This window comes from Arvicanthis niloticus, chromosome 5 (assembly GCF_011762505.2).
Source record: "Arvicanthis niloticus isolate mArvNil1 chromosome 5, mArvNil1.pat.X, whole genome shotgun sequence".
NCBI classification, from domain to species: domain Eukaryota; kingdom Metazoa; phylum Chordata; class Mammalia; order Rodentia; family Muridae; genus Arvicanthis; species Arvicanthis niloticus.
In genome coordinates, this window is record NC_047662.1 from 50,350,563 (window position 1) to 50,633,422 (window position 282,860).

The 282,860-nt window shown below is 42.5% G+C and overlaps 1 protein-coding gene and 1 long non-coding RNA gene across 2 annotated transcripts; one reads left to right on the plus strand and one right to left on the minus strand.

Moving 5' to 3' along the window:
• Positions 1–8,119: 8,119 nt before the first annotated feature.
• On the plus strand, positions 8,120–34,165 carry LOC143442404 (uncharacterized). Its single transcript, XR_013110570.1, has 3 exons — positions 8,120–8,392; positions 8,764–8,836; positions 33,854–34,165. It is a non-coding gene; the product is annotated as an uncharacterized LOC143442404 (long non-coding RNA).
• Positions 15,577–230,993, minus strand: Cachd1 (cache domain containing 1). The gene is made up of 27 exons (XM_034502781.2): positions 230,317–230,993; positions 147,131–147,193; positions 116,869–117,017; positions 98,273–98,379; positions 70,342–70,468; positions 67,389–67,533; positions 66,656–66,872; positions 62,059–62,208; positions 58,400–58,633; positions 53,408–53,557; positions 52,656–52,779; positions 51,553–51,670; positions 49,308–49,476; positions 45,207–45,349; positions 44,360–44,541; positions 43,123–43,233; positions 38,715–38,837; positions 36,536–36,635; positions 36,330–36,446; positions 32,378–32,538; positions 31,984–32,070; positions 31,635–31,751; positions 30,181–30,332; positions 28,286–28,447; positions 27,070–27,147; positions 26,340–26,441; positions 15,577–17,242 (listed from the first exon to the last, which is right to left on the minus strand). The coding sequence occupies exons 1-27, from the start codon at positions 230,554–230,556 to the stop codon at positions 17,004–17,006; spliced, it is 3,867 nt and encodes a 1,288-aa protein (XP_034358672.1). The 5' UTR covers positions 230,557–230,993; the 3' UTR covers positions 15,577–17,003.
• Positions 230,994–282,860: the final 51,867 nt, after the last annotated feature.

The following is a 282,860-nucleotide window of genomic DNA, read 5'->3' on the forward strand; positions in this document are numbered from 1 at the left end:
TGCATCCCAGTTCTTATGCGATTAGAAGAAGAGATCTAACGTGGAAAAGACATTGCCTTTCCTAAGCCATGGAGACCGTGCAGAGACTGGACCATCCTGCCTGCATGGCAATACCATTCTCTTTCCAGTCTGCACAGCCGTGTGCTTTGTTTCTATGCCCTTTCCATCTCTTCCATAATTAAAGGGCTGAGCTGGTGTCCTTTCCCTGTTCATCTGCTCTGCTTCCCGTCTCTGTAAACTGATTCCTGATGGGTGAACATATGCCCATCGGTTAGCATGCAAGTGACTCACACTAGGCAGCTCTGTCTCGTGGGTGGGGTCAGCTTGTGGCATTCCAACTCCCGCAAACAAAACTCCAGCCAAGAGCCCACACTGAGCACATTTTGCATATTTTTCTTTTCCTAGAATCATGTTCAGGTGTATAGGTACCTGACTACCCTCCCATGGAGACTTGAGTGGCTGAAAAGAATTAGGTGCAGAGATGGGAATTACAGATGAGATGTTCAATTAAGAACTGCTAGGTTAATTTGGGCAAAATTGACTTTTAAAACATTTAATCATGAAATGATATTAAGGGGTTTATTATTATTATTATTATTATTATTATTATTATTATTATTATTATTATTTTTTTTTTTTTTTAAAGACAGGGCCTTACAATGCAGACTTAGCTGACCCAGGATTGTCTTTGTAGGACAGGCAGCCTAGAGTTCTCAGAGATCTACCTGCTTCTGCTTCCCAAGTGCTGGGATTAAAGGTGTATGTTACCAGGCTTGGCTTAGGTTTTCCTTTTCCTTTCCTTTCTTTCTCTCTTTCTCTTTCTTTTCTTTCTTTCTTTCTTTTTTCGTGCTCTTTTCATTTTCTGTGCTAGCCTCGGGTTTTGAGTGAGTGACATTGAAATGGATAGATCCCAGCCAGACATTTTGTTTTTGTTGTACTGCAGAGTAAAGCTAGAGTCTCTTGCATGCTAGGCAAAGACTTTAACACGGGGATGAACTTCAGGCTCCAGAAGTAGACAGTTTTAACAAATGACTTCACTCATATGACCCACATCACCCCAGTGCCTCTCAACAGTCATCCCTCTCCTACACGGAGACTAGAGAAATAGTTAAATGCTTAGTGTTGTGTCATGATTAAATGCTTCAAAACCATATTTTCCCCCAATTGACCTGGTTTCCATGAAATAGCTCATCCTGTAATTCCCATTTCTGTATTCAGTCACCTACATCTCCACAGGAGGGAGCCAGGCTGCCCTAGATGTACACCTGCACATGGCTTAAGAAAGAGAAAAATAATGCAAAGAAATCTTTGTTCTATAGATTCATCTTGCATCTTATAATAGTTTGACTATATGGATTTCTTCTGAGCTCCCCTACCACCACTACTCTTGGTCCTGGCTTCTGTTACTTAGCCTCTGGGGCATTCATAATATCACTGTACGCATCAGAAGTTCATTCCTTCTTATTGTGAGGTATTTAATATTTTCTATTTCAACTTATTTTTAACTGGTACATAAACATGAACGTACATCAATGGCAAATAAAATTGCATCTAAACCCTTAGTAGGTAAGAGGACTAATGTATCATTTAACTGCACTAATTTTATAAATATGCATACTAATAGGGTTCTGTGTGATGTTTCTTACAAACATGCACTGTGTAGTGTTGAAATCAGGTTAAACTTATCTTCTATCTCCTCAAATGTTTATCGATTCTTTCCGGTTAAAACAGCCTACATTTTTCTAGCTTTTATTTATTTATTTTTTTTCCTTTTTAAGACAGGATTTCCCTGTGTAGCCCTAGCTATCCAACTCCCTCTGCAGACCAGGCTGGCCTTGAACTTTTCCACCTGTCTCTGCCTCCTGAGTGCTGGGATTAAAGATGTATGCCACCATGCCTGGCTTCTTTCTATTTTTTTTTAAAGTTTTATTTATTTATTTTATGTATATGAGTACACTGTTACTGTCTTCAGACACAGCCAATAGTTGTGAGCCACCATGTGGTTGCTGGGAATTGAACTCAGGAACTCTGGAAGAGCAGTCAGTGCTCTTAACTGATGAGCCATCTCTCCAGCCCCCGTTTCTTGTTTTTGAAACATGTACCTCTCTCTCTCTCTCTCTGTGTGTGTGTGTGTGTGTACTGTCTATATAGGTGCATGTACTTTATGTGGCAAGCACCTTTATCTGCTAAGGCATCTTGCTAGCCCCAGAACTTCTAATTTCTAGCTGATTATAAATTAGTACCCATCAATCAACCTCTCTCCATGCCTCCCTCTACACTACTCTCCTTTGCCTCTGGGAAATACCATTCTAGTCCAGCCCCTATGAGATCCATTGGTTCAGACCACATATGAGTGAAATCATGAAGTACGCAATATTGTGTAATGCTAAGCAGGTTTTATTTTCTCCCCTCCATATAAAATGTTCTCTTTTTAAGTGTCTGGGATAAAGATGTCAGACTGGAAACAAAAAGCTACATATATACAAGTTCACAAATATATACAAAAAGAAATTTAGTCGTTAGGCTAGTAGACCTGTGAGTGTTTTGGAGAGCACCCTATTGCTAGATGAGATACATACAGCAGCCAGAGAAGAAACACATGATTCAGTTTCCTAAACATATACACATGCTAAGATCATAAAGCTGGGAATCTGAACATTAGCATTTGTGGGAAAGATTATAGCTTATGACTATTCATAAGTTGCACAGGGTTAAATTTAAATATGTATATGGACCTAAATATAACAGTGGTCTTCATTTCTCTCTCTCTCTCTCTCTCTCTCTCTCTCTCTCTCTCTCTCTCTCTCTCTCTCTCCAGGGTTTCTCTGTGTAGCCTTAGCTATTTTAGAACTCACCCTGTAGATCAGCTGGCTTTGAACTCAGTGATCTCCCCGCCTCTTCTGTTCTAGTGATGGGATTAAAGGCATGCACACCACTACTGCCAGGGCAGGATTTTTTTTTTTTTTTTTAACTCATTCCCTGCTTTCTTTGCTAGGCATGAATGCAGACAGAACTGAAATGATAAATTATTCAATGTGACACAAATTATGACCCATTTGTGGGTATAATTTGTGGGATGTGGTATTAAAGAAAACCAAACATATAAATTTGAGGAAAGGGGGAAGTTGACACATAAACATGAACATACTATTTTCCAGACTACCATTTTTACTCTTGTCAAAATAATCTGCATGCAAACAGAGAATTATCTGCTTTTTTTAAAAAAATAATAAATGATAACCATGTTTACCTAAAATACTGTGGTGTCTAATTCTAATAACCCAAATTCTAATAACTGAAATCAATATCGCAGCAAATGCTAGTCATTAGTATTCTCAAAACATATGAAATATGCCTTAAAACATCTTTAGCTTTATTCATCTAATGAATTTAACTTTAAACTCTAATTTCATTCAGGTTTTGGAGACACAGTCTCTCTATGTAGCCCTGGCTGGCCTAGAGCTTCCCATGTAGACCAGGCTAGCCTCAAACTCACAGAGCCCTGTCTGATTCTGTCCCCTGAGTGCTAGGATTAAAGACCTGTTCCACCATGGCCTGCATAATTAAAAAACATGATGAAAAACATACGTTTTGTCTTGCAAAGATTTGAAATATGTCTAATATCTTTTTCAAGACCACTCTTCTTCTTTGCCCTCCCCTGGAAACAGTAGTGAGTCAGCTGGTATACGGCGTTACGTTCTACTTTCTATGCATTCACATATATGTGCTCTATTAGAAGACATTGAAATCAGGGCTGGAGAGATGGCTCAGTGGTTAGAAGCACTGGCTATTCTTGCAGAGGACCTGTGTTCAATTCCAAGACTCACATGGCAGCTTAAAACGGCCTGTGTATAACAGCAGTCAAGGGGATCTGATGCTCTCTTCTGGCTCTGTAGGCACTGCATGCACATGGTGAACAGACAAACAAGTAAACTACACACACACACACACACACATATTTTTAAACAAATATGGAAGCAATGTCTCTATTTCTATGGAGGTTTTGTGTCTAGGACTAAAACCCAAGGATGCTCAAGTCATTTGCACAAGATGAGACAATACTTGCATATACTTATATCCCCTGGATATGTTCTCATTTCTCATTATTGTCGTTGCTATACAGGTGAGAGCTGGACTGCATAGCCCGGAACATGTTTTGTAAGCATTTTACCATGGAGGTGCACCCCAGCTTTATGGCACATGTATTAAATCACCTATAGATTACTTTATAAGTAATGCTCACGATGTTGGAAATGCTTGCAATAATTGTAAGCCTTCATTACTTACGGAAAAGGAGAGGCGAGCAATCCACACATGCTCAGTGCAGACTCCATTATCTTTGGATATTATTGCTTTGTCATTGGCTGGACATACAGAGGCAGGACCTGTGGGTTTGTGGGTAAGGACTGCCATTTTGCTTCCCGCGTTTTTTTCAGCAGTACTTCTGGAATCTGCTTCTTTTTCTCAGTTATGTTTCCTGCAGGCATATCCATGCTTCTGCACGGCAATCTGCATGGCTTTCACAATGCTGCACGAATCCATGTTTGGTGCCAGGTTTGCTAGGACAGTCTCTAACTGTGTTCTTCTTCAACATGTGCCGCACTAAAAGTACTGGTCAAGTTTCCTTGTGCACTGTGCAGCTGGAGGTGTGGAGAAGTGGAATTTCCGAGTCAAAGTATACATTTAAGTCACCATTGAGTTGCCAAGGTATCCACACAAATTACCAGACTCCCACTGACGGTACACTTTGAAATTGTGCTCACTCTTTTGGAGGAAAAAAAAAATTTTTTTTTTTTTTTTTTGAGGCAGCATGATACTCGGTACCTCAGGCTGATCTTGAACTCCCAACCTTGCATCAGCCTTGTGAGTACAAGGATGTAGGCATGAGCCCCACCCATGCTGTAGAACAACCTTGCCTCATTTTCATGTACATGTCAGTAATTTAAAAGGTTGACATCATTCTGTGTGATCAGCGGTGTTTGTGTTTGCCTCTCTCTGCAGAGACCTTTTACCTGAGCTTTCCTATTGGATCATTTCTCCTTCACATGATAGGCTACAGGCATTGGCTAAACTCCTTATGGGTCTCACTGTCAATCTTTGTTTCTTTTTTTTTCTTTCTTTTTTTTTTTTTTTTTTTTGGTGGTAAGTAAATACCCAGCCATTCCCAGCCCTTCCAACCCCCAATTTAGGGAAGTATTTTTGCAGTGCAGAAGTTTTAAGTTGCACTAGTCTCTAAGTTATGCCTTTTAAAGAAATTCTTCTTTAGCCCAAGATCATAAACATAGGGATTTATTTCCTTCTGATGTTCTTGTAGTTCATGTTGTTGTGCTCCTGGGACATTCTGATAAGTATGCAACTCTACCCTCTTCCAGCCTTTTAATAAGAAAAACGTCTCCTTGTTGCTTTAGGCATCCATTTCTGCTCTGACTTTTACCCCGAGTTTGTGTGTAGCTGGCTGAGTAAGCATAGAGACAATCTCACTTGGGCATTTGTATTTTGAAATCTAACTGTAAATGCTGGTCAGGAAAAAATTCAGTCAGTTCTTATTCTGTGCCCGCCTAGATAAGCACTTACACCTGGCAAGCGGACAGACGTGGTGGGCAGCAGAAAGCATCAGCTTGCTATTGGGAAAGGACACATGAGCGCGGGTGCTTCCCCGTGTCCAGGTGTAGCTGAGGACAAAGTGCCCTTGGTGGCTTAGGTCTATCATGTGGGGCCCAGTAGGAAGTAAGTAACTTTTCCAAGATTTTCATTCTCACATTTTGCCATCTTTGGTCTAGCTCCTGCTCTTGCCTTCCAGCTGTCTCCTCTGCTCACCCCAAGGTCTTGTTTATGAAGCATCAGCAAAGCTTTGGGCAGGGAGGGTGTTTAAGTGCCAGCCAGACATAGGCACATACAGCGATCCTGTAGTCACCGCCACCAGGACTTTTCAGTATTTCCTGGTTAGCTTTCTCTGTCCAGTCCTGGGTCTTTGTGCTAACGTCTTACATCCCCAGTGCCCTGGGGACTCCCAGCTTTTATACAGATCAGTTTCACAGAACAGTGCTTCCTTGATCCTTCACAGCATGGGGACAATGACACTGTGGACTTCTGTTTTCTTTTGTAAATGGGAGGAGCCAGTGCATGGGAGAATCTTTCTTTAGTAAGAATGGGGTTACCCTCTCTGTTAGCCATATTCAGTTTTGCATCTTAGTATTTTCTTCCTCTCACAGAGGAGAAACAGTGGAAGCTAAATGCAGCATGGGCAGAAACAGAAGTCGAGCAATGCTGAAGTCTGAAATGTATGTTTAGCATGTATGAGGCCCTGGGTTCGCCCCACAGCACCAATAACTCAAAAAACAAAAATACGTTTTAATATACCTAAGAGGTAAGTAGTAATTTCTTGGCTTTTATTTGTTTGAGGTTTTTTTTTTGTTTTTGTTGTTGTTTTTGTTTGTTTGCTTGTTTTTTTCACTATGCAGCTCTGGCTGGCCAAGAACTCACTACGTAGGTAGCTCTAACTGGTCTCAACTGAGTGCTAGGATTAAGGGCCTGTACCACCACATCAAAGGCGCCCTGTAACTTAAATAAAAGAAACAAGTGTTGTCTGGCATGTGTGAAAATGGAAATCTTCAACACAGCTGCTGGGAAAGTTGAGTGGTCTGGCTTCCCTGGAAAGTGTCTGTTGGTCCTTCCAAACGCTGCGCAGAGTGACTGCATGGCTGAGCCACTAGGAAAGGATTACAAGCCAGTATGCAAACATTGGTGCACAAATGCTCATTGCACACTGCTTAACAAAGTTAAGACACTCAGGGCCGGCTCATAAGCTGGTGACTAGATAAACAGAAGGCGAAGCACAGATCCAGCCTTTAGCATGGATAGATCTCACAAACTACATTGAAGCAAAGAAGCCAAACATGAACAGTCACATATCTGTTTACATGAAACATCCAAATTAGTTAAGTCCATTAAGACAGTGGGTAGACTGGCAGACGGTGAGCCTATGGAAGGCCAGTGCTCGATAGGTATAGAGTGTCCCTCTGACGTGGGTAAAGAGGATGGGTTTGCAGCACTCTGAATGTATACATTTTAAAGTCATTCATTTTAGACGTGACATACCACAGTTACCAAGTATCAGACTAGTGCCTCTAATTTTAAAGGGTCCTCAGATTAATTTACATGTGACAGTGAATTAGGAAAGGGAGGAATGACAATATAGAGCCTTCTGTGGCATTCTAGGGGACAATGACACTGACTTGGGGTACGGTAGAGACAATGGGATGTCTAATACCGAAGATGCCTGGGAAATGTTCGTGCCATTTAGTCCAACCAGTGGTCCACAGGCAGCATCCATACAGTTGAGGATAGCTGTGAGTCCCACTCAATACAACATTGTAGACTTACTGAATATCATGAATTAAAACAACAAACCTACTGTGTGTTTCTAACATGTGATCTCTGTGGATGACAATGTTCTGTCATAATGACAAAAGCTTGAGCACATTTGACCGTAGAGCATCACAGAGGTCACTGGAACGAAGATTAGGACTTCAGGGAAAAGAGGGATATGGGAGGAGACATCCTGCTGATGTCTGTCTGGGAAGAGGATGAGCTATCTGTAGGTCATACATGCACCAAAAGTGGAACACAAGTCCTGATGAAGAAGGTCTGGTGAGGGCAGAATGACTCTTAAGACTCTGAGAAATGGCCCCAGAAAGGCAAAGAAACTGTTGTCTTAATGTAAGGGACAACAGGGACCAGGAAGCTAGCAAGGGCTGGGTGTGGGCAATGTAGGCACCCAGCATGAGGTGCAGCTGGAAACTGAATGGGAGGAGATCCATGTTCGATGCAGCTGTCTAGAGAGTGACTGGGTTGGCTCTGTTCTTTCACAGTATCGTGGCTGTAATTCTGATGTTTGGGGGATTAAAGTGGAAATTTCTGGTTTCTTTAACAACTCAGTTGTATCTTGTGATGTTTTTCTGGAAGCTGTCTTGTGAGGGGCGTGTGATGTTTTACTGAAAGCAGACACTTGAGAGGGTTTGTGATTTTGATGAAAACAGGCACTTGAGAGGGCATGTGAGGGTTAGGAAAAAATATAAATGGAACCCCACAGTCAGAGTGAGGAAGCTGTGCAACGCTTTGCTAGTCTTCGCTGGTCTTCACTGGTCTTAACTGGTCTTCACTGGTCTTTGCTGGTCTTCACCTATAGGGAGAATCGCTCCAAAGAGCGTCTTGTGGTATCCTGGCTGATTCTGGCTATTTCTGCTGACTCATACCGATTTGGCAGAGCCTTGCTGTTTCTATTGGATGGAGGTGCTGCTACTGATTCCTGTTTGGAGTCTGCTATTTAACTGGACTGCTGGTATCCTGTCAATGAAGAGTGGAATCACTCCAAGAAACTACTTCTAAACAGGTCTGCAACCCCTTTTTCTTATTAATCTTTCCCTCCCTCCCTATGCTCGGTGGGATAGAAGTAAGGTTGAAACACTTAAGAACCCTAAATTAAGTAGGTTTTGAAATCACAATCAGGGGATTGTGAGGCTCCTACACAAATGTGAGGGTACACCCTAATGGCAGCTGTGGAACTACCAGGGGAACCAATCAATACACAGTCAGGACTATGATGTACATGTTAATGTTCACAAGGGTGGGTGTCTACTAGGAGGTAGTGGGACCTTTAGATGGTACAGCCTTCTGAGGAGCCCTCAGTGGCTGGGGATGTGCCTTTGAAGGATGTTATGGGGTTCTGTCCTATCCTCAATCTCTTTCTTGTTTCCTGGCTAGGAGATGAGCAATGATGCACATATCCTCTTCACCACAGCTTCCGAGGCCCACAGCGATAGGGACATCTGACAAGGTATCGGGGCTTCCTGAATTGAATTATAGAAACCTTTTTCTTATAAGTTAATTACTTCAGGTATTTTGTTACAGTGACAGAGGCTGACTGATGTGCTAGAAGATAAACTGGGTCTTGCCAAGGAGCGCTGAAAGTTGGGAAGATTGCTATGTAGTGAGGCCACGCTAATAGCTAGTGCAAGACAGTAAAGATGAAACCCCAAATCTGTCACACTAATTGACTTTGGAAAAATAGACAGACTCTAGTCACTGCCATAGGCATTTCGTGCTGTTACAGTTTGTAAGTGTGGCTGCTGCAGACACACCAGGACTAAACATTAAATCTCTGCACATACAGCAAATGGCATAATGCATACTATGAAGATGAATAAGACAGAGCCTATCTTTATAAAGCTGAAGTCCAGGGCTGGAGTGTGTTCAGTGGGGGCAAGCATTTGCCATTCAAACACAAGGAACAAAGTTTGGATCCCCAGTACCCACATAAATGCTGGGCCAGGTTAGTACCTTACCAGAAACCCCAGCATGGGAGTCAGAGATGGGGGATCCCCAGGGCAAGGTGGCTGGCTAGACTAGGCTCCAGGCTCAGTGAGAGACCCTGCCTCATATATAAGGTGGAGAGAGACCAAGAAAGCTATCTAATATCAACCTCTGGCCCCCCACACATATGTGCACACATGCACATATGTGCACACATACACACCACACATACATGCAAAAAGAAAAGTAAAAAGCAAAAGTCCAGTTGGATTACAGGACAGTTTCCATGAGGCTGTATTCAGTGGGATGAGGTGAACACTCACAGCTGGGATTTCAAGGAAGGTCTTCAGAATATTTGGAGATCAGAGCTCCCTTACAGGAATGGGCTGGGTACGTGGGGGTGTAAGACATCTGGCATGTGCTGAGGAGGAGGGAAGTGATTACTGTCTTTTTGCATAGTAGAGAAAACACGGAAGGAAAGACGTACTTCACATCATGGAGGCCAGAGGGCTTCTGGCTACTAGAGCAGCTGGAGCACACCAGGGCTGCAAAGAGAAGCTAGTGGAGAACTTAGTCAGAAAGACCCCTGCAGAGCATGGTGCCAAGGGAATTGGGGAAGCCAAAGCCAAGACTGAAAACTCATGCATCACACTGACTGAGCTGCAATAAATGCTGGAAAGCCAGTAGTAGATGGAAAGACCTTACCATGGTGTGCACCACAAAGCAAGTGTAATGTGAGCCTATCAATTTTTTTCCCACATGTCTTTTTGGTCATACTTACTGTTACTAGGCAGGATATCAAGGACACAGGTAGCTCTAGCTACCTTACTGTCAAAAACTGACCCATTTCTCATTCTCCATCCCCCTATCCAAACTGATTCTGTTCTTATCTTCTTAGCACAGAAGGCAACGGCATGACTGGTACAGTTGTTCAAGCCAGGAACTCTATACCAACAACACCTGGGAGTTCTGCTTCCATGACTATTCTCATTAGGCCACTTTGCTCTTAAAACAAAAAACAAAACAAAACAAACAAACAAACAAAAAACCCAACAACAACAAAAAAAGAAAGAAAATAAAAAGCAAAACAAAAAGCAAAATGAGGTGGGAACTTAAGGGTTCTTTGGAAAGTCAGTTGTTTTGGATGGTGTTTTGTTAAGGCAAACCCATGAAGGATGTTTTCCTGAAGCAGATACAGATAAAAGGCTAAGACAGACTCTCAAAGGAACGTTTCGCTGAACATACACAGGTAAAAGGGTGTTTCAGTGAAACAAGCACACGAAAGGACATGTGATGAAGGACTCTTTGCTAACAACACACATATGTTTGTCTGCCTTCCATTGCATGGTTGAGCTCCTTTTGTCAAGACTCCATAGAGAGAAAAACACCCCAAAATCTTCTGATGGTGTACTGTGGCTTCTTGCTACTTTCGCAGACTCTGGCCGATTGACAGGGTGATGTCAGCTGATACAGATTCACATGCTAAGACAAGACTCAAAGTGAGGCAAGACCCATGGAGGACACATGATGTTTAGAGGGAGTATAAGTAAGACTCCAAGGACAGTGACGGGGGCTGAGCTAGGCTTGCTTATAGAGTTAGCATTACAATGCTTGTTAGTCTCACGTCTTTGCTGATCTTCACTTTGCTGAGAGAGGCACAGTCAAGAACTTTTCCTGATGTTCCTGTTGGCCCTGGTCCCTCCTGCTGACTGGTGCCGAGGGTGAGGCCTGGCTGTCTCTGCAAGGTAATGCCACCACTACTGATTTGTGTTTGCTATCCCAACTCTACCAAACTAGACTGCTGATATATCCATAAAATGTTTGTGAGTGGATTGAGCTGCTGCTATTGACCTATAAACTAAACCACTAATTTCCTAACAACACAGATGGGATTTACTCCAAAGAACCATTTCTAAACAGGTCCACTTTCCCCATATCCTTTCTTTTCTACTATCTCTGGTGGGTAGTGGGCTAGAAGGGAGGTTAAAAGATTTAAAAAAAAAAATCATTAAAAATAGGTTCAAAAAATTAAAGCCACAACAAAACAACCAAAACACTAATATAGAGTCTTCTGCCCCAGCTTGAGTGTGCAAGTGTGATACCACTCCCTGCCTACTTTCCTCTATCTTTGCTGGCATCACCTTGTGTTCATGTGCAATAGTTTTCTTCTCATGTTCCCAGTCTTACTATTGCATGATCTTTCAACTCAGAATGGGCTATAAATATATATGTGTACAAACACACACACGTGCGCACACACACACACATACACACACGCTAGGAAGATGACTCAGTGGGTAAGAACACTTAATGCATACACATGAAGACCCATATTAAATCACAAAACCATGTTAAAATTGGGTGTGGCCAGGCATGCTTCCAAATCCAGCACTGGGGGCAGAGACCAAAGGATCACTAGGGCTTGCTGGCTACCGGCCTAGCACTAGGTTCAGTGAGAGACCAAGGCAGTGAGGCTCAGAAGGACAGAGCTGAGCAGGATATCTGACATTTTCCCACAGTCTCAGAGCACATGAGCACATACACCTGCATACACATACATATACACATATATGGCAATCACATGAAGTTTGCATGCTCATGTGTATACACACACACACACACACACACACACACACACACACACACACACACACACTCCTGACTGGAACACCTCCCCATTCTCTCCTTTTTCAACTATCCTACAGGCTTTCTATCTAAAACACATTTTCTGCTATAGTGCCCAGGACCTTATTTTTCCTGCCTCTTCCTTCTCATCTTATCCTACCTCCCTTTGCTAAGCAATCCTTTAGTTTCAGTGGCCTTCCTCACTCAGGCAGGTCCCCTCCTGTTCTGTATCCCATTGCCTGAAGAGTTAGCCCTGTCCCACCATCCCCGGACCCCCACCTGGCTCTCAGTCTGCAGGTAGCAGTTTCCAACATGTCACATCTGGAGGTTTTCTGTGAGCATCATCCTCGCGGCAGACCCCTTCCCTGCTTCTCACGCTCAGTCCTCCTTTACTTCAGGACAAGCAGCCCTAGCTGAAATTGTACTCAGGTTTTGCATTTCTTTGTTTGAATGCCTTTATTATAAACTTTCAAGTGCACTTGCCAAAAAACCAGTTTAAATGGTCTTAAATAATAAGGACTTCTGTCTCTCATAAGCTGGCTGAGCCAGCGGTTTGTATGTCCTCTCCTTTCATCCCCCTCTCCCCACTATTCACTATTCATCAGTGCCACTCTGAGCTGATGATGATGACATGGGCAAGGTCGCAGTCAGTGGGGGTAGATGCTACCTCTGAAACTGGCCCTGTCATCTGTGGGTGTGGAGATGTTAACCTTTCTGTGGGATGGATAAGAAATCTAAAACCAGGTCTAAAGTCTAATGACAGAATCACACTGGAGTGGGGATGGGGTAGGCACTGGGCAGCCAGCCTCATCCACTCCCTCTCTACAGCTATGGAGGAGAGGATCACGCCTGTGCTTCACTGCTATGTACTTGCTTCTGCTATGTAAGTAGGAGGTCCTGAACACTGATTGGCTGAAATACTAGACAGGAATTAAGGATGCAGTTTAGAAGTCCCAGATCCAGCGGAGAAATACAGAGCTTGGCAAACCAGTCACACAAAGGAGGGAAACAATGCAATCCAAATGGCTTTGTACTTGGTGGCAGATTTAAGCCTGGGATCAGAGACACTGGGATTAGCTTTCAGGCCTCCCTGATTCCTATTCAGTGCTCTGCCAGGCAAGTTAGGAGAAGAAAGCATGTGCCGCTCAGAGGTGGTTGGGTAACAGTTCTGAGAAAGACACCAGGGTCAGGATGGTGAGTAAGTAGCTTTATTTAAGGCTCACACTATCAGTGAGAGGAGACACTGCCTACAAAGGCTTAAAATGAATTCTTGAGGAAAGAATAGAAATCAGATAGTACAGTGGTTTGTATTCTCTTCGAACTGTGAGTCTATCCAACAAAATCTTATCTCCTAGCTGCATTTCTTAAGGAGAATTTAAATAAAATTAAGTTTCCTTTGAGGGAAGGGAATACTCATGAATAAAAATGAGAAACATTAAATTAAGGGATTAGAGAAGGAAGGGAGCCCAATAAGCAATTATGAACTGATGGAGATTGGAAAAGAAACAAAGTTGCAAGACCTCAATATAGGTCCCCACAGACACATGACACTCACACACTTTAGTTACTAAATAGACCATCATATATAGTTAGGTATCTTTCAACTAAAGATTCCTCTAAATGGAAGATTTAGAAAATACAGATGGGCATATACTCTGAGGACTACTGAGTCTGGAGATATATATATATATATATATATATATATATATATATATATATATATATATATATATTTATATATATATAATTTTTTTTTGCTTTTCTTTCTAAACAATGTGAATACCACTCACCACCAGCACATGTATAAGCTGAACAGTGTCACATGCAACGCTTAAGGATTAGTCTCTACAGGATCTATAAAACTTAGACACAGGGGCTGGAGAGATGGTTCAGTGGTCAAGAACACTTGCACTGGCAGAAGACCTGGGTTCAATTCCCAGCACTGCCATCCGTCACTCCAGTTCCAGGTGATCTAATGTCCTCTCCTGACCTCTGTGGGTACCAGGCATACGTGTGGTTAAAACACTCATATATAAAATAAAATAAAATAAAATCTAAATCAATCAGTCAATCAAACAAACAAAAACAAAAAAGAAACACCACCACTCAAGATCCCAAGTGGTCCCTTGTTCAGGTTATAAACATTCAATTACTTCTACCCTTGACCCAAGGGCAGTCTTACTGCAAAAGATGCAAAAATAATTTCTATGAAAGTCTTTTAAAAAAATTTTAAAGACAGTCTTCCATCTTACATGCCCTGGGCTGGCCTTGAACTCACATTCCTAACCAGGTCTCCCAATGGCTAGGACTCTAAATGTATACCAGCATGCCTGGCTGGCTGTTGTGTGTGAACAGACTGTACTGATTCTGTTTTGACTTCTCAGCTTTATGCACCTATTACACATGTTTATCCTCTGAGCCATCTCTGGAGTTTACCTGGGTCTGCTTGTAAAAGGTCATTTCAGCTGGGCTTGCTGACTATGGAACTCTTCTTATTGAAAAAGGGGTGACAGGACCTTCATTTGAGTAACCATCCACTTTTCCCCTCCCACCTTGCCTCCTCCTACACATCACCCTTCCTGTTAAAATGAAACTTTTCTCTCAAAATACAATTAGAGCATAATTATGCCAATTTGTACCAGTGAGGAACAGGATAGTCCTAATACCCAGTCTGTCCTTTTGTTGACTAACCAGCTCCTCTGTCATCTAATCTAACTAGAACATTTAGTTCTGAACCTGGCTTTAGGATGAATGTCAGCTGACGACCATCCACTCAAATCTTTTCTCTTAAGGTCAATAGCTATTTGTTTTCAACCCCATTAGAAATCCAGAATGACTGAGTTAACTATAATTGTGGGAAGCACAAATCATAGTTTCTAAAACTTAGCCAATTTATAGAGATCTCTGACCACCTGGACACTCGCTCTACTTCAAAACGTTGGAGCATCTGTTCTTCTGCCTTCTGGTCCAGGATCTTCTGACAAACCTTAGTGCTGCAGAATTATTAAGGGCTGATTACTCTGTCTAGGCAGATATAATCAGTCGACTATTCTGCAAGTGTGTCCTTTTCTGGACAGTAATTTGTCTGTAGAAGGAAAGTGGCAATTCTTGCCTAGTGGCTGTCTCACCACAACTGGAGTAACTCCAAGGATGCTCAATTTCTTCTTAGAATTTAACATAGGAAGCTGTCCGGAGCAGACAGGTCTCTAATGAAAATGAACATTAATACTGAAATGTTTGTCATGTCAATTCTAAGGATTTCTGATGTTTTGAAAGCCAGCTATCCATGTAAGGTAATCTGGACTGTTGCCTGAGATAGAGTTGACCATCTTACACTAAGGAAGTAAGTGGATTTAGAAGAGGAAGCTATCTATGCTTTTATTTAGTAGTTTTGAGACAAAGTCTCACCAGGCTACCCTCAAACTCTGGAGCCTCCTGCTGAGTTTAGCTTGTAAAGCCTAAACCACTATACAGGGTAGTCTTACTTACTTTTAAATGTTTGTTCTTTCTTTTAGCCTATCAATATCTTTGCATTTCTTTGTGTGTTTGAGATGGTCAAGAGGCCTGGAGTTGTTTGGAGCACTGGAAGGATGTCTAGGCCGCAGGGTGAGAAACAGCATGTCACATAACGGCAGCCCCTCAACTGTCCATTGCATACAGTTTATTTCACAAGACTGCAACTTTATACACAGTATGAAGGACTTTTAGGGAGCACATATATAGTTTACTTTCTGTAGTGCTGAAGACCCAATTTTATTTTTTACAGTATATCATGATACCCTATCATTAAAACATTATTCAGTGATTTTTTTTCCAACTATATATAAACGGAGATTTACCACACACACGGTGCAAAGAACGTCTTCATAACATATCTGAATCACGAAGCGTGAATCTAAAATACACCACTGTAATTAGAACACTACTTTAAAATCCCAGTGCCCCACGTCCGAGTAGCCATTTGATGAATCCCTGTGGAAGTCAAAAGCAGTTTGGTGGATACGTGGCAGCAGCTTTGAGCTGTGATTTCAAAAGAAATCTTTTAAGAACCACAATTTCACAATTTTAAAATGTCCCCCTTTACCTGTTTAATATTCTCAGAGTAAAAAAGGAGACATTTTAAAATTTATAGTCTTTAAAACAAAGAGAATAAACCCAAGCCTCCCTAAACTGGAAGGCTACGGTTATAATACTAGGTTTCGTAGAAACCTAAGGAAAACCATTGCATGGGAGGTGGAAATGAATTCCAAAGGAATGAAGTTTCTTTGAAAACATCTTGGATCACTGCCCCTCCAATGAGGGAACACTATCGTGTATGATGTTTTCCCAGGAAGTGATGTAAACAAGCCAGAGAAAGATTTCTTCATTTCCCCCATTTTTTTTTTTTTTTTTTTGTTTGTTTGTTTTTTGTTTTGTGGATGAGGGCAGTGGGCAGATCACCAGTTAAATAAGAAACACAACTCCTTAATCAAAGAACCACATCATCGCACACAACAGCCAGGGTTACGGCCGAGAATCTCTTGTTTCCTTCCCCCCCCCCCCACCCCCACAAAGTTTGAAAGTTCAATAAATAGTAGAAAAATAATCCTTTACTTAGAAATTTTGAGATGCATCGTTTAGAGCATAAGATGAGCTCCGTACAGTTAGGGTGGTATCCAGGTACCGCTGGGAAACACGGGAGTTCATCCAGCGGCTGGTGGCATCTGGTGTGCCACGTTCCAGGCCTCTGCTCCAGCTTTCTTCCAGTTAAGGGGTGAGTGCTTCTGGTGCTGGGAGCATTGCTCTGGCTCAGTTCCCTTTACACGTGTCTGTGTTGGTGGTGTGCCTACTGTTCCATTCCATTATGGCAGGTCAGTTTATCAGGCTCCCCCTCCATTACAGAACCAGCATCAGTTCCCTACAAACAGGACTTCGTGGTTTCGGTTTGCAAATGCACCGGCAGGCAGCAAACCAGCGGAACCATGCTGGACAAAGCGTGTCATATGACAGGGCTGTCTGCAGGCTCATTTCTTCTCAGAGCATTCTTGTCACCCAGGGCCCCTCTGCTCGGGGAGATGAGAGAGCTGTTAGCACTCAGCATCCACAGTGTGCACTGTCACGGCCGCCTGCATGTGGTGGCTGTGATGGAGGGTCGGGTGGTGTGGGCGGTAGTGATGGAACTTGTGGCTCAGCAGGGCTGCAGTCTGAGGTGGGGTGTCCAGGTCCAAGTCGTCATCGTGGTTCCCCACGTCCACCCCAGCTGACAAAGGGTCATTGTTGCATGGAGGGTTCTCACTGTCTTCCTGTGGGCTCATGGTGCTGTACCCTAGAAAAGGAACAACATAGCCTCAGGACACAGCAGACTAAGATGGGGGTGCAGCCCTGTGGGGTGCTAGTGACACTTAGGTGCCAACATCTGCATATCACCAGCAGATATTGAAGTATTTTAATGGTAAGGAGAGCTACAGATAACAGGGTTTGTTTGCTTTTCCTAAAAAAAATTAAGTATAAACACACAACCATATTAAACGGAAAAAGCTGGGGAAACCAACAGTCATTACTCCAAACCCCCAGGCCAATGACAGCCCCACTGTGAAATCACCCCATACACCCCATTATCTGCTGGTACCCATCCTGGCACTCTTGGAGTCATGATCGTATGTTTCTAGAGAGTAAGATGATCATTTTCTCCTGTATCATATAATACTAAAGCAGGTAGGGAATGGGCAGCTTCTGACAATGTGATCAGGATGCAGGCTGGTTGGGGCTGGTGGGTAAGAATGGGGCTGAGTGCTGGAATGCTTGTAGGATGGCAGTGAGGGTCCGATCCACTATCACCAGAAGGTATCAGTGAGGGTCCCACCAATCAGCACCATGTGACATTAGTGAGGACCCAGCCAGTCAGCACCATGTGACATTAGTGAGGGTCCAACCAGTTAGCACCATGAGATATCAGTGAGGATCCCACCAATCAGCACCATGTGACATTAGGGAGGGTCCAGTCCACTATCACCAGGAAGTATCAGTGAGGATCCCACCAGTCAGCACCATGTGACATTAGTGAGGACCCAGCCAGTCAGCACCATGTGATATCAGCTCTGGTCCAGCTCATTATCACTAGCACACCCACCTCCAGCAAAACACAAGTCAGTGATTCCAGCATAACAGCTAGACTGTCAATGGCCACCGTAGAAGGGAGGTGGCCAGAGAACCGAAGGAACTCATCCAAGGTTCTAGCACTTAATGAAACATCAAATTCCCATCCAACCCAGAGCAACTAGAAAGGAATCAACTATTCTCTGTGTAAGCCGGCTCACTATGTTTAAAGATTCATTTCTTTCAGTATTCTAAGTAATACATGTTTCAAAAGAAAATACCTTAGTTGATCAAAGGATTCCTTTCCAAGAACCTTGGCATGTTTTTAAATATTGCAAAAAAAATCTCTTCTAAATGTTTTGAGAAGTGACAGCTCATTAATAGTTTCCTGGCACCTCAGTGTCAATCAGCCCTCACCCATGGGTAGGGACTAGTCACATTTGAGACTGCAAATTGATGTGCTTGCATTCAGCCAAGCAGCAGCACTGTGTGGTTAAAAATGCTTGCTCTATGCAAAAGTAATAAAGGCAAATCTAGGTCCTCAATAAAACATAACTCAACTGGAAGAATTATTTAACAGCCCAGTGCAGGGGATATTTACTGGGCATCTCTTAGGTACAAGTCACTCTGCTAAGGTACTAGAGGTACTTCCCAGACAAAAACCTGGTCCTACAGAGGAAGATAAGCCACCAGTGTTTGAGACAAGCAAGAGCACAGGCTACTGGCTCACTCTTTCACCGTAGGCCACATTGGGGTAGAGGGTGACAAGTGAAATAGCCTTACCTTCCTTCCTTCCTTAATGACTCAAATTGAGTAGGAGAGATGCTTCTTCTAAAGCAGACCATGGTGAACGATAATGGAGAGGTTCAGCTGAAAGCAAGGCAGACTAACTTTTCTTGACTTAAGGAATGAGGAGAGGTCACCCTATTTTAAGTGGGTGAGTAAGACTTTGGTAAAGTCGATATAAGCAAAAAGACAGGAGGCCAGACCCAGAAGCACGGAGCTATGAAGTGATCCCTCTACTACACACCTTGGATGTGTGTCAGCAGGTAGCCGGATAGCAGGGAAGTGAGAAGTGGAGACGTTAAATTAAAGTTAGTGCATGATGTATATGCTAGTATAGACAATAGGTGCACATCCTCCCTATAAATGGCTAGCCATGAACAATATGTGGTCAGAGAGACCTACTGGCCATTTGAAGGATGGATGAAAGGGCAAGGAAGAGACATAGGAAGTCACTGCACAGCCCACTGAAGGATGAGAGAAAGTGGGACAGGGTCGATTGTAGGGGTTGCTAGGCAACCAGGTATGGGTGGTTAAATGGTAAAGTGACTGGCTATAACTTGGATCAGGATGATGACAGAGGAGACATGGAGGCCCTGAGTCTCACCAAAGCATGACTTGTTTGGGACCATCTTATTCTGAGAGGCTGGTGTACATGTGTGTACACACACACACACACACACACACACACACACACAATACTAATGAGAAACAGGCATGGCTTCAGCAAAGTTGGGGGAAGGGGAGCAGAGTTTGTTGCTGTCAGTTTTATCACCCAGTGGACCTTGATGCAGGTGCCAGGAGAGGCTGTCAGGAGCAAGGCAGGAGGAAAGGCCCCAGAAGCCACCAGTCAAAGCACCCACAGGTACTGGCACAGCATAATCATACAGAATAGCTCTGAATCAACAGGCCTAAAGCAGCGGTTCTCAACCTGTGGGCCATCACCCTTTAGGGGATCATCTGGGGGTCTTCTATCAGATATTTACATTATGATTCACAACAGTTGCAAAATTACAGTTATGAAGTAGCAATGGAATAATTTTACTTATGTGGGGGTCACCACGACATGAGGAACTGTATTAAAGGGTTGTAGCCTTAGGAAGGTTGAGAACCACTGCCCTAAAAAGGGTTGGCTACCTTGGTGAAATGCTGAAAAGCTTGGCATGGGGAAAGCAGGGAAGGCTGCTGGGAGGGAGACTGAGTCCAGGGTGAAAATGCTAGTTGAAACCACCAGCACTTAGTGGCAGGTACTGGGGGTGGGTAAGTGTCAATACAACCTGAACAGAAGCCAGGTGCTCAGAACTGGAGGCTGTGTGCCAGACCTCAGGTTGATGGTAGATAGTAACAGTGCTTAAAGATAGAGAAGCACCTAACATCAAGAGGTTCCTGGGAAGAAGCAGAGAGCATGGGGACCAAATGGATCTGCCAGGTAAAGGGGTTAGAGGGCTTGACATCCTTGTGGATGATGCAGGTTTCTAGATTTAGAGGTCCAGGAAAAGTGACACCTTTATCCATGTTTAAGTGGTAGTTTAGTGAGTTTCTTGGTTTGCTCTCTTTGGCAGAGCTAAGACTACACAGTGAGATGGAAGACCAGACTCTGAAAGCTGCTGGTCTGTCTGAACAGCACTGTTCTTTGCATAACAAGGAGGGTGGCAATTAGCAAAGCATTTAAGCTGTTTGCCTGGATGCCACCCATATAGGTCTCATCTCCGGTCCCTTCTAAGTGCCACAGTAAGGGACTGGTCATTTATTTAGCATACCTGGTGTAAGTTCCCACCTTCTCAGATCCTATTGCTATGCTTCATGTTTCACTGTGCCTTAGGTCTTCTTGGGTAAGTCTTCCATGCTTATGCCCCTGACCTGCCTCTGGTCTTGTGAGTCACCTGGGTTTGGTGTCCCTTTGTCATTCTACACGGCATTCTGTGATTTCCATATTATACTAAAAGCAGGTTCATTGTTGACAGATTGCCCCACTCTTTTGGTTTCTTATTCTTACTTTTATTTTTGGAGATATGGTCTTGCTACATAGCCCAGGCCAGCCTGGAAGTCACTAAGTAGTCTAAAATCGTCCTGCTGTGCTTCACTTGCTGGCGTTAGAGATGTTTACCGCCTTGCCTGGCTAGCCAATTCTTTCTTATTTGCTGCCTCTGAACTCCCAGCATTGAACACAGTGGCTCACACAAAGGAGACACTTCACAGCAAAACCAGCTAGGTCCGTAGGTACAGATCTGTACATGCAGCGTCTTAGAAACTAAGGCAGGAAGATACAGGTTCAAGGCTGGCCTGGGCCACAGAGCAACTTCAAGGCCAACTTGAGCAATTTCGACTCTGTCTCAAAATAAAGTAAAAAGGGGGTAGGGAGATATCTCAGTGGGAAACCACTTGCCTGGCATGTAAGGGGCTTTAGGGTCAGTCCCCAAAACTATAAAAACAAGCAAGCCTCTGCAATACTATAATTCCCTAAGTAATGACATTAATGTGTTTTCTGTTCCCTGTAGCTTTGCCTGGCATGCCAAATACTAGTCTCATATAATTAGTAAGATTTGGAAATCCATTTTTTTTTCCTACTCAACAGTTTGTAGTCCAGAGACATTCTGTAATTATTTGCCTCATTGTGTCTGGATCTGAGATGTCCCCCAGAGGCTCTTGTGTTGGGGGCTTCTATGTTTATTGTGCTTTGGGAAGGGGCTCAATCAAGATGGCTCCAACCTCATCAGTGGACTGATCCTTTGATAGATTCAAACCACATAGCATTTAGTGGGAGGTGGTGGGAAGTAGATGGTGGGTGTCTAGTTAGAGGAAGCATGTGCCTGGAGGCTTGCCCTGGAAAAATGTACCTCACTTCACCATGTCCTCAGGCATCATTGTTGGCCTGGCCATGGCCCAGAAATAGCATGGCTGCCCAAGCACAGATTGAAACCTGTGAAACTGTGAGCCAAAAATAGTTTCCTTTTCTGAAATGGTTTCTCTCTATCTGTAAGCAAGGAGAAGCTTGCACGGCACGATTTGTTCACTCCACACTTTCCTAGTATTTAATTACATGAATGGAAATTCCCGGGGCACAGCAAGTGGTAGAGCAGCAGGTGAAACAGTGTGTTCTTTCCTTACTCTTTAAGTCTGCTTTTGTGGGTGTAGGTGGTAGTGAGTAAGGCGTGCATGTGTGGAGGTCAAAGGACAGTCTCGAGTGTTGGTCCTTACTTCCTACTTTGTCAGACGCAGGGTCTCGTTTGCTGCTGTATACATCAGTGTAGCCCTCCCACAGGCTCCTGGGGATTCTCCCATCTCCACCTCCCATTTCACGATGGAAGCTCTGGGCTTATAGATGGGGCTATTGTGCCTGGCTTTGTGTGGGTTCTGTGGAAACTTAGGGCCTCATGCCTGTGGAGCAAAGCGCTTTGCAAACCACGGAGCCTTTTCCCCAGCCCACAGACACATTTTCTCATCCAACAAATAACCATTTACTTGGTGCCAGGCAATTGTGCTGTGCACTGAGAATTGTGAGGGATCACAAGGACAGACTTGACCATGGATCACAGGAAAAATGCTATTTAAACACAAAGGACCCCTGGCAGCGATTGCAAAGGCATATATAGAAAAGCATCTGCAGAGATAGCCTCAAGTAAGACCCCCGCTTTAGGAATGAGGCCAGGCACCCATGAGGAATAGAAACCCAAATTTGGCTTCTGTAGTTTGGCATTCTGCTTAGGTGTTTATGTTCCACTTCTCGAGACATTGTTACTTGCGAGAACGCTAGGTTCCATCAGGGACTCACTCGCCATCTAGTGGCCACAGAGAGTAACTTCGGGAGGGAGCTCCAGGATACGGTCTGCTCTTGACTAGGTTTTCTTTCATTTGTCTTGGAAAAAAAGTAACTTGGAAACTGCCAAGGATGAGGGAAAAATCCCATATTCAAAAAGAGAAGGTTGCTTAACACACATAAACACACACACACACACACACACACACACACGGAAAAAGATCTGTTTAAACCCAGTTATAAAATTTCTAACGAGGAAGTAGCAACAATATAAACTCACAAGGAACAAATAAACATATGCTGGCTGGCATTTTTAAACTTAAGAATAAGTCAGTAGATATCAGACAGAACACGCTGATTTCAAGAGAAATACGAGACCAAGCAGATGCATAGGTACAAGGTTGTTTAGTAAGTAGCACCACTTGAAAGGCTCATATGTTGCTGAAAAGAACAAACACTTTAAGTTGTCTTAGAATATTGATGAAAGTGTGGTTGGGGTATCCGCAACGTAAGAGTATTTGCCGAGCATGTACCAGACCCCAGTTTTGATTCCCAGTACCGAAGGAAAAAACCTTATATTTTAAAATATATCCTCATGAACTATTTCTAAATAAATAAGCACCTTAAGTTTCCAAGCAACAGCCAATTTTAATTCAGGACCATCATCACTATGCAGCCTCCCAGGAGCCTAGGCTTTTAGCATTCGAGCATACGTGTGTGTGTGTGCACGCGCATGCACGCGTGCTTGTGAGAGTACACACACACACACACACACACACACACACACACACACACGCTCAGCACAACATAGAACCCTGGCACTGCTTTCTCCCAAGCTCCAGCCCGTCCTTGGATTTTGAACTACTTTCCCTTTCTCCTTTGTTCAGTCCGGGAATCTATCTCCTTCCACCAATTATGGGTCTATGAACACACACCTTCATTGCTGGGTTTGCTAGAGGATAAGCAGGGAGGAGAAAGCACAGGTGTAAGCCTGAGCCCCAAGCTCCTACCATGCTACCTCTTTTAATCTTCCCAAGAACTTTACCAGGTAGAAATTTTAATCCTGGTATGTATGTATGTATGTATGTATGTATGTATGTATGTATGTATTTCTGAGGCAGAGTATCACTATGTTGTGCTGCCTGGGTAAACCAGGTTAGCCTCCACATCACAGGATCTGCCTGCCTCTGCATCTAGAGTGCTGGGATTAGATGTGCGTGCACCACAGCCGGCCATTCTGCTTCCAAGAATCAGGAAACTAAGGACTAAAATAGCTCACTAGAGTCTAAACAGCTTGCTGTAACAACAAGAGGCGATGGACTCTGAAGTGAACTCATCCTTGCCTTGAGGGTGTTCCCCCAACCCCACATTGCCCAATGCACAGGACACGCCTAGTACAGGCATGACACGGGGGACCGCCACTCAGAATTGTGTTGACAAAATGATCAATTCTATTTTCTCCCTTAATGCGCGTGTAGACTTTATCCTGCTGGAGAGACAGGGCCATCCACTTGAAGGGTCACTTTTAGTGACATGCTGAACAGGTTCAGGGATAAAGCAGCCTACAGTTAAGCTCCACTGATTTAATGATGTATTTTGGATCTGGGCACCATCAACACTTTCCATTTCCTTTGGTGGTGTATTCTGTCTGCATGAGAAAGTATTTTTTTATTCCTTGGGGATAACAGAGATGAATTAGCGAGAGATGAGAGACTGTGCGCCCTTTGCTGCCTTACTGGCTCAGGTACTCATGCAGCACGGTGCACTGTTTCAAGCTGTATCACTAGACAGTGGAAGGAGCTGGGAACACATTGTTCCTAATTTGGTATGGATGCCATGGGAGAGGGAGAACTGAGAATTGGTGCATCTGCTGAATAAGAAATTATTTCTGCTGAACTTTAGTAGCCTCGAACCTGCTTTAGTATTCAAAAGAGAAGGCACAGAATGACCTAGCAGAAGAACTTACACAGGTTCAAAGGATTCTTTTGCAGGGGTAGGGAATGGGGGAGGCAGGAAGCCAAGAAACTGAAAAATTTAAGTTCTGCCTCGGTTCTCCATAGAAACCCAAAGGTTCTATTTAGTCAGTGGAAACAATGCCATTCGAAACTCGATACACAGCCTCTGATTTACCAGTCTGGGCTGCAGCATCTCACAGCTTCCAAAGGGAGATTGCATCCTTGAGGTGGTGTCAGGGGACTATTGGTTGCTTAGAGGGATGTCATCTCCTGTGCTCAAATAGAGACACAGTGTTTGAAGGCTTTTTTTTTTTTTTTTCTTTTCAGGATAGGTGTGGGAAAAGCCAAGATTAAAAAAAACAATTTAAGTAATTATCTAACCATATTAAAGACCTAGCTAGCTTTAACAATAAAGCGGTCTTTCACTTGGGTTCTGTTTTCGGTTGACAGTGGCAGTGTGGCTGACAGATCTGATGCACCTGCTATTCCAGAGACAATAAGCAACAAGACACCAAGCACCTGTGGCTGATCTTTGGGACAGGACATGGGACTTCCTAAGACACGTGTTTGCTTGGCACTTGACTTTTTTGCAATTAATGTAAACCTTAAACTTTGTCCAGGTTCAGTGCAAATGGTTCTTCATCAAAGCCTTTGAGCCTGGAAGTCATGGTCACAGACGGGGTGGACATGCTGGAGGGCAGCCTAGATTGTCTGTGACCCAAGAATAGGATGTTGATGCTGATGCTGATGATGCTGACACTGGTCTACCAGCAACGGGAGGTCCTAAGGGGGCTCCACACCAAAAGTATAAACCTTTAGTGACAGTATGATTTTGAGGTGTTTCCCACAGCCTCATGTTTTGTGCGTATGCACACACACACACACACACACACACACGCACACGCACACGCACACACGCACACACAGGCACACAGGCACACACGCACACACGCACACACACACATAGTAACACTATTTTGGAAAGTTCTGGAAACTCTGGGAGATGAGACCTGAATAAAGGAAGCTTCTGCCACTGCCCCTGCCACTATGATGTTTTACTCAAGATATAAGCCTAGGTGATCTGGTTGCTTAGCAACCAAACTGAACCTCTTAAACCATAAGCCAAAGGAATAATTCCTCCCTGAAGTTGTTTTTGCCCTGTATTTGGTTACAGCTATGAAAAAAGTGTCAAAAACACACTTTAAAAAATTATAGTTATTACTAGGTGGTGGCGGCGGCACACACCTCTAACTCCAGCACTAGGAAGGCAGAGGAAGGTATGTCTCACTGAGTTTGAGGCCAGCCTGGTCTACAGAGTAAGTTCTAGGACAGCCAAGTTTACACAGAGAAAAAAATTCCACTTATTTATTTATTTACACAGAGAAAAAATTTCCACTTATTTATTTATTTGTGTGTGTGTGTGTGTGCCTGTGCACTACAGTGTGTGGTAGTCAGAGGTAACTTTCGGGAATCGGCTCTTTCCTTCCATCATGTGGATCCCAGGGATCTAACTCAGGTCATCAGGCTTGCCTGCAAGCCTCTCTACCTACTGAGCCATCTCACCGGTCCCCCCACCTTCTTGATGGAGAAACATTTGAAAGCAATCTCTGTGGTCAAGGCCTTTTAGCTTGTGTCTGGAAGTATTGAGACAGAAGAAAACTGCCCAGACACTTTTCTCAAACCATGCCATACTTGGGTGCATCCTTTGGGGAAACTATGTCAAAATAATTAGCTTAAGTACAGAACAGGAGAAAGGGAGAGATGGTCTGTGCCCACCTCCCACAGCACAGCCCAGGCTCCCGAGGCTCCTAATGCCAGAGACCAGATCTTACCGTGATCACTTTCGGTTCCTGAGCGGCCCCAGTAGCGTCGCCTCCTCTCTGGGCTGTGTGCATGTCGCTCCATGACTGCAGCTATGAACCGAGTGTTGCTGACTGCAGGACGTCACAGACAATAATGTGATTCCAGTGCCCACACCTTTTTTTAACCCCCTTGCTCTGAGCATGCCCACTCATGTGTTAGAGAAGTTATTCTTTCAGGAGTTAGAATAAATAATTTTTAAAAGAATCCTAAGGATGGGGGGAGCTGGCTTAGGGCTGATGCAGGAAGAGGCACTCAGCTGCTTATCTCCAGTGTGTAGCAGCAGGCCAAGGCCTAGGCGGCTAAAGGCCAAGGGATTTCAACATCAACAGAAGTCTCTTTTAATAAAGCAAGCACTTTTCTCTTACTCTGGGATGTGTACACTAATTAGGGGACTAAAAAACAATTATTCTAGAAAGTTCTCTTTCTAAAACAGCATGTTGGGAAAGTCATGGGAGGAGAGGCTTTAGGCCAAAGAAAATGTAAAAGATAACATCAAAAATAAAACAAAAAACGGTGTTTGAGATATTCTGAAAACAAAGCAGAGACCCACACTTATTCCTAGTGAAAAGGGGAGGAAAAAAAAATCCACCATGTCAAAGCTTCTGAAATTTTAATACAAGCCAAAAGGACATAAGAAAGAATATTTATTTTGGATTAGCCTCCCGCTGACACACGAGGCAGGGGGTGGTGGATACTCACTGATGCCTCTGTCTTCATGACTGTCATCGTCCCTTTCATCTCTGTCATTCTCCAGGTTGGACATACGCACTGACATTTCTGTCCATCATTAGAAAGAGAGAAACATGACTATTTAATCAAACAAAACCATTGGCTTTAATACCCCGCTGAGTGCTAGTTTGATGACTAGGTGACAGCATTCCGTCAAGAATGAGTTCAGGGCAGGGGATGGCGCAGAATGTAAGAAAACTCGCCTCAAATATGCTGGGTTCTATCCCCAACCCCTTGTAAAATATAAAATAAAATAAAATAAAATAAAATAAAATAAAATAGTGAGCTTGCACGAGAATGAACTGATGCCCCTGTCTGGTCCAGAGGAGGGCAGAGAGAAAGGAAGAACCAGAGAACAAGGGAGGAGCATCTAGAATTGAGTTCTGGAGAAAGATGAAACAAACGGAAGCCAACTCATCGTTAATCTTCTATCAAGTACTTAAGTGGAACATGGGGTCTGAAGCACCACTGGCTGTGCTGTGAAAGGCTGTAGAGCTGCATATAGCCAGATGCATGGCAACACTGGACGTGGGCCACCCTGAGTCTAGCCAGGCAGGTATACCTCTCTGTAGCTGTGCTATGTCAGGCCTGTCATCATAGCAACATCTAACACCAACTTGTCACTAGTTCTACAAGCTGAGTTAAGCGGCCAGGACAGCTGTGAGTTGAGTTTACTTTCACAAAGAGTGGGCTGACATATCTCTGGGGACTTCTGGAAGGGTAGGAATGGTTTTGAGTACAGATGGCAGACTTAAGACTTTGGAAACAAGGTTACGATTATAGGCCAACTCTTTTGTAGTTTGCTTTGATGATTTATCCTGTTTGGAAAGATCTGATTATTCTAACATGACCATTCATACACTGTCCAGGGATGCAATAGAATGGATTCATATTCTTGATGATCTGGGGGTCTCTGATATGGTTTGGTTCAGACCTACAAGGGCAACATGCTGACACACACTCTGTCAGCACCCAAGTTGCCCAATTTAAGTAGGCCACGGAGTATGTGAGGGATGAGGATGTTGGTAGCATTACGAATTTCTGGGTATTTTTTTTGGTAATCAAAATGGGGCATGTGGAGTTTAGGCACTAAATTAGAAAGCTGGTTTTGGGGACTTCAGATGCTACTCTTACCATTTCTGAGAGGCCTAAATAAATCGCTGCTGAACAACCTTTCAGCACTCACCTTGAGCAGCAAGAGGAGACATATGCTGGTGGCTACGGCGATGGATCTGGTGGCGGTAGGCATACACAGCAAGGACCAGCACCATGATGCAGCCCATGATCCCTCCGGCCACAGGGCCCACTGGGGCACTCTTAATCATGTTCAGTGTGATCACCTCATCACCTTCAGAGAGTAAACGAACAGATGTGCTGTGTCAGCATCTCTCAAGTGCAGGAGGAGGTGGGCATGGAGCAAGGGTGTTAGGAGAGGAAGGAGCAGAGCAGAAGGGTTTGGTGGGAAGATGTGTTACACTTTAAATTCCTCACTGACACACGAGAATGTGGGAGTGGAAGCTTCACTTCATTCCTGGTTCTTAAATGTTGGTTGCTACACAGAGCAAGAGCACACGGATACTAAGGGCTGCTGCAAAGAGTGAGCAGATAAAAACTGCTTACACACATGCATTGCCTGGTGCTGATGGAGTCCTAGCCAACCCCCAAGAGGCAAGCAATAGCATCCAGTAGAAAAAGGCGAGGTAGGCTTCTTTGAAGGACACACGAACTAAGAGATATGAAGTACATAAGTCTGTGGTTCACAGACCAAGTTGTGGAGGTGTGGCTTCCTGTAAGCACAGAAAGTAACCCTTTGGAATATATTTGCATAAACTGTGCCCTTATCTGGTTCAGCAGCAACACAAGAGCTCAACCCCACATTCCCACAGGAGAGAATATAGCCTCCCTTCAGTTAGGTTAAATGGGCAGATATAAAAACCAAGATACAGGGCTGGAGAGATGGCTCAGTGGTTAAGAGCATGGACTGCTTTTCCAGAGGTCCTTAGTTCTATTTCCAGCAACCGCATAATAGCTCACAACCATCTGTAATGAGGTCTGATACCCTCTTCTGGTGTGTCTGAAGATAGCAACAGTGTACACACATACATAAAATAAATAAATAAATAAACCTTTTTTAAAAAAGCAAGACACAGATGGTCCCTAATTTGTGATGATTTGACTCATTTGCCACCTTCATGACGATATCAGAGTAACAAAGCATTCAGTAAAAACAGTATAGGCTTTGGAATCTTGAACTCTCGTTGGGCTTGTGATAAGGATATTCTCTTAATGTAAGCCATGGCAGTTACAATCAGCCATGAGCTCATTTATGTTATGTAACATTCAGCAGGCTGAGTGTATTAAAAACATTTTGACCTTTTTGTTTCAACCCATAATAGGTTTATGGGGTCATAACTGTATCCCAAGATGGGAAACATCTACATTCACCAGTGGCTTAAATACAGTGACTCAAATTTGCCAGCTGAGAGCAAGGGCATGCTGCTGATTCTGGGAAGACACTGAAAAAAAAAAAATCTAATGGGACTCTTTGGTATTATCTTCAAGGACTGGTGGCCTGATCCCAGGGGCTCTTCTTACAGTATCCTCGTCCATTCCCTAAGCTGCTATAGCAGCCCTGAGTATCCATGGCACCTGCTGACGCCACTGCCCTAAACAGTGATGGGGAGCTGAAGACTTCCACCTTGTAAAGGAAAGGGGAAAGGGAAAGCTCCGGGATGAAATAGCACACTACAGGCAGGCCCCGTGCTTCTGACAGCTGGGATGCACATCCAAGCAGACTCCAGAGTTCAGCCATGTGGAAATCAGGCCAGAGTTTCTCAAACTAAGCTTCATGGGAATGAATTCCAGGCTTGCAAAATTTGGCAGCATGGTTGGCTGCTCACCACACAGAGTGTGTAGCCAGCTCTGAAGGTAATTATCTGCCTTGGATTGTTTAACTAAGGATGACTGGGCAAACGAATCAGGGAAGTTGGGCAGAGGATGATTAAGATTTTGGTCCCAGGGTACAGGCAGAGAAAATTGCATTCAAGAGTCAAATCACCATGGGTCCCCTAATCAACATACCGATGGCTCCCATGTCATCAACATAGGGACTTTTGGCTCCCACGATTCCCCCGAAGCATTCTTTCTGGGGCGCACAGTAGGATTTGTCCAGGTGAGTCTTTCCGTCGCTGTCCACCACACACCATTCGCAGTCCAGCACACCGAAACAGTCCCTGGTAGGACGACAATGTTTAAGGAACCAGCATGAGGGGGAAGAGCAGGTAAGCTGTCCTTTAGCCGGATCTCAGGGCCTCACGGGCTCCTACTCCAAACAGCTGCCCATCAAGTCCCTTTCCCTGTCAAGTGGGGAGAGCAGTCCTTTACCTGGGGGTGGCTACTGCATGCCTCTCGGCCACGTGACAATGAGAGAAGACCAAGAACTCTCTGAGTTACCTTACAGTCTCCACATGGGTATTAGTGTGGTCTTATTCGAAGTCATCTCAGAAAATCAAAGGCAAATGGCCCCAGGGTTGTTTGGTTTTGGTCTAATATGCCCCATGTGAGTGGTCATTACGTCAGATGTTTTTAAAAAAGAAGAAAATAATAGACAAAAATGTTCAGGAAAAGAGAAGTTTTGTTTAAAAGAGATTTCCTAATGGCTGATCTCCTGGGCTGCAATGCATGGCGATGCTCCTAAGAAATTACCCCGTGGTACTGCTGCCCACTCCTTAGCGTAACAAGATAACCTGTGTTAACCAGTTCGAGGGGAACCCTTTCCTCAGGCTGATGTGCCCTCCGTACCCTTGCTTTGCCTGATCAACATGGCAACCAGCAGCCAGAGAGAGGTAATCCCCCTGCCCCAGACCTGCCATAGCCACTGACTGTTCCATGCCTAGTCCAAAACACCCAGAGGGGAGCAGCTGTCAGCATCGGACACAGGGTTGTTAGTTCTCAGACTGCCCTGGAGCAGATCTGCTCTCTAAGAAGGGAAAACTAATGAGTTCTGAAATACTTCCCAGAGAAAACTTGATGGCTGCTGGGTCCTGTTCAGAGTCCCAGGAGATCCTAAGCCCTTGTGACATCTTTTGCACTCTGCTTATTAAAACAAAAGGACGTCCTACACACAGCAGAGGCTTTTCAGCCTAGAGCAAAAGTCAAATCCCTGTAACCAGCGGGAATGAAAGATTTCATCTGGGAGACACAGGGCTCATGGTGTAAGAACCATCCTTCCTCCCCACAGAGGAGGTATCCTTAAAGCATGAAGATGGGGACTGGAGCTCCGGCTGCAGATGCTCAATAGGGCTGTAGAGCACCGATCTCAAGACAGTCATTCTGTCTCTCTCTCATTCTGTGTGTGTGTGTGTTGTGGGGAGGGGATGGTTCTTGATACAGGGTTTCTTTGTATAATAGCCCTGGCTGTGCTGAACTCACTTTGTAGACCAGGCTAGCTTCACAGAAATTCTTTTGCCTCTGCCTCCCGAGTGCTGGGTTAAAGGACTGTGCCACCACGCCCAGCTTTCAGGAAGGTCTCTTACCCACTTTCCATCCTCTGGTTACACCTGCTGTTGACACACTGGTGCAGGGCATCTTGCAGGCCGGGGTCGATAGCTGTGTATGTTACTGGCTCCTGGTGGACTTCACAGCTCGGATTTCTATGTAGGAAGCAAGTCTGGAGGTTAGAGTCAATGGCACCCATATTTCAAACACCTTGGTCCTTGATAATGTCAGACAAATCTGTTTTTATATTTGTATAGGTTGCTTTGACACTTGGGTCAGTCCATTTAACTACTGGGTTGCTTAATTTGTTTATATTTGTGTACAATAGAAAAATACATATGTGTTTATGTGCTTGCGCACGCGCGCGCACACACACACAGAGTTTACCTGTTCTCTGCATTGGTGAGGTTGCCAGTGCACTCATTGACCTCCAGGGGGCACTCACAAGGACATTCACATTCATTTTGCTCCATTCTGAAAAGCGAACAGAATTACTAGTCAGAGGTAGGTATCAGCAGAATATCATACACACACCAGGGGATTAAGATTTAAAAAAAAAATCCTTTGCAAGTTACAATCAATGGTGAAAATGAAGCCATGGCCAAAGATTTAAATTGCATTTGGCCTGAACCTGCAGCCATGGTGACTGGGTCCTGGGAAAAGTACAGATACAAAGGCTTCTGTAAACCTAGACTTCTCTTCCCCGAGACACACCACCATCTGCTCAAAATGCCTGGCATTGGTAACATATTAAACAGTTCAGGAACAGAATCCAGCTCACCGGTGGCAGTTGAGACAGAGACGGTCCACCATGCTGCAAGCGCAGAAGGCGAGAGAGTCACAGGTCTCATTAACGATGCCAACAAACGCATTGGTTCCTGGGATCCTTGTCAGGCGGTACTTAGAACAGTGGCTGCCATGCACAAGGTTCGTCAAATCCCCCTATGAAAAAGATGAAAGACAGCAGTGCAAAGACTTGCCCCTGACTCTTTGGTTTTTTTAAGACGGAGTTTCTCTGTGTAGTCCTGGGTGTCCTGGAACTCGTCCTGTCTCACAGGCTGGCCCTGAACTCAGATCTTCCTGCCTCTGCCTCTTGATTGCTAGAATTAAAGGCACATACCACTACCACCTGGTAACTTAGCCTTCTTGCAGAAAAGACAGAATAGTTTAGATTGTGATTATTAAAGCACCACATGGACACTGTTCAACATTTTTAGTACTTTTTAAAGGTATAGGTGTGTGTGTGTGTATGTCTGTTTGTGTATTCAGAGGTTAAAATAGAGTATTGGAGATCCCTGGGTGCTGAGAACCAAATTTGGGTCCTCTGGAAAAGTAGCAAGATCACTGAGACATACCTCCAGCCCTTACAGCCATGATTTAAAATGTGGCCAAGAGAGCATTGCTTGTTTAAAAACTTGTTTTCCTCACTTTGGTGAGAAAAAAATTACAGATAATTCTATCAGTAAGATATAATTTTTATTTAATAGTTGGTAAATAATATCTTTCATCTATAGTTACATAAATACAAATTTTAATAGCTAATTTTATTATGGTTTTTTTTCAATTTTATGTGCATGGTTGTAGTGCCTGTTTATCATGCATGTGTCTCCATAGGCCAGAAGAGGGCACTGGATCCCCTGGAACTGGAGTTACAGATGGCTGTGAGTGGCCATGTGAGTGCTAGGGATTGAACTCTTCCAGGTCCTTAACTGCTGAGCCGTCTCTCCAGCTCCTAGTTTAATCATAAGAAAAAAAAGATAACATTGTTGTTGGTTAGTTTTAACTGTCACTTAGTGTGTGGGGAGATTAGCTTGACTGTGTTGAGGTAGAAAGACCAGCCCACTGTGGGCAGCGCCATTCCCTAGACGGATCCTGGACAATGTCAAAGGGGAAAGGTAGCGGAGTAGCAGCAAGTGTTCATGCAACTATGCTGGCTGATTCCTGATAGTGGTTGCAGTGTGACCAGTTACTTTAATAGCCTTCTATGTCCTTGAGTCCTCCAGCAGGATAGACTCTACCCTTGAGCTGTATTTCAGAAAAGCCCTTGGGTCTTTAGTTGCTTTTGTCAGAATACTAATTTGTTTCAAAAGCAAACCTAATTAGCTACAAACCGCGCACTTCTTTCCTTTGGTTAACAAATCTTTCTGCTTCCTAGAATAAAACATATTTAAAAGATAAAGGTACTTTGAGAGATGATTGATTTCCTGCTTTTGCAACATTGAAACTGAGCTAAGCCTTCTTTTTTTTCATTCCACAGCTAGCAAATGTGATGGGGAGCTTCTAGGAGTGCCATAAAAACTCAAAAGCTGGATGATAACGTCATGAAATAACCATCCTTCTGCATTTGTACCAAATGCCCCAGGGAAATTATTCCAACTCACACTGGAGTCCATGTTGTTCATCTCTTAAAATGTATGTGACCAGGAGCCCACATTTGAAGGTTGTGGCACAGAGAGGGTTCTTAGATTCAGGAGGAGTTTGCCCTGTGTGGAAGACACTCACTCCAAGGACATGCAGTGACATGGGCTTATTATGCAATAAGCTTCACTACCCAGAATGCTTCATTTCATTTAGGGAGAAAACTTCAGCCGTTGAGAAATTATCTATTGGGCTGGAGAGATGGCTTAGTGGTCAAGAGCACTGACTACTCTTCGAAAGGTCCTGAGTTCAATTCCCAGCAACCACAAGGTGGCTCACAACCATCTGTAATGGGATCTGATGCATTCTTCTGGTGTGTCTAAAGACATCTATATGTACTCATATAAATAATATCAGTATATCTTTAAAAAAATATTACCCATCTCTGGCCTGTAAGGTAGTTCAGTGGTGAAGGCACCTGCTACCCAGACTGACAGTGTGAGCTCCATCTTGGGGATCACCATGATGGAAAGAGAGAACTGACTCCTGTAAGTGGTCTTCTAACCTCTACACATGTGCTGCATGTACATCTGTACACCCACATGCGATGCAACTTAAAAAGTAACAACAAAGAAATTCTAATTTCCACTCAACTAAAACATGCCTCTCAGACATGTATTTCTACTGCAACCTTGTGGCTTTGCCTGCCACGGACTTGAGAATCCATTGTGGAAATGAACTAGATGCACAGAAAGAACCAGACTTTCATATAAAAACTGTCTGAGCGTTGCAACAGTGATGCTCAAAATGGAGTAAGGTCCAAGTGGGTGCCGTGGATGTAGTCCTTTGAAACTTCTCCTTTCTGCTGGGTAATGCTTTTCACAATCAACTTCATAATACTTAGTTTAAGATATTCAAGTTAATCCAGCATATTCAAATTATTTTTTTTTATTCTTTAGAGATTGATCTTTTTCATTTTATGTGTATTGGTGTCTTGCCTACGTGTCTGTCTGTGTGGGGCAGTAGATCTCCGAGGACTAGAATTAGAGACAGTTGTAAGTTCCCATGTAGGTGCTGGGAACTGAAACCCAGGAAGATCAGCAACCAGTACTCTTAACTGCTGAGCCATATCTCTCCAGCCCCCCAAATTATACTGTACATTTAATGACTGAGATACATAAACGCCTATGTAAATTAACAACTTGCTCCCTGTGAATGAGTTTTTGAATGTTACTTTTCACACGTTTCTCACCCAGGTTTGTTCTTTCTTAGCTAAGACCATTCACAAATTTTTAAGAATATATTAGATATTTATCAGCAATTCAAATTCTGAAGAATACTCTAAGCCACAACAAGAAACAAAAAAATGCTTTCAGGATGATTTCCAAAAAGCTCCCCATCTAATGTGATGGGTGATCAAGGACTTATGTAAGCTGGCCTTTGGGATTCAGGCAGCCAAATCAGCCAACTCATATCTAGGAGACAGGAGCACACAGAACAACAGACATTCATACAGAGAACAGGAACAGCCTTCAGCTGAAACTTCAAAGGGATAAGAGATGGTTGGTGTGATCAATATTCTTATTCATCAGTTGATTACATCTGGAATTAATTGAAACCCAGGTACACCTCTGAGGGATTTTTTTCTTAATTAAATTGTTTGAAGTGGAAAGACCCACTTCTAACCTGGATCTCTGATCCAGGGAAGATCCACTTTGACTCTGGGCCACATCTTCATGAAGGAAATGGAAGGAGAAGCTCTCTCTCTCTCTCTCTCTCTCTCTCTCTCTCTCTCTCTCTCTCTCCTTTTGCTTTCACTATTTGTTCACTGCAATTAGAAACTGCTGTTTTTTTCTTTTTGAATTCCAGCATATACTAATGACTAGCTGAGACATCCAGCCTCAGGAATTGAACAAATACTGGATTCTTGGACCTTCTGTTGATAGACAGTCATTATTGGACTAGCTGGACCACAGCCTGTAAGCCATTCTAATAAGTCATCTCTCTCTCTCTCTCTCTCTCTCTCTCTCTCTCTCTCTCTCTCTCTCTCTCTCTCTCTCATATATATATGATACCCAATATGCTGCCCATGTGGAAAGGTTATTTGAGTCCCCAAAGGGGTCACAACCCATAGTTTGAGAGCCACTGCTCTAGGAAACCATAACTAATACAGTTGGTGTATTAATCAAACCAGAGTACCAACCCTGTGACTTCAGACAGTCTCTGTCCCAGCCTGGCCATTTGTCCTATGATTATCAGAGTGAGAGTTTTACTAAAGAACTTCTCTCACCACACAGTTCTGTGCCTCCAAGACAATGAAACAGGTACAGGCATTATTGTGTCCATGAAGGAGCAGGCGCTTGCACATGGCTTACCACCAGGCTAGTGTTGAATTTGTAAGATCTCTGTACTGTCCGGTCACTGAAGCTGTTGCACAAGTTCTTCTTCACGAAGTTGGGATGGTTCAGGATATCGTTCGCTACCAGGGGCTCCTGACAAGGCCACAAGACAGAAGACAAGTGTCACTTAACACACTCCAGGCTGTCGCCGAACGGAGCTGACCCTCTTGGCTAATGAATACCTTGTGGGTGATGTGTTGCTGCTCCAGAGGTGCATGACCTTTGGGGTCAACGAGGGTTGGATGAGCTACCAGATAACCTCTGTCCTCCATTATGAAGCACCTGCACCAAAACAAGTGATGTCTTTTATTCATATGAGTGGCTACCATGCTTTCAAAGAACACTTGCACATGCCTGCCTTAAACAAACTGCATTTATCCAGACTTCTGGGGGAAAAATAAAGGCAGGCTCACTGGCAAATAGACACATTTTTTCCCCCCTGAGGTGATAGACTATCTGGCCTCCAGGTTATGGTAAGAACACATTGCTCTGTGGTCACCTATACATTTCATAGAGTGGCAGGTCTCCACCTTCCTAATGCGGTTACCCATCAATACAGCTCCTCATGTTGCAGTGATCCCCCAACTGTAAGATTTACTTTCATTGCTACTTCATAACTGTAATTTTGCTAGTGTTATAAATTGTAACGTAAATATCTGTGTTTTCTGATGGTCTTAGGGGACCCCTAAGGTGTCATGACCCACAGGTTGAGAATCACTGTCATGGAGGATGTGCCCACCTAATCCAAGTGTGTGAGGAACATGACATCTTTTGCTAAGATATCAGGAGGGAGATGCTAGCTCATTTTTTTTTTTTTTGAGGAAAGAAGTAAACAATTATTTACAGACATAAACAAAACACAGCACTCAGTACATATAAAACATACTAGTAGCAAAATTAAGCAGCGCTAGAACTACTTTAACCAAGCCTATGTTCTGCTTTCTTCCCCTGAGCGTTAGTCATAGTAGTGGCCAGGATCCCTGCACACTCCCATTAAGCACCAATGTGAAATTCAACAGGATCCCTGCACACTCCCATTAAGCGCCAATGTGAAATTCAACAGTGACATGAAATGTGGAGCACAAGACTGAACTAAGAAGCTATTTTTAAAAGCAGCCTGCACTGAATCAAGGGAATGCCCTTGCTTTGATCAGACATTTTCTTTTGAAATTCAGACGGCAAAGTCTCATAGTTCTGTGAGCCTCTTTCTGGGAAAATGTAAAAGTGTAGTCTAAGCAGCTGAAATGTTACAAAGATTGGCTTAATGACTAAGTTAACATCAAAAGTGCTGCCTGAGAGGAAGTGCCCTCTGGTCTTCCCAATGCCAATGTTGAGGACAGTGTCTAGTCACTGGCTCCTAGAGAAACAAGACTTTGGAGCCCTGTGCTATTCCTCTTGCTGTGTGCCATGTCTGCTTGCACGTGGCAAATAATACATAATAAACAGCATGCACCTCCAAAAAAAGGAAAGGAAGGCTGGGGAGATGGTTCAGGGGGAAAAACACTTGTCTTGTGGTTATCCAGACACATGGAAAGCTCAGTGCACTAGCACATATCTGTAATCAGAATCTTCTTGGGAACTGGTTGTAATGCTTTGTCTTATTTCAGCTCCCAAAAGCTGTTCTTCCAGATTTGAGGGTCTCTGCCCCCAGCTGGCTTCAGTTGATAATAAAGAATTTCCATACAGTCAATGGTTGGGCAGAAAGACAGAGGCGGGACTTTTAGATTGTGCGAGCAAGGGATGGGGAGAGATGGGAGTAAGAGGAGAATTTTGCCATGTCTCGGGAGGGAGAAGAAGGATCAGATTTAAGAGCGGCAGGAAAGAAAGCATCCTACAATGAAGATGTAAAGGGAATGGAGTCCAATGCGGGGGTGGGGGGGGGGGTGCTGCCCAAATGGTAACAGGGCAGCAGAGATAAAACATAGATTTTAAAAGATGTTAAGCCAGGAATACTGGAGGGAAATGTATATAAGCTTCAGGGAAGTTCAGAAGTGCCCAACCATTGAACTAGTCAAGGCATATCCAAATTAGCGTGTGTGTGTGTGTGTGTGTGTGTGTGTGTGTGTGTCCATCTGTCCATCTTACATTCACAAATCCAGAGAGCTTTTAGGTGGGTGCAGCATGCAGGGAACCAAAGTGGTTTAACTAATTCACTGCAACAGAATCCTCAAAAGCTCACAGGCCAGGTACCCTGGTGTATGTAGTCATGAATTAAGGAAGCTTGTCTCAGACACCTGAAGTTAGCCTCTGACCACTATATATGCCATGAACTCAATCTTCTGTCTTGACGTGGTCCATACCTAGTACTGATTTGTTCTCATTTTGGCAGTAGACAGGAAATGGTATCCTGGGAGAGCTTACCTTATTTTGTTGCCACCATCTTGGTTACAAACTGGTAAGAGGTCCATCAGAACCTTGTAGAAATACCTCAGTGTGAAGTCGATGCCCATTACAGCCACAGTGTGTCCGGAAGACAGCTGTGTACTTTATATGAAAGGACCAATGAGAGTAAGAGTCACATACATGACGTTGTCTGGTACTGGAAATACATGCCCTCCCCTCCTCCCATGTTTGTAAATGCTGAATGACTGAATACAACATAAAGATGGCTTGAGGGGAAACATTTAGAGTTTCATTATGGCTTTCTGAACAAGACCTGCACCAAACATGAAAAATTGTGGAATATGGCCACACCCCTCCCATGTTATTTTTTTTTTTTTTTTTTTTTTTTTTTTTAAAGCAAAAATATCAGTGTAGACATGTAAGAGGTGGCTGGTCTGGCTACTGAAAACAAATTTTAAAAACAATTATGTACATATATATGTATGTATGTATACATGCATATATGTACATACATAAGCATGTATGTTTGTCTGTGTGTGGGTATATGTGGGTGCATGCTTGCCACAGTATGTGTGTAGAAGACAACATGGGTGAGCCACTTCTCTCTACCTCATAGCCCCAGGGATCAAACTCAGGCCATTGTGTTTGCAGCAGGAGCCCTGACCCTCTGACCCATCTCACAGGTCCTATAGTTACTTTCAGCAGACTTCTAGAAAAGGAACATGAGTGGCTGCCACCAATTACTTCCTGCATTCTGCTGGTAAGGAAACAGTTCTCTCAGAAATTGAGCAAGCATAGTAAGGCCACACAATACTTATCAGGAATACCATCCAGTTTTCTTTTCACAACACCATGATGAACTACTCAAAACGTAGTCACATTAAGAATGAGTCTTCTGAATTGCAGACCAGTAAAATCTCTATCCTGTAATACTATTATTCTCAAAGAAGAAGAGTCTGTAGGTGAAGCTGGGCAGTAAAGCCTGACACTATTGGTTGACATTTTGGTAGACGTAGGGTTAAGTTCTGGGATAGCTGGCTTTATTTATAGGATTCCTGAATGCTATTTGGCCTTTCTATATCTTCATATAAAAATGAAGATAATAGCACTTTTACAAATAAGTCTACAACTGCAGTCAAACGTGACAGCACTCATGACGTTTAGCAAAATACCTCCCTGACATATATTCAGGCGGAAGTCACTCAGTGGAGAACAGCAGGGTTTGCCCGACGACGTGGAGCACTGAGAACCTAACAGCTATTATCACCTGCCTGCCTGATTACCAGGAACATACCAAAAGAAAAAACAACATTCCTAACTATTTCACGATGGCTTGTTTCTTTTCTCCTCACAGTGCTGGGGTTTAAATCTGGGGGGGGAGGGGGGAGGGCTACTGCTTATGAGCTCAGCAGGTGCTCTACGAACTGAGTGAAAACCCCAGCCCTTTCTCACAGTGATCTTTATGTTATTCTTATTTTCTGTGTATGAGTATCTACACATGTTATATATGTGCACTGTGTACATGACTAGCCCTTGATCTCCTGAAACTCATGTTGGGAATCAAACTGGGTCTTCTACAAGAATAAATGCTCCTAACTGCTGAGCCAACTCTCCAGCCCCTTCTGTGGTTATCTTTGGAGGCTTTATCGATTTAAGAAAACTGAAGCTTGGAAAAGAGAGGCTAACATCATGGCATAATTAGTGTGTACATAGATAGAAACTCACTGTCTATTTCCAGAGCATATGGTCTTAGCCATTAAGTCAGGTCTTAAGGGTTGTAAAAACAATTTAATTTCTGTGGAAGAAGCTAGAAAAGAATTGTAGTTTACATTTTATGAATGAAAACATTAGCCTTAGAATGGTTAAGAAACTTAAATATCATCCTTTCTCTGTGTGCATAGTAGTACCCGAGGCTAGCTCTTTTCTACGATACTATATATAGCTGCACCTGTGAAGAGTACTGCTCAGGTATTTGGGAATATGCTCATTTTATTTCTAAACCTCCTTTGAATGGCAGCTACCTGTGCCTGTAGAATCAATAGATGCTGAAGCCTAGATCTGTATTTTACCTGAGTTTGTAGACAGGTATACTGTCACCATAGCAACTCAAAGAATTGTATAGAACTATTCAGCCAAATCTGCAATTTTAAACATAATGGGCCAGGCTAATGATAATCCATTTATGTGACTTTGATTGTTGAGATCATGTGACCAGGTTCCTTATCTCCAGCAGTGTTATCATACGGTAAGAACGGCCAGCTAGAAGGTCAGGCTACTTACTAGATATGCATATGGAAGACTGGACAGAGTGACTGAGCACTGAGTTAGAAAACTCTCCCTAGCTCTCTCCCAAAGCACATCTGAAACCAGGGTGAGCGGCTCTGCTTTAGACACATGGAGTATCTGGGTCAGCTGTTTCTTCTGACCCGTTCAAACACCACAAGGTCAGTGCCTGAACAGCATCTGCTGTTTATCAGTCGGCCCACCTCCCATGTTCAAGACACTGTTCTATGAGCTTTATGTACTGCTTAATTTAATCATTAAAATAATTGAGATAGGCTAGAATACACCTGTAGCCTAGTGAGGAAACGAAAGCAAGAAGGATTTTTTATAGTCACATAAATCATAAGCAGTAAATTTACATTTATTTATGTCTACATCTATATATATTAAGGAGGGGAGCAGGTTCCCAAGCTGGCACCTTCACTAAGACTGTCTATCAGTGCAAGCCATGGGGGCTTTGGCTGAGCAACGGAAGAGGCCACAGACTTGGATCTAGACTGTGGTAAAAGAAAAACGCCACAGCTCTAAATAGTTAAACTGCACCCAGCTAAGCAAAATATTCACACGACAGGCTCTCTGTGGGCTACATTTTGAACAGAGCCAAAGCATATACCTACTTTGGAGGGTCTGTATTCACAGTGACTCGGAGTCTGGGATTTTTGTTGTTGGTAAACTCACAGGTTAAATAGAAAGGTGACCAAAAAGGAGATCTGATGCTGTCCTCATTTGAAAAGTCACTGTGTTCCCATCATGCTTCACTGGAAATGACACCATAAAGATTCGGCCACCAAACCATCAAACTCTTGCATTTCCTTAATCCTCAGACTCCCTTTACTGTTGTCAAAGATGAGAGGGACTGTCTTGCAAGGAGACAGTCTTTTTACTTTTCCTCAGCTGAGTAGACCTTATGGAGGGGGTATTGGGTCTCTCTCTAAAGACACAGCACACCCACCAGATGGCGCTAACAGAAACACTGAAGGATGTACTCCATACGAGGGTTATTTGCTTATGTATGAAATGTGTGTTATGAGAGAAGCTAAGAGTCAAGCAGACACCCTGGCCCTAGAATCACATTTGGCTGGCAGCAGGCATGGCTTATCCATAGAGACAGGGGCCAGATGCTGGAATTCCCTCCCACTCTGCTTTCCAATTATTGTTTCAATGAACTTATGTCAGAGGAATTCTAACTAGCATCAGTCATTTGATAAATAGTGAGCACCACTGAAAAACCAAGAAAATCTGCTTCCTCTAAATTTTAAGGCATCGTGCCAGGTTATCAGCAAAATGCGGTCTTTCTTGGTTGCCTTGAGAAAATAGCTATTTGAATAATGAAGGGATTAAATGACGAACCTTCCCATCCAAACTTTCACCGAACTGAAGTTTTAAGTTGTATATATATCCAGCAATACTGACTCTAACCAGCATCTGGCAATGTCAGTTTTCAGAAAGCTCTTATTTTTAAGAGACACTTTCAAAAACAAAAACCAGAAAGCCAAAGCAAACAACTGATGTAATTTTAAAGAGTCAGACACAATATCTGATGCCCTGGGACACTGTTCCTCCTTAAAAAAATGTCCATTTGCTGGAAAACAAAGCAATTCTAGTAATAAAAGCAGTCACGTTCCACCTGGTATTTCTTTTCCTTTCTGCATGTGTATGTGTGTGAGATGTGTGCAGGTGCACCTAAGCATTCTGCATGGAGGTCTGAGGGTGATAACAACTGTCTTCCTCGGTCACTCGCCACTTGATTTACTGAAGCAGAGTCTTCCTCTGGACCTAGTATTTAATGCATTTGCTTAGCGTAGCTATACAGCTTGCTCCAGGGATTCCCTGTCTTCACCTCTTGAGTACGGGGATTACTGTGGGCAGGCACATTCACCCTGCTTTTCATGTGGGATCCAAAATCTTGATGGATTTGAAAGGTGACTGGAAAGGATTGGTGAGATGGCTCAGTGGGCTAACCTGATGACCTGATCCCTGACACTTGAATGGTACAAGGGAACCAGTCCCTTTCTGTAAGTTGTCCTCTGACCTCCACATGTGTCCTTGTGCACACATGCGTGCACGCAAACACACATTACATAAATTACTAAATGGAATTTATAAGATTTTTAAGTGACTAAAATTTAATTGAAATAATTACCTGGATGAGTGAATTGTGTGACTGATTGTCACAACATAGCCAGCTCCTCCAACATCTAGGTAAGGGCCCGTCAAGGAAATCAGCCCTGGATTGGCTACTGCATGAAGATACCTACAGAGATCCAAGAAAAGTCATGTGATTTAGGGTATAAACTACTTTGTAGGTTTGAAGAAGCAGTGAGTTTGTAGCTCTAAAACACTCATTATAAACAATGCTGTTACTATGTTAAAAAATCAAAATAAATCTTCCTTAAAGTTTATGCATGAGTGTTTTGCCTGCTTGTACGTATGTGCACCATGTTCATACCTAGTGCCTGCAGAGATCAGAAGGTGTAGGATCCTCCGGAACTGGAGTTATAGATGGTTGGGAACCACAATGTGGGTGGGACTGGGAATTGAACCTGGGTCCTCTGCAAAAGATGGCTATTAACTACTAAGCCATTTCTCTAGCTCCTGACTTCTTTTTGAGGAGCTGGGGTTTGGACTCATGGCTTATCCATGTGAGGCAAGTGCTCTACCACTGAGCTGGAGACCCACCAAGATTCTCACCTTTTATGTCTGACGATAGCACCAACAAAAAGAGTTGAGAAAATGAGATTTTCTGTTCTAATACATACTGGGCTCTGAGCTTTTAGTGAGATCTGTAGTTCAGACGATTGAGAAGGTAATATAGACTAAAAGAAGAGAAATAAACAAACCTAAAGAAACCATCTAGTGTCAGTACAGGTGAGGAGCAGGCATGAAGAACTGACTCCTCAGTGAGTTGGTTGCCACCCAACACAGAACAAGCAATTCTGCTGTTGGCTTATGCTGCTTCCCTGCTGTAGTGCCTGGCTAGCTTTGGGGTAAAAACAAAGCCCAGAAGTAAAAGAATATTCCTGAAATTAATGTGTTCCATTTTCCATAGGTCATCTATGAGCTGTGTAATTTGATGCCATAATTACATGGAGTAAGATCAAGTATTCCATTCAAGGTGGCCCTCTAGACATAAGGTGAAATCAAGCAAGCCCTCAGGAGTCAAAATAGAGAAATGGAAAGTAGCTCAGTGTCAAAATCTCAATAGTGAGATACAGGCACTGCAGTCAAAACATAACCCACAAATCCAATATTAAACAAAATACTAAAAACGATTTTACCCCCTTGAAAGTGTCATTTCCCATGACTGCCCATTACTGTATGTGCTTATCATGGCTCTCCGGACTTAGGAGGAACTGGGAACTGAAGCCCCCCAGACTCACCACTGTCTCCTAGTGGGATCAAATGCTTTGTCCATGAGGGAACCAGGATAAATTCTGAGGACGCCATTGGGTGTTGCTATGTAACGGCGGACAATGTACGTGTTCAGGCTGCTCATTTCCATTTGTGTCATCCATTCATCTGTGACGTGGCTAGTCGCCATTACTTCGTTTCTGACAGAGAACTAAGAAACAAAAGAAGACATTGCAGGGCCCCTTTAAAAAAAACTCACATGAAAAGAGTGTAGGCTGCTGGCAGGGCTCCCCAAGGTTCTCTCGCAGAGAAGCCAAGCCCAACTGCTTCTTCAAAACCTTTCCAGGGCAGATGAATGCAGCCAAACTTGATGATAACAAAGGTTCACGGAATACAGTCAGGGGAGGTGTGACTACTCAGTTGTTCATCTAGCCAGCCTGTCTCAGTTTAAGAAAATTCCTACAGTGAATTATTAGACACACACACAGAGCCTTCTCCCTTTTTGGTGCCTAAATATCATATTTATCTCAAAAGACAGCACAACACTTCTTTACCATGGGAACAAAGAACTGAGAAATTTTCTCTGGTCTCTTTATCACACCCCCTACTTAGAAATCCCCAGTGCATATGAGACCTGAAGTAGATTCTTCATGTGGCCTACTGGGCTTCTTAATCCATCAAAAGGGTCACAGCTGACTAGTCTCCCCCAGGGCACACACTCTGCCTTTTTGCCTCCTGACTGCAGAGGTCCAGATGCAAGCAGGGTTGGGTACTTCAAAGTTTCATTGCCAGCACCACCCCCACTCTCCACCCCCCACCCCTCACCCCAGGCCGGTGGAAAGGGGCCCCAGAGATGTAGCCTGTGCCAGTACGTACTTTGAGGCCCGGGTTAGCAATGAGGCGAGTGTTGTCACTGAGATAGGCCGTGTAATGCTCCACCATGCGCTTGGTCTCTGGCTGGCTGAGGTGCTCATAAGGGGAGGAAAAACTGCCGGCAGACAGCATGACCGTTGGACTTTCTGAAAGAGACCCCAACAAAGCAGGTCTCAGAACACAGAGACTTCATCTGGGGCCCAAACAAAAGCCATCACTTAGGCTCTGCCAACATGTCTGCTACGGTGGCTTAGTGCCTTCCACAAGGACACAAAGAGCTTGACAATGGGAGCAAAGAAAAAAAGAAGGAAAAAAAAAAAGCCACATTCTCTCCCTTCAGGGAGCTTATGGTCCTAGGAGTGAAGGGGAGGGCTGGGATGGGCCCAGGGAGGCACAAATGCTGGAGCAGAAATTGTGAATGTCTTAGCTAGGCAAGCTGTGTATTTGCTAGGAAAGAGAATGCCGCACAAACATGGAGCCAGACTGGACAGAATCTGGGACCTGCTATTTCCTGGCCATGAAATGTTGGGCAAACATTTGCAAAGTGGGGAAAATAGCAGCAGGAATTCTCCAGAGTGACACTGAGTGGCGCTTTACAGGTGCCAGCAGAAGAGTACATGTCAGCGACACCTAGTAGAATTTACATCAGTACTGTGTGGTTCAGGAAGAAGAGAGATGAGATGTTGGCATCAATGCAAAAACCAAATTAAAAAATTATTATCACAAATGGCAGGCAAACGTGGCATAAACAAAGCTTAGAGAGCGTCCCGTGTGTGCATCCCTAAATACTATATCTAACATGGAAACTAGTTTCCTATTTGAGTCAAAATCCTTGGAGTTAATCATAGTGTGAAACTAAAATTTCTATTTAAGTTTTTTGTTGTTGTTCAACTTTACTGTACTTTTTATTTAATTTTTTTCAACTTTACTATACTATTTATTTATTTAATTGTTATTATTTATTTATTTTTTTGAAACAGGTGTCACTGTGCGCCCTAGGTTGGCCTGGAATTCTCTTTGTAGACCAGGCTAGCCACACAGATTTGCTTGCTTCTGCTTCCTGATTGCTTAAAAGCATGTGCCACACAACGCAAAACCTCATTATATTTTAAACTGTGTCATAAAGCACTATCGTATGCTTTATGCCACATGATGGTGTTCTGTGACACAATCTATCTCCTTAAACTCTGTAGGTTTGTTTGTTTAATTCCTTTTGACAGCTTTCACAGATGATGCTTCAGTGTAACCTGGTAAGCTTTAATATGGTGGACAAAAAAAAAAAAAAAAAAAAAAACCACCAAATCAAGCCAAATCAAACCGAGTCTGGGCTGAGGATACATAGACAGAGTTCTTGCCTAGCATATGCCAGGCCCCGAATCTATACAAAGAAAAGACACAAAATAGTGAAAAGGAAACTAGGGATAACTTTGAGGCCAGAGGCGGGGGTGGGGGTGGGGGGAGAGTCCCTTCTTCTAAAAAGCATGAACTGTTGCATGACTCTGTCGTATGGACTACAGAGAGAGTCCAGGATAGCCTAGTCACACTGTGACTCCATTCTCACGTTAAGGATGCAATGGCTTGTGTTGGGGGGATAGAGAAAGTCATTTCATTTGAGACTCCACCTGTTGAGAATATTGGATTTGATTCCCCACCACCCCAGACTCAGGAAGCTACTTGAAGAAGTTTAAGTATACAGTCTCCTCCTCTAGTTTGATAAATACTCGAACTGTTAAAAAAAATAAAATTAAAGTGGCATTGAATGAAGTCTGTCATCTATGGGTTTCTTATCTTCTACTCCTCACTATTGTATGAGTTTTCAATGTTTCCCTAAAGGCATTACTGCAGGACTGTTTCCATCTAGGATTGTCAGTTGCTAGGATGCCATTCTCAGAAGCTGTTGCTTCCTGTGATGTTCTTATTTCTCAGGATAGCTTCATAGGACGGCCTGGGACATTGCTATTGCACTAATCTCAAGGAAGCAAAGGGCCACAAAGTAGAGGCTTCCAAAGGCTGACCCATAACATGCTGTTGACTTGTGTTCAGAGTCAGTCAGTGGTCCATCCCTGAAAGGTGTACATGTGTGTGCGCATGAGAGACGGAGGGGGTGTGTACTTGTACTCAGAGAGCTTTGGATCCCCTCAGACTAGGGAGAAAGAATCTAGAAAAAAAAAAAAAAAACAATTATGTAAGACAAATACAGTTCAAAGTCAGGATTACTGAAAGAAGGCCAGGTGAAGAAAAGGACAGAGGCTTGCGGGGAGGATTCTGACTTTCAAGTGCCCAATAGCTACAGCTAGCTAGCAGTTAATATAGTGGACAGTGTACCTATGAGGAAGTATGCAAATGAAATTTAACTAGGAGGGCTGTTGCTTCTTGTTCTCCAGGGGCTCCAACCCACCCCCTGTCCCCAATCTCAAGGCAGTGCCTCATCTCTGCCAGCAGTAGTGTGTGCAGTCTATTGGCTCAGAACTTAAAAGTCTTAGCTTTTCTGTAAATCATTTTACTAAAATGTCATATATATATATATACATATATATTATATGAAAAAATTCATATAATATATAAAATATATTATATAATATATATAATATATATATTATATATAATATGTAATATTATATATAATATATATAATATATATATATAATGTTTCTCTCATATAAAACAGACATAGAAACCCCAGAGCCCAAATCACAACAAAGAAACAAATGTAAGATCCAGCCCTCTTTGACTAACATCACAGGCTTTCTCTAAATTGTTGATATTTTTGAAGTATGCCACAGAAAAGATCACTTAGCCTGGCCTGGAGTGTTGGTCTAGTATCTGGGAAGAACTTTGTAGAAATGAATTTAGGAGAAAATCAAGTTCCACTGTTCACGTCCCAGAAAATGGAGACTCAGTCTTTGATCTCCTTCTAACCTCTGTCCTGCTACTTGGTTTGCTTGCCGTGGAGTGATCATGAACTTTTTTGAATAGTAAATATTTTCAACAGGGGAAAAGAAGGCAGCTGTTTATCTAAACAGTGGGCATCCTGTAGTGTATTGACTACATAGGCTATAAAGGCCTCCTCTGTACCTGGCACGCATCAGCATAGCCAACCAAGTGTGTATGATTCAAATATCAGTTTGGCCAATGGGAATGTATAGACCACTCCCTATCTCTAAACAACAGGGAATACAAATCACACCTACAATGCAGAATCACCTGACCCCAGCCAGAATGGTTCTTATCCAAAGACTAAAGACAATGCTGTTGATAAAGATGTGGAAAAAGGGAAGCCTTGAATACCGTTGGTCAGCAGGTAAGTAAGTTACTACAGTAAGCCAATATGGAAGACACTATAAAGGCTCCTCTAGAAATTTAAACTAGAGATATCATGTTGTTCAGCAATTCCACTCCCTTATCTTAAGAAGTATTAGACCATACAGTTGGTACCCCCATGCTTAATGTGGCACTGTTGATAATAACCCTGAATGAAAACAACCTAAGTATCCATCAACTAAGAATAAAGAAAATGTGGTACGGAAATACAATGTAATACTATGTAGCCATAGACTAGGGAAACCTGTATAAAACTGGAGATCATTGTGTTAAATGAAATAAGCCAGGCAGAGAAGGAGAAATATCACAGGCTCTCTCACTCAGGTGGACTCTAAAAGCTCCAGTTGAGAGTAGAATGGTTGGAAATGGAGCCAGGTGAGTGTGAAGGGAGTGTGAGCCAGGGAAGAAACACTGATGACAGGTGCTAACTTAGCATTAGATGGGGCAGAAAGCTATTGCATGGTGGAGTATATTTTGTTGTTGCTATTTTGTTTCTTGAGATAGTTCCTTACTCCACAGCCAAGGATGTCTGGAAACTCAATATATAGTCCACTCTGGCCTGCAGCCTACAGTGATCTGCCTGCTCTAGGCTAATTATTACCAGCACTCCAGGTGTAAACCATCATACCTGGCTGCTCTTCAATTTCTAGAACTGCAAACATTTAGTATTTGGGGTGGGGGGCTGACAGGCAGGGAGCAGGATTCAAACAGATGTTTCGGATGAAATCTTATGATCTGAATGAGTAAGATCGTGAAGGAGGCTGAGGGGCCCGTGAGCTTTACCTAGTGTTGCCAGCTGCTTGAAGTGGAGACAAGCACTGGGTTGGCCCAGAAGATCCAGCCGGTGGTACAGCAGCTTGCTGCTGGGAACAGTGTTGAGGTTTTTCAATTGTTTGACGGGTATTTCCGGTTGTATCACCACAATACACAGAATGAAGGAAGTGTCTTGTACCTGTTTAAAAAAAAATATATGTCAGCAATGGATGCCTAACACAGAAAAATGCATATATTATTTTTCTCACTGTGGAAGGTGCTATGTGATGTTGGATGAATGCAAGAAGGCTGTAAGGATTTACAGAAGATATTTTCTGTTTTCCTTTCTCTGGTCAGGGAACATGTGTGTGACACATGTGTGTGACACAATATCCTACAGCTAATGAATAAAGAGAAAAAGAGTCCACTGGCAACTGTGACCCTGGTTTGTCAGGCTTAGATGGGTTAATAGACATGTGTATGTGTGTGTATGTGTGTGTGTCTGTATGTGTGTGGGTTAATGAGAGAGAGAGAGAGAGAGAGAGAGAGAGAGAGAGAGAGAGAGAGAGAGAGCCAATACAGGGTAGAGTATAGCGTTAATTTCTAATCTGGCCTTAAATGCACAAGAGGAACCTGGGGTATGGCTCAGTGATAGAGTGCTTGACTTGTTTGCCCATGGCCCATGGTACATCCTCTAGCCCTAAGAGAAAAAAAGAAAAGCATTATTGATTTTATAGAAGTGTTCTGAGAGTTGACTGTTGTTAACTAATTGTGAATCCTCACTAAGAGAAAGGCTCAGGGGCAGTCATTACAGAACCCAGCATACTATTTTGTCCCCTACAAACACTGTCTCCTCCCCAGGCTGGAGAAGAACACTATTACTGTTTAAACTCACAGGAAGCACTTGGTACTCTTGCCCAGTCTACATGGGTCAACATATCTGTCCATGATAGGCAGGTGCTCAGTCTAGAGTATTGAAATCATTGCTTTAGGATATCTATTTCTACTTATACCAAAGCACAGTGTGTCATATTATGTTGGCATCAGCCACACACCTCGGTTTTCTCTGCCCTGTGACCGCATCGAACAGCCAGGGAAAGTGACTGACTGACCCAGATCATGGAGGTTGGTGTAAATAGCAAGCATGACTGCATTTTTAAGTTCAGTAATTGAAATTTGGGGATAAAATGAACATCTTTGCTTCTGCTGGATATAGAACCTTGGATAACATTGCTTTGCCATATTGATGAAAGAGTATTGTCATCTGTCTCTCTATGACTCTCAGGCCCAGTGTGCCTGGGGCTGGTGGGAGACAGCACCTGAGCATACCCTAGTCACTGCTACATTGTCAGTCTGTCTGTGCTGAGGACACACACTCCAACCTCATTGCCTTTGCAGAAGGCATTTATGTATTTATAGCTTCTTTTAAAACTCCAATTTGCTACTGTCTGCGTTTAAATTATAAATAAGACAATAAAAACAATATCAAACAAACTACAGGGAATAATCTATATTTTTTAAAAAAGATGTGTGTGTTGGGGGGTGGGGTGGGGAGGGGGCTAGAGAGATGGCTGAGTGGTTAAGAGCACTGATTGCTCTTCCAGAGGTCCTGAGTTCAAGTCCCAGCAACCACATTACCATCTGTAATGGGATCTGATGCCCTCTTCTGGTGTGTCTGAAGACAGCGACAGTGCACTCAAATACATAAAATAAATAAATCTTGAAAGAAAAATAGGTCTGCAGGTGGCAAATCCTGCCGACTGTGATTCCCTGAGGTCTCCTGCTGAAAGTAGAGAGCCAACTATTACAGGTTGTCCTTTGGCCTCCATGTGCCCACACGTGTACAAATAAGTAATGGTAAAAAAAAAAAAAAAAATCACTTAAAGAGGTTTGGTCTAACTACATAAATTCATACAGCCACTAATGAACCTCATGCATGAGTACACAGACACTTGTTTGTGAAGGAGAAAAATCCTGAAAACTGGATTGAAGCAGTTATGATGGGAAATGAGTCAAGGGTGGGAAGGAGAGGATCTATTTTGTTTTCCTTTTATATCCTTTGATATGATTTGATCTCTTTGTCATGATCAATTACCGGTTTTCTAAACAAGAAAGGAAAAAAAATATATAAACCATCTGTGGAATGTCTTCTTTCTCCATCTCTCTAAATCGAGTTAACCACATAGGCTGACCCACATTCTCCTCTGTTCCGGGGAGGAGTGCTCTGAAATGGACTTCATGGCCCGTCGGACCCACACGACTTCCGATCACTCACCATCTTCCAGGCGTAGCTCACATTGTAGGCCTCCTTTCCAGTCTCCCTCAGCTTGTTGATGTGCCAAGACAGGGACGAGTTCACAGGGACTGTGATGATCTGGCTGCCGAGGGGGAGGCTGCGTGAAAAAAAAAAAAAGAGAGAGAACTAAATGCCTCGGGCAAGAGAGAGAATTAAGCACTTAATTAAAGGCAAGAAGGAAGCTGTGAGCCAATGGGCACCACCTGATTCTGAACAGCATTGAAACTCATCACTTTGAAAGACTTGATGCGAGATTTTTCAATTTTGTAAAAGCATTATGTCAACCCTGCATTAAAAGCCATCCTCCGCCTCTACCCTGCCCCCCAGTGCTAATTCTTTCCAGAGATTGACTTGTCTCAAATCGCTCACTTATTAATTTTCAACCAATGGGCATGGAGATTCATTTCTCCATAGGTTACCGTCTGCCAAAATAACATATCACAGCTGGAAAACATCCAATCTGTTTTTATTTTATGAGAGAGTGCTGCATAAAGTACTGTTGAACACTGCTGATAAGCTATTTACTGGTCCTCATCTTAACTTTTTATTTTGCTAATACATTTAGTATGGGCTAAACATCGGACTTCCTAGAAATGAGCTAACATACCATATTTTACAATTCGACTCAATGTAAGTGTAAAATTTGATTGACAGGACATTGCCTCTAAACAATTTTGAGAGACTTTATATCCCTGTTATATCAAGATTCTGTCTGCTCTTCTTTAAGTTCTTGCTTTCTAATCTAATTTTTATTTATTATTATTGTCTATGTGTTCACATGTGTGTGTGTGTGTGTGGGGGGGGAAGGGTGCCATGCTGCAAGTGTGTAGTTTAGAGGATGACTATGTGGAGATGATTCTTTTGTTCTACTTTTATGTGGTTTCTGGATTGCCAAACCTGCATAGCAAGCACCTGAACCATTTCCTCCGCCCTTGTCTCTTAGGATTATAAAAAACTTCCTCAGAAAACCACTGGTAACAAGATAATTTCTATACTTACCTTACACCCCGTGGAAAACACACGACCTCAACAGGCCCCCTTCTTGGAGAAGATGAAATACTGCATCCCTCACCAATTCTTACCTTAGGATATTTTGCCGAACCAATTCAAACTTGGGGATATTTTCATAATGTATGATGTCAGTATGAAGGGGAGGCTCTGACAGTAAGTAAGGCCTGGTGAGAGACGGATGCATAAGTGTATACCCTGAAATCACAGAACGAGACGCGTTATAAGGAAGATGTAGGAAGATGTTGGTTGTAACAAACGTGCTCATGACTGGTTAAACTGTGGACCATCTGGGACAGCTGCCAGTGCTTAGAACCCATGTATATACCTTAGCAGCCCAATAAAACTCACCCTGTTTTATGTGAGCTCTCATAAAACTCCTGAAGCGTTGAAAGAGGTCTTAGATTACTGAACATTTGTCTAATTGAGGCTATTTAGGGGGTATTTGTTTTTCTGGTTTTCATTTTATTGAATGTTCTAATCTGCTATATATAAAACCTTCCTGCCAGGGAATCTAAAGATAAGGATACTAACAAAAAGCCATCTAAGCCTCGTACTATGCGTTATTCACCCCCAAGTCTAACTAACTTCTTGATGTTCTAAAAACCAACAATCTTACAACACAGCATAGCATGACCTCATGGTTTGTGACTTCACTTGGCCATCTCTATGATACATTTCCACTGCCAGAGTGATCCTGGTGACATAAGTTCTTTGAGAACTCTCTTTATTCCACTTCATTTATTAATACAAGAATATCCACCCATTGCTTTCTTTAAGTTGCAAATAAACGTGTTATTTCTTATGATTAACTCTTTATAGTTACCTTTGTCATCGATGAGAAAAGTGTAGGAAGCTAAAGAGTCTTGGTAATATGTCACATCTTCAAGAATGTAAGCCAGATTCACGTCCACACCTACGATTCCCAGGAGAAGGTTTCCAAAGTAACAGGGTTTACTCACAGTCATTATCAAACCTGTGGGTTAAAAAGAGAATCAAGGACCAGCACAGGAAGTCTGGACAAAGGTTGGATCTGGGCTCTTGTGAATCATGAAGGTTACTAACACTGGAAAAAGTTTTCTGTGGTCCAGGCCCTAAGCACTGCCCTTGCAGACTGCATGGAAAGTGAGACAATGGAAGAGAGGAGGGTCCTTTGGAAGGTCAAATATTGCAGTTAATTTAAACATGGGTGATTCCCCACTACTTTCCTATGTAAGCCACGCTGCTTAGAATCAATAGAAAATATTGCAGTGCCTAATACATCAGGTAATGTGGAGAGATTCAGCTGTACAGCTCTGGATAAGGAGTCTGAAAACAATGTGTGTTGCATTCCAGTTGTACTGGATTATACATATGACACTCAACATAAGATCCTTTTGCCAATGCTCACAGGACCCAGAGCAAAGGAACCACTTTACTTATTTCTAGGGGATGCTGAGCTAAAGTAGGGATTCATAAAGGATCCAGCCATTACAACTCATTAACATATCTTTTCAAAAAACCCCAAGACAGAGAGGGGGAAAGTTAGAAAGGTGCAAGTCCTGATCACACAGAACCCTAAGTAGCTGAAGGAAACTCAAATGTCCATAGGAATGCATCTCTAGCCACGAAGGCCAGTCCCACACTGTCTTAGGGACCTACTCTCTTGTACTCCTCTTCTGAAAGCAATTTTTCAAAATATACAGATTACACTTCTCTCACACACCACAGGAGACAACAGGAGAACTGGAAAGGGAAAGACAGACAAGAGGAAACTGCAGGGACAAAGCTGTGGTGTGGGGACTCTATGGCTCTAAGAAGAGCACCAGACCCTCTTGCCTCCACTGTAAGGCAGGGAAAGCCCTGCCACCTTCCTGGATGCAGATGTGTTTTCCTGAAGCCAAGACAAAGCAATCTCTCCAATCTCTAACCATGTTGCAATCTGGGGGCTTTTAAATAAATCTCAAAACATAAAAACGACATGCTTTTCTCTGTCTTGTAGTTTCTTTCTTTCTTTCTTTCTTTCTTTCTTTCTTTCTTTCTTTCTTTCTTTCTTTCTTTCTTTCTTTTTTTTTCCCCCCCCCGAGACAGGGTTTCTCTGTGTAGCCCTGGCTGTTCTGGAACTCACTCTGTAGACCAGGCTGGCCTCGAACTCAGAAATCCGCCTGCCCCTGCCTCCCAAGTGCTGGGATTAAAGTCGTGCGCCGCCACCACCACCCGGCTGTCTTGTAGTTTCTTGTACCTGGTGGCATGTTCCCTTGTAGAACACCTTGGGGAAGGATTTGGACACTCTTATTTTTTTTTTAAAGATTTATTTATTTTATGAATATGAGTATACTGTCGCTAACTTCAGACACACCAGAAGAGGGCATTGAATCCCAATACAGATGGTTGTGAGCCACCATGTGGTTGCTGGGAGTTAAACTCAGGACCTCTGGAAGAACAGTCAGCATGCTTAACAGTTGAGTCATCTCTCCAGCCCACATTTGGACACTCTTAAATATGTCTACAAAGAATGGACTTCCAAATAGAGAACTGCAGATGGTGACAATACTCTAGGTGTGTTGAATTGGTGTGGTTGCAGAAACCAACCAAATGTATCCCTTAGCAGAAGGAGACATCCCTGGAAAAGTTTGTAAAATAGAGGGATTGGATTGGAGGCGGGGTGTGTGTGTGTGTGTGGGGGGGGGGGGGAATCTCATCTAACCTTTAAAGTGCCCTCTATTCAGATTCAGTTCTTATTTAAAATGTTTCTTATCATCTGTTTGAAAACAGCAGATACTGATGATGGTGTTAACTGCTCATCCTGCAGGAGGTTTGTGTTTAGGTCTTCCTGGATGAATGGCTGTGTATGGCATACACAGTGTTGTGCGAAGCAGAATAAAGACAAAGGTCCCAATGTAGGCCACATCTCCCTGGGGTTTTGTCTGAGATTAAAATCACTTTCATAGACGAGTAAAGTACAATAGCAAAGTACAATAGCGGTGCTCCATGACCAAGATGCAAACAGTCCAACCTCTTCTGGCTATGACAAAAAGAACTGAAAAATGAGCCTTAGACTTATTTTTTCATTATCAGCTTGCACAGGAGACTCTTTGTACTGTAAATTAACTAATTACCAATCAATTGATTTGCATGTGCATGTGCCCATATATGCATGTACATGTTTGTATTTGTACATGTGTGTACACAGGCACTCACTCAGATGCCAAAGGTCAATGCCAGGTGTCTTTCTCAGTTGCACAATAGAGGTAGGGTCTCTCACTGAATCAGGCATTCACTGATTCAGCTAGACTAGCTGGCAGGGAGCCCCTGTGGTCTGCCTCTTTCTGCTCATGTCAGCACCAGGATTACAGATGTGACTCCACATTCCTGGCATTTTACATGGGCTCTCAGGGAATCTGGACTCAGATAAGCTCCTTACTGGGTCATTTCCCCAGCGTCTGGACAAAAGGAACTTGACCCTAATGTGAAAAATAAAGTATGTTGAGCTATAGTCACACTCACAAAATCTCCCAACACTGCCCTCTCTACTTGAACCTCAAACATACAGGTAAGTTTTGTTTTAAAGAAGTCCATGTTCAAAGAAAAAAAAAAAAAAAAAAGTCCATGTTCAGCAAGTATATGTGCATACTGCATTCCCACACACAGATCATGACTCATCAAATGATATTTAATTTAAAGTGAGTTAGCATCTACATTGATTTCTCTGCATTCAAGTTCTCAAGTTATGGAGCCAGAGGATGTGTCACGTAATAAGTTCTAAGAACAGAAAACACGATAGAAGGGGCATCCTGGCACAGAAATTAAACAGATGTGTCAACTACTCACTGAAATCCACTGTACAGGATTCCTGAAATGAGACCTGCAGACTAACAGTTGGAAAACACCAACAAGCAGGTAACTCTACTTTCTCATGTAAGGTGTAAATTTTAGGAAGAGCCCCACTCTTCCATCTCTTATCCTGCTGGGTTCCTAAAAGGGCTGCATTTCTATATCTGCCTTTATACCTTTTACACAGTATTCATAGGACTTCTTGATCAGTTTCTTATCAGCAAAATCTTAATGACAGGGCTGTGTACATTCCCCCTGACTGTGTGGTACAGCACTTGGCTGGCACTAATAGATTTAAAAAAAAAAAAAAAAAAAAAAAAAAAAAAAAAAGACACGTCTGTTTAAGTCATGGGACTATTATTACCAAGAGAAATAGTTTAGACTGAAGAAGGCAGGAGTTCCACAACTACACACATCTGTGAACCCAGGAAGAAAGGAAAAGATAAAACCAGCAGCTGTTACACCTCTTTATATAAAAGGAATATGTTGGGCCAGGGAGAAGGCCCAGGCAGCAAAATGATGGCCCCATGAGCATTAGGATCTAACTGTGGGTCCTCAGCACACATGGAAAGAAGCCGAGTGCCATGGCATGTGCCGGCATGGCAGACTTCGGAGCCTGCTGGACAGCCAGTCTAGACATCATTGGTCAACTCCAGGTTCAGTGAGAGAGTGAGAAAAAAGGTGGAGAGCAACTGAGGAGGAAGGTACCTAAGACATACGTTTTTGATGTACGTATGGCACACGCCAAGTGTGTACACCCTACACACGTGCACACACACAGACATGTATGCACGAAAAAACAACAAATCAAGAAAAGGCTTCTAGAAAACACTTCTGTACCCTTGCTGCCTTTTAAGTGAGTTTTCTTGGAAGGACAACAACTTCATGGAGGAAGGCTAAGTAAGAAAGTGAAGATTAAATTGGGCGTGGTAGCACAGGCCTTTAATCCTAGCACTGGGGAAGCAGAGGCAGATGGATCCCTGAGTCTGAAGCCAGCCTGGCTTACAAACTGACTTCCAGGACAGCCAGGGGATTACACAGAGAAACCCTGTCTTAAGATGGCAGAAGAAGAACAGGAGAAGGAGGAGGAGGAAGAATAGGGAAAGGAGGAGTAGAAGGAAGAAGAGGAAGAAGAGATGGTACTGGAGAGATGGCTCAATGGTTAAAAGTACTTGTTCATGCAGAGGACCAGGCATGACTCCCAGCACCCACATATTGATTCAAAAGAGTTCATCACTCTAGTTCCAGGATACACATGCTTTAGACACATACATGAGCAAAATACACCTACATATCAAAATTTAAATATCTAATAAACATTGAAAAAAATAAAATGAAGATTTAAAAAAAAAAAGATTCTATTTTCCTGAGAACTGACCTACCATTGGCCAGGCATTTGTATAGACACTATATGTGCTACTTTGAGAGAAAGTAGTTCCCTTTCCCAGGTCAGGTGACTGAATCACATGACAGTTAAAGCAGTTGCTCAACATTCTGTCCTGGGTACTTGTGGCATCAGGATGATGGTGATAACAGCCAAGGCAAACAAGCAGTGATTATAGATAGATGGGTGGTATGCCAACCATTGGTCGTATGTACGTACGTATGTATGTATACATCTTAATATGTTAATACTCATTAATATCCATATAGGTGTATGAAGTAATCCTAAAAAATTCATAGATTTTTTATTCCTCTTAGCAGATGATCAAATGGAGAATTAATGTGATAAAGACTTAAGAAGTGTGAGATCCAAGAACACAGTGGGGCCAATCTTCGCGTTTCCCTGTGCACTGTGACACAAAGCCACCAGCTGAAGCCACTTGACTGTGGGTGCTTCCTCATGAAGCTGCTTCACAAACCAAGGAGGAAAGAGCACTGGGTTTGTGCTTTAGAGCACAGCAGGTTAGGTGGCAGACATGAGGGAATGAACAGGGAGGGGCAGCTTCTCTGTTTGCTCATTCCTTTCCTCTTCCACACAGTGGGACATTTTCCCTAGACTTACCATCTCCCATCTCATCAGAGAAGGGGAGGCTGAAGACAGCCTCATCAATCATCCGATTGGGAAGGTTAGTGTAGAACCTGCCGACTGTGGTCTCCAGGTTGCTCAGCTGGTTCAGCACCATCATGCTGCCCTTAATCACAGGCAAGGCTGTCCGGTCTGGGATTCCATACTTCCCAGAGTTCTGTTCAGCCAGGTCCCTGAGGAATGCCAACTCCTTCAAACCAGTCAACCCGTCTACAATCAAAAACATGGAAGAAGCTTGGTTATCTCCAGGCAGCAGTTTGTCATTTAGATACACTATGGATACAAACGAGGTCTTATACTGAGTGTGGTGGTGCATGTCTTTAATCCCAGCACTCAGGGGGTGGGCAGTCTGGTCTATTTGGTAAATTCAGCCAGAGCTATATAGCGAGACCCTGTGTTAAACAAACAAAACAAAAACTCAAAACAAATAGACGAAGACTTGCAGCATCCAAGGGGTCTCTATACAGATAATACAGATAACAGGATGATACCAGTTCCCACTGTAAGCCAAAAAATGGAATAGCTCCAGTCAAAAGCACAAAGGGATTCTTCAAAAGGCTGTGATGAAAAACACATGGGGCATGAAGGATGTGCTCTTCCTAAACATTTAATTGTAAGATTTAAATTCTTTGCTGCGCTTAATATCTGAAAGCAAAAGTAATAGTTAACAGGTCTGCATTTAATTTAAAGGAGTGGATGAACTTTGGAGAGTTTTAAAGAACTCCACCATTTTGTTCCTTGCGTCTTCGCCTGTAAAACCACTTGCCAAAAACCCAGGAAACCAAATGAAAGAATTACGGTCTGCATTTAGCAAGGCTTCTAAACCCTCATCTTCCAGCTCATTTTAATTACAAATGTCTTTATGCTTGATATTGTTAGGATAATACTAAATTCGATTTATTTTAATTTGTATTTTTTTATATTTATGAGGTATTGAAAACTTTGTAAAAAGATTTAACCATAGTGAGATGTATTGTTCTACCACATCTGTACTCCATAGCACAAAAATAAATTCAATAAACCTTTTTTTAAAAAGTTTGCTATTGTTGGCGTATAGTCAAAAGGATTAGTAACTGATCTCACATGGGTACACCACTGTAAACAAGTTCAAGTGCTTTCAGTTGTTAGTGAGACTACCATTACACTTCCAAAAGATTTTTGTCTCAGCCTTGAAGATTTCAACAGCAAACTATGAGCTATTCATATTCTGTAAAGAACCTGAAGATTTCAAAGATCACGAGCCATATATAGTTTTTCCTCTATGCAGCAAGCCTTTTTCTAACATCAAGAATTCATTTCTATTTTGCTAAATTTAATGTATCATCTATCATCATTTTTTTTTTTTTTTTTTTTTTTTTTTTGAGACTGGGTCTTTACTGTGTAACTCTGGCTGGCCTAAAATTTGCTATGCAGACAATTCTGGCTTTGAAGTCAGAGAGGTCTCTGCCTCTGCCTCCTGAGTGCTGGGATTAGAGACATGTGCCACTATGATTCACTTACTTCTGTTTTAAGATATTTTTATCCAGATAAAACCAAATTTCATGCTACTTCTTCAACGCTAAAGGAAAGAAATAAAATCCTTGGGATAAGTCATTTGAGAATCAGATGATCAGTCCCTTGCTCAGCAAGAGCTAAGATTGGTGAGGGGTCTGTTTTAGAGTAAAAGACATGACTGAGTTTTGACCTCATCTCAAGAAACACTCACAGAGGCAAAATGATGAAGGGATTCAGGCAATAAATATATTTCCTTTTCTCAACATTGCTTGGCTCTCAAAATGTTAATCAGTGACAACATTTGCTAGGTTCAGCAGAACAGTGTGGGATGGAGGGCTAGCTTATTGACACTGCCATTTTTTGGATGCTCCATGGCAAACTAGTAAATATACTAGATTGTAAATCCACCAAGATAGGCATGCTAGACACCACTGTTCTCAGAATCCTCTCTGTTGTGTGCTCACAAATGAAAAATGCCAAAAGTTGTTTTGTGAAGTGAACTGAAAGATAGTGTGAGACAGACAGAGACATCAGAATGTTTTAGCTTCCTTTCCAAACTGCTGGCTTGTCCACCAACATCAACCCTAGGTAAGCTGTCTAGCTATTCCACCAAGAGTCAATAGCCACGAAAAACCAATAACCTTCCAGAGATTTTTTGTTTTGTTTTTATTTTTTGAGACAGAGTTTCTCTGTGTAACAAGCCCTGACTATCCTGGACTTAAGGACTCACTTTGTAGACCAGGCTGGCCTCGAACTCACAAAAATTCACCTGCCTCTGCCTCCCAAGTGCAGGGATAAAAGGCATGTGCCACCACGCCTAGAGCTTCCAGAGATTTCCATACCACAACTTCTAAATCATCTTCAAAGTTTCCAGCTTTCAGCTTCCCCTGAAAGTCTGATGACTAAACTTTCTCTAAGTTGTGAACTTCCTTTTTTTATATTTTTCCAGTCACTCTGACCGTTGTGTCTACCTCATCAAAATCTCTCAGAAAATCCAGCTCTTTCAAACTTTCACCCATCTGAAATCAAAAGCCTTGGGGAGACCAGGGTGAGAAAAATGGTAAATGGTAAGTTACACACACACACACACACACATTCATATTCATTCTCTCTCTCTCTCATACACACTCACACACAGTAAGTTCTTTCAACATCTCGGGGTGGCCCTGCTTCATTATCTGAACTCCTGGAGGACCTAGAGAGGGTTAGTGTCTGCTCCAGTGAATGGCAGACAGAGATGAATTAGCAGTGTCAGGATGTGATCGGAAGATGAAACTGAGAAACTGAAGTGATAAGGATGGGTGAATGGGGGTTACCACATGTCTTAAAGTGTGGAATTGCCAGAGGTACAGCAAATGTATCCAAGACTCTGATAGAAGACTTTGTGCCCAGGCAGATGATACCAGGGACTTTAACTTAGTGCCTGTCTCACTCAAGAAGCGATTACTTCTCCTGGGAAGACATAAAATTGAGGCCTAAAGAGATGAAGAACCTTGCCATCAGCCCACTGATGGTAGATGTTCAATGCCTTTGGCCACTGGATGATAGACTGGCACTCCCTCAGGGAGGTTCATAAGGCAGTAGGTCCAGAGTCACTCCAGAGTAACAGATTCCTGGGTCTTTCCTAATAGGGTCTGAGTGAGAATCTGAGGATAATAGCTAGAATTTGCATTTTGGGGGCATTCTCCATATTAATTCTTAGCAGTAGCAAACTGATGATTGTTGTTCTTAAACCAGTGAGGGGTGGGGTGCACAGAGCTCCTAAGTGGAATGGGCTACAGGATGCAGTAAACGTTGTCTCTCAGCCATGAGGGATGACAACACCCAAGCACTGGGGCTGTGGCTCTGAGGGAAAAGATGCACTGAAGAAAGAGCCATATATTAATAGGTGTAGTGACACCATACCACACAGAGGTAGACAGCAGTGTTGTCCACACACTAAAGGTCAGGTGGGTCTCAGAAAGATAAGGTAAATTTTCTAAATACGCCTACCAACATTCAATAGTGAAACCAGCATGCTTCCAGGGTTTGCTGGGGACACGACAGCTACATGAGAGCCAGGGCACGGGTCCCTTTTCCTTAAGCAGCTCCTGCTTAGAGGAAACTTTCATCTGAAAGGAGAATCTTGAAACAGTGCCTACCGTTCATGAGGGCGTAGGTAAGAATCATGACGGAGTTGTTCAGAAAGCCATTTTCTTCATTGATGACACGGAGAGTCGCCTTTTTATCTTCTTCTGAGGAGTCCTTTGATGTGATACCCGCTGACAGGTAAATGATGACCATGTCTGTGTCTAAACAAAAATACACAAACTGGGGTTACATTCAGATTCTGGTTGAAGGTAGCTGTGTAGTTCTCTGTTCTGTTTTCTCCTAATGTCCCCAACCAGAGGACCTGCCTGACCCTGTGTCCTGTGCCTTTTCCCATGTGATGGATTTCCTAGCTTTCATCTTGCTAATTCCTCTTCCCTCCTGTTCCTCACTTTCTGGACAGCAAGGCTTCACTTCTCCAGTGCAAACACGCTCCTGACACATTTACCAGATGAAAGACGACGATTTCCTCCAGGCGCCCATGCTGTGTTCCTTTAAGCCAGTCTAAAAGGAAATCTCCCCAGCTTCTGAGAAGAGGATTTGGTTTATCCTTTCTTCAGTTATATAGGGACTATTAACCAGAGTCACACTTTGAGGGGACTTGGTTTTAAGGTATAGGTCTTTTAGGTCTCTGCAGACACTCAAAGTGACTTGCCGGACCCCAACTACTGCCAAATACATTTTGATTTTGGAAGCTTGTCAGTGTAACAGAGCAAAATTATGGATGTAGAAGGACCATACAGTGCTCCAAAACTGCTACTGTAGGCTTAGTGTCAGGGCCAGGCAGGCAAAGGTCATAACCTCTTCCCATGTACATATGAGAAAATGGGATCGACGCCAGTACCAACTTCACAAGGCTGGTAGGAGGAATGGCTGATCACCTGAAAACAGATAGGTAAACAAAGTCTGATGGCACAATGAGGAAGGTAAACAAGAAGCGCCTCAATACACATCTATGTGTGCATTCCTTCCATTGGCCCAAAGACAACTTGTGGTCGTAATTCAAACCACGTTCCAAATCAGGCCAGTGGGTAAGTGAGAAGCAATTGTAACCCAGTGAGAAGACCTTCTCCAAAGTGGACGGGCCCTGGAGTCAAAGTGAGATGGCCCATCAGGTAAAACGGATTTCAAGGGTAACACTTCAAAGCGCCATGTGCTCCAGTATAATTAAGTCCCAGTGCTGGCAAATGCAGGTGGCTCTTTACTGGTTAGCCAGCCTGGTTAAGAGGGCAAGCTCTAAGCTCACTTGTAGATAGCTTCTTGGTTAGGGAGTTGCTATCTGTTTTCCCCCTTTCATTGCTACAACTCTGGCTCAAGCCTGTGCTGGCCCTGTGCATGCTATCACAGCCTCTGTGAGTTCATATGTCAACCCTGTTGTGTCTGGAAGACACTGTATCCTTGGTGGGATCCATCTTCTCTGGCTCTTACAATATTTCTGCCTCCTTTTCCACAGAGCTCACTGAGGGGAGGGCACTGGCCTGAATCCCAGCGTAGAGGGGTCACTTAACTGTTTTATTAAGTTTGATCTGACTTGGCTTTTTGTTCAGTGGGACCCGAGTCACCCACTTGTGGGAATTTATAATATTAGTAAAATTAGAGGTGTTTAGATTTAGAGATCTGGGGCGAAGCAGGTCATAGCACCTAAATTGACAGAAAAAATTACTGCGAAGACTCTACTCAGGGATTGTCTCTTTAAGGACACCACCAGCAGGTTTTGGAATCAATATTAGAGGAAAAGCAACTCAAATTTGAGCCCTGACCTTATAATCAGATCTTCCAAACAATCATACATAAACAAATGCAAAGGAAACATGGTGTATGTCATTAATATTAATAGTATTCCTTTCAGATCTACCAAGGCCAGGGGTGGGGGTAGGGGGTGGGGAAGAACTCCACTTTGGATAAAAGTTTTAGCTTCTAATTGGTACAAGATTAGTGCAAAGCTACATAAACTGGTAAAGCCTGGCTCCTGTTTATCCGGACTTGATGTGGGCAGATGGTCCCCTTCCGCCAACAGGCAATTCTTACAGTAATCCTACAGGGATCTCACCCTAAGTGAGCAGGGGCTAGGGGTGTCATCAGGGATGGGTCAGGATAATGACAGTTAATGTCACTGGAACAGTTATAAATCAATCCTGGGTCTTTTTGTCATACGTCATTCCAAATAAGGCCACTTACGGGCATCCCAATCAATCTTCCCATGATTACAAGGTCAGAAAAGGTTTGGAGTTGAAATCAAAGCTCCAAATACTTAATCACTAGGCTATACTGTTTGGGATATCACAAAACCTGTCACTGTGATCTCGACAGTGGACATTCCTGGAGCCTTGCCCTATACAAACCAAGTTGGGCTCTTCTCAACTGCCAATAGAGACCATGCAGTGAGGGACTGCAAGCTAAAACCTTTTGAAATATCTTGTTTGACCTAAAAGAAAAAAAGCTCCGTGCATTTTGGAACCCAGGTTTTTAGAACCTGCCCAGGTTTTTGATGGCCTGTCTTCCTGTCATGGTTTTGTTTGCCAACATAAGAAATCAAACACAAAACAAACAAAAGCAAGGAGAAATGCCTCTTATGAGAGCAGGCTTTCTGCCAATGAGCATGACAGGAAGGTCCGTGAAATGAGGTTTAATAAAGTTTTAAAGTAGGAAGGACGTTAACATTTGAAAATCCAGACAACACAGAAGAAATCTAGATCTCTGTCTGCCTTCTCTTGAATCAGAGGATACAGTTATGCTCTCGATGCCTGTCCTGGTGAAGCAAGCTCTTCCATCATCCCCACACCTGCAAGGGATGTCCAATCCCATTGCTCTAGTTGCCTAGGCACCACAGGCATCTGGGTTTACTACAGTTAGCCTAACATTTCTCTCTTGTATGTGAACAAGATAGCAATCAAAACTGGACAGGAAATTTTAATGACGGGTTGATAACTAGAGTGGGGGACAGAGAACACTGCAGGTGAGGGACTATGACAAACTAGCTGTCCTAATTGGCTTTTGTTGCTGTGGGTAATGTGATCAGCCCTGGGAGGAAAGGGGCCCTTACAGCAGGGACTCAGGACAGGAACTCGGAGGCAGGAACTAAACCCAAGGAGGAATATGGCTTACTGGCTGACTTGTTCCATCTGTTTTAAAAAATATACTCCAGGACCACTTGCCCGAGGGTGGGGACCCACAGAAGGCTAAACTCTCCTACATCAATTTTTTTTTTTTAAAGACAGGGTTTCTCTATATAGCCTTGGCTGTCCTGGAACTCACTTGGTAGACCAGGCTGGCCTCAAACTCAGAAATCCGCCTGCCTCTGCCTCCCAAGTGCTGGGATTAAAGACATGCGCCACCACTGCCCGGCTCCTACATCAATTTTTAACTAAGAGAATGCCCATTGACATAAATAGGTCAATGTGATGGTGGTAACTCCCTAAGGTACTCTCTTCCGAGATGAGTCTAGTTTAGGCCAAGCTGACAAACACTAACTGGTAAACTAACCAATCTCACTGGAACACTCATAAGGTAAGCATGGACCACTGGCATCACCGAACTGTGGGCAGCTGAACATTAAAGTCCATAACATTGGCTGGTGTGTGTGGATGGTGCTCACTTGAGCTGGAAGGCAAGAGTCTGAGATGATGCAGCCAATGTCTCCATAGTTGTTCATTTCCCTGTCTGCTTGGGCCTAAGCTATAACATGCTTCTAAGGATGGAATATGGCAAAGATAAACCAATGTGGCATCTATCATGGCAAGTTATATTTGTTGCAGCCTCTTGGTCAGCCAGAGCACCAGGCACGATGCTTGACAACTATCACCACTGTCTGACTGTAAGTCTTTAGATACAGGTACACAGAACGGCTTGAAAGAATGTAAAAAATACATTCTTTAAATTTATTTTGATAGGATATATTAAACTGGGCAATACCAGTAAGGCAGAGGCATCCTTGCTAACACCAAGGATGTAGAGCTGGAGGCCAGGCTGTGCTGCATAGTGAGACCCTATTTTAAAAAAAACAAAAAACAAACAAACAAACAAACAAAAAACAAAAGAAAAGAAAAAAGAAAGCAAAACTCAAATATGCAAACAGGATGAATTAATTTTTTTAAATAAAGAAAAACGGCTACAGATTTTCGAGGATAAAGGGAAATTAAAAAAATCCTTTGAGAAGTTTCATAGCAGAGTCCTATTTCAACCACCCCTTCCTTTAGCATGCATCCTCATTCCAGAGTTCTCTCTAATAGAGGAAAATTAAATCAGACTGTCTTTGTACATGGGAAGGGTGTGCTTGCTTAAATGACAGCTGGTTAGGAGAGGGAGGGCATCAAGGCCGAGAATTCCCAATAACCTCCTTGGGTGCACAAGAGCACTGAACTGTCCCAAGCCCATGGGAGGCAAAGCCACCAATTAACACTACAGAGGATGTGGCTATTACCTTGGGAAATGAGGGAGGATGTGTTCTTAATAAAGGGGCAAGAAGAGGAGGCTCTGGGAGCCTGGAAGTCCCGCAGACTGACCACGGCAGAATGGAAAAGATGAGAACACCTCATTAGATAGCTGCGAAGATGGCGGAGAATGATTTTATCCAAAATTAACTGTAAACTTTCCCCTCTAGTTTCGAACCTAGTTGGTGACATCGTGGCCGTCTCTCATGAGTGCACCTACTTGCTTGGAACCGAGTGTTGTTGCTGGTGCTTCGAATCAACTGGAACGCCCTGTGAAACCCTACTGCATGCTGGGTGGGGCTGTCAGAGGGCTTGACGCTGCTAACAAATGTGGACATTTTCCTTTTTGTCTCACTGGTGGCCGGAGACAGGTACGTCTTATAGCACTGGTCCAATGAACAGGTCCTGACGGCATCTGCCACAGTCAACACAGAAATCTGGAGGACACAAAAATACCCTTTTTCTTTACTGTTTGTATTTTTAAACAAAAATCCTCAAACAAATATTTTTCTGTTTGTGTTTTGTTTTGTTTTTGAGGGTGAATTTTCCTCATGTTACGCAAGTTGACCCCAAACTTGTAGGCTCAAATAGTTAGTCCTCCTGCCTCAGTCACAATGCCCAGGCTTGAATGTTCAGGTAACAGGAGAGCTCAGGGAGAAGGCCCGTAGAACAGGTTCTGAGCTTAAAAATAAATGTCTGCAGTCATCAACCCGTCAAATTTGAAAAGAAATTGTACAGAAGAGGACCTGGGACTTTGGGCTTCGAGCCAATATGCAGTAGCAATACAGCGTTTACATATACATACAAAAGAAAGCACAAAAGCTCATCCCTAAATTCATGCAGAAAAGAAATCTGGGCAAAAGCTGCCCATCTTGGTTTTTAAACTAAAGATCAGAGTGAGGGTATGGTATGGTCAGCTTTCATGCCCCAAGAGTCACTGGGATAATAGTCACCTTGTCATGTTCATCAATGGCACTGAGGATGACCTGAGCGGCGTCCTTGGCAATCTGGAGCTGGGTATCCGTGACTGAGGCCCCGTGGTCCAGGATCACAACTATGTGCTTGGACTGTGGCCGGACGGTAGAGACATAGATGGGCCTAGAAAAAGGAAAAAGGTCTCAACACAGTTGTGAACAGATGCATGGGTGCACTAGTGTGTGTGTGTGTGTGTGTGTGTGTTCTCTTCTAAAGGATGGTACAGGTTGGGGTGAGCTCAGGCTGGAAGGGGGTGCATTGGAAAGGACAGGAGTGTGAACTTCTGACTTTAAAGATGAAAGCACACCTTCTGAGAGGCTGGCTTCTCCCTCATGCTCCACTTCTGCATGGCCAGGCTTCCCATCTAGTCACCTGCTTTGGGGAGTGAACTTCTGGCCCCTCAGGCTATACAGACTTGGTCCAAAGTGAGAACAAGGCACACTTTGCCAGTGTTGGCTTCTACTTTACAAACAGAACAGATGGGGTTTTGCTAACAATAAGAAAGCCTATGACCTGGACTTGTGCTGGGCAGTTCTGCATGGCAGGCTGTCCTTTCTCTTCCCATACATATAGCCCTGGTAAGACACCCCTTTTCCTATCTATGTCTCAGAAACTCATATAGGCCAGCCACCAAAAGGCCCTAAGCTGAGCATCTCAAACTACGTCATCAAAATTTGTCTAAACCTGCAACAGCCACTCTTCCCACCAGGTTGTTTGCCAGTGTGAAGAAAGAGGGAAACTGCAGAAGCCACAGAGGAGAAATGTATCTGATCAAAGCAGCTGCCCCTCTGTGTGGGACAGGAGAGGTTTAGTGAGCTCTCTATTCATTTCAAACCTGGAATGAATTAGGGGTGGCTTGAAAAGCAAATCAGCCTCAAGAGAATCCCCTCTTTTATTGACACCTCCAAAACAAGAATTTTCTGTGAAATGTGAGCTTCTAATGAGTCACAAAAGCCTGGGCAAAAATTAAGAAATGTAGGCAAGGTGCCAAAAACACCCCTTAAAATCTGGCCAAATTCACACTAGCTGAAGGCAAGTCAAAAGTCTTGTATTAAGACTACCAGTCAGTACCACTGAGCCAGTGGAGAAATGACATGAAAAGAATCCAGGAGAGGTGGCCTCAGGATGAACCAGGAACACCAGCTCAGCCCTACATGGACACTAGGTCAGATGTTCCTCGTTTTGCATGTGTACTTCTAACTAGAGGAGAGGATTTTCCTTAAAATGATATATTGCCTTTGTCTTGACTAACTCTACCCAATGAAAAGCCAAGCCGCTTTAGCTAAAATGGCTTTAGTGGGGGTGTATAAATAGCACTGTATGTTACACAGATAAACTGGGAGGCAGACCCCAGGGCTTGACTCATCTCACTGGCTCCTCTCCCTTGGTGCAGTGTTCTGAAACCCAATGGAGTCTTCCAAGGGTTGAATAGAGTTTGCAAAGGCAACCAGTTGAGACAAGTTAAGAGGCGGGACTGGCAACCCACGAGGAGGGAAACAGCCAAAGATGCAGCTTCATTACAGCAGACTCCAGCTGGGACTTGCAGGTGAGAGTTGGCTACTGATAAGACCCTGCCCTCCCTCCCACACACCAAGGCAGCCTGCCATCTAATCTGTTTCTCTAGAGCTTCTGTTCTCCAACCAAACCAGTGGATCTCAAGCTCTGGATTACCACCCATTTGGGTGTTAGATGCCCCTTTCACAGGGGTCAAGTAAGAACCATGGGAAAATACAGATATTTACATTACCATTCATTGCAATAGCAAAATTACAGTTATGAAATAGCAATGAATTTATAACATTGGTAAAATTAGATGTGGTTAAATTTAGAGATTTAGGAATGAAAATAATTTTATAGTTGGGGGTCACTAGAATGTTAGGAAATGTATTAAAGGCTCCCAGCATTAGGAAGGTTGAGAATCACTGAACTAGACACCAAAGTCATGATTTCTGGTCAAGTCTCCACGGCAGGTAACTGTATGAGAATATCTAGGGTGAGGATGATAAAAACCATACAAATAATAACAATTTTCTCTTCTTCCCTCCCTCCCTCCCTCCCTCCCTCCCTCCCTCCTTCCCTCCCTCCCTCCTTTAAAACGCACACAAAGATTCCCCACCCTTAGGGAGAGACCCTGGATACAATCTGAAGGAAAGATGAAGGGATACTCCAGGACTATTTCGGAAGAACGGGTGTCTCCCACCACCTCCAGTCATTGAACACTGTTGCCAAAATCGACCTGATGGGGCTCAAAGGAGCACATCTTTGCCTAGGGCCTTCTGTGAATTGAGGAGCCTTGTTTTTACAAATGATCTCATCACTCCTTTTCCTCTGGAGACACAGTCCAACCAAGTACTTTCTCTGTGAGGAAGCAGGGTGATAGTGATCTTTACCCAAAGCTTGTGAACAACCTTAGAGCTTGCAGCAGCTGAAGCGGGCAGTATACTTCAGAAGCGTAAAGCTCATTGTCTGAGAAAGGAAAGTTAGCCACAAACTCTACTGCCATGTATTACATTGTTATGCTCTAGGGCCACACTGTGGGGAAGGTGCTGCCTTGTCTATTTCAACAAAGATGTTCATAGCACAGAACATTAAGTGCGCCGAGCAATTGCATTTCCTGCCCATAGCTTTGCTTGGCGTGATAGATAGTTGTTGGAAAACTCGGGGCTTTACCATCACCCTGCCTTAGCGCAGGCACATCCACGTGATCAAATGTAGACATAGATCAAATGTAGAAATGTTATTTCTGAGCAAGACAACGTTTCAGAACCTAAGCTCTGATTTAGTGCAAAGCTGCTATGTGTGGACCTCACTGCTGAGGTTGGAATCTGGGGTCTTGCCCAGATTGAGCAAGTCTTCTATCCAGAGTCACAGCCCACCCCTCCCTGCAGATCACTGTCTGCAACAAATGACCCGCGCAGGAAGTCAGCATACCGACTGCGGTGCTCATAGCTGCCCTTACACCGGAACTTGTGTGCTGGGAAGACAGTGAAAATTCCTTCCTCTGAGCTGAAATATTGCCACTTGATTCCAGGGTTAGATTTCAGGTTGTCTGCGAGAACTGAAAGAGGAAGAAAATGAAATATAACCACAGAGCCCACAGGGGTGTGCGTGCATGTCTCTTCAGGCATCTGTTTTGCATAAACTGCTTGTAGGATGAAAAAAAATATCCCCACCAGATAGAAGGTTGTAAATTTCCTACAAAACATTTTATTTCTGCCTCTTAAAAAAAAAAATCTTGTGAGTAGGAAGCATAACATTTCGCTCAATGGAAGCCATTACTCTTCACATAGTAGGGTGACATTCTATGTCCTGGACTATTTTTTCCAGTGCAAATGATTCATTTGCACTAATCTGTTTTCTCATGCAGGCAGTCCCCGTTGGGGTAGTATACACTTGATGGTGTTGATGGCGTGAGGTTCATTCTCTAACCATGGAAACTGCTAATAGACCTTGTCTCTAGGGACTAGATCTGTGACTTTGACCTTGCCCTCACTAGTTCTCACTCCAGAGCAATGGTATTCAAAGGGCCAGAAGCACATCATTTAGGAACTCTGGTACTCAGAGAATGGTAGGAGGACTCCCATGTCCCCAGAGCTGACACAGATGCTCACATCATGCTACACTGTCTAACTGCCTGGGTAGCTGTTCCCTGCTTTATATCATACTTTCTTCAACCCCAATGATACTCACCTGTGTATGCCCTGACTCAAAACTTCTTGTATTTTTAAATTTTGTTCTATTTTTAAAAATCAGTGTGTGTGTGTGTGTGTGTGTGTGTGTGTGTGTGTGTGTGTGTGTGTAATGTGTTGTGCACTCATGCCAGGGGGCTCAGTGTGGAAGTCAAAACGTTCTTGGGTGTTGGTCCTTGCCTTCTACCTCATTTTGAAGCAAGGTCATTGGTTGTTGTTTGCCACTGTGTTTACCAGGCTAGCTGGCACAAGAGCTTCCAGGAATTCCTCAATCTTCACCAAGATTAGAGAAGTGTGCGACTGTGCCTGGGATTATGTGAGCTCTGGGGATACTGAGTTCTGTCCTCATGCTTTTACATCAAGTGAGTGTTTTACTGACCTATCTCCCCAGCCCTTGAATGGTGATGATGATGGTGGTGGTGCTGCTGATGGTAATGATGATGACAATTAGAAAAACCTTGCTATGTAATCCAGGCTGTCCTCAAATTCATCATGCAGTTCAGATTGTCCTTGAACTCACAACCTTCCTGCCTCAGCTCCTAAATACTAGGGTCAATCCAATATTCATCAGCAAATAGCTTCCTCACAATCAGAATGTCATCCGTTCTTTGAGCCACTGTGCCTTTGCTCTCTTCCATTACAACTCAGTCCTGTACTACCCATCTGCCTCTGCACAGGTCACTGGTCCATGCACTGCAGCATCCATCAACATGAGCAGAACCATCTTAACTGTAGTTACCAACATGTCAGCAAGTGAAGGACGGAAGCAGAGCACAAAGCAGTGTGTATGGAGGGAGGGGTGTGGGAAAAGACAGAGCGGGCAGGAATTCTTGAGGTGTGATCCGGAGAGCATCCACACAGCTCTGAGTACACACACACACGGCCCAGATAAGGGTTTGTTTCTGTAGTTAGGATGTAACTCTTGACGATAATGGTAGACTTTACCTCTACAGTAGCTCTCAGGGTATTGCATTTAACATGTGAACGATCAAATACAATATGTGGCCTAATTTTCATGTTCCAAATGAGGAAATGAGAGCGTAAAGATAGTCCACAGAGTGTCTTAGGGTTTTACTAATGTGAAGAGACACCATGACCAAGGTAACTCTTATAAGGACAACATGTAATTGAGGCTGGCTTACAGGTTTAGAGGTTTAGTCCACTATCAGCAAGGCAGGAACGTGGCAGCATCTACGCAGGTAAGGCACTGGAGAAGCTGAGAGTTCTACCTCTTGTTCCGAAGAAAAAACAGAAGACTACTGTCTTCCAGGCAGCTAGGAGCAGGGTCTCAAAGCCCACCTCCATAGTGACACACTTCCTCCAACAAGGTCACACCTACTTCAACAAGGCCACACCTCCTAATAATGCCACTCCCTGGGTTAAGCCTATTCAAGCCACCACACACAGTGCTTTTGTAAGCCCAGCAAATTTTGGGTTTCTTTACTGCACTTGCACCTGTCTGTGTAAGCACAGCTCACATGTTTTCTCCTCTGGGTTCAATTTTAAGTGCATACAACAGTAATGTGACCTTGTCCCTCCAGAGCCCAGAGCCATGGATACACAGTATCCAGTGAGCATTTCTTGAATATATGCAAATCCACATCTGGCAGGTGGAAAGGCATCACAAACACAGCTCTTTTGATTCTCACATTTTTTCAGCCAATGATTTTATATCAAATACAAAAGGACAAGGCCGATGTTCCATCTCTAACCCTGATGCTCACTAGACTTTGATCAACTCTCCATTTATTCTTGGCCTGTCATGGGAACAGAAATGCTTGGCAGGACAGAAGGCTCAAAAGAACCAATCCATGCCTAGGACAAACTAGTTGAGGGAAATCTGAATATGCACTGAGCCTTTTACTAATTTATCAGCACAATATCTGATGAGCAGCTCAGATGAGGTTTCGGGGTGCTATCCAAAGACAGGGAAAGTCTACCAGGCAACGAGAAGGGGTTGGCAACAAGTACCTCTTACCTACCATGTACAATGAGAGGTACCGTGTACACACCACAATGGATTTCCGAATTTGGGCTTGCTTAAAATGGTATCTATCCCAAGATGCAGCCTGTGTGGAAGGATGGGGACATGAGTAGACAGTAGTAGTATCACCTTGCAACTGTTGATTTAGCAAGACGAGAAGCCCAGAGGCCAAGGTCAGCTCTCCAGTTCGTCATAGGATACAGTGTATAATAAGCACATATCATCTGTGCAGAGGATGGAGGATATAAACACATACCATCTGTGCATAGGATAGAGTCCATAAGCACGTATCTATGCATGTTGTACATGAGTGCATATCATCTGTGCATAGGTTAGCATATATGAGTACATGGTTGTCATGAACCCAGAGTAACTCTAGTTGTCTCTCGTCTCTTTCTGAGTCAGGTTTATCATATTTAAAGCTTATCTACTTTGCATACAGCCTCCTGCCACTGGCTATATGTTCTCCCAGGACTGAGCAATGGCAAGCAGTTGGGTGGCAACCCAAAAGTTAACAAGACAGCAATTAAAATCCACGGTCAATGTTAGAGTGTCAGTTTTGTCTTTATTACTGGCGTGCAGAGACACAGTCTGGCATCAGAGCTGTTTCCACCTGTCACAGGAAATACTCAAAACACAAAGGAGAGACCACGACACCGGTCAATAAACTTCTCATTTTACGCTGAGATCCACTTTCATAGACCATGCTGGGACAACATGTGATTGTGCCTTTGAAAAGCTGCATGGTGCCACTGGTCACCTAGCCCTGCTTCCAGGAATAGATCCCCAGGGAAACCTGCGACCATTGTTACGTGAAGAAAACTAAGGTTCTGGTCTAGCAATAGAGCAGAGAGTCCCAACACAAGCTCTTTGCTGATGAATTTTTGCCATTTAATTCCAAGCAAAGCAAGTCAACCTTAATATGCATAAGGTTTCAAGTATTGGAATTAAATCAGAACAGCAGGAGCCCACAGGCACACAGGGCAGTAAGTATTAGGATGCCCATACGCTCCCATATCTCTGGTTTGAAGGGCCAGCTTCCAGTCCCGTCCCCCCCCCCCACCCCCCCCAGTTTTCCAGATTGGAATACTGAAATCAAACTTCTGCTGAAGGACACATAGTAGAAACCCTGGCTGTTGAGAGAGCACATGGTCTGATAAAATTACTTACTACTGCTAATATAGGAAGAAGGCAGCCACAGGCATGTAATTGATCAAGTCTGGCTGTGAGCCAATTAAAGTATATTTACAAAAATCAGCAGTAAGCCATATTTTGTTGGCAGTTCTTCCCCAAAGCTATGCAAAATATATTACATGCAGGACCTGATGTATTTCTGAACATGTATATCTTCAGCAATTAGTGGTCTTTTTTTTTCCTCTATCTCCTCCACATACATAACACAGGCATCCCAAATCCAAGCAATGACAATTATCTCTAAGACACACAAGGAAATGGGCTCCATGAGCTTTTGTGACATGCCTGAGGTTTTACTTTGAACAAGAAGGGCACATGACTCAAGCCAGTCTGAGATCATGAAGTCTGTTTCTGCCTCTTGCCAGGCACTTTGCCCTTGTTAAGGTCATCCCCAGGATGCAGTGAGCATGCTCTCTGGTGGAGTCAGGCTGATGAGAATGTGTGCAGATACAGAAAGGCCTCTTCCTTCCTTGCCTCCTGGGGTCTGAAGCCTTAACCTTGATCTGATATTTGCAATGTTCTCCAGGCAAACCCTGCCAACCCCTGCAATAAAAAGGCAAACAGTGCCTTTGGAAGTAAAAGAAAGCTCGATGACCTCATTTAAAAGTAACATCTGTAACAATAAACACGCTCTAGGAAACTATTAAAAGGGAGCCGATGGGACCAGGAATGTTTTAAAAATAAATCAGAAGCCATACAGCGCGTGATACATTTAGTCTCACCACAAAAGATCATTCTGGGCTCTCACAATCACTCTTGCATTGAGTGCAGCAGGCAAGGGTTCTCAAATTCTCCTTCTCAGGAGTCCTTTGGCATATGATTACATTTCAACCATTATCTGGTACCAGTAGAGGAAGATGACTATGAAGGTAACGAGACCCCCAGGACCTAGAGGTAATCCGTCACCATGGAGCATGAACAGCTAAGCTGCTCCTCCAATGGCCAAGATGCAGAGGTGAAGAGAGCCTTATTAACTGTGAAGGCAACCCAGAGGGGCTTCCCAACATTCTTGGATCAGTTACATGCTCTGGCCACTTGGAGTGATGTCTAACTCAACACAGGGCCCTATCTGCTTTTTTCTCCTTCCTCGAGAGGGTTGAAAAATATCCAGGAAAAAGGCAGGCCCAAACTATTGGCCCAGGATGCATGGTACTTGGCTTTAAACTATTAGCAGGCAGGCTTTCTATCTGTCCATAGAATGCACACACGTACCAACACCTTCCCACATAGATGTGTTAAGGAGGCAATAAATCAATATTCTTCATTGAAGTTGATAGCCAAGCCTAAAGATAAAGACTCCTCTGAAGTCCTAGGGTTGGGGGAAGGGAGTTATCTCTTGCTACCCTACAATCAGTAGAATTGTTGTTAAGGTTAATTGTAGAGCACTGGTTTTCAACCTCGGGTTTGACCATTACACAGAGGTCGCCAAAGACCACCGGAAAGCATAGACATTTATGTTATGATTCATAACAGTAGCAAAATTACAGTTATGGGGTAGCAATGAAAATAATTGTATGGTTGGGAGTCACTACAACCTGCGGAACTGTATGAAAGGGTTGCAGCGTCAGGAAGGTTGAGAGCCACTTCTGAGGAATCTCATTTCTAGATCCATTATCCTGGAGGGCTGGCTTCCCACTCCATGTATGTTCAGATACATGTTCCCTTAGAACTAACTCAAGCACACTGGTTGACATGGCCTACACATGTGCTGTCTACATTTTAAAAGCTCATTTTTTCTTAAAGAATGCTAAAGTCAATTAAAAATAAATGAGATATTCTGACTATATCAGTATGAAAGCATCGATCATTTTAAATAGGCTTTACAAAGTCAGCCATTATCTTCTCCATGCGTGACTGCTCTGTAGAGAAAGTCTGCAAATAAAATCACCTCATACTATTAACTACTTATCTAAACAAACAAACAAGCAAATAAACCATAATATATGTAGTTCTCTGTATAAACATACATTTAGGGTTTAAATAAAATTTTCTTATCTGGGCTGAAAATGCTCCTTGCAAGAGCCAAAGACTACCTAACAAAATCCAATACCAGGCATGAGAAGTCCTCTTTTGAGTTGTTGGTCAAGGTTGACCAAGAACCCTCCTCCCTTAAATATAAAGCCTATTATTGTTGTTGCCTTGGTTACCCCCTGAACTGGCTAACTTTATGTCATCTTGACACAGCTAGAGTCATCTGAAAGGAGGGAACCTCACCTGAGAAAATGCCTCCATGAGATATTACTGAAAGGAATTTTCATTTGTGAGTGGTACCATCCCTGGGCTGGTGGTCCTGGGTTCTACAAGAAAGTAGGCTGAGCAAGTCATGATGAGCAAGCCAGTAAGCAGCACCTCTTCATGGCCTCTACATGGCCTCACCTCCTACCTCCATGTTTGAGTTCCTGTCCTGACTTCCTTCCAAAAAAGAACAGTGATATGGAAGAAAAAAACAAATAAAACCTTCTCTCCCCAAGTTGCTTTGGTCATGGTTTTTCATCTCAGTGACAGTAACCTTAATTAGGACACAACCTTATCTTAAACAATTAATGTAATCACAACCATAACTTAGATACCTTGCACTTCAGAAACAGGGCCCAGAGGGCCACGAACTGGAATGAATACTTTTCTGAAGATTACTTTTCATGGTTCAATGCAATTTATAAAAGAAGAAAGCCATCAACAGCCCTACCCAGCTAAGCCACCTATGAATCACAACGGCAGCATGCCACAATGTCTCTACAGGTGCAGAAGTGGCAAGCATACTCTGGCGGTAACTAACAACTCTAATTGTCTTTAAAACCAACTCAACAGAAGGGAAACCATGGCTGGTACTGAAAACTTAGCCAACTAATCAGGGCTAGTAAAGCTATAGATCTTGGAGATGTACCTTAAACCAGCACCTTCCCTAACGATATTCTAAACCTTTTCCCTTAGACTAAAAGGTAAGTGCAATATTCAGTCCTCATCAGGGAAACTTCCCTTTGCAACAGGGAGAAAAGCACAGCCAACTAAAATGCAGAGTTGTGGAGCACAGCCCTGATGGATCCATCTAGAAAGTGCTCTTGTCCCTAAGGCTCAGGGAGCATTGCTGAAGAAGAGGCAGATAGATTTTAAGAGCCAGAGGATCGGGGAGTTTTCTGTGAAATCATGTCTCCTAGTAATGTCAGAAGCTACATCCATGAACTCTCACCAATGTGAACTGAACAAGGACAACAATAACAGACATGCTTGCTACAAGGACATGGGAAAGCCTACGCTGCCTCAACCTTACACAAAGGACTACAGGTACCTAAGGAATGCTGAGGGGGAGAAACAGTCTTCTTCAGGAAAAGCTCACAGTTGGTTATCTAATACCAAATGGTCAGCTCTGACAACATACATATGACTAATATTCAGGAACACATACAATACACAAAACAACAGGTCCCCCACCCCCCATGCAAAAGCAAGAGGTTTATTTTCCAGCGCGTCCGGGTCAACCCTCAATCCATCCCTCTAGGCGAGTGATGAGAAGGCGACCCTGAATAGTTATTATAAACAGTTTTTATACTTTTTAGGGGCACAGATTACATCAGCAAGGTTTCAGTTCAAACTAATTAGTTCAAACTAAGCATATTGACCTTTAAATATATTGGCTAGCAAGTATGACACACATTTGAACTCTACCTGAGACTTTCCAGAGGGTCAGATGACTATCAGTCAGTACATTCTGAGAATTTTTTTACTCAAGAATAATCCTGTGGGTGGAGAATGAGACTTGGCCTAGCCTTGATCTGAGGTGGGTAGGTGTAAGGCTGGTGAAATTCCCTAGGGCCCTCCATTCCGTCCCCCCTCCCCCCTTTTTCTAGTACAAGCTCCAATCTTGGAGCTACACTCAGGGGTTTCTGGTAACTAACTCATATTCTTCAGGTCCTGTCTTAAAAATAAAGCAAAGACAAGCCGGGCGGTAGTGGGGCACGCCTTTAATCCCAGCACCTGGGAGGCAGAGGCAGGTGGATTTCTGAGTTCGAGGCCAGCCTGGTCTACAGAGTGAGTTCCAGGACAGCCAGGGCTACACAGAGAAACCCTGTCTTGAAAAACAGAACAAAAAAACCAAACAAACAACAACAACAAAAAAGCAAAGACTGAGTGGAGAAAAGTGAAGCCAAACAAAACATTAACAATTAGTAGCCAGATAAACACATATTGTGTATTTCTCTAAAGGCAGAATCAATATACATATGTGCAGGCATTTCTTAAAATAATAAATTTTATTAGTTGATAAACAAAGGATGTAAATTAATTGATGAGATATAACAAGAGTAATTTTATAACTGAAAAAAGATTTAGGAAGAAACAAACTGTTGAACTGTTACAACTAGCTGGAAGCCAGCTCAGACACTCGTTATGGCCTAGAAGACTTGATAAACAATATTTGCAGCAGGAACAGCCTGAAGCAACATCAGACAATAACTAGAGTAGTCGAGATAAGAAATGGAGGTTCTGTGTGACTGAGAAGCTGTGTCTGAGACATGCCTAAAGCCTTGTGGGAGTTTATCACAGGTTAGAGATGTGAGCCTTAACTCTTTCTGTCATTTTTAACATGGGGAAGCCTAAGAAGGCTGTTTGGACACAGGCTCAGCTCTCTATGGCACCTTCTGTTTAATTTATGCTGGCACTTATTTCTTCTAAGTAGTCTCTGATAACAAAAAATGGACGCAGAATGAGAAGCTATAAGATCGATTAGGCCCCATCTTTTAAGTCTGGCAAGCCATCTGACCTTAAAATTACTCTCCAGGGAGTATCCAAAAAGCATCTTTCTAAGATGTACAGCATACTCTGCTTTCAAAGGTTTCCCACTGTCCTGCATCTACCATTAAATCCAAACTCTGAAAGGCACCTCCCCTCTCCCCAGTCTCTTCTCCTCGTATCCACTGTACATCAAGAGCTATTGCTTTTACTGCCAAAAATATACCAGGCCCTCTTTCAAGGTGGTCCTTAGGCCTTGATAACACTTTTCTCCATCCAGTCAGCTCGTTGTTATCCTTCAAAGTTTACCTTCAAATACCATCTTCTCAGCGGCTACATTCTTCAATGTCCTTCAGTCAACATCCTGATATCCAATATTGCACTTCTCAACAAAATGTGGTACTATTCTGTGGACCATCTTTATAGCTGGTCCTTTGACCCTGCCCACTCCAAAGAGCTGTGAGTTACACCAGGGCAGGAACCAAAGTAAGACTGTCTGTCATATTCTCAGAGCACACTACAGACCAGTTTTTTAGTAAGCACTGTAAGAACAAGTGATCTGTGACTTGGGTAAGCGCCTCACTTCTGTCCCCCATGAAAATCCAGCTTTCTCATCTGTAAAGTGACAGATTTGAAAAAGATTTTAACAAATTCCCTTTAAAAACCAAAAGGGGGAAAAGACAAATCATGATGATCAGCGGGAGGGAAATACTGGTGCTCAAGTTACATTTGGGTTACCCCACAAACTGACATATCCTAAGCTAAATGCATTCACAACCTACAATCAAGATTAGCCTGTCTTAAATGTACTTAGAACATTGTATTAACCTATTGTTGAGCAGAATCAAGATAAAACCCATTTTATACAAAAGTGGTAAAAACGTCATAGACATAAACTGCATGGAAGAGAGAGGGAATGGGAGACCCTGGCAATACAGTACATTCTACAGCGTGTTTGGTCTATCTGCTCTTAGGAGCTTTAGCTGACGGGGCATCTGCCCATCCCTGCTGCTGCCCAGCATCATGCCTCATGCTGTGTATCCACAGCCCAGGAGGAGATCCAAATTTAAAGTCACGGTATGGTTTCTCTAGAATGTGTAGCACCTTTGCACTAAAATCAGAAAAGAGTGTCGAGGTCTGTGTGAACTTACAAAAGAACACATTTCCGGCTGAGTGTAGTAGCACATGCCTCTAATACCAGCACCTGGGGGGCAGGGCAGAGATAGGCCAGCTAAGGCCACACAGTGAGACCCTGTCTCAAACAACAATAGCAACAACAATGAATTTCCAGCTAGTTTTCAAAATGTAGAAAATGGGGAAATTAAAATGGGGGAAGATTGGTATTTTTCTATTCTAGTGTTTGAGATGGAATTAGTGTACACTGTACCAGCTATATTCAAATATCAGCTATATTAAAATATATTAAAATATCTAATCGAAATATTTAGATGAGCAAGAGAGAGAAAAGTAAATCCCGGCTGTTAGACTGTGGGAGCCATCACAGGCTGTGGTCTCACATGAGAAAGAGTGCCCTCATCTCATGAGGTAATAAAGTAATAACAGAAGCAATAGCATAAAAACTCTGGAAAAGCGTGAATCCAGCCTAGGAGCCAGTAGCATTTGGATAAAACCCTGCAGACCAGCAGCAGGCCAGTACAATGTGTATTTACTCCCCAAGTTTTTGTCTTTCAGTTTTGCTTTGACTCTGTGTTTGGGAAATTTTGGGAGTAGCTGGAGAGATTATTTTTGTTGCTCTTTCGGAGGACGTGAGTTCAATTTCCAGCACACCCAAAGCTGCCTACAACTATCTGTAACTCCAATCTCAGGGGATTTACCACCTTCTTCAGGCCCTAAAGGGCACTGCACACATGTGATACAGATATATTCATGCAGGAAAACACTCATACACATAAACTAATAAATAAAATAATAATTTTTTTAAAAAATAAAAGGAATTCAGGCAATCAACTTTAAGGTAGACGAAATTTCCCATTTCTATCTCAATGAGATGGTTTTCAAAATTCAGGTTCAGAGCATAATATAGACACCTTTCTTAGTCATGCATTAAGAAGGGTCTAGTAGTAGGTCTTTGTTACCATTTGGAAGTAGCTTTAGTACCATAGTTAGGGTCAGAGTCTGGGTCCTGACAGCCCTGATGAATTAAGTTTGGTAACATGATCTTAAATAGACCAAATAAATAACTAGAATAATAATAAAAGATGAAATAAGAGTTCCAACGTGGTCCCTTTGAGAAGAGGGACATAGAAGCCTAGTGGCTTTTCCAAGTTCAGATCCTAACATCTTTAGATGTAAATGGACAGCAAATGTGTATAGTTAAGTAGTCCTTGTCAAGGTGAGGTCCGAAAGATCATCTTTGTCTTGGGAAGCTGATTACTTGTCAGGACTGTGCTAAACCTTTTTCCAGGAGATGAGCTCTCCCTCTGGCTGGCACCAGGATCCCAGCATGGTATTACCGGGGAAATACCAATTGCTTTGGGCCTATTGCTTCAATAGTCTTAGAGGCAAAGGGAGGGAGGGGCAGGGATGCTTCTTTAGAGTAGCTTCCTTCTCCCATTACAGTTACAGAGTTCATGTGTTGCAATTCAATCCCCACTGCAACATCCAAAGACAGAAACTCAACCCAGCCATGGGCTTCAGAAGTGGAATCCTTTTGAGGTGATGAGGACTAGTTAAGGTCTTTAGGGTAGAACACCACAAATGAATATTGGTGGCTGTATAAATAGGAGAGGAAGAGAAACACCCAGCAAATACAAACACATACGGGTGTGCCCTGTCATTTGCCATGTGACATCCTGTGTGGCTTAAGGATTTTGCTGAGGAAAGACTTTTGCCAGCTATAAGCCCATACATGGACAAGCACTGTGAGCCAAATCAAAATATCTTCCCAAGGAGGCCTCTCTTGATTACTTAGCTACAGTAACAAAGGAGACTAGCACAGTCCAACACCTCCATAATTTGCTTTTCTAAAACATCTTCATCAATCATTGTATAAGAGAATTGAATGAAAAGAAGAGATGAAAAAGGAAGGACATGACTGCTCCTAGGTGTGATGAAGAGGAAAGTTTATTGTAGATAAAAGGGAGAGCATAGTCTAGGTGTCTGGGAGAGTCCAGAGTGAAGATAACACTGAACAACGTGAAAGAAGGCAGAAGGGAAAGAGGAAGGCCAGGAGAGGAAAGGGCAGACAGAAGGACTGGGTAACCAAAATGGCCAGATTAGAGGGAAGGGCAGCCCAGCCCCTGGGCTGGAGAAGTTAAGAGTAGGTAGCAGGGTATACAAGCCATACCCTCTAATAGGTAGGGACTGAGGAATGCTGGGAGAACTAGGTACACTTTGATATGTTAACTAGGTACCTGAGTTAGCCATATGTCCTAGGTTTGAGACCTGACATCAAGAAAGAGCCAGGATTTCTTTGGTAACTGGTAAATCACCAGTATGGCAAATGCACTTGAACTGTTACCTTGATGTAACATTAGAATAGAAACGAATGAAAATAAAGCTCCAGTTTATTTGACATCCAAGTTCATGAATACGATACTTCTACTCAAGAGCTTCTCCAATGGGGATAGCATTTGTAGGAACAACAAGTTAAAACTCTGGACTCTAGGACAAAATATCCTCTTTAGAAATTTGTTTACAAAGAATTCCCTGTCACATTGCTTCAAGGCTACTATTATAAAGTGCATTTCTGCATTAGTTCTTTATACATACATACATACATACATACATACATACATACATACATACATATATGTTGAGGACTGCACTGCCCCACGCTTTGGGGCTAAGTGCTCTGGTTTGAGGGGATCAAACAACAGGGTCTAGCAAGAGAGAGAGAGTAGGGATGGAGGGTCAAGAGACATGAAGAATGGAGACAAGACAGGGTATGTGGTCAAGTCTCTAGTCTTGTTTATTGAAAGGAAATCATGGGTATATATACACTTTACCACATGCCTCTGTGGACAAGCAGTGGAACACAGCTGAAGACACTCTACCACATACACCTTGCAGCTGGGGGCACTAAACAATAAAACAAGATATGTAAGAAAAACAAGATGTTTATCAGAGTGTGCTCAGCTGTTGTAGGCTGTTGAAAACAAGTCTCTTGTCAGGGTATATGGCTCGAGATGGCTGCAAAGATGATAGCCACTTTCTGCTAGGAGTCGGCTCCCAACACATACATACATACATACATACATACATACATACATACATACATACATTACATTACAGCTAAGTACTCAAGACAGGCCTACTTGGGAAAATATTTTGTTTTGGCTCATACATATACATATACATGAGATAAAGACCATGACTAAAAGCATAAAAGAGAGGAAAGGGTGTATTTGTTTTAATGTAGAGACCACAGTACATCACCTAACCAAGCCATGGGAGGGTCCTGGAGGTAGGACCTGAAGCAGAGACCATGGAGGATTACTGCTTACTAGCTAGTTCTCTGTAACTTGCTCAGTTTGCTTTCTTACACATCCCTGGAACATTTGCCCAAGGGTGGCGCCACCCACATTGGACTGGGCCTTCTCTTATCAATCACCAATCAAGAAAGAGGCCCTAGGCTTGCCTATAGGCCAATCTTACAGAAGAAATACCTCCATTGATGTTCCCTATTCCCAGAGGACTCTAGCCTCTAGGTTGTGTCAATTTGACAAAACCAAAAAATGAATGAACAAAAAAGAAAACAACTTCTAAAGAATTGTATATATGGGCAGAACACCTAGGAGTTCTTATCACTTCCTAAGTTAGTATGGGTTTTATTTTAGGTTGACAGGAGATTACAGCATCTCAGACAAGATCAAAACACTTCTAGAAATTAAAGTGTCAAAAGCCCATGATAAAAGATTGATAAGATGTGATGCTATGAACCCAACTCCAGGTGACAATCAGTAACAAGATGAGATGGGAGTTAAGGCAAAAACTATAATAATGGTTCAGTCAACGTTCTACACATTTTTAGTTATAACAAAGCCTTTTATACTTTCAAATATCATTTTACAAGGAGAAAACAAAAATAGTGGTAGGTGAAATGGATTTACCAGGACCATTCAGTCCCTAAATCTAAGAGGTAAGTGTTGATCTACTAAGTCTCCTTATTTTCTTCCCTCCCTCCTGCCTTTCAAATATTTACTATTCAAATATTTACTATTTCAAATATTTAATATTTGTAGGTCACACAAAGGGCAGCTTTCTGACTTTAGCAGTGAGAGGCTTCAGGGCAGGGTCTCCAGTGTCTCCCCATGCTAGCACATTCTTGCTCAAGGTAAGGACTGTGAATGTGGAACAACTTGATTTCTACACTACAGAATGCAAATAAAGAAAACCAGGAAATGGAAACGTGTCTTACAGAAAACTATAGACTCTACCACTAGCTGTGTAAGGACTTTTACACAGTTGACATCTTCCTTTTATAGTTCTATGCAAATTCTGAGCAAATACCAACTATGTTGAAATAGCAATGGTTTGTCTTCCTTCCTTCTTTTCCGTCCTTTCTTTTTTCTTACTTTCTCTCTTTCTTTCTCTCTCTCTCTCTCTCTCTCTCTCTCTCTCTCTCTCTCTCTCTCTTTCTTTCTTTCTTTCTTCCTATCTGTCTTTTTTTGAGACAGGATCTCTCTATTGTGTAGCTCTGTCTGTCCTGAAATTCACTGTGTAGACTACGGTGGACTTAAACTCAAAGATATCTATCCATCTACATGCATCTGCCTCTAAATACTGGGATTAAAGGAGTGTACCACTACCACAGCTGGCTGGTTTTGGTTTTTGTTTTGATTTTTTGTTTTGTTTATTACTACAACATACAAACTGTGGTCAGATGAACAGCAGAAATGCTGTACTTTTCCTTTTTTAGGTGTTCCTTACTTCTCATTTACTGAGTCCCAAGGGTCACCAAGGTAGACAGGACTAACTCTTTGTAAATTATTGTTAACATATGGAGCCCAGATTTCCATTTCCTCAAATGTGACTATTGCATTTAACTGGGTCTTCTACCACCAGTATCTTCAGCTAAAGCAAAACCAACTCTGCCCATCAAATTCCTTACTATCAGTTTTCAGTGGATTAGGAAAGACATGAGTTACAAAACCCTAACGAGTTGGGCTATAAACTAGGTAGTGGTGGTGTATGCCCTTAATCTCAACACTGGGGCAGAGGCAGGGCAGATCCAGCCCTATACAGAGAAATCTTGCCGGAAAAAAAAAAAAAAAAGAGTTGGGCTGTAACTTTTGTCTGTTCCACGATATTTACCTAATGGCTAAGTATAAAAGGAAAGTACTCATAGTGGAAAGCTGGTCTCCCACCTAAAGAACTCTAGGTTTTCTGATTGTAATTCTACACCACCCAGTCAAATATACCAAGTCCCTGCTTCCCAAAGCCTGCCAAATAGAAAACAACAAAACTGCATTAAGCTCAGAGATACAAGCATGCACAGGCTCCCTAGACAGGCCAGATTTTACATAGCATGCGTCAGTAAAAGCCCATGAAACAGCAAAAAATTTGGAAGTAATGAAACAAATGAATATTTCGAGGACTCCAACTAAAACTTCTGGCATTGGTCATTATACCTGATCACATGTCTGCAGCTCCTACTCCTGAGTTCTGTTTGACCATGCACTCTTCTCCAGCTCTAGGAAGATAAGTATATGTACTTAGTCATTCTTTTACATATGACCAAAACACAAAGAGGTTAAAGTTCCAAGTACCTAATTGGTAGGAAGAGACCGAATACTGAGGTTGACTAAAGAGACTCCTTTGTTCTTATTTTTAGCTAAGTGGTTCAGGAAGCCAAGAGTGGCATTCAACCTTGAATGCTGAATGGGACTCACATCATGGAGCCCACTGGTCTTGGCATTAATGACAGCTATTTAAACTTGGTTCTGCGATTGATCTTATGATCCTTTCTATCTCCTCTCACACATTGTAGCACAATACCAAGGACAGGACACACTCAAATTGGAGTTTGTTCCAAATTCAGGGTTCTTCATCCATTGTAGTTAAACATATAGAGAAAAAAAGTAACCAATCTGTTCTTAATTCATTCAAGACTTGGAGAACTATAACAAACCCAGGGACAGTCCAAAGTCACGAATGTCTGTTCTTCTTCCTTCCGCTCCCAGAGGACCCACATGCCTGGGTGGTCTCCATGTAGTCATGGTGGAAATAAAAAAAAGTGACAAAACCATGGTTTTGTCATCAAGCCTGGCTGATCGACATAACCAATTTCTGAAGCCTATAGGACCCCAACCTTAATCATGCCAATGTCCTGAATCTCTTGGGTTGAGGAGCTCACAATGAGTTTTGTTTGCGTTAAACAAACTACCTGTTGGGACTTTTGATGGTCAGCTATGACTGGGTCATATAATTCAACATTATACTTCTGTTATCTGACCTGGTTTTTGGTTTTCCTAGACTGATTAACTTTAAAAATGCATTAATTAATTAGTGGTATTTTCCTGTATCCTCAGTTGTCATGAATTTGAGTTTTCTCAGTCTAGTAACTTCAAAGGGAAGTCTGTCCATCTTCCAGTATTGCCCAGTCCCCCTTCCAAGTTTGATTTAATTGTCTACCATAGTTTTTCCATCTCATTCTTCACAAAAATCCTACCTTCCCCAACTTAAATTTGCCAATCTCTTGGCTTCAAAGTTTTTTGTTTTTTGTTTTTTAAATCCTAACCCAAGCTCTTCTATTAAAATATAGCGTAGGCAACCTTAGAACAAAGGTCCATCTTGACTGCAGATGTTTTTAGCTTCCAAAATGTGCCATAAGCATATCACCCATCACCTGAACAATTCCTGTTATCTTTTATGACCCAGTTCAAAGCTGGGACCTGGGGCTTTGTTCGTAACTGTGGCTTTTTCTCCTGTCCTCCTTCCCAACAATATTAACATACATACAAGAATGTGAGCTCTCTGAATCCACTAACTTTAATGTCTAGTGCTGCACCTAACATAAGCCTGTCCCCCATGAGAAGCATTATAAAGCAGCACGGGGTGGGGGTGAGGCTATTTCTAGATCTCAGGCTTAGGAAATGAAGCTGCTCTAAACTGAATTTTGAAAAAACAGCCAGGGAGACTGAGTGAGTAGGAATTTCAAATATCAAGCCATGGGAAAAGATGGAGAAACATCTCAACATTGGCATTTTGAGACAGGAGGCCGAAACTGGGATACAATGGTTAGACACTTGGTATTTCAGCTTATAAGAGTGGACTGCCATCTACAGAATGGGATCTACCATAGGGGTAAGATGGAGTACATTTTGTGAACACCATTACTCTTCGGTGGAATCTGTCACTTTCACAATGGGGAAAATTCTCTGCGCAGGTTTACTGGTAAGCCCTGGAAGCCAGTGCTACCAGATAGGAAACCAGAATCATCTCCCACTGAGGTACTTCAAAAGCCTTGGTTATCCTACCCTGGTGATTTGAATGAGAATAGCTCTGCAGGTTCATTCATATATTTAAATATTTGGTTCCCAACTGTTGCTCTGCTTAGGAAGGATTAGGAGGTGTGGCATTGTTGGAGGAGTTATGTCCCTGGGGGTGAGCTTTGAGGTTCAAAAGACCCATGCCAACTCCAGCCTCTTCTTGATCCTCTCCCTCTCTGCCTGCCGCCAGGATGTAAGTTCTTAGCTACTGGTGCAGTGTCATCCCTGCCTGCCCACTGCTGCACTCCCTGCCATGATGAGCATGGATTCACCTCTGAAACTGTAAGCAAGACCCCAATTAACAGCTTACTTCTACAAGCTGCCTTGGTTATGGCATTCCCTCATATCAATACAACAGTAACTTTGATACCTATTATAAAGACAAGGAAACAAGGGCACAGACAATCCTAGCTCCTGTCAACCAACAAGGATTAACTTGTGTGCCTCCTATAGGAAAGATACTGCACTGGATATAAAAAGAACAGAATCAAGGAGTATGGAGAGAATCTCTGTGTACTGTTTGGATGTGTCAATAAAAGTCTGATGGGCTATAAGTAAGGGTAGAATAAAAGGTGGGACATCCGGTAGGCAGAGAGGATTCTGGGACAGAGACAGGCATGGAAAGATTTACCCAGGAAGAGGAAAGACGACAGAAATATGGGATCTGAGCTGAGGTAAACGGCCATGTGGCAGAACTTAGATCAGAGTAAATGGGATATTAGTTATGAGCTAGTGGAGAACTAGCCAAAGTTTATGGGCACAGTGTTTATTAAAATATTTTGAGTCTTAGAGTTGTTATTTCTGGGAGCTTGGGGCTGACAGGACAACCTTCATTTTACAAAGGAGATGTCCAATAAAAAAAACTTAACATTCTATAGTAAGAATGAACTCTAACATCATGAGAAAAAAGTGGCAACTGAAGCAACGGAATTTTGAGGGGCACCCTGACTTCCATCCAGGATGCCCTGGGGTTGGTAAAAGGTGGCGTTGTGGCTGTGAAGATGCTGCCCTTCCCACACAGCACAGCTCTGCCTCCCTTCTTCTACTCATCAGCTGCTCGTGTCTACCTCAGAGTTATGTTCCTGAGAAAGAAAATATGCTACAATCACAAAGACCTCACTAACCTAGGACTGTCAAACGAGGCAGGAGAAATTCGGGTCCTGCAGAACAGAGAGCTGCTTTACGTATCAGAGAAGGTAGACCTTGGCTTGTAGGCAGAAGTAAAAACAAAAGCACAGAGAAGTGACAGGAACTGAAGGGACTGAAGGGTTTGAAGAATTGAAAAGGATTCACTAAGGCTACAGAGTTCACAGGTCTTAGGAAGAAGGGGATGAAGATGATCATGAAACGCTCCCACCCACCTCGGAGGAAAGGGGGGGGAGGGATCAAAGAAGTCTGAGAAGGGGAGCTTGAGTCAGTGTTTTCAAAACCTTCGGTATGTGTGTGAGAAGTCTGAAGGGGAAACAGCCGGGGAGTGTTTTGGGAGGCTTTCACAGTAATTATTTCTCTAGAGAGGAGATAGAGACCCTCATGGTGGAAGTGACAGAGAGGAGAAAGGAGAGTGAGGATACTGGAAAAGAGAGAAGGAAAGGAGGGGAAGGCCGATGGGATCATCTTTTTGTGCACCACATGAAGGTTGTCTTTGCATTATTCAAATGTTGACTTCTGTATCAGCAGAGAGCTGAGTGCTGTTCAGGACTTTGGTATTGTTGCTTTTATGAAACATCATCTGCCTCAGTGTTTTATAAACATTCTTCTCCATCAACTTCTGACTGGTTTAATAAAGAACTGATGGCCTATAGCAGGACAGGAAAGGAAAGGTGGGACATTCAGGGAGAGAGGAACTCTGGGGAAGAATTGGCAGGGAATGAGGTGGATATAGAGAATATTCACCAGCCAGACATGGTGAAAGTCAGATACAGGGGACTGAGGAGCTGGTTAGAAGAAGCCTAAGCTAAAGAAAAGTCTTTGTCTTATTACTGGGGACTGGTGGGTCCATAGAGTCAGACCATAGAAGACACTCAAAATCAGAGCCAAATTTCCCCTTCAATGAAAAGACAGTAACAAGAGGCACGTCACAACCCAATGTGACAATTAAGAGGACCAATTATTTGGAAAACTGCTCAACATCCTTAGCCACCCAGAAAATGCAAACTAACACTGCTTTTAAATTGCATCTCACCTCACTTAGAATGGTTATCATCAAGGAAACAAATAAATGCTGGTTAGGATGTGGGAAAAAAAGAACATTTTTTTTTAAATTATTGAGGAAATCTCATATAGATAAAATGTTATGTTTGTACACATGTCTATGCATCATGTGTCTGCCTGCAACCCTCAAAGTTCATAAGATCATATCCCTGGGAAATGGACTTATAGATGGTTCTGTCATGTGGGAGCTGAGAATTGAAACTGGGTCCTCTGGAGGAGCAACCAGTGCTCTTAGCACTGAGCCATCTCTCCAGCCCCAGAAAAGGAACAAACTCTTACACAGTGCTCCTGGGAATATACACTGGTACAGTCACCATGGAAACCAGCTTTAGAGGTTCTTCAAAGAAGTAAATGACCGAGCTATAACCACTCCTAGGTATATACCTGAAGCACCTAAATTTAGCCTTCCACAGAGATACTTGCACATCTATAGTTACTGCTATGTTATTACAATAGCTAGGAGACAGAACCACCCCAGGTATCTAGCAGCAGATGAGTAGACAAAGGAAATGCACAACACATACACAAACACTATAAGAATTTATTTAGTTGTAAAGAATGAAATTATAAGTTCAGGAACTTGAATGTAACTGAAGATCATTCACTATATGAAGTGAAATAAACTGACTTAGAAAAAAGTCTCTCTCTCTCTCTCTCTCTCTCTCTCTCTCTCTCTCTCTCTCTCTCTCTCTCTCTGTGTGTGTGTGTGTGTGTGTGTGTGTGTAGCATGACAGTCAAAAAGGGACCATGAAGAAACAATCTCTCAGAAATGAAGTGGGACCACTTCAGTAAGTAAACTCAGCAGTGAGCTGGGGCTGGAGGTCTGAGTCAACCTCAGAATAATCCACAAGGAAACAAGGGGGTGGTAAAAAGAGGCAGATATGGTAGATAATTTAGGATGATTGTACAGGAACCAAAGGACGACTTTAACAGTAAATTTTCTATGGCAACTGCTGCAAGGTGGTCAAGCCAAACTCTTGGGTCCTACTCAGTACTTCAAATGCAGTGAGAATGGACAACAGTCTGAAGGCTGATTTGGAGGGAACTGGCTAGTCCATTGTATAACCTAAATTAGTACAGTATTGTAAAAATGTATATACATGTGCACAAGAGGTTTTAGGTTATATTCACTAAGTTAAAAAAAAAGCAGGTTCTGTCCATCGGAATCAAATACATCACTAATATATTATACCCTAGCAGGCTCTGCTCTTCATGGTATATTTTTAAATGTCAGCTAATGGCTAACAAAAGATCTTGTCTGCACATGGTAGTCCACATCTTTAATCTGAGCATGGCAGAGGCAGGAGGCAGGAGGCAGGAGGCAGGAGGCAGGAGGCAGGAGGCAGGAGGCAGGAGGCAGGAGGCAGGAGGCAGGAGGCAGGAGGCAGGAGGCAGGAGGCAGGAGGCAGGAGGCAGGAGGCAGGAGGCAGGAGGCAGGAGGCAGGAGGCAGGAGGCAGGAGGCAAAAGGCAAGAGGCAAAAGGCAAGAGGCAAGAGGCAGGTGGATCTCTGTGAGTATGAAGTCAGCTGGGGCTACATATTGAGACCCTGTCTTAAACAATCAAACAAGAAAAAAAATATCCCAGCTTGGGATGCTCTTTTAGAAAATTTGAAGCCTTTAGGAGGTACCCAGGAGTGAGCTTTTGAAGGTTACATATGCACCCCTTTCTAGCCTATATACTTGACTTCCAGTCCACCTTGTGAATGTACCATATGTTCCTGCCCCAGGTCCAGTGCTGCTCTACCGTGTCTCTCAATACAGTGAAGCCATGGGTCAAAATAAACCTTTCTTCCCTAAAATGCTTTCAGTCAGGTATTTAGTTCTAGTATTTACAATATATTTACATGTATTTATAATGACATACAAACAACACAGGCATGTTGTGAGATGTCAAAAGTTTGTAGAAACATTTTGAAAAGAAAATTAGAGTTAAGAAAAAGGACCCTGTTTTTTGCATCTGATGAATAAAAACCAAGTCATAGACTCTCAAAAATCTAGATGTGTGTGATCAAATAGATCTTAGTTTTATTATATAAGCATTATATTTTTTTAATGACCAAAATGCAATAACCAAACCAAAATCTTCAGCTTTTGTTCTTTTCTTTTAGAAAGAACGCAGGGTTCTCACTACAGAGGTACTTGGAGGACTCTGCTAATGACTGACTGATTAATTAATTTATTTATTGTAGTAGAGACTGAACGCAGGGCCTTGTGCATACTAAGCAAGCTACCAGCCTGCTGATGGTTGGTTATCTAACAGACAGTTTTTACAGTACAGATGCATCTTGATTGATGATGGAGCCATGTCTCAACAAACCCACTGTAATCTGACAGCATACCTAAGCCCAGGAACTCAGTAAAGGTAGAATTCATGTTGTTTTCTCCTGAGAGAAAATGATAGACTGATTGGGAGTGGCAGCTCTCTGTCACTGTGCAGTATGAGGACAGATCATCACATTGCACATTGCTCCTGGAGAAAAGACCCCAAATCCAAGGATGGTTTCTACTATATGCATTCAGACTCTGTAGTGTCATTATGAAAGAAAGAAAGAAAAAAATAAAAACTGGTCAAGCCACTGGTAGCTAGGGGCCATCTGTATTGGAGTCATTGTCATTGACTACTGAAGAAAGCCCTGAAGTCAGCAAAGTGACAAGAGTCTACAGACGCAGGGGTCCATAGGCTCTGGAGCCTATCTGTACGTTCTGCATGCAGCACTCATCTCTAATGACTTCTCAATGCCCCTCGCACCCTTGTCAGTCCTGTATCTCATTCAAGACTACACTATTACCAAGATTGGGACTTTGCAACTTCTAATGCTCTTTGAATCAAACACAATGAAGTCCAGAGACTCTTCCATTTGGTAAGAAAGATTAACACCTACTTCCACTCTCGGCTTGAGAGAGCAAGAGGCAACCTTTCTTGGACTCTTCAAATAATCTCTCTTTAGAGATGAGGCCATGCACAAGAAAATAGCTCAGCAGGAATTTGAAAGTGAAAAAAAAAAAGAGTGAGAAACTAGAGATAAAAGCAGGAAAGCACCGTAATATAACACATGTGCTGTCAAACTTCAGTTATTTGAATGGAATCAGGGACAAGCGGTCAATTTTAGAGAGTAGAGATCTGGCAAGGGTTGTTCTGAGGAAAAGAATGCACATATGTGTTGGATGGAGGGATATATGACCTAGTTTTGAATAAATAAATCTAAGAATGGTTTATAATTTATGTGAGCCTATTTCCAGCTAGTCTGAAAGGCAATCTGAAACTGTGTTATCAATTAGAAGCCCATTGATGGATTATATACAGTCTGAAAGAGCCTGGGGCTGGACATCTTACAGATGTAAATATCAGACATGCGATAGCCTACAGAGCACATTAATTCTGCTCTGAAAAGGGGCATGGGTTGCAGAAGGAGGAAAAGGGGGAACTTTGAGGTCGCCCTTCACCCACTGCCACGCCTCTCATGTTACAAATAAGTGCTCAAGTATGTGGACTTTGGGACGCAGCCACCACCTGGTAGAATGTCACAAAACTTCAAATGCAAGCCAGCCAGTGCTTAAATACCTAAATATTGCTAAAAGCTGTTTGTAAATTGAGCTGTGCCAACCATGCCGAGGACAACTCTTGCCAGGCAGCAGGTCCTACTTCAGACATGCTCGAAGAATGACCAGAGTTCAAGAGCTAGTCTTTAGCTCCATCCCTCTTACATATATCTCCACCCTGATTTTCAGACCCTCTTACGTATCCCTTAACAAACAAATGGTGAAACGAAACAGCATTTTAGAGGAATGCTGAGGCTCCACCCAGTGCCTGGAACTTGGCCAGTGCGAGGCTACTGAGCTATACCCCCAGCCCTGCAGGAATGGCTGATGGTTTATCTGAGTTTTACTCTAACCCCAGTAAAGGAAGGTAATCACAGAAGAGCAGACAGCCTCTTCACTCTCTGATTCCCACTGCATGATCTGGCTTCATAATGAGAATGATTCACTTGGAAGGTGTCTTAGTTAGGGTTTTATTGCTGTGAAGAGACATCATGGCCAAAGCAACTCTTATAGGAAAAAAAAAAAAAACAACAAAAAAAAAAACATGTAGCTGGGGCTGGCTTACAGGTTCAGAGGTCTAGTCCATTATCATCCTGTCAGGAAGCATGGGAGTGTGCAAGCAGACATGGTGCTGAAGGAACTGAGAGTCCTACATTTTGATCCGAAGGCAATCGGAAGAGACTGTCATACTGAGTGTGGCTTGAGCATAGGAGACCTAGAAGCCCGCCTCCACAGTGACACACTTCCTCCAACAAGGCCACACCTACTCCAACAAGGCCATATACCTAATAGTGCCATTCCCTATGGATTGAGCATATTTAATCTCATGAATCAATGGAGGCTACACCTTTTCTAACTGCAACAAAGGGAACATCCCAAAGTACCAGACCCTATGATTATCTATCATTCTATACACGTGCTCTTCCTTCACTCTCTTTCTACAGTGAATCTTTTCACTCCGCATCTCTTACCTCACACAGAGTAGACTCTGCCCACAATCTCTTCTCTGTAACACCAAACCCAAAATGTGCTGCAATTTTTCTCAGCTTAAAATATCTCCTTAATGCTTACAGCCCACCACTGGTTTTTCTAAGCAAACCTCAGGAGTTCATGAGCACTGTCCTTCACCTCATTCCTGAAATCCTCCAGGACCTGCCTCTCCTCCTACTCTGCCATTCTGTCCCAAAAACTCCTGGCCTGTCACCAAAGCCTATGGCTGTCATTCTAACCCTTGCTCCATCCAAGAAACTCCACATAGCTGATCTCTATTCTGTCATGAAACAACTTATAACTTGCTTCTGGAAGATAACCTTGAGTTCCAACCCCACCCACCCCTAGACTGCTAATTCCTTTCCTGATTCCTTCTTATTCAGAGTCCTCTAAGTGACAAGAGACCCCAAGATTCTATCTCTGGGGTTCTTTTCTCTCTTAGTTGCCTGCTACATGATTATAGTCACACTAAACAGGTGCTAGCTAGAAAAATTAAAAAATCTAGTCTGTCCCTGTCCCTAAACTCCAGACTTGCACAACCAGCTATGAGATCCTTCTCTTTATCTGCTAAACACTTCAAACTTTACTCTTACTAGAGACCTGATTCCATTCTTGACTCATATTCCCATATTCTGCCCATCCCTTCTCCATATGCACGCTTCTGGTGAATCAAGTATTCTCAGGATTTGTCCCCAAAACATCTGACCTAATGTCCTGTTCCATGCCTATGCCCCTAGGCCCCACCACAGCCACACTGGCGGTTCTACAGTTTTTTGAGCATAAACAAAATTCAAAGTCTTTGCCTTGGATCCCTTTCCTTCAGTTATGTCCATGATCTGCAAGCCCTACTTATTCAGATCTCATCAATAAACTCCTGCAGTAAAGGGTGAAGTCCCAAAGCTCCAAACATCAGAGATCCCTATGCTTTATCTCCATGTTATGTCTGCCTGGTCAGGCATGCTGTCATCTGTTTTATGCTCCCGTAACAGAATACCATACACTGAATGCGTAGTAGAAGCAACAGAAGGCATTTTGGAGATTGAGAAGTCTAAGACTGAGAGGCTGCATCTGCTGAGGGATTTCTATATTAGAGCATGGCAGTTGGTATCACATGGTTGCGAGACAGCAGGAAGTGGTACTCAAGCTCTTTGATAATTAGCATTAATCCATTTATGAAGGTAGAGTTTCATGACCTAAGGTTTTGGGGTATGGGGAGGGGGGCCAGGGGACATAGTCAAAACGAAGTAGTATTTACCATTACTTGGTATATTTCTTGTCTATTTGTTTATAATCTGTAACTCTCAATCTCTAAATAAGCTCTTTGTTCTGTTTTTACCTTCTGGCCAAGTACTTATCATGCGGTAGGGTGTTTAATAAATTCTTATTGAGTAAAGTCCAGTTATGTATATTTATTCTAATTAGTGGCTAGGTGGCAATGACTTAGAAAAATTGCTTCTGTATTCAATATGAAAAAGACATGGTGCTATTATTACTAAGGATGGGGCTAGATCCCAACAATGAGCTTGCTGTCAGAAACCATGAATAGATAAAAGATGGTAAGGAAATGGGGGTGAGGCCCTGGATGTGGCTGCTCCCATATCTGCCAAGATTTGGTTCTTCTCTGAGGTAGGTGGCCCTAGCAGAGGCAAGGGAGAGTCATTCTAGGCTCCATAACTTCCTGTGTTCATGAACCACCCTCATTCTTCCCCAGTTTGCCCTTGTGTGTACACATAAATAGTATGCATAGGTATGTGTGTAGGCATGCATGTAAGTATAGATAGGTGTGCATGCCCCATAGCACACATAGAAGTCACAAGGACAACCTTAGGTGTCAGTCCTTGCATCCTGCCTTCTTTGAGAAGGGCTATCTTTTCATTGGATGTTGCTATGTACACAAGGATACCTGGCCTATGAGCTTCAAGAGATTCTCTTTCCAACTCCCATCTAGCTTAGGACTCTAGGTATATATGACCACACTCGACTGCATGTAGGTTCTGGGGATTCAAACCCAGGTCCTCCTGCTTGTGTGGCAAGTACTTTTTCCTACTAAGCAATCCTCCCAGCCTCACTCAGCCTGACCCTTCTAGTCCCAACCACATAACCAGAAAGTAACGAACACTCCTTAGAAACTCAGCATCAGACTGAGGATCTAGTATCAGAGACGAGTCTAAGTAAAAGGCATAAAACTCACATTTGAAAACAACCTTCTCTACTTGTGCATTCAACCAACAGCAGCGTGAAAATGTGTAGAAATACCTGAGTGTCTGAATATGGTGTAGACCTTTGCTGGTTATTCCCTAAAGAATGCAGTGTGGCAACCATTTGCATAACATTTGCATGATATATAGGTAATCTGGAGGTGATTTAAAGAAAATGAGAGGAAGCACAGATGCTGCATGTAAGCGTCAAGCTGTTTTATAAGGACTTAAGCCTCTGCATATTTGTGTCCACAGAAAATATCATAGAACCAACCTGAGGTGCTACTGTAATCTGTATTTCCCTCATTTTATTTATCTTTTCTCGATTCCAAAAACATGTACTCAGATTGAAATTAAGTCTACACTATCATACTTAAAAGATAATTATTGAAATTATAAAGTGTGTCTCTAGGTCTTATATAAAGGGATACCATACTATTTTTTTTTTAAATTAGTTCTAGTGGGAACCTCTCAAGTCAGTGTGAGTTTTAACACTTTTGAATCACAGACACTGCTAAGCTACCCTGTGTATTTTGGGGGAAAGACAACTGATTCTACTTACAGGTTGTTATTGCAACAACACATCTTGTGCTGCTGAGCGTTTTGAGGAGAAGCCCTGAGTCAGCTCTGTGGCCAGTGTCAACTGCAATCTTCCACAGTTAACCTTCTTCTCCCACTCCATGCCTTTGTATGATGTCTTTTAATGAAAACTATTCTCATTTAACTTCCTGTGTGGCAGTAAACCTTACCTGCTCCAGAAGACTTCCAGACTCTCTGACCAAATAAAAATGATTGAATGTGTGTTGTGCATTGGCTCAGAGTATGTGCTTGGCAGAGGAAGGCTGGATCATTTATCTAGCAGTTATGGTTTCATTATCCCCACGAAGCTTAAAATGTACAACCCTTTCTTTTTAGACCCAACAGACTCCCTGGTTTGTGTATACAATTCCCAAAGACTACAATCTCTTCCCCCAGGCAGAGTCTGGATGAGGTCCTATAAGTAAATACTCTGGTCTTCTGGCTTCTTTCTTGAGTTTTATGTGTCTATAAGGATCCTGGTGTTTGGGAAATGTAGGCCTTCATGCTTAAGGATCAGATCCGTCAACTTCCCAGCAATGTGAAGGCTTAGAACCTTTCTGGGTCTTGGTAAAATCTGAAACTTGAGGTTGCTATTATTTCTCAAAGTTGTCCCAGTTCTTAAATGGGGAAGCCTCTAGGTCTTAAGATCTCTCAACCAACACGCACAAGAGCTCACAAGAGAAAACAGAACTTCAAGGGCAAGAGAGGACAGGCATCTTGGTTCTTTGGAAATGGAAGCTGCTATCTGTATAAACAGAATTCCTACGAGCTACTACCACTGCATATAGTGGAGTGCTGGTGAGATAAAGAAGCAAATGCAATCTCAGCCTATAGTGTAATGGTGCTGACCCCACTGGTAAACAACCCTCCCTCACTGTTCATCTAGAAAACCCTAAAATAACGTAAAGATTACAGATAGAAAATGAAAATAAAAGGGGACTCCTCCTGTTATAGCAATAGCTGGGTCGCTGACATGGCCTTTAAAATAAAGAATATAAAAGTTCCATGGAATGAAAAGATGTAACAAGGAGCCTGGTTCAGTACTTGGCATTTTCCACATATATAGCTATATAATACATGCTTAATGTATGCCAACTTAATAGTTTTCCCTTCTTTCCTATAGAGTTAACTTTCCCAAGAAATATATACAATTAAGTAGATGATATGTTTCTTTAAAATGTAAACAAGAATGTTTGAGGCAGTACATTTGTTTGTGAATATGTGGGATGCAGTTTACCTTTGGGAAATAAAAAAAATAAAAATAAAAATAAAAATAAAAATAAAAACCCAAACACTGACCTGAATTTAAGTCTCGTCCCGGGTTGAAGGCTCGGCTGTTCACAGTAGTAGAGAGTCGATCGCAACTCACGGTTCTTGATACATTGGTATTGAAGTTCCCATCAAACCTGAAACAACAGAAAAGGATTAGCAATGCATAGCTGGTGAGCTTCCCATCTAAGAAAAACAATCAATAAAAAAATTCATTCACACCTTGTATAAATAGGCCAGCCCATAAACAGTAGGATAGTGACTTAACAAGAACAACCAAAAATTAAAATTTTATCCTAATTAATGTGCTGTGGAAAAGAAGTAACAGTAGCTAGAAGTCTTAGAAGTCGAGTTCAAATGCTAGGAGATTAAAAGAGAACTGACCTTGAAAAGCAATTTTTAGTCAAGGAACTTGATCTATTACTATTGATAAAAGCATATGCAAAGCAGAGGACAAGATTCAGGCTTGAGCAATGATGTAGCTGTGAAACAGGTTTTCACTATATTGTATCTGAGCACCAATGGCCCAAGTCTAAGGACAGTGGCAAAGGGACGTACAAACTGTGAAGTAGAAATATCTCTGTCCTGTAGCTCATAAATGAATGTCTGACATTGAAAAACATAGTCAGTTTTTTTTTAAACTTGAGAATGAATAAATAAATAAAATTTATTTTACAAATTTTTTTTTAAAGGGTTAAGAGTAATGTGTGGCTATGCTTCTCTTGGTATCTGATTCAGAACTGGCCCCTACCCTGTCATCATACATAGAAAGCTGAAGTCTCTTGATTTTTTGTAGTAGTTCAATGTTAGTACTAAAGACAGAACAACACTAGTACCCACGCTGACCATGGGTAAAGCCAGTACCAGAAAATATTTACTCCAGAAAACAATAATTTGAAAGAATATACTCAGACACACACCTGTAGTGAGAATTTTCTTTTAAATCCAGTTATATTATCTAAATGTTTTTGTTTTAATCCCAGATATGGGATATGAGGCTGCTTCCAATTGTCATCAGGCAGCTAACCCTGATTTGTCTTATACTCTGGCAGAGGAGTAAGAAATTCTGCTAGCTGAAGATAGTTTACATTTGCAATTCTGGGGACTTATCGGAGGATATAAAAATGTCAGAGCCCCAAGAGGGTGTGAGGGCTGCCTTTCACCCTGCTGTTGCTGGTTCCTGTTGCTGTGGCTGGTTGTGAGTAAAGAGACAAGAAGAAATTGGCTATCCTGATAATGAAGACCAATATCGCCCAAAGGAACTCAACGCCCCTAATCAGAAGAAAGCAGTCTAATGAGGTTGACTCCCCCTTTCCTGTCTAGTCTTCTTTCTCTCCTACCTAGTGTTAGGGGGTTGGAGGGTGGGAGAAGGAGGGTGGTAGATATAAGAATCCAATAAAGTAGTCAAAAAGTTAAGCTATATACACCAACATGTTTATATAAGCAGTAGGAGGGACAAAAAGCTTCAGTTTCCATATATCCCACTTCGAATGTGGAGACAGCTCCAAAGATTCCAGGAGGCAGTCAATAAACTCAACCCAATACTAGCTCTTCAAACTCTGTGGTGCATAGAGTGTATACCTCATCAATTAACCAGTGAGTGAATGAAATTCTATTACCAAGCTCTAGGAGGGACACTTCTAAACTCAAGATCCATCTATTCATTCATGACTTTAGATTATCTGTTGGTTAGCTTATAAAATATAAGAACCATCGAGCTAGATTTATGTTATAAGCAAGGGAGCTGTGTTTTCACATCAGTTTCAACCTCCCAAATTGAGGAATATTTCTTAAGTATCTTCTCAAAGATGAATTAGGTAACTGGGTGTTGAGAACCCTTTATTCTAGCCACCAGCCCAGTTTAGAATTCTATCAACAATGTTGGCTGTGCATCAAAGGATACTGTTGCTTCACACACAGAGCGACTCTACTCTAGACTTGCTCCAAATTGTCTAGATGAGAAGACCCTTTGAAGCCATGGATGGGGAGAAAGAAGAGATTAAGATAGAGCCAGCTACCTGTGTGCACACTGGTGACACGACAATCCACAATCTCATCTTCCCTGTGCACTAGCAAACAGAAGCCCTTCCCTTCACACGTGCCTTAATAGGAGGCCAGATATTTGGAGGCGTGTGGACCATAAGTTCTGTTGGAACACTTCCACTCCGTCACTCTAGTGCACAAGCAGCCACAGAGAAACTCAATGTAGCTGTCTTCTAATAAAACTTAGTTTTCTTTAAAAAAAAAAAAAAAAAAAAAAAGTTTCTTCAAGTTTGGACTATACCAGGGGAGCCCAGAAAAATCTTTGATGATGAATGCATGCGTGTTTTGATATGTCCAGTACCATATATAGCTACTAGGCATTTGAAACGTGGCCAATATAACAGGATTCTTACTACCCTTCCTGTTTATTTAATGTCAAGTGTGAAAAGTCACTGAATGGTGGTTGACATATTGGACAGCCAAGGTCTAGAAGGCTCTCCTTCTCCAGCCAGAAGGTATGTCTGGCTATCTTTCAGGTTCCTAATTGTATATACTTCCTAAGAAAGATCTACCCTTATGTTGGATACCTTTCCAAGTATGTCAGGTGCCTCTGTGTTCTCTCAAAAGCTTGTCATATATGTTAAATTTGTGATTCTATTTATGGAGAGAGGGAGGAGAGGTAGAAGGAAAGGAGGGAGGGAGGGAGGGAGGGAGGGAGAGAGAGAGAGAGAGAGAGAGAGAGAGAGAGAGAGAGAGAAAGGAGACAGAAGAGAGGGATAACATGTCTCTATGAGACATACATGGCCAGAGGTTGTCATTAGGTATTTTCCTCTATCACATTCTACCTTATGTTTTGAGGCAGAATCTTTCTCCTTGCTTTGTGGCTACACTGGTTCACCAGCAAGCCCCCCTCAATCTTCTTGTCTTTGCTCTTTGGGTTTATATCAGCAGGTAGCTGTGCTCAGCTTTCACATGGGTGGAGGGATCTGAACTCAGGTCCTCATGCTTGTGCATCAAGCTGTTTACCCACTGGGTCATCTCCCCATTTGTGGGTTTTTTTGTTGTTGTTGTTGTTTTTAATGAATGGATTTTGTGAATTAAACTTCATAAACAGATAAGAAAGGAGAAAATATATAGCTAGTTTTAATAGCTATATTTAAATAGCTAGTTTGTGATTTGTAATATTAAATATATAATAAATATGAATATGCTATATTTATATATTTATAATATAATGTATTTATTACATATGGTTTTATATATTATATAAGTATATAATATATAAATATAGCTTATAATATTAAATGGCTAGTTTAAATGGTTGTAATCATAATATTTAGCATTTTTATTTTAGCATGTTTTTTTGTAAAGTGGGTGCTTATTTTAACCTCCTTTTCATGAATATTCATATGCCCACACATTCTGAGGTGTCCACAAGGCTCCTGATGGTTTAATGAATGGGCACTGACTCACTTGAATAATTACAAACCACTGGGCATCTAATTACACCAAAATCACTCAGGATGGATACTGGAGGTAGATTTTTGGACCCTGACTTTGAAGAGATAAATTTATTCTTTTGGGGGGAATGGAATCTGAGTTTGGCTGGTTCTGAGGAACAAGAAAGCCCTTCATTGTTGTCATAATTTTTTAAAAATAAATGTATGAGCACAGGTATTCTGTAGTATATCTAAAAGACCTTAAAGACAGACGGTATTTGGATTTTGTTCGCCAAGGACAGAGTCTTTGGATGCCTGTAGTATGCCTGTAGTTCATAGCGAGCAGCTGTCACACAAATTCTGAAGGCCCCTTTCACCTACCTATTTCACAATAGAGACAAATGAAGCAAAGGATATACAGCAAGGGAAGGAGGCAAAGGGGACTTGAATTCTGGACCCAACTCTTCTGCTGAGACAAGACACACAACATTCTGCTTCTAAATGACACAGAAGGAAAAACTCACTGAAAAGGGCAATGCAGGACGGTGTTTGACACACCCTACCAGGGAAACTTGGGCTGGAATATATAGTTCTTGTGTGCCTGGACAGGGTATCCACAGTTAGGACATCTGCTCTGAGCCCCACCCTTGGAGAACTGATCTTGGAGGGGGACTTTGTAAAATGAAAGCTGATTTATTGGAAGCAGGGAGACCAGGGAACTACTGTTAGGGGTTTACTTCCTCCTTGAAGCAGATCTTGGAGAGCTGTAATGAGGACATCTTTATAGCAATGAAAGTGGAAGTGGTTCACTCACAAAAGCACTAATCCACGCACCTTTGCTGGCCATGAGACAGTCTGACGAAGCAGCCACGTGTCATTATCGTTATTATTGCTATCTCCCAGGCTTCTCTTCTGACCACACCGGACTCGGCATGTGCTTGTCTGTGTCCAGTGTGCCTTCTCCTCAAGGCTGGCTCATCAACCTACATTTCTCCTCAGCTCCCCTCAGGACAAGTTCCCACCCAAGTCCCCCCACCCAACCCCAACCTGACTGGAGTTGTTCTGCTTTGTACTTAAGATCTGATGTCTTTTTCCTGCCTTTTTTGGGGGGGAGAGGGAATGCTTTTTTGTATTATTTTATAACCAGATTTAACATAATGCCATTGTCGGGAAAACTTAATTCAAGGGGGCAAGGCAGCCCTCCAGGACAGTTTCTGCAGTCATTCCCCAAAGGACTCACTTTCTAATACGATCTAGTGGTGATCAGGTTTCATGAGTATAAGTTTTAGGGAAAGGAAACATAAACACTGAAATGATGTCATGGATGAAAATGCAAAAATAAGATGAGCAATTTATCTTACTCATTTTAGCATTTTTCCCCCTCTATCAAATAAAGATTGGTTTGCCCAGCACTGGTGGTGCATGCTCCCCTTTTATCCCAGCACCTGGGGGGGCCAGAGGCAGGTGGATCTCAGAGTTCAAGGCCAATCAGTGCTACACAAAGAAACACTATCTCCAACCTCACCCCCAACACACACACATACACATACACACACACACAGATTATTAGTGAGGAGGGTAATAAGCAGTTACGAAGCCCTGTTAGGCAACCTGCCCCCAGGCAGTTCTTGAACTGTCTTTTCTCTCTGGTTCAAACTGCTTCAAGTTTCCTTGGAGTCTGCGCTGCGCCTTGGCAGCTATGCATGCACCCATCTACCTGAAAGTTTATGTAAAACCTGGATATAGAGCCACCCTGAAGCTGTCTCCACTGCCTGTGTAACTGATGTACCAGTCAAGTGCGGAGGAGATGTCTAGAGAAGGCATAAAGGAATGGAGGAGGGGGAGGGGAGAAGAGCATCTAGGCTAGCAGGCCAACTAGAAGCAAAAATGAAGAGGGATTATCTCCCAGTTCTCTGGGAGATAATCACAGGATAAATGCCTGCTCTTGTCCAGACTCCAAACCTGCTGAACTCTAAACATGGGAAGGAAACCTGCTTAGTCATCTTGATATATTAGTTACCTCTCAACCTAGGAAGAATGGTCACCAGCCCAAAGGCAGGAACACACTTAATGCACATGTGACCTCAAGAAAAGCATTTTATAAAAAGCAACATACTAGTCACTCACTCAGATTTGGAGCCCATGGGAACAAAGTTCATGGTTGAGATTCTTTATAAAAACATGTCAGCTACTCCTAGGACTTACCTAAACCAATTGGCAATGAGGGATATATCAGCTGCCAATCATATGCATATAAATCCAGGTTTATAGAGAGGTCAAGAACTAGGAAAAAAACATGCATTTTCATATAAGATGCATAAGCAATCAGTTTAAATGGTTGATTCATCTCACTATTCATATTTATGATTTTAAAAAAAGTAGCAATAGAAAAAAAATCCTACCTAAAACTCCTTTAGACCTTGAGCCTTATAAAAGAAGATATTGGACTAAATCCGACTTCTTTGCTTATTTTCATAAGATAAAGCCAGCGCCTAGAATTCAGTTTCTAGAGGAATAACTCTATCTCCCCTGTCCCCTTAAGAAAGAAAAGGGGGGGGGAAGGTCTTCCTTTTGGATTTACTTTCATGAACAACTGATCGAACTGCTGTCCCGAGGGAGAAAACAGGGCTGTGACTCCCACTTTGATCTCTTCCCCATGGAGAAATTCACTCCCTGCCTGCCTTGCAAGATGTTCATTTGATTGACGCTTGCTCTGATGTGCAAACTGCTTTGAACTTCAGACATTTAATTCCCATCAGGCTGCAGTCATTTTTATTCTCCTTCAACAGGATTTACAAGCAGGAGATCAGCAAATGTAGAGGATAAAATAAATTTGCAGAAGCTTTGAATCTCACATCAAAACAGTGTTCAAGTGACTTCCAATTGGATTCCATTCAGCCCTGATCCACAGTGTAAATCAACTTTCAGTAGAGTCCTGATTTAGAAAGAAAAAGATATAAAGGGAAGACAGACGCACACACCCCTTTTGGGGTTTACTTCCTGAATCTGTAGCTTGGTCTTTGTCTAAATTCCCTGGGGAAGGTGATTTGCCAGGCAAATCATTCAGGATCCTGGGTTTTTCTGAACATTTCCAGGGAAGCCGGGCCCAATTTATTACAGTGCACACAAAACCCAAACCCCTGGTGTGGGTTCCCGGGGTGGTGGTGAAGTGTGGTATTGTTCATGGATGCGTTTTTTTTAAGGCAATGATTTAAAAAGCAAATCCTTGGGGATTTCTCAGAAGAGCAAGGCTTAAAGTGTTCAGGAGTCCATACACAGAGCCAGTGTGATGGCGGCTGAGGGGCTGAGAGGCTGTGGGTATTTTTCTATTTGTTCTCTTCTTTTTAATAACTGCTAAACTGTAGAGACAAATGTAAAGTCTCTCTCTCTCTCTCTCTCTCTCTCTCTCTCTCTCCCTCCCTCCCTCCCTCCTTCCCTCTCTCCCTCCCTCCTTCCCTCCAAAAGCAAAGCTAATATCAGTTCAGATGGGAGTGAGGAACAAACATGGAAACTCCCCAAAAAGCTCTCAAGTTGAGCAGGCCCTGGCTGCCTGTTGCACCGCTGTTTTTAGAACAGCACACAGAAGAAACCACAGTACACACCAATACCTTCAATCGTCTCGAGGGAAGGAACAGACATAGAAATGCCTGTGCCTCACACACCCCTTGGCCCTAGTGACAGCCCACAGTTGCTGGCGCACCATAACCTGACATGAGGAGTAGCTCCTCACCTCCACTCAGCCAGGCTCCCAACTGTTCACTGCTTCTTGGACTTGGCTGCTTTTGGAACATTTGAGCAACCCCAGTTGAAAAGAATTAAAAGGAAGGATTCCTTATCCTCCACTTAACTGCCCATAAGAATAAAGTCAAACCAAGAAAGAGCATCTGCATTAGCAAATATTTAAACTCTCAGTGGCAGAGGAAAGGGTAAGAGTAAGATCACTTCAAAAAGAAGCCATCGAATTTATAAAGCCAACAATACTCAACCCCCTCCAACTGAGCTCACTTATGCAAACACCTAAATGAATGGGCAAACGGAAAAGCTGTCAAATAACACGTAATCACACTGCAAGAAAGGGGGCTTTCCTTCCATCTCCTCAGAGGTGGGAGTGATAAGTCACATTCTTTTTGTTCTTATCAGCAAGAAGGATTAAATCTCTGAGGTTCAAGAATGCTGGAAACAAGAGCTGGTTCCCAATGCCCTTGGATGGTAAGGCACTCGGAGCACAAGGTACCTCCCTAGACCTCACAGAGAATACACATTCCTTCCCTACCATTTCCTCACCACAGCACGTCACTAACAGGTAGCCCCACCGTGGCCTTGGACCACACATTTATATGCATATAGATATTAATCATGTTGTGCAGAAGCTAAGCAATTGGGCAGGTGACATCTGGGAGACTTGAGAGGGAACATATAACCACATCTTCTTCATCAGCAGGCTGGGAATATGAGAACACTATGCACAACAAGATAAAAGTATAAGATAAAATAGAAAGGGTCTACAGTCTGGTAGCACCCTTTGTGCCACTCCATGTCACCTCTGCCCACTGGCCACTTGACCTCCTGTAAGGATGGCCACACTACACTGCTATTTACTTAAACACTCCTCTTTTGTGCTTGGAAGACACAAAGAGGGGGTGTTCCTTCTCTGTACTTCTTTACCCTTGGGACTTTACCCAGGGTCAGACCTGTGAGGAACTGGTCACTATTGCTAAGTAAAGAAATACAAGAAGCTTAGAGGCCAATGTCTCAGGCTACCCCAGAGGCTGCAAATCATGTATTTCCTCTTTTTGTAAATAGCAGGTGGCTGTGGGATGTACCACTCAGACCTCAAAGAAGGTAATCAAGAACCTACCTCGGCTAGCAGGTGACCTTGGAGGTGAGCTAGTCCAGCTTTTAGCTTATGTGCACCAAGGAGAGAGAGGTCTGCCCAAACCACCCTGTTCTGCAAAAGAAACAAGCCATGCAAGGCACTGAGAGCTAGCGGCAGATGTGCCTGAGGTTGAAGACAGATGTGCCAGAGGTTTGCACACAATCACACTGGATAAGAGGTAACAGCCAGAATGGTTCTCCAATTTAAAAACGCTTTGCAATCTCAGTACCATAAAGCATATAAACAGCTTACAGGTTGGTCTTCAGCTGTGATAAGGTCCATTCTTTAAGCCTAGGGTAACCATCTAACTAGCATCCTCTCACCCAACACAAACACGAGATTTTTAAAAGAAAAATCACAAAACCAATTCTACTTAAAATTCGTAAAAGGCAGGAGGTGAAATCCAATACTGGACACATGGAGGTGTCTCTCATCCTTTGGTCAGCACAGGTGAGAGAGGAACCTCCAGAAAGTGGGGTTCTTACTCAGCTCCCTGCAAGTGGATGCTCTGGAGTGAGGGTGCTTCTTGTCAATGACACTCTCACAGATACAGTTACCTATCCCCACTCCCAACCCCACAGGAAATGACACACACACTGCTGCAGAAACATGGTCCTGGTTAAAATCTTTGTATTCAGCTACTCATTCAAGGAGTCATTCAATAGTCCTAAATTCTAAGAAACATAATGTAGCACTTCAAAGGGCAGGCGAGCCAGCCTCACTGCTAACTTCACCTTCGGTCAAACTATTTCATCATTATAAAAACAATTCATTTGACCCAGGCATGACAGCACATATTTATAATTCTAACACTCGGGAGACAGAGGCAGGAGAATCTGAGGTCTGAGCCAGTCTGTGCTACACAGTGAGAACCTGTCTCAAACAAACAAACAGAAAGAAAGAAAGAAAGAAAGAAAGAAAGAAAGAAAGAAAAGAAAAAAAAGAAAGAAAAGAAAAAAAAGAAAGAAAAGAAAATATACAGCAACAACATCCCTAACTCATTTGGAATCAGAAACCCAGACTCTAAACCCACCTCCTGGACCCCTCCTATACCTCTATACACTGTTTTCTTCTCTGTAAAATGGAGGGAGGCAAGGCTAAAAATTAGGCAGAAACAGTTTCTAGTTGCCACTAGTCTGTTCACAGGACTCAAGAGGTATTGTTACTGAATTATAAACGAATGAAAACCCTTTTCTGTAGGTTTCATATTATAGTCAAGTAGTTTTTTAGAAATGCAAATTCTTTGCAAAATCTTTGTTGAATTCTTAGCTCAGCTCAAGGCCTGCTGGTACCAATATCCGCAAAGCCTGGGTCAGTGCTTAGTTAGCCTGCAGGTAGTAACAGCTAAAGGAACTGGAGATGGGAGGGCCTGATAAGGCAGCACAAGTGACTTGAAAGGGAAGAATTTCCATCCAGTGCTTTGTGGACAAAACACATCTTCCTGGGGAAGGAACAGGGCTTGAAAGAAAATTAAACTCAGTTGTCAAAGGACCAGGCTCCTTGTTTCTTCGGCCTTGTGACACAGAGAGAACAAAGGACCAGAAGTCATCTTCACAAAATGCCTAAGTCAGAACATTTCATTCTGCCAGAAAACGTGTAACAACAAGAAATTGAACAGATAGATGGTGAAATGTTTTATGTCTTCATTTCCATGTGTGCCACCTTAGAACCAGGCTTGAAAAAAAAAAAAAGTGTGGGTCAGCTGCTATGTCTAGACATCACATTTTATAGGAAATTGACAATAAACATTCTTGAAGTGACCTGACCACTATACACTATACATGCATTACAACATACCAGTGTCCCCTATCAAGCACATTACAATTACATGTACAAGATAAAAAGTATCTTAAAAATAAATCGACACATTTCCTAAACCACTATGCACACAACAGAATGAGGTGCAAATGTTTGTGGGCTCAAAGTAGAACGATGCAAGGGTTAACCCCATGCTTTTCTAACACCTCCAATGCCTGATAAGCATTCCTGTTATCATCCAAATTAGCAAGTCACAGTCAATTCATTCACAGTCAATTCAATCTCTTTGCAAATCTTTTACCTTTATTTTTATTCTTCACAGATTTCCATCCTCTAAGATATTAAGTTTAAAAAATTAGAAGTTTCTTTTAAAATCTTCCTCGGGGCTGGAGAGACTGCACCATGAAAAAGAACACTGGATCATCTTGCAGAGGACGTGGGTTTGGTTTCCAGCACCTACATGGCATTTACAACTGCCTGGAACTCCATTTCCAGGGGACCTGACACTTATTTCTGGCCTCCCCAGACACCAGGCAACCATGTGGCACACATACATATATGTAGGCAAAACATACACACACAAGAAAATAAATCTATAAAAAGGTATTTAAAAATCTCCTTCATCACCTAAATCTCTAATAAACCTTCGGGACATCGTCTCATCTAAGACTGTGCTTGTGTTTCCACTCTACAGTGTTACTTACACTTTCTTTATGTAGCCATTATTGCATTTCAGGGTACTATTCATTTCTTAAAAAAAAAAAAAAAAAAAAAAATGTTGTTGGGGGCAGGGGTGTACCAGAGTGCACAGGTCCAAGGACAAATTTCTGGAGTCAGGTCTCTCCATCCATCTCACATGGGTTCTGAGAATTAAACTCAGATTGTCAGGCTTGTCAGCCAGACACCACTTGTCTTACTGTGAGAAACAAATTGGCCCAAGTGATGGACATCTTTGTCTCTTCACCACAGTTATTCTTTATTTGCCACTTAGTTACCATCTTGACCAAATCATGAACCATACTGCAATCTTTTTTGTTTGAAAACTTAGTGCTTATAGAAAGTACTCTACTACATGACCTGGGATCTCCAGGCTCCTGAGCATCTCCGCTGCATTTTGTTCCAGCTCAGTCTTCCACTTACACCAAGGGTTTGCTTTATAGACACACATTTTGCTTTTCTGGTCTGAAATAGTCTTCTCCTAGACCAGTGTGCAAAAGTGTCATTCAAGGCCTCACATACTGTTCTGCACCAAGCCTGTTTCTCTTTAAAATGGCCTTTGTATTTCCTCACACTGGCTATCGTTTGCCTGGTTCATGTAGTGGGTCTCCTTTTCCATCTCTGTCTATCAGAAAGTACCTATTATAATGCCTTGTTTACTCACTACACCTTGAACATGATGTAGGCAGCTTTAGCTAAAAATGGTTTCTGTATATTCTAAAATATTCCATGCACACAACAAACTTATTAAAGTGGTAACTGAGATAACTAAGCATTAACTTATGCTACAAAAGAGAGCTTGTAACATGGAAAGATGTCCAGATAAAAGCAATGAACCATGAAGTGTCATAAATCAACTTCCTAACAGGGGTCAATGTCTACTGGGTAATTCTGACATCCATATTACTACTGGGACTAGGCATATACTTTTTAGGCCAATATTTACTGAAGGCCCTTATTGAACACAAGATTGAGTTTGACAGAGTCCTTGAACTTGTAGCTTAAAGATGAGAGGGTACACCAAGTGCAAATAGACCTTAGCCCCAGGTGCTCTCATACCCACACCTCTCTAGAATTATATCCACCAGCTCCGATTGCCCCCTCTCCCAAAACTCAAGACAATGGGCACCAGCTGCCCAGCACATGTCTCTCTAGTTCCTTGCTTACATAGAAGAAAGCAGACTAGGACTTTCAGTTGTTAACGTGTTTGACAAGTAAAATACTCTTGATTTTACGTCTCATTCTTTCATTCCCTTTTTCAAAAATCTCAATCTCCTTGTTTAAGTTGGTTGCACTTGGCTATCTTCTATATGTCATGCACGGTGTTATGTGGGGGTGTTATGTGCAGCATTGGCGCTGGTCTTGACTTCACTCACGGAGCCTACAGCCCACTGCTCTGATTAGCTGACCTATGAACTTCTCTGTAATGGAGAAATGATTTCCCTCAGCTGCAGCCTCCATCATCTGTGTCAAATCAAGGTCCTCCTCAGTGCCACTGGTCAGTGTGGCCACAAGTCTCCTTCACTCCTTCCTTAGCTCAGAATGTTTAAATCCTTTTTCCACTTTAACACCCATGAAAAGAATTTCATTATTTTTATCTGTTCTTTTGTTCCCAAATGAATGAATAGGTGCTTTTACCTTCTAATTATTATTTACCTAGGTAATGTTTCAAAAAAATGTATATAGAATGTAGAATTTACTGATTTGAACAATATGAAGCGACTCCTACTATGTAAAATGGCTCTAATTAAAGAATAAACCCAATGGTTGGAGGGGACTGGCAAATAAACAAACAAACCCTAGCCTATAACCCATCCCTTTCAAAGGGGAGGGCAGCAGAGACAAGAGGATGCTGGGAGCTGGCTGGTCAGCCAGCCCATCAGCCTAGAGAAACAGCAAGCGTCTGGTCCAGTGACAGACCCTGTGTCAAAAAATAGAGTGGAGCGTGACAGAGAAAGATATCCCTCTCTGTCCTCTGCATGGGTGTGCACCAATACATACACCAAGCATACATGGGTGAATACGTCAGGCACTAAATAAATACCTTTTAAGAAGCTAAAGAAAAACGCAAGCGACCTGGAGGATTAGAAGGGTCTCTGAAGCATACTTAAAAAGTCTCATTTTCCAGATGAGGACAGTGGGGCCCCTCTCCTTCCCACAGAAAGGGCAGAGTTGGGGGGTATTCTCACTGTTTAATTACAGCAGCATAATTTGTCACGGATGAACTTAATGGGACAGAGGACTGTCAGTACTGCTTAAGCTGCTTCTTCTGTGGTGATTCTTCTGCGGTGAAGGTGAGCACACTGAGGAAGGGCAGCGATGCGGAGCAATAGTAGAACGCACTCTGTGAAGTATGTTAGGATCTGGGCTCAATCCACCATCACAATAAACAAAAGCAAACAAAGTGAAGGCTCCTCTCTGATAATGAGAGAGTTCTGAGGAAAAACAGTCAACCCCCCCCCCCCTCCTTCCCCACTTGAAGCTAAGTCTATTTGGAACAGATATCACATCTCCTAAATCTACCGTAAATGCCAGAAGAGCCTACTCTAGGAATCCTAGTATTTATGAATGAGCACGCTAATCATTAAAACAGCCTCTCCATAACTTGTTCTTGCCTCATAGTGCACTGGTAACACTTTGATCCAAACCCACTAATAGAGAAACTGACTCAGCATCTAAGTCATGGCACTTTGTGTAGAAAACTTCCTAAATTCTGAGACTCTATTCCAGGCATTTCTAAACTTTCCACAAAGGAAACATGTATGACAACACTGTAGAAAGGCAGGCAAGTACAAATGTGTACTCACTGTGGTTTAATTAAAAAAAAAAAAAAAATGTCAACAGTAGGATATGCATCCTTTCTCTAAGGGAACCAGGGTTGGTTGGATGTACCAGCCTGTAGTAACCACATATAATGTCAAACACCACTCTGGATCCTCTTTTGAAGGACAAACAGCTAAAGCACAGTGTGATGGTTTGTATATACTAGGCCCAGGGAGTGGCTCTATTAGAAGGTGTGGCCTGGGGGCTTTAATACCCTCGTCCTAGCTGCCTGGAAGTGAGTCTTCCACTAGCAGCCTTCAGATGAAGACTTAGAACTCTCAGCTCTGCCTGAACCATACCTGTCTGGACACTGCCATGCTTCACACCTTGATGATAATGGACTGAACCTCTGAACTTGTAAGCCAGCCACAATTAAATGTTGTCCTTTATAAGACTTGCCTTGGTCACAGTATCTGTTTACAGCAGTAAAACCCAAAGGCACATGTGTTCATAGAAAGGCAGATTGCTTCCTATAACACAAAGCTTCATGGACCCAAAGAACTGGATGAAGACCTTTCTAGAACACTGATCTCTTTAGAAAAAAGGGATTCCCCTAGTGTGTCTCCTATGGACTTCAGTTGTAACTCCTCTTTGGGTCTGCAGCCTGTCAGCCCACCCAACTGCTCTGGACTTGCACCTACATTATCCATCTGTCAATTCCTTAAAGTAAACCACTATCTGTTACACACCCCCCACCCCCACACTCAGCCACACTCCTATGGGTTCTGTTGTTCTGCAGAACACTGGCACAGGGGGTTGTAAGAGTAGCTGGTAATGAGAGCTATAACTGAGAGCCATGCTTCTTGCAACTTGAGCTAACAGGTCTGCAGCACAATGTGGCTCAAGGAGCCAAATGGTAAGGTTTGCCTCCTGCCACCGTGAAGTTCTCATGGATAACTCCTGAGAATGTACTCAAATTGGCTTAGAAATGGGATGGGTTCCATTCCCTTCTCCAGTGACTTCAAGCTCAGTAGATGCCCTAACACAAAGAGCTCCCTAAAATTAGTGGGAATCCAATTTAAAGGTGCTTCCAAGAGTTTCTTCACATTTGACAATCAGTGAAGCTGTTGAAGATGTCCCCGGTGAGCATGAGAGAATTATCTATTCAGCTGAAGCTGCTCAGCTGTAGGGGTCAAGATGAAGGGGCCTGGAAAGAATTGCTTACTGACTCACAGTGAACACTGGTTTGCTTAGTATGCCAGTTCCCACCATGATCAGCCAATTAGCAAACGGGAGATGAGTGAGTCCCAGCAGCACCGACTCCCCTCATGGAGATACAAAGAAGCAGAAAAGGTTAGGTGTATCTTAGTGTTTACTCTCTGACTTGTATTTTATTTTTCCTTCTTATAAAATAAAGACACACACAAACAAAAAGAATGACAATGGCATTAATATCTATAAACGGAATTGGGAACAGAAGAAATTCACTTTGAAATGTGGAAGATCAAATTATTGATTCAGTTAGGTAAAAGGCCCAGGGGCAATGGGGCTTGTCCACAGATAGGTGGCTCTTGACACACACACACACACACACACACAATAGAAGCATTTGAGCTCAAGCCAGGTCCCAGGGAGAAGAGTCTTAGTGAGGTACATTTGATGGCTGGGTCCCTGAGATCCTGAGAGACAAGGAAGGGGAAGTGGGAGCTGGCCTAGCAGGGAATGCAAGCGGACAAGTCAAATCTATGATGCAGTAAAACCAGAGTTGAAAACAGAAGTGGCAGTGTGGGTCAACCAGGATGAAAGCTGAGGGATTGGCTTAGAGCAAGTGGCAAGGGTGATAATCAGGAGAGTTGGGAGAGTCTCTGAGGGCAGAGTGGCTCTTCATGAAGGCAGAGGGCTCCCAAGTGGACCTGGGAACTTCCTATGGCCAGGTGCTCTGATTCTTCAAGCAAAACCAAAAACCCAGCCTTTAAATTTTCCAAACCTCTAATGTTGATAATGATTTGACAAGCATACAAAGGGGAATAAATCATTTTAAATATCTGTGGGGGTCAAAAAAGAGCACCTAAAGGTCAGATATGATCCATGGTACGATGCCATGACCACAGTTCTTTGTACTGTAGCACCCAGCCAATGTGATGCAAACAGAGCTGCTGAATGTCATACGCGGATGACCCTGTGTTCTCAAGCCTGTTGTTTTTAGCATGTATGAGGGCATAGGTTAGAGTCCCAGTACCACTAAACAGGCAACAACAAACCCAGAAACAAAAGAACCCTTATGCCTGTTACTGCAAGGCAGACACTGAAAATGAGCTTGTCTGAGGTTAAGCCTCGACCTGTTTGTTTTTTCCCAGTATTGAATGTTAAGACTTTGGATCATCCCTTCAATAAACACGGACAGAGGGCCTAATCACTATGCAAGGCCCCATGCAAAATCATTAACTCCCAAGGCTCCTGAGCGAAAAGTTTCAGAGCTGACTAATAATCTAAGAAGGGAAGTATCAAACTCATCTTGAAAAAGAAAATCAATTTTCTGCCACTTTGCAGCTTTTATTTCCCATGTGGTCACAAAATCACCTTCAGGTATGCTGTGCCGGGGACTCTATATAACAGATTTTCTCTCCCTTGCCTTCCTTCCCTAGGGTCTCCCTCTTCTCCAGAAAGCCTGGACTGGCTAAGAACTCACAGCCCTCCTGCTCCTACAACTGAGTTGGTAACCATGCACTATCACGATCCTATAAAGTTTATTGATCATTTATTACTATTGTGGGGGGGGGAGGTGGTGCCACAGCACACATCTGGAGGTCCATTTAGACAACTTTGTGGAGTTGGCTTTCTCCTCCCACCTTTATGGGGATCAAACACAAGTTGGCAGATTGTATGACAAACACTAGCTGAGCAATCTCACCAGCTTGCAGCTATATACGGTATAGCTCCTTTCTAGAACTAGCCATCCTACATTTAAAAAGAAAAAAAAAATGTATCATCAAGTCCTAAGGGGAAAACAAACAAGTACATAGATGATAAGTCAGTAGAACTGAAAAGCCTGGCCTAAAACAAAAACTGAAGATATGCCATGGGTTAAAATTACTTATGATAACACTGTCCGGATTCTAACTCATCTTAGGAATGGACAGGTTCTAGAACAAAGAGTACAAAAATTTTTATTTGGGGTCTGATTGCTCATATTGCTTATAAAACAGTATCAATGCATCTGTATATGGCTAGATATAGGCACATAAACTTAAAAGACTTTGCTTCTACAACTAATATATCTCATAGTTTAGAACAGTGATTCTCAATTTTCCTAATGCTGCAGCCCCAGGGAGGGAAATACCCTCATTACTCTCACCTCACTGGCTCAGACTTCATATGACTTCCCAAGATCAATTCATGAGTTACAAAGTTGACTTAAAACCAAAATATTTTAGCCATTCCTTTAGCTGCCTTGTGGGATAGGGCGTTCCTCCCTTCTGCTCTTAGTTCCACTGTGAATGCCCTAAGATTCCAAACGGAGACGCCAGTGAAAGGGAACATTGGAGAGGAGTGAAGTGAGCGTGCTTATTAGCAGGATACTGCTGCAGCTAGAATGCCCACAGAAGCCTGTGAGAAGAGAATGGAACAGGCAGCAGGCTAAGGAGTCCTACCCTGGCTTCCCCCAACAACTTTCTCCCATATTCACCTTGAATCTTGGTTTAAAAACAGAAACCCTTGCAACACATTTTGGCTCAGACATCATCAACCCAGAAGTCCCTTCATATATAGATTTGGAAAGAAACTGAACTCTAAGCCAAGCAGACTGAGTGTAAAAGAAAGGTGGTCCTTGCTTGGTTCTGCCTGCTGCAAATAGCTGTTGTCAAGGTCAGTTTTAAACTCTGGATATCTTTTGACTGTTCAGTTTTATCCCCAGAACTAGCTGCTTTGACAAGAGCATGTTGTCAAAGAGGCTCCAGTCACCTACTCTGAATCAGGGCAGCATGCGCCCTAATTCAACTGTTTGGTATGGGAGGTCATCTGTGAGGGAGCACTGTGAGGGAGCACTCCTTTGTGCTAAGCCACTGACTGTGTGAATCTTCCATGAGTACAGTGAAGATCTTTAGAATCTTTAACTAAATCACACAAGAAGCTCTTAGAGGAGACACTGTAGTCTCTGCTTCATTACATTAACAGAAGAGAACATCGGCTTTGTCACAGAGATGCCCAGTATCTCAGACCTGACATATGGCATTCAAAATGGGAATCTCTGTCCTTATGCCAAAAGACTTAGCTATAAGCCTTCCCAAACCTTTAATGCTTACACATGTGTGTATGTGTGCCAGTCACTTTCACAAAGCAGCTTCGACAGCATGGCTGCATCTCATTATTGCACATGCAAGGGTGTTATTCAATTTTCCAGAGTAAACCCCTACCGGGAGACATTTATAATATTTACATGCTTTTGCTCTAAGTGGTACTATGATAACTTTGCACGTGCACCTTCATGAACATGTTTGATATAACCTTCCTGGTGAGACTCCTTGCTTTTGGGGGAAACCCACCATGGCTCTGGGTCACATTTTGCCCTGTTTGGTATTCAGTATTTGCCTCACGATATCTTATATAATTCTTGAGGGTTGAAATTCCTTTACTCACCCCTAGATACAAACCAGCTTAGACATTAATGCACAGTTAATAAAACCAAGTGCCAAGTGCTGGAGATGAAGGGGGCAGAGGTGTGATTCCTGCACTGAGCATCAGAGGAGGAAGGATTACCGGCAAGGTGCGGTGTGGTGCATTGAGTATATGGAAGGATAGAAAGTAACTATGGCAACAGACGGAGGGAATAATGACTTCTTCTGGGAGGGAAAAAGAAAGAAGTGTAGATGAACATTAACTGAGGTTCCCTAGGCAAGTAAGTAATGGGAGACTCATGGGCAGAAGCTGACAAGTTTAAATATACAGATATTATGATATTAGTGCCGTGAGTAAATGGAAAGCTACTGTGTACTTTGCAATAATCAGACACGGGCAGTTTGAATGTGGAAGAATAAGCAACCCAGCTCTCGGTCTATCAACAGCAGCGGCAGCAGAGAATGCTCGGGTCTTACTCCATCATGGAAGGCGGAATTGTGCAGCAGTCCTGGATGGCAGTCAGCGGGGATGTCAGGTGGGCTGTATAGGAGGCTTCTACAACTTGCTTGTTCCGATTGACCACGTCCAGGTAACGGTTGAACTTCTCCCGGATTTTTTTGGCTAGCTGTGGATGATAGTGAGCAAAATAAATCACCTATTTACTTCATCTTTCCTGATAAACTAATAAATTTGCATCATGAGATGCATACATTAAGCTTTAGGTAACATATAAACTATACCCAGATCATCTTTACTGGATGGGTGGGAGAAAAGTTGCAAAACACCTAGACATCATGGTAGGAAATTTAGACAGCAATAAAGTATTATCAGCCTATTAAGAGAGGAAGCCATATTTCTGAGCCCTTAATTGTTCAAACTCAATGGAATGATGTATAGCTCTGCTGGAAAACCAGAAACGAGGACTTCAGATATTATTACTGCCAGTGTAACAGCACATACACAGTGTGGTTGAGAGCAAATAATGTTAAGAGAAAAGAGCAAGAAACCTTTTCTGGTTCTTGGAGTCACATAGATGAGATGGGGACTAAATGGACAAAGGGGAGTGACAGTGCTTTCTTCTGTACAGCCCTTGGGAACCCCATTCAAAGTCTTCCATGGGAACAGCAATTCTCTAGGGAGATTCAATGTAGCCATGCATATTAAACAATATGTATAATTAGAAATATACTTGGATGGGACTCATTACACCGTTAGGATGGACAAATGTCTTTCTTAACTGCTGTGAGCAGAATCCTTTATCATGATTTACCTTCATGTGGGAATAAAGAAAGCACATTGGTACACATATGGTTATTCCCTCCATTGCTTCTACCGAATACCACAGCTTAATTGTAGATCTCCAAGGAAAACCATGGTGTTTGTCTTCCCCTTGAACAAAACGTTACCCAAATGAGATGACTGATAGAATTATGGCTAATTGGTTTTGCAGAGCTATTCATTAACAGCACTCTAGCAGAGAACTAATCATTCCCGTTGGGTCATGCAGTTCATACAATCCAGTAGCCTACAGGCGGGAACATGGAGGCAATCAGAATATCTCCATTTGTCATTTTCAAGACAATGTCTTTCTCAGTAATATTCACAAAGAAGTGAAGTTTGTAAGCTTTTCTAAAAAATATACTAATAAAGCTTGGAAATTTTTCTGGAAAATTACTATGAAAGTAATTTGATGCTGAGTCGTTCTCTTGGAGAGAGAGCAGCTGTATGAATGGAGAATTAATTTGGTGTTGGGTGGTTCTCTTGGCAAGAGAGAAGCTGTACAAATAGGGAATCCCCACACCCATCCACACTCCTACTCCCTGAGCTAGACTTCTTACCGTAAAACGATATTGGTCTTCTCTATGGAGGTCACTGAGGTGGTATGCAGTACACTTCAATGTTTACATCTCAAGTTAGGCCACTAATTATGTTGTCCCATGTGGCAATCTTTAGAGACAACTTTCATAACTTGGTAGGAACTGCTATCAAGTAGACAGTAGGAGTGAAGAATATACCTAAACATTCTGCAATGTGTAAGATAGTTTCCCACAACCAAAAATCATCTAGTCCAAAATTTCCTCCTAGAAATTACCAACATTTTTTTGGTTTAGTAACAAACAACTTCTTTAAAAATACAATCTATGTTTGTGACTACATACCAATCTATCTATCGGTCTATCAATAAATCATCAGGTTGTCAGGGTCAAATTCAGGTCCCATCATGTTAGACACATGCTCTACTGAGCTACATTCCTAACCCAGAATATCTCTTAAGTGTACAACTCCATCAAAAAGCAGGTTTTATCTTTTCTGTTTGGCTACTGACTTTTGATAAGGTAAATACCATTAATTTCTACCTGGAAATGTCAAGGATATGTTCCATTACGTGGGAATAAATGTCCCAGAACAGGATAAAGATAAGATACACTTAAAAGAACTGAACTTCAAAATAAAATCTTCACCAACTCATTTGAAAATGGGCATAAGACCTGCCTGTATTTCATAACAAATATCTACTCTCCTCATATATACCTCCATATTGGAAATTCTCAAAGGCTTCTCTGCACATTTGCTGAGTGCCAACTTCGAAGATTCAGACCTTTGAAACCAGCTATTTCAATATGGCCCACTGCCTGTTTCTATACAAGCCTTAAGCTAAGAAAGAGTCTGTATTTTCAAGTGTTTGTACTGAAGCAGCATTTTAAACTTATATTAAATTTAAATGTCAACATCCATAAATAAAGTCTGGGACACATTAATTTGGTTTATGCTGGATTCATCATCATCAAGAACTAGTATCTGACAGAAACAACTTCAAAGAGTAAAGATTCAAAGTTTCAGAGGGTTCCTTTGGTCCATGGTCACTTGGTAAGAACATCATGGTGGACGAATGTGTGGTGGGAGGAGGTTACTCCTCATGATGAAAAAGATGCAGACCCTTTGTTTTAGGTCAGGAACTCTAAATCATCCCCCAGATGCATCCCTGATCCTAGTGTGGTATAAAAATCTGCTTTAATATGTCTCTTCATTAAGCAGTGGGATCTAATATGCCTCCTACCCCACTGCTGGAATCCAAATAGTGTTATGATGACTTCCATCAGTAGAGTATATGGCAAGTTATACTATATTACTTTTAAGCCTAGGTTATAAAACTTTCTAAGGCTTCTACCTGCACATCCTTAATGGAAGCTCTGAGCTACCATTCTGTAAGAAACAAAAGACACAGGGAAGGGAGTGTCATATGCTTAGTTGTGAGCCTAATCAAAGGCTCAAGCATGTCCTGAAGTCATCCTATCTGAGCACAAGTCAAGAAGCCTCTAAAAGGGCTGGAGAGAGAGAGCTCAGTGGTTAAGAGCAGTTGCTATTCTTCCAGAGGACCTGAGTTTAATTCCCAGCATCCATATGGTGGCTCACAACCATCTCTACCTTCAGTTCCAAGGGATCACACATGCTCTTCTGAAGTCTGAGGGCACCAGACACACATATGGTGTACATACTCACATACATAAAGGCAGAATACTCATATACATAAATACATCTTACAAAAGAAGAATAAGAAGAGGCTTCACAAAAACTCTTAACCCCGAGAGTCCTCCCTGTTGTCTATGCAGATACCACAGAACAGATAAGCCACCCTTGCAGGACCTGGTCCAAATTCTTTACTCATACAGTCCGTACCTATGGATCCATGCCATTAAGTTAGAGGTAATCCTCCCCCTCCCCCAGTAATAGTTACATCAAACATCTAAGAGTAGGCTGAATCCTATCCTAGGGCCAGTATGTTGAAGGCAAGCTACAGGAAGCTGCACAAATCCAGGCGTTGCATCTGAATTATCAATTATAACTTCTAGAGTACAAACCTATAGCACAGAAATGTCAGAGACCTGTCAGAAAAAAACTAACAGCTGCCCTGGGAAGCAGATTGCTATATGCCAGACACAGACAACAAAATGTAGACATTCTTGGTTTATGTCAATGAGGTTAAGTAGCTAGCACAAGCCAGAGAGCAATACGAAGATCCAGTTACTTGTTTTAATTCTTGTCTGCGGAACCTGCGTTCACCTGCTCAGACTAAGCAAACAGAAAGAAGTTACAAATGTAACCTGAATGGTGACTACATGACAAGTGTCATAGGTTAAAACAGCTGAGCTTAAGTAGACAAGGTGCAGAGCGGAATGTTACAAAGTCCTTAGCCTGGGCTGGCTGGAACTCAGAGTTGGGGGCGGGGCCATTGGAGTGGCTGATAAGAGCTTTGGGGAATACCTGTTTTTGACTTCCTGGTTAAGGTCTGTCTCAAGCTGGTATCTCCCAACTGCCCTTAACCCTAGAGCCTGGCATGGACCAAATTAACAGGATATATACCTCCTTCCCCAAGCTGTATTATTTGCAGTGTTGGGGCAGGGGTGTGTGTGGCACAGAACCTACATACAAAGTCCAGTTATCCATGACAGCTAAAAGATCTCACACGCTTTTCCTGTCTCTATCAACTTCCACAGTCTTTCATGTGACACCTTATCATGTCAAATGGAAAAAAAAAAAGAAAAAAAGAAAAAAGAAAAGAAAATGCCAACATTTGCTGAGTGCTTTATAAAGTTCCCTCACTACATGTACCTTTTCTTTGTCCAGAGGGTCGTACTTAACAACGTCCAGCCTAGAAAACACCGTGTAAGACTCTAGAAAAAGAAAAGGTGTGTGTGGGGTGAGGGAGTTGCATTGTAAACTTCCAAGAGAAGTTGTGCTGCATAGAAGTTGGAAGTTTAGGCTCTGAAGGAAGATTTCTGAATTCCTACAGAGTCACGACATTGAGAAAGTGACTTAATCTTCAATGCCTGCCCCTGGGAAACAAAGGCTTGTACCATACAACGTTTTATTTTGTTTGCTTTTTAAAAATAGGTACGAGCAGTCCTTGATCCCTAACCTCAATCCTGAGTGAGTACCTGGAATTACAGTCATGGGCCTCCTTACCCAACTTAAAGGGGTTTTTAAAGGATTAAATTGATATATACATGTGAAATGCTTAGTGAGGGAACTTCATAAAGCATTCGGCAAATGTTGGCATTTTCCACCACATCTGGTTTATATAGCGCTGGGGAATGAACGAACGCAGGGCTTTTTAGATGCTAGGCAAGCAGTCTCCCAACTACACGGCCAGCATCTCCAATTGTTGCGTTTTAAAATTCACTTTAACAACTGCTGTGAGATTCTTGGCGGAACACCATACATGATGCAGCCTCTTACTTCACAACGAAAATTAGGATTTTTAAAAATACAGTTTCATTCAGAATTCTTCATAATTCCTATGAAAGTGCCCCCATTAAAAGGGATAGGATCAAATATGACATAATACAGTTCCAGGAAAACTAAGCCCCACAATTCCTTGCTAATATTACCTGACTATGTTAACTGTAGCCTAATGGTATCAGACTAAATTATATGTTCTGATAACTCAAGCATCTTTAGATATTTCCTATTTTATAACCTGGATAGAGGACACAGGGAAGAAACTGCTCCTTTCACTTAGGGAATCAGTTTCAGAATTCAATATTTTGTACAAGTTTCTTTCTTTAAGCTTAATAAACCCCATTACAATACTCTGATGTAAGAGAAAATAGCAGTTTTTGGAGAAATGGAGGCAGAGGGCACTGAAAGAGCCATAGCCCAGTGACCCTACAGTCTGACACGGGCTCGCTCTATCTATCTTCCACCAGGGAATGCACTGGTGGCTCACTATGGAAACCTCAACTAATAATCCATTTTTCCCCTTTCTAAAAGCAATCTCTCTTAGCATGCTAACTAAACCCAGGTCTGGGCAAGCATAACAGAATGTCTTAAAGACAGCCCACAGAGAGATTAAAACCTGAATATATATATTAAACTGAAGCAGGGAAGGTTCTGCCCTGGAACCTTCCAAGAGGCCACACAGAAACTGGGGCTGTGCCCTGCCCTGATCTCCGCAGACAGCCGAAGAAAACAAAGGACGTTCTCAACAAAGAGCTACAGGTGGACCCACAATCCTCCTCCACATAATTAAAACCATTTTTCTCTCCACAGCTCAGTGTTCATCTTTTATCCTTCTTTATCCTCTCCCCTTCATCCCCTAAGGGGCCCCTGAATGCTGATGAGACAACGGGACTCAAACCATCTTGTCATCTTTTGGGTCAATTCTTAGGCTAGCCAACATCCAACCACAGGTCAAATGATCAGTAGGGTAGTGTGTGGTCCCCATGGGAACCGACTCTAATTTGTCACCATCTCCAGTGACAACGTTTCATCACAACATTAATGGATTTCCTTCTTGCTGAATTTCCCCTCCCTTAATTTTCACATAGGCACTTCTGTCATTTGCCTACTTCCCCAGAGCCCCTTTAAAAAGGGCTTTTTACCTTAGCTTCACACATCTGAGAATGAAGAATGGGGGATGGGCACGCAGTGACAAATAGGTAAAAGAAACAGAACTGCAAAGGCCCGATCCACACTTTATTTATGACTGCTTCCTAAAAGGGCTGGGCGGAGTTTTTATGTTAGAGAAAGCTTTATTTAAAATATCTAACAATGAAGCTGACAGGCACAGGCAGAAAGCCTACCCTAGGGGACTGAAGAGTCGCAGCAAAATTCATATCGAATGTGGAAGAGTTTAACATTTGACATTCAAAAACCTTTGTGCCGTGATAAGAATTTAATAGCTGACACCTCTCTTCTTCGATGCCAGCCTTATCACTCAAGAGTAAACCTCCATGTTTTTTTCTACCAAGGATTTTGTTACATAAACGTGTAACACAGAAATAATTTGAGGTATAAACCAAGCAGACGTATTTAGCGTCTCTGGCTCACATCACACGGCCACATTCCCAGGTTCTTCATGGTTACCTGTGCCAGGCACACTGCACAGGATACAACCAATGCTAAGTCTTCACACTCTTTCTTTAAATGAGGTTTGGAATAGTCTACACGGACATACAGTTCTGTTATTTATTACCAGGGTATTTGGTTAAGATCCTTGATTGGTTTCCTCATGAATACAATCAGAATGACATGCTCCTTAAAAGGCCTCTCTTGTGTTCAAATAAATACAAAGCTAAGCCTGAGTATTGCAGATTACTTCTTCTGTTAACCCAGCCTCTGAGTTGGAAGGAGCATGTGGTGGTGATTAAGAGTACCGTGGAGGTCTACATTGTTTCAGCAACGAGAGCTATAAAGGTAGAAGATATACTGAAATATTAACTGCGTAAGCATTTACCACATCCTCAAAGATAATTCTACATGAGAAACCCAGCTAAAGTGATGGGGTGGGGGTGTTTTTCTTATATTATGGCAAAAAGGACTCTGGGGAGAAAGAAGTATGGGTTAAATGTATCATTTGTAGCTAAAAGATGCATAGAAATTTTTTTCTAACCTTCAACCAAATTAATTCTGTAATTGTGGTGTGTGTGTGGGGGGGGTGTCTGTGTGTGTAGTACAGAGGGATAAACTCAGGTGATATTCTTAGGAACACTGTCTACCTTTCTGATAACAGGGCTTCTCACTGGCCTGGAACTTTTCAATCAGGCCAGATTGATTAACCAACAAACTCTGGGTCTTCCTGTCACCAGACCCAACAAATGTTTTGGTAGATTTTGGACATCAGAACTGAGACCTTCAGCTTACTGAACCATCTTTATCACTGAGCCATCTCCTGTGCCCTTTACTTGTTTAAAATAGGGCCATGCTATGTAGCCCAGGCTGGTCTCAAAATTGCTGCAATCATTCTGCCTCTCTACTGGGGTTAAAAGCATTTGCTGGCACTTTGTACTTTTATTACCTCTTAACTGAGAATAATAAAATAATACTTGCTTTCTGGTGTTGAGAACTAAGTTGGATAGGGCCTATAACGTAATTAACGGTGTCAAACATATTAAAAATACTAAGTACACGGTAGCAGCTAGTGTTTTACTATTGCTGTTGCAATCGGCTAATGTTCCAATTGTTATTGTTTGGGGTACTTAATGAATTGTCTCAGCCATTTGGACCAAAGACCTAAAGAACATTCTCTGCACTTGGGGCAAGGTGAGAGGGCAGCTGGACAAAGTTTGATAGACATGTTAACCTTGGCTGTCTACCTCTGGCAGCTGTCGGGGATTCTAAAACATGGTGTACAGGGGGTAGAAATGTACAGTCTTGGGCAGCCAAGAGATTTGTGTAGATGCTGTGGTCTTTATCTAGTCAATTTTATTCTTGCCCGCACGCTTCCATGTTTAATGCATTTTATGTAAGTTGTATTGTTTGCAACTTCTAACACTGCTGGCTCAACAACACAGATATTTTTTCTGTCATTTTTATAGTCATGGAAATCAAGACTCAGGATTTGCTGGAGCTCAGGCTGAGTAGGTGCAGGAGGTAGACCTAGTCCCTATTCAGTTCCCTTTTCTTAAAAAAAGAAAATGATAAACTTACATAGGCCAGATCACTTAACTGATATCTGTCTATACTTGCCCCAGCCCAACTCTGTCCTCCTTAAACTCTTTTTAGGCTCCCTCCTTCCAACATTTCCCAGGAATTACTACCTGCTCCATTCATAAAATTTTCCAGGACTCCCTAGCTGCTCCATTCATACGGCACTGTTGACATTTCATCAGCTGAGGACCCCTTTTCCCCAGTAAAATGTAGCCATAATTAGCACTGACTGATTGCTTCCTATCTGTGTATAGTGTACAAAGCACAGCTTTACCTGGTGCCTTTTATTCCTCACAATAGCATTATGTCCTCACATATAGAATATACAATTGTGGTGGTGGACTGACTTTGCCCAAGTTCATCCAGCTAACAACAACAACAACAAAAATATATAAATACATAAATCTATCTATCTATCTATCTATCTATCTATCTATCTATCTAGATATAATCTACAATCTTGCATGGCTGCCTTGTGTACTTTATTCGAGTACTTAGAAATAGCTTAACAGTGATCATTTATTTTATGCGTTTACTTTCACAAAACTGCCCATACATCAAGCTGACCAGAAATGTATGGACTTGCCCATTTGCCTATCAGACCATCTCCCAGGAAGCACAGGCTACTATAGAAAATGTCTTGTTTTCTTAGCTTTGGCTGCTATAGCAGAAATGCTCTATGGTGGATCAGTTAGTCATGGAACATTTATTTCTTTAGCTGAGAAGTCCAAGATGAAGATGCTGGTAGGCCCTCTTCCCAGCTTGCCAATGGCCACACTCCTGCAAACTCACACATAAGAGAACTGGTTCTGTCTCTTTCTGCAAAGAGACATTTCTCCATACTTAACACACTATCTAAACCTACTCACTCCTCAAAGAACCTACCTCTTAATGTTATTACAATGGGCTATGAATAGGAGGCAGAAACATTCAGTCCACGACACCCAAAAGTAGATGCCCATCCAAAAAGATATCCAGCTGGTCACTATGCTGTTTGAATGTCCCTTCTAAAAATCTTAATGAAAAAATCTACATGTGATTTGTATTACTCTGCTTTCCTATTGTGGTGATAAGCACCATGAGCTAAAGCAACTCAAGGCAGGGATGCTGCTTACTGGCTTGTCCCCAGACTCACATTCAGCTATCTTTCTTATACAGCCCAGGCCCACCTACCCAGGGATGGCATTGACCACAGTGGGCTGGGGACTTCCTTTATCAATTATCAATCAAGTGTGGGCCCACAGACATGCCCACAGGCCAATCTGATGAGGTAATTCCTCAACTGAAGTTCCTTCTTCCCAAATGCTTAAAGCTGACAACCAAGATTAGCTATCATACATATCACTGTAACAGGGTTAAGAATTAGAATTCTATTTTGTATGCACAAAGTGCTGGTCGTGGAGCGGGTTCCTTATAAAAATAATGCATTCAGTGTTTCCTTATACATGATTTCTTATTCTTCCATGTAATAAAACCGCATTAAGGGCTTCTCCAGATGTTGGTGACATGCTCCTGGACCCCAAGCCCTAGAACTCTGAGCCTACTGTCTATGAAATACTTGGCCTGTGGTCTCCTCTTGTAGCAGCAGAAAATGGACTAAGACACAGTGGTAGTAATGACATGGCTGTTCATCACTACTTTGGGGCTCATGAAATTACCCAATTGAGCAGAGCCTGGCTGCAGGCAGCCACAATACAGAGAAAGATAGATTAAGACACAGAGATGGAATGGGGTCATTCTCCATTTCCAGAGGCCTGTGTCTGTGCGAGGAGCCTAACCAAGGGAGAAACAGGGGAGCTGCTGACAGATGATCTGCAGGTGGACCAGGAAGATTTATGTGCAAGGCTGTCTGGGTTCCAGGGTCACATACCCAGATCCTGTGTGAGCGGGGCCTCACAACGAGCTGGGTGGAGCACAATGGGAAAAACAGAAGGCAAGCACTGACATGCAGGAGAGCCCACGGTGCCTGCGCTCTGGGAAAAGCTGAGAATAACAGCTTTTCTCTTTAAGCACGGTACAGGGTTGCTCTAAAGGTTGTGACTAGTTTGGGGTGGGCAGCAGTTTGTGTTAGGTTTTCCAGGAGAGCCACTGCAGTGCACACCAAACCTCCTGAAAGCCAAGGTTATCAACGCAAGGGCTCAATGGGCTCTTGCCCCGCTGTTCACCCCACTCTACCCTTAATGACCACATCACAACAAAGGAAACAAGAAGGGCCAGCTTCAGCCCACTTCTCTATGTAATCGGAGCCCCTGAGTGCCTTTAAATCTGAAATAAGCAAGTGGTTAGGCCTTGAAGGTTTACAGCCTGCTCCTTCCCAAGGGAAAAAAAAGGATGATTTTAAAAAAGAACGGAGAGAATCAGGGAGGGAGAAACCACAACATACACAGGAATTGCAAAACTTCTGGAATAAGTTTGTAAAGGGTATTAACCACGGAGGAAGGGGGGGAGGGGGAACACTGGTGGCTTAGGAAAGACAAGTTAGCCTGGTTTCTTCATCCTCACTAGAAAAACAAGCATTATTAAACGTTTTTCACTCAAGGCTCCTTTCTGCCCAATAAATTTTCATGCAACCATAGATAAAAAGCTATAAAACACAGAAATACAAATCAAATAGTGACTGACAAATTTATTTTAAAATAATTCTTTCCTAGAAATACAATTTTGGCATGAATACAATTTTGCCATTTATTAAACATGAAAGCAAACATGTAGACTAACAAGATGTTTCTTTTTACACAATAAAGTTTATATCATTAAATCTCAGCTAAATGCTTAATATGTCGAATGTAATAAACCTTTAATGTTTTGCAGAGTCAATTGCTGTATTTGTCATGAGCTGAGAAGGAAACTTCATTTAACTACATAGCACATAACTATAGAAGTCTGTTTAGGGACATTTAGAAATTGCTGGAAATTTTGTACTAATTCTGAGAAAATTCATGCCAGTGTGTGTGTGTGTGTGTGTGTGTGTGTGTGTGTGTGTGTGTGTAATCCAGGTATTCTGGTCTATCACTCTTTATCTTATTTCATTGAGAGAGGCTCTTTCCCTGAATCGCTCTCTCACCTAGGTTGGCAGCCAGCAAGCTCCCAGGAACAAGCTGTCTCCTCCCCCCAGTGCTGGGGTTGCAAGCAAGCATGAGCACGCTCAGATTTCTTTTTTTTAAAGTGGGCACTGGAGATTCAAACTCAGATCCTCATGCTTGCAAAGCAAGTATTCTTACTCATGAGTCATCTCCCAGCCTTAGGACAGCAATTTTTAAAATGAAACATTTGGACACAACACAATGCAAAGATAACTAATTGAGTACTTACAAACTTAAGAATGAAGGCAAATAGGAAAATAGTAAAGGTCTTTGTTGTCTACAACGAAACCATAATATCCCTAAAAGAGCAGAATATACACACAATAGTCTTGAATCTGGGCATTCTCTGGCACTGTATGCTACAGCAACATGTGCTGAGCAGAGAATGCCTGTCAGGTATTCAGCATCCATGCTGCACATAAGTGCATTGCATGTGTGCGCTGCCAAAAATACCCTGGACTCATTAAGCATATGTTTTGAATTAACATTTGGTCATTGTGCATTCAGAGACATTTTAGTGCTGCCAAAATTTTCACAACCCCTATGTTCATTTGCATGACCTGCAGGTTACAAAGCTGTGATTTTGTGAACAAATATATGTGCATAATTACAAACACTAAGTACAGTACAGACACAGTCCAAGTAAAAGAGGCCCATTAGAGGCTCTGGGGACTGGGGGAGCTAGAGGTGGTACACAGGTCCAAAGTACTGCTAGAACCTGAAATGTCACACCAGCCCTGCCCTCTTCTAATCAATGCAATGATTTCAATTGGTCAGTGTTTTAGATAAGGTTTTACTCATGTGAACAGACACCATGACCAAGGCAAGTCTTATAAGGTCAGCATTTAATTGAGGCTGGCTTACAGGATCAGAGGTTCAGTCCATTATCATCAAGGCAGGAGCATGGCAGCATCCAGACAGACACAGAGTTGGAGGAGCTGAGAGTTCCACCTCTTGTTCCGAACGAAGGCAGTTAGCAGAAGACTGACTTCAACAGAGCTAGGATGAGGGTCTTAAAGCCCATGCCCACAATAACACACTTCCTTCAACAAGACCACACCTCCTAATAGTGACACTTCCTGGGCCAATCATATTCAAACCATCACGGGCAGTATTGCAACCTAGGTCAAAGCCTGGCCTAATATAGGGACCCTATAAAAATGTTTACTGCATGTAAAGAAAGAGTGGTAACAAGAGGATTTTTTTAAGGTTCTTTCTGATGAGAGCACCCTGATCAAATCTTGGTCAACAAATATCAATAAAAGGGGATAAAAGAATAAAAGCCTGCTGCTACTAGACATTTCCTGTTCTCACGGTGCTTAAGAATCTATTAAATCCAACTCTTAGGTAGATGGTCTTAAGAGATGTCTCTGAAAATTTTATTCCCAGTCCCCCTCTCCCGACTGTCAGGTTCAAAGGAAACTCCATTTCTCCAAATTCTGGCCTGGCTGCTGCTATGCTTTATGCCATGATGACAATGGAATAAACCCCAGAACCTGTAAGCCAGTCCCAATTAAATGTTGTCCTTTATAAGAGTTCCCTTGGTCATGGTGTCTCTTCACAGCATTAAAACCCAAACTAAGAAGCTGGGACCAGAAATAGGGTGTTTCTCTGATGGGCCTGACCATGCTTTTGTTTGAAAGAGTGTGAATTTGGAAACTTTGAATTTGGAAAGCAGTGGGATGCTTTAGGTGGGGCTTAGTGGACCATCCTAGTAGGAAAATGGAAGGTGTTAGTGCTGAGGATGATTGGAACTGTGGAAACCTGGCTCTAGATGTGTCAGTGGAGAAGAATTTTAGTATATGGCCTAGCAACAGTTATTGTGATACTCTGGTGACAAATCTGGCTGCCTTTTGTCTGAAGAGTCTGCCTAAGGCTAAGGTGAAGGGATTTAGATTAATTGCTTTAACAAAGGAAATCTCAAAGCAGCCTGGCATAAATTGTGTTGTGTGCTTACTACAATTCATTCTTACAGAGAGTGTTTTAGTGAAGACGAGCAAACTGAGGAAGGAAAAATAAAAATGTATGGTTCAAGTATTAAAGGGGCACCAGGACGTAGAATGGAGCTGAATCCTATATTCAAGAGGACAAACAGATTAAGGGAGTGGCGACCTGGGAGAAAGATTCCTCCCTGCTAAGCTTGTTGTTCATGCTTTTGCAGTAGAAGAAGAAACCTGGTTATTGTTTTAATTTGGACTTTTAATCTGAAATGAATAGAGGAATAGTGGCCATGAAAAGCTTAGGCCAAGACATGGTGGGATACGTTTTTAATCCCAGGAGACAGAGGCAGGTAGATCTCTGAGTTCGAGGTCAATTTACAGACCACGTTTTAGGACAACCAAACTTGGGCAGAGAAGGAGATGGAAAATAAAAAGCTGGTGATAATGTAATAGAAAAAGGGGGGCCATGTTCCAGCTCCACTAAGCAGCAGAACTTGGCAGCTTCAACCATGTGGCTCTGGCTTTAGAGTCAAGAATAGAAGGTGCAGCCTCAGTTGCAGTTTAGGCCCAAGACTAAAGGGGTTATGCAAAGAAGTTGAGGCTTTGGCAACATAAAGGAAGCCTATGAGAAACCACTGATGAAGCATAATTGTCAGAAGACTCCAGTATTTTGAAGATGTCAGCACTATGGGATAATACCCAGAAAGAGCAGCAGCAATGGAGTGGAGTCAACTAGACCCTGAAGTGCTACAGAGGGCAGAACTGTAGATGTGACCCAAGGGCTTTGGAAGAGCTCAGAAGATCATGTGGATTCCAGACAAGAAGCTGTAATGTTGGAACAATGAAGTTGCCTTGGAGACCCCAAGATGTTCGAGATGCCAGAGCTGTGGAATAACTGCTGTGGAAAGCTGCTAAGAGGGAGTGGAACCAGCCAAAGAGAAAGAAGCTTGTTGCAGTCAATAAAGATGAAAGGATTTTAAGATATGAAGAGTGCTTTTACATCAGACATGGAGATGCAGAGTTTCAAGTTTGCCCAGCTGGTTTTTAGTCTTGTTTTGGTTCAGTATTTCCTCATTACGACATTTTGGAATGGTAATGTATATTCTGTGACGTTGGAGGTATGGAATCTGCTTTTTGATTTTGATTTTATAGGGGATTATAGTTAAGAGAGTGCATGAATCTGAGTAGAGACTTTGAACTTTGGACTTTTAACATTGTTGAGACTGTTATAGACTATAGGAATTTTGAAGTTGTACTGATGTATTTTGCATTATGCTGTGGCTAGGTATAACACCCAGAGATTTCTATGTTTAAACAAGCCTATGGGGGCCAGGGAATGGAATGTGGTGTTTTGGATATACTTGACCCAGGGGATGATTCGCACTATTAGGAGATCTGGCCATACCGGAGGAGGTGTGGCCTTGTTAGAGGAAGTGTGTTATATTGTGGGAGGGGCTTTCAGACCCTCTTCCTAGCTGATCGGAAGTTAATCTTTACATGGTTGCCTTAGGAATAAGATGTAGAAATCTCAGCCTCTCCAGCACTATGCCTGCCTGAACGCTGCCATGATGATAACTAACAACCTCAGAACCAGGTAGTCCCAATTAAATGTCCTTTATAAAAGTTGCCTTGGTCGTGGTATCTTTTCACAGCAATAAAATCCAATAAGACAAGAACTGATTTAGAGTTTCAAGTTTTTACTTACAATAAATAATTTATTAGTCAACAACCCCCTCCACCACACACACACACACACACACACACACACACACACACACACACACACAATCACTTAGATGTGATTGACTGCTGTAAGTGGGAAATGCACTTACTGTTCCTATAAAGACTTGCTAGGATCAACACCAGAAGGAAATATTCCCTACGTGAATCTGACAGATGCCTGAGCCACATCAATTTTATTATATCCTCTCAACTATCCTGTGGATTCCCTTGCCAACTGCATCTGATATTGACCTCTAATACAGAGACTTAGGAAGGTCTTCGCACTCCCTGACTGATGACAATGTGGATAGGAAACAGAAGGGCAGTATGTTTTCTATCGGCATATCCCGGTAGGATACACTGATCACACCCTTAGAGGCCTAGGTAGTTGGCTGACTTAGTATTAGTAGATATGACAATGTCAATTTGTGGAAGCATCCACATGAGCTATGCAACACAGAAAAGGACTAAAGGTCATTAGGGGGACACATAAGGCAATGCCCAGAACAAGTCTTTCTACATGATCCCTGGCTGCCCAGTCTTGTAATAGCAAAATAAGGCTATAAATCTTGGTAATGGTACAATTTTAATATACCACATCCTGTTTTCTGGGTCCAAAGTTAAAAAACATTAAACCCAACTTCGTGGTTCCTGGAGTTAGCAGCAATTAATTCCCTCATATCATTACCAGAATGTTTCCCATTGTTCCAGGAAATGTTAGGGACAGAAATGGTCCTGGAGATGAGACCCAGGAGCTTCAGGGAAGCTAAGCGTTAGTGGAAACTAAGCATGAGTTTTGTAACTGAGCTGTATTCCCACTTCCCATATCCCACCTCTTAAGTCATTCGCCAAGTTTTAGAGTCTATTCAGTCCTGCATTTGTGTATTTCCTAAGTCTCCTGCATCAATGATTTGAGGTTACTCTTCTTTCTTAGAGGAAGCAGTCGTTTTGGTTAGACTAGAATTAAGTATCTTCAGATTATTTTATCTTTCTAGAAGTTTTCGGTGGAAGGGTGGAGTTAGAAGAGGGTGGACAACTGTTGGAGAACAGTTATCATTTCCTAATACTATGTCAACCCTGGGACATTAGAATTGTGTATAAAACGGGTTTGTTTTCTGTTTCTATGGGACAAAAATTCCCTAGACTTTTGAATGAAGATGAAGACTTCCTCTATCAGTGTCTACTTAAGAGGAGCTCTGAGCATGGACCCAGGGCTCTTTCTCTGGGAGAAGACACCTGCGTATGCGTGGGCCAATGGGTCCTAGAAGGAGGTGGAGTTCCAGCCAGAGCACTGAGAAACACACATTGGACAGAGACTGGGCATCCGCATCTTCGCCCTCCTCTGTCCTGGTTGTGCCTGTGTCCTCTGTCTGAGCCTGCCTGCAGCCACCAGCTCCCATTACTGCTGGGGAAAGAGTGTAGCCCCTCCCTTTTCTTCCTTGCAGTGAGGACACAGAATAAGGGAATGAGGTGAATGGGGAAAAACACCCATTTGTATTTCCGCCAAAACAACATAACACACAAAGACTGAAGCTAGAATTTTAAGATTTTAAATTGTACGTGTGGTGGTAGTGGTAGTGTTTATGAAGAATGCACTTTCTATAGGTGATATATATAGGATTTGGAGGTATGGCTCAATTATGAAACTCATGCTTAGCTTGACTGAAGCTCCAGGTCTTATCTGCTGGAGCAGCCACCCAAGAGAGTATTTATAAACATAACAATAAATATTGGCACATAAGGAGAGTAAATATGGCATACTATTATTCAAACATGTAAATAGCACATAAATATAGTCTATATAACAAGTGTATGTATATATATATATATATGTGTGTGTATGTGTAAGTTATATATGTGAATCCATTTATATATTTACATGGTGGTTTTTTTTTTTTTTTACATCTCAGGAAAATACATTATATAAAAGGAATGAATGTCGATGTGCATGAGTCTGTATAACAGGTTTATCTAAGCTTAGCTCATACCAGACACACACACTGGCTAATGTACAGTATGTACCTCTGAAGTCAGCTGGTCTAAATTTAGGACAGGAATTTAAACTTACACACACACACACACACACACACACACACATCTGAATGCATTTTGACTTCCAAATATATACAAGGATACAGGATATGGGCTTCAAATACACTTCCGTTAAAACATCAACAAGATTGCTGAACACTCTCAATTCCCAATTGTCAGTTCTTACACATGACATAGGTAGCTGACTCTCTGCTCTTTTCCTAGGAAGCTAGGGGAGACACAGCCCCCAAGTGATCTCAGCTACTGCCAAACCTGAATACAGGGGGAGACCTCTGGATGTGTTGAGCCACATCTCCAGACTGCCTCATCCTCCGAGGAGACTCATAACAAAGCTTTGCCAACCATAGTTACCACCAAGAATGCAAAGCTCTCTCCACCTCTTTGCACGTGACAGAGAGGAAACCTATTTCCTCTATACTTTAGTGCTGCTTCCGGGGGCAACAGCTGTGGGCTTTCACTTGCCCAATTAGTGAAAAGTTCTTATTTAGAGGATATTTATTTTAAAACAAAATGAAACCCCACTGGCCCAATAGAAATTCCACAATGACAGAAAATACAACCAACTGTCTTAAGGTTATGTTAATAATGGAATAATGATGGATTGTTCAGGAAGGCAAGAGAGTCATCAAGGGCTTCCTTCAGTTTTATATCTTGTTTACGTCCCTGCAGAGCAACCCATTAGTAACAGCGGCTTCTTCATAAGGGCCCAGCACAGCCCTGTGATTTATGAGATCTAAAAGGCCGTGGCTAACAGTATGGACAGCAGCGGCCACCAAGGTTTTACCCTCATCAACTGAGCACTCAAACTTGGTCCTTCCCTCATTTAGCAGCTAAATTTCATTATGGTACTTCCAATGTTTAGACGTGTTATTTATCTTACATGGCTTGATGGGTGAGACCCTCAGCAGAGACAACATGCCTAGCAGAGAACACGCCTCTTCACAGGCCCACTCTCCTCTAACCATCTTTGCCTTCCTTAGAGTGAACACTTCATACACAGTGTTCTGACAGAGGCCCTAGTCTCAAGAGTTTAACTTCCACAAGAAACTTAACTTTTGTTTTTAGAATATGTTACAAATACAATTTCTTTTCCTCCAGTAAAAGTACCTCATCCAGGGCTGGCAAAGACAACTCGGTGGGGAAAGGAATTTGCTGGCAAGCCTGATGACTTGATTTCAATCCTCAGAGCCCACATGGTGGAAGGAGAGGATCGACTCGATTTCTCTCCTTTTCCCTACACACTCCCTACCTTCTACTTCTCCCTATCACTTTGGACTTTTCTTCCCTCTGCCCTGACAGTTACTTCAAATTCAATACACAAACCTAAAGACCCAACACTAAGATCCACATCTGAGTGAAAACACCCACTGTTTGTTTTACTGGGTCTGAGCTATTTCACTCATGCCTTTTCTAGCTTCATCCACTTATCTGAAAATACAATAATATGATTTTCTTTACATCCAAATAAAATTTCACTGTGTATAGGTATCATGTTCTCTTTTTTAAACTCTTATTTTATGTATGGATGTTTTGCCTGCATGTATGTCTGTGCATCACTTGTGAGACTGATGCCAGAAGAGAATGTTAGATACCTAGAACTGGAGTTACAGACTGGGCACTGGGAATTGAACCCAGGTCCTCTAAAAGAGCAACCAGTGCTCTTATTGGCTGATCCACAGCTCCTGTCACAGCACCTCATTTTCATTGTCATTGATGACATCTCGGCTGTCTATACGTCCTAACTGTTGTGAATAGAGCAGTTATAAACACACACAAGCATGCAGAGAAATAAAGTTCTTTGGCTATGTGCTCCAGAGTGGTATAGCTGGATTGGGTGGTAGATTTATTTCTAACATTTTGAGGAACTGCCACACTGAACTCCACAGTGGTTGCACCAATTTGCCCTTCCACCAATATGGCACGAGGGTTCCCGTTCACCACATCCTCACCACCATCTATCTGTTGGGCTTTATTTATTTAATCAAAATATGATTATAGCATTCTCCTCTTCTGTTTTCTTGATCTTAGCCATTCTGACTAGGGGATGAAGTCTCAAAGTAGTTTTACTTTTTAATTTCTCTAATGACTAAGGATATTGAAAGCTTTGCAACTATTTCTCAGCCTGAGAACTCTGTTTAGTTACATAGTTTATTATTTAACTGGACTGCTGCTTGCTTGCTTTATTTTTCTGAATTCCTTGTATATTCTAGACACTAAGCCTCTGTCAAATGTAGAGCTATAAAATATTTTTCCCATTCTGTATGCTGCCTCTTCAGTCAGTCAACAGTTTCCTTTACAGTATAGAAGCTTTCAAATTTTATTAGCAAATCTTATTTCTAGGGCAGCCAGATTCTATTGAGAAAGTCCTTACCTGAGCCTATATTCTATATAATGTATATCCTATATAGGCTATATTCAATATCTCCTACTTTTTCTTCAAGAAATTACAGAGCTAATACTGAGATGTTCTATCCATTTGAAACTGATTTAACTGTGTGGTGAGAGAAATGGGATCAAATTTCATTATTTTACGTGTAGATGTTTAGTGTTCTGAAGACCTTTTGCTAAGGTTTCAATCTTTGCTCCAATTTTGCATACCTTCTATTTTTAGACAGGGTCTTATATAGCTCAGACTGGCCTCCAACTTACCATGTAGCCAAGGATAACCTTGCACTTCTAATCTACCTGCTTCTGCCACCTGAGTGCTGGGATTATAGGTATATACCACTGAACCTCATTTATATGGTGCTGAGGACAGAATCCAGGGATTCATGCATGCCCCGAAAGCATTCTTTCAACTAAGCTACCTCCCAGTCCCACATAGCCTCTTTTTGTCCCGTTTCTTCCCATGTTACAATACATAGTTTGGCAACATAAGCAAACTTTCTAACAATTTAGTTCCACCTGAGTGCTACACCTTTTCTTGTACAGTCCAGCACTGCTTTAACAATAGAATCAGACATACTTAATGCTAGAGTGTTTCTAGGAAATGAAATGAGAAATAGAAATGAAAGCTAATATCCTGTGTCCCGATTCACAACCTCAGTTAGGAAGGCTTCTAGTTACAACTCCCATGATGCCCTTCCAGAGACTTTCTGTGATCAATGTCTTTTTAAAATTCTCTTTTCAATGTTTGCAGATCTCTTCTTGTAGGCGTCACCCAAGATAACTCATCGTATGGGTTTCCCCTTATACGAGCACTCACTATCTTTTGATACCTGAAAGCAAAATCCTGAATGCCCATTCTTTGTCGACCAGTCTTGAAGAGCCTTTCATGATAGATATTATCTCTGTTTTACAGATTAAATGGGTATAGCTAATGAAAAGTTAAACGTTACACAAAACAAAACAAAAAAAAATACTCACAAACCAGAGTGACAGTTATCAAGTTTCAAACAATAAAGACTTTCATGTTCTCCATCTTCTACTGAGGGTGTCCAAAGGCTCATAACCTACTGGTTATCAACATGGTCTCTAAAGTTATCTCTTGCTCTAGAATTTTGAAACATGACACTAGTCAGAGTTGACTGCTGACTGTTTCACAGGGATGCTATATCAGTCATGCTGCCACTGGGATCTTGGTCTCTTTAAGGAAAGAGATTCCTGGAGTGTGTAACTACATGTAAGCAACCCCCTTCAAGGACTGTCCCTGTGATACATGGAGCACACGTCTGGGGCTACAGCCTGCTTGCAGGTGGGCCTATATCAATGCTTTATGTTTCCTTCATGACTGAGCCCAGGATTATACTGGACTGAAAGAATAATTTAGAGTAGTAATATCAAATAAATATAAATTTTTAAATAAAGCCACTCTTTCCTTCCATCTTTTCTTATTTTTCTTTCTTTCTTTTTAGTATTTTTAGTGAATAAAGTATTTCAGGTAAAATTTTCTTTATCTAATTTTTTTAGAAAATTAAGAAAAATGTTACCAGAATAGATTTAAGTCACTCAAAAAAATTGCATTGAAACCCCTTTGGGACCAGAAATAAATATTTATGAAATTCATTGAATCTGAGCCCTATCAAGTCGATTGCCTATTTAAACAAAGAAACACCCAAGAATCCTCCTCAGAGAGATGTAACAGAATCCAAAGTTGGTTTTTTTTTCCATAATACCAAGATGTAAGCAACTTGTATTTTTTTTTTTTTGACATATTGAGAAAGTTGTAAGTTTGACTAACTTTTCAGAAAAAGGTGCTAACCATAATAAATTTCATGAGCTCAGGGGTGAACAAGATGGCTCAGCAGAAAAAAAAAAACAAAAAACAAAAAAACATTTGCACAAACACATTTTGATTGGAGTATGATCCCAGGAAGCCATGTAAAGGCAGAAAGCAAAAACAAATCACAGGAGGCTGTCCTCTGACCTCTGTGTGTATACTCTGACCTCTGTGTGTATACTTCAGAGTCCTCAGTCACATAATATTCTAAATGTTAGAATCACTTAAAGAATTTAAGGTAGCTATTATAATTATGTTCAAGTTTATAAAGGTAAATGTGCATGGGAAATGTGGGGAAAAAAGTAGCAGCTGAGAAATTTCATTAAAAGAAAGAAATGGAAGTCTTGGAACTGAGAAGTACAGTATCTGAAATGTACAAATGTATGTACTGGAGATGTAACTACAGAATAAAGCCAAGTGGCAAGCTTAAATATTGATCAATGAATGGGAAATAATCTGACAAAAAAAAAAAAAAAAGGAAGTAGAAGAGAAAAAGACAGTGTCTCGTGGTTCTTGTAAATACCAGAATACAAAGTACCCATGTTAATCAGAATCCAAGAGAGCAGAAACTCACATAGAAAAGGTATCTGAAGAATATCTTTCTTCATCCTGCAGATGCCTACATTTGATGAATGTCATACATTTACAGATTCAGAAAGTTCAAAACAAGCCAACAAAATTACAACCACCACACCACAAAATCCCAAACAAAATAAATGTAAAGACTGCTGTGTCTAGTCAGTTATAATCAAGTCCCTAAAAGACAACAAACAAACAAATAATAAATAAAATAAAGGAAAACCTGGAGACCAACCAGAAGAAATAAGACAAAAAAAACATGCAGTATAACAATTTCATGATTCATAATTAGAAGCTAAAGCATCTGGCAGAGAGCAAAATGCTTCTAAAAACATTAAAAGATAAAGGAGAAGGGAGCTGGAGAAATGGCTTAGCTGTGAGAGCACTTGGTGCTCCCGCAGAGGACCAGGATTCTGTTGCTAACCCTGAGGTTCAGCAGAGCCTTTATCTCCAGCTCTATGGGATCTGATGCTCCCTTTTGGACATCTGCGCACAAGTGGTACATAGTGTACACACTCAAGAACGCATAAAATAACATAAATAACATAAAATAACATAAGTAACATAAAATAACATTTTACACATAAAATAACATAAATACTTTTTAAAAGAAAAAAAGTCACACCAGAATTTGGTTTTAGTCAAAAACATCTTTTAAGAGAAAAGAGGAGACAGAGAAAATGTCAGAATGCATGCAGCAAAGAAAAGCTATGAGAACTTTGTCTCCTGGGTGTCTGCAGTGTGGTAAACGTTAAAGGAAGTTCTCCGGACATCATCAGTTAGCGCCTTTATAGAGAAATGAAGAGAACTGTACATGTAAATATGTAAGATATACAGTATCTTCTCTTTTTGGAGGGGGGGGTTGCTGTTTGGTTGTTGTTGCACCATGCTCCACCCCCCAGGGGGTGGAATTAACTGTGTAGCCCTGGCTGTCCTGGAACTTGCTTTGTAGATCAGGCTGTAGATCTTGCTTTGAACTCAGAACCACTTGTCACTGCCCATACAAAAAAGAACCCAGCAACTGCAGAAGCCCACTGTGTGGCACCTCACTTGGTATATTCACCAAGACAGAACAGAATGGACAGTGAATCCCGAGTCTCAGTAAATTGAACAGGAATGAAATGTGTCATCTCCAGCCCTAAGAGGTATCTAAGATTGATATAACTTCTAAAACTGACATAAGATGAAATGAAAAATCTTAAGCAAGCAAATTTAAAAAATATATATTAAGCAGAAGAGACAATCACAAGTATAAGCCAAGTTCCTCTACATCCAATAAAGAAACAGAAAAGTCAAAATTCTTTCCACAAAGAAAACTAGGCATTTACAATGATGCTAAAATGGATTGTATCCATCACTGAAAGAAAGAAAGAAAGAGAGAGAGAGAGAGAGAGAGAGAGAGAGAGAGAAGACATCAATGTTACTGCTTCAGAAAGTGAAAGAGGAAGATGGCTTCCACAGCAGTCACATAAATTGAGTACCCATGTGCTTTGAAAATAAAATGATGAACCAGGGAAAAGGAGAACAGGAGTCTTTGGAGCTGACCCAGTGTGGTGGCACACGCCTTTGATCAAACAACAGCAAAAACAATCTGGGGAGCAAGGCAGGCCAAACCCCAAGGAAGGAGCATGCTCACAGCAAGGACACGACTGTGCTGTCCTGAAACCCACAGTGACCAAAAAGATCAATCAACAAGATGGAAGGAGCTGCAGAGATGGCTCAGCAGTCAAGTGCACCTACTGCTTTTGCAACAGGCCTAAGTCTGCTTCCCAGATCACACACATGGCAGCTCATCACTGCCCCACAACCCAGTTCCAGGGGATCGGTCACTCTCTTCTGACTTTTACAGGAATATAACATACACACATGCAAGTAAAACACCCATACACATGAAATAAAAATAAATATATTTTGAAAAGATGAAAAACAATGTTTCATATTCCTGCTAGTTATATAGATGAAGACCATGGAATTACCAACATGGTGGTCATGAATAGAGCCATTCATAGGACTAGGGAGTTGTCTTGATGGGCTGTGCTTCCGAGAATGAAATGGGACTATGGGTGGATAGTAAAGTGGGGTCAAGAGAGTGGGCTTCTGTGTTTTTAATACAGAAGAACAGGCTGTTTTCATCTGATGGGTGGGATCCTGAGGAGCCAGAGTGGACCAGAGAAGGGTGAGAGCTGCCTGCAGACAGCCTTGACCAATGTCAGGTTGTTTGCCACAGTTGCCCATTTAAAAGATCTCCATAGCTCTCCCTCTAAAGCCTCTGCTGCTGGCAACTCTACAGCTCCCAAGATATTAATAATAAGGGATTATTTGCCATTTTGTTAAGTTTATTATTAATATAAATAATTACAGAAACAATGGAGAAAAAGACTGACTCCATGAAGGAGTCCAAGGTGGCTCTGCCTTCCTTGGGGGATAAAGCTAGCATCCTAGGAGATCTGTCTCCTGTTGGCTCCCCACTGTCCCTGACTCCGCACCTTGCCCCTAGGGAGCCTATTTTGCTACTTTTGGGGCCACTTGCTCAAAAATTTGTTTTTCTTGATTCAGATTCAACCTCACATAATGCCCCTATGTGTGCACACAACTCAATGTCTTGAATTACTCAAAGCAGGCCCTCTATGGGAGGGGTTCCTCACAAGAATGTGTGGGGTGGAATTTTCTTTTTCTGAGGCTCTTGCCACTGTCTTTTGGCAGAAAAACTGCACACAGCAGACTAATCAAGGACTTAGAACACACTGTTAAGCAATTTAGACCCAGGTTCTGAGAGTTAATGTGAAAGTAGTAATGGGTAAAAAGCAGGAAAAACAGTGTGCCATGGAGAATTTTGTGGTAAGAGTCAAGAATCACAAAATGCTTTTTATTAGTGTTAATTACTTTGCTCCCGTAACCAAAGATATTAACAACACATTAGATTTCCTGCCAAGTTCCATGATGTACACAAATAAGATCTGACTCTCAAGATGGTCTTATTAGCAAGAACAGAAGGCCAGGACCCATGGGCTCTAGTTTTCCTACAGGAAAAAAGATAATGATGTGTGGGTATACATGTGTGCACGTGTGTGCACATGTGTGTGTGTGTGTGTGTGTGCACGCGCGCACTCATGCACCCCAACTATAATAAGTAGTTATTCTAAAGACTGTGAATTAAAATTGTGGGCAAAGGAAATGGAAAGTAGCTCAGTTGGTAACTGCTTTAGTGCCATGTGTAAAGCCCTGGTTCTACTCCTAGTTCTGCAGGAAACTGGGTGACACAGCCCTGGAAGGCCAGCACATAGGTGATGAAGGTAAAAGAATCATTTGTCCAGAGTCATCATCGGCTACATAGCAAGTCTGAGCTCACCTTAGGCTCTATGAGAACCTGTCTTAAAAAAACTTTGAGCTGGAAGGTCAAGAGTCTGCTTTGAATAATCAACCTACTTTATTTTTTCTTTCTCAAATATATCCTACCATCAATTACAACTGTCTCTATAATGAAGAGGACAGTGAAATGTGTGAAAATAGAACTGCTATGCGGGGCACTGTGCCCTCAGAGTAAAGGTGGGAGATCTGGGCAGACTACCAGCACTAATCAGTTACCTGCCTTCATCCTTAGGGTGTGAGCAAGGTCTGGAGACCCTGAACTTCTACTCTGGATATAGGGCTGAATACTAAGGATGGAGACAGCCTCAGGGATTGGCTAATGTGGGAAACCACACAAGAAACCAATAAATGGAAATGGAAGGAGTGATGTTACCTCACCAGATCTTAATATTTGTAGAGAGATTGTTCAGTGATTAAAAGCACTCATTGTTCTTCCAGGGGACCTAAGTTTAATTCCAAGCACCCACATGGTGGCTCATAATTGTCTGTAATGCTAGTTCTAGGGTATCAGATGCCTCTTTCTGATCACAAAGCACACTTGTACACAGGTGAAACACTTGTGCAAATAAAATATTTTTTTAACAAATCTATTAAGTATAACCAGGGGCTGGAGAAATGGCTCAGTGGTTAAGAATGAATACTGACTGCTTCCACATCAGACCTGAATCTGGTTCCCAGCACCCATGTCAGGCAGCTTGCAGCCATCTATAACTCCAGCTGCAGGGGATCTGATGCTTCTGGCTTCTATGAGCACTACTCTTCTCTCTCTCTCTCTCTCTCTCTCTCTCTCTCTCTCTCTCTCTCTCTCTCTCTCACACACACACACACACACACACACACACACTAAACATAAATGTGATATCAGCATACTAACAGACTAACAAGCTAATAGAAGCAGATCAAACACGCACACACATAGAAACAAGTAATCAAGACTAGTCATCAACTGATACTGGTAAAATATTTGGAAATGTATATATGGCAAAACCAAAGCTAATCAATTCAGATAGAGTGATAAAGGCAAGAGAGACGCTTCTTGACTGGCAGTAGAACAGGATGTACCAGACTATAGGTTCTCAGCACTTTTTCTGTCCTGAGGGTCCCAGGGATGAAACTGGCTATCAGGCCTGCCAACAAGCACTTTCACCTACTGAGGTCCAAAAACTGACTGAAAATTTTACTTTACAAGTCAAAACAAAAGATGGGAGAAAATATAAAATCTAAATACTCAAGGCCCCACCAGCATGGTTATATTGAACTCAAGTAACAATTTCAATCTGAGAATCTGGACACATTTCACATGAGAAGAGTCACTTATGGCTAGTGGCTGGCTGAGCAGATAGCACAGATATGCAGTATCTTTCTCTGTACAGTCTTCTCTTTGGATATGACTGATTTAGAATACATAGCACATTTCTAAAACAATTCAGTAAATAATGCCAAAAAGGTATTTATGGACCTACCCTCCCCCCACCCCCCCCAAAAAAAAAAACTCACAAAAAGCTGGTACAGTACTTGCCTACCATGTGTGAGATCCTGAACTCAAAAAATAAGTTTTGTGCACTATAATCATGCAAAAGATCTCTTCAAACAACTTATAAGATCCCCTAGTAGATACCTTAATTTGACAAAAGACTAAAAACCAGAAATTGAAAGGATATACCTCCTCAAATCTGCAACTCTGTCCTAGGAGAGTCACCCAAGGCCATCACTGTGAGGGCAGCTTGTCACTCTCCAGGCATCCTCGATTCTAGGCTTGAGAGGTGATTCTGTACTAAGTCTGACAGTCCCTCCCCGCCCGGCCACCACTCAGGGTTAGAAGCACATACAGACATAAATACAACACGCACTCCTGCCTTCCAGCATCGAGAGGGCGACAAAATAAAGCTCCAGTGGTTAAAGAAATTTAGCCTCTTCAAACTATATGGAAATGTGAACAAAACTCAACCCTATGGCAGAAACAATTCAAACAAAATCTGTTATAAAGCAGGTCCATACGTATATACCATATGTGCTCGGTAACAACCAGGAATTAAAACTTACAATGAGCCCAACTGCAGGCGCCATACATACCCAACCGAGGGAGCAAATGCAGCAAGATACGTGAAGAAAGACAAAACACTTAAAATTCATGTAAGAACAAAAGCAGCCAAGCTAAAAACTAATATGGGGGTGTGCAGGACATGCCAACTTGACACAAGCTAGAGTCATCAGAGAGGAGGAAAAACAACCTCAATTTAAAAACAAATGCCTCCATAAGACCCTGCTGAAGGACATTTCTTAGTTAATGATCAACAGGGGAAGGTCCAGCCCACTGTGGGCTGGGGGTGCTGGATTCTGTAAGAAAGTGGACTGAGCAAGCCATGGGGAACAAGCCAGTAAGTAGCACCCCTCTATGGCCTCTGCCTCTGCTCCTGCCTCCAAGTTCTGGCCCTGCTTGAGTTCCTGTCCTGACTTTTTTTTTTTTTTTTTTTTTTTTTTTTTTTTAAAAAAAAAAAACCAATGAACATTGAGCTGAAAGAGTAAGCCAAATAAACTCTTCTCTCTCAGACTTGCTTTCTGGTCAAGCAATAGCATTTTGTGCCATAAAAACCTTAATTAAGAATAGCAAAGTATAGAGGTTCAACCCTTTAGTCCCAATGCTAGGAGGCAGAGGCAGACAAATCTCTGGGACTTTGAGGACAGCCTGGTTACATAGTGAGTTTCTGGCTAGCCAAGGTTATATAGTGAATAAAGGTTACTTCTGAGGACACCCTCTTTGGTAGGTTGCTAGATTGATATATTTTAATGTATTTCCATAAAGCATATCTGCTATGCTTACAAATTTTTTTTGAATACTGGGTATACTCTGATATTTTGGAGGACAAAACTAGTTATTAGTTAATTAGTTACTAGTGCTCTGAATTTCAAAGGAGATGTAAGTGGGAATGACTGTGGTGGAAAATGTTTAATAGAAGCAGAAACAGGCCAGGTGAACATGTTCCTGCAAAATTTTGCCTTGGGTATCATCTAGTCCCATAGGGATTGCTTAAAAATTTATTTTAAGTACTATTACTGTAGCAGGGGCCTTGGGGGTATTGGTTTGTGTCATGTGTGAAGGTCAGAAGACAGTTCTGTAGAGTTGGTTTTCTCCTTCCACCTTTTTGTGGGTTCTGGAGATCAAACTCAGATGGTCAGAATAACAGGGCAAGTTCCCTTAACTGCTGTGCTGTCTTACCAGCCCCTTGTAGAGTTTCTGATTAGGACTTTCTTTTTGCTGTAAAAGGGGGGAAACCATAGGAACATTGTCTCAGTGAGGGTATGAATTTTCAGTAAGCATGTAATTGTACACCTTGATCATTAAACAGATCACAGTGCTGAAATGATCAAAAAGTCATGATATAGAAGAAAATTTTCGGGATTTGTATGTATTGAAATTTAGGTGAAGCAATTACAGAACAATTTTCTCCTGACCAGGGAGCCTCTTGACCATGAGGCCCTCTTGCTTGGGTTACTTCTGGGAGGCAGAGTGGAAAAGCTGGAGTAGTTATTGATAAGTACATCTTCATTCAGCTTCAGAAAGAACAATTTGATGATCAGGGAGAAGGTATGTGAAGACAACATGTGTTTGTGTCACACTGATTTTTGAAAACTTATTCTCCCATTTCATAGAGAAGTATAGGTAACTTGTTTGACCTGTTGGAGCCTCTGGTTCCTCCTCTTTGGTAGGACAGTCTGCTTCTGAAGCTTATCTGTCAAATATTAGCCATGATATATTGAAATCCACCCCTTCAGTGTTCTGTAAGTGCTCCATCAGTTGCTATAATTCCTAACAATTATACTGAAGGCTTCCATGCTTGTTCATAGCCAGTTTAACAATGACGTCAGCCCAAGAACACAAAACAGCTGCATGCTCGGAAACAGCCCACGTAAGAACTTGTATCTGTTACTTCAAGAAAAGAGGCTTCAAGTGATACCCCAGATCACATTCTTTAAAGGGTTATCAAATAGCGGCTGTCTCCCAAAATGTCTCCTCTAACTTGCAGGCTTTGTATAGAAATCGTAGTCCATAACAACTCTTCTAGATTCAATGATTCTGAAGTGCCTTCCAGCTCTTGGGAATAAAGTTAAGTCAGGACTTAGGCAGACAAGACTCAGTGTGGCATGCCACTACAGTTTCAAGCTATTCATCCTTAATGATACCTAAACTAAGAAGGACGAGACATGCATCACCACCTCACCATTTAAAAGTGACTAAAATTAAGGTCCCTGCCTATGAACAGGAAATGCTGAACCTAACCCACAGCTCTCTAATGTAAATAAATAGCTAGCTTATAATAATTTCATCCCGATGCAAAGCCTTTCTTCTGAGAAAGCACTTTTAAAGCACAGATCGGATCAAGCTGTCTCCATGAATAAAACAACAGAGGGACCCCGGCATTTGCATCATTATGCATTTTATTATGTTTGTCTTTTTATCCTGTGCAAGCCCTTGGCCACATTCTGGTTTTTAGCATAGTTCTGGTTCTCACACTGAAGTTTCAAACCTAGCTTCAAGTTACTAGTCAACAGTCACATGCTGGAATGAAGTTGGTGGATTAGCTGAAATTAAAGCCTCCACCCTTCTCAAGCACACGCTAATTATTTATGTTCAAGCTCACCAACACCATGCTTTAATGCAGGAGGCAGCTTACTCGATGCTAGCTATAAACAAACAGAATCTGGCCTTTTAAGTATCTTGTATAGGGCACTGAACAAGGAAGGGGCAGGGGCAGGAGAGAATTCTAGAAAGAGGAAAGAAAAAAGCATCACAAGGCAGCAGCTGCTTCAATGTCAGAACCTTCCACTAAGATGACTGACTTCATGTTGTTCTCACTGGTCTGACCACTTCATTTTCAAAACTTCACAAGGCAGATGTTAGGATTCTCTTACAAAAACTGTAGATAAACTGTGGGTCAAAAGGGGGCTGGAGGGACTGTTTGCCATGACCAAAGAGGACATACAGATAGATGCCAGACGCCAGAATGTGGAGTCTGAGGCCGAAGCCCAGATGCTTATTTTCTGCATTAGACAAAACATATTTTGATATTTTTAGATCTAGGGGACTCAAAGATATTCATAACAAAAGGAAATGTTTCCAAGATACATCAGGAATGGTTGTGAACCATCAGCAAGTTCTCAGCACCTGAATGTAAGGGTGTCACTGTCATACAGGAAGAGACTCTATACAAGTAGGATAGAGGTCAACCTCTAGTGGGGACTGTTGGGAAAGAGCAAGGAAGCCCCGTGGAAAGGCAAGGCAATGCCAGGGAGCACCCATGCCTCGGCTCCTTTGCCAGGGAGCACCCATGCCTCGGCTCCTCACCTGCTGAACTTCGCTCTCTCCATTTGAGATCTTCTCTGTGTAAACCAAGGAGTTGAAGATCCTCTGCAAGAAAAGAGAAAAATGAACTTTAGATTTTCTAAGGAAGAACCACTCTCTTCCTTATGTGTGTGAACAGTTTGTTGCATACAGCATAGATTCAAATAGGAAAAAATTTTTAATTAAAAGACTGTGATTTTTACAGAGAGAAACCCAAGTATCAGCCAAAGTCAATCGCGCTTATTTATTTAAGCATCACCCAGGCACTATAGTGAAATAAACCAGATGTTACACTATAGTTTTCATTTTCAAAAATACATTTAATTACAGATTTCCGGAGCCCATGCCATTTTATCTGGCTGCCACAGTCTGACAAAGTTGTGTTTCTCATTTAAATCCTGCACTCCCTGAATGCCGTAATTGTTTACAGACCCTAAAATCTAATGTAATAAAAACTCTTTGAAAAGAATTCCTTCCATGTTCTCTCATGTCCCCAGCCAGCCAGTACCTAGTCCATATTATCTATCACTTTCATTACTCAAACACCCCCTCAGGAGAGCAACAAAGGTACTTGCCAAATATGTGTGGCCCCAAGAGAAGATGCCGATTTTATGCCAGGAAAGATACCAGGCCAGGCTGTGGCACATTGGTGGCACATCAACACACAAATTCTTCTGCATGCCCCTGCCTAGCTCAGTCACATCTCCTCCTCCACACACCCTGAAGTTAAAATCTCTCTGTAGACTGGAGACTCGGCTGGAATATGTATTAAAAGTAGAAGAGGGGAAACCAGGCTGTGCACACCTTGAGGCTGGGGGTGGGGCAGGGCGTGGGCAGCACCATCATGGGTTGGTCTTAAAGCTTTAAAGGTGCCGAGAAACTCTCTAGATGAATCAGGAGTCAGACCTGAAGATGTCAGCCAAAGTTTTGTTTCTCCTCTCTGTCCTGTTGCCAAGCATTTGTTGGCATCTGGGAAAGGATCTCAGACACACCTGTGCGGCTGTGGCAAGAAGAGTAATGCCAAGCTCATCAAGCCCGGTGCCCCCAGCGTAGAAATGAAGGGAGGACACATGGCAGGGGCTTGGCAGGGGGTAGGCGGGGGGCAGAGGGTGGAGAAAGCAAACACCCAGGAGGACCTTGGTGGAATTACAGCTTTGAAAATTATAATTATGAATCATCACGGTACCTCCCATCATTCCCCATGTGCCATGCCCATTCATTCAGCAGATGCTGCCTTTCCCCATTAAAAACAACCCTACAGGAGGAATGGTTTCCTTTACAACTTAATTATGTTTGTTTACTTTATTTACTTATTCATTCCCTCCCAATTCCTTGTCTCTGTCTATCTCTCTGTCTCTCTCTCACTTTTGGGAGTTAGTTCTCTCCTTCTACCGTGTAGGTCCCAGGGATGAAACTTGGGTCTCTAGGTTTGCCAGTCAGCAGCTTTACACATTGAGCGATGATCAGCCCAGGAATGCTTCCATGACTGGCTTGTAGTAGTGCTCATGACAACAACAACAACAACATTGGTTAAGATCTGTGCAATGCTTACTCTGATATAAAGATTCGAGCATGCTGTAGCTGCTCACACTTCTCCTTCTTCATGAGTTTCTGTTTGGCAGTCATTTGTTTCTTAAGACAGGGGTTTCACTGTATATTACAGAACTTACCGCATAGCCTAGGCCTTGTCCTCTGCCGTTACTTTTCTTGCCTCAGCCTCTCTAGTATTCTTTTATGTCCAGCTTAAATTGGTTTTATAAAACACCTTCCTGTAAGACATTATTTTTTTTATTTTCTTTTTATTTACATGTATGTATGTATGTATGTATGTATGCATGCATGCCTGTGTGAAGGTATATGGGTCTGAGTGCAGGTGTTCTTGGAGCCCAAGTGTTACTTACAGCAGCTGTGTGGCACCTGCTTTGAGTGCTGAGAAACAAACCCAGGTCTGTACAAGTGGGTCCCCAGTACTCTTAACAGCTGAGCCATCTCTCCAGCCCTGACAGACACTATTATTATGCCAACAGACAGAAACAGAATCCTAGAGCAATGCATTTGTAGAGTCTTTATGTGCCTATTTTTCAAATGACTATACTTATAAAGATGAAAACCCAAGAGCTTTGGAAGCTTAAAAAGTTGATCAAAATCACTTGCAAGGGCAAGGCTGGAACTTGAAACCAGGCAAAGTGGCTCCAGAGCTGACACTCCTGATACTGTGTGTCTTGTTAGGATTTGCTTGCTGGTTACATTTTGCATAACAAATTTGTAACCAAGATATATCATGCCTTTGCCTTAACTGGCAGCAAGCCCTAACTAGAACTAGTGCTTTATTTATAGCACTCATTAATCCACTAATCAGTTGTGGTTCACACATATCAGTTCTGTTCCAGATTCCACTGGTGGCCATTTTATAATCAAGGGGCATTAGGATTCTGAACCCTAAAGCACATCTCATTTTTGAAATGAAATTATGGGGCTGGAAATGTGGCCTAGTGACAGAGTACCTGCCTAACATGAGACCTAGATTTCATCCCACGTGCCTCGGGAGATAAAATGGGACAGGTGGTGTGTGTGTGTGTGTGTGTGTGTGTGTGTGTGTGTGTGTGCGCGCGCGCCATCCCTGCAGCTCTAAGTTCTCACTTCTCTAGAGCCTAATCCAAATATCATCACTCATTGTGAGCCCAGAATGTACTCTAGACTTTTCTATAATTTCCTTTTCAAAAAGATGCTCAGTTAATTTTCATTAAAAATTAGCCTAACTGAAGCACTGGTTCCAGGTCTTGGCGAATGTACTCACTGTCTTCCTCTGCTATAGCAGGGGTACTGCAGTGGGAGACTCCGAGGAGGTTGATCAGATCCACTGTGCTCAAGCCAACATTTTCAATGGCCAAGTGTGGTGTTCCTTCCTTCTTAAGAGGAAAGAGCATTACTCAATAATAGTTCTAAGGATGTGCTTCAGGGCTAGTCCACAAGGTTACTTCAATTTCTATCAAGCTTGTGATTTTTAACAGCAATGGGGCTAACTGGTATTGGGTGGAACAGAATTGAGATAGGGTTTCTCTGTGTAGCCCTGGCTGGCCTTGAACTCAGATCTGCCTGCCTGCCAAGTGCTAGGATTAAAGGAATGTGCCACCACCGACTGCAGGGCTAATATTTTTATGTAGTTCATTCTTTGACTTGCAAAGATTTCTATAGTGTCTGTACCTAAAAAATTTAGGTTGCTAAGAAAAAAAATAACTAACCAGTCCTAGTTGTGTGCAGTAGTGATTCGGTGGACTCTGAATTGAGCACACCTCTCTAGCCACCACAGCACTGAGTGACAGGGTTACCATCCAAAGTAAACAGTCTTCACATCTTTCCCCTGGTGCCAACATTGGAGACGTGGCATGAAACATCAGCGAAAGACCAGAAGAACATATACAAGTTACAACTGGTTCAAAAATTAAAAGTTGGCGTATTGTGCATTCAAAAAAAAAAAAAAAAATCACACGATACAGAGCGATTCTCATCATGCTTTAAAAGAGCTATGCTGTAGCTGGGATGAGGAGGGGTTGTGCTCTGGCTGTGGGGGCGGAGCTATGCTGTAGCTGGGATGAGGAGGGGTTGTGCTCTGGCTGTGGGGGCGGAGCTATGCTGTAGCTGGGATGAGGGGGGTTGTGCTCTGGCTGTGGGGGCGGAGCTATGCTGTAGCTGGGATGAGGAGGGGTTGTGCTCTGACTATGGGGGCGGAGCTATGCTGTAGCTGGGATGAGGAGGGGTTGTGCTCTGACTATGGGGGCGGAGCTATGCTGTAGCTGGGATGAGGAGGGGTTGTGCTCTGGCTGTGGGGGCGGAGCTATGCTGTAGCTGGGAGGAGGGGGAGCTATGGTCTAGCTGTGGGGGAGGGTTGTGCTCTAGCTGAGGGGAGGTTGTGCTCTAGCTAGGCAGTGGGGGTAATAAAAAAGAGCTATGCTCAGCTCCCCAAAGCTTAGAATTTTTATGGCTTATAATTTTACATCAATTACTACACTTAGTCTTCATAATTGCTTGTGTAGGCAGGGCAGGTATTTTACAGATTTGAAAACTACAGCATGAAAGTTAGGCACTATGTCCCAGGTGAAAACTTGAGATACTGAAGCCTGAACCTAGGTCTTGAATTAAATACAAGCTGTGCTTTTAGCTGAGCTATCAGACAAACTTTGTTCATATCACCTTGTTGTTTAGGATGGTCTAGGAATCCTCTATAGAACCTGAGCACGGGACATGGGTAGTGGAAATGAAGCACATTGAAATTTGAGCTTTCCTGCTTTATTTCAAGCAGGGTGTAAAATTTTGGGAACAATCAGAGTCCCAGAGTGTGTGTGTGTGTGTGTGTGTGTGTGTGTGTGTGTGTGTGTTGGGGGGGGGATCACATGATAATGCAAAAGACAGGAATTCAAAAGTATGAAAACTAGCTGACATTGTGGTGACTTTGAGGTGAATGTTTCTTGGATATTAGAGGATGAGAAAGATTAGAGAACTAGAAAAAAACTAGAATGTTTCTTGGTTCTTAGAAGATGTGGAAAGGAAGTGTCTCCCTAGAACATATAACTGATAGGCATTCTTTGCTTTTTTGTTGTTATTGTTGTTTTGTTTTTCGAGACAGGGTTTCTCTGTGTAGCCCTGGCTGTCCTGGAACTCACTCTGTAGACCAGGCTGGCCTCGAACTCAGAAATCTGCCCGCCTCTGCCTCCCAAGTGCTGGGATTAAAGGCGTGCGCCACCACTGTCCTGCACTGATAGGCATTCTTGACAGGTCAGAACCTTCTTTCCTTTCTTTGGTTAGTCACTTACAGTAATAATTGGGGGTGGGGATTAGAAGGTAGGGCCACAATTCTGTGCACCAAATTGTCACTTACCCTGACCCTAGCTTTTGTTTATGTTTGGTTTTGTTTGGGTTTTTCTGAGACAGTTTCTGTGAAGCCCTGGCTGTCCTGGAACTCAACTCTCTAGACCAGGCTGGCTTCAAACTAAAGAAATCCACCTGCCTCTGTCTCCCAGGTGCTGGGATTAAAGGTGTGAGACACTCATGAACTCTTAATTTGACCACAATCCTAAGAAGCAAAAATGTTCCTCACTTTGCAAAGTCCCAGAAGTGAAGTTCAAAGACACTAGCTACCCGATCTCCCCCATTACTCATTCCTGTTTTGAAACTTTCAACTATAAAAGTGAAAATATCTTCTAATATGTATGGAGACTTAAAGTTATTTTAAAATAAAAATATTTCACTGAATCCCTGCTATTAAATTTATTTTTATAATTAAAAAATATCTTATTTTGCTTATAGGATCTGCATTAGTGTACATATTGGAAAGCTAGCCGTATCATCTAAAGCCAAGCACATGTTTATCCTATGACCTGACAACTCCCATCCTTGACAGACACCTGATGGAGATGTGGCTGCGTGCTCAGTAAGGCAGGTGTATGGATGCATACATGCTCACTATGGCAGGTATATGGATGCATACAGGTGCCTTATTTCCAACAGCTCAAACCCAGAAGCAACTCACATGCTGATCCACACAGGAGCCGAACTGACACACACTCAGAATGTCTAAACCCCAGGAAACTCTGAGAATGAGCAGAGGGCAGCGGCAAAGTTCAGCCCCACCACGTTACATCACCACGTGATTCCTACAAACATGGAGGGAAAGAAGCCTGATGCTGGAATGCCTCCGAGTATAATTCCATTCATGCCACGGCAAAATGAGGCAAACCCAAATCTGTCCTGTAAGAGTCTGGATAGTGGATATCTTTCCTGGAGAATGAGTAGAACAGGAAACGGCAGGAACTTCTGGAAAGCTACAATGTTCATTTTAATGTTACACCTACGTGAGTTGGGGCTGTGTTCTGTGTTCCGGTTTGCAGTCTGAGCGCTGTCCTTTTTAAATGCATTTGTATGTGCACAAGTGCTTGTGTGTGTGCGAGGGTGCATGTGTACACATGTGTGTGGAAGCGAGAGGACAATCTCAGGTGCCAGCCTGAGAAGCATCATTCGTCGCCTTTGAATGCAGGGTTTTGTAGGATTGGAGCTCATCAATTAGGCTAGGCTGGCTATGAAGTCCCAGGGACCTCCTGTCCTCACTGCCCAGCACTGAAGTTAGAAGACAGTACCAGCATCCCTGGCTTTTCATGTGGGTGCTATGGATGTAACTCAGTTCTCATGCTTGTGAATCAATCTCCAAACTGACCAGGGTATCAACGCTGCCCTTAAGCTTTACACTTCTTTCCAGTATGTATTTCAGTAAATTTATGCTCGGCATGCATTCTAGACAGCCTCTTTGAAATACACTCAGCCCAAATGTTCTCATATATATTCAAAACTGTATTTAGATAAGGAGGAGTGTTTATTGAACTGTTATAAATAGTTATCAAGAAAAATAAATTTAATCCCTTATTTGGATGATCCTGGGCTATCCCAATTAGAGACACCTCACAATTCACAGACCAAGTCTCCCGAGCCTTCCCCAATGCTCTATAGAAATTATACCTACACATTTTAAGCATATAATAATTCTCAATTCTTTTTTAATGATTCTTCATTCTTCACCCAATGTATAAGCCTAAATTTTCTGCATTTAAAAATGTATCTTTACCTGAGTTTCATTGGGCCCAGATATTTTAAACATAACACAATTTAATATAATCTGCCATTTATACCTTCTTAAGCACTACCTGTCTCCTTTCTTCCCCCTTAAAGGATGTTCTAGTCAAGGTTAAAAATTAGAGAGGTACAATTGGATATAGCTCCTCCTAGAAATTGTCAGAAAGGAAGAAAAACAAAAAGATTCCTTTTCAGATTCAATCCCTTTTCCTTTTCCCACCCTCCAAAGTGTTAAGGACTACAGCTAGCTGCAGCCTGGTCCTTCCCTGGCTCTACTCTGGAATTTACTGATCCCACTCTTAACTCAGTCTCCCCCCCCCAACCCCCACCAACCCTACAAAACCTTCTATTTAATTAAGCTTAACAGATGGCAAGAGAACTTGTTTGTTGAAACAGGAACAATTACAAGTGTGTTTAATAAGATGGTCAGTCCAGACAGAAGGCCCCACCTTTACTCCACTACCTGCCTTGCCAAATTTTAACAAGATGCTTAAATGAAAGCTATAGCACAACACCACAGTGAAGGAATAAATACCCCAACAAGCCTAATGAGATGCTGTGGGTCTCCTTCCCTGCTTTTGGCTAAGAAACTAAGGAGTGTGTTTCTACTCCAAAGCTCATTCTCATGCTGTTTTATGAGCCTCCGTGGCCAGTCCATATGGCTGACAGTTCACTAACAGCTTCATTCAGCTCTGGGTCTGTTGCTGTGATTCTAGCAATTGTGGATAACGGGGAGGAAAATAAAGACTAACATTGTTATCTCAGCAAGCTGACCACCAGGAACCACTGAAGCACCAGTACTGCCACATAAAGAAATTCCAAAATCACTGGAGAATGAATCAATTCTGAAGTGTTGGGGGGGGGGGATGAAGCGTATGTGTACCCCATGAATAATCCTTTACCCGATTTGGGTCCCTTCAGCTCGGATTAGCCAATCTTATTTTGGCCAGACTGTTTAAGTTCACACTGTTCCACACCTGGAAGGCCTAGGAGAAAGGCCTTTCTCAGAGGAGCCTGATCATTTTGAGCGCTGCCCCAAAGCAGCCTTTTCCTTAATCCCTGAATTTGCTCATTCTGGGCACGAGACTCAAAAGTTTGCTGAGAGTATTGGAAGGTTGGCCCCTAAAATAAAACTTTAAAGTAAACAAAACATCCAACAAGGGACAAATCAGAAGCAAGGCATGCATGCAGCTGTCAAAAGCATGGTTTACAATAACTTGTTACTGTTAGTATTTTTAGAGTAGTGTTTAAATAAATAGTATTATTCTGCGTGTGTAGGTGCGCTATGGACAATGTTATGATCCATGTGACAAGGGACCAGAGTGCACTCCAGTATCTCATAAAACATAATTTAAAAATATTTGCAGTGTTTACCACAGCCTTTCAGGGCGATGATAACAAACCGCTCGGAATCTCCAAATTGTGCCTCTTTTGCCAGAAGCCAAAAATTCCTTGGCTCTGTCCTGGCTAGAAGCCAACAACACCAGAAGGGAATTCTGGCTCGGCTCTGACTTCTTGTTCCTGTTCTTCTCCTTTTATGCCACCTAAATGAAAACCACCACCTGGGAGCTATATGCAAGGACATGAGCATATCTGAGAGAGGTGTGTGGACACCCCAGGAGTGGGCAAAGTGACTGATCAGTTCACCTCTCTTTGTCTCACACCACTTTCTGATATAAGTCTCATCAAAACCCCTTGACCAACAACTTGATGACCACCTGTCTCTTGGGACCCGTTCTGTACAGAAATCCTACCGAGATTCTTGTCTCTTAAATCCTCACCTATAATCTCACAATAAAGCTCTATTCTAAATCCACCTTCCTATTGTCTGTAAAATTCATTCTAGGAGTCTGGAAGACAAAGGACTGGGAAGACATTGGCTTTGTGAGGCTCTGGTATCTGCTTTAGTCCAGCACTCTAGCTCCTTAAGTCATGCTGCCCCAGTTTTTCCCTCATACTGTTTCCTTGGGTTGTTTGTTTTTTGTTTTTTTTTTAAGATGAAGAAGCTAAGGTTCTGAGGTTTGACTTGCCTGGAATCCAGCTGCAAAGCAAGACTTATTCAAAGTGCACGTGAAAGAGAAGACATGTGTCAAATGGAGCAATTGAGAGCTGGGCTTGTCTGTAAGTAGTGAATTTAAATATGTTTTTTCCTCCCCCTTTCCCTCCCAGGTTGCCTTTGTAACAAAGAAACACACACACACACACACACACACACACACAAACACACACACACACTTTTCAAAGAGAAGGCAAACTCAAAAGCAGGGTATGCACTCTGAGATTCAACCAGAACACACAATAAATACACAAACAAATGAATGAATAAATAAATATCATCTGCACTTGATCATGCTGCTTGTGTGGGAGAAAATAAAATGTGGGGGTTCACACCTGACCTTGCCATAAAGACTAGATTCTGAACACCACAGAGCCTGGCAGTGGACAAACCAAGCTGTTCTAGTTTCATAACAAAGAAGAAAGCTTAGTTAAAGAAAGCGGCTGTTCAAAGAAGAAGCTTACACTGGAGAATTTAAAAGAAATGAATAGCACAACCTTACACCAACCAATTGCAGCCCAGGTCCAAGTCCAACCCCACAGACTTCCTTGCTTTGTTTCAAAACCCGCTGAGAACAAGGATAATAGCTAACCCTTGAATGATGCTTACAGTCTGTCAGGCGCTGGCACCTTACATAAATGAACTCTTCTAGCTCAAAATGAAAATGTCATAAGCACGAAGGGAGCTATTGTTAGAATAACAAACGTTACATTTTATTTATGCTGACGGTCCTCACACAATGTCCACAGTCTAAATTCCTAACCATGATGATCCTAAGCCTATCTCCTAAGACTGCTCACCTGTGAAGGCCAGGTCCAGTCTCTAACAGAAGTCTCTGAATTGAGAGTCAGGATCCTGGAGGAGACTCTCCAGCTGTGAGCCAGATCAAGGTGGTATCTCTCCAGATGTGCAGAGCAGAGCATTGCTCTTGGTCTTATGTACTGTCCAGTGGGTGTCATGGAGTTCTAGGACTGTGCCTGGTTATCTTGAATGAGTGATGTCACTGGGTTCTGGTTATTAGGTGCAGCCTTGGGTGTGGTGGAAAGGCATTTTTCACTATGCTCATCACATATGACACTGAAGACATTGCTAACATGCTGTGGTCACCACCGTGTTAACACTTCCAATTCCTATTGCTCCATCCTATTGGACGTAATCTTTTGAAAAGATTACGTATGGCAGTCATTCTTCGGTAGCTGTGAAGCAAAAACCCCTCAGTAGATATCTACGCACTGAAGCCCACACGCCCTCAGTGGAATGAGGAGGTGACAGTGAGTGCTCCCTTCTGTATGAGTTCTGTAGTGGAACCACAATTAAAGTAATATGTTTCCTATAGAAATCTGGAAAATGCTTAAAGCAAAAAGAAAGAAGTCTGTCTGATTGCCCAGGGGAAACCAGTGTTGTTTATATTTTACTTCATTTCCTTCCAGACTTCTTGAGTGTCTAGCTCCAAGCCTTCTTGTAATTCTCTAGAAATCAGTTTAGGCCTCAACTCCCGGCCACACTACATTACACATAGTAAGTATAAATGATTCGTGTCCCTGTTAAACTAGTTTATTAAGCCATACAGACGGCTATTGTATTTTAGTTGTTTGCTCAACCAGGTAGCAAAAAGAAGGTATCTTTTTAATCTTTGAGATAGAAAGAAACTAACAAAACAAAAAACTGAAAATCTCCCATTCTCTCAAAAATTTGATAACTCCCTGGGCAGTCTATCAACACAGTCCTTGAACATCAATATTCTTTCCCAGTTCATTGAAGCTCAGCTCTAACACACACACACCCACACCCACCCACCCACACACACACACACACACCCCACCACCACCACCACCAATAATGGTGAGTTCCTTGATCTGATGGCCTTTCACTTTACACCCTTTAAGCCAAGATCACCTCTGAATAATAAAGTACATGGGTGAGTCTCAAGTTAGTGACAAGTGTCACTTTCACAAACAGTTGCCTCTTTGGGTTCACTGTATTCCTCAAAAGGTATTACAGGGAGAAAGAAAACAGCAGGCCCTCTGAGTTAGCAGGGAGAACTATAAAGTCATCTCAGCCAGCAGAATTTCTAGTTGTGATCACTTGATTTCCTGTTGGAACATTCAAAAGCAAGAGAGCTGTTGGGTAAACTGCCCAGAGAACAAAGGGAAACAGAACAAGCTGGAAACACTTGCTTAAGCACAATAAAGGCTAGGAGGGGTTATTGGAGTTTTTGTTGTTGTTGTTGTTGTTGTTTTAGCTTTCCAAGGGGATAAAGCAGAGCAAACCGAGTCCGCATGTTGGAAAGAGTCGGCCTGTGACCAGTGTAATGGCTGTAAGTGATATTCAAGACAGTGTGCAAGGCAGCCGCTTAGACATGGAAAGTGGAATTGCCCCAAATGCTCTGCCAATGGTGTCAAATGTCCCCTCCTGCTTCCACCCTCTTCACCAATCTGCCCTGTCATATCCCTACAGCTTCCGTTTGGTTTTACCTTGAAAGAGTATTTAATAACTGCACATTTATTCTGGGGTAGCATTTCAATATTGCATAAACCTTCCATATTCTCCGTGTGAAAACGGAATGAAACCATAAATGCATAGATTTCTACTAAGGATAATGGGAACGCCCAGCACTTAACTGCCCAGACTTTTCATACCAATGTTTAACCAAACTGTAACCAACCAAGTCCTTGTTAGAATCAGAAGCCATGCAAAATAAATGAATGAATGAACAAATGAGTGAGTGAATTTAAAGAAACATGGTGTTCCTGTGCTGTCAAGGAGTTTATACACTCATTGTGAGGGGAATTTAATTTAAAGGGGTGGGGGGGAGAGGACACGAGCTAAGCAATGCCATACAGAGTCTATCTAGGTCTGACTGCTTGGTACAGGCTCAGCATGCTGTCCAAGTTCACAGAGGGAAAGATGGCTGAAGGAAGCCACAGGCTTGACTTTGGGGCAGCATTTAAATAGGCATAGAGAAAAGGGAACTTGAGAAGAAAGCAATTCTGAGCATTTACTCAGAAGGTCTGTCACATAGTAGGAATTACTAATGAAAATATTTACTAAGCCTCTCTTTTAGGTCAGGACCAGTTCCTGACCCTAGGGATTCCAGAACATCCCTGTCTGTGTTCAGTCTACATCGCAGGCCCCTTGGCCTAAGGAAAACCCTTCTAAAGGACTTGCTAAGTGTGGGACTATATCAAAGATCAGACTGAGCTTCTAGGCTCTAAAAAGAGGCCCCAGAGCCAATGATTATGACTGCAGACTTATGTGGTAACAAAGAGTCTGCTTTCACAGGGCAGAGTGGCAGTGAAACAGAACTAAATGGAACAGAAAAGATGGGGTTAGGCTGGAGGAGTGCAAGCCAGGAAGAAGAGCTGGAGATTATGCAAATGAGTTGGCACTTGGTGAGGTCTTTGAATGGGTAACCAAATAAATGTGTGTGTGCCAAAAATCAAAAGCTGTGAAAAGGATTTAACTGGGGAGGGAAGGGTGAGATGGGGGTCGTAAAAATCTTTATAATCAATCCTCATGCTTAGAGCCAGAGACCCACTTCCTGGAGCTGATCATGCATCTTCTCATAAAAGCACCCAAGGGTTAGCCTCCCCAGGGTCTGGGACAAGTCCAGGAACCAATTGATCCAGATCATTTGCAAGTGAGCTTCAAGGACCTGGATTTGTTGCTTCCCAAGGGTCTCATCTCTGTAGATTATATCACTCTCTAAGGGCTATAATCTGCCTGACTCGGTTTGCTGTCCATCCCTACAGTGCTTGTGTGAGATTGCATTATGGAAGGAGACTGAGAAACAGTTATCTGGAAAAAACATTTCAAATAACTTAATACATAACAACTGGTGGAATTTAAACTAAGTTGCAATCTTGCATCCTGGAATTCTGCTAATTAAAAAAAGACATTTATTTATTTGTGTGTGTGCACATATATGGATGTCAGAGTTGGATAACTCCCTGAAGTTGGTTCTCTCCTTCTTTCATGTGGGTTCTGGAAATTGAACTCAGGTTCTTAGACATGGTAACAAGTGCCATCCTGACAGCAGCCCTGAATACGGTGTTCCTTGTGTATTTTTCAAATACTCATTAATATAGGATCTAAAAACATGTGATTCTAGTATGTGTTTTATGTAACACATGCTTTAGGCTGGCCGTGGTGGCATTAGAAGTAATCCCAACCCTTAGAAGAATGAGGCATTAGTTTGAGGAAAGCTACACAGGTGATACCCTGTGTCAGAAGGCGGCTAAATAGATGCTCTTCTGACACAATCACCATGCCAAACTTACACAAAACTTCAGGACTAGTGACAAAATGCAGCTCTGTTCACACTAGCTCTACAGTCAGGATGGTCACTTGGCCTCCCATGGCTGAGTTTCTCTTCATTTACAAAATGGAAACCTGAGCAAAAAGTGATGGTGCATATCTGCAATCCTAGCACATAGAAGGCTAAAGCAGGAAGAGAAGAGCGCAAGGCCACCTGCGCTACACAATGAGACGTCCCAATAAATTAGTTAAAAGGAGAAGCCAAGCTTGATCCTACAAAATACTAGGTGTAGTGGTTTGCATAGGTTTGGCCCCCATAGACTCGTGTGTTTGAATGCTTGGCCCACAGGGAGTGACACTATTAAGAAGCTTGTCCTTATTAGAATAGGTATGTCCTTGTTATAGGAAGTTTGTCACTGTGGGGGTGGGCTTTGAGGCTACTGTACTTAAGCTCCACCCAGTGTGGAAGAGAGTTTCTCCTGGTTGCCTTCAGGTCATGGTGTAGATGTCTCAGTTCCTTCTCTAGCACCGTGTCTGCTGGTACGCTGCCATGCTTCCTGCCATGATGATAATGGACTGAACCTCTGAAACTGTAAACCAGCCCCAATTAACTGTTGCCCTTTATAAGAATTGCCTTGGTCAGCAGGGCGGTGGTGGCGCACGCCTTTAATCCCAGCACCTGGGAGGCAGAGGCAGGTGGATTTCTGAGTTCGAGGCCAGCCTGGTCTACAGAGTGAGTTCCAGGACAGCCAGGGCTACACAGAGAAACCCTGTCTTGAAAAACCAAAAAAAAAAAAAAAAAAAAAAAAAGAATTGCCTTGGTCATGGTGTCTCTTCAAAGCTCTAGAAACCCTAAATAAGAGAAATTGATAGTAGGAGTAAATTTTATTGAGAGTTCAACTAAGACTTGAGAGCCCAGTCTTCCTATCATGAAAGTGTTTTCAGGAAATGCCATTTGCTTATGAATTCTGCACCACTACCACCCTACTCCCTGTACTGGGGATTAAACCTAGGAACATGAGCATGCTAGACACGTGCTCTAACCACTGAACTACCTCTCTCACCCTTCATTTTTTCATTTTTAAAAAAGATTAATTTAAATTCTGTGTATATGTGTTTTGCCTGCATATAAGTATATACACCCCGTATGTACCTGGTAACTAAGGAGGTTAGAAGAGGTGGGAGATCTCCTGGGACTGGAGTTACAGACAGTAGACAGAGTGCTGGGAACCAAAGCCAGGTCCTCTGAAAGAGCAGCCAGTGCTCTTAACCACTGAGCCATCTCTCCAGCCTACACCTTTTTTATTTTTTTTATTTTTTTTTGAGACTTGATTTTACCATGGGACTCAGACTAGCCTTGAACTCCAAATTCCTCTGGCCTCTGCCTCCCAAGTGCTGGAACTAAAGGTATGTCCCAATACACCTGGCTTTAATTGATTTGAAATATTATAAATACATCTCTGCACTTCATAGTAAGGGGAGTGGTCAGGTATTAATGCAATGAATCTTTCAGGATGAAGATTTGAATGGAGAATAATTCTCACAGATGTTGAGCTTAAGTGTGAAATTTTAAGAAATGATTCAGATCAGTTAGCCATTACAGAATTAATGTGGTGCCAATATGGTTACAGACATGCCTCCTTTGCCTCCCCCAGATGTCTTGTTCTTCAGGTTCCCCCAGAGCCAGGGTATGTATCATGCATAACAAATGTCATAGTAACTGCTCTTGACTGTTCAAGCTCTGTGCCACGATTGATTGTCAGCAATAGTTATTAAGTAATATTCTGGCTGAATGATGGCTCTCTGGGCTCAGGTTTACAATATAATTTTAATGATTAAATAAATTATGGGTAGAACATTTCTTCCAGATTGTAGGGTTCAATCTAGTAGAAAGGTCAGGGGTTAAGAGCACTGGCTGCTCTTCCAGAGGTCATGAGTTCAATTCCCAGCAACTACATGGTGGCTCACAACCATCTGTAATTGGATCCGGTGCCCTCTTCATATAAAATGAATAAATAAATTTTTAAGGTCAACTATCACCTACAGTGACTGATGGGATTTATCGTTTACATATAATAAGAGCTCAGTAAATAGGAACTTGTAAAAATACTCTAAAAGGAAGGATTCCTAGAAATAAAATCATTTGAGATTACTTAGGCTCCAATCCCAACATTAGGAACTTTTCCAAATTAGCACTGCTGAAGCCTTCTAAAGAGACAAGGTATTTAAAGAAAAAAAGTTTTCAAACGTTTACCACTTATAACCAATGGAAAGGATAAGAATGTAGATTTGGACAAAGTTTTCAGTAATTGGCTTTGACACAAACAATGTCAGTTGTGACACCAGAAGCTCCAAAGGTCTTTAGAAGGTTGGCTTCTAATCTCAGTAAAATGGCTTCTTTAATTCATTCAGAAACCTGATTGTAGTCAGGACCCTCTCCAATGCAGTGACTTCTCCCTTGTTAACTTCTTGGAGGAGAGCAGCTGACCAGACAACCCAACATCTGGTTTAATGTAACCCAAAGCTTTGGACACTTACACTACGAGGTCATGGAGGAAAACTGCTTTCGGGTCATATGCTCCAGAGGTGCTGGACCCTCCCAAGCTAGCATTCTCAACAGACAAGGTTCCTGCTCCAATATTGAGAAAAGTAGTAGGAGAAGTGAGTGGTCCTCCCACAGCCCACCTGCACATGCCAAGCAAGCTGTGCCGGTGGGAAAAGAGACTCTTCCACATCCACATGCCCTCTACCACCCTCACCAACTTCCCCATATGCAGGGTTTCTGGCAGGAAGGATCTGAGGTACCTGATACTTCCCAGGTCCATCCAAGTGGTGTGAACTCTTAACTCCACCTGGTACCACTGCCATTGGATCTTGACTTTCCCATTTTATTGTAAATATTTCTTGATAAGCATTAGCATGCGAATATAAAGGAGTCAAGGCAAAAATTGAAATTGAGTGAAATCTCTTAATTCTTGACAAAATAACTTTGTTGTTCTTTTGATTATCATTAAGTTGGTGACTTGGGATAAATGTGTCAAGGTGGGGGTGTGTGGGGGGGTGTGATGTAGGAACTCAAATAATTATAAAAGGACAGCACTTTGAAAAACTTACTGGGAGAAGGTCAACAAGGAATTAAAGTCTGGCAAAACTGTGTCTACAGATACCTGTGTTGAGCAACCTAAGCTCCTTGGTCTCTTTGTTGTCCAAACCCAGACAGGCTATCGCTCTCCCTGCCAACTGGGGCTCTCTACAGGAGCTGGCTTGCTGCACATCACTGGCTACATTCTCTGTCCAGAACACCCCCCACTGGGTATTTACTGTCAGGTAAATGCCACCCCAGTGCAGGAGACTTCCATATCTTCTAGAAGCTCTGGGGCTGCAGAGGAGGGAGGGAGTTTAGATCTGTAAACAGATAACTGCAGCATGTTTTAAATGTTAGAGTAAAAGTTCAGAAAAGATTTTTACAAAGAGGTGAAAATAAGTGGACTCCCTTCCTTTCCCCTTCTCCTCCAACCTTTTTCTCTTTCTTTCCTTCATTTTTCTTTTCTTTTTCTTTGAGATAGAATTCTATCATTCAGGCTAGCCCCAAACTCATTATATAGGTGAGGATGACTTTGAGCCCAAGCCCTAGCATTACAGATACGCGCTACTACACTTAGCGAGGAGCCTCAAGGGTGAACTTACGGGAAAATTGGAGGTGAGATGCTTTCTAAGCAGGAAGCTACTCCCAAAAGGGTTTTCTTGGTTACTTCTAGTTGGTATGATTCTCTTGTGGCTGCTGTATATTCTTCATGCCCTTTCTATGAATTGATTAGTTGAATGCCTACTATAGGATGGCCCCAAATAATGCTAAATTGCCCCTGCCCAGGGAATCAGCAAATATGCAAGCACCTGGTGATGGTGCACACCTTTAATCCCAGCAGTCAAGAGGCAAAGGCAGGTGAATCACTGAGTTTGAGAGCAGCCTGGTCTACAAAGTAAGTCCAGGACAGCCAGGGCTACACAGAGAAACCCTCAAGAAGCAAAACAAAACAAAGCAAAAAGGAAAAAAAGAAAAACAGGAAAAAGAACAAAGAAAAAAATTCTGACCACAAAGGACATCTGACTTTTGCTGCCTGCTAGGCACTGTGTAGGTCCAGAGGCACCGAATGGTCCCAGCAGAAGAATCAGACCTGTCAATCCTGAAAGCATACTTTTACCACTTAGAATTGTAGCTAACGTTTACCACTTATAACCAATGGAAAGGATAAGAATGTAGATTTGGACAAAGTCATGGGCTGTCTAGAATCAAGATTTGGAAGGCTTGAAAAGCAATGTCACAGAGAAGGTGACTGAATCGATCAGACCTCTGCTGCAGCTGAGTAACTTGCCAACAATACATCCAAAGAAGGCCAACTTGCAATAATTGAGTTGTCACTATGGATACTAGGGCCAAAGGCTATTTATTTATTGTGGGCTCAAATCCTAGCTCCCTGAATTATTAGTCGAGTGGCCCAGGGCACATAAGCTAAACTCAATGTCCCTCCTCTCCCTGCCCCCAACTTCCTGTAAGGCTCATTGTCATCAATAAGATAAATTATGTATCATAGTAATTAGCATATGTTTAGCGTTGAATATATGATACCTTTATTGTTTCAATTGTAATGAAGCAGAGAGAGAGAGAGAGAGAGAGAGAGAGAGAGAGAGAGAGAGAGAGAGAGACAAAGGGGGTGGGAGAGAGAGTTGTGTGTGAGTCAGGGTGTACATTAACAGCCTAGAGCCAGGTGATGGCTCCAGAACTAGGAAATAAGACGTTGCAGACTCTTGCAGAGAGCTCCCCATTTATTCAGAAATGCATGGAAAATGCTAGCAACATCTCAAAGCTGGGTAATTAAAGGACCGACAGCGATCATTTCCATTTGGAGCATGTTATCTTTACCTAGTCAAAATAGAAGAAATGAGAGAGAGGGGGGCAATGGTTTTCCTTCTATCAACAAAGGCAGAAAACAATTCTAAGCATATTCGTGAAAGTTACATGATACTTTCCTGACAAAGTAAAAGGCTCTAAGCAATTCTTTTAGAAAGGAAGTTTTCTAGAAAAAATTCATAGAATGTAATGTAATGCATTTTTGAAACACTCTATGAGACCTGCACCCTTTAATAAGTGCTCATTTCAGACTGGGGTCTCAGGAATTAAAATCCTGTTGTCCCAATTCATAACACATACTTAAGACATTGTGCAATATCAGTGGCCAATAAACCCAACAAAAAAGTTGGAACATGATAAGAAAATATAGATACTATTTTTTTTTTCAGACATCAACCTTGTAATACAAGTTTCAGAATTGTCTGTTTAATTCCAATGCTACTAGGAGTGTCATCAATTATTAGAATATCTTTAGAAGAAAAAGTGTTAACAAAACTCAAGGTCAGTAGGGCTATTCTTGAATAATACTAATGCTTTTTCAGAGCCCACAGAAAATAGTTTAATGGACTAAATCTCACAAGCCTATAAGCAGAAGCCTACACTTTTTCAGCAAAGCCACAGACAGACAACTGTCATCCTCACAGAGGGGCTTGCTCTGTCTGACCATTTCATTTCATTTCACTCATAACTTTAAATACAAAAGAGAAGAGCGACTAACATCCACACACCAAACTAATCATCTATCCCAAGTAAATCTTCACTCTGACAGTATTCGGAAGGATTCTCCTTACATTATTAACTTTGTATTTTTAAGGATGTCCTCTTGTTGATCAAATACGTGTCATCTTTATTAAAAATAATTAAGACTCCCTAGAGATGTGCTTGAAATGGGGAACAGGGGGAAAAATCTCAACTTTTATATCACTGCAAGGTTTTTCTAAAACTCATTCATATTTAATTTTTAAGAATGCTTTGCAGCACATTAAATATTTAATAGTCAGAGGGTTTTCAAACCAGAATGCTAAATGTCAACCTAGTCTTCCAAAAATACTTCATTTGCAGTAAATTAACTGGACCTCCCTTCAGTAACAGGGGGTGGGGGGGGAGTGTTTAAACTGAACTCACATTAGGACACTGAGATAATATCAATCTACATAATTAGACCATGTAAGAGATTTAATTTTAAACACCAGGCTTATTAGGTCTTGCAGAATTCTAATGTAGTGCTGCTCACATTATAAATGGAGATAAAGCCTTCAAAAACACATCCCCTTCTCCTTTCCAGAACTCATCCTGCACTGTGTGGCATACATTAGCATACAGGATGAGTGTGGTGAGGCAGTGAGGGCCCGTGAGCAATTGCTGGGCAAATTGGCAATACAAAATGACAACTAGAAACACAGCTCCTGTTAGATCCCAATTAAGAAGGGGCCTTAGGAAGCCCTCTTTAGATTTTGCATGCAACTGTTTTAGCATCACAGTATCCACAAAAGGCAATAAGTATTCAACCACCAATCAGGACTTGCCAAGCACTGCCACTCAAAGTGAAGCACAACATTTTATAGGGTTGGACAGTCATTTCAATATGGTAAATGGAAAAAAAAATCTACTTGACTATTAAAGGGAAAGGAAACTGGCGTTAAGCCCCGGTGATAAGAGGATCAGAACAGATAGAGAGAAGAAAGCCTCCAAGATCCAGGAGGCCAGTGAGACTGGCCCACTGAGGGCAAAGTTCAATTCACATAGACCCTAAAGCCTCAGAAAATGGTGAACACACAGAATGGCTTCCCAGCAGGACTACTGATACAGGAAGACACACTCAAGAGATGCGCTCCCATCGGGAGGCCTCCACAAAGATCAAAGGCCTCTCCCCTCACCTCAAGCCAGGGCATGAAGTACAGTTTGGTGGTGACTGTTTAAATAAAAAACAATGTAGGGGCTTCACACGTTTTCATAACAAATCGGAAGTAATGCTTTTGAAAAGGACAAAAAGAGGCAGACGTCACATAGTTGATATTTAGAGATGTATGACTGTGTCTTCAGGGGCAGAAAAGTTGTGCAGAGAAGCAGCATCCATCTCCTACAAGCAAGGTAGTCTGCCCCCGCCCTGGCCTGCTTACCACAGTGTTAGCAATCACCCGTTTTATAGCATTTGTTAAGAATCCAGCTAGTTTTCTTGCTAGTTTTACCAAAAGGCCTCCCCACCCCGTGCCCCAAAACACACACACACACACACACACACACACACACACACAGAATAAAACTCAGGCAGGTTTGGGACAGTGTGCTACAGACCAAAGGCTTACAAGACGCCTGGAACGGTTCCATTGGTTAATGCACTCATGCCTCTCTGGCTAAATAGAAGAGACAAGAGAGACCAAAAGATGGAAGACACATGGGAGAAACCTTCTTGGCAGGAGCCAAGGCACCCCATATAGTGAGCTCCAGACACTTGTAAGGAAAAGAAAGTCTCATATGGGAAAAAATAAATACACGTGGAGGGCTTTCTGTACTTTAGCAGGCCCTGGCCAAAGCTTTATTTCATCGATTTGAAAACTTTAATTTAATTGCTTCTATCCCCAGCACCCCTCACCCACAGCCTCTTTAAATTTGAACCTAAAAGAGCCCCTGTTACAGGAGAGCCAGCCTTCTCAGGACTTCTAAGAGATTCCAAAGCAAGTCATGGCAGGGTAGACCCCCTTTTTTTGTTCTGGAAATGTAGAGTGTTTGTTTGTTTGTTTGTTTTGTTTAACTACTTTTGTTTGTCTTTTTCTTCAACTTTTTTTTTTGAGACACTTGTAGTCATCATGGCCTGATAGGTTTGTATAGACATGAGTCACGGATTAAACAGTTTTTTATAAGCAAAGAGTAAATGAAAGAGAAAAGGAAACAGAGGACAGATGCCAGCATGGAGTAAGACAAACAGACGCCTGCCTGAAGTAGGACACCCCACAGAAAGTCTTTAAACAAAATGAGGCCCCTCACAGGTGGCACTTAATGCCTACATGGCCAGGCCAGGGACACCCACAAGCTTTGTGGCTCCAAACTGAGTTGAGTTGAAGGACAAGTTCCCACCTTCAGAATGGAAACATTGGGATGTTAGCACACAGCACATATATCTAACCAAGCAAGGCCGAGACACACTTTCTAGTTCTTGGATCACCTGCCCATTTCAAAACAAAACAATTTTAAGAATATACTCATACCCAAAACAAACAAACAAAAAGGCAAACACTGCTGCATACACTCCTGAGACTCACCATCCTCACCTACCATTTCTGGGGTAGGAATAAAATTAGCAGTAGGCACTGTTTTCCCTTGCAAGTCTCCCATCTCTGGTAGGTTGGCCTCACCTCTAGCCTCATAGGTAGTCCCAAGAATTTACTGTTTCCACTGCCTACTGGGAACTGCAACTGTCCAGAGGGAAGCTAGTTAATTGGGAGTACACTGCACACTGTCATCCATGGACTAGTGATGACCTCACTATTTCATTGGGGAGCTACTGAAATACTAGCCAGCACCTGCTCATGCCTGACCTGAACCTGAAACTGAAGAATGGCAAGCAGCAACTCTAAAAGTTTAAGCACTTCAAGGTCCTTATGGTAACTGATCAGTGATGCAATGTGGCAGAAGAGATGTCTAGATAAAGAAGGAAAGAGCAGCACAAGTGAGTGAAAACAAGCAGTTATATCCAGCTATGACCCAGCTGCCAGAGGGCGAATGAGAAGGTCTCAGGGGTTTGCTTAAATTGTGGGTAATTTCAAGTAGACTTTCTTGACTATATGTTAATTGCTGGGAAATTCTTCACTATTGCTGTAATTTTAAACCCTGGCGGTAAATCATTTGTGTGTGTGTGTGTGTGTGTGTGTGTGTGTGTGTGTGTGTGTGCGCGCGCACCCACGTGTATAATCTTATTACATACATATACATATACATGTATACACACAGACACACACATATATATGCATTATTGTTGTTTCTTCTGTTTCTCACCTTGAATGCTAAATTTCTCAATGTCATTCTTGGTAGGATTAATGCCAAACATTTTCTTGTCTAGGCTACAGAAGCTTCAGAAGTAGAAACTGGCACACAAAGTGTGTGTGTGTGTGTGTGTGTGTGTGTGTGTTGTACATCTGTCACATGTGTGTAGGGGTCCTCAGAGGTAAGAAGAGTGAATCATATTTCTTTGAACTGGAATTACAGCTGCCTGATGTGGGTGCTAGATGCCAATCTATGGTCCTATGCAAGAACATAAATTGCTTTCAACTGCTGAATTCTCTCTCTCTCTCTCTGCCTGTCTCTCTCTCTCTCTCTCTGCCTGTCTCTCTCTCTCTCTCTCTCTCTGTCTCTCTCTCTCTCTCTCTCTCTCTCTCTCTCTCATTTGATTTATTTATTTATTTTTTTACTTATCCACTTTACATCCTGCTCACTGTGGCCTCCCAGTCACCCCCTCCCACAATCCTTCCCTCATTCCCCTACCCCTTTCTCCTCTAAGCAGGTGGGCCCCCTGGGTATCCCCCATCCTGGCACTTCAAGTCTCTGTGAGGCTAGGCACTTCCCCTCCTATTGAGGCCAGACAAGGCATCCCAGCTAGAAGAACATATCCCACATACAGGCAACAGTTTGGGGGATAGCTCCCATTCCAGTTGCTTGGGACCCACATGAAGACCAAGCTTAACATCTGCTACATATGTGTGGGAGGCTTAGGTCCAGTCTGTCTATGCTCTTTGGTTGGTGGTTCAGACTCTGAGAGCTCCAATGGTCCAGGTTAGTTGACTCTGTTGGTCTTCCTGTGAAGTTCCTATCTTCGGGCTACGAAATCCTTCCCCCTATTCTTCCATAAGAGTCCCCAAGCTTCATTCACTGTTTGGCTGTGGGTGTCTGTATCTGAGTCACCTGCTGGATAGTGCCAAATGGCTAAGATCAAAAACTCAAGAAATAGCACATGCTGGTGAGGATGTGGAACAAGGGGAATGCTTCCTTTTTCATTGTTGGTGGGAGTGCAAACTTGTACAACCACTTTGGAAACCCATTTGGCAGTTTCTCAGAAAACTGGGAATAGTTCTACCTCAAGACCCAGCTATACCACTCCTGGGTAAATATCCAAAAGTTGTTCCAACATCTTACAAAGACACTTGCTCAACTATGTTCATAGCAACTTTATTCATAATAGCCAGAAACTGAAAACAACTTAGATGCCCCTCAACTGAAGAATAGATAAAGAAAATATGGTATATTACACAATGGAATACTATTCAGGTATTAAAAACAAAGATAGCATGAATTTTGCAGACAAATGGATGGAACTTGAGAATATCATTCTGAGTGAGGTAACCCAGTCCCTAAAAAGCATGTGTGGTATATACTTATTTATAAGTGGATCTTAGCCATAAAATACAGGTACAATGTTACACTCTACAGACCCAAAGAAGCCCAAGCAAGGAAGCTTGAATTTCACTAAGAAGGGAGAATAGTCATAAGAGGCAGATGAAGGGAGGAAATGAGAGGGAGGGGGATGGGGAAGGAAATGGGGGATTCAGGATCAGGTGTAAGAAGGGACAGGAGAGATGGCTAGACTTACATGAGCATGAATGAAAATTTGCAGGGGAGGTAGGGCGCATCTCCAGAACAAGACAGAGACCTGGGATAAGGGAGGTACCTAAAAATCAGGGGAGGGTGACCTTAGCTGTAACTCACTACATTGGGCATATGGAACCTGAAGAGTCCATCTCCTGTAGCCAGACAGGAACTCCAGTGGAGCAATAGAGGCACCAACCCACCTCCAAAACTTTCAACCCCAAATTTATCCTGTCTATAAGAAATACAGGTACAGGGGATGGAACAGAGGCTGAGGGAATGGCCAACCAATAACCAGCCCAGCTTGAGACTCATCTGATGGTCAAGCACCAATCCCTGACACTATTGATGATGCTTTATTATGCTTGCAGACAGGAGCAGGTTGTCCTCTGAACCATCTCTTTAGCTCTATCAAGTCTATATGTTTCCTTTCACTTTCTTAGCAGTGTCAAGCCAGCATGGGTACTTGGTGACCTCACTGAGGATTTTTTTCCCCTATAAGACAAAGGACTAGGTGTCAATTGCCTAGAGAATTACAATGTTAAGAAAATACACAAAGCAAAAGGAAAAGCCAGGGAGAGGGCAGGCAAAAGAAACAAAGCTAGCATCCCCTGATCATCACCAGCTCCATCTTTACTTTCAGAGTTACATTGGAATTTTCAGAGATTATCAGAACTATTACAAGGAGACACACATGTGATGCCTATAGTCCCAATTATTTGAAGACCAAGGCAGGGGGATTGCTTGACCCCAGTCAGGGGCAACAGTGGCAACATAATGAGGTGGGGGAGGGGCAGCACTGGCAAAACAAAGGAAAAAAAAGGATCCCAAGGATAAAGCCCCCCTTCCATTTTTGCAATTCATCATTTGATTAACCCTTTTGTGGAACTCCTCCTTGGCTCCTGCTAACATCCTGCTAGCTATCACAGACTCATGAACTCAATGAGGCACACGAGCAGTTACAGTGTATTTGAAAAGATCTTATAAAAATCAGTGCTAGATATTTTACTTTTCCTGCCCACATCCCCGAAGCAAAGGAAACTGAGGCACAGAACAGACCAGTTATTAACACAACATTAACAGATAGGGTTCAAGCCAAGATCTTAAGCCATGCTGCATAAGAACAGACGCTGAGCTGACATCACCCAACAATAAATCATCTCACTTCTGAAAAAAAGGAGGGAGTCCTCCCATGTAGAAGTTATCTGCACAGTAATCAATATTTATCCACAGACAAAATTTATTCACATGTTCGCCAGAGCGTGATCATTGAGAGCCCCTTCCAACCATCCTGCCTCTCAGGGAAACAAGCCCAGAGCTGGTTACTGAGAAAGGCAAAAAACCAAAAGTCAGAAGAACCTGGAAGCCCTTTCAGAGCTGACACCATTTACTTCAGAAAGCTACACCATCAGGAGGAGTTGGAGTGCTCGTGTTGCATTATACAAGGAAAACTAAGAATAAAAGAAGAAGAACTGCCAGATGGTACCCTTTTTTTTCTACAGGTTTTTCAGTTCAACATTATTCTGAAAGCATTAATCACTTAAATATAGAGTTCTACACACAGCAGACTTGAACCTGGATAACGAGACTCACACACTCTATTTACTGAGGTTCCTGGCCATTGGGAAAAAGAGCAAAGAAGCACAGGGCATGGGAAAGTCTTCTACAAACAGTGCAGTCGTGACTGGAAAAGAATACAGCTCAGCCTCCATGGACTGAAGTCTCTAGAGACTGTTTCTGATATCCCCACATTCACACACACCCCTATTTCTGACTTTTTTCCCAATTATCACACACACATGCATATGTTTCCATTTTATGTGCAAATATATTTTCATTTTGAAAAGTTCAAAGATGTACAGGAAAGTGGGGCTTTGGCTTTTTGTTGTTATTGTTTCGTTTTGGTTTTTTAAGCTTCAGAAAAGTAAACTGAAGCACAAGGCGTGGCAGAAAGCATCTATAATAGACAGAGCAGAGGAGGGACTGTAAGCATTTATTTACTTAGGCTAAGATGGATCCAGGAACTGTGCCTTAGGACTCCTCTATAACAGCACATACAGAGGAGGGCATCCAAACCCAGCTTCAACTAAACAATGCCTTTGTTATGGTTTAGACATAAAGTATTCCTGGAAAATCTTTGTGGACTGGAGGTTTTGGTCTCCAGTTGGTGGCACTGCTGAGAAGTGATGGACTATGAAGGGAGTTATAACTTCACCAGTGGGTTCATATGCTAATTGGTTCATACTGATTGTGCTATTAGGAGGCAGGTCCTAGTTGGCTATTAGGAGACCACTGAGGGTTGGGGGAGTTTAAAGGACATATGGTTTTCTTAGCCCCACTTGTTTCTCTGTATGTCTAGACCAGAAGTGAGCAGCTCTGCCTAGCTATATACCCTCTCCTCCCTTGGGTCCCAATACTCTTATCTTTTTGGTGATGCTATGAAATGTTTCACCTGCCATATTGAAAACAACCTCCAGGGCCAGTGAGATGACACTTGCTGGTGAGCCTGATCTGAGTTTGCTCCCCCAAACCCTACTCTGACAGGTTGTCTTTTGACCACCATATACATACTGAGGCATGCACCCTCAATGCACAATAAGAATAATAAAATGCCATTTATAAAAATAAAAGCAACCTCACACATAGCATTTTTAAAAATACAGTAAACCTACTAAATGGCACAGTAATATATCCCTTCTGTAATTACCTTCCACAGTCAACCTTGCCTATATCCGCATACCCATTCTCCCTAGCCTAGATGAAATCTGAAGAAAATAAAGATGCTATATATTGTCACAACTAGCTTGTAAATGAGTTTTTGGGCTAATGCGGTGGCTCAGGCCTTTAATCCCAGCACTGGGAAGGCAGAAGCAGTGAGTTCAAGGCCATCCTGGTTTATGTAGTGAATTCTGGGCCAGCCAGAGTACACAATAAGACACTGCTCAAAAGGAAACAAAACAACTAAGCAAAAATACTTAGGGCTTTAAAAAGAAACAAATCATAATGCCACAAACACATTAATAATAATTTCAGAATATCAAATAGAGTCAACTGGGAGGGACAGCAGCAGTATTGAAAACAGGATTCGCAGTGATTTAACGCTTTTGCTTTAAAACTGCGTGGCACTTGGGTATAACTAAGAACTGAAGCTTCGGATCAAACCCTTCCAAGCTCTACAAGATGAGACACAAGCAGCATAAACAGCAACGAGAACAGACCAAGCACACTTCATTCAAATTTACAAAACCTTTATGCTTCAAAATTACTGTCAAGAAAGTGAAGGAACAACCTTTAGAGCTAGAGAAAGCACTTCTACCTATCAGACAACGAACTTCTATGTCAGAATCTTACAAGTAAATAATAATCGACAAATAATTTAAAATAAACAAAAGAAATACATGGGTTGGAGAGATGGCTCCATGGTTAAGAGTGAAGATTGATTTTGCAGTTTTCAAGATTGGTTCTTAAACCCATCAGCATTTTACAACTGTCTGGAACTCCAGCTTTGGAGGTGGGGGAGTCCTCACGTTTCTGGCCTCTGAGAACCTGTGCTCACATATACACATAATTAAAAATCATAAAACTGAAACTATTTCAAGCTTAACTGAGAAGTTGCCTCCATCAGATTGGCCTTTCAAGATATTGCTGGTACATTTTCTTGATTGTTTATTGATGTAGAAGTGCCCAGACCAAAGTAGACAGTGCTATCCCTAAGCAGTTGGGTCTGTGTTGTATAAGAAAGGTAGACAGAATACCAGCCTGGGAGCAAGCCTACAAACAGTATTCTCTATGGTCTCAGCTTTAGTTCTTGCCTCCAGTTCCTGCCCTGGCTTCCCTTGATGATGAACCATAGCTGAAATAAATCCTTCCCTCCCCCCAAGCTGCATTTGGTCACGGTGTCTCTCACAGAACCAAAAATGAAACTAGGTAAAGAGTGGTCTGCGGCCGTGGAAAAGCCCAATTGTGCCTCAGATGATTAAATAGCTACCATATGACCCAGCCACTCACAAGCATATGCTCAGGTGAAATGAAAACACGTGTCTCCAAAACATAAGATGTCTGGAAACATCAAGCAACCGTATTCCTAAGAGTCCAAGGTAGAAAGAACGGAAATATCCTTTAATAGAACAATAGACAAATGAAATGTGACTAATGTACACAATGGGGTCGGTTATAAAGGGGAACTAGGCATTGATGTGCAGCCACCATGAGTACCCCTTGGAAATATTAGGCTAATTGAAAGAAGTCAAATACAAAGGACCCCTCGGATATGACTATCCAAAGGGAATGTTCAGAACAGGGAAACTTTGGGAGACAGGGAGCAGATTCCTGGTTGGTTATGACAGAAGAAAGCTGAGGAAGAGATGATGGGTAAATTGTAGCGTTTCCTAGTTAGTCCCTGTGTCTTTACATACGCTAAAAACCACAGAAATATTTTGTGTGGATGAACAAAGAGTATGGTATGTGAATGTGTTTCAAAAAAGTTGGTCAAGGTCTAGAAAAATCCACAGACAGGTCTCTTAAAGCCACCTGCAGTTCTCAGTGAGAATGCTGCAGCTTGACCAGATTCTCTTGGTGGTAGCATGCAACCTGCTGTATGGGGAGGAATGAGGGACCAGTAGCTTGAAGACGGTAGTGCTTTTTGCCAGCTCTAAAGACAGTCAAAAGTGCAGCACCAGGATGCTTTTCTCATTGCCTCTGAAGGAGAGAAGTACACTTCAGCATTTGTATCTCTGACCACCAGATATAAAAATGGCTCCAGAGTGGAGACACTGTGTTCCTCGCCTGCACCCATGCCTCCTCTGGGTATCGCCTTCACTTATCTATGACAGTGCTCAACATACTCTTGTCAAGCATTGGACTTGCTTGATCTGTGGCCACAACTACAAAACCCTGGAGAGCACCATCACCAGCAGGTGCTTCAGATCTCTGCATAAGAAGTCATCTTTGTGCCTAATATTGTCTGGAATAAGCACTCATGAGGCCTTTGGTCCAAGGCCTGGCACCTCTAAGAAGGAAGTGTCAGGGATCTCTTGGCAATGTAGATAACAAGTCACAGGGCTGCCCACCCCACTTCCTCGGATTTCCTTTTCTTTCTGTGAAGGTGGTACCTCTAGGAGGAGGGATTACTGGGGATATGACCAGGAGCCTTCAAATGTCCTAGGAATCCCACCAGGAAGACATGAGGCAGTGTGGCTGTATACATTTGTAATGCACCAAGCTGTGCTATGAAGATTTGTGTACCCTGCTGTATCATAACTCAACCAAAGGCAGGAAAATGGCTTCATGGAAACACTTCCTAAGCTGCTGGGTCTATACAACTGACAGAGACTGATTTTAAGAGGCTAATTTAAAAACAAAGGCTGGAGAGATGACTCAATGGTTAAGAGCACCATCTTCTCTTCTAGAGGTCCTAAGTTCAATTCCCAGCAACCATGTGGTGGCTCACAACCATCTGTAATGGGATCCGATGCTCTCTTCTGGTGTGTCTGAAGACAGTGACAGCACATACATAAAATAAGTAAATCTTTAAAAAAGAGAGAAAGAAAGAAAGAAAGAAAGAAAGAAAAGAAAAGAAAAGACAAGACTACATGCTGCTCTTCCAGAGAGCTGGAGCCCAATTTGCAACACCTATATCAGAAGCTCACAGTTGGCTGCAAACCCAGCTGCATGGAATTTGATGCCCTCTTCTGGTGTCCTCTTGTACATACATACATACATACATACATATGAACGTACATACATACATAGATGATGATGATGATAATGGTAAAACAATCTCTTTTTTCTTTTTTTTAAAAAGCAGGTCTCTAAGGTCAAATACACACTATAGGGAAGAACAAGTCATACTCTGCCAACTAGTCCTCAGATCAGCCCGTCATATTCATCATATAAAGACTGAGCTACTGACCTTACTGCTGACCTTGTGGTACAAACCTACTCATTGACCTGTGCTCTTATAAACACTAGTCATCCCTATGTGCTAGTAAGCCTCCGAGTGAACATTGGGGAGAAACAAAACCCATATTATGGAAGTAAGAAATTGAGCCCTTCCCTCCCAAGAAGGCTCATTTGGTTCTTGCCTAAAGCATGTTCTAAAGGAGGCCACTACATAGTGGTTTGGGAAATCGGCACTGCACTCAGCAAAATGGTGAAGCACAAAATTTTCTGGTTTTGAGTCTTTTTATATTGGTTCTTTTGTCCTTCGTCATTGGGGGACACTAGTGTCCTTGGGGACACTAGTCTTGGGTTGCACTGCATATGTTCCTTTCCTATTTACTACAGACTCAAAACTTCTGAGGAGGGTTTGACAGACAACATTGTAAGGTAACCTCTGCGTTTCCAGTGCCTGTTTACCCAGGTGCATAATGTCTAGGGCTGAGATGTGCACCCATCATTTTGTGTGATTTTGTTTGTTTTAACAGGAGGAGGTGGGGCACACGGTCTTACTAAATGGCCCAGGCTGACTTGGAATTTTCTTTGTACCCCTGGCTGGCTTCAAATTCACAATCCTGTGGCTCTTGAGTCCTGAGTGCTAAGATTTGGAAGCATGTGTGACCATGACTGGCACTTTAGGCTCTGGCATATGGCACAGCTGGCTTCCTAAAGGACTAATTTAATCACAGGAGACTTTAGAAGCAGAGTCTAACCTCTCTGCTTTGATGACAGAGTAGAAGCACACACTAGGGAGACTCAGAAGCCATGCAGCAGGAATGACCAGCCTCTGGGAACTGAAGACAGTGCTGGAAGGAAAAATTGAGACACCATTTTAGAATGGTCTATGTAAAGTTCTACTTGCAACCATGAGCGGGGAAGATGACCACTACTCCAAGCCTACCTGGGTACTGAAGCTCCACCCCTACCTAGGTTTCATCCCAGTGAGACCCTGCAGAGAAGATCCAGCCACACCATACCTAGATTTCTGCTCTAAAGAAACCCTAAGGACTCTAAGAACTCTAAGTTCATGTCCTTTCAAGCCCTCTTAGTTGGTTGGTGGCAATGTGTCATGGAGCAAGAAGGAATAAGTGCGGTACTGAAGGAGACTTTTACATGATGAGATGAACCTATGCTTAAATATGGGTTCCACCACATCTTTATTCCTGGCCTCTGTTTTCTCATCTATGAAATAGAGCCAAGTCTCCACTTTCCAGGATAAATAAGAACCAATGCACATCAAATACTAGCAGACATAAAACATGCTCAGTAAATGGTAACATGACTTCACATTCAGTGACAAGACGGAAATCAGAATACATAAAAGTCAAGAAATGATTGCTTGTTACCATCGTGTAGATGGTGTATATGTAAGCGTGGGGTACACGTGTACCACAATGGCACATGGAAGCCAGAGGACATCTCCATCAAGTCACTTCTCTCCTCCCACAGCTTTGAATGGTAAGCACCTTTATCCACAAAGCCCTCTCACCTGCCGCAAAAAAGTGCTTTCTGCAAATAAGAATTGTGGAAAATCACTTCAAAGTCTTTTGCTACAGAGCGCCATTAGTAGGAGTAGTTGTGACAGTGGGGTTCCAAAGGCAGTGTTAGGGTGCCTAATTAACTCAGTGATTCTCAAAGGGTCATGTCTTATCACATGAATTATGGGGTCAAACAACTCAGTTTTACTCGATATCTTTAGGCATTATATTGAAGCAGGTGCTGTGTGAGGGCAGCCAGCTCATGTTCTAAGCATGAAGCTCACACTCCAGAAAGAGGCACTGTAAACGTTTCCAATCCCCATGCTCAACAGCATCAGAGCCTTTGCCAGTTATCGAACTGAATGCCAGAGGTATCTTTCTGCTCAAGTAACACACGGTTTATTTGCCTGCATTGCAAATGCTAAATACAGCCCCCTCTGGTGAAACAGAAGATACACCAGAGACATGACCATTTGGAAAGAGCATTTGACAGGCTCCCCACCCTGGGTGTGAATCAGGTGCAGCTCTGATAGCTTTGTCTCCTAAGAGGCCACAAGTCCAGTTCAGTTGGAAGGTTTCCAATTGCTAAGTGCTATTAAGGATAGCAGAAGTGTCCTCTGGGCCGCCATTGTGTCTATGAGTAAAGCTGTTCAGATAAAGCGGTGACCAGGGCAACTAGAAAAGACAGCTGGGGCTCTACCAAGCACAGAGGTAAGATCCAGGAACCATTTTGTGCTCACTTGCTGAGATACGGACATTAATCAAAATCTGTGTGGATAGCAGAACCAAGTGTCTGGCTTGCTCTAGTTAGACCCAGGTGGTGAGGCTGCGGGACAGTAGCTAACCCTCGCTCAATCTCAGATCATTCGAATGCTGTCAAAACTGCTCCCTCAAAACTCTGGGAGTTGTACACAACACAAGGGCTGAGGTTTACAGCAGGTGGTAATGATTAGGAGCTATTGGTGACATTAAAAAAAGGAAATGATTATTATAGTATTGTATTATAAAATATTATATTATCTTGGTCATTTCATTATATTATTATATAAGATTATTATGTCTTCATAAGATTAACCTAAAATGTTAGGCTTCGGGTTTGAGGCTGGAATTATGCTAATCTACTATTGTAATTCTGGTTGACTTGAGCTGCTTGGTAGAGCTGGCTGATGGTTAACAGGCTGCTAGAAGGTAAAGTTAATTTAGACTTACCAGATAGCTAGGTAGGTGTGTTTTTAAAGTATTGCAATAAAATAATAAGCTCCTATTGCCGACTCTGCTGAGCCTTTCACTTTAGAGATAAGGAAAGCAGGGCCTGGAGCAGACGGATAATGTTTGCAAGGTGCTCCATGTGTTTCCATGTCTGCATTCAGACCTCCTTAGGGTATTTAATGTGACTCTCCTGCTGCAGACCCTGGCTAAGCCTCAATCAAACGGTTCCAACATGCCTTAACCTGTTGGCCTCGAGCCAGATTATTTATTTAGCGTCTGGAATTCTCCCACATTTCCATTGCTGAAGGCAGACAGTTTATCATTCAGGCCCAAGAAAGTATGTCTGCCAGAGATTTCTTAGCAGAAGTCCTTTAGGTCTTTGTTATCAAATGGGTAACAAGGGCCTAATGAGATTTAAAAAACAAAAAGACTCACAGCTCCTGCTAATAAGTAGCCTGTCAACTATGAGACTTTTAACTCAGTTAAGTGGTCCCTATCTCAAATGGGAGCTAGACAGGCGCTGTGGGGGACACAAAGTTGTTCACAAAGCTACCAGACAGGCTGGTAGAACTACATGGTAGAAGCCGCCGGCTTGTAGGGGAAAGCCAAGACTAGCACATGTACTTGCTAAAGGCCCTTGCTTTCTCTGAGGCCCTTATCTATGACTCTAGATCTCTCTAGGGTCTTAGAGACAATAGGAAGCATAGAAAGACTTCTAGCACCCAGGGAGGCCAGGGTAAGGGGGATGGCCATGTCCTTGACAAAAGGCTGCACACAAACAACAAACAAACAAAAAACCAAAACACCATCCCATTCTTTGTCCCTTCTCAAACATGTCTCCAGAACTGTAGTTCCCAACAATCAGAAAACCAGTAAATTGATATTCTAATTTTTTTCCTCTCCTGTGAGTGGAAAATGACCCATAGGATGCAACCCATTTTAGAGATTCGAAAACTTGGAAGACTGTACAGATGTGACAGTCGCAGGCTCCACCAGCCAAGCTGGACCTTGTGTGAATGCTCTGCGCCAACCCATGTGACAATGCTGGCTCATGCATGACCTCCTAACTTTTCCACTGTCTCCTAATACCATCCTAACTACAGCACAACCTGATAAAGATTTATTTAAAAAGCAGGTATCAAATTAACTCAGTTGAAAAGACAAAACAGAAACAAAACAGTGGCAATCCATCTTGGATGTAGAAATCAGGCTCAGGGCCACTCATTTTCACAAGAGACACAGCATAGAAGTGCGCGCTCCACCCCCCCACCCCACCCCCCAGGGGTTGTGTAAGGCTCTCTGTTATCTTGGCAGAAGAAGGTAAGCCAGAGTCAGGGGCTGACAAATGACTACACTTAAGCTCTTCCTCCTGCCCCATAATGAACCCTCCTTCCTGTAAGGAGATACAAACATTGAAAAACACTGAACCAAACCAACACCTCCCAGGATCTACAAAGGCGCCCAGACTCAGTCAGGGAAGTCTGCAAGAGATCAAGTCACGTTCAAAAAGGATTGCAAGCTGTGCCACCACAGGAGTCCACCATCCTTCTCTCTTAAGATCTAATCAGTTTCTTTGTTTCCCAAGGAATACAACCTGAATAGCCACAGGACTCCCACGTTCAATCAATGGCACGTTAAAGGCAGGACAGCTACCCTAGGGTGGGAAATACCACCCTCTCCCCTCCCGCCAAACACAGTACAAAAAGTTAATAAATGAACGGGAGAAATGTATACTATCCAGATGTCTCCTGGCAACATGAAGCTTCATGGTGCTGCTAATTTAAATCTAAAGCTGATTGTCTGCTTCATCTGCTAAAGATCTCCCCAGGGCTCACAGTAACACTCACAGTGGCCTCTAAGACCCTAGTGATCCTTCCTGGCTTCCTCCTGCTGTGAAGCTATCTTCACACCTCATCTTGCCAGGCTGGACCCAGGGATGAACTTAGAGACACATGAAGTTCTCTCCTTCCTTTTTAGATTTACTCAAATATCATTTCCCAATGAGGCCTATAATAAATGTCATAATTAACTCCAACCCAAAAGCTTCCCGTAGACATTGTCCCATGGAAACCCAGTTGCCTTCCTCGGCTTCTTATTGTTTAATAGCATAGTCCATCATCCAACATACTTCTCTGTGTTTGTGCTGCATGTCGCCTAGCTCTCCCAGATGGAATGTAACTGGAATGTAGATCCCTGGGGAAAGGAATTTCTACATGGTTTGATGTGATGAATTAATAGGACTGGAAAGTGCTTCTCATACAGTACACACTCAAAAAAAAAATGATTGCTGGGGCTGAGGGTGGCATGTTCGAGGCCCTGGGTGTGAACGCTAGCCACCTCTCTCCTTCAAAAACAACAACAGAAAAGATCATTTGTCAGCCTCTTAGATAAGATAAAGTGCAATGAACAGCCAGATAGATAATGAACAGCCAGATGGATGAGATATCACCGCTTTGCTAACAATGACAGCAGCTATCCTTTGGTAAGCACTCCAGAGCCTCAGGCCCAGCATGATCTTTATTGCATTATAGCCTGTGGTCCTCAAAAACCTAGGTACCACAAGTTGGTGTAAAGTTTTTAGGATCATAAGTGTGGTGGTTTGAATATGCTTGGCCCATGGGAAGTGGCATTATTAGGCAGGGTGGCCTTGTTAGAATAGGGGTGACCTTGTCGGAGGAAGTGTGTCACTCTGGAGGTACGCTTGTACCTTGTACTCCTGGCTGATTGTGGAAGACAGTCTCCTGCTGCTGCTTTTAGATCAAGAGGTGGAGCTATGTCTGGCTGTGCTTCTTGTCATGATGATAATGAACTAAACCTCTGAAACTGTGAGTTAGCTCCAGCTAATGTTTTCCTTTTTAAGAGTTGCTTTGGTCATGGTGTCTCTTTATAGCAATAAAAACAATAAGACAATAAGTGTTTTGTGTTTTGGGATATGGAAATATTTATATATACATACATTTTGGGCTGGAACCCAAGTCTAAACAGAACTCATTTATGTCACACACACACACACACACACACACACACACACACACAGAGAGAGAGAGAGAGAGAGAGAGAGAGAGAGAGAGAGAGAGAGACAGAGAGAAAGAGAGACAGAGAGAGAGAGAGACAGAGAGAGAGAGACAGAGAGACAGAGCGCATCTGAGGTAGTTTTATAAAATATTTTTAGTGTCTCTGTATCATTACAGTAATCCATCACAGGAATCTAGGTGTGGAATTTTCTATATGTGGTATCATATATGTCAGGTTCAAAATATTTTTGGGTCTTAGAACATTTTGAATTGCATTATTTTGGGTTTTCAGATTAGCTCAACCTAAAATAGTACCCCTAAATTACAACCTAAAATTACATGGTCTCAAATCACATCACTTGCTGAGCACAGAAGTCAGGACGGAAATGGGTTCATGTGCCCCTTAATGCCAATACTATATTCTTCATTACAGCTTCTGTTCGTGTGGTTGGTTGTTTCCTGGGAAGGAAGGATCTTAGATCTGGGAAAGAATTGCTCCAAGGTAAATCCAGCCAGAGAAAACACTCCATTAAAAAAAAAAATCCCTAGAAATATTTCTACATAGTAGAATAAGCCCTTATAGGAAAGTAGAAAGGATAATAACCAGAGGATGAACACTGAGTTCAAACCCATCTTCCTCCCCTAAGCTCTGACGTGGACATGAGGACGATACCCCTGAAAACAATAGGGAAAGAATGCTCACCATATAGGATTACTTTAAGGTTCACAGGAGACAATGCTTGTGAAAGAGCATAACACAGTGCCCTCCTTGTTGACTGGTCCTATGTGTCAACTTCTGTGAAGGAACAAGCAAACATTTCCTAAGCACTAATATGCACCAGGCACTGTGCCCAACACTATGGTTATAGACACATTAAGAGGGTCAACTAAGCAGTCCATCACAGAGCAAAGACTGTCAGCAAAGCAGTGCATTCCAGTACCACATTAAGAAATGACAATGGGGGGACTGGAGTAATGGCTCAGTGGTTCTGAACACTGACTGCTCTTCCAGAGGTCCTGAGTTCAATTCCCAGCAACCACATGTGGTTCACAACCATCTGTAATGGGATCGGATGCCCTCTGGTGTGTCTGAAGTCAGCTACAATGTCTCATATACATAAAATAAACAAATCTTTAAAAAAGAAAAAAAGAAGTGGGGCTGGAGAGCTAGCTCAGCAATTAAGAGAACTTGCTGCTTTTTTGCAGAGGAGCCAGGTTCAATTCCCACAACCAACATAGCAGCTCATAGTAACTGGTAGCTCCAGTCCCAGGATTCTAACACCCTCTTCTGGCCTCCCTGGCTATCAGGCATACACATGGTGCACATATATATACACGGAGACACCCATGCAGACACATACAAATACATTCAAAATAATTAAAGGGAAAGTAAAACAAAACTGGGATTGGTGTTCTCAGATCTTTAAAAGGAGGAAATAACATTACAATTTGCACTTCTGTAGTAAACCTCATGGACTACTTAATGCTAAAGGTAACTGTTCTAACATGAACATGGAACGGATGGAGTGTCAAAACGCTCAGGCATATTAGCAATTAGGACTAGACTGCTGAAGAAGGGGCCATCTCATGTCTGCAGTTGCCAAGAAGCAAAGCACCTAAGCATCTTTCCTTGGGCACTTGGAGCCTACACTTGAGAGTCCTATTAATTACCTCTCCAATCACCATTCCCAACTCTTCGAAGAACACCTTCTGTTCTAAAAACACAAACACGTCAAAACCTAAAGCCACATTCATTCAAGTTTAGGAAGTTGACAGAGTAGGCAAGAGAAAGAACAAAATTTGTGTGCGCTATCCTGCTTTGAGTCTGGGTCTCTACGTAGCCCTGGCAGTCCTAAAACTCACTATGTAGACAAGGTTGGCCTCAAACTCAAGAGATCTGCCTGCCTTTGCTTCCTGGAATTAAAGACACGAACCACCACACCTGGGGCCCTTCCCTATTTTAATAGGAAAGAGTCAGAGCCTGAATCCCATACACTCATCACTAAACAGACATCAGCCCACCTCCATGCCCAGTGTCAGGCCACAGGCCTTTCTTCATACCTTAATTTCCCATCATCCTCTCCTCAAGGCAGCCATGGAACTAATAGCAATCCCGGGACATGGCTCCCTCTGAGCTGAGCAGGTATGTATCTCAGGTGGTGCAACTACAGCTGGTGCTTAATAGCATTTTTCACACGAGGAGGTCATATCATCCACATACAAACAGTCATGATGATTTAAGCAGGGGAAAATGCTCGAGAGAGTTCAAGCTTGCAAGGCGAAAAACCCATTTTCCTCTTTCATTGCATGAGCTTATATTCCAGAGGTCCTATATAAATGTCAGCCCAATCAGGCTGAAACCATGTCTCGGTTGACAGATTGTTAAATTTAATCTTTCACCCAAAGTGATGGGGTTTACGGTACTTCCTGTTTTCATTATGATCTGAAAGCGTGGAAATTTCCCAGTCTCCCAATTCTATTTTCCAAGGCACCCTAAAGAAATTACTTTTTAGAACATCTAGTTTGGTTAAGATAAGTAGAAATAGTTCAATTATTTAGTGCTTTGCATTAACAGGAATTCAGGTTTCACTAGGGCGTAAATCTAAGAAAATAACATTTCAATTACTATAGAAATCTAAAGTATAGTTTTCCATGGTACCTATTGTATATGTATGTATGCACACATCTTATGTATGTAGATGTGTTATACATAAAATTATACATATAATTTATATATATATATATATATTCGCTTTTGTATTTCATTTTCCTTTCAAATGATCCAACACTATTACTATGCCAAAAATCACACAGATATCAACATAGTAATGAGTTCTAGAGAGCTTGGGTGTGGGAAATTGTCTTCATTTGACCATGGAAGAAGGCAGGTGCTTTGGGAACCTATAAACTGTTTGATTTCATGTTCTTTTTTTTTTTCAAATAATTACAGACTACTCAATTATAATTATCAAAGACAAACGGGGATTCTGTAAAAGCAAATCATGCTGAACTCAGCTATACCTTTCACTCAGACAGTGCTACAGACAAACATATACATCAATTTCATTGGGATGTCGGCTGTGCATTTTCTGCGTGACCACTGAGAAGATAGTGTGTGCCCATCACCCCTCCCCCCCCCCAAACGTTGACACCACTACAAGAATGTTCAGCAATGTCTGGAGGCTAGGAAGAATATACACCAGGGTTATCACAGAGCTTCGCCACTAAAGCCAATACCAACAATCCTGTGGCCACCCCTGAATTGGCTCAACTACCTCATTTTTCTGTTTCATTTTTTTTAAACCCCAAGAGGAAAAGCAGCAGAAATGAAAGCTAAAAGGTTCTTATGTAGAGCCACAAAAAAAGAAAACGTACAGCCAGGCTAGCAGAGTCCTTTCAGCTAGACAGTCAGTCACATGGACGCGGCTTGAAAACAGCCATATGGCCGTGGCTGTTATTTTTGGCCTTCCTACCTTTAACTCATTTCTTGTATTTAGAAGTTATTACCACTGAGTGATAAATCACTTTGAATTTCCAACACTACAAAAGGCATTTACTGGCAGCCATTCCAGCTTTCACTTTTCGCTGGAGGACCCCGGAGAATTCTTAAGTGAGAGATGTTCATGTTCTCCAAAAGTGCTGTTTTATATACGCTCGGCCAACACGCAGTTCTAAACTTTATCTTGATAGCCAAGGTTGCATCGAAGAAAGTCAAGCAGGGGAGGAAATGTGTAATACAAAGATGGGACACCTCAACTGCACTTAGGCTCTGCAAGCTTGTAAGGAGAAAAGATTACAGAGGTCTCCCCTAGATAAGAGAGGTCTCCCCTAAAAACATGACCCGGAACTACTACTGGTACCACAACTTCATTAAATAAAACTTTATTTGGGGTTGGCACAATCAGGAAAGAGTCTGGAAACTGCTTGCATGATGGTGTTGACGGTTGAGGAGAGGGAGAAAGTAGGGGACGGACACTGTCTCATGCCAAGGTTACCATGTGTTTATATTGGGAAAGATTGTCTCCCCCATTTCCCGAAAGAAACTCTTACGTAAGATATTTATTTATAAGACAAGCATGCAAAATGACATCTCATCCATTAGCTGAGAAGTTGTGTACAAATGATGGAAATAATAGTTTCAAGAGGAAAGTCCTTATTAGGATGGAGAAGGGAGGAAAGTGGAGCGGGCCGAAGGGTGGAAATGTTTAATTTAGCCTAGGACAGTCAAAGGGAAAAGACCCCCAGACACCGGCAGAGCAGACTCGGGAAGCAAGAAGCTTTAGAGCTGGAAAGTACAAGTGTTCAGTCACATTCCCTGGATCTTCACGGCACAGTTGCTTTATCTGTGACCGTAAGGCAGTTCCCTGTAGTTTCTAAGGGAATCTGGAGAATGGAAATAAACAGTAAGTTTATTTTAAAAAAACGGTATAAGAACATGATGTGTGCCCGGTGAGAGTACCAAATGCTGTATGGCATTTGATTCTCACAACACTGGTGTGGTGTCTTAATCGGGGTTTCTACTGCTGTGAAGAGACGCATGACCATGGAACTCTTATAAAGGAAGACATTTAACTGAGGCTGGCTCACAGTTTCAGAGATTTAGTTCATTATCTTTATGGCAGGAAGCATGACAGTGTGCAGGCAGACCTGGTACTGGAGAGGAGCGGAGAGATCCAAATCCAGATTGGTAGGCAGCAAAAGAGACTGAGACTCTGGGCCTGGCTTTAGCATCTGAGACCTCAAACCTGACCCACTAATGACAGCAAGGCCACACCTATTCCAACAAGGCCAAACATCTTAATAGTCCCATCCCTATGGGTCTATGGGGGCTATTTTTATTTAAACTACCCCACTTGGTTACCCACCATTTGCAACTGAGGACACTGGGGTAGATAGGTCTTTGATTTGGCCAAGGTTTCAGGCAGAGAGCAGAGGAAGGCAAACTGGTTCTAGAGTACTCCTTATGGCTGCTTTACTGCCCTAGGTGTCCAAGGCAGACTGACAATGATTGCTCTGTAACCTTGGAGCAATCACAGACCATGGGAGTCCTGTGCCAGAGCCGTCCAGGTGTCTAGAGTGGCTGAGAGTGCTGAGTGGTCATTTGTCTGAGACGTGATAGAGCCAGTCCTCAATCCCTTTCAGTCCATCCCTCCCAGCCCTTGATTTCTAGCACCTGAGTGCTTATTTTTACAGGTGTCTTAACTCCTTTTCTCTGTTTTTCCTTTCACCATAGTGTTTGTTTCCCTACAATGCAGGCATGAATAATGGGAAGAGCCTGGGCTTTGAAACAGAGTCCCTGGAGGGGAATATTTGAGCTCCTATATATAATAGCTAATCAATACTGGCCAAGACACCATGACTTCCTCTCAATAAAGACTTCCTCTTCTATAAAATAAGGGAGGTGAGATCAAAGGAGGGAAATGGATTAAAGCTCCACAACAGAAGCACCTATGGTCACCTTCATATCCTGTTGCCGTGCTGTTCTATTCTCACTGTCTGCCTGGAGTCCTAGAATGCTTGCAAAGATCTGAGATGCACTAAAAATAGGTCCCCAATAGTCATTACTCACAGACGCTAAACCAGCCACACAGATATGAGCAAAAGGGAACTCGGATTCTCTACTGGAGACCATATCCTGCAGCTTTTCATCCACACTCTATATCCTGACTGTGCCAAGTCACACAGTAAGCCCACGGCCTTCTGGCTCGTTCAGCCTTCCAGGGATAACTAGTGATGAATAGGTTCGTGGCACTCCAGCCTAGAACATCTCACTTAAATCACACAGCAGTGGAGTATGGGGCTGACAAGGGCACCTAACATCACCTGGTCTTTATATTGGACCTACCACTCTAACCTCTCGGCCAGTTTCTCTTCGTAGCAATTTAAAAATTGTGAGGCTGGATGATGATGAACAGAAAAACAATATATCAAGATACAACTAAATCAGGAAAGTGACTTATTACACCAGAAGTGCAACAAGGAACAAAACACTTCCCAGAGACCAAGACAAGGGTAGATAGAGAAGGGTACCGAGAACTCCTGGCTGCTGTGGTCAGCACCTCCTTTTTTTAAAATTTCAGGTCACTGTCTGTCCCTTCTCTATTGCTGCCTAAATGTCCAATGTCACAGGATCTTTCTCCAATCACTCACCAATCTGGAGACCTAGGGAAAGTAGAAGTGTCCCCTTCCCTCACCCAGTTTCCACAGGGTTCCAAAGAGAACAGGGCACACCACAGCATCTTCATAGCCCTGGAGCACACACCCTCCCCCACCATTCCTAAACAAGAGAAGTATAGGATTGCCCAGATTCACGAAGGTGGTTGAGTGTTAGCCTAAGAACCCACCTAGAACACCTAGCTTTCAACTTCCTGGTAAGAATTTCATTTGCAAGCAGGTTTTTGTGTTTGTGTTTTGAATTTTTGTTTGTTTATTTTTTCTAGACAGGGTTTCTATGCATAGCCCTGGCTGTACTGGAACTCGTTCTGTAGACCAGGCTAACCTTGAACTCAGAAATCCACCTGCCTCTGTCTCCAGAATGCTGGAATTAAAGGTGTGCGCCACCACCGCCCAGCTTCGAGAACAGTTTAACTGGAACCTTAGTTAACCTTGTTAACACCGTAGCCTCCTTTCACATGGTCATGAACGGTGTGTGTTGGGGGGATGTATTGGGGTTGTATATGTGTGTGGTGGGGGAGAGTACGTGTGTGTGTGTGTGTGACACATGTGTGGAGTAATGTGTGTGGTGTGGAGGAGGTATGTGTATAGTGGTGAGGGTGTGTGTGTGTGTGTGTGTGTGTGTGTATGTGTGTGTGGTGTATGGGTGTGTATGTGTGGCATGGAGGTTTATATATGTGTGGTGCATGTGTATGGGGTGTGTGTGTGTGGTGTGAAGGAGGTGTGTGTGTATAGTGTGGGTGTATGGTGTCAGGGAGGTGTGCATATTGGGGGGGTATATGTGTGTGGTATATGTGGGGCATGTCTGTGGGGGGTGTATTGGGGGGGGTCGTGGTGTGTGTGTGTGTGTGTGTGTGTGTGTGTGTGGTGTGGGTGTTGCCTAGGCTGTCAAGTCACCGATCTTTAGAAGAATGTATTGATTGGTTTCCCCTCTCCCCCACTGAAACCCATCATTTATTTCTTCATATTTCTTGAACTGAGAATTGTCACAGTTGCTGTGCAAGACAAACTACATCTGAGAACGCTTGTGAATCATTCTCAGCTACATAGTCACCTCATTATTAATAAATCAAGAGGGGAATATGAGTGTCACTCATATTAGGATAGGTGCAGTGCTAGGCTTTTAAAAATATGTGTCATAAAACTCACCTATGGTTTCAACCTGAATTTATATGTAAAGTTATACTGTTTTCCCTCTATAATTGGGGATATAACAAAAGTTTTTTACTTTAGAAGGCACCCTAGGGCAGATATCATGGTCAAAAAGAAACAAAACCTTAAAAAATAAATCAGAGTAACGTCAGTAATTCACCCTAAGACCCCTTTCCTTCCTGCCCTTTTTTAAAGCAAAAAAAAAAAAGGTAAGTGAGCTAAGACTTCCCATCTTTAGTTGACTCAAATCTGCCTTTTTAACATCAACTGGCTAAGGCAAAGAAAGGATTGAAGATGGTGTCCTGTCAAAGATTCCTTATTACAGCCTGGGATTTACTTTGCAATTATCCCTTCCCGGGCAGAGCCAAGGCCCAGAGAACTTGTTATTAGACAGTATGGAGCTTTCCAAAAATTGAAAACTGTACACCTACTATGAGTAGTTTGATACCACAGGCATAAAGATGGAGCAAGTGGCAGAACCTGTGAGAATGACAGGCAGCTCAAAGAGACGCTGAGCCCCACCTCTTAGAGATGAAAGCAGGGCCGGGCGGTGGTGGCGCACGCCTTTAATCCCAGCACTTGGGAGGCAGAGGCAGGCGGATTTCTGAGTTCGAGGCCAGCCTGGTCTACAGAGTGAGTTCCAGGACAGCCAGGGCTACACAGAGAAACCCTGTCTCGAAAAAACAAAAAAAAACAAAAACAAAAAAACAAAAAAACAAAAAACAAAAAAAAAAGAGAGAGAGAGAGAGAGAGAGAGAGAGAGAGAGAGAGAGATGAAAGCAGGGGGCTGCTCTCCTCACACTTACAGTTAGGAACATAAAGTTCATTCAAATTTGACCTCTCTGTGTGTCTCAGCGTCATCTTTCTGCAAGGTCCTACTGATATTTCCTCTTATAATTAGTAATAAAAGCCCTAAAAGGAAAAAGGAATCTTTTTCTTTCTTTTTTGCCCCTGTGCCTGCGTTCTGACCAGCACAGTTGAGGGGAGCAATCACCAGTCATCATGGAGGGGAGTGAGTAGGAAGCAAAGAGAAAAATGAGTCTGGAAAGGGTGGGGAGAAGAAGCAGGAGAAGAGTGGGGCTATGTGGTAAATGCTTGCCATGAAAGCTCAGGACCTAAGTTTGAATCCTCGGCAGGCAGGTAAAAGCCAAGCTTGTCCGCACAAGCAGATAGTTCCAGCACTCAGCAAAACAGCAAGTCCAGCAGACAGGCTCTGTCTCAATGGAATAGGGTGGAGCATGGTAGAGGAAAACACCAGACATCGTACTCCGGCTTCCCTGTGAATACACATGTAACATGTATGTACACATCCATGCAGCATGGCATGCACACATACATACACATTAAGGGATAAGGGAGAGCAGCATGGGGGGTGGGGGGGGCGGTTAGAGGGCAGGAAGAACTCCAAAGAAAAGTAAGTGCCTTTTTATAGGGTGTAAGGGAACAAGGGAAGCCATTTACTTAGACTGGGAAAATTGCCCTGGGCTTAAACAGCCCACAGAAAACCAGGCATGTCTTGGTGACAGACAAGATGACCTGACATACTGAGGCTAGCCACTCTCAGTGACACAGCCTGGATATTAGGTAAGGAGTGCACCCAATTAGAAGCCTCAGGTGTTTACTGCCAATCACTGAACCAAGGGCAGCACCAACTCCTATGCTCTATACTTGGCAGTCCACTGAATGTAAAGTAAGAGTTATAGTTATTATGCCCATCTTGCACATGAGGAAGCAGGTTTACAGAGATTCACTTGCTAGTCTGAGGCCGCCGGAGAAATACTATGCTCCCAATCCTTTCAAATCTGGGGCCACCTCCCCTCACTTTTCGGAGAGAGTTCTCCCTCATTCACATCATTACAGTTTATGTTTAAAACAGCACTGAGTCTGTGGGCATACTTACATAAGTCCTCTAAAAATGAGTGGGGAGGGGGGAGCGGTGGCGGGGGTGGGTGGGGTGGGGGTGGGGAGGGGGGAAGGGAGGGCTGGCAGGAGAGATAGCTCAGTGGTTAAGAGCACTATCTGTTCCAGAAGACACAGGTTCAGCCTGGCAGAAACCAAGAGTTTGAGGGTTTCTGACACTTTTTCACACATGTACATGCAGGCAAAATACAAACGCACATAAAGTAAAAATAAATAAATCTTTAAACATATAAGTCAGAAAGGAGTTGGTATGTTCTATTACTGTATGTAATATGTACTGAATGTAGAGGTGTGGAGGCTTCAAGCATAAATGACTTGCCTAGGCATACACAAAGCCAGTCTCTTGATCCCAAAAGGTATGTTTTTTCCTCTAAATACAGTGTATTTAATATGTCAGAAATAAATTCTTTTCTCTTAGGAGTTCAATTTTTCACTCTTCATCTCTTTTGTTTTTTTTTTTTTTTGTTTTTTTTTTTTTTTTGGTTTTTCGAGACAGGGTTTCTCTGTGTAGCCCTGGCTGTCCTGGAACTCACTCGGTAGACCAGGCTAGCCTCGAACTCAGAAATCCGCCTGCCTCTGCCTCCCAAGTGCTGGGATTAAAGGCGTGCGCCACCACCGCCCGGCTCACTCTTCATCTCTTAAAGGTTCACTCTTTCTAACTTTGGCTTCGCTTCCCAGTTCTGCCTGGTTCCATATTCCCTGGCCCTGGGGAGTCAGTGGACTCTTCGTCCAGATTGAAACCATCCCATCCCACTTTCTCCTGTAGATTTAAAGGCTGTGCTGCAGATCACTTAAGGGAATATTCCCTTTGGCCCAAAGAATAAGAGTATAGCTTCAGAGAATAAACCATCTGGGGCCAGAGAGATGGCTGCTCTTCCAGAAAAGCCTGAGTTCGATTCCCAGCAACCACATGGAAATTCAGTTCCAGAAGATCTGACACCTTCTTCTGGCCTCCATAGATGCTAAGTGCACACATGATGCATAGGTATACATAAATAAATGAATACTTTTTAAAAAGGAATAAATCACCAATGCCATGGTTTAGACCTTAAACGACCCTCAAAAGCTCTGGTGTTGGAGACTTGGCCTAGTCCAGGAGGATAGAGAAGGGGCAGGAACTCTAGGACACAGAGGAAGTTGAAAAAGGTAGGTTTCTTAGGGCACCCCCCCAAAGACCCACTTGGGATCCTGGTCTCTTCCTCTTTTGTTTGCTTCCTGGCCATTATGAATAAGCAGTTTCCTCAGTTTTCTCCATGATGTTCTGCATCACCACAGGGCAAGAGCAGCCAGGCTAAGTGACCATGAATGGAAAGCTCTCTCTAACTGCTGGGCCACACCTTTTGCCCTGTAACCTGTTTATTGCAGGCATTTTGTCACAGCCATGGAAAGCTGACCACCACAACTGCCTTCCAGCCTAGTATTAACCAGGTAGCCCATTAGTAATTCCACTGAAGTCTACTGAATTCTCAACTACTACCTCAACCAAACTAAAGATAGATCTGGGTGACCCAGTGGGGCAGGGCAGGCAGACATGGGCACAACCCTAATGCAAGACTCTGGCAAGTGCCGAGACTAACCGGAAGTATTTCCAGTTGGAGGAAATGAAGGCAGACTCCTATAGAAGTGGCTATACCTCTAGTATAGTCTTTGAACGCCCTAGCCTAGTCTTTGAACATTAAAACCTTCCCAAGCAATATGCATGAAATGCATACTATCTGTATGCCATACCCTTCCAGTGCCTTCTGCTCCTAGAGACCACCTCACGGGACAGAGCAGATATTATCAATAGTATTTTTGCACTAAGATGACTAAGTCAAAATCCTTGCCTAAACAACTTGCCATGAAAAGGACAATCACGATTGGCCCCTATCTACCAATGGACTTCAGGCAGTTTATAATGATCCATTTCCTCAAAAATGATGTCATGAGAGGAGCTCACTGAAAAGAGAACAACCAGTTCAGACTCCAAGAAGAATCACAATAAATACTAAATGCCCCACCACCACCACTTAAGACAACTCCAGAGTTACCCTTTGGATGTCTGGCATTCCGATCAGTAAGGGAGTCACCTCCTCCCTCAGCCTCTAACACATCCATACACCTTCAGCAGGAAAAACCCCTTCTTCCCACTGAGTTACCATACTGCTCACTCCGCTGTTGCTAGCAAGTGGCTCTAACTAGAGTCATTCTGTCTTGATGGGTATAAACCCGTGTGGGTGGGTGTGCAGGTGCTTGCATGTGGAAGGTGAGAGACAGCATTTTTTTAAGTCAGGATCATATAAGTTAGGCTGGGTGGTCAGTGAGCCCCAGGGATCTACTTGGCTCCGCCTCCCCAGAGCTGAGATTAACCTCAGATCCTTACACATCCGTGCTTTACAAACCAAAAGATCTCCCCAGCTCCCGCCATCCCAACTTTGTCCTTCCGTGGCCTATGTCAAACAATCCTTTTAAAAATAGATGTAATTTATTTTTATTTTACGCTCATTGGTGTTTTACCTACATGCATGTTTGTATGAAGGTGTCAGAAACCCTGCAACTGGAGTTACAGACAGGTGTGAGCTGCCACGTGGGTGCTGGGAATTGAACCCGGGTCCTTCTCTTAACCACTGAGCCATCTTTCCAGCACCATCAAATAGTCCTAGCAAGACTTACATCATTGATAACTGAGAAACTTAAGCAAATCAGTTCTCATGGACCGTTTAAAGCCTCCCAGTTCGTGGTAGCTCTGTTGAGAAATGCATCTGCTTTTCTTGGGTGCAGTGCTTCGGGGTCCAAGAGAATAAATACTGGCCCTTCCAATCATTAACTGTAACTGCAGAGTCAATCACACTGTCTGTAGCTGCAAAGCTACAGGAGGGGACTCTACACAACACTCTTCCACTACAGACTTCCAACAATTTCCATGCTCCAATGGTGAGTCTAACATCCATAACATCCAAACAGTAATGTTCATGGCTTTGACAACCATATTGTGAGAATCTCAAAGGATAATTCAAACAAAAGCAGGCAGCACTTAGCAAGTGCTCAGCGAAGCACAACATAGTATCTGGTCTGCAACCATCACAAACTTTGGTTACATTGATATTTTTCTCCTAAATCCCCACAGTCTAATGAAATGCTGAGTGCACCCAGTTCTGAGTAATTGTTAGATGGCTGAGTGGTAGGCAGGCCCCAGGCTAGCCATGGCTGCTAGGGACTACAGAGATAACTCAAGGATTAAGAAAACTGCTTCTTCCACAGGGCCCATATTTTCCTTCTAGCTCCTATGTCAGGTGACTCACAATTACTTATAACTCCAACTCCAGGGGATCCAAAGTCCATTTATGGCCTCCATAGTCACACACTCACACACATACACACACACACACACACATAAAAATAAAACTTTTAAAATAATTAAATGCCAATTGATAGCCTTTTAGCGATATATATATATATCTCCATCCAAAGTGAACAGGAGTGTGAGGGATGCAGCTGGCTCACCAGTGCCCTTGACCAGCCCCTCTCAGAATTTGTTGGCCAAATAAGGTACCTGTAAGGAGAACAAAACAAATGACTGAGCATCAAGGAGTCACAGCTGGCAGCACAGGCCTAGAGCAACTAAGTAGGAGAGGACCCACATAAGGCACAAGCAAGCCATGAGCTGGAGCAGTGGCTAGGTACAGCTCTAGTAGCCAGGGCACAGCCCCAGGCAGGGGATCCTGCAAAAGGGGTGTGGGATGGGGGGGGGGGGTGTCTAAAAGGAAACACAGCTAAGGGAAGCAGAGGCAGTGGGGACCTATCACGGGGTATAAAGATTCAGGTTTAGCTCACAGACATGGATCTTGGGTACCTAGCCAGGCTACTCAGCCGACCCAGAGGCCTCCAGGAGCCATGTAGCTAGGCTGACTACAGGAGGGTAATCTACACTCTTCCACTACAGACGTCCCACACTTTCCATGCTATATGGTAAGTCAAACATCCAAACAGTAATGTTCATGGCTTTGATAACACTACTTGACTATCTTCCTCGGCTGATGGTGACTTAAAACCAAGTGTTGCTATAAGAAAAAGGAACCTCTGACCCACCCAACTTGGGATCCATCCCCTGGGTGGGCACTAAACCTGCCACTATTACTGATGCTGTGTTGTGCTTGTAGGCAGGAGCCTATCATGGCTGTCCTCTGAGAGGCTCTACCAGCAGCTGACTGAAACAGATACATTGGACTGAGGTTGGGGATCCCTATGGAAAAGTTAGGGGAAGAATTAAAGGAACTGAAGCAGTTGGCAACCCCATAGGAAGAACCTCATGTACACCCCACTGTCATCACCCACCCCTTTCAACATCTAATTCATGTCGCCTATGGGGCAGACACAGTGTCGAGAGGCCCCAAGTCTCATGCAACTTGCAGTTCGCCCAAAGGTGGGCACAATTTGGAAAAGAGGATACAAGTTGGAAAAGAGGAAATTAGAACCAGGTAATTGGCCACAGTTGCACCTTGGTCAGTCTACATTTTTACTGTGACACCACCTAAATATAGTAGGATTTTAGTGTGAACATCTGTTTCTATTCCTTCTCTGATTGGCAAAAGAAAATGAAACCTAGACAGGAACTCTGTTACACAATACAAGAATTAAACCCACCAAATAAATTTAACTGATGGAAAACTGTCGGAGACAGGGTTCTGGTCCATTCACAAGAGGAGTGAGGAATTGTGAGAAAATTCGCGTCTCTTTAGTTATTTATTTTGCAGTGTTGCGGCTGAAACTCAATGACCTGTGCACGCTAGGCAAGCACTCCGCCACTGAGCCCCAGCACATAGAAAATTCATTAGGCCAAACAAAGACTGTCTTCATCGGGGGTTTCGCTGTAAGAAAACATGGTTCTTATGTACGCCATCAGTGGACATGGAGAAGACATTGCCTCCCTTTCAAGGAAAATAGATGTTTTCTCCATTTAAATGTATTTGAAGCTTTTCATACGCATGTCTTTGAGATCCGTGGAGATTCAGTTGGAGGGGGAGTTTCTGAAGTGGAAGAGCAGTAGGGCTGTAAGCGCAACCACCAGAGCTTCATTTACAAGAGAAAAGGAAACTCAGGAACAGAGGCCCAGTTCCCCCAGCTTTCCCTGCCAGCTCCAAGCAGAAACATAAACAAACACTCTAGATGACAACAACCTAGCCAGTCTCTTAGCACCTTCAAGAGAGAATCTTAAAAACAGGGCATCATATTCTGCAGAAACAAGGATGGTTCTTAGAAAGGTATTACCAGGTATCATAGCTCTGATTCCCCCCCCCCCCTTTACGCTTTTTGCTCTTTAACATAAATACATTCAGTGCTTTGACAGATTTTAGAAACTAAGCCCCTCCCCCCCAAAGGCTATTCAATTCCAATGTCCTTGGAGTGTTTTATCTGGGGATTAGACAACTGTATCAAAACACAGCTGTTCTAGTTTTTTTTCTCCTTTATTTTTCACATTAAAAAAAAAAAAAAAAAACCCTCCCACTATCAGCCGGTCCAATTAGTTACTCAGTATCAAAAGGCGGCTTTGGTCTTTCATCTTCAGGAAAAACTGGATCCAAGCGACAGGGTGTCATGGAAACTGTATCTTGGGTCATTTCCTGTTTCAATTGTTTAGCCACAAAAAAAGTTCTGCCCTATCAGATGGAAATTAATGACTACTTGCTGTTGCTTCTGAAGATCATGAGAGAGAGAGAGAGAGAGAGAGAGAGAGAGAGAGAGAGAGAGAGAGAGAACTCTTTTTGACCAAATTTTCCCACCAATACTGGGAAGCGCAGAGAACGGTGCACCCAAAATGGGAAAACACGGACTGATGCACTGAATGAGGTTTTATTCCACTCAATTTCTGTAATCCCATGATCAACTTGAAGGCTGTCATTGTGTTTGGGAAATACCGCTATGGGGTAAGTGGTTTTAATTGTGGTTCTCTTGATTCATGCTCCTCCACTTACAATAAATTCTCAAGCTCCCCTAATATAATTCTGCTTCCAATTTGGCCATTAACAAGAGAAAAATGGCATTTTTTCCTTTTTAACCTAAACTACTGTCAACATTAAAAAAAAAAATACAATCGGAAGAGAGGTTGTGCTGTAACTATTTCTCAGCAAACAAAACACACCACGCACATAGGTGCTGATGGGAAAACAGAGCTTAAAACCCAAGGCACATGTGTTTAGAAAACAGTCCTGCCTAGAATTCAGTAATAATAGCTGGAGCAATCTACTGTATACCAGCATATGTGAAAGGTGGAAACAGTGCCAGGCAGGACAATGGAGAACTAATTTATTAACATAGCTCACATACATCCAGTCCATATATGTGCTTGGAAAAAGATGTGGAAGCAAAACAACAAATCAATTTTAGGTCACAGGAGAATTTGCATCCTGAAACATACTGAACTCTGTGCTAGGCAAGCCCTCTACCAACTGGCACAGGGGGCAATCTTGCTCACAATTTTTGTTTTACATAGTATCCGCTCCTTAAAATCTATAGTAACACCGCAAGTAACGGTGAAAAGTAAGGTAAGACTGGTGTTCTCTAGCTGGAAACCTCCATTAGTGCTGTTTCACTATCCTTCAAAGACATCCATCCTCCAAAGACATCTTCCCAGGGGATTGTCCCTAATTTACAATAAGATGTAGGTAGGCAGTGATCTTTTCTTTATATGCACAAATATGAGAAGCTGAAATATTTTATAAGAACTAGTCAAAGATACTATTTTCTTATAGAAAAAGTAGTTAAAATGTGGAATTAACTGCTAAAGGCATCAACACATACAGACACACACACAGACACACATCTGGTCAAAGAAACAGTGAACCCGACCTAAATCCAAGAGATAAGCCACCACCCAGGCACCAGGCCTCTGGCCATGAGCAGTTCAGTGAAGCTAGGTTTTCCCCAAGAGAGACAATACAAGAACAAAGATGGAGCTGCTGGGAGGAGAAGCTGCAAGTGGAAGAGAGAGGCCAGAAGCACAGTGGAGTGGCAAGACAAATGAATATTCTGGCTGCAGCTCCCTACTTTTCAATTCAATTCTATCCCCAGAAAATGCAAGAGCAGTGTGCTCTTTGTGCTGTCCTCCCTGGTTGGAGAAACGAAAGTGAGGGGAAACAGAATCCTCATTTGCATAATTTCATTACAGGAAAAAAAACTTGTAAAATTCTACTATTTGCACAGCATTAGTCTATTCATACAATTACTGCACGAACTATAATATTCGACTTCTTAAAAAATATTCTGTGTATGATTGCTTGCCTGCGTGTATATACAGATATACCATGTGCCTTCCTGGTACCCACGGAAGCCAGAAGAGGGTGTTGATTCTCCTGGAACCGGAGCTACAGATGGTTGTGAACTGCCATGTGGGTGCTGGGAATTGGAACGTAGGTCCTCTGGGAGAGCAGCCAGTGCTCTTAACTGCTAAGCCATCTCTCCAAACCCGTTATTATTAGATTTTGTGAAATTTCCCTTGAGGTTTGTTTCTCTTGCAAGCCTAATGGAAGGTACTAATTAGAACACAGATATTTATCAGGTGCTGCAGTGCTGAAGGCAGAGACTGAACATTTTTGACCAATGAACACCATTACCACTGTGAACATATACAGATGTTACTACTGGTGCTCTACCACATTCTTCAGCTAGCTCCAGAGAGATAGGGCCCTGTGATTGGAGTTCCCATGTCATCTAACCAAAGCCTACAAGAAAATGGGTCAGTTCAAGTCTCTCTTACCCTCTGGAGGCAAATCCAGAAGTCAGAGTATGAGATGCTAATATTGTCTCAACACGTAGAGCCACAGATCTATAGAAGGCATGAACTAAGAAACAGGTGTGGAAGCTCTGCACCACAGAGGTTGTGCTGGGCCTGGAGTCTATCTTGGGAAGGAGTTACTGAGTTTTGCATACCACAGATTTGTAGATGTGACGTGGTCAGGGGAACCCTTCCAGAATCATGTGTGTTTAAATGTACAAAATGATGGGGGTTGGGGAGTGCTCAATTAGTAGATTGCTTACCTACCACAAGGCCCTGGGTTTCCAGCACTGTATAAAGAACACACCAGGTGTGGAGGCAAGGCATACCAAGAGCCCAGCACTTGGGAGGTAGAAGTGGGAAGACACAAAGTTCAAGGTGATCAGCTACCTGCATATAAGTCTGAGGCCAGCCTGGGCATGAGACCTTGTCACAAAAACAAAAACTAGGAGTACCAATGACAAAATACTTTAAAATTACGATATCATTATGTGTGCTTCTTTATTAATATATTCATCGATAATATCGCAGAAGCTGAAGAGATGACTCAGCAGCTAAGAGCATTTGCTGCTCTTGCAGAGGACCAGAATTCAGTTCCCAGCACCAACATCTGGCTGTTCACAACTTCCTGTAACTCCAGTTCTTGGGAATCTGAAACGCTCTTATGGCCTCTGTGGCTGTCTGCATATGTACTCGTGCATGCGTGCCTCCAGACACCATCCATAGACATAATCAAAGAATAAAGTTTCTAAAAAGTAAGATTTAGCAATGGGTCTAACACCAACTGTCATTTCAAAGCCATATTGATTGCTATTCAAGTTATCTGAGATACACAAAGAGATATGAAATATTGGTTTCGGTGACAAAATCCTAGACTCTGCCAACATGATATCCCATCATAATTAAAAAGAGCTGGGAAGTCTTTTAGAGAGCTACATTATACTTTAAAATTTTTATTTTATATGTACAAGTGTTTAGACTGAGTGAATTATCTATGCTCCACATAAGTGTGTGCCTGGTGCCTGGTGAGGTCAGAAGAGGGTGGAGGACCTCCTGGAACTGGAGTTACAGACAGTTGTCAACCACCATGTGGGTGCTGGGCATAAAACCTAAGTCCTCTAGAAGAGCAGCCATGCTCTCAAGAGGCTGCTGTGTCACCTCTCCAGTGGCACTTGTGTTATGTTTCCTCAGCAAGCTCATTCCCTGAATTTTTGTGAAGTCTATTTTGTTGCAGGCTGTTTGATCATACTGTGAACCCCAAGACTGTGGTATTTACTAAAAAACCTTGTTTCTAGTTGTGGTGTGGCTCAGTCCTTAGATCACACCTTTAATACCAAACAATAAAGGTAAAGTTAGTTTGTAGAAGGAAGCACTTATGTTTGAAAGTGATGCCTAATTGAGTGGCAGACAAAGTGATAATCAGAGAAAAATTTGACAGAACAGGATCTGCCCAACTCTCATGAGAAGGGAGAGGAAAGAGAAAGTACTTAAGACAGCACAAAGAGAGAGCATAAATGAGGAGGAGGCAGTTTTACCTGGATAATAAGAGAAACAGCAAGGCAGATACAGGTGAAGACAGAACAAGCCAGAGAAAGAGAAGAAGCCAGATTAGGACAGATTGCTAAAGTGAGGAGGAGGCCAAGCAGAGCAAAAAGTCAGAGGTAGAGAGAAGTCAAACTGAATCAGTCAGCTTAGAGAGAACTTTGAGCCAGAGCAGCTAAGTTGAACCAGCCAGCTGGAATTCTGAAAGAGCTAGAAAGGATGAGCCTGTTCAGTAGTAAGTCTCAGAGGCTGAAAACATTCTAGGCCAGATAAGACTGTATGGAGACTCGAAGCTTCCAGAACTTAGCAGACAGAGGCAATAAGCCTCCCACAGGACAATTACATCAGGCGAATAAAAGTTATTTTTATACTATGTAATAAATACTCCCAAGTTGTTAACCCTCTGCTGATTCATACAAACATTTTTACAAACTCTCAGGCTCCGCATTCTCCTGAACTCTGAGTCGAGAGCTCTTTCGGTATGGCATGATCTCTTCTGCCACTGATTTCTGTCTTTACTTTTATGTACTCACCAGTAGTGTCGAGCAAGATAACAACTGACCAGTGAAAAGTATCATCTAGGTTGTTAGAAAGTAGTTTTATGAAACATTAGGCACCTTCAAGGCAATGGTTACAAAATTTACGTGCAGCTCTAATCATGTCCTCTGAAATCACAACAGTCTGTAAAGAAACAGCTGGAAAAACACTCAGTCTAGAGTCTTCTCATAACTTTATAAAACATGAAGCCAGGGAGGCTGCAGAGATGGCTGGCTTGTTAAAAGCACTTCTCCATCTTCCAGAGGACCACAGCTCAGTTCTGAGCACCCATATCAAGAGGCTCACACAAACCTAGAACTCCACCTCCAGGGGATCTTATGTCTTCTTCTGGCTTCTAGAGGCATTTCACACATGACATATGCTCACACAGGTAGACACAGACACGCACACAAAAACAAAAACCAATCTTTTAACATCTGAAACAACACAAAGATGGCCAATGAGGGAGTTTGTTTAGTACTCAGCATCACTTTCAGGAGTGTGTGCCCCAAACTGAGAGCACAGGTCAATTTATTATGCTTATAAAGGCTGGGTGATAAACAGGGCTGTGGCTTTAGATACAGTCGTATCCCAGAACTCAGGAGGCTGAGTTGAGAGACTCAAAGTCTATGTCAGCCTGGGCTACAGAGTGAGTTTCCAGGCCAACCAGGGATATACTGCAAAACCCTGTAACAAAAACAAACAAGCAAACAAAAATGGTAGTAAAAACAAAAAAGGGGGGCTGAAGCAACAGCAAAGATAGATAGATAGATAGATAGATAGATAGATGAATAGATAGGTAGATAGGTAGGTAGATAGATAGATAGATAGATAGACAGACACAGACAGACAGACAGACAGACAGACAGACAGACAGAAAGGCAGGCAGGCAGATAGACAGGTAGTCAGACAGATATATAGACAGAAAGACAGACAGATGGATGAATAGATAGGTAGGTAGGTAGGTAGGTAGATAGATAGATAGATAGATAGATAGACAGACACAGACAGACAGACAGAAAGGCAGGCAGGCAGATAGACAGGTAGGCAGACAGATATACAGACAGAAAGACAGACAGATGGATGAATAGACAGATAGGCAGATAGATAGGCAGATAAATAGTCAGATAGGCAGATAAATGGATAAAGGTAAATAGATAACCTCCTTGGCATTCCTCCACTCTACAAGTTGCAAAGGAGGAATATTAATACAAACCATTATGTCCCTTTTATACTACTCTCTCACCAGGTATATAGTCCAGTCAGCCCAGTATGACAATCAACATCTTCCTCAAGGATCCAAGACACAGACAGCATGTGAATAGTCTTAGCAAGCAGACAAGAAAGCAGGGGATCATGAGAGCAATTGAAGGGAAGTGACAGGCTGTAGGCCAGGCTTGAGATCCAAGCAGTTGTGGCCTGGAGTTAAACCCTGCCATCTGGGACAGAACAGAGGGGCATGTTGCTCTCTCATCTCCAGGGTCAGGAGGCAGAGAATTTAGCTTGGAATAGAACTCTCAGAGTCCACTCCCCAGCAAACCACTTCCTGCAGTTAGACTCTATCTCCTACAGGCTCCAAGACCTTCCAAAACAGGGCCCCCACTGGAGGACTAAGTGTGTACACAACAAGCTGGGATTCACAATCAAACCATGATCATTACTAAGAAAAGAGGCTATACGTATCAGAGAAGTTCAGATTTAGTTCCTTCTGATCCCAGGCACTCTTTCCTAAACTATAGACTCCACTTAGCCTGGGTATACACAAACCCCACGAGGCTTTGAAACCTCCATATTCTTCTTTACTGACGGTCACCTTCACTGCTGCTTCTTGGTTTCTTTGCCAAAAATATCTGACTATAATTAATTGAAAGTGAAATTTCAAAAGGAAATGACTCTTAAAACATCCCCCTCCAAACCCTCTGGGTCAGGGATCAGATACAGGGCCTGTGGTTTGATTGGCTGTTTGTTTTTTCGTCTACCCAAGGTCTTTCTAAAGCACTGTGGAACACATACTAGAAAAAGATGTTGACCAAATAACCATTACCACCAAAGAACCATTGCCAAACAAAGTCACTAGTGTCATCAGCCGAGAAAGAAAACTGTTCTACCTTCATTTAGGAATGTAAGCATGATCAAGCCGCCCAACTATTTCTCTTTGCACCATCTCTACTACAAAGCTAATCAATACATCATCAATGGCCTGACTACTTCTCAACACTCAGCATTTTTAGAAGAAAAAATAATTCTGCCAAACACATGTAATTTAAAATAAATACATGAACTAAATTTGTACTTTGAAAAATAAATCTTAAGACCCTCCCCCCTTTCGGGTTAAAAATGTTAGCTACTGTCCTTAAATCTTGAAAATGCTCTCTACAGAACCCTTAAAAATGGGAAACCACTAAGTATTTTTCTAAAGGCAACTTCTAAAGAAAATCTATGTTTGGGAGAAGTCGGGCTTCTGCACATGACTGTCCTGAAGGATAGCAGTCTGTGATATCTTTCACTGACTCATAAATTAACCTTAAATAGAGTTTCCCTGTCCCACTCAGCAGGACCTGGATCTGACTCTTATTTCCCAACAGGCTCTCTTGTTCAGGTCCCAGGGCACTCATGGCCTCTTTCATTTCATTTGGATAGAGTAGAAGCCTTCTCCATGGACCACTTTATTTCCACTCAAAGTCAATGAACTTTGGACACAGCAACTTTTCTGTGCAATGAGCATCCTAATATGGATGCTACCTTTGGCTAGCAAAAGATGAGACACCCTGTGATTCTATAGAATTACTGTTTCTAGATTATAGCTGAGAAGTAATATTAGTGGGACAGCTGTGTGGCAATGTGTCCTTGTTCTCTAGCATACCTCCAGTCGGGGAAGCAGCCTAATTAAACTTAAAGGGGACTATGCAGTGACTTTCTTTCTACATATTCTTTGGGAATTTCATACAGTGTATTTTTATCACATCCTTCCCCCATTCTTCCCCCTAACTCATCTCAGGTTCATCCTACCTCCTTATCCCTCCCGACTTCCAGTCTTTTTTAATGGAACAAAGATCCAAAGATTTCTTTTTAATTTTTTTATGTGTGTATGAAAATTTTGTTCTAGAAGTATGTGTGTCATGTAGATGTAGTAGCTATGCAAGGCGGAAGAGGGCATCGTGTCCCAGGGTCACAGATGGTTGTGAGTTACCATATGGGTGCTGAGAACTGAGAACTGAGTCTTCTGCAATGACAGTAAGTACTCAATACTGAACCATCTCTCTAGCCATCCTTCTCTCTCTCCCTCCCCATCTCCATCTCCCTTCCCTCCCTCTCAATAGCCCACTGAATCATTTTCGGGCAGCATATATGCTCAGTGTGGAGACATTCACCCACTGGGGCCTACCAAGAGCAACATCCTTAAAAATCTGACAAACCACTCCCCTCAGAAGCTGTCAACTGTCAATAGCCCCTCGGTTAAAGGCTGGAGCTCCTGAACACCCCTTGACTCCCCCACGTCCCATGTAGAATGTTAACTGGCTCTATCTTGTTCAGATAACCAAGCTGCTATGAGTTCATATGTGCAGCGGTCTTGTCATGTCCAAAACACACTGCTTCGCTCCAGCCCTCCAGGTCCTCTGCCTCTCAACAATCTTCCCACCTGCGCTTCCAGGATGGCCATGCAGCCTCTGGTCGGAGGGTGTAGTACAGAAGTTCTGCTTGTGGCCGAGTACTCCACTGACTCTCTGCAGTGCTATCAGCTGTTAGTCTCTGTGCTGTCAGCCACACACAGAGAAACAGCTCTAATGAAGACTGAGGACTGTACTAACCAATGAGCATAGTTATGATTTTTAAAAAATCTTGTATTTCGGCTATCTGTATATGTACACCATTTGCATTCCTAGTGCCTTTGGAGGCCAGAAAAGGGCTTCAGATCCCACGGAACAGGAGTTATAGACAATTGTGTGCTGTCATGTGGGCACTGGCAATCAAACTCAGATCCTCTAGCAAGAGCAAAAGTGTTCTGAACCACTAAGCCGCCATCTTTTCTTCCATGGAGATATGAATTTAGAGAGCAGTTAGAGACTATGTTCATTTAGCAAAGAATCATAGTAGGTTACTGGCTGAGCATCCCACAGACTCCAAAACAATACAGGTTATTGCTAGTGCCCTTGGTTGCCCACCAGAATTTGATGCTAAAACAGAGATACCACATCTTTCATCCCAGGAGACAGAAAAATCATTGGAATTGACTGTAAACATTACTCCCTACTGGGAACTTTCATAGCACTGGAAGGTGCCATGTATGCATAGGCTGCTTGGGTAAAAGCCACCAACCGTCCTGTCCCACTGTGAACCTGTCTGTGAGTGTGGCACTGCACTGATGCAGGTCTCATGGCGGTGTGGTAATTTTGCAGTCCAGAGTAGCAAGACAGAGCTATCCCACACATTTCAAAGGTTTCGAGGTGGTTCAAACAAGCATAAAACAGCAAGTAGCTTTCACCACCACCACTGTGTTCTAGGAGGCACTGCCTGGGACACCAGCCAGGTTGGCAAACAACTTATAAAACGCAGAGGTTTTAAGTGCCCTCTTGCCTTTGGCAGCACACTCAAAGCTGTTTAAATACGTTATAGGAAAACTGAAACACAGCTACCAAGACCCAGCAGACAAAGAGGGTGAGAAATCCATACTTTCTTTTTAAGGACCTGCCTGAATTAGCTTTCCCGACTTCTATTTGATTTCCATGGGAAGGATAACAACAATAAACATGGGGGAGGGGGTGGCAGAGTGCAGAGGGGATGAACAATGAGTGAAATAGACTTGTAAGAATGTAAAGGGGTAGAAGACAAAAGGAAGGTGGCTGGAGAAATAGCCACTGGTTGAGAACTGTAATGCTCTTGCAGAGTTCCCACCTTCGCCTCTAGTACCCACATCAGGTGGCTTATAACAACCTATAACCCCTGCCCCAGGGGATCCAACGCAGTACTCTGGCCTCCTCAGGCACTTGCACACGCACATGCACGCGCGCACACACACACAGACAATGGGGCTGGAGGAATGGCTTGGCAGTTCGGAGTGCATTCTGCTCTTGCAGGAGAGGAGTTAGGTTTTCAGCATCCACATCATATGGCTCACAACCACCTATAACTCCAGCTCCAGGGGATTCTGTGCCCTCTTCTAGCCTCTGAAAGCACTTACACTCATGTGCACAAACACACATGCAGAGACACCTGCAAATACACATGATTTAATGTTTTTACATGTAAAATTCTTTTTAAGAAAACGAAATCTTTATAAAAAGAAAAACAAGCAGGCTTGTCTCAGGACTTAAGTACTAGGCACCCTTTGAAAACTTATTAATTCAGGTTCAAAGGGGCTTTTAAAAAGTAATTTTCTTATCTCTTGTCAGATAAAAAGCAGAGTTTCTGGCTTCTTTTTCTGCTCAAGCCTGTCTCTCTATCTTTCTCCTAGTCAGAGGACAAAGTCCATCCAGCAACCTCACTTCAGGTAGATGGATAAAATGTACTGGGATACATTCTTTTGCATTGCATTTGCTTGGAAGAATAAGAGACATGTGACATCTCCGGGTACGTGAAGAGAGGCTTTGTGACCAGCCACTTCACGTCCTTCAACAGATAGATGGTCAAGTAATAAACTAAGCTTGGATAGGAAAGCCTTCCCAAATGTAGGACAGCACTACCTATAGTAAAAATAACCCAGGACTAAAACATTATCTGTTCTTTGGGTTTTTTCCTTTCCTGTCTTTTTTCTCCTTTCCTAATAATGATGACATCACTTTGCACTTGCATTCATTTCCAGCTTTTAAATTACTCTGGCTGCCTTTCTTTCCCCTAAGTTGAGAGGATGTGTATGGTGGTGGTGTTATCAAACATGCCTACTTGGGACAGAGAAATGAGCTTTAAAAAAAATTGTGGCTTCAATCCTTCCATCTGTAAGTACGTCTTGTTGATTGAGCCTCTCATCCCAGTTCATCTCATAAGCCATGTCTGCATTCTCTGGACCTCCTGCACAAATTAACATGGTCCATGGAGATAGCAAACATCACAGGACCCACTAAAGGCTGACTTTCTTAATATTAGCGACCCAGTTGCTCAGGCAGAAGTTGATATGGTTGTGTGTGAGTCCCACCTCAATCTACTTTGTGACTTTCAGATCTTGGATAAAGCATGTATTCTTTCATCTGCCTGCATTTAAAATAGTACTGAAACCCAGATATCATAGCATGATATCATGGTATATAACAAGTGTCCAAAAATATGGGAACTGCTGCTGCCTGCCAGTGAAATACTAAGAACCCTATTAAACATAATTTTTGTGGTTTCATTGGTAGGTAAGTAAAAAGCACATTCTGGTTGGGTAAATTCTAGACTGGAGATTCAAATAACATTTCAAGAAAGAGAAAGTGTCCATCTTTCAGCTAACAGAGTTTTGGGGTACTGTTGGGGAAATGAGAATTCTTCCTCTCCTTGACAATGGTTTGTGATATGCCCCTAAAGTAGCCCATCTTCCCATGTATTATTTGAATGAGAAGATTTCTTTCAAATGGGGCTGTGGGTGGGGAACGGGGGAGAGTGATGATTAGTTGGAAGACCTGGGAAAAAAATATCCTGTGTCTTATGTAGCAAAGCCAGAGCGACAGTCCCACATTACAAGCCTCTCTACCTGATCTAAAAGAAAGCTATCCAAAGCGTGAACTAAGAGGATCAGAACCCACTATTGTTAAGGGCTTAAAGTGATTCCACTTTCACTGCAGCCCTGCATAGTGGGGCCCTCATTGAAAATGCAAAGTCCCGGGCTTGGGTAAGAAGAAGTGAAAACATTAAGATGTTCAGCTCCAGAGAGCTAGTATCCTAGTCTGCAGTTCCAGTGTTACCCTCCTCCCTGACCCCCTACCCTCACCCCAGCAGCTTCCTCCCATTCTTCTGGAGCAGGCTCCTTCCCAGCTCCCAGTGTCAAGGAGACTCAGGAAGTGCCCAGGGACTGCTGCGATGTGGGGAGATACACAAAGACTCCTTCCACAAAGCATTCTTTCACAGAGGGGCCTTGTCTACTAAATACGACCCTTAACATGCATCCACTTCTCTAAGGTGATTATGAGAAACACAAACTCAGATCAACTCCACTAACATGTTAAAGGCTAACGCAGGAAAGAGAAAAGGTAGGCAGCTGGGGTGGGGGATGGAAGAGTGGACTTAAAATTAGCAACAGATGACCTTCGGTTCTTTGGAAATTCTCGGGGGGGGGGGGGGTGAAAATGCTCAGGGAATGGACTGCTGCCAGCTGGGGTCCAGGTTAGGCATCTGCATTCCTACACTTGATTCTTATATTCCATGTACGTCAGGAGAGAGGTATAATCCTTCATTTTTACACTGCCTCGCAGTGTAAAACACTGTGATGTCCTCACTATGGATAGTCACATTCTAATAAAATGGATGATACATCCTCCCTGGATACATAAATCTGTGAGATAATGATCTGTATACTTAAATTATTAAGCCACTCATAGGTTGTCACTGGTTAATGAACAATTAAACTCTTCATTATTTCCTCCTGAAGTTATACAGGTGCAAATATACTCAGATCTTCCTATTTACCACCGAGAGGAAATAGAACAAAAAGTTTTACTGTCATCAAGAAGCATACACTTCAAGCTCTCACAAGATGGGTAAATTGTTTCATAGTTCACAAAGAGATTATTGTGCAATTCGAGAAAGGATTTTAGAGCCCTTTCATTTAACAACTCTGCAAAGAAAGCATTATTTATCCCTGTGTTATTGGGAAGGAGTCAGGTGGGGAGGCCCAGGGCTTTGCTTCCAAATTCTCCCTCCCATTCACAAGGCACATTCTGAGAACCTACTTTTGTCCTGGGCACCACTGCAGCGTTGGAGATTCGTGGAAAGTAGACTGTCTCAGTTACAAAGGATTTTACAAGGGCAAGTTGAGGGGTTCCCAGATGGTCACAGAGAGTTCTCAAATGGTCACAAATGAATGGTACCCAAGCTGGATGGAGGTGAGGTGGAAAGGCAGAAGCAGCTACCTGGGGACTGTCTAGAGAATCTCATGCTGAAGCCAAGGACAAACACAGGGCTTCCTTCTCCTTACCTTGCCTCCCATGACATCCCAGCACCAAGCCAGGCTAAAGGAAGATGCGTAAGATGATGGCATTTCTGCTACACGTAGGAAGCCAGCAGCAGGAGTCATCTTTACATCTACAGTTACTCTAGAGATATGGAGATCAACCCCATGGCACTAGTTCTCATAAGCAGCGGCTCACTGTGGCTTAGCAGCAGGATGAAGATCTGCAGAGCAGCCTGGGTACCTCTGGGAGGGAGTGATGAATGTGGTCAAGTTGACTGCAGAACCTCCCCCTGCCCATTAATGCCACATACATAGACCAAGGCTAGGAGGGGGAAGAGGCACCTGAGGCCAAAGATGTTTTTCTGCAATGGCCAGGCCCATGGTAGCTGAGCACAAGACCTTTCGTCTTCATAGTCTGCTGAAGTTATTAAAACAAAATCTTGCTCATAAGCAATGAAGAGTGGTAGTAGGCATTCACTAAAGAAGATAAAACATTTTCTTCACCCCCCCCCACACACACACAAGTGCTGGATGCTACTGAGATGGAAAACAAAAACAAAAACAAAAAAACAAAAGAAATCATTTTCTTCACCTTTTGTTTCAAAGGTCCACTTCCCCCATGGACAAACTTTTTAACTTACAAAGGAGTTAGCAGAACTTCAAAATGAAGTTTTTCAGAGAAAGCAAGTGCAGTACACAGACCATGATCCCAACATAACGAAAGATGTCACAGTGTTAAATAAAATTAAAAATAAAAAAGTTATTTACCTTATGTGCATGGGTGGTTTGCCTGCATATATGTTTGTGCATCATATGTGTGCCTAGTGCCCGCAGGTCAGAAGAGGGTATAGGGTTATAAATGGCTGTAAGAAACTAAGTTGGGTGCTGGGAATAGAACCCAGGACCTCTCAAAGAGCAGACAGCGATGGCTGGGCCATTTCTCTAGTCCCTTATTAGTTTTTGCTAATGAAATGGCAGTCCTTGATCAGACCAAAAAAAAAAAAAAAAAAAAAAAAAAGGTTGAACTACCTCAGTGGTTCACTAGATAGAAGGATCATGGCATTCATTCACATGAGAGCATCCTCCACCTAACTCCTGAATCTCCAGCCAGTTTTCCTGACTCCACTCACTGCTTGCCCTTGGAGTGCTGGGCTTGCAGATGTATGCAGTTATGTATAGCTTCTTATCATCAGGCATGCATGGCAAATGCTTTTACCCATACTGATACTTCTCAGACTCCACAAGGAACTTTAATACACATTCTTTCCTGAGTTTTCACATCTACTCTTTGAGGTAGGGTAAATCCCCATTTTACAGATTAAGTTAAGAAAAAACCAAACAAGACACCTGGCAAGTCTCAACTGCTTTGTAACAGATCCTAAAGTTCAAAGAAGGTTGAATCTCACTGCATGGGACACTGTACCTTCCAGCAAGAAGGTTGGCTCCCCTCAGCTTTCTGAGGATGTGCACACCTTCTGAAGTGGAAACTCATCAGCTGGAAGAGAAAACACGTTGAAAGTCAGACTGGCTGGAGAGGGTGCTAACACACATCACTAATTTAGCCCTCTCTCCTAGCCAGCTTTTGATGGAAATGGCAAGAGTTCAGAGGTCAGACAGGAGGAAGTATGTGCTTTAATTCCTTCCCCCTAGAGGTGCATGAGTGTTTTCTATTAACAAAAACCCTGTGGCCAACAAATTCTGGGCTTGGATCAAAGGGCCCTCCATGGTTTAAGTCATAACATCACAGGGAGACATTTCAAGAGGAAACCAGGCCCAGTCAGACCTGTGGGACCAGGGAGAGGGCTGGTTTTACCTTCAAGTGTTTGAAACATACCTTTATCCCCTCTGAAACTGCTACATGCCAGAAAAGAAATGTTCCCTAATAGTTATTATAGTGAGCAGAGGCTGAGGTAGGTGGTCTGTGTCTAAGGACAAGGCAATTGGGGAGTGACATTTGGCAGCCAGCATGGTCCATTGAGCCTTGTAACAACTCACTATGTAACAAGTCACTATGTAACAACTCATTAGGTAACAACTCACTAGGTAACAACTACCTAGAACTTAGTATAAAACAGAAGACACAAGGAGATGCCTGGGCTATTACACTCCCTTCCCCAACCTCTCAATACTAGGGTGGTCTCCTGTTTGTTTCTTATCAGCACACCCAGGATACTTCTAGCCTCTTAAAACCAGCAAGCAGGATGCAGAGCATTGAATCTGGAGCAGAGCACTGAATTTCTGAAAACCTAGTGTCTTCCTCCCTCCATACATGTGTTGTGGCATGCCCATAAGCTCACAGGTACAAACACACAAAATAAATGTTTAAGAAGTTTTTTTTTTAAATAAAACATTCTGCCTTTACCTTTTAAAGTTTTTTTTTAAATCTCTGAAACATATAGTCCATGTCTAAAAATCCCCACAATCTTTAACAGTCCAAACACTGCTTAAAAGTCCAAAGACAAAACTCTCTTTTGAGACACAGGGCAAGCTTTTAACTGCCCATGTAAAACAAAAACAAGCTACATGCACAGAGAAAATATCCGCACAAAGTCAATAATCTCATTCTAATGAAAGGAATAGGCATGACAAGTAAAATGGGACCAAAGCAAAAAGGACAAATACCAAACCCTGTAGTTAGTTCTCTGTCTGGCATTTTGGACTCATGGTGGACTCATCTTGGCTCTAACGAGTGTGAATAGCAACATCCTTCAAGCTATACCAACTGTAGCACACTTAGGTTTTCTCTTGGTTAGGCTCCACCCAGGCCTGCAACTATCCTCAGTGCATGTTCCCTGGCATGACTAACATGCTGGGATCATCGTCCCTGCAAGTGTCCTTGATGCATGTCCCATGGTCCTGGTATGTCTAAGATGACTGGGATCTCCACTACAACTTAGACTGTACCTTCACAGAGACACACAATGGCCACTTAGGGCCTCCTGCTAGAAACTCTGACCCTGACACATATCTCAGGGCTCTGACACATATCTTTGTGCAAGTTTCTATGACTCTCTTATTCTTATGTCTTTCATGCTTGTAAAGTGGTGCCACATGGATCACACTCAGTTCTGCTGTCAGTTTGAGATATAATATCTGCCCCCCCCCTTTGAACCATAATTGTACTGGCTTCTGTATGCCTTGGTGATTGAATATGCTCAAGGTTTTTTGTCTGTTTGTTTTTGCAACTGTTTTCAAGCAGGGAGTCCAGTTCAAAATCTTCCCTTTCAAATGAACCTGCATATTTTTACGAGCTAGAGTCTTGGATAGGTGGAGCCTGGCCTCATGGAACCTTTTCTATTGTCCCAGTGCAGAACACTAGATTGCTCTTGAATGGCTCAGTAAGCCTGTTTACAGGGCTCTAGGGCTTCTCTAGCCCATTGTCCTAAACTCTTTCACAATCCTCCCAGAAACAAATTCCAAAGTCCTAAGAACCACATGGTCAGGTTTACTGTAGCAACGACCCTGCTCCTGGAACCAATTTTTCTGTATTAGTTACTTTTCTCATGGTGATAACAAAATACATGTCAAAAGTAACATAATAAAGGACAAGTTTATTGTAACTCAATTAACGGTACAGTTTATCTTGGCAGACTGCAGGAAGACGAGTCAGCTGGTTACACACATTCATAATTAGAAAGTAGACAACAATGGTTTCTGATGCTCAGCCTACTTTCTTCTCTTTTAATAGCCCAAAACCCTGGCTCATGGGATGGACCACATATGTTTAATGTGCACCTTCCTACCTTAGTTAACCCAGAAATTCCTCAGAGATATTTCCATATGTTGGTCTCCTAGATGATTCTAGAACCTGTCAAACTAACAATAAAAAAAAAAAAAATCAAGTATTAACAACTTTTAAAAGCATACTTATTTTATTTTTAAGTGTGTGTGTTTGTATACACACATGCTCATGAGTATATGCAGGTACCCTCAGAGGTCTCCTGAAGGCAGTAGAATCATAGGTGGTTATGAGATGCCCACTGTGAGTTCTAGGAACAGACCTCAGGTCCTTTAGAATAGTATTTTCTCTTAACTCCTGAGCCATCTCTCCAGTCCCACCCCCAACCCCATCACAGCTTCTGATTCTCCTGCTGTGGCCTCCAGAGTGCTGGAATGGATGTGCCACCATGTTTGGGCTTGCCCAATTTTTAGAATAAGGAAAATAAGGTTCCAGGAGACAGTAAGAGAGATTTGATTAAAATCCAAGGTTCTCTTATCCTGGCTTTTGTGAGTTGTTCTGAGAACAAGATCTGCTTTCATTACTTCTGAATGTTTTCAAAATTTGACTTCAGAATGAGCTTTGCAAGCCAGAGTGCTACAAACTGGACTCACTTCACCAAGGAAACCCTCTGCATTAATAAAATATGGCTTCTAGCTTACAGGATTCTGGCCTTCAAAAGCACATCCACAAAGCTACCAGGTTAGCCTTCCTGGAAGGCACTGGTCAGGGCTGAAAAGTCAAGAAAATGGCAGCACAGCTATAAGATAAACGAGAAATCAAGTTACAGGTTTCTAAGAAGCACAGAGGAAGAAGAAATTGCAGTAATTGTTTACAGGCCACTTGTGGGTCATCTAAAGATGTCAGAACGAAGAAATACAACTTAGACTAGCACGAAAGAGTTAATCCCTCGGAATTGGTCCTCCAAGGCACATGACCCATTTGCATCCATGAAGCTAGAGTCTTAAGCTTTGCATACAAATAATTTCCCTGGACTGACCTTTGCTCCCTGCTGTTCCCAGCCTGCTTACTAACTAACCTCAGAAGAATGTGTGTCCCAGCCCAAGTGGAAAGCAGACTGTATTTGATTAACCACTTCAGTATTCCCAACTACTGCCTGGCTTGAAGCAGACATTAAATACATATTAAACGACGCTTTACTTACTTCACTATTTACTTAGGTTTTCCTGGTGAATTTGATGTAAAATGATGGTTTAAGATTTTTGTAAGGAAATGTGAATGCTTTGTTGGGAAAACCATTTAGAGAACTCTCATGTGATAACAGTAGTATGATATCTATATTTTTAAATGTTACAACTGAGTCCGTTTAAAAAGATCAAATGCTAGTGAAATGGAAGGTACGGTTAGCTCTCTCTGCAGGTTCCATATCTTTGAACTCAACCAAATGAGGATAGAAAATACAGGGGAAACTTGCATCTGTATTGAACATGTGCAGAATTTTCTCATCCCTACTCCCTAAACAGTACAGTAAAACAACATGACAGGGTGCACGATTAGTAATCTAGAGATGACTTAAAGTCTACAGGAGGACTGGGGACGGGAATCATCTACAAATGCTAAGCTAACCCTGAGCAGGCTTGGGTTGTAGGCCCTGGAGCCAAGTTCCCTACACATAACCCAGGAAGGCTTTATCTCAGCTCACTGAATGAGGCATACTGTTTGGCTGAATTTAAGAACATTGTCAGTGTGCTGAAAGAAAGAGGGATTCAAGGAACAACAGACTCCCCCAAATGTCCACTCAATGTGGTGTATCTTGGAAAATTAGCAGTGCAATGCCTTCACTTCAACAATTTATGACCAAAACACCAAAACAAAATTAAACAAGAAATTCACCAAGGTCCCAATTAGTCTTGACTCACACAGAGGACACATTTGGAGGTGGGGGATAAAACTTAAAAAAATAGTTCTCACATGTTACTCCTTGATAATAATTTACCAATCAGCATGAGATTCCTCATACAACCAATCCTGAGTGTTTGAAGCAGATATGAATGACCTTGTAAATAACTCAAAAATAATTTGTTACATCGTGTTTATTTTCATTTGAATATACATTGTGAATTAGTTTTGAGAGCCCAATGAATTACTGCAGGCTGCTTGAAACTCACACTTTAAAGTCACAATTCTATTTATAAGTCTTCTAATATAATCACAACATAGACACAGCCAAGTAAGAAAGTAGAAATGGGAAAAGAGAGATGGACTGGTCAAAAAGTGGAAACTTGCAAATCACAAATTATATATATATAAAAAAAATAAAAAAACCCTGCCCCACGATGTTTAAAGACATGATTTCATCTACAAAAATGTATTATATTGATACTATATATGTAATAATACTTAAAAAAACATAAATGCCTTAGCAATTTCAAAGCACAATCACTTCAGAAAAAGGTTAATATGAAGCATTGTTACCAACTGACCTGGAGTTCTTACCATAGCTAAGGGCATTAAATACTCATGGTGACTCAACACCATCCATAGTCTACGTGTCCCTGAGACTTGTCAACAGGTGCTTGAGAAATAGGAATCTTGATCAATTTACATGTGAGTTATATCCCAATAAACTGATCATTAGTGGAAAACACAATATCAAAAAGTCAGTATCAAAACACAATATCTAAAAAACGCTCAGAATATTTTTAGCACACAATTAGGAAAAGATGCCAACACAAAGCCCATTTTATGATAGTGTGGACAAACAAGGTCATGTGCGCCAGCAGCTGGGTAAGGGTGTTTTGTCAACATGATGGGACAGAAAAATACTACAATGAAGTTTTCGAGCAACCCAGCACACAGGATGGGTCACCCTTATGACATGGAGTTGTGGCGCACAGCTGCTGCCCAGCACTGGTAGAAGGCATCTCCCCACACATCAAGAGTCAGGGAGCTATAAGTTTAAGAGACACTATGGTTTCTCCTAAACACACATCACTTGCAGTTGAAATCAAATCATTAAGTCAGAGGCCAGCACTGATCAATAAAATTGGAGAGGTGCTGCAGGAGATGGAGTTTATGTGGACCAAGATGACCTAAAAGTCACAATGTAGTCCAAGCTGGCCTGGAACTCACAGCCCTCCTGACTCAGTCTGCCCAGTGCTGAGATGGTACAGGTGTGTCATACTACCATATCTAGCATTCATAAAAATAAAAAATAAAACTGAGGTGTGTGTGTGAGTGTAGGGTAGGAAATCCAGGATAACTAAGATGCTGTCAAAAATGATCAAAACCGTCCCTTATTTTATTACCCCTAGAAGGTTGACAATGTTACTGGAGTGGACGCTTGGATCCCTGCCTTTGTCCAAATGAATAGATTATGTAGCAATCACAAAATGTAGGTAGAATCCACTCAGTTCTAGGAGAGGTCCTGGTTGGTACATTTTTTTTTTTTTTATTGTTGTTCACTGTTTGTTTTCTGAGACAGGGTCACTCACAACTATGTAGCCTTGGTTGCCTTGAACTCACAAAGATCCTCCTGCTTTTGCCTCCTAAACGCTGGGATTAAAGGTGTGCATCACTATGACCAGCGTGACCAGCATGTTTATGTAAATAGTCATCCTGGAGAAGTTGACTAATGCCCAAAGAGTATATTCAGCAAGAGTTCCCTGGGGCATCTGTCAGCAGTGAGCAGGGAAGAGGGACCCTGTTCAGAAGGGTGTAACCTCTGGAGGCCTGTAATTACTGGATTCGTTTTATTACAGCCTGAGCTTACATCAACAACCAGAGGTTGTGGAAGTCAAAATAGAAAGGGGAGACGAACCAGTCAGGCAGATGATTGTACAGCAAAGTTGGGCCAACAATCTTATGCCTCAAACCTTCATGGCTTCCCATTTCTGACAGGGTAAGGTCCAGACAAGGACCGCCATAGAGACGCTATGCTGTCTTCCATCAACTCCTATTCCCATTCAGGTTCAAGGAATAGATTCAGGTTCAGCCTTCCCTAGGGAGGCCCCCAGGCCCTCACTCACATCATACAACTCCCGGAGTCTCCTCCACTCATTGTTGACCAACTCCCCCAGGAGGCTGCTTTTGAAAGCTACCTTAGCCTACTCTATCTGTACACAGAGCGGTCGGTCCAGCTCTTCGCTCATAATTACCTTTCTTTATCCCTGCATGTTTAAATGTTGACTTTTCCCTTTAAGAAATATAGGCCCTGGCTGGGCAGTGGTGGTGCACGCCTTTAATCCCAGCACTTGGAAGGCAGAGGCAAGAGGATTTCTGAGTTCGAGGCCAGCCTGGTCTACAGAGTGAGTTCCAGGACAGCCAGGGCTACACAGAGAAGCCCTGTCTCGAAAAGCCAAAAAAAAAAAAAAAAAAAGAAAGAAAAAAAAAGAAAGAAAGAAAGAAAGAAAGAAAGAAAGAAAGAAAGAAAGAAAGAAAGAAAGAAATATAGGCCCTTCCCAGGCAGGGCCTCTGGTCTTGGCTGGGTCCTAGAGCTCGTGAGAACTGTGGGAATACATGCCAGGAGCTGAACCGCAGACATAACAGACTGGCTGACTCCCACAACCTAAGGACCTACAACAGGCCCTGTTAACCTTTAATCCTAAACAATACTGTCTTGATCTGATAAGGAAGGCAACATCCACAACTCTCTGATGAAGACAGTACATGTATCTCCTTTACCATTTATCTTCCGTAATTCTGAATGTCATATTCATTAGATAATGGAAGTCTCCTCCCTGTGAAAACAAGGTCACTCGACAATAAGTAAAAAGCATATCTGAGTGAACACATATACGCTCTAAAGAGAAAAGAAATAAACTCCTGGATTGGTGAGATGGCTCAGTGAGCAAAGGCACTGCCAACAAGCCAGACAACCTGAGTTCAATCCCTGGGACCTACTTGGTGAGAGGAGAAAACCATATATCTAACCTTCACACTCCTGCTGTGGCACATGAATGCCCCACCCCTGTCCTAACTAATTAAAAACGTAACGTAAATGATAACAGAAAAGTGTATGTTATTTTTAAAATTCAATTATTTTAATTATAAAAATAATTGATTTTAATTAAAATTATATATTATACTTATAAAAATTAAAGTTTACATATATTTGTGTTTATAATTACTAAAAATAATACGAAATCGAATTCTTGGTGCCTACACAAGGATTCTTCTGTAAACTGTCAAAGCTACAGGAAAGACTGAAAACTGACATCCTCTATAAGAACATAAAGAATTCCCTGCCTGGGCAACTGAGGCTCAGAGATTCTCAACCTCCCAAGGAAAAGCACAATATATGTAAGTCTAAACAAAACTAAGTGGGTGGGACAGTGGGGTGGGAGTTCACCAGAGTCACCGTGCTGAGAGTCTACTACCAGTCAAGTTGATCCTGAAGCTTTTTATTTTAATGAGAAAAGGAATTACACAGGGAATGAGGTTTTGTTTTTCTTTTTTAATTCTAGCCTAAGAAGAGTATAGCCATGTTAGTATTATGTTTCCTGGAAGCCACAGGGATTGTCTACATTGGAAAAGAGAAACAAGTGACTGGCTGTGGATTTTCTGCAAATTTAAGACTCTGTCACCTCCGTACACACCTGACGGGCCTCATCAGTAAACAAGGGCAAGAAACACAGAGGTGATAGAATGGTACCTGACACACAGCACGTGTTCACATGTTCGGTAAATATTTCATAAATGGATGACCCAATGAGTTCTAACCTTGTGAGAAATGAGTCCCAAATACACATGGATTTCAAGGACATACACATTTTTCCTACTCCTAAATACAGCCCACCTTTCTCCACCATCAATAAACCAAACATCCAATCCCATTGATACTCAGAATGTTCATATACTGGGCAATGGGCTGGATCACGGATATAGCTGAACGAAGCCTTTTTAATCTTTTTGTAGCAGGACCCCAGACATTTTCCAGTCAGTCTAGAATAATCAAGGAAACAGGCATGCTAAACACAGTGAGAAAAGCTAACTGAGGATAGGAACTAACAGTGAGAAAAGCTAACTGAGGATAGGAACTATTAGAAAGATACACAGTCTATCATTCACAGCCCATGGACAATTCTTGCAGTCTAGACTTTATTTCCTCAAGGTAGGGCACAGATGGTGCTAACCACCCTAAGACTTCCAGATCAGTGAGTGTGGCCTCTCTCCCGAAGCTGCTTGCTTGCTTACCCCCCCCCACCCTACCCCAAGGCTGTAACTGTTTACCAGTTTGATCTAGGTTTAATGTCTGAGATACAGGTGTGCAAATAAAAATTCCACATCTGTTTTTAATTTACTTAATTGTTTATTTGTCATTATTGTTATTATTAATAGTATTCTGGAGATATGCATGTAGCCGAGGATGACCTAGAAGTCTCAATCCACCTCTTCCCTCTTCCTGAGGGCTGGGATTTTAGGCCTGGGCTACCACACTCTGCTTTTATAATCATCAGCATTTATGCTATCTCCAGAAATTATAATTTAAAACATCCATAACCAGTGTTATGGGTTAATAATCAGTATACAGCTTACTTAGTTTTTTCTAAGACTGAAGAAAGGCCACCCTTTCAGCCTATCCCAGGAGGAACAATGAAACCAACTCTGAAGAGCCAAGAGTGTCTCCCTCTAAACACTCCTCAGGTTTCCAGAGTTTGTTTGGTTTTTTTTCCCCCTAAAGGTCTCTGAGAAGGAACAAAAACGATCCACAGAAAGCATATGGCCTCTCCGTCCAGCAGCAGCCAACAGTCTCTCATCCAGAGAAGAGGCTGCAGAAGGCATCTGACCTACTCCAGCCCCTCCTCTGTCAAGCTGCACCTTAAAGGGAGACAGAGGCAGACAGTGAAAGCTAGCAGCACAGGAGATCCCCATCCTGCAGAGGCACCAAGTGGACAGACTGGCCAAGGAGCTCCGACGAGTTAGTGAGGATGGAGCATCAGCAAGATCCCATAGGCCTTTCTATGCCTTTGATAATCCAATGATCAGGAGTTGAGGGCAAGTGAAATATTTAAAACACAGGACTCCACCTCTAACAGACATACACGTATCCTGAGACACTATGAATACTGCACATATATAACAAAAAGATGATACAGCCAGCTCCTTCTTTCTCAGTTATCCACGGTCAGTAACTACCAAGGCATTATGGCTTCTCGGTGATGTTTTTAACTCAGTATAATGACATAGAACTATAAAGACGATTTAAGCTAATTACATCAGGAACGGAGTTGGAGTAGACTCATGAGTCAATGAATATATTTGTGCATCATTACTTCTGGCCATTCTGGAAGGAAGGAAGGAAGGAAGGAAGGAAGGAAGGAAGGAAGGAAGGAAGGAAGGAAGGAAGGAAGGAAGGAAAAACTGTTGGCTATCATACAGTAGAGAGCCTGTGTTGCTTGCTAGCATAGGCCTTATCAACTCGGCCGCAGCTGAAGAGATTCCGAATTGCTTTATGACACTCTTGGATTTTCTCCTGCTAATAATTCCTCCTTCCTGCCTATGACTGGCAGGCTTCTTCCACACTGCAGTAATGTGGGACAGCTAATTATCTACCAATCCACCTTGCTATTCCGCGCTTGGCCACTTTTATCTGCACAGGACAGCTGCACTCTGTGTGTTTGAAGTAACATGTCAGCCTCTGCTAATGCAACAAGACTTACATCCCTAATGATGTCTCCACACTTTGAAGCAACAACTCAAAGCCTAATTAAAAATTCAGATTCATTCTCACCGGCTTGCTGACTTTTTTTTTTTAAACTGTCCTTCCACAGAGCCTCGAAGTTATCTTTTAAAATATCCCATGCAAAAATAATATAAATTATATTTTTAAAAATACAAAGGAAGTCAAGAAAAGGGGAGTCTGTAGTCTTAGGCTCCGTGTCTTCTAAAAATGGCTCTGATTGGAGGAGAACCAAGACACCACTGTAGATGAGATAAGAATGTTGGCCTGAGGCGTCTACTCTGCAAAGACCATAAAGCACAGTATACCCAGGGAAACAAGAATCATGGCTACTTTGCAGTCCACCCACTTGGTATTTGGAGGTTGAAGCTTTCAAACCATAAGCAGCTCAGCTGACTGTGTGAAGTTTAAGGAAGAATCTATTTTTGAACTCAGAAAAAGAAAGCAAGGTTAAAAAAAAAATATTCCAATAACAAATGTCATTTACGTTGTGGCATCACTGAGTGAAACTCCTCCAGAGAAATACTGCAATGACCACTAAAAGTAAATGCAAGGACTTCATATTCTAGAGGAAGGACTTAAAAGTCCTTTAATTCAATTTCAAGACAGAACTTTGCCTGAAACGAGAGGTGGCATCCTCTTTTGTGGTTTTTACATAAACAAAAGCTGAAGGACTAAAGCTGTTCTTCCCCAACCCTTTTCTCTGATGCTTTGTCCTTTGTTAGTGTATTTATATTTTGATGATTTATTTATGTATTTCTTTCACTATTTTTGCAGTGCTGAGGATTAAACTAAGGGCGTCATACATGCCAGGAAACAGCTCTACCACTGAGCCCCGTCCCCAGACCCACTTCCTATTTAGAATAAAGAGTAACTTTAGTACTAGGGGCTCACGATGATAATCTGCAAGTAATTAATTACATTTGCTCCTTTAAAACAGTATCTAATAGCCTCGCATGGTGGCAAATGCCTTTAATCCCAGCATTTAGGAGGCAGAGACAGGTGGATCTCCAGTTGGCGGCCAGCCTACAGAGTGAGTGAGTTCCAGGTCACCCAGGCCTCCTCAGAGAAACTATCCTGAAAAATGGAAACCAAACCAACCAAACAAAAGCCCAATAATATCAAAAACGCAGTATCTGACATTCTGTAAGTCTCAGCAGCTCTGAGACTTTCTTCAGTGGCTCAATGACTTTTAAGTACTAAGTGATAACTTCAAATTATATCTAATCAGCACCAAGCTAAACCATCACCTTCATGATCTCAGTCAAAAAGGAGCTAAGGAAACTGTTTTCAAAAGATGAATGATTGGTGTTAAAACTTCCTTTTTCAATATAATGAAATGGGAAATGGGACTCCCTCAGGATCATGTTGTGAGAAGGGTCAGAAAATTCTAAGACTGAGATTAGAATCTACAGCTGCAGACTAGCAGGACTGCCAGTGGACCAATTTCTCACTGGTTTGCAGCTTCCAGGTAACAAGTCATTTATAAATGAGAGTAAGATATTTGACTATCTCAGCCATGATCTCATCAGTGATCAGACATTGTAGGCAACAGGCTAGTATGGAGGGGAAGGCTATTCCATCTGGTTCTGTAGGCTCTCCTGTGGGAAACAGAAATGGAGCAGGACCTGGCAGGTGGTGTTGGCTATCACAGCTTGAATCTTAAACCTCTTAGCTGACTTTCCTATGTTCTAGGGCTTGTTCCAGTTTCTAGATTCCTCTCCCCAGGGCATACCATCTCAAAACTCAGGGGTTCAGGCACATGAAGCAACTGGTTTCCAACTAGCATGGAAGACGCTGCCAACTATGTTCAAAGAGCAGGCTGCTCCACTTAGGAAGATGAACATTAAGAGAAATACTGTAGTCATATAGTCCTCCTGGAAGATCTACCCCTAGATAACTCACCTGTAATGGCAATAGATTCCTTTCTCATTCCTTTCTCCTTGGAGCCAGTGGGAGTTAGAGATGCTGGCACCTGTCAGAAAGGAAGTCTTGACTACTAAAAAGATCCTAGGGGATCCAACAACTTGACTTCTGCCTACTTGGCTAACCTACCATCTAGCCCTTTCTTCCCATCTCACCAAACTTCAAATCCTAAGCCATCCTCCCATTCTTCACCAGGAGCCTTCTGGGAAGGCCACTCTTTAGTGACCACTCAACTTCCTCTCATTCCAGACTAGAAGCTTTCCCCATCAGACACGTAAACATCCCTGACACACTTTCTTTGAGCATGCAGAACACCTGTTAAGAGTTGTGTTACGTTGTAAATTAACTGATAGAGATCTCAAGCCTAACAGAGTGCCTGGCACAAAAGAAACATTGAATAAATGTTTGAAGGCTTTATAATGACAAGCAGCTCATCTCTGGAGGTAATCCACTTTAGAACTCTTCAACAAAAAGTTCTGCTTTATAACTACATAGAAATTCTCTTCCAGCAGGGCCTAAGAACACTTAATGCTTTTACAAGCTAATGCAAGTTCAGTTCCCAGAACCCATGCCACAACTGCCTGTACTCCAACTTCAGGGATCCGGTGTCATCCTCTAACCTCCAGTGGTACCCACATGAAGATGTGACACACACATAAACATAAATTGAGAATGAGAGAGAGAGAGAGAGAGAGAGAGAGAGAGAGAGAGAGAGAGAGAGCTCTCCACATAACCTGCACACAAGTGCTGCCTTTATTGCCCAGAACCCACTGATAATTCCACCCCAGACACTGTAAACCAGTGAGTGGCCTCTGGCTCCATCTTGCCTGCAGATGTGTTTGGCTTGGCCCACGCTGTTTTATTATTATTATTTTAATCTGAATCAATTGCCAACATTTTAAGAAGCAAGGCCTTTCTACATCTCCTAAAAAACAAAGTGATGGAATGACACTAGCCTGGATGATGTCCCCATGTTGCCTCTGGACAACCACAGTGGGGACAGCATAGCTCTCCCTTCCTGCAGCCCTGGCAGTTCCTTATGGCTAGTGTCCCACACCTCTCCTACTGACCTATACACTCAGTCGGCTTCCTTTCTTCTGCCCAACTGACCTTGGGAAACATTAGATGCCGTAACCTAAAAGTGCCATAAATCACAAGTATGGCAATTCTTTCCATTCTGTCTTGACAACCCAAGTGGGTTTAAGCAGAGGAACTCATGGGACGGATGCTAGATGCTAGGGCTCCATTCTTCAACAGGAGCCTCTGAAAAGGTCGCACTTTGATTACCCAACTTCCTGCTTACTCTTGCATGCCTCAACCACCAATTCTGTAATAAGGCCTGTGGTCACAGGATACTCAGAAAACCAAAGATACATGCTGCATCTTTAGTCCTCAAAGGTCCTCGTCCTGTATCATCATCGTGTGTGTGTGTGTGTGTGTGTGTGTGTGTGTGTTTGTGTACAGCTTGTCTTATCCTTAATCACTCTTACCTCTTCTAGAAGGGGTCAAAGCTCATGTGCCTACACTAAATACCAACCACTAAGAAAACAAGAAAACTCATAGACTCATGGGATAATAAGTGACTAGGGGGACACCAGAGGTATTCTATCTAGAAGGCTGGTCTCTGGGCAAAAGTACTAGCTATTTAAAATTCTATACAACAGGGACCCCAAAAAGAGAAAATACTGTTATCAAACATTCAAAATAATAAATTGAATTCTAATGCAATTTGAAATGTTACAAACAAAACTGCAGGGTCCTATCACCTAGGGAAGAGGAGCAGGTGGAGGTGGCAGGGAAACCAGCCTGATCACCCACACTAGTGGTCACCAGCTGTTTAAACTGGAGGAGTAAGATGTGTGCTCTTAAACTATTTTCTTTGGTTTTGTACATTTAAAAATGAACAACTTTTCAATAACAAGCTTAAGAGTAAATAAGTAACTACAAATTGCACATCTAGTACTTTCTTCAGAAACCCCAGTGGGTGGTTTGGCAGCACATGCTTTCTGAGGTCTGTACATGATACCCAAGAAACTCTGAAACAGAAACATGGCCACACTGACAACCCAATATCTGAGGATGAGATGGGTGCCTGGCTCTGGCGGGGCTGCAGGCTTCTCCAGTCTCAGTTTTACAACTTCACACTGAGCAAACTGTACCCAGATTTACATGTGACAGTTCTGTTTACTAAATGCTCTTCTGCAGATCCCTGTGCTGGTTAGGTTTTGGTTTTAGTTTTGTTGGAGTTTTTTTGTTGTCTGGTTTTTGTTTTGTCTTCTTCTCTTTCTCTTTTCTTTAAAGTATATTTCCCCGTATAAACTACATGAAATGAGAAGACGCTGAAGTTCAGATGGGTTTTTAGTAACACTCAGGAAGTTACACAACTGATAATTGCCTGAGTCCAAATTGTTGTCGCTGTTGCCCCCATGATGTTCTGAGGATTAACAGATTCCTAACAGAGAGTCCAAGAGGAGCCACTAGGAATTTCACTCCACCTCCTGGCAAAAGTGGAGCTTTGGAAGGCTCTCACCTAAATCTTAGGCTGAAGGAATCAACTTGGCAAGCAGTGACCAGAAATAGCACCAACATGTTATGAAGTGTGAAACCGTGGCCTTCCCCTTCCCAAGCCCAAGTCCAACCCAAGCAGGGCTGGCAAGGAAACTAAGGAGCACAAGGAATGTACCAGTTAAGGCAGGCATTAGCAAGAAGGAAGTCCAGCCAGCACTGAGACAACAGCAGTCAGCAAAAAGTCATTCAATATGTTTTTCCTTCGGCTCATTCTTAAGTTCAAGTTCAACTCAGAGTCACCTATAATGAACAGTTCAGGTTTCTTCTTCTCCAAATATTCAGTTCTAGAAGGAAGAAATAATAATTTCCCCAACTTTATACACAAACATAGAAACGAAATCCACATTATTTGCATGTTTTCCTCCTTGAAAATAGTCTGTAGTACATAAATATATATTTAAGTCATTCAAAACCAGGTCATGCCTAGGATAGTGTATGAATTAGAGAAAGCTATAAGCCTCACCTAAAAATATGGCTGAATCAGCTTGTAGTTGAGTGAGGGACAGCAACATTTATGTTCAGTCACCACTGTTGTGCCAGGGTGGCCAGAGATGAGATACCATGCAGGGTTTAAATGGAGGGCTGGAGCCAGAGCAGCCTTCTCGAGAAGCCTCAAGATGCACTGGCCTCCTCATCCAATGCTTAGCAGAGAGATGAGAAATATCTGAGGACTGCTGATCTGCCCACGGTTGAGGCTTCAGATTCCACTCTCAGGGCCCGCCTCTGTATATGAACATTCCATTGAAAAGGCCCCAGTAGCTAACTTCCTTGATCACCACAGGAACAGAGCAAGGCTGCCCTGTGATACCCTCTTCATCTCTCTGCTCCGGCACTCACCACTACTTTCCGGGGCCTCTGGACCTTGCCAAACCTTCCGAATCACTGCTTCCTTTTGTGTCTGTTTCTGATCACCAGCTGAGAGACTAGGAAAGGAGTGGAAGTGGAGGCCTGGCCTTGGTCACCTTGTATAGCCAACAAAGTCTCACCTAAGACCTCTCAGGGGAAAAGTCTCTACTTCAAATTTGTTAGAGATGTTCAAAAATGAGCAATGATTGGTGTGGCCCGTGCACTGCCATCTTGCTGCATAGGAAGGCTTTCCTTCCCGTCTCTGCTCACTGTTTACATCACTGCTGTTTTCAATAGACAGACACTTCTACCTAGACAGGTCCTTCCCCTGAAGTTGTCCTGCCCTGGTTGCTACTTTTTAATTGAGATGAAGCTCCAACGTGCACTTCTGATATTTTTTCTGAAAAGAATCCCAGCCTCCCTCTCTTCCCAGGCTCCATACAGCAGCTGTGTGACCAACCTGCTGCTGTGTCTGCCAAGTTCACAGCAAGTATGCCCAGCACAGCACAGCTAAAGACCAAGGAGGACACACTGGCCTGGAGCCAGACCCTTACTGATAGGAAGCCTGAATTGTTACATAATGTTAAGTGGGCTTATAAAATGCCTGGTAAAATAGCTCCCAGGGTAGATATGCCTTCTAACAAGCAAGCACTGGGGATTAAGCATTTTACCTGTGCAAGCTTACCTCTTTCTTTAAGGCCAGTGGTTCTCAACTTTCCTAATTTGGTCACCTATTAATACAGTTCCTCATGTTATAGCAATCCCCAACCATAAAACTATTTTCATTGCTCCCTTATTACTGTAATTTTGCTACTGTTGTGAATTGTAATGTAAATACATAAATATCTGTTTTTCAATAGTCTTAGGTGCCCCCTGTGAAAGAGTCTTTCAATCCCCAAAGGGGCAACAATCCACAGGTTGAGAATCACTCTTTAAGGCAAACCCCCTAAGAGGAGACTATGCAGAAATATCTTCTTGTAATTCTCTAAACGCCTAGTACATAGCTCAGAACACTATCAAGAGTAAAAGAAAATACTTTAAAAAAAAAAAAAACTACATCCATGGACAGTTGTCAGCCACAGTTTTATATTGATAGGTGCCTTCATGTGTTGGGTCCCATCTAAGCCACAGAACAGAGTTTGGGAAAACTCACCAACACCAATGAAATTACCCAACTGGCAAGTGTCGACTCTGGAATCCAGGTCTCTGGACACCCAACATGAGACTCTTGCCACTGTGTGACATCATTCAACCAAAGCTTGTTGCATGAATGAATAAGTAGAAGCAAGTCTCCCTAGACCCTCATCCCTGTCTGCTCTTCAGACCCTAGCGTTGATGGCTTCAGTTCACCAGAGCCCTGAGGAGAAGATGATTGGGTTTCAGACTTTTCCCCATGATCTATGATGTCTGCTTCCAGGGAGGCACTGTTCAGTGGCAGCTTTCCCAGTAAAACTGAGTAGTGTAAATCACACCGGTTAAAATTTGGGGCCATTATTTAAAAAGAACAACAAAAAAAAAAAAAAAAAAAAAAAAAACCATAAAAAAACACACATGAAAAGGTAACCCCAGCTGGAAAACTTTTCCAGGAAAATCTTAAGACCGTCTGCTTTTCAAACCATCTTCTCTATGAGCAAGCACAAGAAGTCTGTCATGGGAAACCATAGAGCTGAACAGCTCTTTGGCCTTGTGAGGTACAGCCTCCTTTGAGCATAGTGTGCAGCCCTTGGAGCTTCAGCAGAACAACAGGCCTCACCGGGAAGCTACTTTGCAATTTCTCAAAGCCAAGCATTGCTTTTGAAATTTTTCAGCAACAAAACAACTTAAAGGTCTGGAAATTGGCTTTGAAAATTAACAGGTCTACAGAGCTCATAAAATGCCAAAGTTGAATAAAAGGAATCAACACCTTCAGGGGGCGGGGAGGGTAGTGTGTTCAGACACTCTCTTCCTGCAAAGGGGAAAAAAATAAAAACCTTGTTGGCTCAACCATCCAACTCAACATCCACATGGGCATTTGTCCCTGAACCACAGACTGAGTCTATGTCTGCAGAATTTACATTCCAGAACAGAGGGCACATCGTCTTCATCTTAGGCAACTGGCCCACATTTATTTCAGATCCACTCAACAAACCCCAAAGCTGGCAAACTCTAAGGCCAGAAATCTAACTAGCATTGGAATTGTTATGCACAAGTACTTCTCCCAAAGCTGGCAGGCTAGCTAAATTAAAAGGAGATTCTTCTGACAATTTCCTAGATAGGAGCAAGCGGCAGATCAATGTACAGCTCCAAAAGGGGAATTTAAATACAGTAAGCACCTCTCCTTTGAAAAAAGGAGAGAAACCACTTTACATTTTGCCAGACAAAACCCTGTCCACAGGAGGTCCGCTTTCACAAAGAGGTTGCAAAGGTGTTAGAAAGGGGCCAGTTGGGAAGAGATAAAGGGCCATTTGGCACACACCCACCCCACTCAGCTCAGCTTTTTTTTTTTTTTTTCTTTTCCTAAAGTGTCTCCCTACCTGAATCACAATATGTCAGGATCACCTTTTGTCAAGGACCAGGGTGAGAAACCATAAAATTGCTGCCAGAATCTTAGAAGTATTATCAAGCCTTTACAGAAGGGGAAGGGGTACCATCCCTTGTCTCGTCTAAGGGATGGGGTGAAGGTGGCAAAGGCCGCCTAATCCTGAAAGCAAAACTTCAGGTTGCAGCCCGTGAAATCCCTTTTGAAAAAAAAAAAAAAAATCCTCTGTGGGAAAACACAGTTCTGTTTGTTTCTAAATTAACGCATTCACCAAGGCAAAGCAAACCTAGCCGGTTTTCACTGCCTCCAAAAGCCCTAACATCCTTAGGAGGTCAGAGAGTCTGCAACCAGAAAGCACATAGTAGAAATTAAAACTGAACCTAAATCTAAAAGAGGGCATACGAAGCAATGAAAAGATGCAGTTTAAAAGAGTAGCTGTTATCATGGAAATAAAGAAAATCCCCCTCCTCCGCAGGTCAGGGTCGCCGGATTTCTGCAAATAAATGTAAATTTGCCCTCCCAGCAAAGCAATCACTCCACCTTAGAAAAGCTAGCGTGGAACTCGTTTTAAGCAAACTGCATGCAATCTCTTAGGGGGCCTGGGTGGAAGAAGGTTTCTGGGCTTTTTTATTTTTAAAGAAAGCCGTCAGCAACCTGAATCCCAAAGAGAAACAAAACATCTCGCTCGTGGGAGGTAGAATGGTCACTCGAGGTTCGAAATCAGAAACCTATTTTGACACTACATTCCTGAAAACTTAGGTCTTTCGAAGGCCAATCCCGTCACCATTATTGCAGAATGCACAGTTGTCTGGAACACCAGGCTGTTTCCGCTGGTTTCGTACTCGGAGTGTCATCTCATCAGTTCCTAATTGAGTGGGCCTTCTTCGCCAAGAAGATGAGAATCACGGCGCGATAGGATCTCCAGGTGGTTGCTGTCTAGCAATTTTTACAACTGTGGCTTATTAGTAGCATCGTCAGATATCCTTATCAGCCAAACGCAATTAATCTACAACCCTAGGGAAGGCCAAAACACGCAGGGGGAAAAAAAAGGAAACCCTATTCACCTTGTCCTTCCCAGCAAAAGCACACACAAACTAGAAATTACACAGCGGATAGCAGGGGAGCGAGGGCCGAAAGAGCGGAAAGAAGAAAAAAAAAGAGTCCTCAGAAGGACTGGAATGGGGGATTCGCTAGACCAGCCCCTCCCCTCCCCCAAAGCAGCAGGGCAGGGAGAGCCAGACCGGGCTGCTGGGCCGCCGGGACCCTAGCAGTCCTGCGGCCACGGCGGACTCTCTACCTTCCCTCCCTCGCCCACCGGTGCGCCAGGGTCTCCAGGACGCTGGGAGGTTCCAAGAGGGCGGAGTGGGGGAGCCTTGGAGAATGTTCGGAGCCAGGCGGGACCCGCTGCCTAGGGATGGGGACACAAAGAAGGAAAGGGAGTTTGCTGGAGTGACGAGTGAAAACAAATCTGCGAAGGAAGAGAGTGCGAACTGGGGAAGGAGGCGCGGATAGAGCAGAGAATCCCCAGCCGACAAGAATGGAGCCGGGGTCGAGGAGAGGGGGAAAGTGGGTGCGGGGCAGAGGCGCGGCAGAAGAGGGCAGCGGCAGATGAGTACACGGGACAGAGAGCGCTGGATGTGGAGAAGTCTGCAGGAGCAGAGAGGTCCCGCAGCCGGTTTGGGCGCTCCGTGCAGCGCCCCGGGGCTCTGCGCAGCGGCAGAGCGCTGTAAGTGAGGCGGCGCGAAGAGGGTCGCTTACCTGCATGGTGACTACCCCCAGCTCCTCGGCAGCCAGCCTCCTCATCTGACTCGCCAGCACTTGCGCCTCATCCAGGATGGAGAAGTCGGCGTCGGCCACGGCGCCCAAGATCCAGCATGCCACAAGGCAGAGCAGCCAGAGGGGCGGCCGCGGGGCCCCAGGCCAGCCAGGGCAGCGGGGACAGCGACGGACCAGAGCGGCCGGCCTTACGGTCTCCTCTTCCCCAGGCTCGCGGGCCATGCCGCCTCCGGCCACTCCAGCCGACGGGATTCGGGCGCTGGCCGCGGGAGGCGCAGCCCGCCAAACTTTCCTCGTCTCCTGCGCTCCCGGTTCCGCGGCGCAGCGGCGGTAGCTGGCAAACTTAGGGGGCGCCCGGCTGCAGCGCGGGCGCGCGGGCGGCCACCATCGCCCGGCGGCAGCGGCTCCGAGACCGCGGCGCCCGCAGGCCGGGCGACTGAGAGCACCGGCGGAGCGGCGCCGCCTTCGCTTCCCGGAGTCCCCGCACAGCCCGGAGACCGCAGCGGCGCCACCAAGTGCAGGCGCGGCGGCGCGGCCCGGGCGGTCTCCCGGCGAGGAGGGAGAAGGAGGTTTAAAAGACCTAAGTGAGAGAAGAGAAAGGAAAGAAAGCGGCGGGGAAAAGGGAGGTGTCTGGTGCCACCACGCTGCGCTCCGGCTCCGTACACTTCCCGGCTCCGCCGCCGCCGCTGCAGCGGTGATTTATGGAAAGGGGAGGGAGGCGGGGAAAGTCCCGCGCTCGCCCCTCCTCTCCCTCGCTTGCACGGGGCGACGCCCTGGGACGCTGGGGGCCCGGGACACTGTGGGGGCTTCGCTTCCACAGGACCCTTCTGGCCTGAGAAGGGGACCATTGAGACCATCTCAAGGCTGGTCAGGCGACCCCCCAACCCGCTCTTCCCGTCTCGGCCCAAGCAGGGGATCTCGGGTCCCAAGCATTACAGGTTCCACCCACCCACCCACCCACCACCCAAAGTCCCTTTTAAGTTCGAGAACTCAGGCTTTCTGCCTGACAGAGACTTAGGAAGGAAGCAACTGCCTTTTGAGCATCAACTCCCTTTCTTCGTTATTAGTAACAATAGCTCGCCCTCGTGGGCCCAGCGGACTTGGTTTGTAACCAGCTATCATGTGGCGAGTACAATACTCTGAGGTCTACATTCAGTGTGTGTGACTCATTATTCTTTAATCCCAGGACGAGGCTAGAAGGTTGTATCTTTATCCTGAATTTTTAGGTAACAAACTCAGAACCCTAGGGAGCTGCAACAAATAGCTGAAGGTCACCCAGGGATAAGCGACTGACCCAGAGTTTAAGCACAAGTATTACTTTCAGGCCTTTGCTCTGACCTTCCACTTGGTGTTTCTCTCTCTCTCTCTCTCTCTCTCTCTCTCTCTCTCTCTCTCTCTCTCTCTCTCTCCCTCCCTCCCTCCCTCCCTCCCTCTCCCTCTCCCTTTTCCTCTCCCTCTCTCCACCTCTCTCTCTCTCTCTCTCTTTGTGTGTGTGTGTGTGTGTGTGTGTGTGTGTAAATCCATCTGACTCCATCCATTCCAAGCAAAAATCAAAAAAACGAAAACAAAGCTGAAGTGGAGCTCATAGCAACCACCTGCTCTCTCCTAAACATGCGTAGGCATGGCTAACTTTTCGATTAGCTCCTGAGTCCTGAATCAGACTCTCTGGAAGCCACCACCAGATAGAAACAAGTGCGTGGCGTGGCGTGGTGCTATGTGCGCCAGGGGGTGTCCATGTCTCTATATAAAGCATTCATTTTCTTTCCTACAGACTATGAATGTGCTGCTTCTAGGGTCCTAGAAACTACAGTTATGGGTAGGCAGATGTGTGTGTGTGGTGGGGGTGTTAAATGAGAATCCCCACCCCCCCACCCCGGGCTGGAGAGATGGCTCAGAGGTTAAGAGCACTGGCTGCTCTTCCAGGGGTCCTGAGTTCAATTCCCAGCAACCACATGGTGGCTCACAACCATCTGCAATAGGATCCCATCTCTCTTCTGGTGTGTCTGAAGACAGTGACAGTGTATTCATATATATATATATATATATATATATATATATATATATATATATATATATTATAATAATTAAAAAACAGAGAGAGAGAATCCCCCCCTCATATGTTTGAATTGGTCCCCAATTTGGGACTGTTTGGGAACAGTTAGGAAGTGTGGTCTTTTTGGAGGAAATGTGCCACTAGGGATGGACTCTGAGGTTTTAAAAACCATTCTCAATTAGCTCTCTCTGCTCCAGAATCTTGTCTGGAGATAAGAGCTCTCAGCTACTGCCTGGGCAACCTGACTGACTGTCGCTATACTCCCCTGCCGTGATAGCCATGGACTCTGACTCCCTAGAACCATGAGCCCCAAAGAAAATATTTTATTTTATAAGTTGTGTTGGTCATGATATCTTCTCATGGCAACAGAAAAGTAACAAGTACAACAGGTTATAGGATTTGCCTAGGTTAGCTACCAGAGGCGGAGCAGGAAAACAAACAGTATTTACTGTTTGTTTTACTTGATAGTAACATCTTCCAGTTTCTCTCTTTGGTTATAAGAACTCAGTAATAAGAACTGAGTTCCTGGGCTGAAGAGAGGATTCAGTCAATAAAATGCCTACTAGGTGCATGAAGACGTAAGTTTTGATCCCTAGCACCCAAGCAAAAACTAGGCATGGTGGTGTTTCTCTGTAACAAGGTGTTACAGAAGGGATGGCAGATACATGTGGACCCAGCTTAGCCAACCTGAGCTCTGGGTTCAGTGAGAAACCCTGTCACAGAAAATTGAGTGGAGAGTAATTGAGGCCAATACCCGAGGCCAACTTCTGTCCTCTGCTCTCTTCTACCGCCTCCATCAAGCACAGGGACGCACACATGTGCAGCTTCTCTCAGGAGCATCCCCAGGGCCCATCTTACCGCACTGGGAACATTTCCCTAATTCTAGCTTTCCCCATTTCTATGTTCCTGACATCCCAATCTTGGAAGGGCCATCATTCACTATCTGTGCTATTTGTGATGTTTGTTTTACTAGGGTGGGCTTCTCAAAGCAGAATCCTGTCACCACTACACCATCTGCATAGGCGCATAGTATGGCCTAAAAATTTTGGTAAAGAGCCTGTGTGTTTGGAGCTGTTGTTGGATCATGGGATATGCATGCTACTCTCTCATTTCCACAAGTCTTAAGTACCAGCATGAGCTACAAGGAAGCTACTAAGTTGGTGATTCATGCATCCTAGAGTTCTAGCGTTTAGCTCAGTTAGATCTTAATATGCAAGAAAGAACATGTGACTATTCTTATCTAATCAATGAGGTAAAGCCAATAGTTATTTGCTCAAGGTTTAAAAAAAAAAAAAAAAAAAAAAAAAAAAGGCTGGGGCTGGAGAGATGGCCCAGCAGTTAAGAGCATTGACTGTTCTTCCAGAGGTCCTGAGTTTAATTCCAAGCAACCATATGCTGGCTCACAACCATCTGTCATGGGATCTAATGGTCTCTTTTGGTGTGTCTGAAGACAGCTATAGTGTACTCGTATACATAAAATAAATAAATAAATCTATAAAAAAAAAAAATAAAAAGGTTTAGATGGTAGTATCAGTGTACCCTGAGTCTATTGCAGTGTTTTTTTATATACCCTAGAACCACTTGCTCAGGGGTGGTCCAGCTGCTTCCACACCAAATATCAATCCAAGAAATGCCCCTATAGACTTGTCTACAAGCCAATTTGATGAAGGCATTTTCCTTTTAAGAGTGTTTTCTCCCAACAGGCAGTGGTGGTACATGAGTTGGAGGCCAGCCTGGTGGTCTACAGAGAGTTCCAGGACACCCAGGGCTATACAGAGAAACCTTGTCTAAAAACCCTTCCCTCCAAAAAAGATTTTCCCCCAATTAAGATTTCCTCTTCTCAAGCAAGTCTAGATTTGTGACAAGTTGACAAACACAAACCAGCACACATATATATTGATCAAAGTGTGACACTTGGTAAGCACCTGATCCTTAGTGTTTTCAGTCTCTATCAGAGAAGTTATTTGTGCATGGACCTCCAAGTCACCATTAAAGAGGTTTTCTGATAAGATAACTAATTAGAACAAGACAGGCAGGCAGGCGACATCAAGCCAGTCAATATATCTGTAGCAAAATCTTTGCTACAACAAATCTTTATTTGCAAATATTTTATTAAGATATACCAAGTGGGAAACCATATGCCTACAGTGCTACCACTCCAGGGACCAAGGTCAGAGGATTACTGTGCACAGCAGTGATCTGCATAGCAAAACTACTACAACAGCAATAACTGAGGGGGGTATCATGGCAACCATCATTCCCTATATACATATATGCATATACAATCATGATCATAATACATGTTGTATATATGCTTATGTACACATATATGTGACACTATAGCTTACAGATATACATCTTTGCATGTTTGTATATGTATATATTTAGATAGTTATATAAAAATGCATGTAGAGTGTATGTGTGTGTAATGTATTTTTGTCTATGAATGCACAGCGATATACCAAGAGCAGAAACATGGATTTGGTTTCCATGAGTCCCCTCCACAAAGCAGAATTTCTTCTAGCTTCTGTTTCATATCCATACAATGTAAACTGTACTGCCCTGCGTTTGTGTGGTCAGGTACATATACAGTCCTCAGCATAGCCTGTGTGAGATGTGAGAGAGGAAATACAGTAAGCTCAGAAAGCCAGCCAGGGAGAAGCAGGAAGGGAGTGCATAGAACCTGTCAGGACAGGCCACCACCCAAATCCAAACTAATGTGACTTCCAGATGTTCTCATTTCAAATTCGGTGGATGTGTTCTTCCCTTTTTGTTCCGATGTAACACAAAGGATCAAGTTGAATCGCTCAGTCTACACTAAGAAGATGCGATTAGCTGTGTAGCTACTTGAAATGATGAAGAAAGAAACCAGAAATGGCAAGAGGGCCATACCTGTTTGGAGGGGAGTATAGATCACTGTGGATTTCATCTGGTGGCTTCCCCTCCTCTCCATGGTGTCCCAGCAGTGTTCACTTGTCACCAGTTTGGAAACTGGTACAGCATCTCCCTGGAAGCTACATCACACAGCACGCAGCTTCATGTGTGTCCATCAGCAAATGTCCCTTAGTGTTTCTCCAAGTGTGGATGACTAGCCACCTGTGAAAGGCTGTGACCACTTTGTTCACTGTCGCAGAGCCCAGTATAGTTTCACAGAGGGTTAAAACCCAGGAAATGTTTTACATACACACATACACATACACACACACACACACACACACACACACACACACACACACACATACACACACACACAAAGAAAATATTTAAAAGGCTAATGGGAGAGGGAAGGCTGAAATGGGCTCAGTTGGTAGAGTTTGTGCCTAAAATATCTGAAGCCCTGGGTTCAAACCAAGCATCAGATAAAGGGGACATGGTTGTACATGCCTGTGATTCCAGCATTTGGGGGTAGCAGAAGCAGGATGATCAGAGGTTTAAAATCACCCTAAGCTACATGATTTCTAGCCCAGCCTAGGGTAGGTAAAACTCTGTCTAAAAAGAAATGGATTGTAAAGAACATGTTAATTTCTAAGATACAACTACTTTGTTTTTAGCAAACATTCCTTGAATCTTGCTATGAGCCAATGACTCTGCTGAGTTCTAAGCACACCAAGGTGAGCAGTGGTGTTGTCCTTAAGAACTTTACAGTTGGGCTGCGGAGGTGGTTCAGCAGTTCAGAGCATTTAGTGCTTTATAAAAGATCCAAGGTCTGGTCTCAGCATTCACATGGCAGCTCACGACCATTGTAACTCCAGTCCCAGGGAGCTATGGATCCCTGTGCAGATCTCCATGGACACTAGGCGCAAACATACATGCAGACAAAACACCCATACAAATAAAATGTAAACATAAATCAATCTTAAGGAAAGAAAAAAGAAAGGAAGGAAAGGAAGAAAGAAACAAAGAAAGAAAGAAAAGAAGGAAGAAAAAAAATCACAGGAAATACCTCTCAGTCTTTCCACTTGCTATTTACTGTGTGTCTTGAATGCTCTGTTTTTTAATACCTGCTGTCCATAACCAGAAAAGATCTGGGACTTTGCCCTGTTTACAAGCCAGCAAGCCAGCTTCCCACACCTTCATGGATGCTGGCCAAAGACAGGAGTCTCCTGGCTTAATGAGGAAGGACTTTATTGCTCACAGCAACAGCAGGAGGCAGAGGGTTGAGCCTTTGTGCATAGCCTGCAAAACCTGCCTCCCACACAGGAATGTGAAGAGGGCCAGGTGCCACTTTCATACAGCACATAGTACGGGATGAGAGAGAAACTCCAACCTTAGATAAAGATCCCAAATCTTTTTTAATGAAATGCAAACAAAAATTCTCTTTGCCCGAGGAGATTATCTTTAATACATTGGGCCGAAAGCATTATTTCCCTTTTGTTCAAAGGGAAACTATCTGAACCTGACAAGGCTGTTGGCTAAACAGATTCAAAAGTACAATCCAGAACAAAAAGAAAGTTAGTATCATGCTCACAGGCATGCAGAGATGTAGGAAACTCATGGAAAACTGTCTCTCCCCATCACCTACTACTGGTCTATGCACAGAGAAGAGAGAAGAGATCGCCCCTGACCATTCTGTTTGGGGTTATACTTCTTATTACCCTTCCTCCAAAAACTCTCTCAGGTTAGCTTTCTATTGTTCCTATACCAGCTAGCCCAGTGAAAGTTTGCTTCCTCAGTTTACATATACTGGGAGAAAGACAAGGAACTCTGTGGGCTTTGCCAACTCCTTTTTAGTATCTTACCCAGGTACTTGGAACATAATACCTAGAACTCAAGACATACTTGTTGAATTAATGAGACAGTGTGGAAGGCTCTAGAGAAGCAACTAGGAACCTGGTACTGTGGGAAGGGTGTGCATTCCAACTTAGAAGGAAGGCCACAGAAGGTTTTCTAGCAGGCTTAGCAACGGGAGAACCAAGGACAAACGGTTGGGGTTGAGAAGGGGGCAGATGAGAAAAGAGCTAAACATTCTAGAGCACAGACGAGCATCCTAGAAATATTGAGATTAACACAATAACACTTGAAGAAAGGAGCTGGAAGCTGGAGGCTTCTCTAGCAGCAGTGAAAGAGGATGCTAAAGACAAAGGCCGTGGGCTTCATGAAGCCACTAAGTAGCTTTGAGCAAGGAGTGGCATTTTCCTACTTTTACTGTAGTGTCCTACAGGATGGGTTTAAGACGAGAACTCCTTTCTTTTTTTCTCTCTCTCTCTCTCTTTATCATGGATTCATTGACTAAATGGAATAGCAGCTCACATGTTTTTTATTTGTAAGTATTTTTAAAGGTTCATATATATTCAAAACTTGGTCCCCAGTATTTGGAGAACTCTTTGGGAAGGATCTGGGAGGTGTGGCCTTATTGGAGGAGGTGTGTTGTTGGGGGCCAGCTCTGAGTTTTCAATAGACCACCATTCTCAGTGTACCTTCTGCCTCCTGCTTGTGGGGGAGACTTGAGGTTTCAGTTGCCGCTCTATTGCTAGCCACCATGCCTTCAGTCTGCCACCATAGACTCTAACCCTCTGGAACCGTGAGCCCATTAAACTCTTTCCTTTTTAAGTTGCCTTGGTCATGTCATCTTATCACAACAACGAAAAGTAATTAATATAATATTGAAATTTCTACATCAAAATATGATGTAGGTTTTTTTCTTAAAATAAAATATACCCTGTAAAAATAAAGGCTGGGCATGGTGGCACATGTCTTTAATCCCAGCACTCAAAAGGCAGAGGCAGACAGATCTCTGTGAGTTCAAGGCCAGCCTGGTCTACAGAGTGAGTTCCAGGATAGCCAAGGCTATACAGAGAAAACTTATCTCAAAAAAGAAAAAAAATCAAATAAATAAATAAACCATATCCAGAGCTATGGTCAGATTATATAATGAACGTCAAAAGGGAAGTATTAATTAGTAGCTTAAAGAAGTTTATGTGGGCTTATAGTTCCACACAAGTGCAGTCACTTTTATTTGTTTTATTTTATTTTATTATTTGAGGCAAATCTTTCTACGTAGCCCTAGCTGTCTTGGAACTCACTATGTCTATCAGGCTGGCCTCAAACTCACAGAGATCCACTTGCCTCGGCCTCCTGAGTGCTGAGAGTGAAGGCAGGCATGACCAAGCCTGGTTGGCAGGAAAGCATGGCAACAAGCAGCAGAAACAGGAAGCTGAGAAATCACATCTCCACTGCAATAAAAAGCGAAGACAGCAAGCAGGAAGCAGGGCAAGGCTACTGAAAGTCCACTTGCAATGTGTACTCTGCACAAGACTACGCTTACTAAAGGCTCTATAATCTCCTAAAGAAGAGCCAAACTAAACATGGGAGTGTTCAAATATATGGTCCTACGGGGGACTTTTCTCATTCAAACCACATGCGTGTGCGCGCGCATACACACACACACACACACACACACACCCTCTTCCTTTATTCTAAAGTGAAATATTATTTTTCCATGGTCTTGGTGACCTCTTGAGTAGATGAAGTAAAACGGTTAATTATTTTCATTTCACTGAAGTCTTGACACTTTCTAAAAACAGGTATCAGAGTAATAGAATTATTAGGAAATCAAATCTAAAGAACCACAGAGTGACCATCTACTATGGCGGGGGGACTGTGCTGACTATTCTGAGGAGCACAGTGGTCACTGGGTAGGGAAGCAAGGCAGGGAACATATGAAGGAGGTAGCACCGAAGGGGTTAAACCCATTTGCAGGCTGCAACAACAGAGAAGGACAAAGCAGAGGACCTAAGCAGTCAGTGCTGCACTGGGAAATGGTGGCTGTACATGAGATAATATGGCCAGCATTGTGGGCCGGGGTACTAGGTGCTAGCATGGTGCTGTGTTTCAAATGGAATGGTCTCATCTGGTCCATAAAGCCTTAGGAATCATCATGATGACAACTAACATCTAATGCTCTGTGCTAAGCTTAGGCACTATGCTAAGTGTTTTCATGAACAACTTCTCTCGGGAAGAACCTGCTATTAGACATAATCATTGACCATTTTTCAGATTAGGAAACTGAGGCTTAAAAGGCTTGAGTTTTGCCCAAAGTTTCAATGGTGAAATATAAAGTTGTCATTATTTAAAGCCAGGCCATCGTGGTAAATGACAGTACCACCCGCCTCATGGTAGCAGCAAACTGTTGTGATAAAAATCCATTTTCCGCCAGGTGGTGGTGGCACACGCCTTTAATCCCAGCACTTGGGAGGCAGAGGCAGGTGGATTTCTGAGTTCGAGGCCAGCCTGGTCTACAGAGTGAGTTCCAGGACAGCCAGGGCTACACAGAGAAACCCTGTCTCAAAAAACCAAAAAAAAAAAAAAAAAAAAAAAAAAAAAAAAATCCATTTTCCAAAGGAAGAAACAATTATAAAAGTGAAGCCATGAAACTACCTCCACGTAAAGTCAGACCTAGGAACTTAACCGCAAACAGCCTCAGGGATTAGAAAGGACGATGGTATAAACGTTGTTTTATCAACGACACCTGGACACGGACTTGAATTATTAAATGAAATGACCAGTAGCAAATGAGAAAACCAGACTCAATGAAAAGACTCTTCACTCTGCACTCTCACCAGGGACTTTGCATCGCACTAGCTAGCACACCCCTGTGTGCTCACAGCTCACTGCTTCATGCCCAGGCCAGACACTGAACCAACTGCTGTAACATTAATGTGGCTCCAAGTGAGGAACTTTACATGAGGAAGACACCACACTGGGCACTTTCAGAGTAATGGTCAAGTGTCTCTAAGTGCCTAAGGAGCCCCTGGCTAATATTAAGATCATGAGGTTGTTTTGTTGTTGTTGATGTTGTTGTTGTTTTGTTTTCTAAGACAGGGTTTTTCTGTGTAGCCCTGGCTGTCCTGGAACTTGCTCTCTAGACAAGGCTGGCCTTGAACTCAGAGATCTACCTACCTCTGCTTCCTGAGTGCAGGGATAAAAGGTGTGTCCCACTACAGCCTGTTAACTCACTAGATACCTTAAGGCTGGCATCCTTCCCCTCAACCTATAGCACCGATGGGCAGACATGCTCGTACCTGGCCACTCTCAGGGAAGAAAATATATATACAAGGGCAACCTGAGGATGTCAAGGTTGAAGTTAGAGGCATTTTATTTTTTTAAATTATTTTGTTGACCCTGAATGTCACTTCATCTCTCCAGTGTTTAATGACGATGCCATGTTTTCTGTTTTGTGTCTGGGGATGAAATAGAAAACTTTAAGCATACAGGCACTTTTGAGCCTGGATTCAAACACACCTCCTTATTTCCTAACTTCCGGTGACCAGTGTGAAGCTTCATTCTGTGCAGAGCACAAGCAGACTTTTCCAGTGTCTGACTCTCACCCGGGGTCCTACCCTGCCCTGTCTCAGCCCAGTTGCTGCACCTGCCCACTAAATTCCCCGGGGTTCTGAAGACTCGGCTGGAATCACTCCCCCGTGGAAACAGGTAAAGTAAGCCTCCTGGGCTGACTCTTGCTTAGGCTGTAGTGAGCATTACCTTTCTCTTCTCCCTTGCTCATTTCAGGCACAGTCAAGTCTCTACTCTGTAGCCTCTTGCTGACAGGAAAAGCAAGTTGATTTTTAGCCCTTTAATACCTTACTTCTCAGTAGCAAGTGGGGACTTAATAGCCATTTGTTGAATGGAGGAATGTATCAGTGACTGAATGAACATATGTTAGAAAGTAGCGAATACCAGAAATATCACAGTCTATACTTACAGACCATATACTGTCTACATCTATAGGTGTTTTGTAACCACACAGGGTTCATGCCCTGGGTCAAGCAACCTCTTGTGTAGGTGTACAATGGTCCTTGCAAATGAGGAAGGAACCTAGACAAGCTGTCCACTTTCCTACTCAACAACGGAAGTTGGACTTCTGTGTCAGTGTTTCCAATTTAGGAACCTTTCCAACTCTCCCTGGGAGCACTATGTCAGTGAGATTAATACCAAGACCTCAAGTTCTCCTTCATCCCCCCTGCTGTTATAGTCCTTGAGTCTTCTGCCCAGCACTGTGAGAGCCAACCCCACCTTATTCATATGCTCAGCTGACTACTTAGCACATGGTAGGTGTTTAATTGGTGTTAAAAGAAGAGTAATCCTAATAGGAAGGAGGTGAAAGAAAAAGTCATGCAGTTTGAAGGAAACAACGCATTCAACTTAAATGTGATTTCTTAACGACAGCCCCCCCTCACCCGTCCATGCATTATTAGCCACAGGAGTAAAAATAAGTTTATGTCATGCTCAGGAAGTTATTTAATCTCACCATCCTCCCTCTTTTGACCATTTATTGACCTAACAGTTGATGAATGACTGTGGGACCACCAAACTCTGTGTACAATACTGCACTCGCCCCAGTCCTTTCGGTGCCTCTCCATTGTCTTCCTCTTGCTGTGGCTAGCATTGTGCTCCTGACTCTGGTCTTCTTCGTTTCCTAAGATTTATTTGTATTTATCCATAGGTGTGTCTGTGTATATATGCCATGTGTGTGAGGGTCTCCTGGAGGCAAGAAGACCTCTTCAGATCTCCTAGAGCTGCGAGCCATTGTAAGCAACCTGATGTGGGTACTAGGAATTGAACTTGGGTTCTCTGAAAGTGTAGCAAGAGCTCTTAAGCCCCAAACATCTCTCTAACCCTGACTCTGGTCTCTCCTGCTACTATGAAGACTTTCTCCAGACTTAGTAGCTACTCTGACATCAGAGTAGACCTATCTGAGAGCAGCAGTCATGCCCACTGCTGCTGTTCTCCTTTCTAGGTTTCCTCCTGGCTCAGCAGATGTCTAACAGCCCACAGCATCAATGAGTTCTTCCTCTGGAGCACAGATGAGGTTTGTTATACATCTGATAACTGAACTCCAGTTCTTATGGAAATTCGATGAAGAAGACACCATTGTTAGCCTCATTTCGAAGACGAGACAACTGAAAGGCAGAGCAGGATTCACACTGACTTGTGGGGCCAGGCACCAACGATGTGGCATCACTGTGCAAAACTACCAAAGACTTACCTACAGAATGAGATGGCTTACAGTAAGTAATGTCCATCAGTGATGACAATGGCACCAGACAATAGCAGCGATAGTCATGTGGTGGTGGAACTCTGGCTGTTCTTGAATACCAGATGACCCCCACTCTCCTTTATTTGGGGGGCTGAGGATTGAACCTAGAGCTTAGTACTGTGTTTCTGAGCTGTGTACCCAAGCTGCTTCTGTCTGTTCTCAACTTTTCAAATAAGGTCTTTTGTGTGTGTGCCCACACACAGCAGGTAGAATGGCTGCCTCTAATAAAGAGAACATTGCCTGGTCATTTGCACAGGTAGGGACAGCCATGCGACTAAAATCCACCTGGTGGATGAAACCAGTTTCTAGGAACTTTCTTTCATAATAGTGGGTTTGAATGTTTCTGACAGTATCTCTCTCTCCCATAAACACACATACACACACACACACTCATACACATTCACAAATACAGCTATAAAACCTAAGTTTTATTCAGAAATACCTCTAGTGCATGGCTTACTGTAATATTTTCTTAATTCCATTTTCTGCAAATTATGTTCTATTAATTTTATGATCCTTTTAGTGAGTTATAAGTATTACTTATACTTACAAGTGTACTTTTATAAGAATGTGTTCAAAAAGTATTGTTTGTTCAGACAATGTCTAGTGCTTTTGTTTTTCTTTTTGCTTTCTCCACCATTCTAGCCCTTGAAACAGAAGGGTACCCATTTTGGTTCATGGGATCAAGGGTACAAACAGTGCAGCGAGGACTCTACCAGGTCTCTGACAGGCCCAAGGCTTTAACAACCTGAAGTCTCATGTCTGGGTTAAGTGGAAGAGACATAAATCCGTATCTTATTTAAGATACTGTGATAGTTTGAATGAGAAGGGTATCCATTGACTCATATATCTGAATATTTGGTCCCTAGTTGGTAGAACTCTTTGGGATGGATTAGGAGGTGTGGCCTTGTTGGAGGGGGTGTGTTAGTTGGGTTGGGCTTTTAGGTTTCAAAATCCCATGCTACTCCCAGTTAGCTCTCTGTTCCCATGCTGTGCCTCAAGATGTGAGGTCTCAGCTACTGCTTCTAGCAGCATGCCTGCCTATCTGCTGCTCTGCTCCCCCCGTGGCATCATGGACTCTGAATATCCGCAACTATAAGCCCCATATAAACTCTTTCTTCTACAAGTTGCCTTGGTCATGGCATCTTATCATAGCAATAGAAAAGTAACTAAGACAGCCATTATTGTTTTGAATTTCCTGTGAAACATGGCCAAAACTAATCCTCACTGAGGATGGTAATGAGTTGTGTATTTGGTTTTAAGATCTATTTCTATTTTCTGTTGCTTTGCTTTTGGTGTGTGTGTGTGTTGTGTGTGTGTGTGCATGCACACGCGCGCACACACAAACCTGTGTAATGAAAGCACTTGTGCCTCTGCATTGAGAGGTCAGAGGAAGATATCACATGTTACATGTTCCTCCCTCCCCTTTTCTATGAGGGTGGGGGCTGACATTGTGTGAACATGGCAGTTCACTGAGCCCAGATGGGATGGTTTCTGCTGAGCTGGCTAGCCAGTGAACATTTGAGACCTACTTGTATCACTCTCCACCCCCAAATATAACTCGAGGGTCACAGGCATGCATACTCACGCACGACCTTTATGCAGGTACTGGGGACTTGAACTCCGTCCTTTTGCTGCTACGGCAAGTGCTCTTACGGAGCTCCCCTATGAGAGAAGGTTTGCAGAAAAGAAAGGTGCCAAAGTGTGCCTTGTGTACTTCCCTTTCCCAATGCAGGTGGCACCTGCTGGCACCGAAGTGTTTCCAGGTTAGCCAGAGGCGATCTCTTTAAGCTAGGCGACCCTAGCTCATCTTTGGCACACTTTCCGTACTCTTTGAGGACAGTAGTCGCTGCTGTTGAAATCTGGATTTCCTCTCTGTATCTTATGGTTTACCGGTCCTCGGGATCCCACTCATTAAGTTTCTCCTGTATGGAATACTTGGAAGTAGTTGGAATTTTTCTGACCAGGCCTTGGCTCACACTAATAGACATAATTCTGCAGGTAAACATTCCCGCTGCCTCCTCACCATGTGAGGTGGGCAGGATTCTCCTTCCCCTATCTCCTTAAAAAAACGATAAAGCTGAGGCCCAGGAAAGTTACATGGCCTGCCAAAATCATGTGGCAGGTGAAGCAACCAACTTGAAAACCACTACATATACAACTAACTTTAAAAGACAACGAACTCTTTTGGATTTTCCTTTCAAAGAGTAATGATTTTATCATGTCCACTTGTAACAGGCTTTGACATAAAGCCACTCACATGAGGTGACTCCATGATGCCTACTTAGGTGTCTTCCATCTTTAGATACCTGTCCAAAGAAAGTTGATGTCTTTTAAATTCCTTCTGCCTTGAGAAAAGGTTCTGACCTTCCTCAAGGTCCCTTTCCACTCTGGTCTTGGAGAGTCCTTCAATGTCCTTCATAGCTAAATCTTAATTATTATTCAAGGACCACATTTACTCATTCATAAAATGTTTACTGAGTGCTTAGTATATGCCCAGGGGCAGGTTCTGGGGTAGAGCCAACATGAATGAGAATCTGTTTTTGCACTCAAAGACCTCATTGTCTAGCAGGGGAGACAGGTATATAAAGTAATCAAAGCGTACACCCAAGAAATGCTTTCATGAAATCCAGGAGCCTTGAAGCACAATGAGATGCAGATCTTCAGCTGGTTCTTTAAGAGTAACTAGGGCTTTTGCAAGTGAAAAGGGTTAGTGGAAGACTCCAGACTGACAGAGGTGGCACACAGAATGGATCAATGACACAAAGTTTTACTCATCAAGTGGGGGTGGGGGGTGGGGGTGGGGGGAGGCCTCCTGTGCATATAAGTAAGGTGCTCAGGACCTTTTATATTTTCTCAAATATGTGCATTTTTCATCTATTCACAAACATACTTCATTACATGCCTTTATTTATTTATTTATTTATACTTTTTTTTTTTTTAAATGATTAATCTATTTATGTATGTGAGTACACTCTCTTCAGACACATCAGAAGACGGTATCAGATCCCATCTCAGATGGTTGTGAGTCACCACGTGGGTGCTAGGAATTGAACTCAGGACCTCTGGAAGAGCAGTCACTGCTCTTAACCTCTGAGACATCTCCCCAGCTCTATTTTTTTACTTTTTTTGAGATAGGGTCTCAGTATGTAGCTTAGATTGGATACAAATTCATGGTTCTTCTGTTTCAGCCTTACAAGGGCTAAAATTTTAAGTGTATGCCACCATACCTGGCTATGCCTATATCTTCTAAAGACACTATCAGCTATATATTTGTGTATAAATATACACAGACCTATAAACATATAATGTCACATGTGCTCTATGTATGAACATACAGGCAGGTATGTTTTCTTCATTTTTTTCCCATTTTGATATTATATTAAACTAGCTCACTAAATAAAAGAAGAAAGATGATCAGAAAGCAAGAAAATCAAATTTCCTGGATCACATTTGGAAATTCAGACTATGCAATAGCATATACCTAGGGGGAAATGATTGAAAAATGAACCACAGAACACAGCTCTGTACAAGGACATTCCTTCACCAGGGAAAGCCTAAATGGACCTTGAAGGCTCAAGTTCCTTTCTGGAAAGCTATTAAAGAACTTGTCCCATACTAGTTAGCATTTCAGCTGTAAGTAAGACACGGGTAATAGGGCTGGAGAGATGGCTCAGCCGTTAAAGGCTAGGCTCACAACCAAAAAGCTGTGGGGAATAAAGGAGATTTTTCTCTGAGCAGAGGCAGCTCGCATCTATCAATTTGCAAAATGACTGTCTGTCCAAAATTCCTTTCACGTCAGGCAACGGTGCTCAGAGAGAAAAAGGGAATCAATTTCATATAATGCTGTTAGAGGTTCTCCAGGAAGGCCATTGCCAATGGCTGAATTCCTCCCTTCTGTAAGCCTGCTGCTCCATGTCAGATGACTGCAGGACTCCAGCCTCTGGATGTGATGAAGGCTGTTGCTCTCTTGAATGCTCAGCTTCAGCAGCTGGCATTACATACAGGAGACCTGCACAAGACTGGGCCCTTGACTTTTTATCATAAAGAGGGGAGGGGCTCACAAAGCCAAGGGTTTAAATAGTTAAGGGTTACTAGATGTGGGTGGCTTACAAGGCCCCCTCAAGATGTGTAGGCAGTTAATGAATGCTAGGAGAGATTTTTTTTTCTTCAGTGGTATAGCCACCTATGAGTTGTTCATGTTCATATAAGTAATCCCTCACATATGCTTCTTCTGTAGGTGACTCCAACTGAACTTACTGGTTCACTAAACTACACTTAGGTAGAATCATTTCTTTGTGTCTACCAGTGGTACCCTATTTTCAATGAGTAGACCCTGTTCACTTCTCCTCAAAAAGAAAGATCATATAACATATGATATATAACATAAAGATCATATAACATAACATATAACAAGGTAAATAACTTCTCATGCTGCCCCAATGTTTGGTTCAACTACCCAACTAGCCCTCTGATGGGCTAAGGTAAGGTGACCTCGGGACCGATGTAGCATCACTTGCAAGGTCACGGAAGAGAAGCAATCCCTTTATACTCGGTTTCTGGGAAACAATTACGATATTTTCTTTTAGCAAGTAGTGGTGTTGCAAGCCTTTAATCCTAGCACATGGGAGGCAGAGGCAGGTGGATTTCTCTGAGTTCAATGCTAGCCTTGTCTACAAATCAAATTCCAGGATAGCCAAGGCTACACAGAGAGACCTTGTCTTGAAAAAAAACAAACAATATTTTCTTCTTTAAAACACTCTCCCTGGTATTTTTCTTCTTGTTTTTCTAATTTTCTGTGACCACTGCAGCCTCACAGAAAGGGATACAAAAGTCTCCTTGGTGAGGAGGAGTTTGTGATGTGGGAAGTTCGCAGGCAAAGGAGAAAGAACCTATTGGAACCCAAAAGGTGGGCCTGGAAGAAGGTGAGCTCTTGAGGAGAAGGAGCAAGTGTGCTTTGTGTCCATAGCCTGAAGCCCCAGGGGCTAGAGGAGCAGAGATGCAGGGTGACAGCAGGTGGCTTTGGAGAAACAAAGGGGCTTGTCCTTGTCTCTCAGATGTGAATACAATACCACTGAGAGCAAGGCAGAGAAGGCAGAGTGCCAGACAATTGGGGGCCACAGAGACTCTTCTGTTGTCATTAGCCTTGATTGACAAGGGAAGAATTCCCAGACTTTCTATGTTCCTAGAAAAGACTGTAGGAGAGAAAAGGATATGAGGTATGTAAACTAACTCCCCCAAAACTTGGTGAGTCAGTCCAACTGGGAGGAGTCAGAGCTGCCCTGGCTCTGCCTTCTTAATACCTAGAGGTTAAGAAGAGAGGTTTTCAGGAGCCCTTGTACTGAGCCACTTGAAGGAACTGGCAGCCAGGTACCTCCCCAGTCACACAGATGTGCACACATTGGGCCACCAGCAGCTGAAGCCATGACCAATTAAAACAGATTTTTAAAATTTCTTTTTAAAGCTGGAAACTGTATCAGGGGCTGTGAGTCAGAGACAAGGTCAGAACAGCCACGTAGCATCACAGGTTGGCAAGAAACCACAGATCCAGATAGAGACCAGTCACCCTCCAAGTCCTAGGACAGCCTGAGTTATCTTCCAGTCAGTGCTGAGCTTGGGGGAGGAGGAAAGGAAGCTAGACCTGACAGTCGAGGATCCCAAAGAGGGAAAGTTCAGGCTGAACTGACTAATCGGAGGTACTGCTGCTTGATGTGTTCAGATACATGCTTTGCCTTTTGCCCAGTGGGATGGAAGTGTTACCAGAGAACTACAAGTTCATCAAGCAAAGTTTTAAGCTCCATATATCTCAAGCAATTTGAATTTTGCACTATACAAAGCTTGAACCGACTACATTTACTAATAGGGTTGGCACAGACCACCATACACAGAGTAGACATACAACTTTTTTTTTTTTTTTTTTTTTTTTGGACCTTTGTCAAGGTTGGTCTCAAACTTGTGGGCCCAAGTAATCTCACCATCTTAGTCTCTTGAGTAGCTGAGAGCTCAAGCACACATCACTGTACCTTGGTTGATATATTAATCTTAAGATATTTAGATTCTTATGATTTAGATGAATCAATGATCTATAATTTATATTGACCTAAAATGATGATCAAATTTACTAGTCTACTAGGAGTTTCAATAGATTTTTTTTTTGATTAGGCAAATGTTAATAAAAACCTCGAAGATAACAAATTACTGGTAGTCTATACTTTGACCTATAAACACTCAATTCTTTTATTTACATGTGCCTCAGTTCCACTTCAAAGATCTGCTTGTCAACTAGGGGGAACTTTATTTTTGTGTCCTTCACTTGCTCTGAAGAATTTCCTCTGCTGTGAGCTGCCTGTCACCAGCTGACCCTTTTGATCTGTGAATCACACACTTAGCAATGCTGACAAGTCTTAATTAGTAAAGATAAATAATTCTTTCCACAAGAAGCATCTGAGCCCAACTTATCACTGTCTGTATGCGGTGTTATAGTTCTTTAGAAACTTTTTGACGTGTTATCTCTTCTCAGGTTAGCAACTCTAGATCTCCTTAGAATTTGCTCTAATCAAGTCTTTGCAGTTACCACTTTACAGATAGCACAAGCTACAAGTAAGTAGGGTTAAAAAAAAAAAAAACAGTTGCATGTCTACTCTGTACTTACCCTTTCCAAAATGGTCAATGACCTTCACTTGGCAAACACTAAAGGTAAATGTTCAGCTTTTAATTGACCTTTCAATATCACCCAAAACATTTCCTGTTTTTCTTCACTTGGTTTCGTGTTACCAACTGTTGGCACTTTCTAACTTAAAGTCCTCTCCTCTTGCATGCTGGACTCTCTGCTTTTGCTTCTTCTTGAATCCTGGTATGTTGAAGAGCCTCGGATCTTAGTGCCCTGTGTTTGTTTGTTTGTTTGTTTGTTCCTTTCTTCCTTCCTTCCTTCCCTTAGTTCTTTTTCTCCTCCTCTCTCTGTCTCCCCTAAGTACCTCGATTCTTTTTCTATCTCCTAGCCCGCGGGAACCTGGAAGTCCCACCTCTTTCTTTCCACCTAGTCATTGGCCACTGGCATCTTTATTGATAGATCAAAAACCAATTTGGGAGTAGGGGAGAACCTTCAGCATCAGTAAACACAGATTCCTGATCAAAGCATCAGAACCACTCCCTTACAGCTTTACATAGGGTCATATAGCTTTAGCCACTATTCTGTAAGTGCTAAATTTATGTCTTCATTTCCAGATTTTGTAGTTAATATTATCCAAATCTACTGCCTTAGTTAGGGGTTCTATTATTGTGATGAAACACCATGACCAAAAACCAAGTTGGGGCGGAAAGGGTTTAATTTGACTTCTACTTTCAAATCATAATCCATCGTTGGAGAAAGTCAGCACAGGAGTTCAAGCAGGGCTGGAACCTTGAGGCCATGGAGGGGTGCTGCTTACTGGATTGCTCCTCCTGGTCTGCTTTCTTACAGAACCCAGGACCACCATTGCAGGGATGGCACCACCCTCCATGGACTGGGCCCTCTCACATTGATCACTAATTGAGAAAATGCCTTACAGCTGGATCTCATAGAGGCATTTTCTCAACTGAGGCTCCTTTCTGATGACTAATTTGTGTCAAGTTGATACACAAAGCCAGCCAGTACAGCTACTTAGACATTCAATGGGTATCTCAAATTAAACACTTACTTTTTAGTAAGTCTTTCTGGTTCCCACATGTCCTTTCAATTTGGGGCCTAATGACAGTTCTCCTAATTTGGCTTCTGTTGCTGAGATAAAGACTATGACAAAAAACAACTTAAGGAAGGGGAAGATTTATTTGATTTACAAGTCCCAATAACAGTCCATCATTGAGGGAAGCCAAGGCAGGAACTTAAGCAGAGACAGAGACCACAAAGGATGCTGCTTACTGGCTTGCTTCCCATGGCTTGCCTGGCTTGCTTGCTTTCTTTCTTTCTTTCTTTCTTTCTTTCTTTCTTATCATAACAGGACAATATTTATTTATTTACAATTCAATAATAGCGTCTCTTTAAATTGTTTATTGGATATTTTATTTACATTTCAGATGTAATCCCCTCTCCCCCCACCCAGGAACCCCCTAGTCCCCCTCCTTCTGCTTCTATGAGGATATGCCCCCACTCTCACCTCCCCACCCGTGATTTCTCCCACACTGGGGCATCCAGCCTTCACTGGACCAAGGACTTCCTCACCCACCTATGCCTGACACTGTCATCCTCCCCTACATATACAGCTGGAGCCATGGGCCCCTCCCTATGTGCTCCCAGGCTGGTGGTTTAGATGCTATGAGCTCTGGTTGGTTGGTATTGTTGCTTTCCTCATGGGGCTGCAAACCCTTTCAGCTCCTTCAGTCTTCTCTCTCACTCCTCCATTGGGAACCCCATGATCCACTCAATGGTTAGCTGTGAGCTTCCACCTCTGTATATGTCAGGCTCTGGCAGACCTCTAGGGAGACGACTATATCAGGCTCCTGTCAGCATGCACTTCCTGACATCCACATCAGTGTCTACCTATGGTGAATGCACAAGGGATGAACACCCAGGTGGAGCAGTCTCTGGACGGCCCCTCCTTCAGTTTCTGCCCCCCACAACCACTCTGGAAATCAGTCTGGCTTGCTTTTTTATACAACCCAGGGTACCACTTGTTCAAAAGTAGAACCATCCACAGTGGGCTAGACACTCCTACATCAGTCATTAACCAAGAAGATGCCTCACTGACTTGCCTACAGGCCTATCTGATGGAGGTATTTTCTGGATTGAAGTTCTGTCCTCCCAGATGACTCAGGCTGTGTTGACACCAGCACAGTAGCCTTTACTCTTCGTTCTTTTCATGCCTTGCTTCTAGCTTGGCCACTTCTGGCTACAGCCTTTAGTTGCCATTGACTCACTGGCTTCATCTTGCTCTGAGCCACTAGAGACTGGGAGTCTTTGCCTAGTTGTCAGGTTCTGTCCTGTGTTTGCTAGTTTTGCTTCCTAAGCACTACTTAGCACCAGCTTGTGTAAACCATAACAGACCCTTTGTTCCACAAGGCTGTTTGCCTGTGATCCCTTGTTACTGTCTTAGATTTGTTTGCTTGTCTATATATTTATTAGATTAATTTACTTATTCTTACATTTATTTATTGTGTGTGTGTGAGTTTATTGTTGCTTCACAGTTGTAACTTTGCTACTCTTATGAATCACACTGTAAATATCGGTGTTTTCCAATGGTCTTAGGAGACCCCTGTGAAAGGGTCATTTGACCCCTGTGGTGGTTTGAATATGCTTTCCCATGGGAAGTAACACATTAGGAGGTATGGCTTTTCTTGGAGCAAGTGTGTCATTGTGTGGGTAGGCTTTGAGACACTCCTCCTAGCTGCCTAGAGGACAATCTTCTCCTGGAGGCCTTCAGATCAAGATGTTGAACTCTCAGCTCCTCCTGCACCATGCCTGCTTGATGAGTCCTCGTTCTTACCTTGATGATAATAGATTGAACCTCTGAACCCGTAAGCCAGCCCCAAAATATTGTCCTTGTAAGAGTTGCCTTGGTCATGGTATCTGTTCATGGAAACATAAACTAAGACCTCTACAAGGGTTGCAGCCCACAGGTTGAGAACCACTGCACTGAACCATTTCTCCAGTCCTATGGCTTAGTTTTAATGAAAGTCTCACGTTTTTAAATTATGGTCCCTATACTTATTCTCCTGTAATACAGTCTGTTCATTCCATGGCTGGTGGAGTACATACCATCAGAGGAGACTTGTCAAGTATTCCCTATTGTCTTTAAGGAGATTATCATTCAGTGTTGGCTGAGAGTTTATACAGCACTTGATTTGCCTTAGCTGCTTAGAGCATGTTTTGGGAAAGATTTTGAGTCCTTAAACTCAGAAGAAAAGAATTCTCTTATAAGTTGGCAATGGGCACCTTTGATGATTTGAATAGATGTGGCCCCTTAGACTCATGTGTTTGAATACTTGGCCCATAAGTAGTGGCACTTTTAGGAGGTGAGATTTTGTTGGAGGAAGTGTATCACTGTGGAGGTGGGCTTTGAGGTCTGATACATGCTCAAGCTACACACACTGTGGCACACAGTTGCCTTCAGCTGTCTTGGATCAAGATGTAGAACTCTTGGCTCTCCAGCACCACGTTTGCTTGTATCCTGCCATGCTTCCCACCATAATGATAATGGACTAAACCTCTGAAACTGTAAGCCAGCCTCAGTTAAATGTTTTTCTTTATAACATAGTGTCTTTTCACAGCAATAAAATCCTAACAACACCATATTCATGTTGGCAAAACCTTGCTTTGTGTGTTGGCCATGCAGCTGGTTTTGTGCCAAGGTGACCTGTTAGAAAAGAAAGGCCATAGGGGGCTGTTTATGTTCAGGAAACATAGTGCTGTTTTATATATTTGGTATGAGTCAGCTAAAACATGGATATCCTGGTTCTATGAGTCAGCACAAAATAGCTAACATTAGACATCCAAGGAACGAACCCCAAATCAAACAGTGATATAATTGTTTATCTATTTTCAGCCAGATGCCACTTTTGTGTGAGTTTTGTATGAATAAGACCCTGAGGCCAGAAACAGCCTTAATAAGAGGCAGAGTCTTTGTCTTTAGCAGCCGATCTGTGTGTGTCTGTTCATGAGCCTGTGCATTTACTTTGTGTAGCCTGTGTACAGTCTACATGTATGTCTGCATCTGCTTATGTGTGGCCCCTGTGCCAGCATATTCCTATGAGCTTGCTGGAGGCTGCCTGCCTAGTAGCCAGAGTGCCAATGAATAAAACATTTCTTGTCTGCCTATGGCTTCTCAAAATCTCTTTGACCTCCTGGCCTCCTTCGACTATCCTGGCATCAAAGCTTGGACCTCATTCTTCCTGGGCCGTGGAGACATGTGCACTGATGGGCTGTGAGATCTGTGGCTGTTTAGCATTCCATAGCAAGCAATTCTCCAAGGACTGCAGTGAGTCGGGTTTCTTCTGGTTTTCAGAAAACAGTAGTCTGTCATTTGTTTTTATTTGCAGGTTTGTAGGCTGCATTTTTAGCCAAAAATTTAAGGGAATGTATCTTCTCTACGTCTGATCACCACAGACAGAATGTTTCCTGGTCTGACATACAGGGACAATGTGAACATTCTGGTCACATCCAGCCATGAGAGAGCGACTGTCTCAGCAGCAGCTATGCCTTCTTTGTTTCTCTGTTCTCTTAGCTTCTTGCCTCCCCACGTTTCCTCCTAGAGTCATTTCTTCTTGATGTACAGGCAGAATGGCTAACAAATGCTTCACTGAAAATGGATTTCTGCCTTTGGATTGGAGCACTGACCCCACTGGTGTTCTTAATATGGTTTGTGCTGAGCCCTCTGATGGTCACCAAGCCTTTAAGAAACCTGAAAAGAAGAAAAAGAAGAAGAATCCCACAAAATCTTTCCATTGGAACATTCGACTCATAGCAAGAACAATGCAAAAGGCTCTGAGTCACATTCTTGTAGTCACTAAGTTTAGTCAACAGTACCCTGCTTTCCTAGTCTTAAAATGCCCAAAATGCTTGAGTCTAAAAGGGAGGACTGAATTGAGGTAGCAATTCTAACTTTGTAGGAAAATTTTTTAAAAAAATTATACAAATTACTTAGCAGGAAAAGAATCTGCTTGTCTTACTTTTCTATAGCTGTGATAAGACATCATGACCAAGGCAAAATATAAAAGAAAGTGTTTGGTTTGCCACTTATAGTTCTAGAGGGTTAGAGGCCATGGCTATCATGACAATCCATAGGCAGGCACAGTTCGAGAGCAGCAGCTGAAAGTTCACATCTTAAGAAACAATCACGAGGCAGAGAGAAATAACTGGGAATACTGTGGGCTTTTAGAACCTCAAGTCCTGCCCCCAGTGACAAACTTCCTCTAATGAGGAAACTTCTCCTAATCCTTTCTAAATAGTTTCATCTATTGGGTATCAAGTATTTAAACATATAAGTCCATGGGGTCTGTTCTTATTCAAATCACCGCATGACTTTTCTGGTCCACATGGTAAACCTTAATATTCCAAAAAGGCAAGGAATTACCAGACTGCACTGTGCAGATGAGCTTTTGTTGGGATTCTGCTCTGTGATATGTAAACATCAGAATTGTGGAAGTTGAAGAAGACAGAGCTTCTCATGGTAGACAGTTTGTGAAGACATCAAGGTTTCCTGTATTGTAGTCCAATCTACAGATTGAGTGATTGGAGGAGGCAGTTGTGTATGGGTAACTGCAACTTTCCTGACTCTGTATTGTTGATTCCATATAATGGAGTGTATGGTTTTAACTCAGTGAATCTAGGAGAGTCCCCCTAATTTCCCATTCCATGGGTCATGATGCTCAATGCTCCTGAAAGCCCTTGTTACTCTGGCTCTTCCAGTGAGTTCTTTGAGTACCCAACTCCTTGCTTTTAATTCCATTATATTTGGGGCTAAGGATGGAGATTAGTGATAGAATATTACCCTAGCATTCAATAAGTGACTGTGACAGACAGGAACCTTGCCTTGCAACCAAGACACGGAGCTTAAAACAAGAATGCAGAGCTTTAAAAACCACTCTGAAAATCACCTTCCTGAACGTTGACTCAGGCAAGAACCAGCACTGGGTGTGAAGCTGGTGAGTGAAAATTCAACAGTGAGGAAAATTGATCTACATCACTTTGATCCAGTGACCCAAATTAGTCATTGTCAATGAAACACATTGGCATTGCGTGATTGATGGTCATGATGCAGAAATTCCCAACAGAAATTCACAATGAAATCTACTCATTGACAGGTTAAACGAATCTGGCTAGTACTCTTCAAAAGATGGCAAGGTTTTGCAAGATGATCAAACATTAAAGAACTCTTTCAGACGGCAGAAGAATCTAAAAAGATGGATGTTTGCATATAATGTGTGATCTTGGCTTGGCTCATGGAAATTACTAGGCAATTAATAAATTTTGAAGGGCTTTGTGGGTGAATATTGGTGATACTTCAATGCCTATTTCCTGACTGTGATGGGTGTACATTTGTTTTGGGGGGAAAAATCTTTACTCTTTAAGAAAAATGCATTGAAGTGCTGGGTGTGTAGCCCAGTTGATAGGCTACCTGCCTAGTATCCATGAAGTCCTGGGCTCAATCCCCAGCACTGTAGAAATAAGGTGTATTAGCACACTCCTGCAATCACAGCACTCAGGAGATGGAGGCAGAAGGAAGTGCAAGAGTATTCTCAGGAGTAGAGTAAATGGGAGGCTAGTCTGGGAGACAGGAGACCCTGGCTAGAAAACAAAAGGAAAACCAAAAACCAAACCATAATGAAGTATTTAGTGGGTCATCATATGCCACCAAATTTCAAGTGGTTCAGAAAGAGGAAGAGAATAATAATAACATTGGTAAATGACATTGGTAATTGTCAAAACAGGATTTCATCAGACCTGTGTTTCAACAGTGTGTGTGGAAGGAGATCACACAGTTTTGACAGCACTGGTCCCCAAATCGATTACAGGCATTGTCTCATGTCTGTTGTTTCTTATTTGTATTTCCCATGCTTTTTATAATGCATAGACTTTTTACTTTTTTATAAAAGAAAGAGACAATAATCACAACCTCTTCATGACTCTACCTTCTAAAAACAAAGCCAATGACTTTGGTCACCAAACAAGATGACCTTTCTCTAGTCCTCCTTTTACCCTTGCCCCCAGCCGTCTGTTCCAGCTAAACTGGTACATTCTAACAGCTTCCTTCATGGTCCTGCATGGCCCTGATGTAGTTTTACTCACATCTGCCTCATATTCTCTCTCCATCTCCTCCACCCTTTAAAATCCCTCCTATTACCACACACACACACACACACACACACACACACACACACACACACAAAGTTTGCATTCAAGATTTCTATAAACCCTATCCTGACCACCCAGCCAAAATGAGCTTCTCCGGTGTTGCTTGTGAAACTTGGCTATTTTAAAATTCCAATGCAATAAATATTTATTGAGTGTTTATCATGTGAGAATAACCATATAAGGTACTGTATGGGACTCTAAGATAAACAAGGCACTTTTTCTCTAAGTAGGGTATGAAACAAGTACTCAAGATTATAGCTAAATGCAGAATGGTACACAGCGCTGTGGGACTGGGAGGCAGGGAGGGTAAAAGGAGCCAATGCTGATTGAATGAAGGCTGCAGGTCAGATAGCATCATTTAATGCTTGCAACCTGTCTTACAGAGGTGGAAGATGCAGCTTAGAAACACTTTTAAAATATTAACCAAATTTGCATATCTAATCAAGTGGTAATGAAGAACCTGAATTTGGAAATAGGTTTGTTTGGCTTCAAAGTCTCATCCGTCCGATCCCCTCTTATCTAGTTATAGATAGGTTAGAGGTTTCGTCAAGAAGCAGGCACTGAGATGAGGCTTGAATTATGGGTAGGATGAGAGCAATTAGGCAAGGGAAAGAAGTACAATCTGTCTGTTTAAAATTCATAAGCAAGGTATGTAAGAAGGAGCAGAGTTCATTTAGGACATGGTAATTAATCAAGTCACGGCTCCTGGAGTGTGCCAAGTAAGGAACTAATACGATAGTAATGGCTGTCCTGGGTCATGTGGACCTCCTTAACGATGGCATCCCTGTGAGGTGCTATGCGAATATACTTTAAAAATATTTGCATATACAATCAAGTGATAGTGAAGAGCTATCATTGCAAAATCTTGTGGCTTAAATGGACTCAGAGTTGTGTGGGCTGGCCAGGGGGGCTTCCTAGTGCACAGGGATGCCTCTGGGTTTGCCTGGGCCACCAAGCAGGTGCAACAATCTGACTTGTCAGTTAGGGAAACTATCTCAGCCTCTGTTATGTGTCTAGTGGAAGACAAAGTGGACAGCTGTGACGTTCTCTCACACAGCTGTTTCAAAAGGCTAGTTCAAGTTCATCCACAGCACGGAGTTGGCAAGTTGTACAAGACTGGTGTCACAGATCCTAATGACCAAAGCAAATCCCAGGACCAGCTCAAAGGAGTGTGGAAACAGTTTTGCTTATTTGTTTTTTGAGACTAGGTCTTATTTGGTACCTGATGCTCGCCTAGTACTGTGTATGCCGTTCTGCACTTGTGTCTCAAACATGGAGCAATTATCTTGCCTCAGCCCCTGAAAGTTCTTGGATTACAGGCATAAGCCATCATGCCTGCAACTGTAGTTCAGCCTTTGATGGACAGTAGCTTTGTAGATGTGGTGAACCCACCTGTAACCTACTGTTGATGAATACCACTAATACTCTGGTTTATATAGTTTGAGATGAGGCAGTTTTTTAAGGCTGTAGTTAGGAAGGGGCAAATTTAGATTTGAACCCAGGCCTGCATTAGTGTGGAACCTGAACTGTAAGCTATGTAGTAGGTGAAGCCAAATATGGTATGACTGCCAGGTGATGGCTTCTTAATGTATTCAGAAATCAATCACTGTTGACAGATTTTGTGTAAAAACATCAAAAAACCACGTGTGTGCCTACAAAGAGTCTTCTGAAAGGAATAGCCTGGTGAGTGAAAGCTGAGGGGGTGGTGATGTCAGTAGAGAGCTCCTTCCATGGTCAAAGAGAAAAGCAAATGTGTGTCCCAGTTATGGTGGCTTCATGAGAATTGATAAGTCTCCGCTTAGGAAATGGCTTCAGAAGACATTGTGGAGTTCGGATGTACAGGGTTGGCAGTTGATGTGCTCCAGTGGGGAAAGGGAGAAGAGGAAACTGACGTTACAATACACAGTTCATAGGATGAGGGAGGATGCTAGGGGAGTTGAAAAAGAAAAGCAGTGTCTGGTGTGCAACCTTTGCTCATTTAAAGAGTCAGCAGAAAAGCCACATGGAAGTGGGGAGGTGTTTCAAAGGCTGTAGCTGGGAGGGAGCTTGTGATGGCTGTTCTTGGTTGTTGACTTGACTACATCTGGAATTAGGTAAAACCCAACCTGCTGGGTATACTTGTAAAAGATTTTTTTTTTTCTTAATTAAATCATTTGAAGTGGGGAAAACCCATTTTTAATCTGAATCTTTTGAGGTGGGAAAATCTACCTTTAATCTGGGCCATACCTTCTGCTGGCAGCCTACATAAAGAACATGGAAAAAGGAATCTTGCTCTCTCTTTGCCTAATTGCCCTCACTCTATTCTTTCATTGGCATTAGAGCCCACTTTGGCTAGGGATAGGTTTAGGATTGGGATAAAGATTGGATAGGCTCTGGTCCACTTAGCCAAGCAGGTTCTCACTTCCTTAGGGTCACAGTCATGTCTTTACCCTGCCAGCAGGCAAACAAAGAGATCCCACTGACCTTTCCCATATTCCTTTAACTACAGAGACATAGCATTCCATCCATGAGCTGGGAAATGTGTAACTGTGATTGTGTGTCAAGAAAGATAAAACTATTTTTATCTAGAAAAGTTTCTGCCATTATGCTTCTGATCCTATGTCTATTTGATACACAATGGAGACTTGTTTCTAAAAACAAAGCTCGAGATTCTTCATTCTGCAAATTCAAAAGCTTAAGCTCAGGCTGTGTCCCCTTTAAGACTAGCAAAGGAAGTATCAGAATTCAGAATGATCCCTTAAGGACTGCTAAGGTGGGCTGGGGCCTGCATCAAGCCTTCATGTGAGAGCCACATTTCCCTACTCCACTGCTCATTCTTCTGTTATAAAATGGCAAGGAATCAAAACATGTGGCTTTTGTTTAGTATTTATTTAAATTGTGCGTGTGCGTGTGCGTGTGTGTGTGTGTGTGTGTGTGTGTGTGTGTGTGTATGTATGCTTATACATGCACATGAGTGTAGGTGATCAAGAAGGCCAGAAGAGGGTATCAGATCCCTTGGTGCTGATGTTATAGGCAGCTGTGACACAAGTACTGAGACTAGAGAACTTTGATATTCTGCAAGAGCAGTAAGTTCTCCTAACCACTGTGCCACCTTAACAGCCAACATGGCTTTAGTTTAAGAGCAGAAAAATATCAATGAAATGGAAGAGGACTTAGAAACCAGGGTACTGTCACAAAAAGTCGATATAATTATTTTTATCATCAAATGGGTTCTTGACTCATGAAATCATTTTTAAATTCTTTTTTTTTGGGGGGGGGAAGGGAGAGGATATTAATATGCAATGAAAAATAAATGAAATAATATATTTTAAATTCAAAACATAATAACTAGGGTTGGATACTTGAATACATTTTGCTGCAGTAATCAGCTTTAGTACGGTGCTGAGAATTAATCATGATAACTCATAGTTTACACTCAATATATTAAAAATTTCCCAAAAGGTAAACTAGTATTCTAGTTCGTAGTGGATTCAAGAACTTCTCTTACACACAAAGGCCTGAGGAGAGGAGAAAAACCAGCTCTCCTTTCAGAGACTCCACACCTTACTGTACATGCTCTCTGATGGCAGACTACCCCACTGCCCAAAGGGATGGGCTCCACTTCAATGTTGGAACAATGCTGGGCCCTGTTGAACTGTTTTTTCCCAAATTAACTCAACGATTCTTCACAATAATCCTGTGAGGTGCTCTCTCAGAGCTGAGGGCACTTGGCATGGAGAAGATGACTTTCCCCTGGTTCCGGTAAACAGATAAAGGCATTGTGGTGCTTTGACTGAGAAATGTCTCCCAGACACAAGCTCAGGTATTTGAGCATTTGTTCCCAGGTAACTTGTCCTGTTTGTGAAGATTATCAGAGCCTTAGGAAGTGGAGCCTTACTGGAGGAAGTATGACACTGGGAGATGGCCTTGAGGGCTGGATACCCTAGCCACACTTCCTGTTCCCTCTGCTTCCTGTGTATGGATGATATGGTTGGCTAGATTCCTGCTCCTGTCAGCATGCTTTTTCTGTTGTGATGGACTCTATCCTCTTAGAAATATAGGCAAAAAGAAACCATTTCTTCCTTAAGTTAATTTTGTCAGTGTATTTTACCACAGCAACAGAAAAGTAGCTAATACAAGTCCACACCAGACAGTTTGGCACTTAACTCCTGGGCTCAGTAATGTAAAGGAGTCATGTCCAACTTGTGCTGGGATGAACATACTGTCAGGTTCCCAGGAAGGTAGCATGTGAGGCTGTGGTTATCTATAGCTATGTTTCCCAGGGTGTGTCAGCAGAGAGGGGAATGAAATTGGCCACTGGAGGAGAACGGAACCACCTGGGCAGATTCCTAGAAACTTCCCATGTGGCTTCCAGGTCCTCAGCCTTTCTCATTCTCACGAACATGAAATATAAGAGTATTACCCCTCCTTGTCTATAGAGGACATGTTCCAACACCAAGGAGGGCACTGAAGCCTATCATTGAATGGCCTTTTTATCTTAACCACACACGTGGTGATGGCTGTACCTTGTGAGGTCTGAGGTACAGCAAAGCTAGTGAACGTTCCATTCCCCCCTCCACAGTTCATGGTGTAGACCTCAGCAATCTTAGAAGACACTCGCTCCGCTTCTTACCCTTTCCTCTTAAATGAGGCACCTCACAGCTTCTCTTTGACATCTTCACACTACCAGCACCAGTACTCTTAAGCTTCAGGATTGTTATTATGTAAAACACAGGTTCCATGACCCCAGGCACAACTATACCTGGACAGCTGCCCTGCTGACTGAGGGAGCTGCTCAATGATAATAAATGGGTTCATATACAGTGTGGATGGCTCAGGCTGTAGGTAGAAGAAAGAGATTTCATCACGTTCTCCGGAGTGGCTGGCAATTTTAAATTTATGACTTCTTTTTTTAACCTTGAGTTTCCCATGTAATACATTTAGACCTCAGTTGACTGTAACTGAAACCTCAGGAAGCTCAGTGGAGGATACAGAGGAGGAAGCTACTCCGGGGAAGTTTACTGTTTGAGTAGTGCCTTTCATACTGGGTGTCTGTCATTAACAGTCCAAAGGGATCTGACTGTGAGAGAACTGGAGCCTAGATGGACCAGCTCCATATGGCAGAGCCATTAAAGCGTGGCCATTACAACGGCTTAGGTGGCTTGGAAGGCCTTGTTAGGAGCACTGCTGAAAACAGAGCTTGAGTAACTAAAGACTCACAGAAATTAATCGTGTCTTTTTCTTTCTTCTTCTTCTTTCTTCTTCTTCCTTCTTCTTCTTCTTCTTTATTCTTCTTCCTTCTTCTTCTTCTTCTTCTTCTTCTTCTTCTTCTTCTTCTTCTTCTTCTTCTTCTTCTTCTTCTTCTTCTTCTTCTTCTTCTTCTTCTTCTTTCTTCTTCCTTCTTCTTCTTCTTCTTCTTCTTCTTCTTCTTCTTCTTCTTCTTCTTCTTCTTCTTCTCCTTCCTTCTCCTTCTCCTTCTCCTTCTCCTCCTCCTCCTCCTCCTCCTTCTCTTCCTCCTTTTCCTTTTCTTCTTTTTCCTCTTCTTTTTTCTTTTTCCCTTCCTCTTCTTCCTCTTCCTCCTCCTCTTAATTCTCCTCCTCCTCTTTTTCCCTTTTCTCTTCCTCTACCTCTTCTCTTCTTCCTCTTCTACCTCTTCTTTCTCTCTCTCCCTCTCTCTTTCTCTCCCTCTCTCTTTCTCTCTCTCTTTCTTTCTTTCTTTCTTTCTTTCTTTCTTTCTTTCTTTCTGGGTTTTTGAGACAGGGTCCCACTATTTGCTCTGGCTGTCCTGGAACTCACTATGTAGAGCAGGCTAGACTCAAACTCAAGCAGATCTCTCTGAGTCAGAGGCCAGTCTAGTCTACATAGAGAGTTCTAGGTCAGCCTGGGCTACACAGAGAGACCCAGTTTCAAGAAATAATTTAAAGCAATAGAATAAAACTTGAAATTGTTATGTTCATACTATATGTCAAAGCCTATACCTATAAGGAAACTAGTAGTCAACTAGGAAAGTACAGTTGGTTCCCTTAGTAAGAGATCAATGTCTGTACACGTAGAGCTCATAGAAGGTGATGAGAAATGGCACAGACTTCCAATTAAAAGATGGAACAAGAATACAGAAAATTAGTAAACATATGAGAGAGAGGAGAGACAAATAGACAAATGCTTTCAATAAAAGAAACTCCTGTCTCTGTACAACTGTTCCAATAAAACTGCCTTCTCTCCTTTACACTGCCATTTCTTAAGTAGCTTCTCTTTCTGCTCTCATCTCATGAGAGTTTGAGTATATCCTACTATGTCAAATCTTTCTCTGATTCTTCACTTTGTCTCCCAGTTAAACATTACTTTTAACCATGGGCACTTTCTTCTACAAACTAACGTTCCCTTCAATGTCTGGGATTAAAGGTGTGTACTAAGGGCAAGTCTGTATTCCAGCCACGGGAATTAAAGATGTATGCTAAGGCTGACCCACACCACAACTAGAAGCGTTTTGTTTTCAGTAAGTAATACAATCTCAGGGTTCAAAGTGTGATCAAATATTCTGCAACATCTTCCTCACTCCAAACCATAGTTTAATTCATTTCCCTAGTCTTGTCTCCTTTGGTGCTCTCTAGACATTCACTATTGGGTCTATTAGAGAATACCCCAAACAAATTATTGTCTCCCACTAACATTTTGGCTGAGAAGTTTTGATTGTTTTGGCTGTGTTTGTGGAGGTAGTATATTTGGGAAAGCATAGACTTAGAGTCACACTAAATTCTATTTTTGTTTTAGTGAATGGTTATAAAACTAGTTAGTGCTACTTCTGGAACTGCATCTCAGGGGCTGGGTTGTGCCTCAGCTGTAGAGTGCTTGTGTAGCATGTGAGGACTTGTGATCAATAGCTGGCACTGAGAGGAAAGGGTGGGATGGGGGGAGAGGAAGACATGAGATACTGCAACTGTGCATCCATGTCAGTTAGAATTAGATCTGCTAATCATGTGATTAAAAAAAAGTAGCAGTAATTTAAACAAGATCTCAATTTACTGTATTTCTACATAAAAGAAACCCAGAAGTAGATAGTTCAGGTTTGATGTGATGGTCACACATAATTTTTGAACTAGGTATTTACATTTTCCTAGCAAGCCTACACCATCAGGAAGGACAGTTAGTGGAACATCAGTTGTCATAGCCACTGTCTCGAGGAAGGAAAAATCCAGGGGGCAAAACACTGCTGAGTTGAGATACCTTAAAGCACTTTGCAGTCAGGCATAGTGTCACACTCCCATTATCCTGGCACTCAGAAGGCAGAGGTATAAGGATCAGTATGGCTTCAAAGCCAACCAGACCTTAAGTTCCAGGGACAGCCGGTGCTATACTGCAAGACCCTGTCCTCCAAACAAAAGCACAAAACAACAAAAATATTACAAATGATCTTACGTAATAGTTCTGGAATGTTGTCACATCTAGTACTAAAATGTAAGGAAGTCTGGGATGTACACACTTCATTTATTTTGTGTATATGAGTATTTTCCTGGATGTCCTTACGTATATCACATATGCATCTGACTTGTGGAGATCATATGAGGATACTGGAGCTCCTGGAACTGGAGTTATAGATGGTTATGAGCCGTCGTGTGGGACTGGGAATCAAACCCATGTCCTTTGCAAGAGCAGTAAGTGCCCTTAATCACTGAGCCATCTCTTTAGTCCCATGGGACATACATTTCATTGAAGTACTTGGTTACAATTTTGGCTTTTCTTTCTCAGGGAAACGAAGATGGTAAACAACAACAAACCTTCTACAGGACTGACCTAGCAGAACTCAGAGATGAATTCTAGGGCCACTAAGCCAACACTTACCGAAGAATTGGGCCAGATTACACGATGTCCACGTATACTGAAAGTTATCTGTATGAAACAGGCAAGCAAGTTCATGATTGAGGACCTAATAAAGTATTTGTAGGTAGGCGAGTAAAAACAACAGTAACTAAAAACTCCGGGGGAGGGGGAGGGGGAACAAAAGCTGTTCATTAAAAGAATTTCCAAATAGGAAACAAACTAAAAGGGCAGCTTAAGAAAGTGAGATCTCCTGGGCTTTTTAAAAATAAGATGTATTCTGTTTGAGGTGGTAGTGGGGCACCAGGAAATGGCCATGTAGAGAAAGAGAGGAAATCCCCACTTCTTGAGAGACTGTCAACATTTTCTATAGGTAAAAACCAACCAACCAACCAACCAACCAACCAACAAAAAAAAAACAAAAAAACAAAAAAAACCCTGCATGTGTGAACAGATGTATATTATATAAATGTTTGTAACATTTGAATTTAGCCTTCACACAATATCCATCACTTATAGCTGCAAAACAGCAAATGTTATTATAACACAAAATGTAACCGGTCTGGTATATTAGTTTTATGTCAACTTGATACAAGTTAGAGTCATCTGAGACCAATTTTCAACTGAGAACACTCCTCCATAAGACTGGCCTATCTGGGGGCATTTTCTTGATTAATGATCCATGTGGGTGATGTTACCCCTGGGCAGACTGGTCCTGAGCTGTGTAAGCAAGCAGGCTGAGCAAGCCAAGAGGAGTGAGAGCTAGCGGCGGTGGTGGTGGCGGCGGCAGCTACCACCCTCCATGGCTTCTGCATCGGCTCCTTTCTTCAGGTTTCTGCCTGGAGTTCCCTAGCTGACCCCTCAGTGACGAACTGTGAACTGAACCCAGGTCCTGTGCAAGAGCAGTGTGTCTTCTTAACAGCTGTGTACCTCTCCAGCTCCATCTTTATATGCTGTGTGTGTTTGTGCTTCAGACAGGGTTTCTCTGTGTAACTGCGTTGGTTGTCTTGGAACTTGCTCTGTAGGCCAGGCTAGCTTCAAACTCATGGAGATCTACCTGCTTCTGCCTCCTGAATACTGGTATTAAAGGTGTGTGCCACCACAACCTGGTCATGTTTTATTATTATTATTGTTATTATTATTATTATTGATTTTTTTCTGAATTTCACACCATGCACTCCAGTCCCAATCCTCCCTTCCCTTCATATCTGCCCTCCACCCTTGCAACCTCCCCCTACAAAGAAAAAAAATAAAAAACAAACAAACAAACAAACCAACAAACCAACAAACAAAACATCTTGTCGTGGCGGAAGCTGTGGTGTGTCACAGTGTATCACACAGTAAACCTTTTACCCAAACTGCTTTACTTGCAAGTGATCATTAAAGTGAGTCCTTGATCTGGTTCGAGGACTCAGGTCTCTGCTGTATTATCAATACTGGATCCTCACTGAGGCTCCTCTCCATTATCCTGTTGTTGCCCAGTGTCATGGAGATCCTGAAACTTTGGATCTGCAGGACTTACCCCTTCATGTGCATCAGGAATTCATGAATGGGAGAGATGCTGGGGCGAGCCAACTGAAAGCCCTGGACCTGGGCCTAGGTGAAAGCTGACTTGGTCAGTGGGCCAGCTTTCCTGCACCCATGCCACCAGGGCCAGCTCCTCCATTTTGCCCAGGTGAGAGTGGGCCAGCTCTCCCGAGTGCTGCAGCCAGTGAGGGGCAGGCAGATGAAGTGGAATTTTGTCTCTGGATGAATAATGCCATAGACTAATTTAGGTGATATGTAATTGCGACTTTGAACTTTAGCTTTTCAAATTGATCTGGGAAGAATGTAGACTTTGGGGACTGTTACATGTAGGGAGGCTATAGCACTTCAAGGGACAATGACAAAAAGCTATGGATTAAATTATGCTTAATAGTTATTTTGTAAAACATTATTTGTTGGTGAGTATGTGTGTGCTAAGGATATAACTCTGGGCGTCTCACAAGCTAATTAGACATTGTGCCACTGAATTACCTTACAAGCCTATTTTGTTTTAAAAATTATATTTCTTATGTTTTTTTATTTTTAGTATATTCATTTATTTTATTTTTGTGTATGTATGTATGTATGTGTGTGTGTGTGCATGTGTGTGTATATCTGTGTATGTGTAGGTGTGTATATGTGTGTATGTGTGTGTATGTGTGTATGTATATGTTTATGTATGTGCTTGTGTGTATGTGTGTGTATGTGTGTATGTATATGTTTATGTATGTGTTGTGTGTATGTGTGTGTATGTGTGTATGTATATGTTTATGTATGTGCTTGTGTGTATGTGTGTGCATGTGTGTGTATATCTGTGTATGTGTAGGTGCGTATATGTGTGTATGTGTGTGTATGTGTGTATGTATATGTTTATGTATGTGTTGTGTGTATGTGTGTGTATGTGTGTATGTATATGTTTATGTATGTGCTTGTGTGTATGTGTGTGTATGTGTGTATGTATATGTTTATGTATGTGCTTGTGTGTATGTGTGTGTATGTGTGTATGTATATGTTTATGTATGTGCTTGTGTGTATGTGTGTGTATGTGTGTATGTATATGTTTATGTATGTGTTGTGTGTATGTGTGTGTATGTGTGTATGTATATGTTTATGTATGTGCTTGTGTGTATGTGTGTGTATGTGTGTATGTATATGTTTATGTATGTGTTGTGTGTATGTGTGTGTATGTGTGTATGTATATGTTTATGTATGTGCTTGTGTGTATGTGTGTGTATGTGTGTATGTATATGTTTATGTATGTGTTGTGTGTATGTGTGTGTATGTGTGTATGTATATGTTTATGTATGTGCTTGTGTGTATGTGTGTGTATGTGTGTATGTATATGTTTATGTATGTGTTGTGTGTATGTGTGTGTATGTGTGTATGTATATGTTTATGTATGTGCTTGTGTGTATGTGTGTGTATGTGTGTGTATATGTTTATGTATGTGTTGTGTGTATGTGTGTGTATGTGTGTATGTATATGTTTATGTATGTGTTGTGTGTATGTGTGTGTATGTGTGTATGTATATGTTTATGTATGTGTTGTGTGTATGTGTGTGTATGTGTGTATGTATATGTTTATGTATGTGCTTGTGTGTATGTGTGTGTATGTGTGTATGTATATGTTTATGTATGTGTTGTGTGTATGTGTGTGTATGTGTGTGTATGTATGTGTTTGTGTGTGCCTGTACTTGTGTGTTTGTGGATATATGTGTTTGTGTGTGTGTGTATGTGTGTGTATCTGTTTGTGTGTCTCTATGTGTATGTTTGTGTGTGTGTATGTGTGTGTTGGGGGTCAGAAGACAACTCACAGGTGTCCTTTCTCGTCTTTCACCTTCTGGGTTCTGGGTATCAAACACAGATTATCAGGCTTGGTAGAACTTGCTCTTATTTGCTGAGTCATAGCTTTACTCCCTATTGTCGGTGTATTTTAACATGAGAAGACTCATTCGTGCCATCATGAATGAGCTAGCAAAAAGTAGACATCATTATTGTAAACACTGATAATAATAATAATTGTGGCTTTAGGCTATATTTTCAGCCTGACGTACCAGTCTATAATCTATTCTCTATCACAGATCATTGTGGAGAAATACTTTATTATTCAGAGTCTAATATAAATATCAAATTGTAACTTACAGGAACTATGATAGGATTTGGCTAAGACTAAGTCTTTTGTTAAATGGGGAAAAATCATCAAGTCTGTTTTTTGAGTCATCTTTTCTGTGTGCTTTTTCTCTGTGCACATGAATACCAATAAGATAATGTGTTTCCCTCCTCCTTTAGTACATCTCCTCTTTATTTAACTTGCAGATCCTCCTGAAATGGACCTGAGAGAATAGGTGAAAAGATTTTCCCCCTTGACAATGACAGCTGCCATTGTCAGCTAATTCCCCCTTTAGCTCTCAGAACACTGGCTGCAGGCTTGGGCTTCTGAAGACAGACAGGAGGCACCTGTGTCATAAACCCAAACAGCCCTGAAGGAAAACGCCTGTAGATAGTGACCCTTAGCAGAGACATAAAAGGAATAGTAGAACGTTGGTGAGAGCATGCGCAGTCCAGGATAAGGGCATGCACAATTCGGCAAGGGAGGTCCACAGCAGGGTCTGAGCAGATCCACCAGGAGACGCTCTCCCAGGGTCCTTGCTGGCTTTAGGCAGAAGAATACTTCTCAGTTCTCTCCAAGATTGTGGGAACAATTAAGAAACATTTGGGTGTTTTTACTATGGAAAAAAAAAAAAAACACCTTACAGTTTAGCTGAGGGTATAATTTCAATGTTCTCTCTCTCTCTCTCTCTCTCTCTCTCTCTCTCTCTCTCTCTCTCTCTCTTTTTGAGACAGTTTCTCTGTGTAGCCCTGGATGTCCTGGAACTCACTCTGTAGACCTGCCTGTCCTTGAACTCATAGAGATCTACCTGCCTCTGCCTCTCAAGTGCTGGATTAAAGGTGTGGGATTAAAGGCGTGCACCACCATCACCGGGCTCATTTCAAAGTCTTAATGAAAGCATTGAATAATGATTTAAATTCAAATAGTGATCTGAATATTTCTTCTTAGATTGTACACGTGTGTTTGTGTGATGTGTGTGAATGTGAGCATATGTGTGCCACAGCACTGGTGTGGAGGTCAGAGGAGACTTTGCAGAGCTGGTTCTTTTTTTTTTTTTTTTTTCCATAGTCAGTTTCAGGGATTGAACTAAGGTTGGCACACTTGTGTGGCAAATGCCTTAACCACTGGGTCATTTTATTGGCCCTAATTTTGGGAACCTGTATTAAATATATGCATGAATGATGTTTAGTGTTACATCTCCATAAACGCAGAGAAGGCGTACTGGTCGACCCTCCCCTGTCCTTCTAACAGTTCAGGATTCACTAGTCTATGTACCTTGCTGGCCAGCTCTTTAAAGCTGGTATGTATAAATGGAATATGCAGTGCTTGGCTTCTGAATCTGGACTACTTCAGTCCATGAACAGTTTTCTCCACCTTGGTGAAAAATGATAGCATTTCATTTTTTATTATGGCTGAGTGGTGCTCCATTGTCTTTGTTAAACATTCATCTGTTAATAGCCATGCAGGCTGATTCCATATCCCTTCTACTGGGAATAGTGTTACAATATGTGACCTAACTATTTTGGAATTATGAAGGAAAGCAGTATGTGAAGATTGCAGATCTCACAGCTTCCAGGAGTGTGTAGTTAAATAACACTTTACTAATAACATGGAGATCAACTCCAGAATGGCTAACAGAGGTGAAAATGGTTGTCATTTCAAGGTCTTAATAATCAGAAAGGGGTGGGCACTGGGAAGAGAGAATGGCAGGAGAGATATCTGTTATTAAAACACAGTATTATTTGACCTTTAATATTTTATTTAAATTTTATTATTTTATGTGTATAGGTTTTTGTGGCGATTAGTTTATGTCAACTCAACACAATTTAGAGTAATCTGAGAGGACAAAACCTCGATTTAGAAGATGCCTTCATAAGATTGGGCTGTAGGCCAGGCTGCCAGACATTTCGTTGACTACTGATTGATATGGGAGGGCTTGGTCCATTGTGGATGGTGCCAATTGTGGGTTCTAGAAGAAAAAGAATTAAGCAACTATAGAGAGCAAGCCAGTAAGCAGCACCCCTCCTCCCCACAGCCTCTGCATCAGCTCCTGTCTCCGGGTTCCTGCCCTGTTTGAGTTCCTCTCCTGACTGCCTTAGAGGACTAACTGTTGATATGGAAATAAATACTTTCCTCCCTACGTTGCTTTTGGTCCTGGTATTTTATCACAGTAACAGAAACCCTAATTAAGACAGGTGTTTTGGCTGCATGCGTGTTTATGCACCCCATGTGTGCCCGGTGCTCAGGGAGGTCAGAAGAGAGCATCAGACCTCTTGGAACTGGAGTTACAGATGGTTGTGAGCTAACTTGTGAGCTAGAAACCAATTCGGGTCCTCTAGAACAACATCCAGTACTCTTAACCACTGAGCTATCCTCCCGCCCTTATTTGGTATTTTAAGAAGGATTTATTTTTGTTATTTGAAAAATATGTGTGTGTGTGTGTGTGTGTGTGTGTGTGCTTGTGTAGATAGTAGATATATATGTGTGTGTGCAGGTAGCCAGAGGAGCTGAATCACCTGGATCTGGGGCAGTTATAAGCCTGAGGTTATGAACTGAATCATTTTTTTTTTTCAGGAGTGCTCTTAACTGTGGAGACTTCTCTCCAGCTTCTTATTTGACATTTTAACCTGTGTACTTGAATTCCTTTGCTTACAATAGAGAAAGCAGAGCTGGAGAGATGGCTTGGTAGTTATCAGTGCTTGCACTATATGATGGCTAATCTGGGTTGTCAAGGCGACTGTATTTGGAATCAACTAAAACACAAGTTGTCAGGCACTCTAGAGAAGTTTTCTTGATTAGACTATTTGAAGCAGAAAGACCCACCCTAGATGTGGGTGGTGCCTTCTGGTAACAGCCCAGATAAAAGGACACAAAAGGGACTTGTTTTTGCTTGTGAGCCATTATGTCTCTGTCCTGTGACTTGTGCATTCCTTCACTGGTGTAAGAACAAGTTTCTTTGGCCTTCCAATGTGTACTGAAGACTAGTGGGTCTCCAGGTACTCTTAAAGCCTTTGGCCCCAGACTGAAACTTATGAGACATCTGGCCTCACTAACTGAACAATTACTAGATTTTTGGTCTCTGCAGTGTGAGACTGCCATTGTTGGACTACCTGGGCCACATTCTAGTAGCCGATTTAATAAATTAAAAAAAAAATGGTGGGTGGTTGCTTCAAAACATGGTTTCTCTGTGTGGCCCTGGCTGACTTGGATCTCCCTCTGTAGACCAGGCTGGCCTCAAACTTGAAGATCTACCCACCTCTGCCTCCTGAGCACTGGGATTAAAAGTCACCACTGCCAGCTCCTAATAAGTCCTCTTGTAATGTATATGTATATTCATTCTATAAGCTCTGCCACTGTGAATGACTTCATCAAAACCATGAGCTATCTGTCTTCTTTTTTGAGGCAGGGTCTCACTATGTAGTGTAGGTTAGCCTGGAACTCATTATGTAGAGCATCCTGGCCTCAAACTCACAGAGATCTGTTTGCTTCTGATTCCTGAGTGCTGCGGTTCAATGAGTGCCACCATGCATGGCAGAACTAGCATTAAAAAAAAAATATTTTATTTATTGCACAAATACGTGTGGAAGGTCTATACTGTACTGGGTCATATACCAGAAACTGACAGCAGTGAACCAGATAGACATGGTTTCTAGTTTTATCAATTGCTTGAGCAAAAGGGCCTTAGATAGAACTAAACAGGTAACGTAGAGTTATAAGTCACACTTAGAAAATTACATGTGAGAATTCAAAAAGAGGGTCTCCCTTCAGCCCCCAGAGTTCACAGTCATCTGATCTTTCCTGCTTAGAGAATTCAATTTCCGAAAAGCAGGTACACAGACTGGCATTCTAAAGCATATGAGTGTGCCAGGAGGTAACAGACACCCATTATCCACACAGCTTTTTAATCTTTTCTATATTAATTCTTCTATTTATAGCCACTCTACATAAAATGCAGCTGCCTGTGTATTCCTCGTGCTTGTAAACCACACAACAAAGTCTCGGCTTAATTAAAATACCATAAAGTGGGTGGAAAACGGCGGCCTAGCTCTCCCTCTTTTCTTCTCCTCTCAATAGGATTAGAAGTTTTCTCCATCTAACTCTGTCTTGAGATCCTTATCCCAGGCATTGTCAGAACCACCAGCTAATGAGAGGTATCAGTGAGGCGGGGGGAGGGAGAAAGGGCTTATTTTCTAATTATGAATGTCCCGGTTCATTAACGATGACTCCAGCATTTGTTTTTGGACTCAGGTTGTCATGGACTTGCATCTCAACAATTGTGGCATGTGGATCTCTGCCATCTCTCATCAATCTCGTGTGGGGATGCCATTAAAAAAAAGAAAGAAAGAAAGAGAGAAAGAAAGAAAGAAAGAAAGAAAGAAAGAAAGAAAGAAAGCAAGCAGCAGAAAGCAGAGTCGGAAAGAAAAGAATATGCATGTCCAGGCCATAATTATATTAGCTCGATGAAAAAAAAAAAAAACTCGTTCTCTTTGTTTATCACTGGCAAGTCTTGAAATTCATTAAGACAGGGCTTATCCTGTGAACTTTGCAGCAAACTGTAAGACATCCAAAGTGCAGAGGCCAGTGTCAGATCCAAGGTCACAGCTTGTCTACAGCCATGGAACAGCCAATGGCATTATTAGTTAGCATGTCGTCTTCTCAGTAGTTTACATAATAACACTCATGATTATCCTTCAGTGTTCTGTGAGCATATCTGGGCTTTTTATGAGGCCACTTGTCCTTAATGTATCATAAAAATCTAGTCAAAGTCACTAGAAGAGTTCGGATTGAGGTTCCTCTTATCTCTGACATCAGTTTTGGCAATCTCGGGTACCTAAGGTCAACCACAGCCCGAAAATACTAAGTGCAACACTGGAGAAATAAGCTCTGTGTGGGTTTTTAATGTTGTGTCTTTTACCAGCATGGTGCAGTCTTGGCTATGGAGCCAGCATACCTGTGCCATGAATCCTCCCTTTGTTTAGTGTGCCCATGCTGAATGCATTGGTGGCTAGGAGTCGTGCCAGTTGTCTGTTCCACTGTGCTGCTTTTGTTTGAGGGACCCTGCTCCAGGAGGCCGACGCTGTGCCTGCATCCTGCTGCACCTCCCTCCACCTTACCATGCAGGCAAGAACAGTGAGCAAAGAGCAATGGGGGGTAGGGGGGAGAGATAACATTTATTACAGTATATTATTTGTTTGACCTATTGTTAATCTTTACCTATGTATAATTTATAAATTAAACTTTATCATAGATACTTGTATAAGAAAAATATAGTAAATACAGGCTCTGATGCTGTCCACAACTTTGGACATCTTCTGAGAGTCTTGGAAGAGATCCTTCGGTAGTAAAAAGATCCTACTTTTCCTTGACTAGTCCAGTGTCACTGTTCAGGAATATTAGAAACAAACTTTTTTTCTTAAACTAATATTGGACCTAGTGGAAGAATCCAAACCAAGCTCAAACATTTTTCCTTAAAGAAAAATAAACTATGTTTTTTTTTTAAGATTTATTTTTATTTGTGTGAATGACTGTGTGCCTGTGTGTTTGTGCCTATGAAGACCAGAAGAAGGCATCATATTCCCTGGAGCTGGACTTATAGGCAATCGTAATAGGCCTGATGTAAGTGGTAGAAACTGAACCCTGATCCTCTGAAAAAGCTACAAGCTCTTTTAATCAAAGCCATCTCTCTAGGCTTAACTTTTTCACCTGTGAACCCTTTTCATTTTTGAAATGTTATGCAACCTTCGATGTATAACAACCTTGGATGTATAACATAGATGTACAAATAAAATGTTTACTCATAATAATTCATGAATGAACTTACCGCCAAGTAATTCTTGGTCTCAGCAGATGGCTCAGTTGGTATCTTAGTTAGGGTTACTATTGTTATGGTGAAACACCATGACCAAATAGCAAGTTGGGGGAGAGGGGGGGGAAGGTTTATTTGGTTTATGCTTTCACATCATACTCCATAATGGAAGGAAATCAGGACAAGAACTCAAACAAGACAAGAACTTGGAGGCAGGAGCTGATGCAGAGGCCATGGAGGAGTGCTGGTTCTGGCTCGCTCTTCATGGCTTGCTCTCCCTTCTTTCTCATAGAACCCAGGACCACCAGCCCAGGGATGGCACCGATTGAAATGGGCTGGGCCCTCCCACATCAATCACTAATTAAGAAAATGGCCTATAGGCTTTCACACAGCCTGATCTTATGGAGAGGTTTTCTCACTTGAGGCTCTCTCCTCTCCGATGACCAGCTTGGGTCGAGTTGGCATAAAACTGAACAGTGCAGCTGGTAAAATGCTTTTCTTCAGGCCTGAGGATTTCAAGTCCTGGAACTCATATTTTAAAAGAGTCTTGTGTGGTGGTGGACACTTGCAATCCCAGCACTGGGAAAGCAGAGACAATACTTGGACAGTGGGTTCTGGGGAACAAATTCTGGACTTCAGGCTCGCAAGGCAAGCACTTTCCTAAGAGAGCTAAAAATCTAGCCCTGTGTTTTCTTTTCAGTACTCATGGTTATTTTCTACAGTAAGATAGAGTATGGTATGATATATTATTTATACTATAATTCCATTTATCTAATTTTGCTTTTGAGCTTACTATTAGGACATCTTTGTCCCCCTTTTCTTTTGTCTGATCTCTTGCTCTGTCCTCCTCTGTGCAGCACTCTTCTGCATGTATCTTCTTCTTTCTCCCTTTGTCTGTTCACGCCTTCTCTCCTTCTTCCCTTTCAACATCTCCTCCCTTCATCTCTCTTGTCTCCTGTCTCCATGTTCACTTTAGCTCTAGCACAATGCACAGCAGTTTTGCCAGTTTTAATTGTATGGTCCTTGGTGATGTTTACTGGGCTGTGATTGACTTTAAGTGCAGTTCTACATCTTTCCTGGTTTGATGCTGCTGCTATAGCAGTTTGCTTCCTCCTCATGGGGTAGCACCAAAGCAGACTGTTTATTGAGAAGATGGCCATCCCTCAAGCCAGAAGAGTTACCCAAACCCACTTATATTCAAGTTTTCATATAGAAATGCAAGAAGCATGAAAGAGCACCAACACGACTCCTCCTGATTCCTTCAACCTGCACGCAAAGATGTGCCAGAGGAAGGCATCAAAAGACCTGACGGAGGAATCAAAGAAGTGACGCAGCAGACAGAGGGAAGTCAGCAACACAGAAGCCAAGGCAAACAAGACAAATGAGAAAATCAGCAACATGGTTGAAAGAAGTCAGCAGCAATGAAGAAAACATCAGCAGGGAAATTGAGGATGACTGGAAGAAAAAAAAAAAAAAAAAAAAAAACAGATGGAAATGAAAACTGCAGAGGCCTGTGGATGGAGCTCACTTCACAGAGTGCCTGGGTAGCATTCACAAAGTCCCCAATAGGCTCCTCACACTTCACAGTCTGAGTGTGGTGGTGTATGTCTGCAATCTCAGGGCACAGGAGGATCAGAAGTTCAGGGTCATCTTTAGGTATGAATTGAGTTGTAGGCTGTCTGGATATAGGAGACTGTCTCAAAAGAAAACCTCAAAGGATCAAACAAGCATCACAGTGGAAAGTACCACCAATAGAGTTGGCCAAGCAGAAGAATGTTACAAATGGAGGACAAAGTTGACAGAATTCTATATTTAAATATTAAGATAGACAAAAATTATGCAAGTTGATCAAAATGTCCTAGAATTCTGGAAAACAATGTTGAGACCAAACATAAAAATTTATGGGATAGATAGGAGGCTGAGGCAATCACTGAAAGTGTGAATATCTGCTCAATAAAACCCTAGCAACAAATCCCCTAGGCCTAGAGAAAGGAACACACATTCAAACACAAGAGGCATTTAGCTCAAATAGACATGACCAGAGAGAGAACTCTCCATGACATATAGTCAAGATGGCAAAAATGCAGAACAAAAAGGTGTTATAAAAAGCTGTAAGGGAAAATGCCAAGTCCCTTACAAGGCAGAAACATCAGAATCCTGTCAGATCTCTTGTCACCAATTCCAGAGCGAGAAAGGCAGGGAATAAATATTTAAGACCTGAAAGTAAATAACTGCCAACCCAGAGTGTGACAACCAACAAAGATGTCTTTGAAAACTGTTACAGAAATAAGGACATTGGAAAACAAGAAAAACTAAGGCCGTTCATGACCACCAAGCTGGAAATGCTCAAGAAGATACTTAGATGAACATTGTATACAGAAGAGTGACACAGAGTATCAATCTAGAAGAGTGATACAGCGTATCAATCATGAGAGCATGGGTAACACTAAATTCCATGATGCTTACCTGGCAGGGGAAATGGGGTGATCATAGTAGTGGGATGAGGCATATTCATTGCTTTCTGCAAAGCCAGGAAACAAAGAAACACACAAACAAACAAAAACCCAAAAAACAAATTGAAAAAATGGACAAGTCACAAGAATTAGTAAGCTTTTGTCAATGATCACTTTAAACATGAACGACTTCGACTTAACCACCAGAGATGCACAGACTGGCAGACTGTAGTAAAAGTACAAATGTGAATCCAAACATCTATCATGGGAAAAGCACATCTTCCTGGTAAATAGAAAGGACAGGAGAAAAATCCACTTTGGTGTAGCTGTTCTCATATCTGACAGAGTGAAGTTCAAGTGAAAACAGAAGAGATGAAAAGTCCCTGCATATGCTTCTGTTAGAAACACACACACACACACACACACACACACACACACACACACCAGATACTGTGATTACCAAATTCATGAAACAAACACTAATAGGCTGAAAAGATCAGATTAATCCCGATACAACAGTAGTGGTAGATTTCAATACCAGTCTCATGTCTACATAGATAATCCCAATAAAAATGATAAGAATTACATTACACCAAAGAATATGTGGATTTAATAGAGATCTGTACAATTTTTCATCCAACAGAAACAGAAACACATTTGTCTTAGCATCCCATGGAACCTTCTCTGAGATAGATCCCATTCTAGACCACAAATCAAGTCTTATCAAGTACAAAAGAATCAAAATAATGTCTTGTATTTCACTAGACAACAGTGCAATAAAACTAGAAGTTAATAGCAAGAAAAAGTACAGAAACTACACACATATATTGAAACAAAATAAAATACTTTTGAAATGATGAGACACTGAAGAAGTCTGAGAGGAAATAAAACAATTTATAGAATTTCACAAAAATTAAAGAACATACCAGAGCATTTGAGACACAGTTCAGGAAGTTCTAAGAAGAAAGCTTATAGGTATGCTTTTGCCACAGCCCATGTCCATAGGGCTATATACCAAGAGAGGAAACCCTGATGAAGCCAGCAGCTGTAAATATTTGTTGCCCAGGACACCAAAAGGGAGGAGACTCAGTGGCCTGAGACAATAACCGGACAGCTCAAATGGCTTGATACAGGAGCCCTTCCCGGTTTTGGGCCTAAGAGATGGCCTCACTTAAAATACAGAGTAAGAGAAAGAACTCAGATTGCTAGCCATCCTGCCAGCTACTATCTAGAGGAAAAGAGGCACACAAGAAGGGAGAACTATACTCCCCAGAAAACAAAAAACTTACCAGGCTAAATGCACAGATGGACTTTTAAGATATGAGTGCAACCAAGCAGCCAAAAGATTTAAAACATATAATGGACCTCAGGTTTTGGGCCAGAGAAATGATAAGACAGTGTAAGATATGTCAGCAAGCAAACGTTTATGAGACTTAGAATAAATAAGAAAATACCTAGGAGAAAACAGCCTAGAATAGGGACCTTCCTGGGGTTTCAAGTGTCCTAGGTAATTAGATCAGATAGCAGTTTTAAGGTAAGTCAGGAATTGTCAGAGATATTAGAGACTAATTAGAAGCTCCACTGTTTATACTGTCTCCAAAGCTCAGGACAGGTAGAGAGAATAAACAGAACCCTAAAACTAAATTGCCCTCTGGAACTGGCACTGTCTAGAGTGTCCATTGTCCTTGTTCCACACCCAGAATGTCCCTTCTTCTGTGAGAAATGATTTTTCAGGCTACTAAGAGACTGTTCCTAGCACTGGTGACCATCTGACCTCCTTGAAGTTCACCAACACCTGTGCCTGATGCCAACTGGAGAACATCCAGAACATGCTGAGCAACCCCCTGCTGTTTAGCTCAAGGTCACCTGCTATTCTTCAAAGAGCAGCAGGCCTTGACTCCTGAGACATCCCCACTCTAGAGGCACAGGGGTAATGCTGCCTTAGAGGGTAGGGCTTAGGGTGTGTACACCCAAGGTTAAATGACAGCTTGTGATTCCAAGATTGAAATTCAAATGTGAATCTAGAGTTATATAGATTTGTTCCTTTTGCAATTTCTCTTTATTATATATGTGATTTTATGTGTATGTAGACAACTATGTGCCACGAAATATGTAAAAGTCAGAGGACAACTTTGAAAGTGTGTTTGAAAGAAATAGAAACTTTTTGAGACCCCTAGCTAATAAAATAGAGCCCGAGGACCCCTGCTAACAGATAATTAGTGCCTAAGATTGATAAATGGTAGGCTTGCAGCTCTGGGCTAACACCATGTTTCTCTACTGCTATCTTTGATGAAAGCAAAGATTATTGTGTACTCGTCCAGCTAGTTCCCTGGGTTTTCTACCACCTTACAAGTACTCTTGAACATGAGTTTGAGATGCACCCTAGATGCTTCAACAGAGAGCCTATTTTCTTGACTCTAGCCGTTATATTGGGACTAGGAGTGGCTGCAGGTATAGAGACAGGTGCCGATACATTGATACAGAAACCTCATTATTTTCATCAGCTGAGAGCTGCCATTGATGTAGATTTGAGAGCCCTAGAACAGTCAGTAACAAAGTTGAAAGAGTCATTGATTTCCCTCTTAGAAGTTGTTCTACAAAATAGGAGACCAGACTTGCTGTTTCTTTCTCTTTTTTTTTTTTTTGATTTTTTTCCTTTATTAGATATTTTATTTACACTTCAGATGCTATCCCCTTTCCCCATTCCCCACTCCCCCCCTTAGAAAACCCCTATCCCATGCCCCCTTTTCCTTTTTGCATTTATACATTTTTTTTTTTTAAAAAAAATGTTAATCATAGGCTTTATAAGTTTGGTATTGTTCAATCAGAGGTGTAGCCTACTACCCAACCTAGATATAACGACTTGCTGTTTCTTAAAGAAGGAGGTTTATGTGCTACTCTAAGAGAAGAATGTTGCTTCTATGTAGACCAGAGACAGAAAGATAGAGAGGCGCAGCAAAGTTGATTCGAGAGTTGGTTCAATAAGTCCCCTGAGATGACGACCCTATTATCCTCCATTGCTGGACCATAGGTCCTTACATTTTAAATAGATTAGTAACTTTTGTTAGAGGAGGATAAGTGCTGTTCAGCTTTTTGTGTTACACCATCAATATAGAGCTTTAGGTCAAGAAAATGATAATTATGATGACACTGGAGTTTAAACTTTTCTAAAGATCCACATCAGAAAAAGCGGGGTGAGAATGGGCTTATTAATAATTGAGTTTTTATGATTAAAAACCTAACCTAATCAGAAAATGGGGGATGTAGAGTGAAAAATTATAAAGACCATTTTATGAAATATATATAGGCTTTTTCTTTACCCTAAACCTGAGCAAAAGAATGCAAGTTCCAGAAAGTGGAACTGGATGTAAGATTTCAGGCTTTCACTGCCCCGGGACACATTCCAGGGTGGAGGGCATTATCCCTGAATCAGAGGACACTTGCTGGATTAACATTCTTCAAGCCTCAGGGTGGGGCTATGGCAAGTGAGAAATAGTTAACCTGAAATAGTTGGTAATGACAGGGTAGGGCAGAGTGACATGGAAAAACTACATTTTTGAGAAGAATGAGTATGCAGAGTGATTTTCACATGACTCTAAATCATTTAGGGTGGGTTCCTCTGAAATGTTCCACTGTTCTTGGTTACCCCTCCTTTGAGGTTTTCCTAGTGTTATAGCTTGCTGATGTTCAAGATTTGTAAAACAACCAATCATGTGTAACCGCATAAAAATGTAACCAATCATGTGTAATGACACAAAAATTCCTTCCTTTCCTCACCCCATGCTAAAAAAAAAAAAAAAAAAAAAAAAAAAAAAAAAAAAAAAACACAAAAACAAACAAACAAACAAAAAAAAAACAACCCTCAGCTTGCTGGCCTTTTATCAAAATTCTGTTCCTGCATGGACCAGCAGTTTTGACCTTGGCTAGCCAACTCTCCCCAATAAACCTCTGCTGATTGCAAAAAAATAAAAGAAGAAGAAGAAGAAGAAGAAGAAGAAGAAGAAGAAGAAGAAGAAGAAGAAGAAGAAAGCTTATATCTACCAATACTTATGTTAAAAAATAAGAATGGGGGCTGGGTGGGGGAGTGATCGCTCACATCTTTAATCTCAGTACTCTGGAGGCAGAGAATCTCTAAGTTCAATGTCAGCTTGGTCTATAGAGAGAGTTCCAGGACAGCCAGGGCTACACAGGTAAACCCTGAATTGAAACAGCCCCCCCCCCCCAAACTCCCTAAGGCCTCCAACAAACACACAAACACACAAAAATAATGGGACGGGGGATGATTCAGCAGTTCAGAGTGCATAATGCTCTTGTAGAGGACCCAAACTTTGTTCCCAGGACCCAAGTCAAGTGGTTAAGGGACTCACAACTGCATATAACTCCAACCCCAGGGGATCTGACTCTTTCTCCTGGCTTCATCATGCATATACACTTGACACACACAGAGCAATAATGATTGTAATAATAATAATGATTATAAAATTTAAAATAAGAATTATCTACAATAAATAACCTCATCATGATTCTCAAGGTCTTAGACAAATCTGACATGGCAAACCCCAAAGCAATACACGGTAAGAAATCATAAAGAATGAAACAGCCTAAATTAAACTGAAAAATAGACAGAACTGATGGGTCACAGGATTGGTTCTTAAACAAAGAAACAAAAAACAAGATTGATCAAAGAAAAGAAAGGATGTACAGGTTAGTAAAACTTGAGGAGAAAATGGGAGGTTACCTAAGTTTCCAGTAAAATCCACAAATCATTAGCAAGTACTTTGAAAATGTCTATTCCACCACACTGAACGTTTCAGAGGAAAAAATGTGAATTCTTAAAGATACTCAGCCAACCAAAATTAAAACAACAAAATATAACAATTTCAACATACACATAACAATCAAGATTGAAGCAGAAATAAAAATTCTCCCACAAAGAAATCTCCTGGACCAGATGGATTCACTGCTGTCATCCAGGAGTGAAAGAAGAGCTAATGCCAGTTACCTCAAATGGTTCCAGAGTGGGAAGAGAAGACTACCACAGTGTTTGTACAAGGACAGCACTAGCCTGATACCAAAACTGTGTAAAGACACAGGACAAAGAACATTAATAAATACCACTTTTTCTGAAGATGTAACACAGATGCAAAAACTTCTCAATAAAATTCTTACAAATGAAACCCAAGAACATATTAAGGGCATCATAAATCATGACCAAGTTGGTCTCATTCCAGAGATGCGAAGTTGGTTCAGCATTCACATATCAATAAGTGTAATTCAGCACATAAATACTCATAGGGTTAGAAATTTTAGATTATATCAATTTATACAAAAAAGGCCTCAGTCAAGTTCAATGTCCCTTCAGAATAAAAGCCTTGAGGAAACTAGGAATAGAAAAAAACATATGTCAAATATGGTTTTCTTTGTAACTTTTTCTTTACTTATCATTTAATTGGAGGTGATTTGCACAATCTATTGCTGGAAATAGTCTAGGTTCTTTGTTAGTGGTTTCTAATTTAATTCCATAGTAGCCAAACCATGTACTATGCATAAAATCTACCTTGTGGCTGTGCTACTGGGGTTTGAACCTAGGTATTCAGAAGCAGAGGCAGGAACCACAGAGAAACCTGCTTTCTGGCTTGCTCAGCTCCTTGTCTTATGTAGCCCAGACTCACCTGCCTGGGGTGGCACTGTACATGGAGGGTGGCTTTGCCCTTCCACATTAATCATTAACCAAGAAAAATGACCCCACAGACATGGCCACAAGACATTGGCTGATGGAGTTTGTTAATTGAGGTTTCTTCTTCATGGGTGACAAAAACAGACCAGCACAGAGGGTAATATTTCCTCATCAAGGAGGCGGATCCCAGGAATTCAAGGCTGGTTTAGCATTTAAAAACTTATTAATGCGATCCACTGCATCACTTCAGTGTAATGTGGAAAAATAATGCAAGTATCTTCAATAGCTGTAGAAAGATTACTTGAGAAACATTTTCTATGTCAAAAACTTGTGGAAGAAAGTATCCGGAGATTATCTATACAACATTTTGGCCGTGAAAACATTTTGTATACAACATTAAGGGAAATGTAGAAGCTGGGGGTGAAGCTCAGTAGTGGAGTGGCTGCTTAGTGTGCACAAGGTCCTGGTTTGGATCACTGGCTCCATTAAAAAAAAAAAGAAAAGAAAGAAAGAAAGAAAAGAAAAGAGAAAAGAAAAGAAGGAAGAAAAATAGGTAAGGTGAAAAAGTTGTGAGTATGAACCTGAAAAGTTACTCCACGCAGATCTGTGGAGATGGACAGCGGCCATTAGGCCAAGCAAGTTTGTTTATCTATCTGTCCATTTATCTATCTATCCATCTATCTATCTATCTATCTATCTATCTATCTATCTATCTATCTATCTATTTTTGAGACAGGGTCTTTCTATCACATGTCTCTGTCTATCCCGGATTAAGCTATGTAGTCCAGGTTGGCCTCAAACTCCCAGGCATCCACCTGCCTCTGTCTCCTGAGGGCCACTACACTTCTTAATCATAATTAGATCCTACCTCACACCTCGTAGATTAGAAAGATGATGTGACAACATCCAAGGTCGATAAATGTTACTGTGGGGGAATCCCATCTCACCAAAAAAGATGCACCTCTCCTGTTGGTGGAGAAGGTGGTTGCAAGATGGAACTGAAGAGGACATTCTGGCTGGAGGAAGCCCTACAATCTAACTCGTTCTGTTTTTACTAAGACTCGTGACTGATCACAGAACCTCAGGAGGAGCATCACCAGAAGATAGAGATGAAGATTGGAAACATGGCCTCCAAGCCAAAGATCACTGGGAGCTACCAGAGCTGGAACAGACCCTCTCCTCTTCCAGGTTTCAAGGACAGCTTGGCTTTGCCATCCTCTTGTTATTGGACTTTCAGGATCTACAGCTG

Coding starts and splice junctions, on each gene's coding strand:
- Cachd1 (XM_034502781.2), bottom strand. CDS start 230,556: ATGGCCCGCGAGCCTGGGGAAGAGGAGACCGTAAGGCCGGCCGCTCTG. Junction 66,873..67,388: donor CCATTGATGAACATGACAAG/GTGACTATTATC, acceptor TGTGTCCTCCAG/ATTTCTGTGTTGACTGTGGC. Junction 26,442..27,069: donor TCATGAAGACAGAGGCATCA/GTGAGTATCCAC, acceptor GACGTCCTGCAG/TCAGCAACACTCGGTTCATA.